The 232,345-nt window shown below is 39.5% G+C and overlaps 1 long non-coding RNA gene across 2 annotated transcripts; it reads right to left on the bottom strand.

Annotated features, from left to right (window-relative positions):
• Nucleotides 1–52,451: 52,451 nt before the first annotated feature.
• Nucleotides 52,452–205,057, bottom strand: LOC120526826. Of its 2 annotated transcripts, none has more exons than XR_005633179.1 (3): nt 204,655–205,057; nt 94,599–94,733; nt 52,452–53,610 (listed from the first exon to the last, which is right to left on the bottom strand). It is a non-coding gene; the product is annotated as an uncharacterized LOC120526826 (long non-coding RNA). The 2 variants fall into 2 exon arrangements; XR_005633178.1 differs by lacking the exon at nt 52,452–53,610 and adding an exon at nt 89,219–89,256.
• Between the last annotated feature and the right edge of the window lie 27,288 nt (nt 205,058–232,345).

Genomic DNA, 232,345 nt, shown 5'->3' with positions numbered 1-232,345 from the left:
TCCTCACTCAGACACACGAACACTGAGGATTTTCAGCCAATGAATCATTCAACAGATGTATGACAAGAAAGTCTACTGGGGCTCCTTCATACCAACAGCAATATGTCTCCAGAATTCCTCACTGTGACTGTAACAGCCAAGTCAGAAGTTTTTCTTTTTGTTCCTTTTTAGTCATTCTGCTGTGTATTCAGACCAAAGTGTAAATATATCTATCTGTTATATAGTGCCTTTTGTAATGCCTAAGGGGCATGTACAGTCCCCCCTAACTGCGACACAGACAGGCTGGACATAAGTTTGCCACAGAGCACACAGTTTATTTACATGTGGAGGTGCTTCCTTCGTTCCACACATCACAGTACCAAATGGCACACAACTGCTGAGTCCCTTCTTTCTTTCTTTCTCTTCCTGAATGTGTCTACTCCTACTGGCAAGCTTTGCCCACCTCCTCCCAATTCTGGCTTCTTGAATGGAGTGAGGTGGCTCTTTTTATTCGACTCCTGGGAATGCTCCAAATGGCTCATTAGTATTACCTGGAATCACTCCCATGTGTGGTGGAAGTCCATTATAGGGTTCTGCAGCTCCCCCTGGAAGCCCCCATGGGACCCAACAGGGCTGTACCAAACTCAAAAGTCCCAGCATGCCCTGCGGGAATCTGTGGTGCCAAGGCCACCCAAGAGGGCTGCCCTCTAGCATCCCAGGGGAGGTAGTGTCTCGGACATGGTCTCTCTCTTGGTCCTTCCATCCGCTGGTGTCCCAGCTGGGTAATGGCCGAGGGCACCCGTCACACTTTCCTATCTATCTATCTATCTATCTATCTATCTATCTATCTATCTATCTATCTATCTATCTATCTATCTATCTAATGAGCTTCTCTAAAAAGCCAAATTTCCCAATGAGGACATGTAAAGTTCTGTCTATCTGGTCATTTGTAGCTCCAGTGCTGGAAAACAACCATTTTTCTGGGCACTTTTATTTATAACCTAGTTTGGTATTTTAGGGAATGGAGAGCTATATGATGCTCAAGCTTTATAGCATTCTCTTTTGCTCTGTACACAGTGTGCAGCAGATCTTGTCTGAATTGAACGAGTGTGTGTTACAGCTTTTGAAAAGAGTCCAGTGTCTCCCGATTAAAAAATGTCTCCTCCAAAATCATCTGTTCATGCAAACCACTTGATTGCAATTCTGCACCTAATCTGGACTCCAGTATGTCTGATCATCCAGCAAAGTACTGGTATCCCAGCCGGAACTGCTAGACTCGGACTAGAAAAAACAGTTGCAAAAGGTCAATGGATGAAAAAAACATCCAAAATATATACTTTACAGTGCAATAATAAATTGCAATATTTTAACAAATAAATTACTGATGTCCATTTCCAGACATCCCAGAACACAAGAGTAAGCATGTATTTATTAATGCTGGGTATAACTTGCTCAAGCAGCACATGCAGATGTTTTCTAAAGTGTGAATATGTTTTGCACATATCAATGTGAAGTTGTAAACTTTCGTTGCTTCTGCTTGCACATTCAAGTCACATTAGTTGTCATCAGCAATTCTCATCCTCATAAATTAATTTTAGGTCAACAATATCTGCTTCAGAATGGATGGAGACAGAATAAAAGGTAACTTTTAAGCATTTATGAGCTTTTATAAACTGCTGTCTCCAGAAGCTGGTTAGAGTGAAATTACCAAACACCTTTACAGCCTATTAAGTCTGTTCTGACCCTTTGATTTTCTGAATGGAATGCTTATAAGTGTGCTTAGGGAACAAAAGTATCATATCAGAAAGGAAAAGGCGTGTATGTGAAATGAATAGAGTTGTTTTTTTAACATGAAAAATATTGCATGGAGATCAGATAGTAAGAGCGTGAACTGCTAGTTTCCACGTTCATTAAAAGCAAACTCTCAGAGAGACCACAAGAAGCAGGACTGGCAGGGGCGAAGGGAAAAGGAGGTGGTGTTTGTAGGGGTAAGTAGGCCAGCTGTCACAAGTGATATTGAAGGACTGAAAACCTGCAGTATATTAAGAATGCTTGTTAGGTGCTTCTGAACGACAAAGATGCATTTTTAGTAATTTGACTAACCGGAGTGTTTTTGGGTTTTCTTAGTATGAGGTAAACAATGTTGATGAATGATTTTATTAATTGACTTTAAGCTAGTCAAAATTTACATGCGGCATGTAAGCTGACCAAATAAATTTCTCTTTCGAGCAGGTCTTTTTCCTGACATTGGCAGTTTCTGTGCACTCCTTTACTTTTAATCATCCCAATATGCTATCTGTTAAGAATGGCCAGATGTTTGGGGGAAATTGTGTTAAAATAATGTGTCTTGTCCTTCATTGATTTAATACCTATGACATTTTCTCTTCATGTTTCCCTTAGGACATTTACAAGCATAATACTTTGAAAATTAATTTGTTTCCTGAGACCACTCTGTGTATTTATCAATAAAATAAAAAATTGGTTATAAAAATATTGGTTACATTTAAGCTGCTTTAGTGAGTTGAAAATGTTACATTTAGTAGCCCTTTAAATTCAGAGGAAATCAAAGTAATTGTGGTGTGTAAAAATTGTGAAAATAGTAGGGATATGTTGAGTATACTTAGTCTAGGTCTGGTTCTTGCTGCCTCAAGATCTGAAAGTGCTGTCTTCAGAGCCCATGGAGAAATTTCACTGGTACATGTGAAAGGAGAACATGCTTTGCATTAACAGTGTCCAGGTCTCCCACTGCTTATTTATTTGCCCTTATGTAACTTACAAGGTCTCTTAGATCTTCAAATAAACAAATCCTACATGTGCCACAGGCACATTTAAAACAAAAAGGTGACCAAGCTAAAGGCTACATGGTTGTGAAATAGTTGCCGGGTGATGTTAGGAATGCTTCCTCCATTTCTGTTTTTAAATCTACTCTTAATACTTATTTGTACACTCAATACTTTTCAGATTCCTAATAAATACTATAGATATGTTATAATTTTTTGTAATTATTCAATATGCTGTATTATTATTATTATTATTACCTGGTTCCCAGATCTTTCAGTTCACACTTTGTTTTATAGAGCCCAGGTATTTCTGTTCATTCTTTGCATTCTGGTGTCCAGATATCTAAGTTTCACTGGTTCTCACGGTAACGGTCTGTACTGCATTGGCAGTGTTTTGTGGGCTTACATGGTAATTCACCATTGCTAGCATAATAATATGTATAAGTGATCAGTTAGGCCTTTGTTGTAGGCTACACCCTAGGCAATAGAAAAAACTGCACCAGAAAAGAACTTTAACCCCAGCAAAGAATAAATAAAGACAGCCATATTTCTAGTGCCCACACTGCATTTTAATTGGAGGAGTTGACAGTTCCCATTGGGATTTTGTTGTTTATAAAGCAGAACCTTTGCCCAATAAATTGATTCATAGGTTAGTGCATCAAGGCTTCCAAAGGTTAGTTATTGTATGATTACTCTCTGTGTTGACCAGGCTGTGAACTGGTGTCTAAGAATTAAGGATGTAATATCAGGAGTGATTTTTAGTTGCGATTTTTATTTTTTTAAATCACTTGGAGATTGGCAGATGTTGGGCTGCCTTACACATCTAGTGAGGACGATTCTACCTGGTTCACAAAGTCATCTTTTTATTTACTTAAAGAATGTCCAATGAACTGAAAAAGGGTTGTCTTTGAGTGTACAGTCACATATGGCACTTGTCCTCAGCTACCCAGAGTGTGTCACAAGAAGTAAAGACAGGGATGCAGAATGGTTGCTAAGCAGTAAAGTTCAATTGATATTCAAAACAAACATCGGATCTGTGAATTTGTGCACTCATATACATAACCTGCTTATAAAATATAATTCTTAATTAATTATTAAGAATTGTTAAGAAATTAATTATTATAAATTAATAATTCTTCAATTAATATATGCATTTTATTTCTACATACAGTATTATTATTATTATATTACAGTGCTTAGTATTCTTTTTATTATATATTTGTGCTTTTTGTTTTCATTTTTATGCTGCATTAGCCTGTGAAACAATATTTCTTGGGCTCTGCTGGGAAGAATACTAAATAAGTTATTTGATTCAAGAGATTTCCAGCCAAAAAGAATGTGAAGCTCCTAGTTAAAAACTGATTGATTTATTGTATCAAAACAATATTATCTCAAAATTATGAAAAATCTTATCACACCCTGAATCTCACAGCTCCACCTTACAGCCTCTGGACCAAGGATATGCGGATGCACCAACCTTCTCAATGCTGGGATTTTTGAATAGTGGCCTACTACACTTCAATCTTGTGGATGCTTCAATAGTACATGGAGTAGATAATGGCCACAGCACCAAGATCACCACAGTTAACTGCTATGTGCATCTGTCACATTTCCAGTTGTGTTCTTTTGGCAGATCCTGGCATGGGTTGTACACTGAATGATTATTTATTAAAAATGACTGTATTTATGAAATTAATATGACTTTTTCTGCTATGATTGGGTTTTGTTTTTGTTTGACACAGTCAGATGAAGCCAATCAGGTATTGCCATCTGCAGGAAGATAAATGTGACATTTTGCTCCTAAAAAGTAGGTGCTCTCCTAGTCATGTACCTTATGATTATGTTTATGAGAACCGCAGGAAAGCAGACAAAGCAAAGAAAATTTTTAATTCAGTCATAATGACAAGTTCTTGCTTTACAAAGCATCTGGACGGTATGCAGCTGGCATGGCCCTAAAATTTCATACTGCAGTCCTACAATACCTTAAAAAAGATTCTGTGGAGCACGTGAATATAAGCTTTTTTTCAAAACCAAAATATACATGTAGAAGGCTGGGCATACTAGTGATGGATAACTCACAAACGATTAGTTCTTTTTGAACAGCTCTTTTCAGTGAATCATATGAATCGATCTGAGAACACAGACAAATCAAATTAGTGTAGCTCAACAAGAGTGACAAAGTGCATGTGCGTCTTATGTGATTTCATCAGCATCTTTCATTTTGCAAATGCTAGTAGATGTTTAAAGCAGATCTGTTAGTTTCAACTTGCTTCACTTATGATTCTTTTCAGTTCTATATAGGCAAATGAAAATGCCATCACTGATGAGTCACTTATTCATCATCTATGTATTGTGGTGAGTCACTGGGGCTACGACCCGGCCTGGACGCCTGGAGGGACCGGAAAGTGGCACATATGACCTCCGGGCCACAAGGGGGCAACCGCCCTGGAACAGAGGAGGACCACAGGAGAGGAACAAGGAGGCTTACGCCTATTTTAACCTGTGGCCACCGCCAGGGGGCGCCCTGAGTCTTAGGAGGCCCGGGATGGATTTACTTCCACCACACCCGGGAAGATGGAGGAGAATCCCTCCAGGGTCACCCGGAGTGCTTCCGAGTGCTCTTCCACCACACCAGGAAGTGATGTCAGAGGGAGCACCTGGAGCACATCCGGGTTAAGATAAAAGGGCCCGCCTTCCTACAGTCGGGGAGCAAGAGTCGGGAGTGGGAACAGGACAAGGCTCCCACGGAGAGACAGAGGGAAAATGGTCCAAGGGACAGAGTGAGAGAGGCCTGGTATCAAGGTGATTGGGGCAAGAAGGCCCAGTGGACTGTGCGGGACTGAGTTGTGTTAACAATGGAGGAAAAAATAAAAGAACTTTTTATAAAGATGCGGTGTCTGTCTGATGGTGTCCGGGCATGTCTCACAGTATATGTAAAATCCAACGTCTGTCTGTCTATCTCTCTGTCTGTCAATATGTCCATTCACTTTTCACAAGAGAACTGCTTAACGAATTTAGATCGGATATTTTTTCTATAATTTGCTTGAACATTCCAGTTGATTTTTTTTTTAAAAAAGGGGGCCAGTGACCAAAAGCAAAACAAAAAGTTTTTGTAATTTGTGTTTCAAGTTCCTGTCTGTCTGCCTGCCTTCTGTTGGGTTACATTGGTCATTTTGTCCTGGATCGCTTTGTGCGTCTGGACTGTGTGCTGTCTGCCTGTGTACATGAGAACTGTAAGTGGATTCATGGCCATCCTGCAAAGAAAGGAGCGCTTCTTAACCTGTCCACCCATCTTCACCATTTCAGAAACTGCCGGTAGGACTATCTTTACATTCCCATTCAATGTGCGGATCTCTGAACTATCATTACATTTCAACTTTTTCTTGATTTACTGTGAGTGTTGTTTGTGCTTTGTTGTATTTAATGTATAATCGTTGTAAGGGGAACAGGGGTGGTATCGTTTTCTTATTTAATTTGCTTTCATTACATTCTTTATTTGCTGTTTGATTACCGGTTTGCTTTGTTTTTGTCTCTGTTTGTGAGTGCACGTAGGTTGGGTCAAGGCTGGGTGCGTCCCTAGAATCTCCACCATAAAAATAAATAAATCACCTCACCGTCTTCTTGACGGTGTGAATCTAAGCGGCACCGGACCGCTACAGCGTTATTCATTTGTCCTTACTGCTGATTGACTGTGATATGTCTCCTGCTGAGTGTTCTTGTGTTTTCCGTTTATTTAAAAGCATGAACAGTACCTGTCCTTCTCAGCTGATTGCTTTGTTTCTCTCTCCTCCCCAAGACATTCTCGGCTCCTGTTGGGGGTTGTGCTCCCCTATGATGTTTGTTTATTCTTTAATCGATAACTAACTGCATAATGAGCTTGTTTTACTTCTGAAAGAAACAAGTTTGTTTGAAGTGTTTGAATAAAGTTCCTATCTCTACAATCTCCTGTATTTCTGTGGCCTAAGTGTGACACCCTGCAGTACTGCAGCCTCACTATTCCTAGGATTGAGCTGATGCACTAGACTAGCCTGCAAGCATCAGCGCTTACCTCTGTGTGCTTGCGTACAGCCAGTTCAAGCGCAGTTGGCTCAGTGATTTATTGTGTTTCCTCGATGGGGTGAGTTGAACTTTGTACATATGTTCTAGGAGTTTTTAATATAGTTTTTACAGTTCACTAGCAGTAGGTAAAATGATAAGTGTTGCAGTAATTGTGATGCTCTTTGCATGCAAAAAAGTGTTCCATTAAAATTTCACTTTATCTTTGTTAATTGTGACGTTTACTTAAAATGAAGCAAAAAAGTATTTGGTGTCCAGGGATGCATTAACCCCCAAATATGTGGCAGTTTAAGGGTTAAAGTCGAAAGATGCCGCTGAAACGAGCTGCACCATCTAAGGCTTCTGGCAATGAAAATGCGCTTGCATGAACTACACACAGTACATATAGCGGTAACATCGGTATTTTACATTCTAGCACTGGGGGGGACATAGCAGTACAGTATACAGTGTGAGCTTGGGTCCAAACATCATCAGACTAACACCAGCACTTTACCAAGAACACACATTTATTAGCACATTTAAGTCCCACACACCACACAGTGCCCCCACCACCAATCACACTCTTTATGGGTCTTTTTTCTAGTGTCCATGGGCTGCCTTTCCTCTCAGGACCTACCGTCCTGCTCCTGCTACCGACTCAAGCTCCCTGACTGGAGTGTGGCAGCCCCTTTTATTCCCACCCGAATGTGCTCCAGGTGCCTGATGACACACTTCCGGCAGCACTTCTTGGTGTGGTGGAAGTGCTGCCCTTGCACCCAGAAGCACTCCATGCATCCCTGGAAGGTCCTTCCTCCACCCTCCCAGGTGTGGTGGAAGTGTTGATCTCCAGGGCTCCACGACAGTCGGGGCACCCCCTGGCAGTGGCCATGGGCTTCATTAGGCTTGAGCCTCCTTTCTCCTTCCCTGTGGTTTCCTCAACATCCAGGGCGGTTGCCCCCTTGTGGCCCAGGGAACATAAGGCCACCTCCCCCAGCCTCCTGTGACAACAGGTTTACCGTTACATTCTTTATTTTTAGTAATGTATTAAGCTGAGTTTGAAATAAAATTAAAGTGTTTTCGGGGCATACTTAGGGTTTAAACTATGAAAATAGGCATTTTTTTAACCACATCCAAAATTCGCAGATGCCCTAGGAACATAAACCCCGTGAATTTTGGGGGTGCACTGTGTATATATATATATATATATAGTGGAATATGGCCGGTCAGTCATCCCGGCCAATACCCCTAGGCCACCAGGTGGAGCCCTCCCTGCAGCATGGAGGTACCCCGAATACCACAGGGAATTATGGACCATGGAGTTTTTATCCACAGCCCTGCTAGATATCATGGGGGCCGTTAGAAGGCGCTGCAGGGAGGGGCAGTGACTATTTATCCTACACCCCGGAAGTACGTCCAAGTCACATGGACAAGAGGAATGACGTGCTTCCGGGGTGAAGAAAAGGACTGAAAAGAAAAGGATGGGAAACACTTCCGGGTCAGGGAATATAAAAGGACTGTGGGAACTCCCAGATGGTGAGCTGAACTGGGTGGAAGGGTGGCAACGCGTCTGCGAGTGGTGGAGAGTTTATTATGGATTAGTATTGAGTATTTAATGAGTATTGTGGATAGGAGGGTGCTTTGTGCACTGTGCAGTAATAAAAAGTCGTATATTTGGACTTCTACCTGGTGTCTGGAGTCAAATCTGAGGGTTCAAGGGAGTGATAGCGCCCCCTATCTATCACAATATATATATATATATATATATATATATATATATATATATATATATATATATATATATATATATATATATATATATATATATATATATATATATATATATATATATATATATGCACGGTGGCGCAGTGGTAGCGCTGCTGCCTCGCAGTTAGGAGACCCGGGTTCACTTCCGGTCCTCCTGTGTGGAGCTTGCATGTTCTCCCGTGTCTGCGTGGGTTTCCTCCGGCGCCGGTTTCCTCCCACAATCCAAAGACATGCAGGTTAGGTGGATTGGAGATTCTACATTGGCCCTAGTGTGTGCTTGGTGTGTGGGTGTGTTTGTGTGTGTCCTGCGGTGGGTTGGCACCCTGCCCAGGATTGGTTCCTGCCTTGTGCCCTGTGTTGGCTGGGATTGACCCTATTCGGATTCAGCGGGTTAGAAAATGGATGGTTGGATGGATATATATATATATATATATATATATATATATATATATATATATATATATATATATACATATATATATATACTGTATATCTCAATGGTGCAGCTCAATAAATTAGAATATCATTGAAAAGTTAATTTATTTCAGTAATTACATTCAAAAATTGAAACTCATATATTGTATAGAATCAATACACACAAAGTGATATATTTCAAGCATTTATTTCTTTTCATATTGCTGATTATGGCTTATAGCTAATGAAAACCCAATATTCAGTATCTCAGAAAAATTAGAATATTGTGAAAAAGTTCAATATTGTAGACTCATGGTGTCACATTCCACTCAGCTAATTAACCTAAAACACCTGCCAAGGAGTCCTGAGCCTTTAAATGGTCTCTCAGTCTGGTTCAGTAGGCCACACAATTATGGGGAAGACTGCTGACTTGACATTTGTCCAGAAGACAGTCATTGACACCCTCCACAAGGAGGGTAAGCCACAAAAGGTCATTGCTAAAGAAGCTGGCTGTTCACAAAGTGCTGTATCGAAGCATATTGATGGAAAGTTGAATGGAAAGAAAAAATGTGGCAAGAAAAGGTGAACAAGCAACAGGATAACCACAGCCTTGAGAAGATTGTGAAGCAATGTGAAACAAAAGTATCTGGCACATGGGCTACAACTGTCACATTTCTTGTGTCAAGGTGCTCCTGAACCAGCGACAATGTCAGAGGTGTCTTACCTGGGCTAAGAAGAAACCAGACTGGACTGTTGCTCAGTGGTCCAAAGTCCTCTTTTCACATGAAAGTAAATTTTGCATTTCATTTGGAAGTCAAGATCTCAGAGTCCGGAGGAAGAGTGGAGAAGGACAGAATCCTAGTTGCTTGAGGTCCAGTGTGAAGTTTCCACAGTCAGTGATGATTTGGGGAGCCATGTCATCTGCTGGTGTTGGTCCACTGTGTTTAATCAAATCCAAAGTAAGCACAATTGTCTACCAGGAAATTTTAGTGCACTTCAAGCTTCCCTTTGGTGATAAGAGATTTCATTTTCCAGCAGGACGTGGTACCTGCGTACACTGCCAAAAGTGCCAATACCAATATCACTGTGACTGATTGGCCAGCAAATGTGCCTGACCTAAACATATTGTCAAGAGGAAACTGAGAGACACCAGAGCAAACAATGCAGATGAGCTGAAGGCCGCTATCAAAGCATCCTGTGCTTCCATAAAACCTAAGCAGTGCCACAGGCTGATTGCCTCCATGCCACTCCGCATTGATGCAGTATTTCATGCAAAAGGAGCCCCGACCAAGTATTGAGTGCATACATGGACATACTTTTCAGTAGGCCAACATTTCTGTATTAAAAATAATTTTTTTATTGGTCTTATATAATATTCTAATTTTCTGAGATACTGAATTTTGAGTTTTCGTTACCTATAGGCCATAGTCAGCAAAATGAAAAGAAATAAACACTTGAAATATATCACTCTGTGTGTAATGAATCTATGTAATATATGAGTTTCACTTTTTAAATTGAATTACTGAAATAAATTAACTTTTCAATAATATTCTAATTTATTGAGATACACCTGTATATATGTATATATATACTGTATAGTGTATATACATACACACTGTGAAGCCTTAGGGCACATACAGCCACCCTAACTCTACACTCATTTACACACAAGTATTCTGTCTTGTTCCTACTGACCTTCATTCCTCTCCTCTCTAGAGCATATCTCTACCTCTCCAGGGTCTCCTCAACCTGCTCCCTACTATCACTGCAGATCATAATGTCATCAACAAACATCATAGTCCACGGGGACTCCTGTCTAATCTCGTCTGTCAACCGATGGTCCATCACCATTGCAAATAAGAAAGGGCTCAGAGCTGATCCCTGATATAATCCCAGCTCCATGTTGAATGCATCCATCGCTCCTACCGCAGACCTCACCACAGTCACACTTCCCTCGTACATATCCTGTATAACTCTTACGTACTTCTCTGCTACTCCCGACTTTCTCATACAGTACCACACCATACAATACCAGAATATTTCTGGCCTTCTCTAAACTTCTCCATCAACATCCTCAGAGCAAACATTGCATCTGTGTTGCTCTTTCTTGGCATGAAACCATACTGCTGCTCACTAATCATCACGTCACTTCTTAACCTAGCTTCCACTACTCTTTCTCATAACTTCATGCTGTGGTTCATCAATTTTATTCCTCTGAAGTTACTGCAGTCCTACACATCCCCCTTATTCTTAAATATTGGCACCAGTACACTTCTTCTCCACTCCTCTGTCATCCTCTCACTTTCCAAGATTCTATTAAACAATCTGGTTAAAAACTCCACTGCCATCTCTCCTAAACACCTCCATGCTTTCATAGGTATGTCATCTGGACCAACGGCCTTTCCATTTTTCATCCTCGTCACAGCTGTCCTTACTTGTTCCTTGCTAATCCATTGCACTTCCTGATTAACTATCTCCACATCATCCAACCTCTTCTCTCGCTCGTTATCTTCATTCATCAGCCTCTCAATGTACTCTTTCCATCTGCTCAACACACTCTCCTTGCTTGTGAGTACGTTTCCATCTTTATCCTTTATCACCCTATCCTGCTGCACATCTTTCCCAGCTTGGTCCCTCTGTCTAGCCAATTGGTACAGGTCCTTTTCTCCCTTCTTAGTGTCCAACCTCTCATACAACTCATCATACACCTTTTCCTTAGCCTTTGCCACCTCTCTCTTCACCTTGCGCCTTATTTCCTTATACTTTTGTCTACTTTCTGCATCTCTCTGACTATCCTACTTCTTCTTTGTCATCCTCTTTCTCTGTATACTCTCCTGTATTTCCTCATTCCACCACCAGGTTTCCTTTTCCTCCTTCCTCTTTCCAGATGTCACACCAAGCACCCTTCTTGCTGTTACCCTTTCTACATCTGCTGTAGTTTCCCAGCTGTCTGTTAACTCTTCACAGCCACCCAGTGCTTGTCTCACCTCCTCCCTAAACTCAACCTTTGCCGCCTTCCTTTTTCAGCTTTCAACATTTGATCCTTGGCTCTGCCCTCACTCTCTTCCTCTTCTTGATCTCTGTCATCCTACAGACCACCATCCTATGCTGCTTAACTACACTTTCTCCTGCCACCACTTTGCAGTCTCCAATATCCTTCAGATCAACTCTTCTGCATAGGATGTAATCTACCTGTGGGCATCTTCCTCCACTCTTGTACATCACCCTTTGTTCCTACCTCTTCTTAAAATATGTATTCACCACAGCCATGTCCATCCTTTTGGCAAAATCCACTATCCTCTGACCTTCTTCATTCCTCTCCTTGACACCATACCTACCCATCATCTCCTCGTCTCCACTGTTCCCTTCACCAACATGCCCAATGAAATCTGCTCCAATCACCACTTTCTGTCCCTTGGGGACACTGTTCATCACTTTATCCAACTCACTCCAAAAATCTTCTTTCTCACCCATTGCACACCCAACTTGCGGTGCATATGCACTAACAACATTCATCATCACACCTTCAATTTCCAGCTTCATAATCATTACTCTGCCTGACACTCTTTTCCCCTCCAAAACACTCTTGACATACTGTTCCTTCAGAATAACTCATACCCCATGTCTCCTCCCATCCACACCATGATAGAAAAATCCACCTCCAATCCACCTGGCCTTACTTCCCGTTCCATTAAGTCTCTTGCATGCATAATATATCAACCTTCCTTCTCCCCATCATATCTGCTAACTCTCTCCCATTACCAGCGATTCTGCCAACATTTAAAGTTCCTACCCTCAGTTCCACTCTCTTTACTTTCCTCCTGCCTCTGGAAATGTCTGCCCCCTCTTCTTCTTCACACACAAAATAATGTATGGACTATTAAATCTTGTATTTATGATGTGATCAGAAACACTGCCACACTCCCAAAGGACTTTATCTATGAACCAACATCATCCTAAAAATAAATAAAATCCAGTTAAGTGTCCTTGCAAGGCAAAAGAGCTGGAGAACATGTTCTGTACTCAAGGCAGAATCCCCATTGTACTTTCTTAATTTGAGATTAAACTATTGGCACAGTTTCCATTTCAGTACCCCAATATACCCTTTCCTAGAGACTGTCAAGCTGTATTTCAGTAATTGAAACACATCTTCACTCTTGCCCAACTTTTTAAAAAGGCTGACCAAAACCCCTGTCTACCAGTACTGAGACACTTTTCCCATCATAGCACTTCCACAACAACCAGTGCATTTAGTTATTCAAAATTCTCCAACAGAGCAGTCTTCATTTTGTGAGTGACTCATCCTGGAATGGGTCCTGGATTTATTGTTTTGGATAAGATTTGACAGAGTTTATTGTGAACCATATTGGGAGTGTAATTTGGATTGATCTTTGTCTGTTCTATTTACTTACATCTGTTTCAATAAGGGTGCACGGTGGCAGTGGTAGCGCTGCTGCCTCGCAGTTAGGAGACCCAGGTTTGCTTCCGGTCCTCCCTGCGTGGAGTTTGCATGTTCTCCCCGTGTCTCGTGGGTTTCCTCTGGCGCTCCGGTTTCCTCCCACAATCCAAAGACATGCAGGTTAGGTGGATTGGTGATTCTAAATTGGCCCTAGTGTGTGTTTGTGTGTCCTGTGGTGGGTTGTCACCCTGCCCTGGATTGGTTCCTGCCTTGTGCCCTGTGTTGGCTGGGATTGGCTCCAGCAGACCCCCGTGACCCTGTATTCGGATTCAGCGGGTTGGAAAATGGATGGATGGATGGATGTTTCAATAAGTAACTGTATCAGTGGCACAAGGCTGCGGATAACATACTGTAGATCAGTGAGGCTCATAAGACCCTCTACCATGCTAAGATCACAGTTTCAAAATGAGTGTTTCAGATCTGCCTCCATTAATTTTTGTTGTTCACCTTAGCCTGATGTGATTTTTTGTAGCAAGCAGTGTTTTGTGAAAAATGCAAATTGCATTTTGTATATACAGTGTGGTGTATGGCCGGCCGTTCATCCCGGCCAATACCCCCAAGCCGCCTGGTGAAGCCCTCCCTGCAGTATGGAGGTGCCCCAAAGACCAGCAGGGCATCATGGACATTGGAGTCTTTATGCACAGCCCTGCTAGATACCATGGGGGCCACTAGGAGACGCTGCAGGGAGGAAGGAGGATTATTTGCCTTACACCCCGGAAGTACGTCCGAGTCACATGGAGAAGGGGAATGACGTGCTTCCGGGGTGAGGAAAAGGACTTTTGATCTGACCCGGAAGTGATAGAAGATCACATGGACTGGGGATTGGAACACTTCTGGGTCAGGGAGGATAAAAGGATTGTGGGAGCTAGGTGGAAGGGTGGCAATGCGTCTGGGAGTGTGGAGGATTGATTATTGCGATTATTGGTTTATTGTTAATGTGTATTGGGTGCTTTGTGTACTGTGCATTCTTAATAAAGTCAACATTTGGACTTTTACTTCATGTCTGACGTCTTGGACAAGGATTCAAGGGAGCGATAGCGCCCCCCAATCTGTCACAACAGTATAATCATTAGTCTGTGAAAATATACTCTAGTCAGGCTGATTAACTGTCAAAATTTCCCATAAAGTAAATTTGCGAATCTGATGGCTACTGGTGGCAAAGAGAGCCCAAATGCACATTCCTGAAATGCTGGCAGAAGTTAATGTGAAATTTAAGTTAAGTTAATGTTACTGGCTCTTTGCGCATGCGCGAGATGGCAATCCTCCATCAGCAAGTGAAGGTGGGTACACGTGGGGAAACCTCTACATCAGAAAGTTTTGTTTCAAAGGTTACACTTATGGTACTAAAATTAAGTATGCAATACTGTGCTTACCTTGGACCAGGAGGTTCTGTTTGATATTTGCTGTTAGCACAGATTTGTTGCAGAACATGACTGCTACTGTTTGAACCCTTGTGTCTGTGTCTTTTCTATACACCTACAGAAACAAGCTGCTTCTGCTTTATGAAGTCTTCTCAGCAGCTTGAATGCAAACAGAAGAGAAGTAGTGCATCAGCACCATTGGCCTCTGGATGCATTAAGTCGTAACAGGGAAGTTATCTCATTTTACTAACCGTAAAAGTATAAAATGCAAGAATGAAAAAAAGGTTATCTAGATATGAATGAAGAACACAGTGGTGTGTAAGCCATTGTGTACACAGAGCAAAGACATATTTACTTAGTATTTATCTTACACTAAACCAGCCTCACAGCTCCATTATCTGCAGTTTAAAATAATTCCCTATTTCACTGATACTGTAATTTACTAGGGTGATGGGACGTCCCATTGACAATGACACTCCCAATTTCAGGTTATGCTTCTAGATAAATAAATAAAGAATATCAACATTTCCTGGTTTTAACAGGCTTCCCAACTAATAAAATGTTACTCTGCCACACAAGCATCCTCATAATATATTTAGAACAGTGCATGCAAAACTTGAAGGGGCTCAAAATCCCATAAGCCCCAAATCTTGCCTGGTAATGTATGAAAGTGTAGAAAGCTTGTTTAAGAACATGTGTTAATTCTAGACAGCATCATGAGGTCAACAAGAAGCAGACAAAAACAGTACTGCCATTTTCTGTACGTGTTTCCATTTCAAGCGTTGGTCACTTACTATAATAAAGCTTGCCTTTCATTTCTGTTTTTCCATAACATTTGTCATAAATGAATAGCTTTGCAAGTCCCATTTCATGAAAATTAAAAAGGTCAGACATTCTCAAGCTAAGAAGGAATTAATTACATTTTTTTTTGTTGGTTATGTTAATTGCTAATTGTAAATTGTCAGTGTGTGTGAATATGGTGTGTGCGAGTGAGGGTGGTCTTTGTGATTGACTGGCAGTACATTGAGGGCTATAGTGCAGGTACAGAACCTCAAACCTGAATGTTACACCATGTATACTTTTTCTAATTTTTTTTTGCCATTACTAAATCACTTAGTTTTGCTTTAAAATGACATGTACTTACTGCCTACTACTGTTTTCCTAACAGGTAATCAATGTGAAAAATATGAAGTAAACTTTTACTGCTCCCTTACTATTCACCATATGTCTGCTAATATGGTAAAACATTTCTAAGGTTTGGGTTGTACAATATTAATAACATTATTTTCTAGTTGATATTAGTTAGTTAGTTAGGTCTTCCCACGCTCCTTGGCACATCAGGTAGGAAGTGCTTTCCAATGGACTTGATCAGCTGCAGCAACTTCAGCTTCATCTAGCGGGAGGTTGGCAGTTTTCAGGTCCCCCAAAAAAGCTGACCTCCAAGTGGTACGTGGCCTGCCTGCTTTTCGTGTCCACTTTGGTGGTATCCAGAGCAGAGAGAGTTTTGGAATCCATTGAGTGGGAAGACATAGTAAGCGTGTACTGTGATCTGTAAAAATGTAGTCCAGTGATCTCAGGCACTCCGCTTTAGCCCCTCATCATTTGTAACATTCTCTCCGCACGAGATGTTGAGCATTCATTGAAGAAACTGCTGGTGAAAGACATTGAGCTTGAGAGCAATCCACTTCACGTTCCTCAAGGTTTCACTGGCATAGATGGTATTGGGATGACAATCATGGCCAGCAGTCAAATTTTTAATGCTGTACTAACAGACAAGCATGATATTAGGATATTAGTCGATATTAGGAATTTCTAATTTAGCTTTTAACTGTTCATGCCATATATCTATAAGTACTAAGCTTTGCAGTAGTGCTGTTTGTTAGAGTTTTGCTTAATCTTTACTGATTTCTTATTGATCCCTTTATTAATGCTAGAATGATATATGTTAGACTTGGAATAGATTCTAATTTTGGTATACAATTATTCAGCATAGGATGAAGTATACTTTGAAATTCATCCATCCATTATCCTACCCGCTATATCCTACCTACAGGGTCACGTGGATCTGCTGGAGCCAATCCCAGCCAACACCAGGTGCAAGGCAGGAAACAAACCCCAGGCATGGGCGCCAACCCACCGCAGGGCACACACACACCCACACACCAAGTACACACCTGCATGTCTTTGGACTGTGGGAGGAAACTGGAGCACCCGGAGGAAACCCACGCACACACGGGGAGAACATGCAAACTCCACGCAGGGAGGACCCAGGAAGCAAACCCTGGTCTCCTAACTGCGAGGCAGCAGCACTACCCACTGCGCCACCGTGCTGCCCACTTTGAAATACAGATTTCTGATAATTCACCTTGCTTTAAGATTATGACATTTATGCCATTTATTTATTTATTATCCAAAGGTGATTTCTTTGATAAACTGACTTGAAAACCAAGAGTTAATTTCACATACAAGGACAATTTATTATGCTACACAATTTCTACTGACACATTTATGTTAGTGTAAAGTCACCAATTACTAGCACATCCTCAATAAACCAACAAAACAAGTTACTTACACTTTGTGTTGTGGTGTCATTATTATAGCGTCAGGACTCAACCCTTGCTCCTTTTTCTAATTAAAATATCTTTATTAAGATGTGATTCAGGGCGGCACGGTGGTGCAGTGCTGCTGCCTCGCAGTTAGGAGACCTGGGTTCGCTTCCTGGGTCCTCCCTGCGTGGAGTTCTCCCCGAGTCTGCGTGGGTTTCCTTCGGGCGCTCCGGTTTCCTCCCACAGTCCAAAGACATGCAGGTTAGGTGGATTGGCGATTCTAAATTGGCCCTAGTGTGTGCTTGGTGTGTTTGTGTGTGTCCTGCGGTGGGTTGGCACCCTGCCTGGGATTGGTTCCTGCCTTGTGCCCTGTGTTGGCTGAGATTGGCTCCAGCAGATCCCCGTGACCCTGTGTTCGGATTCAGCGGGTTGGAAAATGAATGGATGGAAGATGTGATTCATTTTCTGTTTAAAGCCACCTTGTATTTAAACCACATGGCCACCACTTAACTTCTTCAAGCTAGTCTCTTCTAAATAATATTTATTTATTTATATTTTAATTATCATCTCTCCAAGTTATCAGCTGGGCTGCTGCAATTGCTACAAAAAATATTCACACACAGACATATACAGCACCAAATCATTATTTGGCTAATAACTTATCAAAGGGGACTTATGACATAAGAATGTATTGCAAATGTTTACAGATTTAATTTTACAGCTGGAGCACAAACAGCTTTCTCTGAGTTATGCAATGAGACAAATGCAGGAAGTCAACCAGCAGGCTTACAGTCTGAAGTCCAGTGCTGTAGACATTACATTATATTTTATTTTTGTTTAATCTGGGGATTAAATTTCAAGAATTATGAAACATAAATCTTATTTTTTTAGGCATTTATATCTTCTGCTGGTTATTATTTTCATATTGTATACATAATGAGTGCTGATTCCACAGTCAAATTCTGCAGAGTCGTCCACTAATTCAGAAGAATTACTCAGGACTGGACCATGGACCTTAAGTAGTGGAGTTGTTCTTTTGAAAAAAAAAATGGCTTCTTCCAGAATGTATTGATTACTGCTGGCTACAAACTGAATGTTGCGAACTACGCTCATTGCTGACAGCAGCCAAATTGGCTTAATGAAAATTAATTTCTCTGTATTGACGTCCACTTCAGTCCATGTACATGTATTATATATTAATTCATAAAGAGCTCAAGCTACATGAATTCATATGTTGAGGCATGATGCAGCATACAACACTAAATAAGGTAGCAGTAAGCTAGTGCGTAGAATTATGTGATATCTGATTAATATGGAGTCACTAGACATACATACTTTTTGATTAATTGAAACTCTTGCTTAAAGGAACATAAGATTTTTATTTTACTTATTTTTGATTCACAAGCAACATTTGAGTTTGGCTCAATAGTACCCTCTAGAGACCACAACTGGCATAAATAGTTATATATAGTCTCAAACAGAACCTCCAGGTCAAAGGTGAGTACAGTGTTGCATACTTACTTTTAGTACCATAAGTGTAACCTCTGAAACACAACTTTCTGATGTAGAGGTTTCCCCACATGTACCCAACTTGGCTTGCTGATGTAGGATTGCCACCCGCACATGCACACAGAGCCTAACATACTTGAAACTTATCTACAGTGATCCCTCCTCGATCGTGGGGGTTGCGTTTCAGAATCCCCATGAAAGGTGAAAATCCGTGAAGTAAAAACCATACGTTTATATTGTTATTTTTATACTGTGTCACTCACGAGCGCATGGGGAGCAGTTTAAGGACTCGGACCACATCGCAACAACCCATGCCGAGGGACAGAGGCGGCGCACTAACCTTTCTCTTCTTATCTCATCAGCCAGAACAAGAACGCGCTCCCATAACAAAGCCCGGGGTAAACAAAAAGAAGCCATACTTCCGGGTTCCTGTCATCCCTCCAGTCCCAAGATGATGACGTTGGTATCCCAACATGCATCTGAGTTCTCCCAGCATCCCCGATTCAATTTCCTGTCCCTCTGTATAAATGTTCCCCTATTTTGCTGTAATTTGGTCCGGTGTGACCATTTACTTTGTATTGTGGAGACAGTACTCTATTTAAGTTCAAGTAAACTAGGGTGGAAACCCCAAAATTTCACAGTGTGTAACTTTATTTCTTTATAACTGTCATGCTTGGGTCACAGATTTGCACAGAAACACAGGAGGCGGTAGAGACAGGGACTTTAAAACATTGCAAACAAACATTTGTCTCTTTTTCAAAAGTTTAAACCGTGCTCCATGACAAGACAGAGATAACAGTTTCGTCTCACAATTAAAATAATGCAAACATATCTTCCTCTTCAAAGGAGTGCGCGTCAGGGGCAGAGAATGTCAGAGAGAGAGAGAGCGACAGAGAGAGAAAAGCAAACAATCAAAAATCAATAGGTGCTGCTCAGGCTTTTAAGTATGTAAAGCACCTCTCAGGAAGCATATCGTATATCATTGAGGAGTTTTATTTAATATGTAATATGTGCTCTGATTGGGTAGCTTCTCAGCCATCCGCCAATAGCTTCCCTTGTATGAAATCAACTAGGCAAACCAAATGAGGAAGCATGTACCATAAATTAAAAGACCCCCCATTGTCCGCAGAAATCCGCAAACCAGCAAAAAATCCATGATATATATTTAGATATGCTTACATATAAAATCCGCGATGGAGTGAAGTCGTGAAAGTCAAAGCGCGATATAGCGAGGGATCACTGTACCCTGTAAAATTTTCATATAAAGGAACAGATGACTGAATCATTAGATTTTTATATTTTTTAATGCATTCATGTGGTGGCTCTGAGGTTAGGGATCTGCACCAGCAATCGGAATCTCCACCTGGAATAAGGCCCTTATCCTGCAATTGCTCCATCTCGGGTATAACATTAACCTGCATGCAGCCCTGCAAGCAGGTCCTTCAACTTGCAGGGAGAACCTGGGGGTCAGTGGCAGGATTGGCACTCCAGCCACTGTAAAAAACTGACACTGAAACATTCCATTCGAACTAGTGTGGTGATGAGGTGTCACCTGGAGCATGGCTGTGCTTGGGTCCTAATTTGGGATCCTGAAATGCTTTGTCATGTGGTTGTTGTGTCAATGTGCTGTATCAGTGCATGCTCCAAACCTATGCATTCATTAATATCATTTTTAGTATACCTGGCCCTTTCTCTCACTTCCAAAGGTATGACACTCAAGATCAAGTGTTTAAATACATTGCATTTTTGTAACAGAAAGAATTTGCATTCGAACACGGGGCAATGATGCATTGGGAGAAGATAGTGCATAAGGTCTGTTTCTCTCAACCGAGCATTTCACATGCTTTTTTGTTCAGTGTGGTAGGACGGGTCCGGGGGATTTTTATTGTGTCAATTTATTTGTGGATTTAACTGATTTTTAGTGCAATCCATTACTGTAGCTTGCGCTGGTGAGGGATACACATGTGAGTGCAAATGCTAGTTCAATAGATACACTGTCTGAGAGGCTCAGAAAGCAGCAGGCCCCAACTGTGAATTGGGACAAACATGATAAAATGTGAAGCAAATTCTTGCTGAGGAAAGAGGAGTTTCTCAAGAAAGTTTAGTTGAAAATGAAATGAAAGGAGAGAGTGGTCACTGATTGGAAAGTGAGAGACAAAGAATGAGGATGGAATGGGCCAGGTTGACTATTAACAAAGGACAAGACAGGGGGCTGTGTGGCAGTTCCATTATGTAGCTGGAACCTTGTCTACTGAGCAGCGGAGCAGACAACATTGAGAGAGACACCAGAGCCTAGAGAAGATAGGAGGAACAAGGCATGGTGGCATCTGTGAAAAGGGCAAAGCACCCTGGGGAGCTGTGGAGACTGATGAAGGTGACAGTTCCAGGTAGCAGTGGGTTACCAACCCGAGGTGGCAGTTCGATGTTTGCGTGACATACCGGGATGCCATGGGTTGCATGCTTGTGAACCCAATGTCCTGATATACAGTGGTGTGAAAAACTATTTGCCCCCTTCCTGATTTCTTATTCTTTTGCATGTTTGTCACACAAAATGTTTCTGATCATCAAACACATTAACCATTAGTCAAATATAACACAAGTAAACACAAAATGCAGTTTTTAAATGATGGTTTTTATTATTTAGGGAGAAAAAAAAATCCAAACCTACATGGCCCTGTGTGAAAAAGTAATTGCCCCCTGAACCTAATAACTGGTTGGGCCACCCTTAGCTGCAATAACTGAAATCAAGCGTTTGCGATAACTTGCAACGAGTCTTTTACAGCGCTCTGGAGGAATTTTGGCCCACTCATCTTTGCAGAATTGTTGTAATTCAGCTTATTTGAGGGTTTTCTAGCATGAATCGCCTTTTTAAGGTCATGCCATAGCATCTCAATTGGATTCAGGTCAGGACTTTGACTAGGCCACTCCAAAGTCTTCATTTTGTTTTTCTTCAGCCATTCAGAGGTGGATTTGCTGGTGTGTTTTGGGTCATTGTCCTGTTGCAGCACCCAAGATCGCTTCAGCTTGAGTTGACGAACAGATGGCGGACATTCTCCTTCAGGATTTTTGGTAGACAGTAGAATTCATGGTTCCATCTATCACAGCAAGCCTTCCAGGTCCTGAAGCAGCAAAACAACCCCAGACCATCACACTACCACCACCATATTTTACTGTTGGTATGATGTTCTTTTTCTGAAATGCTGTGTTCCTTTTCGCCAGATGTAACGGGACATTTGCCTTCCAAAAGTTCAACTATTGTCTCATCAGTCCACAAGGTATTTCCCAAAAGTCTTGGCAATCATTGAGATGTTTCTTAGCAAAATTGAGACGAGCCCTAATGTTCTTTTTGCTTAACAGTGGTTTACGTCTTGGAAATCTGCCATGCAGGCCGTTTTGCCCAGTCTCTTTTTTATGGTGGAGTCGTGAACACTGACCTTGATTGAGGCAAGTGAGGCCTGCAGTTCTTTAGACGTTGTCCTGGGGTCTTTTGTGACCTCTCGGATGAGTCGTCTCTGCGCTCTTGGGGTAATTTTGGTCGGCCGGCCACTCCTGGGAAGGTTCACCACTGTTCCATGTTTTGCCATTTGTGGATAATGGCTCTCATTGTGGTTCGCTGGAGTCCCAAAGCTTTAGAAATGGCTTTATAACCTTTACCAGACTGTTAGATCTCAATTACTTCTGTTCTCATTTGTTCCTGAATTTCTTTGGATCTTGGCATGATGTCTAGCTTTTGAGGTGCTTTTGGTCTACTTCTCTGTGTCAGGCAGCTCCTATTTAAGTGATTTCGTGATTGAAACAGGTGTGGCAGTAATCAGGCCTGGGGGTGGCTACGGAAATTGAACTCAGGTGTGATACACCGCAGTTAGGTGATTTTTTAACAAGGGGCAATTACTTTTTCACACAGGGCCATGTAGGTTTGGATTTTTCTTCTCCCTAAATAATAAAAACCATCATTTAAAAACTGCATTTTGTGTTTACTTGTGTTATATTTGACTAATGGTTAAATGTGTTTGATGATCAGAAACATTTTGTGTGACAAACATGCAAAAGAATAAGAAATCAGGAAGGGGGCAAATAGTTTTTCACACCACTGTACATGCTGAAGAGAATGAAAAGCTGATCTCTTCTGATTAAAAAACTCTCACTTGTCTATTCACTCATTTTGGTCCATCTCGGCCATAACTACTGATATGCTGGAACTGAATATTGTAACCATTGGCTGCAGGTACAGGACATCACATTGCAATCCCTGTTTTATGATATCAGAGCCGAATTTTAAAGTTGGTTCATTGTCAGTAACTTAATGCATTGGAACAGCAACTTCGATAGAATTATATGAACAACGGAAACCCATTGAAATCACACTGACCTACAATATACAAAAGTTAGTTGATGACTTTTTCATTTAGATAATGTGGGAAAGAATACTTATGACAAGCCAAGTATATTATCTTAAGCAATGTGGTAGAAAGAAATATTAATGAATATACTAAAAAAAATTGGAGAAAAAGTCAAATGTAATAATAAAGACCTTTCCAAGAGCTCTACTACCCAGCAAGTGTTTCTGTCATTGGTAGGAAGTTATGCTGCTTTAAGGTTTGTATACTTTATACTGCAGTGTTATGTTTTGATTTCTTATGAATTTCTTAAGAATAAGTAAGTCTGACTTGAAACAGCTTACAGCATGTAAGTCCTCCTTAACAGTTTGATGTAAATCATGCATCTCCCAATATATACTAACCTCAGTGTCTATGGAAAGCCAGTTTATAGTTTCTTCACTTCTTCATGCTCTACTGTGTTTGCCACTGTCTAAAAACTCTCATAGCAATATTTCAGTGATTCAATATTTACTGAGAATTTGGTTCCGATTAAAACAGCATTTTGATTTGTTGTCATTGCTGTCATTTTCTCCCTCAAATATAAATTAGACACTTCCTCTCCATTATATCCAGGATTAATGTCCAGAAAGTCCTTACAGAATTATAGAAAAAAAATATATATATAAAAAATATATATATATATATATATATATATTGTCACTCAAGGGCTCAAAAAAGGATAATTCCATGCCAGATCAGGGGGTAGCAGAGTGCACTGATCCTTTCTCTTTTTCCGCTGCACAGACCGACCATGGGAAATTCTGCCTGGGCTCGATGATGTCACTTCCAGTTCCGCCCCAGATGACATCACTTCTGGTTCCTGCCCAGATGGTGTCACTTCCCCTGCCCGGCTTTAAAACTGCCATTATTTGTCTGTCTCACCCATTCTGTTTTGGACTATTGTCTCTTAAGACCATTTTAGTAAATCTTTCCTTTTCACAGCCTACGAGTGGCTGCCCCCAAACCTTTTTGCTGTGTTGGTGTGTTGTCTGAATCAATTCACAATATAATATGTATATAAAGTGAAGTATCTCAGTTATCAAAATTTCTTCTTTTACTTACAAAAGACACAAAGTCCTACAAATATAAAATGGAGGTGGCTATGCTTGCAATTACAGGCAGTAAGTGGAAAGTCAATCCTCAAAAATATACATCCCTCCTCAATTTGTGCCAGACATGAACAAATTAATACTGTAAATCATTTCAAGCTTACATTATCTAAAATCTGTGCCAAATTCCTCCCAGCGTGCTACTAGGAACTAGCCTCCTATAGCAGCATGCTATGATTTTGCTATGGATTCAGACAAGCCACTTTATTAATCTTTCAGAGAGATAAATTTCACCTGCATTTTTGCCAATTTGATCACATCTTTTATTTGGATGGTAGAAAATGTGTCAGAAGTGAAAAGTACTTCATACACTATCAAGTCAATGAAAAATCCATCTACTGTATCTTTCTATAGTATTTATCGTATGTGCTGCACAACAACAGTCTTCTTGGTAAATTCAGCTTAAATTCATTAGCATTTGAATGAAACTTAATATGTCTCCTAAAGGTAGACAGAGATGTAGACTGATTTTTCAGGTATGGAAGAAAGAAATGTCAAGGTAATGTATTTATACTCATTAAAGAAATTTAAGTCCATATTTTAAAAAATAACAAATTCACACTCTCACATCTACATAAGAATTTTGACCAATGAAAGGTGACCATTCAATCCATCAAGATCATGTGATTAGGCCATAGCTAAGCTGTCACAATATCTTATCCAGATCATTTTTGTAACATTGCTAAGGATTCCACTTCAACTATGTCACTCAGTGATTTGCGCCAAACTCCAACAAGTCTTTATGTGAGGATGCACTTTCCCTTAATTTCTTTCAAATTATCACCACACTTGTTCAGATACTTTCTGGAGAGCCTGGGGATTGAATCACATGTGCAAAGCATGGAGACAGCCACTGAGCTACTGTACATCCAGTCTGCTAGCTGCCAAGTTATGAGCTTCTGTTTTCATATTAATTTTACATTTACATGCTGAGAGAGTTAAGCTGTTCACTTACCTTGCACTTAATGAGTGTGATGAACTCCTATTGTTAACAAACTGCCAGTCATTTCAAATGCCACCAAATTACATTTAAGATGGAAAATAAAGTTGTAGTAAATACATTAAAAGAAAGTCGTAATTAAATATCACTTAGCACCCTGAGAGTATAATAAGTGACAAATATGCTACTCATCATTGTGATTTATATAGAAAAGAGGGTGGGTCCTTTACTCAAAGTTGCTTGTTTATTTATCAAGCCATTCTTGGTTAACTGCCACTACACAATTAGTTGTGCTGAATATTCCTCATGTTCATTCTAAAGAAGGACAGCTTTTAGTTACAGTGCCATATACTGCTGGAATATACTTCAGAGAACTTTGGATTTGGATACACTTAAACGCTACAGAACATTTTAAATATTCAATTATGAATTTGGGTGTATCAGAATGTCAGTGTTCTATTAAATGTTTTTTACTTTTTGTTTTATGCAGTTGATGTCATAACTTACCATTTTATGCTGTTGAGCTTTTTATTGCTTTATGTCAGCTGGCACTATTTAAAATAAGCTTCCTTCCATGTTTAGTTTCTGAGATTTATATACTGTATATTGCCACACATGTGCGCATGGGAGCCAGCCACAGGGACCAAAAGAAGGGAATTCTATGCCCGGCTGGGGGGGTGGCAGGGTGCACTCAACCCTGTTATTATGCCCCCGCAGGCCAGACACGGAAAATACTGCCTTAGTACGAAGACATCACTTCCACCCCAGCCCCAAGGACGACATCACTTCCTTAAACCGCCCTATAAAACCCCACTTCCTTCCTCTGTTGAGTTAGTTCCGTTTTGGACTCACTTCTGCACACTATTGTGCTGAAAAACTTTGCCTTTTTTGCAGTCAAGGTCAAGTACATAGGTGAATGCCCAGACCTTTGTTTTGTGACAAAGCTCATCATTTCACTATATATATATATATATATATATATATATATATATATATATATATATATATATATAGTGGAAAACGCACCCCCAAACACAGACAGACTGACACCAGGATGTCTAAAGCACACTCCTTTATTTTATTCTTTCAATGCACCACAATACCTTCTCTCACCAACTCTCTTTTCCTTTCTTCTTCTTTCTTTCTCTTCTTTCTTTTCTCTCTCAACCTCCTTCCTCCTCCTCACAAGCTTCGTCTTCTTCCTCCCAACTCTGGCTTGTCTACTGGAAGGAGGCGGCCCCTTTTATCAAGACCCGGATGACCCCCAGGTGCTCCCCTTGACGTCATTTCCTGGTGTGGTGGAAGTCTCAGGAAAGCACCTGGAAGCCCTCCGGGTGACCTTGGAATTACTTCCGACAGCACTTCCTGGTGTGGCGGAAGTGCTGTCATCCAAGCTTCTCTCACTGTCCGGGCACCCCCTGGTGGTGACCACGTCCTCTCATAAAGAGCGCCCCAGCTGTGTCCCTGTGGCCCCCAAATAGCCCCGGGCAGCTGCCCACTAGTGGCCGAGGAAACGTATTGTCCAACTCGGGGACTATCCAGGCATCATCTGTGACAATATACAGTATTATATATATATATATATAGTAATGGATGGCCGGTTTCATATTCCGGCCGTCACCCCCAGGCCGCCAGGAGGAGCTCTCCCGAGAGCATGTACGGGCCCTGAATTCCAGCAGGGCCTCATGGACTATGTAGTTTTTATGCACAGCCCTGCTGGATACCTTGGGGGCCACTGGGAGTCGCTGTCAGGAGGCCAGTGGACTCTTTTGCGCACTATGACCCGGAAGTTCATCACAGGAAGAGCGATGGGCTTCCGGGGTGAGGAAAAGCATTGTTTACTCTGACCCGGAAGGAATAAGGACTTGTGGACTGTTGGATTGGGAACACTTCCAGGTCGGGGAATATAAAAGGACTGAGGGAGCTCCCAGACAACGAGCTGAGGAGGCAACACGTCTGGGAGTGGAGGATTGTGATTTATTATTGGATTGGTTATTGTTTATTGAGAATAGTAGAGTGGTGGTGCTTTGTGCACTTAATTATTATAATAAATAATAATTATTGGACTTTTACCTGGTGTTTGGCGTGGTACCTGAGGGTTCAAGGGAGCACTAGCGCCCCCTACTTTAGTTCACCAAAGTAACCACCTCTTGCTGATATAACAGCCAAACTGTGTTAACCCCTTTGACTGCGAGTGCCAGTTGCTCTGTGCAAGTCACTAACTCTGCCTCCTGCAAAAGAACCCCAGGGTGTCACACTTCCTCCTCCATGTTTGACAGTTAGTTTCACACACTGAGGAACCATCCTTTCACCAACTCGACAGCATACCAACAATCTGCGCAATGATCCGAACAGTTCAAGTTTTGGTTCATTAGGCCATAAGACTTTCTTCCAGTCTGTAGTAGTCCTCAGCTGGTAATTCAGGGCTCCATTCTGTCCTTTAAGGATTGGATTTCTTACTTCTCACTGTCAACCCTGCAGCACAAAGTCTCCTCTTCACAGTAGAAACTGAGACTTGCTTTTTCCATCCGCTGTCCTGGAAGCTGCTGTGCTGTGAGAAGCCTATCAAGGAAACTGGTGACCCTCAGAAACTTGTCTTCTGATTGGGTTGTGACTTTAGATTTACCAGATCTCCTCCTATCAGAGTTCCTTCCAGTTTCCAATTGCCTTTGGACACCATACTCACTAACAGTTTCATTTTTCTTTACAATTTCTCTAAATAAAAGGCCTACACTTCTAAGGGTAACAATGCCGTGCCTCGTTTCATTTGTTAATTGCCATTTTCTCGCTATTATCACTGGAATTTACAACTTTCTACAGCGTAATATTGTCCAAGTAGTACCTGAGAGGGTGAAGTAATACAATCTGTTCCAACTCTGCTTTAAGACAGACAAAGGGTTTTTAAGTAATCAACAAAAGTCGGGACAAGTATGCAAATTGTTTGCTTCAACTTCCAAGGCTTAATTTACTTTAATTGCTGCAGAACATCTGTAGGTTCTAACCTATCTGTTGCTCCCTGGAGAAGGCCAATTTGTAATATTCTGAAATTTCTTTTTTTCAGTTTTTCCTAACCTAAACTTTAAATTTAAACGTCACTGATCACTGTTAATCAGTTGAAATTCTATGAATGACCTAAAATGGTGAAAAGGTTAAATTTGAAGAAAAACTGGAAAAATGGATGTGTTGCAAATCTTTTGACTGGTATATTTATATATATATATATATATATATATATATATATATATACAGTATATATACTGTAAAATAAACACAGGGACATGTCAAAGGATAGGGGAAATTCCCCATATACTGTTGCACACAGAGAAATTGAGTTCAAAAAGGAATTGTCCCAACAGAAAATGAGGGTGTTACTGTATATATAGGTGGGTCTGCAGGAAGTGACGTGTAAGAATAGGCATGATCTTGAGGGTTGTAACTGAAAGTGATGTTATTGGGTGGTTTCTTCACTTCTGCCAGGAGAAAGGAAAGAAGAGTTACAGGGCAGTGCCAACCCCCTGTTCGACGGGAAACTACATCTGTTTGAGCCCCGTAAACCATCTCCCAAGCTCACATCTGTGACAATACATACATACATATATATATATACATATATTCTGAGGGGGAGAAGACCAGGGACACCCGGAATGCTTCTGGGTGCACAGCTGGTGCTTCCCACACTTTGGAGTGCTGGCGGAAGCTAATCGGGAGGCACCTGCAGCACGTCCGGGTGTGTATAAAAGGGGCCACCTCCTTCCATTCGATGGCTGGAGTCGCGAGTACAGAGGACGAAGTCAAGGAGGGGAGGAGCGGAGGTGGCCTGAAGAAAGAGAGGCACTGTGTGGCCTGGACTTTGGGGGAGTACTGGGGTTGTGTGTGCTTGCCCAGAGGGATCTGGGCAGTCTAATGGTCTGGAATCCCTACAGATTTTATTTTTTTTTCTCCAGCCGTCTGGAGTTTTTTTGTTTTTTCTGTCCACCCTGGCCATTGGAACTTACTCTTATTCTATGTTAATTAATGTTGACTTATTTTATTTTCTTACTATGTCTTTTATTTTTCTATTCTTCATTATGTAAAGCACTTTGAGCTACTTTTTGTATGAAAATGTGCTATATAAATAAATGTTGTTGTTCACTTTATTGTATTGTACTTAGTGTAAATAAACGTGTGTGGTGATTGAAACGATGTCTGCCTGTCTGTGTCTGGGCCAGTCTCCACAATATATATATATCTCTATACTAATAAAAGGCAAAGCCCTCACTGACTCACTCACTCACTGACTCATCACTAATTCTCCAACTTCCCGTGTGGGTGGAACGCTGAAATTTGGCAGGCTCATTCCTTACAGCATCCTTACAAATGTTGGGCAGGTTTCATTTCGAAATTCTATGCGTAATGGTCATAACTGGAAGCTATTTTTCTCCATATACTGTAATGGAGTTGAGCTCGAAAGCCGTGGGGGCGGAGTTTCGTGTGACATCATCACGCCTCCCATGTAATCACGTGAACTGACTGTCAACGCAGTACGTAGAAAACAAGGAAGAGCTCCAAAAAGCGCTGAAGAAAACATGCATTATATAATTGAGCAGGCAGCGAAACAATAAGAAGCGAGCGAGTGACATATACAACCATAGTCATGAGTGCTTCTACTTCGGAAACAAAGCACGGTGTAAACCTAAAGTTTAAATTAAGTTCATAGACAGGCTGCTGCTGGCATTTGTCATGCCCATGGGTAATGCGGGATACAAGTTTAATGAGAGGACGCAGGATATAAACAAAAGTTTTGATCACTTTGAAACTAAGTTAAAATTGCAGGTGAAGGGCTGTGCTTATGCAAATTCCGAGAGACTGTGTTTGTGGGGGATTGACAGTTAAGGCGGGTGGGGGAGTCACGTCATCATCTCCCCTCCCATTCACCTCATTTCGCTCTGAGCTGAGCTCTGCAGCTAACGCAGACTTACGGAAGCGACTTTGTGACGCTGCCACCAAATACTCACAGAAAAATCCACAAGTTAATACACACGCTGTCTCTAGAGTTTCTCCTCACTGAATCCTCCAGGCACTACTTACAAAAGGTTACATTGACAATTGTGTTACGTTATTTTTAAAATGTTTCCTTTTCTTAGCACAGGCACAGCTGAGAAGCTTCGATGCATGTGCTCCATAACGTGTTAAAAAATAATGCATTTAATCACACTTTGCATTCCAAGCAAAGGGGAACTTCTGTCAATGCATGATTTCCTGGTACACCAATTACTGTACATTGATCAGCGCTTCCAGATTCATTTTACACTCGCACCCCCTTGGTTTGAGAAAAAGTATGAAAAAATATGAGGTTAACACAGAAAAACAGATCAACAATTGAAGCTTTATGAATAATCGATACTTTATTCGCCATCAATAATTGTTTTGGTAATGCCATACTCAGTGTAATCCTCCCTCCATTTTATAATTTTTCCACCACTAGCCATGATTAAATGAACGGTAAAAAAGTAAGAGCGAAGTGAGGGTGACTTATTCAGGCAGGCAGGCGACAGCTCAATAGCTCGAATTTGGATATAAGTAGGTTCTATTTAGTCACCAGAAATATCTTTGGTAGGAATGGAAGTTGAATTTAGTCTTTAAATTTCTATGGTGAAGAAAAATGTATGCAATGATGACTAAATTTAACTATATAAAGTCAAAACTTGTATATATAAAGTCATTCCCGAATATACTGTATAAAGTCAAAACTTGATTATATAAAGTCAGCGTCGGTATATATAAAGTCAAAACTTGTTTATGAATATATAAAGTCAAAACTTGAATATATAAAGTCATTCCCAAATATATACAGTCAAAACCTGAGTATATAAAGACGGCGGAATATTTAAAGTTAAAACTTGAATATATAAAGTCAGCATCAGAATATAATAATAATAATAATAATAATTAGAACAATCTAGACGAGAACAGGCCAGTCCTATCCACTTATTTCCTCCAAGAAAACATCAAGTCAAGTTTTGAAAGTCCCTAACGTCTAACTGTCTACCACACTACTTGGTAGCTTATTCCAAGTGTCTATCGTTCTTTGTGTCAAGAAAAACTTCCTAATGTTTGTACGAAATTTACCCTTAACTAGTTTCCAACTGTGTCCCCGTGTTCTTGTTGAACTCATTTTAAAATACAAGTCTTGATCCACTGTACTAATTCCCTTCATTATTTTAAACACTTCAATCATGTCACCTCTTAATCTTCTTTTGCTTAAACTGTAAAGGCTCAGCTCATTTTATCTTTCCTCATAATTCAACCCCTGTAGACCTGGAATCAGCCTAGTTGCTCTTCTCTGGACCTTTTCTAGTGCTGCTATGTCCTTTTTGTAGCCTGGAGACCAAAACTGCACACAGTACTCAAGATGAGGCCTCACCAGTGCATTATAAAGGTTGAGCATAACCTCCTTGGACTTGTACTCCACAGATCGTGCTATATAACCTAACATTCTGTTAGCCTTCTTAATGGCTTCTAAACACTGTTGGGAAGTTGACAGCTTAGAGTCCACTATGACTCCTAAATCCTTCTCATAAGGTGTACTCTCAATTTTCTGACCGCCCTTTGTGTATTCAAACCTAATATTTTTACTTCCTATGTGTAATACTTTACATTTACTGACATTAAATTTCATCAGCCACAAATCTGCCCAAGCCTGTATGCTATCCAAGTCCTTCTGTAATGATATAACTGATTCCAAATTATCTGCTAATCCACCTATCTTGGTATCATCTGCAAACTTAACCAGCTTGTTACTTATATTCCTATCTAAATCATTTATATATATTAAAAATAGCAACGGCCCTAGCACTGACCCCTGTGGAACACCACTCTTAACATCGGCCAGTTCTGATGAGGTTCCTTGCACCATCACCCTCTGCTTCCTGTGTCTGAGCCAATTCTGCACCCATCTAAAAACATCACCCTGAACTCCCACTTCTTTTAACTTGATGCCGAACCTCTCATGTGGCACCTTATTAAATGCTTTCTGAAAGTCCAGATAAATAATATCATAAGCTCCAATTTGATCGTATGCTTTTGTTGCAACCTCATAAAATTCCAACATGTTAGTAAAACACGACCTCCCTCTTCTAAACACATGCTGACTGTTCAGAATAACTCCTGACCTTGCCATGTGTTGCTCAATCTTATCCTTAATAATTCCTTCCATTAATTTTCCTGTGATTCATGTTAAGCTTACTGGCCTATAGCTGCTTGGATCTGCCCTGTCACCCTTTTTATATAATGGGATGATATTTGCCATTTTCCAGTCCTTTGGAATCTCTCAAGTGCTCAGCGACTTCCTAAAAATATGTGTCAAGGGTTTATATATGTACTCACTAGCCTCCTTAAGTACACAAGGATAAATATTATCTGGGCCTGGGGCCTCATGTATAAACGGTGCGTATGCACAGAAATGTTGCGTAAGAACTTTTCCACGTTCAAATCGCAATGTATAAAACCTACACTTGGCGTAAAGCCACGCACTTTTCCACGGTACCTCATGCCTTGTCGTACGCAAGTTCTCCGCTCGGTTTTGCAAACTGGCGCACCCAGCGCCAAAGCAATGCTACTGTTCTGTGTGATTACTCATTATTTTCATGACGCGCTTTATAAATACACAGAAACTAACCGCATATTGTTTATTAGTGTAATGCATCTGATTGTAATTAACTCGTAACAATATAATGGTCCAGGGAATAGCCATAGTATTCCAAATACCATAACTGCTTTAGCGTTGTTACTCTCACTTCTTCTTCTTCTTCTTTCAGCTCCTCCCGTTAGGAGTTGCCACAGCGGATCATCTTTTTCCATATTACTCTCACTGCACGATTCGGAGTATTTATATCACTGTATCTGAGTGTGAATCACAGCAGCAGCTGATCAGAAAGAGAATTATCGTATACAGCTTTAAGGACACGCTGTCTCAGCCACGGCAAAACGTTTTAAAGCCTTTCCTGTATGGACCTCGCGGTTCAGAAACAGTTTAATCCCAAGAACTTTAAATGCACTCAATCAATTGCTCCTTGTAGAACTGTTTGTACTTATAAGTACAATCACCCCACTGTAAACTTGCACTACAGTTATAATATCTCACAACCTGGGCCACTTTATAAAGCGCGATTTACATATGATGACGATATCATTTTTAAGGTGAAATGCAGCAAAATATGTTTGTTAAATTATACACATAAAACTTTAACTTCATTTAAATAATCTATATTCTTCACTGGGAGTGTCGTGAAGGATAGAATAATTAAACATGTACTACGAAGATATTTCAACGCTTTGAAGAATCGGCGCTAAGCTTACAGATGGCTTAACGCCTATTACAGAGCTGATTGTATGGCATCGGTTACTTGGGGAAAGAAAAGCAAGGACTCTTGGGCGCACGCCAATATATATTGAATATAAAACAGAAAGAGAAAATAACAACACAGCTAAAACGCAGCGACAAATTTCGACAAAAGATAATGCTTGTCATGAGCACGAGGCTCATGAAACACATGTTTAATAATGTGCTTTAGCTCCTATCATCATGAAAATGACATCACGTATACATCTCAGTATTTTAGTTATTCAGAGAGCTGTAATATCACAAATGTAATGGACTCTGTGTCCAGTTGGAGGAAGAGAGCCAGTTTAAGAAGCAAGTAGTGATTCACACACATAGATCACATACGAGTAGAAGATCAAATACAAAACAAAGCATTTAACGTGCTACTTTAATTACGATGTCATTTTGAGAAACTGGTTAATTAAACGATTTTAAGATGAAGTTTATAATGTTCTACTAAATGACAAAATAAACTACGTGATTAAAGTGGAAAATTCGAGATTAAAGTTGACATTTCGTGCTTTTTCCCCACCGTGTGCCTTTTTTCTCTGTACCCTAATAAGCTTTCATATGACACTCAGACAGTGGGCTTACAACTCTTCTTTTCACGGCAACTTTGATATGTGACTTCTTTTTATTTCCGGCACTGTGCGATTTTGTGAATGTGAGCTTTCAAGTTTCTCCAACACGCTATGTCACTTGATCAACTTCATTTTGTTGATTATACCACGGTTTATTTGAACAAATAGTATGTTTTTCCTTTGCCTCCACTTGGTATTCGCTGAAATTCTTATATTTTCCCCATGCTTTTCCCATTGTCTTTTCACAGAAGGCTGCGCTTAAGGGTGATTTATATTGATTTGCATATTCAAATAGGCGTAATTCTGGGAGGATTTGGGGCGTTACAAAATGCGCGTGCACGAGCGTTAGTTTTCACGCTGATCGGGATTTATGTAGCGGAAGAACGTGGAAGTTGGAGTACGCACAGATTCCTGCATCTGGATTTTTCTGTGAGTAAGCACATTTCGGCTTTTGTGCTTACGCCATGTTATAGTGCGAGTTCTACGCACGGCGTTATACATGAGGCCCCTGGTGATTTGTTTGATTTCATCTTAATTAATCTGAGCAGCACTTCTCCCTCTACAATTTCCAAATCCCTCAGTACCTCCTTAGTAGTCGCGTTTACCTCTGGGAGGTTATCCACTTGCTCACTTGTAAACACCTCAGAAAAATTTAAGTTTAGGGCATCTGCTATTTCATTGTCTGTATCTTTTAATTCCCCTTTATTATTCCTGATGAACTTGACCTCCTCCTTAACTGTTCTTTTACTACTAAAATACTGAAAGAATCTCTTAGGGTCTTCTTTCGCCTTATCTGCTATATTCCTCTCCAACTGTCTTTTAGCCTCTCTGATATTCTTCTTAATGGTTGCCCTCATGTTCTCATATGCTCTACGATTCTCTTTGCAGTCATTAGTCTTATATGCCTTATACAGCAGTTTTTTCCTTTGAAACTTCTTTTTAAATCTTTATTAATCCATCGTGGAGTTTTTTTTAGTTTTCTATTAATTCCAAATTTAGGTATGTATCTGTCCTGCATTACATGTAAAACATTTTTAAACCTGTTCCACTGCTCCTCGACTGTCTCCACATTTAAAAGCTTATCCCAGCCTATCCTACTTAGACTTTTTAGTCTTTGCATCTGTACACTTACAAAATACTGAGAATTGTATTACATTATGGTCACTTGACCCTAGTGGTTCAATCACCTCTACACCCTCAATTCTATCCAGATTATTACAGAATACTAAATCCAGACAGGCTTCACCCCGTGTTGGTGCTTTAACATGCTGTGTTAAAAAACAGTTGCTGATTACTTCTAAAACTCCTGCTCTTGTGCTCCTCCATCTGTAAGGTTATCCCAGTTAATATTTGGATAATTAAAGTCCCCATGACTATAATATCCCCTGTAAACTTGCCTTTTTGATATTACTAAAAAGATGTGTGTTGAAATTACTGTCTGAATTGGGTGGTCTATAACACACTCCTAAAATAAGACCTTTTTCCCTAATATTTTCCAGGCGAAGCCACATGTCCTCACTAAGATGGGGCTCATCATCCAACTGAAGATGACTTACATTTAATTCCTGTTTGGCATAAACAGCAACCCCACCTCCTTTTCTGTTCTGTCTATCCTTCCTAAAAATGTGTATCCCTCTATGTTACACTCATCCCCATCTTTGTTATTTAGCCAGGTTTCCGTTATTGCTATAATATCATAATTATGCTCTGCTACATACAACTCCAACTCACTTACCTTATTTTTGATACTTCTAGCATTAAGGCAAGCTATTTTTAATGTGTTAATCCTTCTACATTTACGTGTTTGCTTAAAATTTACATTACTATGCATTTTTATTTCTACACCATTGTTTGTTCTTCCATGTATAGATCTAAATCTGGCCTGTCCTAAACTCCCTGCCCCCCCATTCCCTAGTTTAAACAATCCTCGACTAGCCTACACATACGCCTCCCCAATACATTGGTGCCCCTCCGGTTCAGATGTAACCCGTCCACGGAACAGGTCCCATCTGTTCCAAAAGGAGTCCCAATGCCCCATAAACCTATACCCTTCTACCCTGCACCAAGATTTGAGCCAGCGTTAAGCCTTCTAATCTCCTCAGTCTTACCTGGACTGGCGCGTGGCACAGGCAGAACTCGGAGAAGACTACCTTGTCAGTTCTGCTCCTCAGCTTGGTACCTAACTCTTTGAATTTGGATCGCAGAACTGACAGACTACCCTTATGTATGTCATTTGTTCCAACGTGGACAATGACAACTGGATCCACCCCCGCTCTGGCCAAGAGCCTATCCACCCTTCCAGGGAGGTCTCCCACCTGTGATCCCGGAAGGCAACCCACCTGTGCTTCAATCCCCCTAATGATTGAGTCCCCAACTATCACTACCTCTCTCTTTTTGGGAACTGGTTTTGAGGTGGCCCGTTGGGGCTCCTCAACCCTTGCCTACCACCTCAGAATTATCAGAGTCACCGTCCAGCTCCGCAAGGACATGATAACAGTTAGACACTTCTAATTCTGGGGTTGATGCCCCCGGACAGTGTGCACCCTTTACCTTACGCCTTGTGACCGTGACCCACCTATTCCTACCTGTCTGGTCTGGAATCTCCTCCAGCGCCACCTTAGGGGTGCACACTACCTCTCTAAAGGACACCTGGGCCAAGTCCGCCAATTCTCTATTACAACGCAGGTCAGCCAACTCCTCCTCCAGTTCAGCGACCCTGAGCTTGAGGTGCTGGATCAGCTGGCATCTCTTGCAGATGTAGCCCTCATAGACAACTGGCTCTTCCAAACCATCATCTAAAAGTCCAACATCCAACAGGACTTGCATTGCACTGGCCTCATTATTAAAATTTGACTTGGGATTACTAAGCTGCCTTAACTTTTTTTTTTCTTAAAATTAAATTTCTTCTTCTTTCAGCTGCTCCTTAACTTAAATGGTAACACTAAGATCTGCTACAGATATTTTACACCTTTTCCCCTTAAGCTCCTGTCCTGTTCTCCCTCTCAGCTGCCTGCTATTTGCCTTTCTATGAGGTTAACTTTACTTTTCTCTCTTCTTACTTATAAGGTCTTCACTCGCACTGTTTGTATTCCCCCTTATTAATGAACCAATACACTGCCGCCCACTTGACTGTTCTACCTTTGGACCGCTAAGGACAGTTTAATCTAAAATAAACACATAAATAAAACTTTACTACCTTATTTGCTCCTTGTGCCTGATCGGCGTCTTAACGCAGGCCGCTTACCTTCGCACTACTGAGTTTCCACCTTTTACTGCTTTAAAGTCAGCCGCGGCCTTTTTTCTTTTCCTTTAAACTTAGGAATCGCTGTTACGACGACGCGGTTATTTATTTACAAATGCCGATATCAGTTACTGCTGCTTTCTACCCTGCCGCCTCGATGCTAATTCAAATACAGATAACAAGAAAAAGAACAAGTACAAATAACTTTTCCAATCGCACTTCCAAACACCCAGCTACTTTTGCCCTTGTGCGGGCCAAAAAAAAACCCTTCTAAAGGAATAAAAAGCTTTATAAATTCCCACACGGTTCCTTAGCGGCAACCAAACCCAAGTTTTTAAGAGCAAAATGGTTTTTTTTTATTTAAATCTCACACCACAGAACAAACCAACAACTCTAAACAGACTCTCGCGTTTACAAAGCACACGTGACTCTCAGCTCTGAGAATCTAAAGTAAACGCTGGAATATATAAAGTCAAAACTTAAATATATAAAGTCAGCGTCGGAATATATAAAGTAAGCGCTGGAATATATAAAGTCAAAACTTAAATATATAAAGTCAGCGTCAGAATATATAAAGTAAGCGCTGGAATATATAAAGTCAAAACTTGTTAGCATGATGGAATGTCAGCTCATATGGAGAGTGACTGGTCCCCCAGATAATGCATCTTGTCAGTGTTGTTACAATATTTTTCATTTATTTATTTACATTTGTTCTAATCAGCCATTCCTGTGGAGGTTTCACAGGGCAGTTGGAGCCTATCCATGTGGTGTTATATTTTACATAACCTGGAGGGCCCATCTTGCAACTTACATGACTTAAAGGAACTGCTGCTAACATCTTGGTGCTATACCACAGGACACCATCTGAGGTCTTTTGGAGTGCTAGAGATTTAACAATTGATCATGTTGCCCAGAACCTTGAGCAGACTGTGATTATGGCTAGATGCTTGAAGGATGCCACTAGTTTTTATTGTACGTCTTGTCACTGCATGGAGACCTTCCTTTGCCTGTGTGACAGACATGACTTTTGATGTATGCACGTAGCCTGTGCTCTCATCTACATGTTTTGAAAAGAAACCAGAAGAAGCATAACTTCTTACCTAAAATTATTCTAATATTTGCTTATTATTCAATTTATAAGTTGTAAATTTGTTGACTGTATACCTGTCTTTTCTTCTGGTGGTGGGTTAGCGAATGGATGGATGAACTGATAACATTGTGTTTCCACATCTTTATCAAAATAAAGTGAGGGTATGAATAATTTTAGTTAATTAAACATGTTTTGACAAATAAAATGTCATTCAGTGAAATAAATGTAACAAGATAAACAGAATATTTTAATGATCCCTGATTTCTGCATTTTTTTTTACTTTTCTTATTTTGTTTTATTTTCCAAAGATTAAAACATTACAACTTTCAGTGAGACCATTCCTTTGATTTTTTAGTATCCTCTGTTGCAGGTAAACAGTGAAAGCTGCATTTAGTTTATAGGATGTATGGAGTGAACTTACATACTAAGCAAATTCCTGTAAAGGAAACATATGCTCAGCACCCATCAATCCATCAGTTGGGCTACAATGAAACTACATTTCCTTTTGGAGAAAATGTGACAGTTAAAATAATTTTCTGAACACCAACTACATAGATATTGCCAATGAGCTGCTGTTATTGCTCTGTCTGGTTCTTACTCTGAAGTTTTCTCTTCAGTTTTGATGATCTGAATGCAGCCGAAAACCAAAAGTTCAGCAAGAACATTTTTATACATCACTCACCTCACTGTTGTAAGTGTTCATGGCCACTTCACACTTCTGAGGGAGAGGAGGGTTTACATGATTGTATACTAACTTTATTATTACAATGATTTACAAACTGAAAGAAGTACTGATAAAATAATTTAATGAATTATTCATGGAATGGCAGAGTGGAAATAACTACTGCTTCATAACTCTTTCAGACTGCATTTAAGGCTTGGTCCAGTCACTGCCTCTGGGTTGTCTCTTTGTGTTGAAAGAGGATTTTAGTGAACAGGTTTGATCACAACATTTCACCAGAGCAGTTAGGAGTTAAGACAAGCTTCCATCCCTCACAACAAATAAATTGAATAATTAGCTTTAAAAATAGATAAACAGATATATTAGTTAACCACTCATTTGCTGTGATTTTCACATTTAATGGTTTAGGAAAAGACAAGAAGGTAGGTCTGGATGTGATATTATTTCATCATGAGTATTCATTATTATTCAGAAACTGGTAATTATAAATAACAACAATATATCTATTATTTTACATTTTTATTGCATCCTCTTTCTCTCTCTCTCTCTCTCTCTATATATATATATATATATAGTGACAGATAGGGGGTGCTATCGCTCCCTTAAACCCTTGTCCAAGACTCCAGACACCAGATAAAAGTCCAAATGTTAACTTTATTTATTATCCACAGTGCACAAAGCACCGTTTCCACCGCTATACTCATTAAACAAACCACAATAACTACAATAATCAATCCTCCACACCCAGACGCATTGCCCTCCTACCACCCAGCTCAGCTCACTGTCTGGGAGCTCCCACAATTCTTATATAGTACCTGACCCAGAAGTGTTCCAATCCCGAGTCCATATGATCTTCTATCACTTCTGGGTCCGGTTAAAATATATTTCTTCACCCCGGAAGTATGTCACTTCTGCCGTCGGTCTGCTTATGACGCACTTCCGGGTTATAGGGCACATATGACTCTGGGCTCCTCCCTGCAGCTCCCTCTTGCGGCCCCTGTGCTATCCAGCAGGGCTGTGGATAAAAACTCCATTGTCCATGATTCCCTGCTGGTCTTTGGTGCACCTCCATACTGCAGGGAGGACTTCATCTGGCGGCCTGGGGGTATTGGCCAGGATGACAAGCCGGCCATAGACCACTATATATATATATAATGGAGAATCAGCTTCAACACCGACAGACACACACTCTTTTAATTTTCCTGCTTCTTTTACATCACACACAGTGCACAAAGCACCACAATAATGCTCACAGTCCTTTCCTTTTCTCACTCTCTTCTTTTCTCCGTTCTTCTCTGCCACCTCCACTCCTCTCCCATCCCGAATAGAGTGAGGTGGCACTTTTTATAGTTTACCCAGATGTGCTTCAGGTGCTCCCTGACAATCTTCCTGCCGCACTTCCTGATGTGAAAGAAGTGCTGCATGGACACCCTGGATTCTCTTCACCACACTCGGAAGTGCTGCCATCCAGGGCTCAGAATTTGTCCAGGCACTCCCTGGCAGTGGCCACGGGCCCCAACAGGGTTAAGCTTCCAAGCCCCGATGCAATCCAGGGGGGCTGCCACCTTGCGTCCCAAGGGAGATATTGCCCCTCTCCTGGTCCTTCTCTTCTCCAGGTGTCCCAGTGAGGAAAGGTCTCAGTTCGTCTGCCACTATATATATATACAGTATATATATATATATACAGGGTGGTCCAGATCTGATTATGCAAATCCAAATCGTCGGGATGACTTTGATTTATGCGGGGATGATTTCAGTTCAACACGAAGATGATTCTTCATGTCATCAGTTCGCACACTTCTCAATGGTCCGGGATTTTTTGGGTGATTTTCTATGTAATAAACTTCATAAGTTATAGCGTAATGAAAATTGCATAATTAGATCTGGACCACCCTATATATATACAGCAAATAGGCTACCCTGTCAAGAACACAGACCATCATGGCCTACCAGTGAAATTTCACCTTAAGAACCAAATTAGACCAAAAATGGACTGGAGAGACTCACATAATAAATGATTGAAATTGGCATTTGGCTGTTATTTTGAGAAAATTGAAAGTTAAGCAACAATATGAGCAAGAGAGATAGAATCTTCATTAAAAGCACAAAAAGTTCCTCTGTCAATGCTGCTCAGAAAATTTTACGTTTGAACTTTGGAACGAAGCCTGTTTTTGTTACTTAAATTCTCTATCAAGTGTTGTACAGAAAGTTGAACTTTTGAACTGTTATGCTTTGAAAGCAGGAAACAGAGCTGAAGGTGGCAGAGTTAAAGATGCTAAGGTTTGCACTGGGTGTGACAAGGATGGATAGGACTAGAAATGAGTACATTAGAGGGTCAGCTCAAGTTGGACGGTTGGGAGACAAAGTCAGAGAGGCGAGATTGTGCTGGCTTAGACATGTGCAGAGGAGAGATGTTGAGTATATTGGGAGAAGGATACTAAGGATAGAGCTACCAGGGAAGAGGAAAAGAGGAAGGCCTAAGAGAAGGTTTATGGATATGGTGAGAGAGGACATGCAAGTGATGGGTGTAACACAACAAGATGTACAGGACAGGAAGATATGGAAAAAGATGATCTGCTGTGGCAACCCCTAAAGGGAACAGCCGAAAGAAGAGGAATGTGTTTAAATAGTATTAATTTGCTGTGTGCAGGTCTACAATCTTGTCCCTGATGTCTTTTGACAGCTCTTTGGTATTATCCATGGTGGTGGAGAGGTTGGAATGGAAGAAATTGATTCTGTGGACAGGTGTGCTTTAAACACATATTGAGTGGAGATCAGAAGTTTCTGTATTTGATTGATTGTAATCTGTGTGCCACAAGTGCACACAGCCAATCAGTGAGAGACAGAATTCTGGCTGGGTTGTAGGGGTTCAAATACTTATTTCACTCAATGGCATGCAAATCAATTTATAACTTTTATGTAATGTGTTTTTTCTGAATTTTTTGTTGTTATTCTGTCTCTCTCCATTAAAATGAAACTACCAGAAAATTAAAGACTGTTCATTTCTTTGTGAGCAAACTTACAAATTCAGCAGGGGATCAAATACTTATTTCCCCCACTGTATAATCCTTAAGTTGCCTTTTTATCTTTGATTGTCACACGAAAATCTTCTCCTTTCTTCCTGAGGTTCCTGGCTATATAGAGTAATGTAGAATCTCTTTAGAGATACTTTGGTTCCCTCTATTCCGAGCTGGTAATAAAGATTCTTATCTGGAATTTACAGTAAGTTTGTAGGATCTCAGATCCATAGAGATGTTCGGCATTTCCAGCATTCACCTTTACCTGTTGTGACGGACAGCCGGGTCGCATGCCCGGCCGGGACACCTCTGCTGCATACGTCCAGGGGGAGCCACCATGGACAGTGCAATGCCTCCCCCGGGGCGCCGGGGGGCAGCCTCCCTGGCCGTGGGTCCTTCCTCAGTCGCCCCCGTGACTCCATGGGACATGGAGTCCACCACAGCCCGGTTGGGAGATGGGGTGGCCGCTAGGGGGTGCTGCCATTTGGGCCGGAACCTGCAATAAAATTTGTGAAAAGACCCGGCATAGCGAAGCGCAACAGCGCAAGGCACGTGCTCGACTCACCTGCGCAGAGAGCGCGCTCACACTGCAGCCGCAGGCAAGCACAGCGCACTGAAGTGTGCACACATGGCAGGAGCCGCAAGCCGGCACACGCCGCACAGCGCAAGAGAGCAACCGAGGCCGCCAAAGGAGCAAGGAGCTGCTGCAGGCACCGGGAATGGGGAAGAAAAAAGCCGGGCGGACACAGAGTCCAATTGCCGGGCGCTGCCGCGCTAGTCCGCCGCACGGGTTGCAGCCGGAGGTAGGTAATGGGCCGCGGGTATGTCTTTCCGCATGTGGGTCATCCTACCTCTTGGACGCCGAGGGGCGAAGCACCTGATGCGGGCAGGGGGACGTGTATCCTTGGCATGACGGCGGCGCCAGCTCGGGAGAGAGTGAGGCAGAACAGTGTCTCCCTTTCGGCCTGATCCAGCAGCTGGGGGAGGAGAGCCCGGACGAGCTTCCCAGCGTGGTGTCCCGGCAAGAAGAGCCGGAGCAGCTTCAAGAGACAGGTAAAGGGGGGGGAGGCGTGTGTCAATCACCCGCCGAGGAGGATTGGCAGGCGGGGATGACGGACTCCCTTCCCTCTCCTCCGGACTACCTGAAGGGGCCCATGGGGGATCCACAGGGTCTTGTTGGCACGCGGTCGGCGAGGGGCGACAAGGAGAGCCCAAATCCACCGCCGGCCGCCACTATTAACATTTCCTGGGCTGTAGGGGAGGTGAAATCCGTTGTCCTCGCCCTACAGTCCCTCTTGCAAGTGTTTCAGGTCCTGCAGGAAGCGAAGGAGGGGCTGGAGAAGAAGCTCGGCAGCCCATGCGGAGCCTTGGCCGAATGGCTTCGTAACGGCGGGTGGCCAGCCTCCCACCGGCAGGACAGAGCAGTGCAGGTAAGTGAAGCCGGTACCGCAGAGAAAAGGGGGCTGGACGCATCAGCAGCTGTGTTGATCAGTACTGCCTGTCAAGCGGACCCGCCCACCACACGGAGGCTACTGTGATGACTGAAAGCTGGGCGGATGAGCATGCGGGGAGGCAGCAGGTGGAAACCGGTTGCCAAACAACCCCGCCCTGACCACCAGCGCCAATCTTGCGGCAGTCCAGAGGGATGCAGGCGGTGCGGGGTCCCTCCTTTTCTCATAGGGGGACTCAGACCACCAGTGTGTCCCAAAGAAAAAGAAGGAACCGGAAGAGGAAACCAGAACCTACGTACAAGACGCAGTGTATGCCTGACGGCTTGGGGCCGCAGGAGGGCTGCACTGCAGAGGGGCGGAACGCCACGGGCCCTCTTCGAGGGGGAAGGGGCAGGGGTTCCCTGCTTGATTCCGCTCACACCGGGGCCGTACGGGAGGGGGTCGGCTATGTTTTAACTGTGGCCGTGGTTCCAACACCCCCAGACCTGTTCATTGTGTATTCACAGGGCGCAGCCGCGGAACCAGGGATATTGACTCCCCATCCTGGAGAAGACCGGCCCTCGCGGGGCAGGCCGATGAGCCCCACAAGCCTCATCTGAGGGAGGGGAAGTGTGACGGACAGTCGGGTCCCATGCCTGGCCGGGACGCCTCTGCTGTATACGTCCCGGGGGAGCCACCATGGACAGGGCAATGCCTCCCTGGGCCTGGGGCAGCCTCCCTGGCCGTGGGTACTTCCTCAGTCTCCCCCGTGGCTCCATGGGACATGGAGTCCACCACAGCTCGGTTGGGAGATGGGGTGGCCGCTAGGGGGTGCTGGCCACATTGGACGACTTGCCAGCCCCACCCGGAGGTGCAATTAAGACCAGCTGGTAAGGCACCTGGAGCACTTCCAGGTGGGCTATAAAGCAGGCCAACCTCCCTTCATTCTTTGGCCAGAATCGGGAGGTAGAGGACAAAGTTGCCTGGGAGGAGTGGTGGTGCCAGAAAGGGTTGATCATAGTTTGAGTGTTGTGCTTTGGGACTGTGTATTTCCTGTGGGTCACGGGGAAGACGTGCACCCACGGGTGAAGAAAAACAATAAAGCCTGTGTGTTTTGTACACGTGCCTCTGCATGGTCTATGCCGGGTCGGGTGCTATATAGTGCCTTTTACACTGTTTATTTAGTATCCAGACTATTTTATCCTAAGGCAGTTTGGTAATGGTAAACATTACCAAAATGTTACCTGAAATGCATTCAAAACCATTACTGCACATTCGAGTAAATTTGGAAGAGGAATTTGTAATCACCAAATCATAGGTTAACAAAGCCGCTTTCAAGAAAATCTATTCCAGTATACAGGTGTCCTTAAATTTTTAACAAATCAGAGGCAAATGGTTGCCAGTACTTTTATAAAACAGCTTTTGAACATTTAAATGTCAAGTATTTTATGTACTGTGTGCATAAGACTTTGTATTTAATTACGCTCCAGGTATGTAATTAAAAGGCATTCACATTTGAAATCTGGACTGATAGCTTGCAACAGCTGGCTCTCCTTGGCAACAGCCACAGAGCAATAGAAAGCCTTTTAAATAATGAAAAGTACCATTAACAGCAACAAGCACATAGTTGCTAATAGATACATATCATTGAAACCTTTACTTCAAGGGTCACTAATTACTCTTACTCCATGAACTGCATTTATGAAGAAAGGTAAACTGCTTATTAATGTGCATTTTGCCCTGTTCATACAAAGGTTTTGATGCTATCATTAGTAGCTTCATTTACTAAATGCATAAACAGAAAATATGAATTTCAGGAGTGTTTTCAATTTCATTATTTAGTCAGTCTAATAAAGAAGTTTCAGGAGTTGTCACCGGAGTGTCACCAGAGTGCTGGCTAAAGATAGAACAGGAACAAATAGAAATAAGTGCATATAAACCTGTATATGTATGTATGCACATATTCCTATTTGTTCCTGTTAAATATTTAGGTCTACTATCTCATAGATTTACCATTCTGAATTTTTTTGCCTTTTCATGGCATTTTTTATTTTTGAGAAGACCAAGAAATCACAAGGGGCTAAGTCAGGTGAACAGGGTGGTTGATCCAATATCGTAATGTATTTCTTAGACAGGATGTCATGAATATTGAGGGCATGATCCAGGCATCCCTTTTTCAGGTCATTTCCTTTAAAAGAATTCCATACGTTTTTCAGCACTAAATAATAGCATTGCTGGTTGACTGTTTGTCCCTATTCAATAAATGTTTGATGGACTAAACAAATATGTGGTTTTTTAACCACATGGGCGAAACTACATGGCTATTTCAGGAATTAAATTGTCACAATTCATAGCTTGAATGTCAACTGATGATGGAGCACACCCAAGCCTAGGATCACAATCCTGCCTTGCACTGAAAGCTGCAAGAATACACTCCGGCCCCTAATGAATCTTATTTGCTTTAAATGCCGTCACACACAGAAGTCATAGGAATGGCTACCAGGCTCTAAAATTGAAGATACAGGGAAGGAAAACACTGTTACACTGTTCTTAACTAAACACCTTTTGTTTCCATTAGACCAGACATGGATTTATGGGAGAAACAGTGAAGCTACAGCTGGTCTTCTGCTGCTGATCTGTATAAAAGGAGATGTGACCATTGGCCCATTGTCATTACCTACCACGCTCTCGACAAAGACTCTTCCTACAAGAAGCATGTGGTTCACAGCAAAAATCTGGAATGGACCTTTGGTCCCATCTTTTTATTTCCTGTAAATACTCGTGTGGGGACAAATTTTGTTGCAAAATAAATAGGCTACTAGCAAATGTCCCAAACTGATGATGTTTCATTTACCTCCACCATTGGATCTGAAGATACTGTAGTATGTGCCAATCTGTTTTTATGACGTTGAAAAAGGTAAACTATTATTCACAAGAATTATCCTTAAACAAAGATAGAAAAAGCACAACATAACATCGAAACTTTGAAGGGCAAAACTAACGTCAGTATTATTTCATAGCACAAATAACACATGTGGAGTCAAGAAAATCTTTGTGATGATGTCAGAAAAAACAGACATTTTTTGGCCTGACTGAAAGTTTAGGCAATGTTGGTGTACTTTTTACAAAATAAACACTGCACATCAGGGGTTCTCAACTCTGGTCCTGGAGGGCCCCAGTGGCTGCAAGTTTTCATTCTAACCATTGTCAAGGATGCCAGGGGCGATGACCCGGCCGGGACGCCTTGAGGGACCAGAAGTGGGCGTGCGCCCATCTGGGATCACGTGGAGGCCACCACCCTAGTTGCTTTGGGGGCCACGGGTTGGGAGCTTGGAAGCCCAACCCTGTAGGGGCCCGTGGTCACCGCCAGAGGGCGCCCCGGTGCCTTGGGAGCCCTGGACCTCAGCACTTCCGCCACACCAGGAAGTGCTGGGGGGAAGAGGACCAAGAACACCCAGAGGAGATCCGGCTACACAGTTGGTGCTTCCACCACACAGGGGTTTGTCGGCGGAAGCTCCTCAGGAAGCACCTGGAGCCCATCCGGGCGTGCATAAAAGGGGCCGCCTCCCTCCAGTGGATAGCAAGAGTCGGGTGGAAGTGACGGGAGCTCGGAGGAGAGGAGAGGAGAGGAGAGGAGGCGGTCTGAGGACTGAGCAAGGCATTGTTTGTTTCGGCCAGGACTTTAAGGGGTGATTGGTGCTGCGGCACTGGGTAGTGCACTTTACTAATATTGTAAATATTGTAAATAAACACGTGTGTGGTGAAACAACATGTCTGCCTGTCTGTGTCCGGGCTGTACCCCACACCGTTTTCTTAATTATTGCAGTGTTTGCTGCTAATTAACTTCTTTTGAATTAATTTTAATTGACTTGTTTTTAAAGATTTATTTACCTGAATTTCTTCCTCGTTCCTCTGAATTGCTTCATTTCTTTCCTTAAATGGCACCCAAACAGAAATGAAATTGTGTAGTGAGACAGAAGAGCAACTAAGTCAGGGCCTTAAACTCCAACCAATTTCACTCCAACCAGTTGTTTAATTAGGTGCCAAGTGTTGTTGTTAGTTAAACCTGTTCTTTAATTCCATGGCTTGTTGCTGCTCTCATTGTGCTTTGATTTCTGAAACTGTTGACTTTCTTTTCTAAGACCACTGTTAAAATTTTTGGGGGACCTGAGCAGATCAACATTCCCGAGACCTTCATCTTCCTTTATTTTCAGATATTGTGTGATGGACACAGTTTGCTGGTCGTGTTTTGGTTAATTTGGTATCTCATTATTGTTTGGCTGATAATTAAGGAAAAACAAACAATTAAGGGGTCTGGGTCTTCAAGAGCAAATCAATTAAAATAAATTCAAAAGCAGTTAATTAGGAGCAAAAAACAGGTCACTAATTAAGTAATGGGTTACAATGAAAACCTGCAGCCACTGGGGCACTCCGGACCCCTGCTTTAGATCAAGACAGCTGAAGAGCAGATGTTGCTCTACAATGTATGCCCTGTGCTTTTGTACCAGTGGAAGAAAGGGTTGCAATGTTACAACTTAGAACTGCAAGAAGAGAGGGAAAAAACCTTGACCTTGACTGCAACTATGAAGAGGAATGAGACTTTTTAGAGATAGGGGTTATTTGAAAGAGTAACAAGAAATAATTATGTTTACTGCTAGAAAATGTCAGTGCCAATAAAAAGAATGATCACTGGGAGAAATGCCTTACGTGATTGGTACATGAGTGGTGAATTGTTATTGGATTTTGTATTATTGTCCTTAACAAGCATGGTACGTGTAGATCAAAGGTGAAAATTTGATTTTGTAGTCATGACATTGGAACTGTCATGGTGCAACAGCTTTAAAGGAAGTTACAATGTGGTAAAATGAGGTCTTCCAGAAAATGTGTGCAATGTTGTCTGTAAGTGCAGTACCTAAAGCAGAAATATTGGTGAGACAAGAGTCTGATGAGACCATTGAGAACAACCTTTAGACATTATCAAAGATTTCTCAGGGCAAAGTGTCAGCTAGACTATTCTGGGCAAAAGTAGGCAACTACCAATTTTGATTAAGAATAGAGTGGCTGAAAATAAATGGACATTCTAAAAGACACTTAAAGCCAGTAGACCAAGAAGCATTTGTATGGCTGGATGCATTTTGGCCACTATGATCACTGTGGAGGTTATGATGCTTTACAATACCAAGAATGCAGGATGGGTTCAATCAAGTCAGAAATGGTAAATGATTTCTGGATATCTTGATTGGTGCTCATTTTAGTACTGTGCTTTGGTCTGAATTATGGATCCTGGGGAATCTATTACATTTTTTTGTATACAACTTTTTTTTTTTGACTCATTGAAAATTGTTAGCATTAAAATGGCAACGTCATTTTGTGTTATGATTTTTTTAGATGGTCGCTGCTTTGTTGTGACTGTTTCTTCACAATTATGCCCATATTGTTACTGGTCACTTAAAATGGATGCCACATGATGTACTTAGACAACACTCAGCTTCCAGTGGAGATCAACTTCTGGGTTTTGAGTATTTTAATAATAAAAAAAATCCTTCTTTTTGTAGCATTAGTTATAGGAAAAGAAATCCAAGTTAATGTTAGGATTTTATAGTTTCAGACTTCTTTTTGCTAACAATGAATTTAAATTTTGGGCTTGATGAACTTTACAGTTTTCTATGTGTGACCCATTGACCCTGGCTTGTTTTCAAACCTTGGTATTGCCTCACCTTTTTGTATTTCTTTTCCTGGTGTTATGATGCTCAAGAGTTCCCAAGCACACAAGTCACAAAAACTTTGAAAAATGCACATTATGGGGGATTTACAATTAAACTCTGGTCAGTATTAAGGTCAAATGCAGGATGTTTAATGATTACATCCATCAATCCAGGGACAAGCCCATTCCAGCTCATATTGGACGTGAGGCAGAAACGATTCCTGGACGGGGCATCAGGTCATTGCGAGGTGAATACAAGCACATGCATACACTAGTGACATTTTAGCATCACCAGATCCCCAAACCTGCAAGTCCTTGGAAGGAAACTGGAAGACACTATAGAAACCCACCAAGAAAACATGCAAACTCCAGGCAGGGAACACCACGGACGCGACTCCCTACAGCCACTGTACCACCCCCACATATGTGTAATTATTAATAGTATTAATTATTTAAATGAAGTTTACAGTTTATCTGTAAAATGTAGCATACATGCTTTATTTAACACATTTCATCATGAAAGTGATATTAAGTATAAATCTAATTATTCTAAATGTAGAGAGCTGAAATATCATAAATTTAAAGTGCTCTGTGTGGCAGTCACTGCCTGTTGCTGCCGTCAGCACAGGACAAAGCCCCAGAAGCACACAGCGATTAACAACTGAGCTGGCTTTAAAATGACATTTTACAACATTCTACTTTAATGACAAAATAAACTGCAAGATTAAAGTCGAATTTTCCAATTTAATCATGAAATAGACCCGTGTCCCTAATATGTTTTTCTCTGTGGCTCAAGTACATTCTGGTGCTGCTGCAGAGGTGCAAAAAAATAGTTTTGTTAGGTTTGACTTGATTGTATATATGTCAGCATATAAGTTTGATGATTTACTTCACCGCATCAAACCATTCATCAAACATTGAAGCACGCATCAACCTTGATCGCATTGCGCCCCCTGCAACTTGCACTCGCGTAATGTTAATCTCTGAGGACATACTCAGAGGATGCGTCAAATGAACACTGGGAATGCGTGGCAGCCATGAAGTGTATGCGTTCTTAGCATGAAGTATAAACTGGCCCTTATAAAAATCTATGAACAAAAATCAAACTCCATGGAGCACAAAAGGCAAAAATGAATTGTCTGAAAAGATAAAGGCAAGCAAGTCCAAACGACAATCAATCAATCAATCAACATTTATTTATATAGCACATATTCATACAAAAAAATGTAGCTCAAAGTGCTTTACAAAATGAATAGAAAAATAGAAGACACAATAAAATATTAAACATAAGTCAACATTAATTAACATAGAATAAGAGTAACGTCCGATGGCCAGGGTGGACAGAAAAAACAAAAAAAACTCCAAAGGCTGGAGAAAAAAATAAAATCTGTAGGGGTTCCAGGCCAAGAGACCGCCCAGTCCCCTCTGGGCAATCTACCTAACATAAGTCAAACAGTCCTCTTTGTATTTAGGGTTTTCATGGAAGGACCTGATGATGATGGTCACGTAGACTTCTGGCTTTCAGTCCATCAATGTTGGTGCATCATGATGCTTTGAGTAGGTGGTGGTGGCGCAGGCCGCCACCACAAAGAAACCAGAAAAAGAAACAGAAGAGAGAGTAGGGGTCAGTACGGATTTTGGAGCCACTGTGAATAGTTATTATGAAGAATTGAACATACAGAGTATCAGTATTAAGTTAAGGTGAAGTTATAAAAAGGCCATGTTAAAGTAATGTGTTTTCAGCAGTGTTTTAAAGTGCTCCACTGTATTTGCCTGGCGAATTCCTATTGGCAGGCTATTCCAGATTTTAGGTGCATAACAGCAGAAGGCCGCCTCACCACTTCTTTTAAGTTTAGCTTTTGGAATTATAAGGAGACACTCATTTGAAGATCTAAGGTTAAGATTTGGAATATAATGTGTCAGGCATTCCGATATATAAGATGGAGCGAGATTATTTAAGGCTTTATAAACCATAAGCAGTATTTTAAAGTCAATCCTGAATGACACAGGCAACCAGTGTAGTGACATCAAAACTGGAGAAATGTGTTCGGATTTTCATTTCCCATTTAGGATTCTAGCAGCTGCATTCTGCACTCGTTGCAAATGATTTATGTCTTTTTTGGGTAAAAAGAAAATCCAAAGAATAGTCAAAATACAGAGCACAGAGTTAAAAAAAAAAACAGTAAATACACAGAAACTCACAACTCCCAAGTGTATTCAGATAAACTGCAAATGACTGTGGGCTGACATCACCTTTACAGGGTAAAAGAGTTCCTTGTAGTGATGGACAGGTAGCCCCCTCTTGGAGAAGCACCAACAAAAAACAAGGAATATAATCGAGGCATACATACAAAGGCAAAATTAAATACCAAGAATAATACAAATAAACAAAAATAAAATGAATACAAACAAAAGAATCAAAAATGAGAAAGAGGAAAAAAAACAAGGATTTGAACCCCAGCCAGGGGAAGAACCCTGGCTGAAATATCAAACCTGCTTGCCCCATTCCATCTCTTCTTCAGGCATTCTTATCTTATTATTCTGATCTTCCAGAATTTCTCTAGATTGATAGACTTGGTTAGTGGTTTTCAATTAGAAAGACACAACATTTCAATTACGGACAGATCACATTGCCTAGCCTGACTGGGAGTTTATATGACATAGTAAAGGAAAAGAGACTCCAACCAGTCTCTGCAGTTTCGATTCAGGAGGAGTAATGCAGATTCTACTTCTGTGAAAAGAAAATGTAAATGTCTGTGGGGGTTTGCCAGTCATGTCTACGTACAGCACATTAAAGACCATGAACTCTGGCATATTTTGCAGGAGATGCTGCGCAAGCACTGGGAGATAGTTACACACCATTCAGTTGCTCTATTTTCAGCACAACAGCTGTCTTGATGTTCCCTTAATTTTTTTTTGTTCTTTATTTCACCTTATACAATTTCTCGTATTAGGAATTTGTTAGTTTTCACATACCCCTTGGGGTCTGAGCGCAGGGTCAGCCATTGTACAGTGCCACTGGAGCAATTGAAGTTTAAGAGCCTTGCTCAAGGGTCCAGCAGAGTATGATCTCTTTTGGCAATGATGGGGATTCGAACTGGCAACCTTTGGGATACCAGCACAGATCCTATTCATGATTTTTATAAACATGATATAAAAGGGTCTCAGGATGCAAGGATTATAAAACACTGGAGTGGATTCAAACCAAGAACAAAATGCTTGAAGCCTAAGGTTATAGTTATCTTTCACATAAGACTTGTTTTTTGTTGCACGTGAGAAGGAATCAGCTATTGTGAATGTTTCACCAATGGAGTAGAGGCTGAGCTCTGGGTATTGCACCAAACATTAGTAGCATAGTGGGAGCTTAGGTAAAACACTGTTTAATGTAACTCTACTTTATCATCAATGTCTACCATCAAGAACTGTGGGTATTTACTGAAACAAATGTGACAACAGATAATAACGGTCAAAATTAAGTTCATAAGACCAGCAGGATGGTGGTTTTCACTCTCCATGATGCATAGAACTGTCCAACTATCTTGAATGATCTTGGGTAGAATTTGCTGCTACTACAGGTTGTAAGGAGCTAGGTAAGGGTGTTTGGAGGTCTAATGAGGATGCTTTCTCATGGAGAAGTATTGGGCATAAGATCCAGGTGCTAGAATGTTCTTCTGTTATGAATTGGAGACAATTCCATAGAGAACAGGGTGTGAGGCCTCCAAAAGCCTTCACAAGCCAGGTCTGTCCTCCTTTGCCTGGCTGGATTAGGCCTCACCCCAATGTGCTTGACTCCTAAACTCACAAGCCTGCTTTGACCTACAGGACTAAAGGGGTTAAATCTTTAAAGTTACACTAAATTGTCCCAAAGTATTGACATGCCCTTCAAGAGAAGGTGAAACCATAAAACCTTGTCTCGGAGAGAAAGACTACAAAAAGGATCTTACTAAAAATGAAAGCAACAGAGAAAAATAACAAAACCTCAAAAAGGGAACAAAAGCACAGTTGCCTAAAAGGCAAGCATCAGATAACAAGTTTCAATACGAGATCATGAATTCATAAACTTAAAACAAAGCTGTAAAATATCAAAAAGGCAGTAAATACAATATTAAAACAATATTCATAACTCACCTAGAATTCATTGCCCCATGTCTGAGCTCTTCTTCTGTTTTGACCTAAATAGCCAGAAGATGGGCTCAGGTGTGGTGACATTAGGCTGGCTCTGCCACTTGGGGTGCCACCCACAAAATGCAAGGGAAATAAGAAAACATAGATTTACATATAGAAACTTAATAACACATGCTGTAATTGGAACATTATAAACATAAAATAAATAACTTGATAAAAATAGACAGAAGAGGGATAAAAAAGAAAGAAAAGCAGGGACCAGGGAACAGAATCTGTCAGATGCAAAACATCTTAAAGTTGTCTGAGATAAGGGAATTACTCCATTCAATAATAACCAGGACAGAAAAATAACAAGGGAGCAAGAAAGTGAAATACAGGAGGGTATCATCAATATAGCAATAGATATAGATAGGTAATATTATGATTATATTATGATTATCATTCAAAATAATATAGTCTGGTAGAATAAAAAAAGATTTAAGAACTGAACCCTGGGGGCCACCACAAGTAAATGCTGGTTAAAAGCACAGAGAATCACCATAAAACTGAGAAGGTCTTTACTCAAAGGTAATCAAAATAATTTAACTGCTGGGCCTGGGATGTCTCCCAATTTGCATGCCAGATTAAAGTTGTTACTGGTGTCAAGAGCAGCAGCAGTAATATTTAAAAGCAAAAAGAACATAGCATTTGCCAGAACATGGATTAAACACAAACGGTTTATAACCCCTAAGACATTTCTCTGCTACTATATGATAAGGTTAGAAACTGGATTGAAAAGTCTCAGACATTTTTTTACATGTCAAAGCAGACAAAACATACTTTACCATAGCTTTTTTTCTCTTTATCTTAGAAATAAAATAACAAATGTCTTAAGCTATCGAGGGTAGAAGATTTTAATCGACGTTATCAAGAAAACGGTTGTTATTGAATCGATATCTGACATTTTTCAAATTCCCATCTGTCCCATTTAACATACGTCAACTGGTAGTTAATATTAATGGAATTTCAGAGCACTGGCATGAAGTGGTTAAAAATATTGTTTAACGAATAAACACATTCAGAAATATCACATTGTAACAGAACATAGTAGATGAGCTACATAATGTATTATTTACAAAACAATTTTAGTTGAAATATGTTTACAACAACGATGATTCCAAATTGAATTAACCATGGCAAAAAAAGAGCAAAAAGATAACAAAACAACATTACCTGCAGTGCTCCAATGAATAATAATACTAAAGCGTCACTTCAGTGATAGTATTAGAATAACAATTAACTAGTAACTAAAAGTGCCTTGTTAAAAGTATAATAATTTTGAAAGTTGCTTTATATCTGAACCACAGTTTATAAACTTTGATATAATACAGTGATTCTGCATTCTCCTCCCGTAGCATAGCGCCATTTTTTCCACTTAAAAGATTGAATAAAACAAATCAGCCCAGCCTGGAGTAACTTATTCTTAAATTGTCACATTTAATGTGACTTACCTAAACCCATTTGGGTTACACTGCATTACTAAATTGCGGTTAACAGCTGAATCTCAGAATATATTATTTTACCTTAAGCATGGGAAAACATTTCTGCTATGTTCATTGTTTTTTTCTTTCTATGAGCTTTATTTTCTTAAGAGCAGAAAACCTTTTGGGATGCCTTTTGAATGCTTCAAAGCAACAAACCCAATGAAAGTGTAAGTATAAAATACAATATTCTTTACTCTTTTCTGACAAATGAGTTTTCAGCTCTAAACCTTTCAAGTTCAGTTTACAAGGTTTTCCTTTAATTTCTAATGTGATATAATTTAACAAAAGCAAATGCACCCTAAATGGAACTTCTATAATCACAATATAGCAATTTATTATTTTGTTTATCTGTTGGCTTGTTTATTTAAATCTGGAAAGAAGGAAAACCACAAACATCATTTAATATAACATACTGTACATCAAAAACTGCAGTAATACACAAACAACTCACTCAGCACACACCAGCTTTCATTTACAAAAAATGCAATCTTTCTTATATATATGATGTCTCACACTGATTTACTGTCACAGCAATGCAAGTTTTTACAAAAAACACAACAACGATCTGCCAAGTTGCTGTCCTCTTGTAAGCATCATAAGAGATAATTGCAATTATGGTCATATCATTATAGCCTTTAAATCTCTTCTTAGGTTGCTGCTTAATGTACCAATGAATTTTAATGGCCTGCTTTTAACTCTTAAAGCTGTATATCATTCATCTCCATCTTACCTTCCTTCACATATTAATTCTTAAACAGAATGTATCGCATAATTACAAGAAGAACATTTTCCTACAATTACAATGCTGTCCATGGCATTAAAGGCTTTACTTAAAGAGTCTCTAATCTTCAGAACGGCCTGTCATCCCAAGGATGGCCATAATGAGGGGAAATCACAGGCCATACTGTTGTGAATCTTCCTGTGTACAGCCCCAGATGCAGTGCATGTTTGACTGGCACATAACACTTTGGAACCTGCCTTAAGAAGTGGCATGTAATTTCAAATACTTGTGAATCACAAACCGGTCAAAACTGGTAGAGCCAGATACTTGCTTTAGATGCCCAAGACAAACAAGCTCTGAAATTTGAGGTGAAGAGTCACAGGTGAGTCTGTGCTCTCCTCTTTAGACAGTTAAGGAAGGCCTGAAAGGGACAGCAGACCATCACAGGACATTCTCACACACATATATCCACACTAGCCTTACCCATCTAACTAACGCCATTCCTTGAGACAATGAATGGTGCTCCTCTGCATAGATCGAGCACTTAAGTCAGAACTGGTACTAATACTGCTGTGACATACTCATAAGGAGCATGCGGAGGTCTCTTGCAATAACTTGGTGTACCATGAGTGGCCCAACATCCTTGCACCCCTCCGAGCTTAAGGAACATTAAATGCATATTTTGATTTGGGTAAATGACATGTGACAAATGATGACATTAAAAAATAATGGCTCACTATGACATCACACCTGCATCACTCTCCTGCAAGGAAAGTGAGGGACTGGAAATTTGACCTACGTTATTCCATTCAGTGTTGCAAAAATAGTGAAATGACTAACTCCAGTGACCATGTGGAGCAGCTGGCTACCACCAACTACCTAGTTAATGTATCCCCTGAGTCTCTCACCTGGTTATTACAATGACAGACCTGGAAAAACAAGATCATTGAGTGGCATAGTGGGACTGTGGAAACAAAAAAGACAGAAGTAAAACAAAGGACTCGCTCTCCTCATCTTCCACGCCAAGGCATGAAAAAATAAGAATCAGAGGGATTCACAGAAATGAAATGCTCCGCACTATTGGTCCTCCCCTCCTTCAAGTGTCGTTAATTAAGATACATCATACGCAATTTTCCCAGGCTGGATAAACTGATTGTGCCTGGTCAATTGGAGAACCCTACTTTTTGTTGACTGTGTCTGTAAACTGTACCCCTGTCTAACCCATTCTGTAAATCAAAGAAGGCAAATGGGCACAAGGTTCTCATTAATGAAAGTTCTTCTTGACGTAACTTTGGCAAAATCACCGACTTGTTAAGAAGATTTGCCGAAATCAGCAAAATGCATTGAAGTCAACGAGGAAGGAGGAACTAGTGCAATGGACTTTTAAGTGCCATTGAGGGCTAGAAAAGCATCCTTTAACTATACTGGATTGATTATTGTGGCAAAAAATATGACCTGAACGGTGAGGTAGCAGTACTAACCACAACACCACCCTGCCTCAAACAACAAAAGATGCAGGCGAACAATAACCACAAACAAAATGCAACAAATGACCAGAAACTATATCATTACATTTACAGAATTCAAATCTTTGGGGTGCTGATTGTTCCAGGGGAGCAGGTAACACAACTCAATCTTGGAGTCTCAGCACTAGCGCTCCAGGTCCATATAAGGAACAAAGGCACAATGAACCTTAAACTTGTGAAATTTTAATAATGAAAGATTTATTATTACTTACAATGTGTTTCTATATTTTAATGTAAGAAATAAGAGCGAAGCATCTGCACTGATAGACCAGATGCAGCTGGCATATCTTTTTTTGTTTCTGATCTATTTGTGCAGATATGTCACACTTTTGTTTTCATCAGAAACACAGTAAGTGGTAATAAGTCTTTCGTTGTTATTATTACTTCAAAGGGTTTAAAGAGTTTTTCTGACTTGGTGAAGGGCTCCTCTAAGGCTTGTTTTGACTAGGGATCACACCACATGGCTAATTGTGAATGCTTTCAGTCCACATCCCCTCCCCTTATATGGACTTGATGCATGGCCAGTGAGAGGGCAGGGCTCCAGACACCCGAAGTCAAAGATTGGTTTGCACAACTCCATGCTGGCACTTCCCTCTTTCGACTTCAGAGTACCGGCAGATAATATATGCATACCATTATTAGTATATATTTGCACATCCAACTAGTGTGATGCAAGGGATCCGTGTTATATATATATATAAGGGGTCATACCTTTCATTGGCTGGAGTAATGACATTAAGCATGTGTGAAGCAGATTGACAGAGATCTATGAAATGTGAGGTGGAGTACACATACAGTATGCATGTGTGAAAGACATAGCAGTGCAGGAAAGAGTCCACAGAAGTGCGACCAAGCTGCTTCCAGGGCTACAGGGGATGAATTAGGAGGAAAGACTAAAAGAGCTGAGCATTTTCAGTTTAAGTAAAAGATGATTAAGAGGAGACATGATTGAAGTGTTTAAAATTATGAAGGGAATTAGTACAGCGGATCAAGACTGTTATTTTAAAATGAGTTCATCAAAATCATGGGGACACTTGTTAAGGGTAAATTTGGCAAAACCTTTAGGATGTTTTTCTTTATACAGAGAACCATGGACACTTGGAATAAGCTACCAAGTAGTGTGGAAGACAGTAGGACTTTAAGGACTTTCAAAACTAGACTTGATGTTATTTTAGAAGGATTTAGTGGATAGGACTGGTGAGCTTTGTTGGGCTGAATGGCCTGTTTTTTCTCTAGAGTTTACTAATATTCTAATGTAAAATTCTGTACATGGCTGCTCTTTGATGTTACTCTGACCTTGCAAAGCATCATTGGGCTCTAGGAAAAAAATTGCTTTGCCACAGGTGAAATTTCCTGGAAATATTCAGTGAACAAGGTCACCACCACACACTGATTATTTGCTGTAAAATCCGCTTTAGAGAATTTTGCCAGTCAACACTAGTTGGCACATTAGTTGATTAGGGCAGTAATATGACCATGATTGTTAGGCAAAACATTACACCACAAATATACATAATCAAAAAGATCAGGTTTATCTATATTCACAGGGAGAGTCACTGTTATTCCATGGCCTGCTGTGTGCTTACTGAACAGAGCATTATATGGAACCTGGCAGAAATAGTCCTCTCTACACCACCCAATGGAGTAATCATTGGACTGACTTGAAAAAAATCTGTTGTGGAAAAAAAAATCAGGTTGCCCACCTCTATGAAATATGAGTCCCTGTCTTATTTATTGCAGAAGACTTGTGGAGAGGTTCAGCCAGACCCTTAAACAAATGTTTATAAAACTTGTACAAACAAACAGGAGGCATTGGGAGTAACTGTCCCTTTCACCCTATTTGTCAACCCTTTGAGTTACAGAATGGGAGACAAGCAAGGGAAACCTTTGACAAAGTCAAGGAAAGTTAGGAGGCATAGAGTTACCCCAAATGGAGGGGTTTGAATACAATGAACAATGATTCAGACTTTTTGAGAAACTGTGCCCCTGTGGTGCAAGAACACAACAAAAGACAAAATGGACTCAACTTTGACTGTATGACTGTATAGCTGCAGAACCACAGCCCTTGACCTTCAACTGTGGAAAACTCAAATACTGCTTGTTAGTACATGGATTTACCCTGATTATTTACCACGGCCCTTTAAATCCCAATGCGATGTGACAATGTGGTTTTTAGACTTACAACCACATAAAAATCAAAGTAGTACATAGAAAAGGGACTCTGCCACCTCTCAAATCCACGACTTTGTAGCCAAGTACTCTCACTATTTAGGGTTGAGCTGACAGAAGGGCATTGCCAAAAACATGGGTTAGGTGAGTGGCTTACAGGGACCAGTTTGATAGTAAACAGAAAGAAAGGGGTTATGGTACAGTCTCTAGCATGTCATCCACTTCTACCATAACGGTAATGAAGGTCCTGCCCGAGGACCAGTGACATCCCTTTTTGGTGACCATACAGTATATAAAGGGCAGTGAAACAGGAGGTGAGAGCAATTTGTGAAAGCAGCTCTCAGGTACACTGTCATTACAAAATGCTATAATCTAACTCCAGAGCAGATTTTTTATTTATTTTTTCCCTTTGCCTAAGGTAATTAAATGGAGTTTTCTCTGCTGGCTTCCCAACCCTTCTAACATGTTGTCTGTCCTTTTATTAAAATATGCAAAAGGCATAATATAGAAGAGCAAGAACAATACAAATTATCAGCATAATATGAATCAGAATCTGAAAAAATCGGCAAGAGAGAAGCCAGCACTAGAGCACTAAAATGGATTTAAAGAAAGGTGTTGCAACCAGCATCAGCTTTTAATTATAGACTCCTAGCCTAATTAAGCAAGCTACCATTATTAGGATACACTTAAGGGTGCAAATTACAGAGAAAAAGACAAATTAATAGAAAAACAATAAAAGAGGTTTAAGTATTTAAAACTGCAGAAAAATACTTCTAAATGTCTTAGAAAAGTAAAAATTACATTAAAATTACATTGCTGTTCTTTTTTGAATGCAGAATAAGAAAAGAGAGAGAAAAGGGACAAGTTAGTTAAATGAGATCAGCTAGAGGTAAAATAACCCAGTGATGGTGAAATTAGTTGGAATAGAAGCCTGCAGCCATGAAGGCCCCCAATATTAAATTTCAAAACCTTTTTGGTGGCTGAAACTCACTTCAGGTACCTAAAGAGTACAAGTTGGAAAAAAAAGCTCAGAAATATGCATGTCAGACTTTAAACTGAAAGTATACAATTGGACTTTGAAATAAAAAAAGTACAAACCTATGAGGGCTAGCAAACCGCCAATCTGTGACACCCTAAATGTAAGGCTATCCTAAAATCTTATTTTTAGGAAACATAAAGAGAGATACTACACAATGATACATATATAATTTGAAGTTTCTAGCTGTACAGCTATAGTTTCACTTGCAAAAATAAATAAAACAATAACAATGACGCAGAAAATCATTTGGTAAACTGATGGCAAGAAAAGAATTTTAAAAAAGAGAAAATCATAAACACTTAAAATGTTAAGGATGCCCATCTATACCCTGCTGTTTCAGCCTTATTCAAGTCACTAGGCGGCACTCCAGCTTCTGTTTTATAACAGTTAAGAATTTTTTGGCAAGCCACCACTTTTGTTATAGGTCCATTTTGATTAATGTCACTCGTTTGGATGCACATTTATTTTGCCACACGTCACTTTTTCACCTTGCTTAGTATGCTTAAATTACCTTCACCAATAGCAGCAGTGGGCTTATGTATGGCTGACGTTTCTTTGAAGAGCTGAGAGACAGTGAGAGCATTGCTGCAGTCCAGCATTTCAAATGCAGCAGCATATCTGAAGGCTCTGTCTGTACTGCTTTGTAAAGTGTATGCTCTAGCATTAAAGATTGGCTGTCTCTGATCGTATTCTTGCCTTCCAGCTAGCTTCTGGCTGCTATATCCACCAACTGAAAATACTGATCACATATAATGTATACCAAGAGGGTTAAGGAAGAGGTCATAAACAAAATGAAATATAAAAACTCTCAAAGCAAGAAGAGAAGAGCTAGAGCCATTTTATCACTTTGAAATGAGATCGAACACACTGTATAATATTTGCTTGGTCTGAAATGAACTGTCATTCTATATATGGCAACTTGTCCCACTTGTGCTTGTGCTAGGACAGTTTCCAGCCATTCCACAAAACCAGATTAGTCTAAAGTGATTGGAAAATTAGGGGATTAATTTAAAAATATAATCCAATAATTAAGCGGTATACACATCAATTAACTAAATAACAGAAACTGGAGAATATCATCAGTGCAGAAACTAAGATGGAATCTACAGTAAGGATTGTATGTCTGTCACTCAAAAACTCCTGGGCCTGGAACCTTGATCTTGGTCTCAATACAGAGTTTATGCCATGATACACATAACTGACAAATCAATTGGACATGTGGGCTACCTTGGCCCAAAACTGGACTTTGGGTCCTTCAGCTGACTGGAATAGCAAAGTGGCATTGCTATGTGGTAATGCTGACAGGAAAAGAACTTGCTAAATTTGAAGCAGTCATACACTCCAAGCACAATAAAAAGTCATCCACAATACACAATCAAAGAATTGAGGGTGCAGGCTTCCTCATTGCTACCACATTGTTTGCACCGAAAGCAGCGGTATGGCCAATTGACATGGATGACAAGACAGTTATGGCTGTGCAAGCACACTGTACGTCTTTCAGAAAATGAACCATGGCGACCTCAGATGGAAGTGAAGGACATTGCAGCAACCTTGGCAGTGTAACCTTGGGTCCTGTGTGTCGTGAGAGGTGCATGAAGCATGTTTTATAGTAGTCTGATAAAATAATAATTGACTTAAAAGCCATTCCATTTCTCCAGTTTTTGAAAGAAAAACATAAACCAACAAAATAAAGAGTTTTTTTTTTCAGAGCCAAAATACAGGCAGAAAATATGAAATTGTAAATGTCAAAACTATTATTCAAAAAACCATGCATTCTAACAAAATTTCTCAAAGCAGAACATTTTTATCTCTAATCAAAAAGTCTCTCAAAGAGTCAAGACCTGAGTAAAGATCTTAAGCAAAATTGAAAAAAAGAGAAATAATATGGTGCGCTTCTTGTCTATTTTGATATTTTTGATATTCATAATGGCTGTAGTGGTGGGGTGACAAGCCATGTGATTGAAGGAACAGAAGCTGGGTAGAGTCATTAGCTTTTCTCATTTATCAGGTGGCAGGAGCATATTATCATTTTTAAATTAAATAAATGCTTTACTATATGTTAATAGGTAACACTTTAGATTACGTATTGTCACGCACGCGCGCATGGGAGGCAGCTAAAGGGCTCGAGTGAAGGCAGTTCCGAGGCATGCCGGGATGTGGCAGAGTGCACTAACTCTCTTTCTCACTTCCCTGTAGACCAAACCCGGGAGGCTCCACCTGGCTCTCTTGACATCACTTCTGGGACCGAACCAATGGAAACAGACCTTACCAGCTCCGGCCCCCCTGATGTCACATCCGGGCCTGATCCAATGAATAATGAACATGTGCCCGATCCTTATGACCTCACTTCCTGTCTTCCCCTTTAAAAGCCTACCCTTTTCCCTTCTCCCGCAGTCTGGTTTTGGACTCTATTGTATGCACTTCAGTGCTAGTTGCTTGAAAACGACTTTTGCAGCCAGGATACCAAATTATATGGGTGGCTGCCCCAAACCTTTATCTGTCTTTGTCTCGTTTTGTGACAGTATCTATTACTTATTTACTGTTACGTAACAAGACCTTATCGTTCACTTCTTTGGGTCTTCATAACATTTACAAAGGTTCAGTAAAGTGTTTATTCATCACTTGCAATGGGACCTACTAACAAAACTTCACTCTGGAGTGATCAGAGGAGGCTTAACGGAGACATGTTTCTTTTGATAGTAGAAATTTAGTACAAGACCTGTGAATAACCTGTGGATGTTAACAAGCCATTTTACCATCATGTCAAAATGAAACACTGCACAGAGATGGATAGATGGAAACCTTTAACTACATCCAGTTTTTGAATGGTATGGATGTACATACTGTGACTGCTGCCACTTGGGAACACAGCCGCTCTTCAGAAATTCCCTCTTAAACAGTGTTTAATGGGAAATAAACACACTCTTGCACACTCTTCCAGCTGCAGGCTTGCAGCACAATGTGTTCCCCGTGAAGGGCTTTGAACAGTTAAAAGACTGAGCCGTGGCTGTCCTAATGTGTCACTCTCCTGTTCTCTCTCCCCCAGACTCCCTCTGCTCTACTTGCTGCTCCCAAGCCATTGTACCTGCTTCAAGAGGAAGACTTTGTGTTCTTTTGACCAGGAGTCGGGAGGCCAAGCCGTCATGCTTGACAGCTGTTTCCTGTGTGGCCAGACCGCTTCTAAAAGGAACTTGTGTTTGTAACTGCCAGTACAGCAATAAAGTTTTTACTGCTCGGAAAACCTTCTCTGCTCTCCTGTGCAACTTTGTGAACCAAGCCTGACAAGAGGTAAAACATAACATGTTTTTGCCAACATTAAAAGGTCCACCTTCTGTGAGCCTATGTTTTCTCACTACCTTTCCTAGACTTAACCTAAATAATATGCATGACAAGACATCTTCCTACTTCAATCCCATATTTACTATAAATGCTCTTTATGTTTTTCCTCACACTTCTACTTTACTTTTTGCATTTGTGAATGTCACCCTCACTAGGGACCAAATTCCTGTAGCATTTCCTGTAGCATCTTCTTAAAGTATAGTGTAGGGCATGTTATTTTAATTTTCCAACAAATAGTTTAGCTTTTCAAATTAGAACATCTTTTTTTCCAAAAAGTGTCTTAGAGTTTTTTTCATGTTCCTGTTAATAACAGCAGAAACCTATTCATACTTCTTCTATTAAAAATGGAATCCAAACAAGACGCATTCCATGTTCTTCAGCCTCTAATTTGGAGAGGCAGGGCTGAACTCTGTCAATGCTTTGTTGATGATGCAATAAAGCTTTTAATGAAGAAAACATGAGGGGTGCAGAGGTAGGTCTACTGATTCTGGAGATGGCCATAGTGAAAGATGGGTTAAATTTGCAAGAGCTGAAGTATGACAAGGATTTAACTATCTTCCCTAGTGCTACAAAGAGCTATTCATTTTTGAGTGTGTCGAGATTACAAATGTTAATTAAATAGTATTAAGGTGGAGGCTAGAGATCTGCAACCATCTGGTTTAAAATTAAATGACCCAAGTATTACACCAAAGTACCCGTAATGTTCAGTCAAACAAGAGTAAGAGCGTGACTTCAGCTTCACACAATGACCTTCCCAGTCGCCAGATCTCAGTCCAGTCTAGCATTTGTGGAATATAATAAAACCCGCTGTTCAGCATAAGTATCTACAAGCAATACATTGTAACAATGATAGGACACAATGAGTGACATGCAGAATATGTTTGGATGAATGCAGGCTGTGTTTTTGCTTTTTTTAACAAAAATAAATAAGCATATATATATCCCCATCCATCCATATCCTAACTACAGGGTCACGGGGGTCTGCTGGAGCCAATCCCAGCCAACACAGGGTGCAAGGCAGGAAACAAACCCCAGGCAGGGTGCCAGCCCACCGCAGGGCACACCCACACACCAAGCACACTCTAGGGCCAATTTAGAATCGCCAATGCACCTAACCTGCATATTTTGGACTGTCAGAGGAAACCAGAGTACCCAGAGGAAACCCACGCAAGCATGGGGTGAACAAGCAAACTCCACGCAGGAAGCGAGCCCAGGTCTCCTAACTGCGAGGCAGCAGCGCTACCCACTGCGCCACCATGCTGCCCAATGAATGAAATTTCACATCATAAATTACTTATAAAGATGTAAAAGGCTAATAACCATTACATCTGTACAATCTAATATGTGTTGACCATGGCTAAATTTGAGTTGGACAGTGTCACAAAAAGAAACAATGAAGAGGTCATATTGCACTTGGTAATGAGAGAGATACAAAATCAGTGGTCTTTGCAAACACACATTACAAGAAACACAAACAGTTACCTGTGGTACCAAGTGGAGAAAGCATAAATGTGATATCTGCCTCTGTTTCTTACAGAAACAAGAAACAAAGAATGAAATACAATGTGTGCAAAGTAGTATAGATGATGACACTTCAGGTAGGATTTGATGATCTAAGATCCAGTTCATTTATGGACATTTTTAGCCTTTTCATCAGCCAACTATACAGGTGAATACAATTTCTTTTCTCATCTCATCTCATTTTCTGCACCACTTTGTGCAAGTGAACTTCACAATGAATGGATATTTCTTAGTATAAATGTATTTTGCCTGTAGAGATTAGTGATGATGAGATTGTACTATATTGGTATAAACCTTTCGTTTCATTTCCAATTTATCGTTTTTCTCCTCAGTGTTTCATAAATATTTCAGATCAGTGGTACCATCCATCAGTGATGGGCAGAATAGATGCAGTAACACTGACTTGAGTTTTCACATTAACCCTGTGTGTTTCAGCTTTTACAGTATCATATGCAATGGTTTTTGTTTTCTGTTCAAAATGATTTTATTCTACTTTCAGTCAAAAGCAAAGTATGCTTTGAGAAAATGTAATAATAAGACGTCAGAACATATCATCTTCAAGCCTGTTCAGTCCAATTTCTGAGCTGTTGCTTACTATATCCTATCTGAGCAGCATTGGGAACCAAGCCTGGACAGGCTCCAGTGCATCACAAAGCCTCCCTCAAATGTGCATTAGCATAGGGTCAATTTAAAATTCTACTATTGTATAAGTTATTGAATAAATAAATAGTGCCTGACCACAAAACAGATTTGTCATAAACTGTATATTATATGTACCTCCATTTTAAAATACATGATTTAAAATGCCTGTGGTGGTCTGGCGCCCTGCCCCGGGTTTGTTTCCTGCTTTGTGCCCTGTGTTGGCTGGGATTGGCTCCTGCAGACCCCCGTGACCTTGTAGTTAGGATATAGCGGATTGGATAGTGGATGAATGGATGGATTTAAAATGCAAGCAAAGTCCAGCATTATTTGTTTTATGAGAGATTGTTCACAATAATTACATAAAAGAAAACTGATCTTGACTACAAGCTTTTACAATAATCAGAGTGGGTCTGTTTGATCTGTACTCACCATTCACGAGGGCCATTCTCTCTGCCTATGTTTGATTTCAAAGCAGACAGCACCAAAGTTAGCTACTTATTTGTATTGGTTCAGTTCAATTCAATTCAATTCTATGATCTGCTTCTCACAACTGAGAGGTCATTGCGGATGTCTGCCGACTGGTCAACCAACCATAAGCGTTACCTGGTATGTAATCACCCAAATATCAGATTATGTTCAGACCTATACATGTAAATACTCCGATCTACACCCTGTCAAGTAAGCAAACCAGCCACTGTAGGCACAATGTCTGAGGCGCTGACATCGATCCCCATGATATACACATGATATATAATACCTGCCAAATAATACAAAGAGTATATGACATGATTGGGGCTCATCAGGTGTATACACTTTTGTGAACTCTTTGCAACTTGACAGCAGTTATTAACATCACATACTTGTGTTTGTGTTTGCTTTAGAGTACCAAACAATGTTTGTTGTTAATGCATTGTAATACAACTTGTTGCTGTACTGTCTGGTGATTGCATCCAAAATAAAGCAAAGGTTAGATACTGCTATATAATGACCACTCTTTGAATGGTAGTTTACCCTATTCATAAATAAAACCACGGATATTTGGCCTCAACATTTGTAATATTCTGTATGGTGTCTTGTTTTATCTTAAGAATGGATAAGAGAATACATTGATTTTTGTATCTGAAATACATACTATATTCAGAAAAGCCCTCAGCCAAACAATCTACAATACAATGCATAAATCATATTGTTGCCATTTTCCATTACAAAATGCTGAATTGAAACTGCATTAATAAACATATCAGGAATAGGTACCAGCCTAACAAGGGAGGTTTAGGAGTCGTTTCTTTAAAGGATGAGATACTCCAGAGAACAGATGAAGGTGAGCAGCTTGTTCCGCCAGTGAGAGTTGTAATTGCTCAGAAATGTCACAGTTGTTTAAGTTCGATTGCCCTTCTGTAAATCAGATGAATTCCTCTTTGATGTTGGTTATTTGTTTCTGTTTTGGAGACACAGCACGTGTTTGTGTGTGTGTGTGCACATTTGTGCAGATGCCACTTCAAAGTAAGGTACACTTTTGAGATTGCTTTGCTGATAATGTCCACGAAATGTCCACAACTTACATCGATATGAGCTCAAAGCCACGATGTGTAAACTCGGAACATGTCATGTTTTAGAAGGTTGCTCAGATATACACTCCTATGGGAACGCCAGAATGTCCAATCAGTGTCTTATTATGTTTCTCTGAACAGAATTTGGCAAATGAGTCATGCTTCAATGTTGATTGCTCTTTCAACATATAGTGCAGTAAGGATTAGCATTTTTGACAGGACATTTACAAACTAGGACGGCACGGTGGCACAGTGGTAGCGCTGCTGCCTCGCACTTAGGAGACCTGGGTTTGCTTCCCGGGTCTTCCCTGTGTGGAGTTTGCATGTTCTCCCCATGTCCCACAGTCCAAAGACATGCAGATTAGGTGGATTGGCGATTCTAAATTGGCCCTAGTGTGTGCTGGGTGTGTTTGTGTGTGTCCTGCGGTGGGTTGGCACCCTGCCCAGGATTGGTTCCTGCCTTGTGCCCTGTGTTGGCTGGGATTGGCTCCAGCAGACCTCCGTGACCCTGTATTCGGATTCAGCGGGTTGGAAAATGGATGGATGGATGGCATTTACAAACTATGATTGGATGGTCTGCTGTGACCTGAAAGCATTAATCATTTTAGTTTCACAGTATTGGTTGCCCTAATAACTGAGCCAGATTTCATCAAATCTTTCTTTCTGGAACAGACAAATTCTGATCTCATTGCAAACAGCAGGAATAGTGAATTACCTGCATCTTTAGACTCATACATATCTTGCTTAATCTGTACCAAAAACATGGGTTTGGCTAAATCCTGGTTTTCCATAAAGGAATTAACCCGGTTTCTGTAAATTCCATTTTACTTTAGCTAGATTTCACACTAATCCTGCTTTCTGGAACAGACCCCAGGGAAAATAATGAACATATAAATACAGTAATCTAGCTGTATTTTCAGCCCAGGTCCATGGAGCTGTGAGGTAACTGCATTAAACACTGCATTAGTATCCCATGACAGAACAGATACTAAGATGTTCAAAATACAGGTTCCTAATATAATTTCTAGCATAACTAAAACCCCTTCCGTCCATTCATTATCCAACCCGCTACATCCTGACTACAGGGTCACGGGGTTCTGCTGGAGCCAATCCCAGCCAACACAGGGCGCAGGGCAGGAAACAAACCCCGGGCAGAGCGCCAGCCCACACAGGGCACACACACCCCCACAATTTAGAATTGTCAATGCACCTAACCTGCATGTCTTTGGACTGTGGGAAGAAACCGGAGTACCCGGAGGGAACCCACGCAGACACGGGGAGAACATGCAAACTTCATGCAGGAAGCGAACCGGGTCTCCTAACTGCAAGGCAGCAGTGCTACCCACTGTGCCACCGTGCCGCTCTTAAAACCCCTTTTTGATGAATATTTTTAATAGAACTAAACGAGTAAAAAATCTAGCAGAAACAGAAACAAAATGCATAAAAGTTTATGTAGAGGGTTAATCAGCTCTGCTGCATGGATTGGGATCTATTTTCAACACCGAGCATTGGACTAAGAAGTTTGGGGAGCTTGAAACTTGTTATAGTGTGAAAAATATATATATATTCTCATATTAATTATCATATAAAATCAATCATAGCAATGTGCTGTACACTAAACACATTTCATTTTCTATAGCCATGTTAAAATTAGCATTATAAGGAAAAATAAAAGTTCATTTGTTCTAAGTCAGAAAAACAATACTATAAAATCACCCAACACAATTCAGTTGCAGTTAAGTTGCTGAAGTAAAACTAAAATCAGAACAACTTAGCTGCTGCCTATATGTTTCATAATTTAGCACAGGGAGTTAACATAATTAGTTTTATGAGCCCAGTGCTCTGGTGCGTAAGCGACTCCAACTCCTTATGGATGTACTGTAACTTTGCTGCACACTTAAGAAGCAAAACATTCTCCCTGATTAAGTAGTCAGCTCTGTCACTTAAATCTGTTTGGTTAATCCAAAGACATATTCATTTAGACAGAACTTTCAATTTTAGATTTACCTATTAATCTTCTTAAAACAATCTACTGGTCTTCTTATTGGTTACCTGGAATCTAACAAGAAATCCTCATATTATTGTTACACAAGCTTCGCTATTTGTGTATGAATTATTCTATAAAAATAATAAGAAGAAAACAGTGAAAATGCATCCAGTGCACTGTGAAAAGAAAATCTTTCAAATCTAATGAACAGCCAAAATAAAAAGAACAAGTGGGACTTCAACAGTGCATGCATTGTCCTCCCAAGGGGAAGTATACTCTCCATGATCTGAGCTCATGAGTATTGGCTTATTAATGCACGAAGTAACAAGGGCATCTTCTTCTAGTAATCCATGGTTACAGAAGCAGCTTTAGGAGCTGTCATCCAGTACCCAAAGTGCTGAGGGAAGTTCTCCTATTTCTCTTTGCAATGTGAGGGCTTTTACGTGTAACCCAGAGGTTCCTGTTTTTCGGCTGTAAAACGGTGTTTAGATGGTGACATACAGAGTGAATTCTCAGCCTGATCACAGATGTGACACAGATGTGCCTAGTGACTCAGATTCACATAGGAGTGTGGGCTAGGAGAGAGCTCAGCCTAACGTTGTACGCTTGGAAGTCCACATGACTGTCATCATCAAGTTCTTCCATGAGAACCCTGAATACAATGAGGACTGATCATTTATGCTAGGTAGAATACCTAGACTGGGCGGTCTCGTGGCCTGGAACCCCTGCAGATTTTATTTTTTTTCTCCAGGCGTCTGGAGTTTTTTTGTTTTCTCTGTCCTCACTGACCATGTTAATTATTGTTCCCTTATTTTAATTCTTATTTATTTTGTCTTTTTTCTCTTTCTTCATCATGTAAAGCATTCTGAGTTGCATTATTTGTATGAAAATGTGCTATATAAATAAATGTTGTTGTTGTTGGAAACCGTACCACATCCAGCTTAGAAGCTGTCCTTACTGCAGAGTAGGGGGAGTACCCCTCTTAATCCAATGTACAGAAGTACAGAAATATTGCCACAGCGTAAAGGGTCTCTTTATGCTCTTCACAAATTTCATTTTACTTTATTGAAACAGCACAACCAGTTGACAGCAATTATGGCAAAAAAGCTTCCCACAAATGAATCTCTCTAAGATAAAAGGGTCTCTGAATAAGCAAAGTCAAAGTTTGGATGGCCTAGGCCAACTGGCATCTGACCCTTCCTAGACATACTACAATATGATACATGTCATTCTAACGTCCATAACTAGGGCATGATGTTCTGATGCCAGAGATTCTCAACTGCCTTGAAGTCACATTGCACAGCCAAAAGGAGCTGCTAGTTCAAGACAACAGTGGCAATTAGTTAATCAACAAGCTAACCAGAAAAACAGGAAAGAGTGAAGAAGATTCAAATACAATTTTATATTAGACAAATCTATATATATAAAAGCCAAATACCACTAACTCACTCATCACAAAATCTCCTGAGCCATGTGGACCTAGGACTTGAAATTTGGAATGTAGGTTACCCATGGCCCATAGGTGCTCACTAAGAAACGTTTTTAAAAATTTTGTGGTCCAAGCATAAAATTTCTTATAGTGTTTTTAGACCCGTTTGTATGTCTGTTCGCTTTTCACAAGAGAACTACTTAACGGATTTAGATCAGGTTTTTTTCTATAATTTGCTTGAACATTCCGTTGATTTTGTGACTTTCTCATCGTGCTAAGTATCATAGTTCGCTTGCTGTACCGATTTATTAATGCAAATCTTAGACATATTAATCGGGCTGTGGGGGGGGCGTAACCTTAACTCCACTTAGTCAGCGAACGAGAGAACTACTTAACGAATTTAGAGCTTTTTTTTCTATAATTTGCTTGAACATTCCAGTTGACTTTGCGACTTCTCTCATTGCACTAAAAATCAAAGTTCGCTTGGAGGAATGATATATTCGCGCTAATCCGAGACAGAGGCTGAGGGCCGAGGGGAGGGGGAAGACTGACGTCAGGAGTAGAGAGCTGGGCAGGGCTCTCCTCACTGTCCTGTTTCACTAATACACGGGCAAAGCTGCGGGAGATGGCTAATAACAGATATAATTTCTTTACAAGGTGCAGCTGAATCATCACAATGGTATGCTATGCTTACATAGTCAGTCTTCGTCTAACTGCTTTAAATTCTCAGACCCACTGGATGTTATTTGCAGCAGCCAGCCTATGCTCGTCTTATTCATATTTGAAGGCCAACATCTTCTGATTTAATTTGTGTTGCATAGTATATGAATCTACCACGGTAGGAAACAGTTAATGAAATTTTTAAAAAGTTTAAAGTATGGTTGAGTAAATTAGAGCAATGAAATACATTTATTTGCTTTTATTATTTTGATATACAGTCATATAAATATTTATTTTCTATATTGAATGAGTAAACTTTATGTTTGTGTCAAGTGGTAAATGTTAAGACCACAAATGAGCCAGGTTTAATGTTGGGAAGTGCACCACTTCTAGAACAGCAACAATAAAAAATCACAACACAAGCAATAATTTTATACTTAGCTAGTATTAAATAATTATTCATTGTCAAACCATATTAGGCTCTGCTGGGAAATCTGCAGTGGAATTCTGTAGAATGAGTTTGACCGTAGCAGTTAGACCGCTGTCTGTCTGACTACCTACTTTTCTGCTACTTCTCTCTTAGCTTACGTGCTCTCTATACTCCAGCTTTATCTTCTCTAGGAGTACATTGGAGTACGGAGGAAATTGTAGGATTGTGTTATGCCTGTAACAAAACGGTCAGTTAACAACTTTCTAAGCTGCAAAAGAAGGAAACAAAAATAGATATCCTAAAAAAGACAGCTGAAAAAAATGGTATAAAGCACAGAGAAGCCATGGCTTCCTTGACCCATTCACTATCTTCTTTGATATAATGGCTGTTATGAGCCATACAAAGTTCCGAAAAAAGTGCCCACTAGAGGGGAAATCATTAAAACCTGGCTAGTAACAGGAACAAAAATAAACAAAACATGATCTTTATTAAGAAAAGAAGACTTATCTTCCAAAAATACCCAGAGATACAAAAGAAGCTCCAAGGAACACAAAAGGAGTTGCCTGAAACATTTAGGCAATCCAAGACAAACAAGTCCCAATACAATAATTCAAAGATGAATTTAAAAAAATGGAACACAAAAATCAAAAATCCAGTAAACCACAAGCGCTGATAAATCACAGGTATAACTCAACAAATCCCATTGAACAGCAAGAGACTGTGAGTTGCCCCAGCCTTTAAAGAGCTGAAGGCAGTCCCTTGTGGAGATTGGCAGGTGGCCCCGCCTTCATCCACAAAACACATGGATTACATAAGACACATAAACATAAACATAAAATATTAACATACATAAGACTCAAAGGAACCTTGGTTGAAGCATATTAATGGATGTGGCTCTTTTACTTTTGTCATGATGTACAAAGGGGAAACATGTCACATGACATAAATAGTTGGCATACATAACCTAAAAGACAAAACAGCACACATTTTTAATTAATTATGTGCTGAAAATAAATTTGCTAAATTCCTGTGAGCTTACATATTTCATGTATAATAATAAATTAACATCAAATTTGCAGTTTTCAGATTCTCTTCTTCTCCATCATACACTTAGCAAATATATTTGACAATTCGATCGTGGCTTTTAATTTTACTAATTTTATAACTCATTACTTAAATCAGGGCTATTTTAATAACTTTCTTTAATTTATAATGTCTTCCTATGTAATTAGTTCTCCTCCAAGAATAATGCATTATTAGTAGGTTGTACTTTGCATATTTATTACTAATCAGGTACTAATATACTTTTAAGTTATAGCTTGACAGAAACATGGTCAGTATTCAACAGCTCAAATAAAATCACCCCTTGTATTATTTCCATACGTCTGCTGGATATTTTTTTATAAAGCAAAATTTTCTGCACCAAATTTTAATATTTTCATAAAAAGCAGATCATTCTGAGATCTGCTTATGTGTTCCAATTGACATTTTCTGTTTCTTATGATTATGATGGGTATAAATCATGTCCTGTAGGAGAGTCCAGACTTACATTTCCCCAGGAACAATTCCCTACTAGTTTTGGGGACTTACATAGTAGATGATTCTAGATTGGCCAAGCAGTCAACTTATATGGTGTGTAGGATGGCCGGCTGTTTATCCCGGCCAATACCCCCAAGCAGCCAGGTGGAGCCCTCCTTGCAGCATGGAGGTCCCCAGAAGACCAGCAGGGCATCATGGACAATGGAGTTTTTATGCACCGCCCTGCTGGATGCCATGGGGGCCACGAGAGGGAGCTGCAGGGAGGACTGAAGAGTTCTTTGTGCCCTATGACCCGGAAGTTCGTCATAGGAAGAGCGACAGGCTTCCGGGGTGAGAAAAGCATTGTTTACCCTGACCCAGAAGGAATAAGGACTTATGGACTGTTGGATTGGGAACACTTCCGGGTCGGGGAATATAAAAGGACTGTGGGAACTCCCAGGCAATGAGCTGAGTTGGGAGGCAGGGTGGCTAAGCGTCTGGGAGTGGAGGATTGTGATTTATTGGTTATTGTTTATTGAAGAATAGTGGAGTGGTGGTGCTTTGTGCACAATTATTATTATAATAAATAATTATTGGATTTTTATCTGGTGTCTGACGTGTGGTCTGAGGGTACAAGGGTGCAAGAAAACCCTAATCTGTCACAATGGGTGTGCTGGATTTTTTTCCCAGTGAGCCTTCCCTTGTGCGCCATCAGCATTTCACTGTTAAAGAAGTGTTTTTTCTCATGAAACAGAGATAAAGATAACAATCAACAACAGTATAATAATGTGATTGAGTGACCTAATGTATAATTTGTGTTTCCACACTTAAATCCAAACTTTTGTTTAAGTACAGTATATCATTTTGGAATTCCATGAGAGTCATTAATTTCCATTTACAGTAGTTGGTCCCTAATTACCTAAAATGTGTCTATGAAAAGCTCCTTAAACACAGTGAAGAAATGTAGTTCCAAATAAGACCAAAATTTGATTTTTACATTACTTAAAAATAAAACAGTGATTTTCTAAAATGTAGGTTTTGGGCTGTAGCTGCCCCAGCATCTCCTTACTCATGCTAATTGCTTCTGGTCCTGCTCATCTGATACTTGTAGGCAACCATTAGTATGTGATAATGACAAGATGAGTGGACGAGTGAATAAAAAAAACAAGCATATCTGGACATGTTTGGACGTTCTGTGATGTGTATGCTGGCTGGCCTAGCTTTATTGTGTGTCACAATGCAAATTCAGCCAGTTTACAGCCAACTTGCTGTGTGGAATTCCTGCCACAAGAACAAATAGCACAGTGGCACTTCTTAATGTATTGCTAATTACAAGAGATGTTTTGATGAGACTAATTCAGACAAACTGTTACAACAGATTCATTTACAGGAGGGAAAAGAAAAATTCCAGCTGGTGAGATGCTGCAGAACTCTAAAACTCTGAAAAAGGCAGTGTTTCAAGAATTAAATGATTTGTTGAACAAACATTCTGTCCTTGATACGTTTCAGTTAGGTTTTAGGACAAATCATAATACAAAAGATGCACTGGTTAAACTAGTAAATGACTAGAAGGTTAATGCGGACACAGACCATATACAGTATCTGTTCTTGTTCACTTAGACATGAGTGCAGCATTTCACACCAAAGAGGACAGTATTGTTATAAATTGCCTGAGACAATGGGTAGGTCTGTCTGGAAGTGTCTTAAGCTGGTTTCAGTCTAATTTAATAACATTGGGGCGGATGGCCGGGACCCATGCAAGGCCGGGACGCCCCTTTGACACTGGATCCAGGGGAGCAGCCATGGGGTGCACAGTACATCCCCCAGAACGCTTGGTGGAAGCCCCCCTGGGTTACATCCGGGCAACAATCATGGAACGCCGGAGCTCATCTCTGTTGGCCTCCGTGGCCACCACCAGGGTTGGCTGCACGGCTTAACAAACGTGTGGGCTGGAATGCAGCCTCACCCGGAAGTGCAGCCTGAATTAGGTTAATTATCACCTGAAGTACTTTTGGGTGGGCTATAAGAAGAGCCTGCAGCCCCTACTTGAGGAGCCAGAGTTGGGAGGACGAGGATGAGGACGAGGAGGATGACGAAGCTGCCTGGGAGTAGTGGAGAATATTTCTGTTGGATTTGTGTTTTGGTGTGCTTGTGGTGATGGGACTGTGTTGTGTCTGTGGGTACGAGGAAGGCGTATCCCACAGACAAAGAAAAATAAATCTTTTTCTTTTATTTTTACATCTGCCTTTGTAAGTCTGTGTTAGGTTGGTTGCCTATATAGCGCCTTTCACAACGTACAAAATTCTTTGTTAGTTGTGCTGATTGTAGTTTGGAGGTCCATTATATTTTATAAGATGTACCACAAGGATCAATGTTAGGCTGATTGCTTTTTTAAATCTACATGCTACTATTAGGCCAGACTATATCAAAAAACACAAAGTGAAGTACCACTGATATGCAGATGACACACATCTTTATTTATCTATAGCACATGATGACTCTGACTCTCTGATCCAATGTCTTACTTGTATTTCTGAATGGACGACTAGTAATCTCCCCAAGCTAAATAAGGAAAAAAATCAAAAATCCTGTGTATGTAAGTGGTTGGCAAAAATGGAAATAGCAAAGGTCTTAGAAATAAACCTGAACCCAAAAGCATTAAAAATCAAGGCAGAAGTAAAGAATTTAGGTATAATCATGGACTCTGACCTAAAGTTCAGATCACACATTATCTAGATTACTAGGACTGCACTTTTCCTTTTAAGGAACACTACAAACGTTAGACCACATTTAACACTGCAAGATGGTGAGGAATTAATTCATACTTTTGTTTTAGTTAAGAAGGTTGCAATTAGTTCAGAATGCAGCAGCAAGAATCTCAACTAGGAAAAGAAAATTTGAGCACATCGTTGCCACCTTTGCATTGTTACACTGGTTACCCGTGACCTTTAGAACTGACTTAAAATACTACTAATGGTATATAAAGCTTTAAGTTATCATGCTCCTTCCATGTTTTGTCACACCTGTCCCCCTACATTCCAAGTTGTAATCATAGACCTTCCAATAGTGTTTCGTTTATAAGAAGTGATAAGGCAGCCATTTGCTGTTATACACCAAAAATCTGAAATACTATACCAATAGAGATATGCCACGGGCACCATGAAAGCATATCATACTGGGACCTCCAAAATGACCAAACCAAGCCTGTATAATAGCTGTGTTACCAAATAAGAAGAAGGCAAAATCCAATCGAGGCTTTTAATAACTTTACCTATGCAGTCTCAGATAGATCAAGTTGAGTCCTATAATTACTAGGGCTGTCAGATTGACCAAAAAATAACCTTTGTATATTCAAATTAAAAATAAGTAAATATTTACACGTATTTGAACTTAGGTTAACAATTCTAGGTGTTACTTGTTTGTACTTTGCTTATACATTATTATTGTATTAATAGCAGCAACATCAACAACAAATGCCAGCAGAAAAAACTTAATTTTGATACTCAGACAACAATTATTTAAATAGAAAAGCTATAAAATTCTGCACTACATTAATCCTTCTGTACATTATTATTTATATTTTGATCTTTTTTAGGTGCATGAAGCCATTATGACACTGTTGCATAGATAATGTAGCCTTCAAATATAATAGATGTTTTAAAACACCTGTGTCTACTAAATGGTGTGATCAAAAAGAAATATGTTCAAAAGTCCATTAATACACAAATGAAGCCCAGACAAAATGGCTCAGGACTGTTTAAACAAACTAAATGAAGTCATTATTTTATTTTTGCTAGATAAGTAGCTTTTTGCTCCTTGAGGTCAGAAGACAACCTCTTTTATGTAAATGGAGACACTGTGACTCACTTGAATAAGATGATGGCTGTGTTCATGTCTCCCAAAATAAGCAACTGAATATGCTAAATGTTGCATTGTAATGATCTGTACATGGCATTATAATTTTGTTTAGCAGATGTTTTCAGAGCAACAAATTCTGTAAAAACAAACAGTTTATTCTTTATCCATCCATCCATCCATCCATCATCCAACCCACTATATCCTAACTACAGGGTCACAGGGGTCTGCAGGAGCCAATCCCAGCCAACACAGGGTGCAAGGCAGGAAACAAACCCCGGGCAGGGCACCAGCCCACCGCAGGACACACACACACACACCAAGCACACACTAAGGACAATTTAGGATCGCCAATGCACCTAACCTGCATGTCTTTGGACTGTGGGAGGAAATCGGAGCACCCAGAGGAAACTCATGCAGACACAGGGAGAACATGCAAACTCCATGCAGAGAGAACCCGGGAAGCGAACCCAGGTCTCCTGGTCTCACCTGGGTTCGCTTCAAGACTATCATATTTCTTAAGGATTATTCTTGAAATATGGGTCCAAATGGACTCATTATATAGCAAAATCTTTTTGATTTTAAAAGCTCTCACTAAAAGTACTAAAACTTATAGCTTACATTCTGCAAAATGAGTTTGAGTGCTTACCAGTAAGGTACCAAGTTAGTAACTGTCTTGTGTTAAAATCATTACCAACAGAAACATATTGTTTTCTGTTTACTGCGATTCAGTACTTTTTTTTGTATGACTTATTAATATGCATACTGTATGTCGGCCTGACTTATTTGAAGTGGTTTCTAATTACCCATTTTCTACTCTGAAATGGGATAAGCATACAGTTTTCTGACGGTTTTCAAATGGTTCAGAATTGTTAAGTAAATAGTAACGATTTGAGATGTAACAAGATTCAAGCTTTCAACTGAACTTTTCTTAACATTAATTTTTCTTTTTTTGCTGTTTTTAATTTTCCTTTTTTGTGTGAACTGTTTTATTTTGAAACTTAACAAAATTTTTAAAAATGAAGATATTTTGTCTGTGGAATCATTTCTGCGCATCAGGCTTTTGTTGGATCCCATTTTTTGAGTTGAAGCTGCTGAACTTTGGTGAATTTGCAAAAAGATTTTCGTCAGAAAACTAGCTATTTAAAGGCGTTGAAATTGAACGGAATCTACCATCCGAGCACGGAGGACACTTCTGCTCCAGAACTTGTCAACGAAGAAAAAGAACTGAGCTAATCTGAGGTACTGTGCTCTTATCTACTATTTCTGCATGATCGTAAATGAAAGCAAGGTCGCTGTACCTTGAGAAGATTTGAGAGACTGTGATATTATAAAAAGACATTGTGGATGTTCGGTTGTGCTTTTGCCTGAGTCATTAAATCCTTGTTGCAAGGAAGTAATCTGCGTTGTTGGAACGTCCCGATTGTGACGCAATTGCTGTCAGGAAACGTCCTTTCATTTGCTCGAACTGCTGTCATGGCAATGTCTAAGCATAACTCAAGTGAAGTCGGAAGCGATCTAAGTACAGACTCGAAGCCAGAGAATGTAATTGGAGACTTTAAAGGTCACATAAGTCAGAGGAAAGATAAGCTTTCTGTATTTATGACTGAAATCAAAAGTCTTAAAGACATCCCAGGAAATCATTTAATAGTAGCAGAAAGACTTGAAAAATTTTGTGACACGCACAGAGAGATAAAGGAGTTGCATGAAAGGCTACTATCTGCGTTAAGTAAGGAAGAAGTGATCAAGAAACAGAAAATGACATTCGCCGAAAGCTCTAAGAAATGGAATGAATTTATTGATGCTACAGCGGTATGGCTGAAAAACACAAATATCCTGTTAATACACACATCTGATGAACAGCTAGTTAATCAATTCAAAGAGATGCAATTACAAGAACGGGATTGCTCAAAGTCAAAAACACGAAAAGCGTCTCCTCAGTTAAAGCATGCCCTTGATATTAAATTTAATTCTTTAGCCCAGAAAACCACTGCCGCATCATCACCTTATTCAGCAGTTACAGTTGAACAATCAAGACTTGATAGTATCCTACAAATGCTACATGAACTTAAAGTTAAAGTAGAAAAGCAGGAACAAACCATATCTAGCACAAAAACCAACACGCAGAGCTCCAAAAATGATATAATAGACATATTAGCGCAGAATCAAGCTGAATGTCAGAAAGCAATCACTGAAATGGCTAAATTGCTAACTGATCAAAAGATAACACCTGTTCCAGCACCTCCAGCACCACGTGGTGAAGTACCTCACAGGCAGGTTCCTTTATTCTCAGGTGACCCATTGGCTTATGCAGATTTTATTAGGGCCTTTGATAATGCTGTTGGGGATGTGTTATAAAACCCTCAAGATAAATTAGATTATTTGATCCAATTCACAAGAGGTCCTGCTCAGGATTTAGTTAAAGGCTGTGTGCGACTGCCATTAAGTCGAGGTTATCAAAAGGCCAGAGACCAACTTGAAATTTACTTTGGTGATGAAATATTCATAGCTGATGCATACACAGAAAAGGCATTGAAGTGGCCTCAAATAAAACAAAATGATAGTGCAGCTCTGAAAGAATATGCATCCTTTCTTGATAGCTGTATAGACGCAATGACAAGTGCAGGAAGTCGAGATGCATTCAATAATAATCCAAATATTCGCATAATAATCTCTAAGCTCCCATATACTTTACGAGACAAGTGGCAAAGCTGGGCTTTCAAATTTAAAGAAAAGGAAGCAAGAAGGGCAGGTATTGATCAACTAATTATCTTTCTACATTGTCAGGTGAGGATGATGATGGATCCCTTTTATGGAGATGTTACACAAGGTTACACGGAGATAAAGGAAAAGACTGACAAAAGTAGGTCTCCTCAGAAGTACGGACAGAGATCGACAGGTATTTTTACCACAAGTATTTCTGATGCTGATGAAAAAGAGACTGGAGAAATCTCTGTCAAAAAGACTGATGAAGATACCTGTGCTTTTAAAAAGCCTTGTGTATTCTGCAATGGACAGCATACTCTTGCTGAATGTAATAAAATCAAAGAACTGGGTTCACCGACAAAAGCGCGATAGACATATGAGTGCCGACAAAACTGCGACAGACAAATGAGCGCCGACAAACCCACTAACTGGTTTTCGACAAATGCACGCCGACAAAATCGCGAGCGAGGCCAAGAGAGTAGGACACGTACGTGCGCATTATGTACACATTATGTGCTAGGTTATAACTGTTATAACTGCTGATGGCATGCCGCGAACAAATAACTCAATCGAGGGTTGGCATAACGCGTCGTATACAAAGTGGAATTACCAGCAGTCAGGCAGCCAGCAAGTCTAAATACGCTCAACTATCAAGACGTCTTGCTGCAATTCTTCCTACATATGCAGGGCGTGATCTTAAGGACTATCTGCGTGCCGTGTCTCATAATATTGACTTCTAAAATAAACATTATTATATATGCTTTAAACTAGTAATTCATATTTAATGAAACTTTCGCGATTTTGTCGGCGCGATTTTGACGCCACGTTTTAATGGGCGTTATTTTGTCGGCGCTCATATGTCTATCGCGCAAATGTCGGGTCACTAAGAACTGCCATATAAAGAAAGAACTGACTTTTTAAAATCTAAAGGTTTATGTTTTCGCTGTCTCAAACAGGGACACCTTGGTAAGAACTGTACAGAAAGTATGAAATGTCAGACATGTTCTTTTCAGCACCCAGACATCCTGCATATTAAAAAAGACAGTAGAGCAGCATCTAATGCTATGGCTAGTGTAGCAGCATCTACTGAAAGGGAAACGGAGACTGGAACTTGTACCTTTACTGTGGCTGGAGAAGAATGCCACTTCAAGTAGTTCCTGTTAAGGTAAAATCCAAGAAGAGCGAAAGGTATGTAGAAACATATGCCTTTATAGACCTCGGCAGTACAGTAACAATTTGCACTGAAAGGCTCCACAGACAATTAAGCCTTCAAGGGAGAAGAACACAAGTATTCATTAAAACTATGGGTAATTATGATGATTCAAAGATGCTAACCCAATGTTCTGTCTTATCAGATTGACAAGTCTGTGGTCTCAATGATGATGAATATATTGATTTGCCAAAGGTCTTCACACAGGTCTCCATTCCAGTGAACAGAGAAAGTATTCCACTACAAGAAGATATCGATAAGTGGGCATTTCTTAAAGAGGTACATCTACTGTATTTCATATTGACTCTGAAGTTGATCTTTTAATAGGAATTAACTACCCAGAAATCTTCAAGCAGTCACGAATCATACCTAGCCAAGGAGGTGGACCTCATGCCATGAAGACTGCACTTGGATGGGTAGTTGGTGGACCATACAAAGAGACAGATGACCTCACAAAACAAAGTGGTAAGATACCCAAACATTCAATTAATCGTGTGTCAATAACAGAGATTGAAGATATGTTGCTGCAACAGTATAACACAGATTTTCCAGAGCGCAGCTGTGAAGAAAAGGAGGAGATGTCACAGGAGGACATCAAGTTCATGTGCACAGTCTCAGAATCTGCAAGACTGGTAGGTGGCCGCTATTGTTTAAATTTGCCTTTGAAGGATGAAACACTTAAAATTCAGAATAAACGCTGTATTGCTGAACAGCATGCTATTAGACACAAAAGAAAATTGAATAAAAATTTGGGTTTCTACGAAGACTATAAAGCCTTCATGAAAGACATTATAGACAAGGTTACGCTGTCAAGGTACCCAAAGAAAGCCTAAATTGCAATGAAGGCAGAGTGTGGTGTATCCCACATCATGGTGTGCATCATCCAAAGGAAAATAAGATTCGAGTGGTCTTCGACTGCACTGCCACCTACCAGGGGATTTCACTTAATGAACAATTACTAAAAGGCCCCGACCTAACTAGCACACTCGTTGGCGTCCTTACAAGATTCAGAAAGGAGCCAGTAGCCTTAATAGAAGACATTAAATTAATGTTCTACCAAGTTAAGATACCCGACAAAGACACTGATCTTTTACGCTTTTTATGGTGGCCTGAAGGTAATCTAAGTAAAGACCTAGAAGAATTCAAAATGACAGTACATCTTTTTGGTGGTACTTCTTCATCCAGTTGTGCTTCTTTTGCTTTACGAGAACAGCCGAAGATGCCAGAGATACATTTCCTGAGGAAGCTGTTAACACCGTTCTCAATAACTTCTACGTGGATGATTGTCTAAGGTCAGTGATGACAGAAGAACAAGCAATAAAGCTGGCAAAGGATCTCCAAGCTCTATGCCTCAAAGGGGGATTCCATTTGACTAAGTGGGTGAGTAACAACAGAGCAGTTTTATTGTCCATACCTGAAGAAGACAGAGCTCATGAACAAAAGGACTTAGATTTGAGCCACAGTCTCCTTCCCACAGAGCGTGCCCTGGGCATCCAGTGGTGCACAGAAACGGACAGTTTCAAATTTCAGAATAAGTTACAAAACAAGTCAGCTAAAAGGCGTGGTATTCTGTCTGTTGTTAGCTCAGTTTACGACCCACTAGGTTTTTTAGCACCTGCCTTACTGCCAGCAAAGCTTATTCTAAGAGACTTATGTAAAGTGAAATTTGGGTGGGATGAGGAAGTAGAAGTCAAACACATTCAGAAATGGAAAAAATGGATGGATGATTTGAAGTTACTTACAGACTATAAAGTGAACAGATGCTTCAAACCTACCGGGTTTGGAACCATAAAGACTGCACAAATGCACCATTTTGCAGATGCTAGTGAAGATGGATATGGCATTGTCACTTACCTTGTCTTAACCAATGAAGAGGGCAAAAAGCATTGTTCATTCATGATGGACAAGTCAAGAATTGCACCATTGAAGCAGGTCATAATTCCAAGATTGGAGCTGATTCCAAGATTGTGGCAGTAAAAATGGACAAAATGCTTAAAGGTGAGCTTTAAATACCCTTACAAGAATTTACATTTTGGACGGACAGCACCACAGTGCTAAAATACATTTCAAATGAAAGCACTCGATTCAAGACCTTTGTTGCCAACAGAATCTCCGTGATCAGAGATCATTCACAACCTTCACAGTGGAGGTATGTCACATCTGCCCTTAACCCGGCTGATCAAGGATCTAGAGGGCTAAGCATAGAAAACTTTCTCAAAAGCACCACATGGTCACAAGGTCCAAGTTCCTTATTGAAGTCAGAACTTGAGTGGCCAAAAAGACCAGATCAACTGAACGATTCACTCTTTGAAGATGATCCAGAAGTTAAAACTTGTGCAGTTAACGTGACAAAAATAAAAGAGGCAACCGAGACCACTGACAAACTTATCACTTATTTTTCAGATTGGCATCGCTTGTAGAAAGCAGTGGCATGGTTCCTCAAGTTTAAAGACATACTGCTACACTTAAGAAATCAAAGAAAAACATTTCAACTAGAAGTCAGTCAGACTAAAGGTAATCCAGAAGAACAAAAATCAGTCATCACAAAGCATATGAAAAGGTACAAACAAGACTTTAAAACCAAGTCCAATTTCTCTAGATGACTTAGTTAAAGCTGAAATGGAGCTTATCCATCTAAGTCAACAGCAAGAATTTCCAGAAGAATTAAAGGCTCTAAAGAAAAAGACTTGTGTTAAAAAGAACAGTCAAATCTATAAACTTGACCCGATCATACAAGATGGAATACTGAGAGTTGGAGGAAGACTCTGCAAAGCTGCAATGCCCGAAGAAGCTAAACATCTTGCAGTTCTTCACAAGCATTCACATGTTGCTTCTCTCATATTGTAGCACATTAATAAACAAATCGGACATTGTGGCCGCAACTATGTGCTCTCATGGTTACACCAGAAATACTGGATACCTCAAGCAAACTCAGTTATCAGAAAAATAATTTCAAAGTGCACAACATGCAGAAGATGCAAAGCGAACGTAGGTGAGCAAAAAATGGCATATTTGCCAGAAGATCGCCTAGCACCAAACCAACCACCGTTCAGTAATGTTAGAGTCGATTATTTTGGCCCCTTTCTAGTCAAAGAGGAAGAAGTCTAATCAAGAGGTACGGAGTAATCTTCATATCTTTAACAACCAGAGCTGCACGCATAGAGATCGCACATAGCTTAGACACTGATTCTTGTATCCAAGCTATACTCCGATTTAGGGATAAAAGAAGACGTTAAAAATCATGCACTCGGACAATGGAACAAATTTTGTTGGAGCAGAAAGAGAGCTATGAGAAGCTATTAAAAAATTGGAACACAAAAAAATCAGAGACGCTATGATGCAAGAACAAATCAAATGGATTTTTAATCCACCATCAGCCTCTCATCAAGGTGGAGTGTGGGAAAGACAAATCAGAAGCATAAGAAAGATTTTAAATTCAACACTAAACCAACAAACACTTGATGAAAACCTTCCTACAATGATGTGTAGAGTGGAATCAATACTCAATAACAGACCCCTTACAAAGACATCAGATGGCCCAAATGATTTGGAATCACTCACACCCAATCACTCTTTTATTACTGAAGACAAAACCTGAAATACCACCTGAGCTCGTTTCAGAAAATGAACCATACCCAAGAAGACGCTGGAAACAAATTCAATACATGGCTGATTTGTTTTGGAAAAGATGGACAAAAGAATACTTGCCAATACTTCAAGAACGTCAAAAATGGCTTACACCAAGAAGAAATTTTGAACCAGGGGACATTGTTCTAATTGTAGATAAAGCTACACCTCGCAATTCCTGGGTAATGGGTTGAATCATCAAGACAATGCCAGATGCTAAAGGTGCAGTCAGAAGAGTTTGTGTGCAGAACAAAACCAGCACACTGGACAGACCCGTGAATAAACTGTGCCTGCTTCAAGAAACAACCAATGTTTGAAATATGAAATTTTTAAAATGTTTGTTTGCAGTGCTATTGCTAATGATTTGAAAAGAATAGTTAATATAAAAGTAATTGGCTCATATTGAAGTAAAGTATAGTAATTGTTTTCGCTCCTGCATAGCCAATTAGGGGCTGGAAATGTAAGACCCAGTCTTAGAAAGTTAAAGTTTTGAGTTAAACTCATATTAGTGTTTGCTTTATTTGAATGGAATATAAATTTCTTTTTTAGTCATAACTTATGGTATAGTCTTTCCCCCTATAAGTTAGCAAAAGATAGAACCTTCTTACTATAACTAAGAAACAGTGTGATAATAAGCTTAGTTGTGATAAGAACAGGTCCCAGTAAAGAGGGACTTGAAAGACTCATTTTCTACTCAGAGATGGGATAAGCATACAGTTTTTGAAATGGTTCAGAAATGTTAAGTAAATAGTAACAATCTGAGATGTAACAAGATTTAAGCTTTGAACTGAACTTTTCTTAACATTAATTTTTCATTTTTTGCTGTTTTTAATTTTCCTTTTTTGCATGAACTGTTTTATTTTGAAACTTAACTAAACCTTTAAAAACGAAGATATTTTGTCTGTGGAATCATTTCTGCGCATCAGGCTTTTGTTGGATCCCATTTTTTGAGTTGAAGCTGCTGAACTTTGGTAAATTTGGAAAAACGCAACTACAGTTAATAAACAGACCTTTCCCTGAGAAAAACATGTTGACCAACTGTCACCTCCTCTTTTCTCATTCAAACTTTCCTTGACTTTCTCTGCTGAAACCTGGCAATTGGCTTTGTCATTTCAATTGATGTGAAACAAAACACATTTAATGTTGACAAGTAGTAATCCATTATGTTATGATGCACCATTCAAGAAGATTCAATTCAGTGGTTTTTTTTCAAAAGTTGGAGTGTCCACATTACTTCCAACATCAAAGGTGGCTGCAGAGTACTTTGATTAGATGACAGAGCTGCAAGACACCACCGCAGAAAGCAATAAAAGAAAACAAAATGCAGTAGTAGTGGTTAGTAGCGAGTGCAAATCTTTTACATACTGCAGTATGTATTATAATGTATCAGAATGCCTAAAAAATGAAAAAGCCCAATTTTATGCTTTTTTATCCCACAGTAATAGCTTAGTGTATGCTTATCAATAATGCACTTCAGATTTTTGGTGCATAGAAGCAAAAGGCTGCCTTACACTTGGCTCTTGGAATAGATAATACACCAAAGTTTAAGGACTGAAGATTACAAATGGAAAGGTGAAGGTGAAAGATACTGCAAAATATAAGTGGGAGCAAGATTATTCAAGCTTTATATATTATTAAGAGTATTTTAAAATCAGTTCTGAAGGAAACAGGCAGCCAATGTATCATGAAATCTGCTTAATCAATTTTAGAGTCACAGGAAAGGTGCAGTATATCGTGGTACTACTGAATGCAGATCTAGGAACTGGCCTTGGACAGGTTGGCAGTCAAGAAAAATTGATTCTTACATTTTGAAGTTACACTAAAAGCCGCAATAACCAGACTTACACACAAAGTTCGACTAATTACATGTCCAAAGAGGAGTATAAGCACCAGTTAAGATTTGGCCATACCAAGCCATACTTACCTCACAGACATTAATCTCCCCATGCACAATTCTCCAATCAACAATAAATAAAAGAAGATAGATAAACAATGAAAGAAATAAAGAGTGGCATGGACAGCCTCCCCTGTCCTAACTATATACCATATATATGCTATTATTTACAAACTGAATAATAAACAACAAGCCACACACAGCGTGCTAGATTAAGCACATTCACTGTAAGAATGATACATGGATGAATGCCAGGAAATTCTAGAAAACAAACAACCAGTCATGCGTACCAATCTACAGTTCCAATCACATTGTCAAGTTTGCGGACGATACAATCGTGGTTGGCCTCATCACCAATAATGACGAAGCCAACTATAGAAACGAGGTGATCCAATTGGTCCAGTGGTGTAAAGACAACAATCTCTTTCTGAACGTGGGTAAGACCAAAGAGATTGTGGTCGATTTCAAGGGAGGTCATTCACAGCACCCCTCCCCACCACTGACCATCGATGGTGTAGCTGTAGAAAGGGTGAGTAGCACCAAGTTCCTGAGGATGTACATCTCCGATGACCTCTCCTGGTCAGATAACACCATATCACTGGCCAAGAAAGCTCAAACCCTGCCTCTACTTCCTAAGCAAACTGAAGAGAGCACAAATTCCACCCTCTATCATATGCTCTTTCTACCAGGGAACAATCGAGAGCATTCTCACCAGCTGCATCCCTGTGTGGTATGGAGGCTGCACTGCCTCCTGTAGGAAGTCCCTGCAACGCATAGTGGAGGCGACCAGTAAGATCATTGGTGCCCCACTACCCTCCTTCAAGGACTTTTTTCACACCTGCTTCACCCGTAGAGCCATTAGCATTGCTGGGGACTCTTCCCACCCCTTACATTCCCTCTTCAGCCTCCTCCCCTCAGGGAAGAGGTACCGGAGCCTCCGGGCCCACAACAACAAAACACTGTCAAACAGCTTCATCCACCAAGCTGTCAGGATGCTGAACTCTGTCCACTATCTTCCCCCCTTGCCCCCAGCTCCTGGACCGTAATACGAGTAATTTTTTACCAAGTACCCTGCTTCAGCTTCAGATATAAACACTCAATATTACATCTGCTGCTAACTGTCTGTTTTTCTGCACATCTCATAAGCTACTCTATAATACACCTTCTCACTTTTTACTGTAAGTGGCTTTTGCACTACTGATTATTGCACATTGTACTTAGATTTACTTTACAAGTCCTAATTTTACTTATCTTATATGTTATACTTACTGTATATACTTTTTTATACTTTATATTTTCTTGTACTACGAAGATGAGAGAGAAACAGTATTTCCATTCATCTGTATGTTCTGTACATATACTGAATTGACAATAAAAGCATATTTGATTTGATTTGACTTGAAAAGAATGCCAAAAGAATCTCACTGGTGAGTCCAAAAAATAGCAGATAGTTGTGGGAAGTGAATCAACAATGACCAAACGCCTTGCTGTTACGTACAATCTAGATGAGAAGTTTTGACTGATTTCCAATTTTTTGGCTTATGATAATGACATTTGAATATCAGGGATGAATGAAGAAGGTCAATGTGCAGAAATTATTGTTCTCTTGACTGAAATCACTGGTCATTTTTAAATTATGTATCACTGAACAAAATGGGTAGAATGACAGGAAATTTCTCCACCAAAGTGTACATTTTTCAAATATTTCATTCATGACCTTGAGGTACACTTATATGATTTTTTTTGTTCTTTTTCATACAAATAAAAGACACTTAAATAACAAACCAAACACATTTCCATGTACCTACAAATCAAATGCAGATGTTAGCGCGATAACATATGCAAGACTGGCCACAGTTTCTTTATATTCCAAGTGATTTGCTATAAAAAGGCCACATGAGGTCTAACTGCCACATAATGTTTGAAAAAACAATATTCATATCTCCGTTTGATGGCCATGGTTAGAGCAATGTTATCTACTCAGTTTTTACAATTTTTGTAAAGCTATAGGATTGTCCCATGCACTTTTTACTGTAAATCAGCTTAACAGCTATTTGAGATTTAATTCAGCAAATAAAAACAAGATCTCTTGGAGAAAAAAGACATGGTCAAAAGGTCTAGAAGGAGGTCAAAATACCAGGGGCCTCATGTATAACGCCGTGCATAGAACTCACACTATAATATGGCATAAGCACAAAAGCGGGAATGTGCGTATGCACAGAAAAATCCAGATGCATAAATCTGTATGTACACCAACTTCCACGTTCTTCCGCTACATAAATCCCAGTCAGCATGAAAAGTAAAGAACGTGCACGCACCTGCTGTCCCGCTCCAACTCGTCCCAGAATTACGCCTCTTTGAACATACAAATCAATATAAATAGCCCTTAAGCTCAGCCTTCTGTGAATAGACAATGGGAAAAGCACAGGGGAAAATATAAGAATTTCAGCAAATACCAAGTGGAGGCAAAGGAAAAACGAACTATTTGTTGGTTTAAACAATGATATAATCAACAAAAGGAAGTTGATCGAGTGACATAGCGTGTCGGAGAAACTCAAAAGCTCAAATTCACAAAGTCACACAGTGCCCGAAATAAAAAAGAAGTCACATATCAAAGTCGCCGTGAAAAGGCAAGTCGTAGCCCACTGTCTGAGTGTCATATGAAAGCTTATTAGGGTACAGACAAAAAAAAAATAGGCACATAGTGGGAAAAAAGCACGAAATGTCAACTTCAATCTTGAATCTCGATTGTTCATGTCTCACGCAAGATTCTTGCTGCGCCATGCGCGACCTTTGATGAAATACTTTATTGTAGCAGTACTGTCTCTTTTAAATGTACTAACCTCCAATTCCTGTCCTTACTTTTCTTTTTCCAAATACCCAATCGCCACATAATCAGCTCTGTAATAGAGGTTAAGCCATCTGTAAGCTTAGAACATCGATTCTTCAAAACTTTTAAGGAACATTGAAATATCTTTGTAGTACATGTTTAATCTATCCATCTATTTTTCCAGTGTTGTTTCAGCACAAGCAGGAATACAGCGCAAGGCAGGAACAATCCGTGAACAGAGCGTCAGTGGCTCACTAGCGCTGCGGCACCATGTCCTGGCATGTTTAATTATTAACAATATAGATTACTGTGGTGTGGTTTGTTTCCTGCCTTGCGCCCTGTGTTGGCTGGGATTGGCTCCAATATAGATTATTTAAATGAAGTTAAAGTTTTATCTGTATAATACAATAAACATATTTAGCTTCATTTCACCTTAAGTATGATATCGTCATCATATGTAAATATGCACTTTATAAAGTGGCTCAGGTTGTGCAATATTATAACTGTAGTGCAAGTTTACAGTGGGGTGATTGTACTTATAAGTACAAACAGTTCTACAAGGAGCAATTGATTGAGTGCGTTTATAGTTCTTGGGATGAAACTGTTTCTGAACCACGAGGTCCGTACAGGAAAGGCTTTGAAATGTTTGCCGTGTGAAAGCAGTTCAATAGACAGCATGGCTGAGGCAGTGTGTGCTTGATGCTGTATACTGATAATTCTCTTTCCAGTCAGCTGCTGTAGATCTTTGATTCCCCACTCAGACACAGTGATATAAATACTCTGAGTGATGCAGTGAAAGTAATATGGAAAAAGATGATCCACTGTGGCAACCCCTAACGGGAGCAGCTGAAAAAAGAAGAAGAAGAAGGTGCAGTGAGAGTAACAACGCTAAAGCAGCTATTGTATTTAGAATATTTTGACCATTCCGTGGACCATTATATTATTACAGGTTAATTACAATCAGATGCATTAAACTAATAAACAATATGGGGTTGATTTCAGTGTATTTATAAAGCCGCGTCAGGGATGTGGATCTGAAAAAGAAAGGATCACCACACAGGAACAGTAGCACTGCTTTGACGCTGGGTGCCTTCAGTCTGTAAAAACCAAGCAGAGAACTTGCATATGCCAGAGTATGAGGTACCGTGGAAATGTGGGTGGCTTCATGCCAAGTTTAGGTTTCATACATCGCGATTTGAATGTGTAAACGTTCTTACGCAACATTTTTGTGTGTATGCACTGTTTATACATGAGGCCCCAGAAGGCCAAACCCAAAACAATTTGTGCTGAAGTTTTCGCCAAACCAGAAATGTGAAAACTCTCACAAAAAGGTCTTTGAAGAATTCACTATGACTTTATTTTTAGAATTATGTGCTAGCAAACATGATGAAAACTAACTTTAAGGCAGCAGTTGTAGTCGCTGTTCCATTCTGCCACCACTTAAGTACAGATTAACACATTTAAAGCAGAAAAAGAAGAAAGCAAAATCTTGCAACATTTACGTGCATTGCAACACATTTATATAGTAGTAGACTAATAAAAACATCTCAATATGTTCCCTCCGCTACTTCTAAAAGTGGAATTTAGCAAATCTATATGTTCCACCTCACACAAAGGAGCAGATACCTGCTGCTGGGATGATGTCCTAATACCTCCCTGCCCCACTCTCCTCATGTAATGGCCCATCTCCTGGTATCTCCTCCAGGCTCTTAAAACTAAGACAGACTAATATACCTAAAGCTTAATTGATTTGGTGTTAGACTATGAATATTCCTTCATTTTTCATTTTTTATGCAGTGTAGTTGTAAGTGGCAGAGATGTTTCAAGATTTATCCTTCAAGAGTCAGTGGACTACACTTGGGGTAATTTTTATGATTCCTTCATCACATTTAGTTCTTCATCAAGAACTAAATGAAAAACAACACAAAAGTCCAAAACAGTAGTTACTGTTCAGAATTAATTTTCTGTTTTTTACTGCTGTTTGAGCACTAATTGTCTCATTAAGGTCTTACATTCGTTTGAATGAACATTTTTACATTTCACTGTGCATGCCACCTTCCTTGAAGGTGTAATCGTACAGATGTCACATTCCAGAGAGGTGACTGACACATTGCTTGGCAATGCAACACAATCTGGAGAATAATAAAAAAAAGAGCAAGAAATAACAATTAATGGCATTAAAACAAAATGAAGATTTTATTAATATGTCCCAGGCAATGATTTAGTCATAATAGTGATATGCAATAATCATAAATGGAAACAAAACCTTACTGGCACACTGAAGCCAAAATACACACAGTACTCTAACCAATCACTCATCCCACGCAGTCATAATAATAACAGGAAATCTGCATCATGGAGCACTTACATATACAGTAAATACAATCTTAATAATATACAGTGATCTTGTACCTGGCAGTCTTGTTTGAAGTACACTATGACTTTTGACTGAATAATTGCAGTTTCTTTAATACACTGCAGTTGCTGATAACTGACAGAAGGAGAGGGAAAGAATGAGTGACAGAAAACCACCAGAAAAATTATTTGATTTATATATATTTATATTTATTTGATTATTATTTAGTACTGCTAGACATCAGCCATACATGTAAGTGTAATGCCTGAAACAATGTGATCGTCCTTACGAGATGATACAGATGGCAGTTAAATAGCCAAATCTTATCTTTAACTGCCATGATTAAAGTAAAATGAACATTGCCACACTGATTATAGAAATGTCCAGAAAGAAAATATCCTGGGCATCAGACTTGTCAGTGTTACTCTTTCCTAATTCCAGCTAGCTGGGTTCACATCCTGTGCCCAACCTTATCAGGCTCAAATAGTGTTGATGCATAGTTTCTTTGGATTCCGATTGCACCTTTACTGATTTCATTATAGCCGGTTAAATTCAATAAAAGTCAGTGAGTCCAAATTATAAAAATGCATTGAAGAATATATTGATGTAAGTTAAATACTGGACAGATAAATATTTATTTGTATCTATCTAAATAGAAGAAAGGTAAGGAGAAAGATTAAAAAAACAATTCATTTAAGCTTTTTTTGTTTCCTATGGGAAGCTGCAATGTTCTGTTATGCTGAATTTCAATTAAATGTATTTAAAAAGACCAGAATCCATCACTGACAAAGATACACAGTCTCACTGGTTAAGTTATGTCCAAATACAGGGTGACACAGAAAAACCCAATAAAAATAGAAGAAATCTAACAAAAAAAAAACTTATTGACAGCAATTGAACCACTACAACTTGCCTTTTAAGAGACAGTAATCCAAATTATCAATGTCTGAAAATTACGTCCTGTAGATGGCGTCCTCCTGTACATATGCATTCTTCCAATCTGCTGTTGAGGTTCCCCATTGATCGCGGCAACATTGATCTCAGCTGGGATACCACGAATTTTGTCTTGAATTCTTTGTTTCAATTCATTCAGTGTCCTTGTCTGAGTTGTGTAGACCCGACTCTTAAGGTAGCCCCACAAGAAAAAATCACAAACAGACAAATCCGGTGATCTTGAGGGCCAAGGAATGTCACCGAATCTTGAGATGACACGGTTACCAAACAATTCTCGCACTGCTGCCATTGATTGCCTTGCAATTGATTACTAAATTACTAAATGGCTTGATTACTAAATTACTAAATGGCGAGATTGTTTACAGCTCAAGGTCCCTGTTCCACAGTGCTGCCAACTGTACATGGCTGCCACTACGCATTTCAAAAGTTCCCATTTTTCTGTGTCACCCTGTACATCTAAATATGTCTAAATTCTAAGTTGTGATATGATACCAATCCATCTGTACATTGTGATCTGTAGCCAGAATAGGGAGCATGTTGCGGAGACCCTGGAGAGGTGGAGATATGCTCTAGAGAGGAGAGGAATGAAGGTCAGTAGGAACAAGACAGAATACATGTGTGTCAATGAGAGGGATGTCAGTGGAATGGTGAGGATGCAGGGAGTACACTTGGCAAAGGTGGATGAGTTTAAATACTTGGGATCAACAGTACAGAGTAATGGGGATTGTGGAAGAAAGGTGAAGAAGACAGTGCTGGCAGAGTGGAATGGGTGGAGAAGAGAGTCAGGAGTAATTTGTGACAAACGGGTATCAGCAAAGAGTGAATGGGAAGGTCTACAGGACGGTAGTGAGACCAGCTATGTTATATGGGTTGGAGATGGTGGCACTGAACAGAAAGCAGGAGACAGAGCTGGAGGTGGTAGAGTTAAAGATACTAAGATTTGCACTGTGTGTGATGAGGATGGATAGGATTAGAAATGAGTACATTAGAGGGTCAGCTCAAGTTGGATGGTTGGGAGACAAAGTCAGAAAGGCGAGATTGCGTTGGTTTGGACATGTGCAGAGGAGAGATGCTGAGTATATTGGGAGAAGGATGCTAAGGATAGAGCTGCCAGGGAAAATGAAAAGAGGAAGGCCTAAGAGAAGGTTTATGGATGTGGTGAGAGACGACATGCAGGTGATGGGTGTGACAGAGCAAGAGGACAGAAAGATATGGAAGAAGATGATCCGCTGTGGCAACCACTAATGGGAGCAACCGAAAGCAGAAGAAGAAGACACCTTAATCTATGTCTGAATACTTAAAGTTACATCTAAAAAGAATTATTCCTTTCAAAATCCATCCCTTACAGAGATTTTTAGTCACAAACTGAAGCAGAAAAACTAAATATGGACTTTTTAAGATACAAATTTTTCATGCCATACTGTATTTAAAAACCTGACTTTTTTTCTAAAAACAATCACGCTTAGTATACTGAACATACAAAATAACTGTTGTGATATGTGCTCAGCTGTGGTAAGTCGATGGTGTTTGCATGAGTGTGTGTGTGTGTGTAACTATTTACAGAGTTAGTGTAGTTTAAACATTAATACAGATGGTGCTTACCTTGAGCATTGTAAAGTGGTATCAGCTGTGAAAGGGCACAGGTCATTGGCAGTGCACCAGGGTGTTTATTTGTGGGGTGCAACACGAGTCAGCTCAGTCGGGACATGAGGAAGAATTCAGATGCGAGGTACCAAGCTGTGAGTGTAAAAGGGAAACATTACTGAAGCTTTTCAGTATGAGAAAAGGGACCTGAGAGAGAAAAAGAGAGACAAGTAAATGGCACATTACCGGAGGGTAATCAGAGGCTGGAGTGTCTGTGGTTTTGCACACATTTGGATCACAGATTTTGAAGGCTTCCATCCAAGTTGGTTACAGTACATAAAGCAGTATGCATAAGGCACACTTAGTAGTTAGAAGGAGCAGAGTGTGGCATCCATTGTGACTGGTGGAAGGGATCCCAAGGGCATATAGGTAGGGGAAGAGGGATGTTAGAGAGTGTCTTCATTTGAGAAAAGGTCTGTATCTAGTGGTTAATGCACTGTGGCATTCATGCACAGCTTGAAGTAAGAACAGGAGGGGGTCCATGCATTTTTAATAATCCCTTAGAGCAGGGCTATTCAAATACAATTTCAGTTGGGACAGATTTTCAAACCAAGAAATTTAGCCGTGCCAGACATTTTCACCAGCCGGTAAACAGCAGGTAATGACAAATTTTAAATCAATACAAATGAATGCAATTAAAAACAAAGAATGTTTATTCATTGTTTCCCTTTTACATTTGGTCACATCTGACACAGTCACATCAAAAATGTATAAAAAACAAAAAAGCTATAACCAAACAGAATCTGAGGTAGTAGCAATACTTTTTTTCTACGTTTGAAATAAAAAAATAAACATTTTGTTCAGATCTGACCCAGGCACATCTTAAAGGGTATAAAATCCAAAAAGTGCACAGTATTAGCAATAACATGGTTTTCTATTTTGAAATATGAGATCCTCCCCCAATATAAATGGGTAATCATGACAGGCAAGGGATTATTTTTTCTTGCATAGAACTTAAACTATTTCATTCACACAATATTAATTACTCAAATGACAAAGGGTAACAACAAAGCCTTTCTTGTTGAAATTGTTTCCCTGCCCCTCCAGACACGAACTACCAATGTTTAAGAGCAAGGCACCACATATGGCATAAAACTGGATTGGCACATGTATTTTAATGATTTGTCTTTGTACAGAGTTCTTAGGTGTCAAGTGATGAATTATAAATTATAATTATTACTAGTATTATTTTTTACTAAATCGTACTTTCCATGTTTCTTTGTTGATGAGCTCCAGTTGAAGACTTTATTGGTAACCAAACATATAAGGCGCACATCAAAACGACTGAAATAACAGCTATCGATACCATTTTAAGAAAGTTTACTGTCTGCCGTCAATCACAGAGCACTCCGGTAAAACGACTGTAATACACCTTCAACCTTAAAACACAGACTTCATCACATCGCTGTGCGTGACAAAACAGTGGGCAGGCGACTGCTATACATATTTACTGACGGACAAGCCAGCATTTTGCATGGAGTATGCGTTAAATCGAAAGAGAAACGGTATGCAATGATGTGTGAACACAAGGAGATTGGTGACAATCACACTTTAGTGTGCTGTCCCAAATCAGAAGGGACAACTGAATTCAACAAGGCACAGATATATTCATAACAGGGGGCCTATATGATGGGCAGATGAATTTCAAATGTTTTGCATGCCCACCTTTTGTTGTGATGACCGGTTGCGTCATATTCAGCCCTTAATTATTCTGGTACAAGCGTAACCAGCCTCTTGCTGAAATTCATGGCTGTCTCTTTAGTAGTGCAGTGTATTTTCCCACATGCATCTCCAAGTTTGACATCATTTTGCCATAACTCCCTCACAACCAGTGTGGGATATAAATTAGCCTTTATACTATACAACAGTGTTTTATACGATATGAAGTGGATGTGCCAGTACGTCACATATGTTAAAAGCACATCTGCTTAACAATAAAAAAGTGGCCTTTTGCATCTGTTACAATATAATAAGCATAAAGTTTCAAAGATTTTATTCACAATGGGCAAACTATGTAGAAATGATAATCACCAAAGCCTATTTTTGATTGCATTTGACACTGTTTTCATTGCAGTCTGGAGCTCTGGTGGGACCACAGGCTGGGAAAGTCGGAGGTTGCTTCATGTGGCCCACAGGCTGCCATTTGAATAGTCCTGCCCCAGAGTTATCTGAAGTGGGGATAATATGGTGAGCTACCACGCTGGCATGATTTGAGGGTTTTTTTTTTCTCCTCATTAAAGTCCTCGGGTGCTTTGCATTACTTGAAAGAGGAAAAGGGGACTCCAAAAGTCCTTTGTGGTTACTTAATGTAGCATGAACAAGGAAGAAGGCAATGGGGGCTTGGATCATTATGTGCCACAACAGAGAAAAGAAGACTAAAACCTGTGGCTTGTAGACAAATGCAATACAAAATCCTTATAAATGAATGGCTGCTAAAAAAAGCCACTGCCATCAGGAAATATTGTTACCATGAAAGGGAGCTTGTGATCTGCAACAATCTTTAGGTAGGTACTACATGTGAAAGTAATATCCACATGAACGCCAGGACTCAAGATTTCCTAGAGGAACATTGCCCAGAGCACCACAATGCCTCTGTCAACTAGCCTTTTTTCTATAGTAAATCCTGCTGTCATCTCTTACCCAGCTAAAAGTGATCCACATGATCTAAAAGAAAACAAGATTCATCACACAAGGCCACGTTCTTCCATTGAACCAAGCTCCACTTGTGACACTTACTTGTCCATTATAGGTGCTTTCAGCAGTGGACAGGGGTCAGCATGGGCAGTCTGACTGGTCTGTGGATATGAAGCACCATACACATGAAGCTGTGGTGGACTGTGTGTTCTGACATCTTTGTGTCATGGCCAACATTCAATTTTTCAACAATCTGTAATAAAATAGTTCTTCTGTGGTGTTCTGTGTTAGGGATACCTTTGCTCGCCAAGCACATCAATGAGCCTGGGCATCCATAACCCTGTCACTGGTTTACTAGTTGTCCGTCCTTGGACCACTTTTGGTAGATATTAAGTACTCCATAACAAGAACACCCAACAAAACCTTCTGTTTTGGGGATGCTGTGACCCAGTTGTTCAGCCATCACATTTTGGATCTTGTCACTTAGATCCTTTACGCTTGCTTGTTTTTTTCTGCTTCATACATATCATCTTCAAGAACTGAGTGTTCGATTGCTGTCTAATACAGTATATTCCACCCTTTGACAGGTGCCATTGTAATGATATAATAATCTATGTTATTCACTTCAACTCTAAGTGATTTTAATGTTGTTGCTGATTGGTGTATAATCTGTAACTAAGGAACTGGAAAAGTACTGAATGAAGTCAGCATGAACCCCCCGGGTTGTATAATTCTTTGTATTGCTTATGTTTGCTGCTATCAATTATAACGCAAACAAGTATGATTTTTAATTAAAAGCTTTAAGTCAGTATGCTTGATTGATTACTAGGGCTGCCTGGTGCTATGATTGATCATTCCTTATCTAGCTACGGCCCTTTAAGGGTACAAAGGATGCTCTTGTGAAGCCCTCTATTTGTAGTAAACTGGGTTGAGGTAGATGAGTAAAAAAAAAAGATTGTCCCAGTCAACAAACTGATAGAATACAGTAGAGTAGAATATGTGGGGTACAAACCAGACAGTGAGACACGTAAGAGGTACAGTAAGAGCTACCAGCAATATAGCTGGTTTTGACAGTTCCTCCTAATGGGCAAGAAAAAAACTTAAGAGGTTAGTGAACATCTTTTGTGTTTGGTGATCTAATAACATGATAAACAAGCTAAAAGCTGCAATAATTTATGCAAGACTATTTTATTTTACCAGAATGCTTTCCAAATGAGAGCTGGCTAAACCTTTTTACAAGTAAAACAATAAGCAGCATGTAAAATTGAAGAAGTGCACTATGGTTTAAATAATACTATGTCTGATTCAGAAGTTTATTAATGTTCAAACATGAAACCATTCAAAATGGTTAACTCTTACCAGGTTTCACTCCTTCCACCCACCTGTTGCTGATGTTCTATGAGTATGGAAAAGGCACTATATAAATAAAATGTATTATTATTATTATTATTATTATTATTATTATTATTATTATTATGTGCTTTCAAGTATGACCATAATTGTATTATTTCAACCTGCTGATTTCAAAAGCTCTGAATTACCTATCATGATTAACCTGCAATTGCTGAGCGCTTTGAGTAGTGAGAAGAGCACTATATAAATGCAAAGAATTATTATTGTTATTATTATATTATAATTTTATTTGAACAAAATGTAACTTTTTTCATACCATTTAACAAAGTGTTCTTACCATATCATGTGTTACTTATTTAAGCAAATAATTCAGGGAGTGTCCTTTACACTGCATCTCTGGACAGCTATTTCCTAATATTAATATTAATCATATTAGTGTTCAGAAATTATAAAAATGATCTACAGGTAAATGAATCTGACTGCAATCTGCCAATGCCTTTTCCTTTTATAATTTTTTTTTTCTTCAAGACTTTGTAGAAGTTAGTCTTTTTAGCGTATAGGCTGCATTATACAAGGTGACAATACTGTAGCACTGCTCGACAGGTAAATTAATTAAGCAGTAAGATTCTTAGTGAGGCAACCAACAGAATAATAGTGTAAATTGCTGTTAATTGTTTTTATGTAATATATTCCATTTGTTAAGTGCATTAGTGGGGATAAGGAGTGTAGGTGGTTCTTTGTCTTTTCTGCATCTTTTGTCTGTGGCCCAGCAAAGTCGAACTGCTTCCATTAAAAGAAAAAGGATTGTAAAGCTACATTTTTATGTGAATTTTTACAAAGTAAGCAAATAAACAAACAAAATGAATTCCATATTTGTATTATGGGCTCACTTTTACACAGTGCGTCCAATTTACGATACAATTTTACACTAGAAAAATGACATTTTATCTCATTATAATATTGTCATATTTTTTAATTTTAACTTAAAGTCACTTCACAGCTTACCGTATGACATTCAACCCTTCAGAAAGGAAACAGAAATGTTATTAACCCAAAGTAGTCAGTTGTGGACGGATTGTCAGATCATTTAAATTGTGACCTTTGTAATAACAATAGCATGATCTCATTAACATTCTCCAGCCATAATATTGGAAACCTAATACTGAGAAACGTTAATGACGTGTGGCACTAATACAATAATATTTCTTCCTCTCTAATGAAGGCTACATTGATTATAGAGAATTAAAATAAAAATGCTTGCAGGGCATTGACAGTCAACAGGTAATAAAACACACAGGAAGACATCCTGCACTGCAGCTCCTGCTGTCTTGGCCCTGAAAAGGATGACTGATTTAGGATAATGATAATTAGATAAACATTGTAGACCATGCCAAGTCTTAAATTTAGATGAATAAATTAGATAAACTGTCATTATATTGATAATGTAAATGAATCAACCTTTGTTATATTTATAGTGCGTATAAAAACACTATTTAGATAACTTAAAAGAGCTAAAAAGAAATACAAAATATTTGATACACATTAAATATAATTAATATGCTAACATTTGGCAAAGCAATCATTCGCAAATTTGGCAAAAGATGCACACTATTTCCGAAAGTACCAGTAGGAATCTAAATATAAGTGAGACCGTCCATCCATTGATTCATTTGCTACCTTCTGTATCCAGTTGAGATCCACCCAGCGGGAATCCCTGTTCTAGCAGCATTGAGTGCAGGGCAGGAGCCAAACCTTGATATGGTGCTTGACGAATTAATGGGTTTGCTTTTTAATCATATTCATGACTTTGCATGAATGAGAATGTTCTGAAAAATGAAACTGTATGACAGGAATAGGGAGTGAATATTTCAGAGCTGAAGCAAAGTTTCCGTCAGATCACGGGGTATAGAATGGATACTGTACTCAGCAACAAACCAAGGCTTTAAACAGTGTAGATAAGACGTTGAATTTTCAGCAAGGTTAGAAGTTTGCTTCATAAAAGAACGTGTGAAACTATTGTCATTTATGAGATTCACGCCTTTTTTACACCCTAAAATTTTATCTCATCTACAACCCTTTTTCTATATGCAAAAGCAATGGAAAATGTTTACTGGTGTGTGCATGATCGGAATAGCAAGACTACACTCAATTTTGCCCTTTGTCTTATCCATAATCATAATTGTGCTGGCGTAGGACCACCATATACTTGTTTTTTTCTAATTCACCCCATTTCCCTTATTAACACTCCCTAAAAGTAGAATTTGTCCAACATTCAGAGATGTTGCTGTTGCGGTGGTTGACTATAATACTATATACAACTATAATAGAAGTAGTCAGTGGCTTTGGTTTGGGTGGCTTTGAATGATCTTGGTTACCCAGGACCTAATTTTCCCAACCACACATCCCTCTCCAAAAATGCACTGTTTGATTTTTAGATCCATGTGTGACTTGTGTGAAATTCCACACCTTCAATACCCCCCAAGCGTTTTGATCTGATATCCATGTACAACTCATGTGAAACTCAAAGAGGCTTTTCAATCTGACAACCATGTGCAACGCCAAAGCCTCTCTTCAATCTAACATCTGTGGACTCCTCACATGAGCTTTGTAGACTCCATGGTTTGGCTATCACTTTTCAACTTTTGCCTAGGACAGCAAAAACACCACAGTCAGCATTGCTATGATTGAACACAGGACTTTGTATTGTCCGTATTGCATTTCCAAAAGACACTGCTCTCCAACCTTTACTTTCATCTGAACACATTTTTGGATAAATTTACAAGACAAAAAGGACTGTACCATGTTACCAAACACACAGGGTACACTATTCCTTGCTTTCCACACTAAGAAATTTTGAAAACGCCCAAAAAAGTATTTTTGGTGATTTTAATGTTTTCATGATTACAGAATCACATGCAAAACTAAATTTGTAATGAATTTCACAGAAACGAAACCCGGCTGTTTCATTAGCTGAATGTCTGCATTAGGCGGACTTGCAGTGCAAGGCACTGTCTGTGTTCTGTAAGGGTTTTCTATTTTTTTTCCTCAAATTTAAGCTCTTATACCAGGAGGACATTTTTCAGCAATTTCCGCCTGAGGAGGGCACCCCAAAAGTGTTTGGACTCGTTTTGCTCAGAACAGTCTACTGTAAGTACTCAAATGCCATTTTTGGGTCTTTGCTGGTATTTTGCTAACTAAAATGCAAGAATGCACAGAAAAATTAACAGTGTTTACGTTTTTCATGCTATAGTTCGTATATGATAGCTCAGCTAGTTCATCATATTGTTTGCATTCTACTGGTTGAGACCATTAATTGACTAACAGAATAGTTATTACAATTTTTTTTTTAATTTTGTGATAATTTATGAAATGTGACACTTAGATTTCATATCAAAATAAAATTAAACCGTAAAAATTTTAGCAAGTTGATAACTAGGATTGAGAATTCGACATCTGCAGTTTTTAAATGACGTATTGTTGGTGATGGTGTGTGACACAGTTCATGTGTAGAACGTAATGCAGGCCTGGTAGTAAGCTAAGCTGAGTGTAAAAAATGTAACTTCAATTTCTCAGTTCATTCTTGTATAGTGCTTTTTATTGAATACAAGCAGGGAGTGCTAATGCAAATGTACAGCTATCATAGCAAAAAGATCTCAAACCTTACAAAATTAAGCTACTGTGGTGAGTGGCTGGGGGTGGTACCCAGTTGGGATGCCCAGAAGGACCGGAGGAGGGCTTACGCCTCCTCCAGACCATGAGGGGGTGACCGCCCTGGTGGCTTTTGGGGATCACGGGAATGGAGTTTGGAAGCTCAACCCTATAGAGGCCCATGGTCACCGCCGGGGGCGCCCTAATGCCTGAATACCCAGAAGTGCTGGAGGGGAAAGAAGACCAGGGACACTCGGAGTGCTTCCGGGTGCACAGCCGGTTCTTCTGCCATACTGGGGAGTGCTGGTGGAAGCTAATTGGGAGGCACCTGGAGCACATCCGGGTGTGTATAAAAGAGGCCGCCTCCCTCCATTCGTTGGCTTGAGTCGGGAGTGGAGAAGGACGGAGCTTGGGAGGAGAGGAAAGGAGGCGGCCTGAAGAGAGAGGCATCATTGTGTATAGAAGCCTGGAGAAGTTTTGGGGTTGTGAGTGCACCTTGTAAATATTAATAATTGTAAATAAACGTGTGTGGGTTTGAACCAACAATGTCTGCCTGTCTGTGTCTGGGCTGAGCTCCACACTACATAAACAACAGAACAGAAATGACTCTCAATGGTGAAATACGTACAAAGTTTTACTAACACAAAATCCTCTTAACAAACTGTCATGTGAGACAAAGTTGCTTGACAATCCAAGAGCTGAAAACAAAACTCCAGGCAACAACAATCCTGAGGAAGAAAGTTAAACGTTTTACTGACCTAAACTAACAGGGCCTTGTACCTTTTCTTTAATTTCAGAAGTAAATGCTTAAGTCTACAACTGTATAAAGTGATTTAAAATAAGAGGATTTGGTGTTGTGTAGGTAATTGTTGCATCTAGGATTTCACATACGTTGATGGCTTACAGGAGGTGCATGATGATTATTTTGCAATTAGACTTCAAGATTTTGCTGTTTCTTGGGTTGGAGTTAGAATACTGCCACAAGTTTTTAAGCACAAGGTAAGTTTTGAACACATTTTGTAATTGGCACTTTCATTTTGAATGTGAATAATGCACTTGACAAGTGTTTTGTGGTCACTTGATTTTTGACATTGTCCATGCGTGGCTTTACTGCCCAATTTGTAAGAGTGATTTACATTGTAAGTGTATTTTGACAGTGCAGATTACATTTTGATCACACTTCATGTTATGAGTTACATTTTGAATGTATTTTTTAAGTGGAACTTACATTTTGAGAAAGCATGATCTGTTTGACAAAGCTGTGCACTCCACCCATGGTTGCTTCTTTGCTTGCTACAGAGACAGGCACCAGCTATACACCTTTAAAAACGTGTTACGAATCTTCCTTAGTCTTGCTTGACCATTGCAACTTGGTGAGGTGACAGAACAGAATCAGCGCAGAATCAATCATTGGATGCAACACTGGCAGCAAACTGGCAAAAAAGCCAAACTTTTACAAAGTTTTGAGTCTTGAACTGTGGAGTTGCTGGAGTAAATGACTTGTGTTTCCGTTTGCAGGTGGGAAAGGAGGTGTGTCACAATATTGGCTGTTAGTAATGACACCTACCATTGGCTCTAAGCGTAAAGTCCTGCTCTTGCTTCTCTCCATCTGTGCACAGATCATTTGCCCAGTAACGCTATGCAAAAACACTGCTAAAAATCATGTGACCTTAAAACTTTACAAAGCAAAAACAAATTCAAAGCATTAAATAAAAAATACAAAAAAGACTAATTTCAAAAATAGAATGTAAAGAATACAAAATTCAAAAACAAAGACCAAACTTTAAAAATATAAAGAAGAAAAAGAAATACATAAAAACACAAAGAGTCAAGAGTCATGAATCCCTGGAAAGGTACAAGTGTACAGTTGTTTAGAGATATTTGCTGAGAGAAAAGAAAGCCGAAGATGGAAGGCATGGTTAGGGATTAGGAAAAAATCACAGTCAGGGAAAGATAATAAGTTTAGAAATAAAAAATAAAAAAAAAACTAAATTGATACTCAAAACCAGTGCAAACATGAGAATAATGTCAAAAAACAAAATAGGTTTATATGCAGAAGTCCTTGCGCTGTCTTGGGTTTCTTTACTGTGACAATTTGTTTTATAGTGAAAGTGTTAATGAAACACACTTTACCTCCTGCGATTCTTTTCTTATTGGTGGACAAGTTAATCATAGAAATACCTACAAATTGTTCCTGAACTTATTCACTTAGTTTTAGATGCATACCCCTGACCCCATAATACTTACTTCTGGAATCCTTAACAAGGGTAGGCTGCCAGCTACTGAGATTGATTTTGCCTCTCAGTTTTTCACTTCTGAAAGAATTCTCCACTGACCCTCTGAGCACCTTAACGATGGCTGAGACCAATCTCGCTCTCAATTTACCCCCCATTGCAAGGGCTGAACCTCTAAATAACTTAATAAAGGCACACTGCAGGTTGCTGGGAGCAGCACAGTCCACTACCTCTGAAATGATTTAACTAGAACGAGCAGAGCTTGTTATATTACTGAATCTCTTAACACTTATGACCTCAGTTAGGATCCTACAGAACTGGATAAGTATCTCCATGTTACATACCATAGAACCTCAGACCTTTCGGTGATTGCTAGTATCGCAGTAAATTACAAGATAGTTTCAGATGGTTAATAAAAAATATATACAGTGTATATATATAATTCTAAAATTACGTTTATTTGTTATTTGGTGAAATAAGCTCACTTAGAAGCAGGGAAACGTTTCTATGACCCATTTGCGAACCAATGATGGCAACCCCTGACCCACCAATGGTGTGGTCTTACATGAACCTGGTGTTAAGAGAGAGAGACTTGAAGATAGGTTTGTGCTACACCATGCCGACAGTTACAGTATGCCTTCTAGTGACCCACACCAGACCCAAAGAGCCCCAATTACAATGACCTATACACTTTGTAACCAACATACTGCCAATCTGACATACGGTCAAATGTCCCATCCCAAATGGAGTCGTAAGTAGGTGCATGCCTGTAAAATCCGTAAACAATTAAAAGAAGCATTGTTTTGATTTTGTGGGCCAGGGGTTTTCCAATTCTTCTCTTTCTTTCAAAACCTTTTGTATATTAAATCCTTGACCCCTGTTTCCTAGGCCTGCTTTTCCAGTTTGGGGTTAGGTTCATGCTGCAGCCTGGGTCACATAGGAGTGTTAAGGCCTACTTTTAGAGGCAAACCTTATTTTGAGTTTAGAGAGCTAGGCAGATCTTAACACATGGGACACAGCTGAAGAGTGCTTTTAAATATGCTAATTTAATGAGTACAGGAAAAGGCTATTCAACTGTGCAGAATGCTTTAAAACACTCAACTACACTAATGTTAGCCTGAAAAGGCCTGCTCACAAAAAGGTAGGGCAGTGTGCTGCTTTGTTTCCTAATCCAGTTTAAGTTTAGAAAAATACTGAAAAATGTAATTTAACTGCAAAGATGTTTTGCTTATTAGAATATGCCAAGTTCAGTTAATTTTTAATTGAGCTTCTTTTGATTTTTTTTTAAATGCCATTCCATTTGAACAGTTTCTAGTTTTGTTATTGTGCCAGGTCTTCTTCTTATAAACATGCTGTCATGTTATTGCATTCCACTGCTTAAATGGGTTCAGTTTAGCAAATAAATTATTCTTGCTATCTTTCTTAGCAGAACTCTAATGAAATACTGTAAATCCATCTTATAATGGATGGCAGTGTAAATGGTACAAATATGATATATTTTTACATGTTAACAAAAGTTAATGCCATGAATGGTGTTTTGCAGATAACAAATTGATTGTATAAATCAAAATGTTTTTCGGTTTGGTGTAGCTATCCAACTTCATAAAGTTTTTTTTTCAAAGATATTAACTTTTCCAAGTGGAACGTGTGTTAATATTAATGTTATTTTTTTCTCACAGACTTTTCAGAGGACAGTTCTGATTAAATTTGACAGCATTATTGAAAACGAACGAGAAGGGCTGCAATTACATGGGAAAGTGTTTTTTTCTTGTCAGTAACACGAAAGAAAGACTGAAGAAAGACATTCACTAGGCTTGCAGAATCTTTACATGATATGGCAAGATTTTTTCCTTTAAATTATAAAGAAAGTGTTAAATTCTGACAGAAAATTCTAAAGGTTCACCTCCAGGACTACTGCTTATAATGTTTCCTTGCATCTCTTGAATTTTAAATTTGAATTAATGAATGACTCAAGTTTGTGCATGCAATTTTGAGAAAATACACTTTTTATCATTATGTATGTGCAGAGTTATTTTAATGCTGTTTTTATTAATAATTAGCCCAGTGAGTGGTGTGCCTGCAGTTAGTTAGCTCACATGAGTTTTAATGTAACTAGAAGATGTTGCCGGGGACAGGCTCCAACCCCATGCAACCTTATATTGGATGAAGCAGATATGAGAATATTATATTAACATATATAATTGTTCATAATAATTAGTGATCCATATGGCATGGTATGGTGTTTTCCTTAGGATTATGCACATTGGCTTAAATTGTGAAGACAAAAGAAACAAAAATGCAAATAATTTTTATAAACAAGCTTATGTCATGCCACATAATGAGGCAGACTAGAAAAAATATGTTGAGCGCTTACCATTATAAAAATAAGAGGTAATCAGTTCTCTCTCTCTTTTTCTATATACAGTACCTGTATATACACTCACCAGCCACTTTATTAGGTACACATGTTCAACTGCTTGTTAACATAAATATCCAATCAGCCAATCACATGACAGCAACTAAATGCGTTTAGGCATTAAGACATTGTCAAGACGACCTGCTGAAGTTCAAACTGAGCATCAGAATGGAGAAGAAATGTGATTTAAGTGACTTTGAATGTGGTGTGGTTGTTGGCTTGTCAGAGGTTTTCAGAAACTGTAGATCTTTCAGGATTTCCACCCACTCTAGGGTTTATAGAGAATGGTCAGAAAAGGGAAAATATCCAGTGTGCAGCAGTTGTCTGGGCAAAAATGTCTTGTTGATGCCAGAGGTCAGAGGAGAATGGCCAGACTGGTTCAAGATGACAAAAAGGCAAAAGTAACTCAAATAACCACCCATTACAACCGAGGTATGCAGAAGAGTATCTCTGAATGTACAATGCGTCGAACCTTGAAGCAGATGGGCTACAGCAACAGGAGAACACATTGGGTGCCTCACCTGTCAGCTAAGAACAGGCAATTGAGGCTACAATTCACACAGGCTCACCAAAATTGGACAATAGAAATTGGAAAAACATTGCCTGGTCTGATGAGTCTCAATTTCTGGAGCAACATTCTCAATATAAGGGCAAAAGTTGGCACCAATAACATGAAAGCATGGATCAACCCAGCCTTGTATCAATGGTTTTTCTTGGCACACTTTGGGTCCCTAGTACCAAATGAGCATCATTTAAATGCCACAACCTACCTGAGTATTGTTGCTGACCATGCCCGTCCCTTTATAATCACGCTTTCTACCTATCTTCTGATGGCTTCTTCCAGCAGGATAATGCGCCATGACACAAAGGTCAAATCACCTCAAACTGGTTTCTTGAACATGACAATGAGTTCACTGTACTCAAATGGCCTCCACAGTCACCAGATCTCATTCCATTAGAGCACCTTTGGGATGTGGTGGAAGAGGAGATTCACTTCATGGATGTGCAGCTGAGAAATCTGCAGCAACTGCATGATGCTATCATGTCAATATGGACCAAAATCCCTAAGGAGTGTTTCCAGCACCTTGTTAAATCTATGCCCACAAAAATTGGCCCAACCCTGTACAGGCAAGGTGTGCCTAATAATGTGGCCAGGGAGTGTATATACTGTATATATCTGACTCCATTAGGGGAAGCCCCAATTAGAGTGAAACACATGTTGTGTGGTCATTGTATTGTTTGACAGGTACTGTATCACATATTTATAATCTGCTTCTTACAATTGAGAGGACGTGACAGATGTTTGCCAACTGGCCAACCAACCACAAGCATTACGTTAGGTAACAGTCCAAATAATAAGATTGTAATTCAGACCTATATATATATATTTATAAACTGCCCAAAAACATTTAACAAAAAGGATCACTTTGAAAACAAATCAGATCTCCTAATGGGAAAGAAAATCCTGCTGGATATCTATACTAATATGGACTGGGTAATATGTTAGGAAAGAAAGAATACCACATCGTTTGATGGAAACAAAAATTATCAACCAACAGAGAGCTGAATTCAAAGACACCCCGAAAATCAACCTGAAAAAATTATGCGGCAGGCTAGTCCATTGTGCCGAAATTTCATTGCAGCAACTTCAAATCATACTCACTAGTTTGTATGGCCCCAACGAGGCAAAGCATTGTTGTGCACCCGGAGGAACCCAGGGCCTGACAATGGGTCCAAGGATTTCATCCTGATACTTAATGGCAGTCAAGATGCCGTTGTCTAGCCTGTAGAGGTCTGTGCGTCCCTCCATGGATACGCCTCCCTAGACCATTACTGACCCACTACCAAAAGAGTCATGCTGAATGATGTTACAGGCAGCATATTGTTCTCCATGGCTTCTCCAGACCCTTTCACGTCTGTCACATGTGCTCAGGGTGAACCTGCTCTCATCTGTGAAAAGCACAGGGCGCCAGTGGTGGACCTGTCAATTCTGGTATTCTATGGCAAATGCCAATCAAGCTCCAAGGTGCCGGGCAGTGAGCACAGAGGACATCGGGCTCTTAGGCCACCCTCATGAAGTCTCTTTCTGATATTTTGAACAGAGACATTCACACCAGTGGCCTGCTGGAGGTCATTCTGTAGGACTCTGGCAGTGCTCATCCTGTTCCTCTTTGCCCAAATGTTGACATTCTGGACAACAGCAAACAATATTAAAAAACTATGAAAAAAGTTTCACATTAACAGATGTTGCTAGATCCACATGTCAAGTCATCCAATTATATACTCACAACTTTTCAAACACGTGTTTTTTTACTAAAATATAATTATAAAAACTACTCCGGGAAAATGTTCTCATTAATGAAAAGGGTACTCTAGAGCATTTGAACAGAAGACTCGCACCTCCCCACCTCATTCACTAGTCAGGAGTCCAGCCTAGTAGCACCTTTTTAAAGAAAGTAAATAAAAATGTATTTATAACGTGTGTTTGACAGGCAAAGGCCTCAAAGCACTGTACAGTTATATATACAATTAGAAACATCCATCAACAATCAAATATAATGCAGACATTAGAGATACAGAGAATATACAAAAAGAACAATATGTCTCACAGAAATGCTATCCAAATGCTACGTTTCAATATAACCTTTGAACTCCTCAGTGGGATGAGCCTGCCACAGGACCAGTCGGGGATAATCCCATAACCTCGATGCAACAGCATGAAAAGCATGATCACCACACAGCTTCAGTTTGGTGTGAGAGGTACAGGGAGGAGACCCTGTTTCCTAAAACTAAGAGCTCAACCATAAGTGTAATGATTCACAAGGTCACTAATGTAATGTGGGGCTGGACCATGAAGGGCTCTGTAAGTTAAGAACAAGGATCTTAAATTGAATGCGAAATTCTACTGGCAGTCAATGGAAGAATAATAAAATCAGTGTAATATTAAGACCTGTGGTTGGATTTCATTAAAAGCCTGGCAGCTGCAGTTCATGGCAGATTTACTCTAACATGTAAACATAGAATTAAAACAGTCTAGGCGAGACCAGATAAAAGCATGGACAAGTATTTCCATTTCCGTCTTTATAATCATAGTTCTAAGCTTAGAAAAGTTTCTCAGATGGAAGAAACAACAAAAAAGGAGAGATCTGACATAGGTTTCGAAGATGAGAGACTTGTTAAATACCCAGGTTACGAAGACATGTTTGAGAGGAAGTAAATATCTACACAATCCTTTGACTAATGACAGGACACAATTCAAAGATCAAGACTTCATTCTTCATTGGACTTAACTGTAAATTATTAACTTCAAGGAGACAATCAGCCAAGTTTCCAAGCTTGTTTAATTACTGACGGCTTGAAAGCGCAGTGCAGCTGAGTATCAGCAAGTGATGGGAGACTCCATTAAATGACCTAATATTAGAAATAGTATCAATCAAAACTTTAGAGCTATGCTTGTTATTTAAAATAAGATTAATGAAAATATGAGGTCCTAGTATCCCAAACCATGTTGTTAAGAGGTGGAAAGCATGTCTTTAAGATAAAGGTGGTGCACCCTCAAGCCCATTTCCCTCCATGGGAAGTCTGACTTCCGACAAGAATGCCTGAAAACTTGCATATCCTCATTAAGCCAAGATGATGAATTTAAAACAGCCCTATGAGTCATTCTGAATGGAGCAATTATATTCAGTATGCTACTGTATTGGTTATTAAAAGTGGAACACCGCTTCTACATTACAATCATTAAAATAATCAAAACTGACAAACCTCTTTGAGAACTGTGTGACGACAGACTTGTTAATGATACAAAAATGGCTTGTATGCTTAAAGAAAACAGGACCTGGGTTAAAAGACACCTCAGACAAAATACATTTGTGATGAATAAAAATAAAATCTATAGAGGCATGATGACATAACAATACAATACAATACAATTTATTTTTGTATAGCCCAAAATCACACACGAAGTGCTGCAATGGGCTTTAACAGGCCCTGCCTCTTGACAGCCCCCCAGCCTTGACTCTCTAAGAAGATAAGGAAAAAAAACAAAAAAACCCTTGTAGGGAAAAGAATGGAAGAAACCTTGGGAAAGACGGTTCAAAGAGAGACCCCTTTCCACATAGGTTGGGCGTGCAGTGGGTGTCAAAAAGAAGAGGGTCAATACAATACAATACAATACACAGAACAAAACACAAGTAATCCTCAATACAATATAATAGTGCAATAGAAATATTACAAGTACAGAGTAGATGATATCATATAATAGGATGTGAATTTGTTTAGAGTCCTGGAGACCTCAGCCATCAAGTTGCCTCCCCCTATTGGCCATTCCACAGCTGAGACAGCGCTGGGCCAGCCAATCCAATGAAAGGACCCTTCTACCCGATGATTCCTGTGATCCTTCATCAGAGATGACCTTTTCTGAGGTAGGCAAAACAACTTGGCAGGTGGGCAGTGGCACCAAGTACCACATTTGAGTACCAAGAGGAGAAACAGAATAGGTGAGGGTTAGTATTCAATTCTAACTATCATGTTACTTATGTTTTAGTGCTAATGACTAACAACAGAGATGCAGTCTGTACAGTTAATCAGCAGCTCTAGTCAGGATATGCTAAACTGAAGTAGTGGGTCTTCAGTTGGGATTTAAAAGCTGAGACCGAAGGGGCATCTCTTATAGTAGCAGGCAGACCATTCCACTGTTTAGAGGCCCTGTAACTAAAAGCTTGACCTCCCACTTTTATTTTATTAATCCTTGGAATCATAAGCAGACCGACATCTTGAGATCTTAATGTGCGCTCTGGTTTGTAAGTCATGATAAGCCCAGATAAGTAAGCGGAACCTTGGCCATTTAAGGCTTTATATGTTAAAAGGAGGATTTTAAAATCTGCCCTAAACTTAACCGGGATCTAGTGTAAGGATTTTGGAACTGGAGTTATGTGTTTGTTTTTTTGTATCTTGTTCTTGTAATAATTCTTTCAGCAGCATTTTGGATTAACTGTAGGCTGTATAAAAAACAGTTTGAGCCTCCAGTGAACACCACATTGCAATAGTCAATCCTACTAGAACTAAGTGCATGAATTAATCTCTCTGAATCCTGCTTATTTAGAAAGCACCTTAATTACCCACAATTTTTAAGATGGAAGAAACATGATTTGGACAACTTTGTAATGTGTGCTTTAAATGACATGCTAGAGTCAAAGATAACCCCTAGATTGTGGGCTGATTCAGTAAAATTAATGGTGATTCTAACCGAGTTAAATGATGACAAAATATTGTTGCAAGTGTCATCATTCCCTCCAATGATTCACATCTCAGTTTTTCCTGTGTATAAAGACAAGTAGTTCTCATCAATCCACTCCTTCAATTCAGTAACACAACTAAGTAAAGACAACATTGGAGAAATTACATGTTATCTAAAAGAAAGGTATAACTGGGTGTCATCTGCATACGAGTAAAAATTAACATTATGTTTCCTAATGATAGATCCCAGTGGAAGCAGGTAAAGTGAAAACAATAACGGTCCCAGTACTGAGCCCTGCAGGACACCATATCTCACTTCTGTGTATAATGATGGACAATTGTCAGCACATTTCTGTACGTATTGGAATTGATTTGATAAATAAGAACTAAACCAAGCGAGCACAGTGCATGTGAGCCCAACATCATTTTCTAGCCTGTGCAGTAAAATAGAATGGTCAACGGTGTCAAGCAATGCACTTAATTAATTAAACTAATTAATTAATTAATAATTAATGTAATTAAACATAATTGCAGTGGATTTTCCTTCAACAGAGGATATTCGAATGTCATTTACAATCAGTATTAGTGCCATTTCTGTACTATGACCAGTGTGGAAACCAGACTGGAATTTTTCAAATAAATTGTGATGCATAAGGTGTGACTGAAACTGATTGCCAACTACTTTTTCAAGTATTTTAGAGAGAAAGGGTAAATTTGAAATAGGCCTATAATTATTTAGTATGTATGGGTCTAGGTCTGACTTTTTAAGTAATGGTTTAATGACTGACATTTTTAGTGCATCAGGTATTGTGCCATGCAATAATGAACTGTTAATAATGTTAAGAATTGGTACTGCAAGAACATCCATTGCGCTTTTAACTAATTTTGTTGGCACCAGAACTAGGGAACAAGTAGTAGGTTTCATTTTAGAAATGAAAGTCAAGACTTCCTGCTCAGTTACAGGATTAAAATTTCTAAAGTGTTGAATGCAATGTGAGGCAGGGTCTGCTAAGCTGGTTTGTACTGTGATGCTGAATTCTGGGATCTTATATTTTTAATTTTCTCATTAAAGAAAGTTCATAAAGTCTGTACTGCTAATATCTGTTGGCATTTTGCACTGGATCTGAATTCCCATTTGTTAATTTAGCCACTGTTCTAAACAGTACCCAAGAATTTTTATTATTGCTATTATTGTAGAATAGTAGTCTGAGCGAGCTTTAAAGAGAGCTTTTTTATATTTTTTAACACTCTTTGTCCATGCAATTTGAAAGACATGCAGATTTGTTGTTCTCCATCTGCTCTACAGTTTTTCACACTCTAAGTGTTCAAGTGTTTTCATTAAATCAGGGTTTCTATGTGCTTTGATCACTTTTGTTTTAAGGGGAGCTGCTCCGTCCAGAGCATCTCTCAAGGTCACATTATAATGTGCTGTTAGCTGATCTAAATTGTTTTCCACATTTACATTTGATGTTAACTGATCTAAATGGTTTTCCACAATTACACTCAACTTACTCAAAGTATCTATACATTTTGAAGCAGAATTACAATCTACACGTTGCAACGTCTTTGTTTTAATCTGTGAGTGTATTGGTAAAGGCACAAACCAAATCAAATGTAATTAAGTAGTGATCGGAAATAACTTCATTTAATGGAGTAATATTTAAATTTTGAATTTCAACTTTGTAGGTTATAATTAAATCTAATGTGTAGTTATGATTATGAGTTGGACCTCTGACAATCTGACAAAATCCTACTTAATTTAACAAATAAGTAAAACATTTTCTAAAAGTGTCAGTTTCCTCATCAATGTGTACATTAAAATCTCCCATCAATACTACGTAATCATAATTTATAGCCAAATCAGATAAAAGGTTGCCAAATTCAGTCATGAACAATTAATATGGCCCTGGAAGTGTGTAGACTAGCACTATAATTGTGTTGTAATCCGTTTGAATATTTAAAATCAATGCCTCAAAGCATGTGAAGTTTCCTAAATTTTAGAAGTGATTTGCATTTTGTTACATTGAATTATTCCAAGGCTACCACCTTGACTAGAATCTCTAGACACCATAGGAAAAAACAAGGTCAAGTGTTTGCCTGTGACGATGCGGGTTCAGCTCCATGCTCTCCTCTTGCCTCTGGGAGCACTTGAACCCGACACCATCTGTAATGTTACTGATGAGCTAGACAGTGAAGCAATAACAATGGAGCAAGGGGATGATGAAAAAGTGCAAAGTGCTTTTATTTATAACAATAACAAAACAACAAAAACAAAGTGTTCAATTAAAGTGCAGTGCTTCAATGTCTTCATTAAATAAATAATCCATAAAACAGAAGTGAAAAACGTGGAGGTTAAAATTCATTAGAAAAAACAACCTTTAAAACAACGAGGTTAAAACGTTGCTGGAAGCAGTCCTTAAATTCAGTAAGCCCAGTGCTTCTTTTATACTAGCGTCTCACCTGCTTCACCCGTTTGGGCCCTGCAGCAGGTGAGATGCTCTCTCTGCAGCTGTCCTTCATACACTCCCATAGGTCTGGCGGCCGTCCGATCCTAACTTCATTCGTGCTCTCATCCCAGACCATGACTTAGCTTCTCTCCAAATGGCCAGGACTCCCACGCTGGAGATTACACGCCTAAGCCTCCCGACTCCCGCTGTCTTCCACGGTGAGCCACCATCCTCCCTAGTCACTCCCGCTCTTCTCCAAATGCTCAGTGGGAACGACTACATTCAGCTGCCCTCGGTGTTAACTACGCAGCTTGCTAGGGCCCACAGTCCAGCTGCACTCGAGCATTCTCTCGCTCACTCATTCGCCTTCGAACTCTCTCTCTCACGGGCTTCCTCCTCACTTCCTTCCAGCAACCTCCGTCTCTCTCTTTCCGTTCATTTTTCTTCCTTTTCCTTGTTCTTCCCCTCCTGGCCGACTTGCGCTTCTATACATTGAGGGGCCGTATCAGCTGCAGCAAATTAGCAGCCCCAGGAACAATCACCGAGGTGGGCAGTTCCTCACCTGTGCACTTGGGCAAGAAACGCCCACACCGCAGACTGCCCTGAGATCCACTACAGCCACCACGCCTCCTCATTAAGCCGCGACGTGGTGATTATTTATTTTAAAAAACTGGCCTCTGCTGAGAGAGCTGTGGACCCATAACACCACATTGCCCTCCTTTATGCTATGTGTTGTACAAAATGAAATACTTTAGTATTCATTCATTTTTCCACCACTTATTCGAAGCCGGGTTATGGGGGCAACAGACTTAGCAGTGAGGCACATAGGTCCCTTTCCCCAGCCACGCTTGCCAACTCATACTGTGGGATGCAAAGGTGTTTCCAGGCCATCTGCAAAAAATAATCCTCCCCAGGGAGCCTTGTACCTTCCCTGGGGTCTCCCCATGACGTGCCTGTAAAACCTCCACAGGGAGGCATTCATATCTGATAACTGAACTACCTCAATTGGCTCCTCCTGATACAGACGGTCAGTGGCTCTTCTCTGAGCCTCTACCAGATGTCTGCACTTCTCAAAGTTTCTCTAAGGGAGAGCCCAGCCACCCTGCAGAGAAAGCTCATTTCCCAGTTCATTTATCCAAAGCCATGACCATAGGTGAGGCTAGGGATGTAGATCAACTGGTAAACCGAGAGTGTCATCTTCTGACTTAGCTCTGCCTTTACCACCATATATTGGTATAGCGACTGCAATGTGTCTGTTAATTTCGCCATCCTGTTTCTCCTCACTTGTGAACAAGACCCCAAAGTGCTTTAACTCCCCCACTTGAGGGGACTTACCTCCCACTCAAATGTGACAGTCCACCTTTTTCCTACTAAGGACTGTGGCCTCAGAATTGCCTCAGTAATTTATAATTCAGAAACATGACAGATGTGCTACATGAGATTAAACATGATTAAAATCACCAACCAATATCATTAGCATTAAAAAAGATCCAGGTGGACGATACATTATAACACAGTATAAAGTATTAATCCCGCCAGTTTTGACCATTTACAGTTCAAAAGAGCCATGAGTAAAGGTATTCCCCCACTGACAGTTAATATTCTTCATATGGACAGTTGCAAGTCCACCACCACAGCTGGATAGCCATGGTGTGCTAACAAATGTACAGTCCAGTGAACAAAGTTTGTTGAAATGTATCCATTCTATGTCATACTGCCAAGTTTCAGTCACAGACATAAAATCCAGTTTCTTACTGCAGAACAAATGTGTTGACCAAGGTCTCCTTATGTAAATATGATGATGTATCATCAGCAGGCAGCTTTGGAGACCAAGGTAGAGTAAGAGTAGCCCAGGGTTGTGCCCACAATGGGTTGTGCCTCTTTTTACCTTAGACCATAGGCAATTCACCAGCCCATAAAAATTCCTTGACTAAACGCTTCATATGATATCAACAAAAAGTGTGCATTGACGGACATGTAAAACTCAAGATTAAAAGCTAAAGAAAAGCAAGTGAAAACACTCTCCAGAAGAGCACATGGCTTGTACTTGTGCAAATCTGAGAAGCTTTAACAAGCAATTCACCCATGAAGTTTTACAGACGCTAAATATACCTAAGATACTCCGGGTGTGCCTCTTCACTATGAAATTAAATATAATGATAGGAGGTGCAAATGCTTGTTCATGTCTGAGTGCATTTAATTTTCAAAGGTAGTTTATTTAACAACTATTTAGTAACATTACATACGTTTGTGAAGTTGTAAGCATACAACAGCTCTTTAGAGCATTCAAGACATCCAGACATGTGGATTATATGATACAATAATGAATTAATGAAAATTTTTTTCATTAACATTTTCCAGCATGACCACCCTTATTAATGTTAGAAACTTTGTTACCTCAATTCTGCATTAAACATGAAATTACATTTTTTTTTCTTGTTCATTACTACAAAATACATGAGGTAAGTAACCAATAAAAAATACCATTATTACTTTAAATAATTGTAACAGACATTATAGCTGTAGTGAAACTGTGTACTTTCAGAACCTTTTATTATCACTCAACACATTGATTTAATTTAGCTTTATGATATTGATAAATCAAAAAAAAACACTCATGTCAAAGTGAAAACAGTTCTCTGAAAAGTGATTTTAAAATTAAATTAATAAAAACAAATGAATTACAAACTTAAAACATAATTAAGTTGTGGTGTGGTGATGGCATATTTTTCTGTTATTATTTTGTTATTATCGCCATGTGTTGTGGTGAACGACCGGCATTTCAGTTCGGTCGGGATGTCCCTCCATTGAAGAAAACAGCCTTTTCAGGACACTACATTCCCCAGAACACTAGATGGCCGCTCCCCTGGATAGAAATGGCTTCTCGGATTCCCGCAAGGCAGCATGGGACATGGAGTCCGTATCCTCAGCCCTGGGGTGCCATGGGTGCCGCCAGGGGGAGCTCACCAAGAACCAGATGGATATTATGAGGACCTCAACCTGGAAGTGCTTCGGGGTCACGAGAATGGAAGCCCACAGTACTTCCGGGACGCTTGATAAAGGAAGATGTGATGGTGACCTGGAGAAGAAATACTTCCGGGTCACAAAGTATCAAAGGATTAATGGGAAACTCCAGCAGAACGAGCCGGAGTTGGGTGGTAGAGGACGGAGCTGCTGGGAGTGGAGGATTGTGTATTGATTATTAGTATTATTGTGATTATTGTATTTATTGAGAATTGTGGAAGTGCAGTGCTTTGGACACTTTATTTAAGAATTATTAAAAATTATTCTACTATGCTTTTACATGTGTGTCTAGGACGTCTGTCTAATGGGTTCAATGGGGCAATAGCGACCCCTAGCATCCACAGTGTGTAGTATACTTAATTATACTGAACATTGAAATGTAAGACATTTTAGGTCAGGTTAAACAAAGGATATGCATAAGCCGCACACTGATCTCAAGAGCAATTGTCTTGACTCTTAGCCACAAGCTCATCTCCAAAAGGTCACAAGCTTGGGCCTCGCATTGCAAGGAAGTTAAAGCACTTATGGAGACTGCTTCTAATTAGCTGCTAAAGGAGTAGTCTTTCAAAAAGCACAAGCAAGCTGAAGCTGGGAGGTGACAGACACAGGCCCAGAGATGAAGAGAGGGCTGCAGAGGGTATGACACAGACCCCTAGGAGAGGGGGGACGGGGGCAGTCAGGTGCAAGTAGTATGTAACTGGTTTGCTGCAAGGCTGGCCACCTGAAAGAGAGAAGAGAGACTGATATCACCTAATATGGTGGACTGATACTGCTAACATTTAAATACTGCTGGAATTTGTATGTAATGTAATTTGTCACACTTATTTCCTTCTACTTTTTGCATGATATATGATATGTTAATGGATAAATAAATTGCTTGCTTACTGCACCAGTCATAGCAGGGTTGGTGAAGAGAGGCATCCCCCTACTTGGTCGCAGTTGACTGGGTGCAAACTCAACAGTCCCAGAAATAAAGTGTACTAGTGCAATGAGGACATGTAATACCCTGACACAGAAAGAGAATCAAATAGCAGGAAGAAGTGGATCCAGATTTAGGACTGGATGATACTGAGCCATCAGGCCCAAAAGGCAGGCTGACAGGTGTGAGTTGTGGGCTGTGACACTCCAGGCTGAGGGAGTTCCAGAGGGATTAGGGCAGGGCAACAGTCATGTGCAGTAGCCAGAAAGTGCCATAGCGCTGGGGCATCCATAAAAATAACCTTATTGCACAGAAAGGGGATTAGGTTTTAGGTGGAAGGGTACCTCACAGCAAAAAAACACTTTACACTCAAGTCAGTATTTTTAGTAGATGCACCTTTGGCAGCCATGGTAGCCTTGAGTCTGTATGCTCTGGTTTCTATTGGCTTTGCACATCTGGACACTGCTGTTTTTCCCCATTCTTCTTTGCAAAACTATTCAAGCTCTGTCAGGTTGCACAGGGATCATGAGTGAAGAGTTTTTTTCAAGTCCAGCCACAAATTCTCAATTAGATTGAGATCTGGACTCTGATATGGACACTCCAGGGTATGAACATTGTTGTATGTAAGCCATTCCTGTGTAGCTTTAGCTTTAGACGGAGCTTTGGCACAGGTACAGCATACTGCCACCCAGTGTACTGGAGGAACACATTGCCCAGGAGGTCATTTCTACTGCCTCTCCATTGCTCACTTCTGTCATTATGTTGAGACAGGTGGCAACTACAGTGATAAAATCAGCTTTTCAGTGAAAGCAGTCAGAAAGAAAACTTAGTCACAATATTATTATTATTATTACGTTGCTTCTATTCCATAACAGTACGTTCTGCAGTATAATAACTTTTGACCCTACTGGATTTCTTTATACATAAAAACTTGTGACTAAATTGGCTTGTTGTAAATGAGTGTGTGTGAGCCTAAGAATGTACAAGTGCCCCATCTAAGGTGAGCCCATGGCTCATATGCGACTTGAGGAACACTTTTAAACTTTACTTCAAGCAAAATAAGCTGTGTGGTCAATTAGAATTGTGGTTCTAAGGAACTACAGTACATTGAAATCAAGGGACAGGACAAAGGATTTTAATCATTTTAAAATTTTAACAGGCTACTGCTGGAAATAATTAACTAATTTGACAGCTTTAGTTCCAACTACCCTGAGGGAGATAACTTTTAAAGACGGCTAAAGAAAAGAAAAAACATCACACAGTAGTCTACCTATATTGACCCCTAATCGAATTTAAGAAATTCTACAAGTCTAGCAAATCTCAGTCTACTATGCTGGATTTGCAAAAATTTACATATATGAGTGGATTAAGTAAAGTAGTTTTTTTTTTTCTTTTAGGCTGCCCAAAAGTTTCAAAACTGTGAGCGGTTTTATTGCTGTATTCTTATTTATAAAAATCAATGCAAGGCCAACTTTTAACAAGCTTTGAGAATAGTGGTTATAAAAAGGGAATGTTTAGATTTATCCTTAAAGGACAGAATTTGATCTATATAATTTGAATGTGGTGTGTAGCAAACAATTGACCACACAATTCTTTCAGAAAATCATTTAAAGAAGCACAAAAAAACAGTAGCATAGAACTTAATGTGAAAACATAATTCTTAAAAAAATAACAGGGAAGGTATCATTCAGCTATAATAAAATATAAGTAAAACTGGCTTTCGATGTCCAGTATACAGTACATATGAAATACAGAAAATGTATAAATCTTTACTTTTCATTCTTAAGATATAAACTGCATTTTTTAACTCCTATATGTGCCTTCCTGACCTTTTTTTTTAATAAAAAAGACTGGTCTGTGTTTTTGATTTTCACATGTTTCATAAAAATTAACTGGTGAAGCAGCAGAAGCTGAGCAAGCCTGCTGTATTTTGTAATAGGAGCGTGCACTCTGAGTAAGCGACAAAGAACAATTTAAACTATGTTGTTAGATGCAGACAGTATGGGCTACATTATTTTTCTTGTTGTTTGTTATGAGTGTAGATAAGGTTAATGCGTACGTCTGTAAAGCTTGCAGTATTTCCAGCGTCCTAAAATAAAGGTCATACTTGAGGTGAAGTCAATTCACAGCAATTTGAGCTGCAACGCTCTGAACTTTCTTTTGACCTAAAAGTCATTGACTGACATTTCTGCCTGCATCTCTAAAAGAAGACTTCTATTTGTCAGCATATACAGTAATGTACAGCTTGTCTTTTAGCTCATAAAGCTTTTTAAAAGACTGATTAACTCACTTGATAAATGTGAGCACTCCTCCAGAGGAGGGTGGTCAACTGTGTAAAGTGAACAGAAAATCATCATCAGTTACTGAAATAAAAACACATTGGGTCATCAATCTACTTCATACCTCTACTAGAAGTTATTAAATCAGGAGCTCGTCTATTCCATCCACAGATTAATGGACAAACTTGTCTGGCGAGTGCTCATTCAGCTAGGTTGTGCCCACTCTCCGGAACTCTCTACTGCCTACTGCAAGTCTGTCCATGAAGCTCCTTCTACATGAATATTCACACCCATGATTGTTGCATTTGAAGACTCTTACTTCAGTTCTTCTTATGTGAGACTTTTTCCTCCAGATTTCATCTTAAACCTTGATATATATCTTATTATTTTTTTTAATTTTGTGATGTGGCCTGTTAGAATAAGTCACTGCAGTAAATTAAGAATGTTAAAGTGATAATTGTGTGCAATTTCATGCTCTACCTGGTTGCTCTCTGACATCAAGCACTGTCTAACCTAATACAGAGCTTTTGTAAGCAAGGTTTGGTGTTCCCTGTACGATCACTGCACTTTTAATAGTCTTACCAAAGACCACACAATTTGCTTTCCTATCTTATAAAAGAATATGATGTTTTCTTTGGAAAGCAAAACCTTCAACTACACCGCATATCTACAATTTATTATATTTTATACTGCCGTTTAAGTTTTCCCGCAGATAAGTTGTAGTTTGATTTTATAGTATAATTTCTGGTATTTTATTAGGTCAGTTGTGTAAGTCAAATATGGAAAACTCACGCTATTGGTCCAAGAGGTTATGATTTGCTAACGCCCACCTGAGAGAGTAACCACAGGGCACACTGCCTTTTTTCTTGTGCCTACGTGACCACACGGTAATACCCAAACTTTTCTGAAGCAATGTTTGCACTGTTTTGTGTTTTTTGTATCTCACACCCTCATACACCTTTATCGTAAGAGCATCCCTTAACTACAATGGAGCGTTCGATCAGAAGAAAATATTAAGCTGGACCAATAGGGTGAGTTTTCCGCATTCAACTTATATGACCTACATTATAAACTACTAGAATTTATACAGTTAAATCAAGTCCCGACTTATACGCGGGAGAACTTAGCCATGAGTATACACAGTATGTACAAGATACATGTGATGCAAGGCATGTCTTTTCAAGTCTAGGAGCAGAAATGCTTCAGATTTTTGTTCAGTCTACAGACGTCCTTTCAACTTTTTGGGGTTCATCTTTCTTTTGTTGTTCCCTTCTCTGCTCGTCCTTTTTTTGTGCTCAGCAGGCATCCCAAACTTGAAGGCCTCACGTCATGTTGAATTCACAGTGATTGTAATATTTCTCAGTCTACTTGTCCAATTTGATCTTAATTACACCAGCTATTAATTAACGTCAGTTTTGCTCACTCCAAAGAAATTAAGCAAAAGATAAAGATTCAGATTAATGAAAGATTCAAACTTTAGGTCAATATCTATCAGTCTATGCTAAAATTAGTTAAAAGACACAAAATATCAAGATTTCAACAGGTAGAATTATCCTTTTATCAATTTAGATATGTTTTGAGATTTGAGTAATAAATGCCTCGCAGTCTTGAGTTTTATCATTTGTTTAAGAAGGTTTGAGTTCCAAAAGGGTAAAGTTCAGGTGACCCTTAGGGCAGGATTGTTTAATTAATATCAGCTCACACTGTTAATTTCTGGCTTTTTTGCAGCCCGAGTTCCTATTTTATAAATTGTTTAATTTATTGTTCAGTATTGTGAGTTTTGAGCATTTATTCCTCATATGGTACATTTCTATTGCCATACAGATCCACACATGGAGCACATCCCAACCAATGGCAGTTCAGTTACACAGATAAGTCGACAAAATATTTTGATAGACACTATTGAAGATTCACACAACAGATCCCTTGTTCTGGTCTGTAATCTTTTCCACTTAGAGTTGCCATCAAATTGTATTACATAATTTGTGAAAGGCCTTCTGAAGTCTACACAACAATCCCACTATATCAGCTCACACAGAATGTACTGGGGGCATTGTCTCACTCTGCTACAGCCAGAATCCCAAACTTCTAGGTTTTACCAAACCCATCCGCATAAGGAAGGCAGAGAGACACTTCGCTCAAAGTGTGCATCTCCAGTAAGGCTAAATGATATCATCAACATCAGCATCTTTTTTAACAGACAGTTTGAGGGAGCTTCCAGACTTACATTAAGGGTCCACAGTCCTACTGCTGATGTTACTGTAGAGATGAAGTGATACTGCATCAAATGACAATGATGAGTCAGCCTATGGTGATGGGGTTCAGCACCTGGCAAAATAGTGTGCTGTCAATAACCTTGCCCTCAACACCAATAAAACTAAAGAGCTCATTGTGAATTACCAGAAAACTAAAGGCAGCAGACACACTCCCATCCATATAAATGATGATGAGGTGGAGTGTGTTTGCAGCTTCAAATTATTGGGCGTCCACATCTACAAGGACATTTATTGGACAATAAACAATTCCAGTCTGGTTAAAGAAGTGCAACAATGACTTTATTTTCTGAGGAGGCTAAAGAAAGCCTACCTATCTCTTTAGAACTTTTACCTCAGTTCTGTTGAAAACACATTGACAAATTGCATTATGGTATGGTATGGGAACTGCTCTGTAGCTGACAGAAAGATGAAAACTGTCCAGCACTTCCCGCTGCCCGCGACTACTGACCTGCAGCATGTCCAGTGTCTGTGACGGACTCTCAGCATCATCAAGGATGCCTCATATCCCAGCCACGGACTGTTTACCCTCTTCTCATCAGGGAAGCGTTACAGGAGTTTTCGGTCCCACACTAGCAGGTTCAGGAACAGTTTCTTGCATAACACCATCACGATTCTATAGCCGACCATTATAAATATCAATGACTTCTGACTCTAAGTATATTTTCTCTTGTTTACATATATCTATTCTGTATGTAAAAATATTTCATATCTATATTTATTCATACCATGTATCTGTACTACCGACCAGTGTTCACATCTATATATATATATTTATATATTCTCATTTGTATACTGCCTTATTGCACCTTACTACAGTATTTATTGCACTTTAATGTACTATTTGCTTCCACTGTCTATTTCACCTTAGTCTACTATTTGCACATTCTGGTTAGTTGCTAAACTGCATTTCGGTGTACCCGTACAATGACAAAAAAAAGCAACTAAGAGATCACCATGAAGATCCACTTGAGTGCCTGCAACAAAGTGCAGCCGGCTAACCGCATCTGAGACAATCTTCAAAAAAGTATCTACCTTTGCCGGGGACATTCATTCATTTTGAGCACATCTTGTCAAACGCTAGTGAGGGAATCATCAAAAAACAATTCGCCTTAACTGCAACACAGCAGAATAAATATTATTGTTACATAGAAATACGGAAAAATAAAGGAGTGGCATTTCTTTCTGTATTCCTACGTGATATTCTGTTTCTCTTCTTGGTACTCAAATGTGGCACTTGGTGCCACGGCCCACCTGCCAAGTTGTTTTGCCTGCCTAGGGTAAAGTCATCCCTGATGGAGGATCACAGGAATCGTGGGAAAGATGGGTCCCTTCATCGGATTGGCTGGCTCAGCGCTGTTTCAACTGTGGATTGGCCAAATTGGGGAGGCAGCTTGATGGATGAGGTCTCCAGGACTCTAAACAAATCCAAATCATATTATGTGATATCATCTACTGTTAAATTCTGCTCTGTACTTGTAAAATTTTTATTTTTATACTGTATTGAAGATTTGTTCTGTTCTGTGTATTGTATTGTATTGACCCCCTTCTTTTTGACACCCACTGCACACCCAACCTACCTGGAAAGGGGTCACTTTTTGAACTGCCTTTCCTGAGGTTTCTTCCATTTTTTCCCTACAAGGGTTTTTTTGGGAGTTTTTTCTTGTCTTTTTAGAGTCAATGCTGGGGGCTGTCAAGAGGCAGGGCCTGTTAAAGCCCATTGTTACACTTCTCGTGTGATTTTGGGCTAGACATAAATTGTATTGTATTGTATCTTCCAGGGAAAGTACATAAAAACAATCCCTCTCACTAACACAATTAGAATTCCCCTTCACCATACCAATCATATTGCCCAAAGCAAGCACAAATACAGTATAATGTTTTATACTTAAAATAAAACCTACAACATCCCCTAATGTTACTTGGTGTTAAAAATAACCATTGCAACCTTCATTCAAAACATTATCCTTTGTGATGTCATACACATAATACAAGGCACACATTTTCCTTACAGTACATACATATTAATGCATAATAATAATAGCAGAGACAATAATGATAAAAAGCAAAAGGAGAATTTTCTGAGAAGATACCTGGGTGAAGGAGGTGTATTGTCTCGCTTTACTTGAGCTCTTGTAGGCTGCATGATGCATTCCCCCATTGGCATTAATAATATATCAAGAGTTCTGTTCCAAAACGTTCTAACACTGTAGCCAAATTGAGAAAAAATGACACTTTATTATTGTGACCAAATACAATAGAGAATACGACCCTGTGTTTGGATTCAGTGGGTTGGAAAATGGATGGATGAATACCGACAATGTGATATCTTATAAGTTAATTAAAATATATAGTATATTGAAATACTCTACAAATCATTTGTTTTTGAAATTTTTTGCCACAATATCTAACAGCACACTTTTTTTTCCAAAAAAAGCTATATATTTGTATGAGTTATGAACACAAGTGATACATTAAAAATAAAATAAAATATGATCAAATACATCAAAATAAAATTGATGTAAAATTAAGAGAACGAGTGCCTTTACCTTTATAAAAATAGAAAAAAAGCTCAAGAGGTGCCATGCACAGTAGGATTAAAGGAAATCCCAACCGTACATACACTCTACACTTAAACACTGTTTTAAAAAAGCTTACAGCACAGAAAACAGAAATTCACAATCTCTTTGATTTTATTCACATCTTTTTAAATAAAGATACCTGTAATGAAAATTAAATCACTTTAAGAAAATCACAAGTCTGTTTTGGTCAATTCAATAAACATTTCCTATTAAATGTCTGTGTACAAAGCAAACAAATCACAATCTCAAAGTGATGAGGCACACGTGCGTACTGTTGAAGGACTAATGACAATGGAGCAAATCTGATGTTTGGTGAGAAAAGAAAAATAACTATGTTCTAAAATAGACACTGTATGTATAATCAAGTCGATTTTACTTATAGAGCATATTTAAAAACAACAGAAGTCGATTAAAGTGCTGTATAACTCCCATCAATACAACACATACTTACAGTATATACAGTATATATATATACATACAGTAAATACACCAAAAGTAAATCCTCAGATACAAGTTTAAAAAGCTAAATCAAAAAGACAGGCTTTCAGGTGGGACAATTCCGAGCCTAAGGGGCAGCTAATGCAAAACACACAGTCAAAGTCATACTGTGACTCCCTGAAAATATTTATAACATTCTGTTCCTAAAAGGGAATATGGGGTTTCTGGTATTCTGAATCAAAAACACAAATTTCAACATGCTGCACTTGCTTAACTTTTTATTGGCTGATGATGATTTTATTGGCTTTAACCAAGGTGACTTTAGAACATTTGAACATTATAAGAATCTACATGTGAACAAGTCATTCAGCCTAACAAAGTTCGTCAGTCCTATCCACTTAATTCTTCTAAAATAGCAACAAGTCGAGTTTTGAAAGTTTCTAAAGTCCTGCTGCCTACCGCACTACTTGGTAGCTTATTCCAAGCATCTACAGTCCTCTGTGTAAAGAAAAACTTCTAATGTTTGTGAGAAATTTACCCTTAACAAGTCTCCAACTGTGTCCCCGTGTTCTTGATGAACTCATTTTAAAATAACAGTCTCGATCCACTGTACTAATTCCCTTCATAATTTTAAACACTTCAATCATGTCACCTCTTAATCTTCTTTTGGTTAAACTGTAAAGGCTCAGCTCTTTTAGTCTTTCCTCATAATTCAACCCCTGTAGACCTGGAATCAGCCTAGTCGCTGTTCTCTGGACCTTTTCTAGTGCTGCTATGTCCTTTTTGTAGCCTGGAGACCAAAACTGCACACAGTACTCAAGATGAGGCCTCACCAGTGCATTATAAAGGTTGAGCAGAACCTCCTTGGACTTGTACTCCACACATCGTGCTATATAACCTTTCTTAATTGCTTCTGAACTCTGGCTGGAAGTCGATAGCTTAGCGTCCACTATGACTCCTAAATCCTTCTCATAAGGCGTACTCTCGATTTTCAGACTTCACATTTCGTATTCAAACCTAACATTTTTACTTCCTATGTGTAATACTTTACATTTACTTACATTAAATTTCAAACCTGTATGCTGCCCAAGTCCTTCTGTAATGATATAATGGATTCCAAATTATCTGCCAATCTACTATTCTAAGTAGCACTGACCCCTGACTCTTAACGTCAGCCAGTTCTGATGAGGTTCCTCACACCATAACCCTCTGCTTCCTGTGTCTGAGCCAATTTTGCATCTGTCTACAAAGAACACCCTCAGCTCCCACTTCTTTTAGCTTGATGCCCAACTTCTCATTTGGCACCTTATCAAATTCTTTCTAAAAGTTGAGATAAATAATATTATGTGCTCCACTTTGATCACATACTTTTGATGTTTCCTCATAGAATTCCAGCATGTTGGTAAAACATGAATTCTCATGTCTGAACCATGCTGACTTACAACACTTGAGATACAATTGGTCAGATTTGTTTTATTTTATCAATTAGAACACAGTTTATGTCATGTTTTGCTATGATATAAATTAAATATAGTGTGGGATTCTTGATTTGCAATCATTTTACACCAGTGGCTCCATATTTTTGAATGTGAAGTTTCATACATTTTGCAGTTAACAAAACTGGCACCTGTAATTTCTCTAGTTTGAATATAAGTGTATGCATGGATTTGTGTGTACCTTGAAATAACTGGACATTTCCCCTCATTCTGTTGTTCAAGATGATCTGCAACCCCAAATGTAATAATGCTACAAAGGAAAAAGAGCAAATGAAGAAATGACAGAACAGATGACTGAATGAAAATGAAAGATCAGCAGCAGTAGTAGCAGATACCACATCTCCACTCCCCTGAATTATAATACAAAGTGTGAGCAATCTTAAAAAACTGAGAAGCGCAAACCAGAAAAAAGGTTCCATTCTGCTTCTGCTACACAATGCACGCCATTTGTCTTTTTCTATTATCTGTTGACAGAAGCAATGATTCAAACAGTAGCGTGCATTTCTACTTATGCTCTCTTTTGTGTTTCATTCTCTTTTTATACTCACTCTTATGTTTACTAACACAGCAGGTAATCAATCTCCCATATTAAATCTTTGAAGTCTGCTAAACAGTGAAGAGCCACACTTAAAATAACTGAATAGAAAAAGAACAGACTCTTCTTTACAATAGAGTTCTAAATAAAATTTGTTTTTGAATGAACACATAGTCCTCAAGTACAAAGGGTTCAGGCATCAACAATGTGTGCCAACCACAGCCAATGCTGGGCACTCACGCTGCATGAATCAACTGTCAAACTCTGTATGCCCTGTGTTTCTGCACGATAGATGCTGACAGTTTTCTGAATGTTACCTGGGCATCAGGCAGTAACCTTCCATATCCTCTAAACCTCCAAACAGTCATGACCATCTTATTTGAATATTAGTTTTTCAATGTAACAATCAACCTAAAATAAATGGTGCACAAAACAGAAATCACCTTAGCTATTTCTCCTGTGTGGTGGGATGGGTAAAGTTCTGCACATGGTCACTGAGTTCAATTCCCACATTTTCCATATTTCAACTCACTTAACCTGCCTCCCCTCCAACTAAGAAAAACATTTTTAAAAAACTGTAACTGTAACCATATCATGATGCTGTAAGTTGCCTAGGATAATGGCATCTGACAAATATTAGCCCGTGATGCTCAAAGCCCTTAGGCCTGAACAGGGTCGCCTAGGTCTGCCAGAGTCAATCCCAGCATAGAACATAAGGTAGCAACAAACCCTGAACAGGGCACCAGTCCTTCACAGGGCAAACATACACACACCCCAATCACACACTAGAACCAATTTAGGATTGCCCAGTCCAGTAGCAGAACAGATAATGGAGCTTCTGTTAACACAGCCCTGCAGTTGCTTCTGATTCTCAGAAATGATGAAAAATTGAAAAATTCACTGAAACTGCCAGTTGCTGATGTCCAGTTTCTCACTATTAATAAAGCCCTTAAGAGATGAACCCATGACATTGCTCCATTACTGAGCTCAAGACGAGGAATTACAGTATCTTTGTAGTCTTTTCTTCTTCTGTAGCTCATCAATGTAGTCCTTTCCTCTTGTGTTGCTCATGTTTGTAGTCTTTACTTCTTCTCTCACTCTCACTTGTTGGACTAGGCAGATTGTGTAGGATGCCAGGTGCAGAATAACTTGAATTCTGAAGTGGATTAGGTGCATTGGCGATTCTAAATTGTCCCTAGTGTGTGCTTGGTGTGTGTGCCCTGCCCGGGGTTTGTTTCCTGCCTTGCGCCCTGTGTTGGCTGGGATTGGCTCCAGCAGACTCCTGTGACCCTGTAGTTAGGATATATGGATGGATGGATGTTAATGAAATATACAGTGCCTTTCTGGGGTAGCTTGTGTTTTTCTGCTTTCCTGAGTCAAGATATTTCCCTCTTTTCCCAATCCTCTCTTAAGTCTGAAATACATTGTGTGAGTGCAAGTATTTAAAAGAAGCTCAGTGTGAATTATTTTAAGAAACACAGAACACTCAAGAATCATCCCTGCCTCCTTGAAGAAGAATATTAGTGTGTGGTCTGGGCAGCAAGCTCTCTGACATTTTCTTACAGTCTTTCTATTCTTTTAAAGTACAAACCAAGTGTCCTCTGGGAAACTGGTGTTGTTCTCCACGACAATGGCAGCATGCATCTTCGCTATAATAAACAGTAAAAAAGCCAAACTGTAGGTTCAACTGTCTCATCCTCAATAGTCAGGCAGTGTTGTGGTTGTGGTCACCCCAACATGCCCACGTGAGCAGCCTTGAGTGAAGCTGGTCCTGTAAATTCTACACACATCAGAGCATCGGGAGTAAATGCCATCATAAATGTCTGGAGTGCTAAGAGTTTCAGATAATCTGGAAAGCCATGACATAAACCCTACACTGTGCACTGCCTTTGGTTTTATGCTGATTATGCATAACAGACTCCATATAGCCAGGGGTCAATCCTATCCAGGGAGGCTAACTGGGACAACTGGTTTCTTGCTTGGCATTACCGTTCCTCTTTTGACTTCTCCTTTCCTTAGTATCTTTCCTACATTTTGAGTATTATGCATAGTTTATCGTTCTCAGTAACACACCACCAGTCTCTAACTATTAAATTGCGTCTTAGTTCTAACAGACATTTTGAGGACAGCACCGTAGTTATGACTGTTACAGATCCTGCATCCTGGGTTCAAATCCAAAACCTGAGCACTTCCTTCATGAAGTTCTCACTTTTTCTCCATATTTGAATTGGTTTTTCTCCCAGTACTCCATGTAACCTCCCACTTACCAAAAATGTGTGTAATTAGATTAACTGGTGACTTTAAAACTGCCCTGTCTGAGTGTGAGTGTGAGTGTGTGTGCTGGTTGGATCCTACAATGGACTGGCTTACCGTCCAGGGTCAGACCCTGTTTTGCACTCAATGCTGTTGAGACAGGGCCCTCATAAAACTGATGTGTGCTATACTAGTATTATATTATTCTACAGAAATCTTAAAAAGATGATTTCTGTCTATGTTATTTGGATTTCCTAAACTGGTGAGACTGCTGACTCATAAGCGTTAGCTGCAACGTATCCATTGGATTCAGTTTAATGTTTGCCACTGGTCATAATAAAGAAATAAACATAAAATGTTCAGTATGTAAATAGCATAGGATTAGCGACGCTGGGTCCTGTTGACTGAACACTACAGTTTATGTAATTTTCATGTACAAATTCTTTAAATGGCTACCATTCATTCTTCAGGTGTGAAATGCCTCATCTGCATGCCGCTGGCGGTTTTGTTAATAACGTCAGCGAGATACTGCTAAGCTGATCCTTGATGTAAGGAATGATTTGACATTTGTTGGGTGCTTTTCTCTTATTTTCCTTTCATGGCTCATCAGTCTGACTGCCTGTACACAGTGAGATTTTTTTGTTGTTTCTTTTGTTTACTAAGCCTTTCTTTCAAATTGTATTGTGCTCATACGCTTTGATGAATGTACACTCTAATAATCGCGGCAGGAAACAGAAAAAAGATGCCACTGAATGATGGTTTACATTACGAAAACAGCCATTATTTTAAAAAGATGGCATATTATGATAAATTTCACTGAATTAAGTAAAAAAAAATAATAAAATCCTGATATTTTCATGACAGGTGAAGAGAACAGATGTAATTCAAGAATACAACCTGGCCCACATATTGCAGGGCACGACCAAAGTGATTCAGGCGTGCTTTGTCCTGTGTAAAATGTTTAATTTCCTTTACAATTTCCACTTTTCAAATGCATAATAAATTGAAAGACATGAGTAGCAGTTTGTCTGGTGTCTGTTAAAGGAAAGCATTAATGCCTAAAGATAGTGAGAAGGCCAGCAGTGTGACAGAAGACTGAGGACCACTGCCTGGCGGGAACATAAAGGAGAGATCCAGGGATTGGACAGTCAGTGCCAGATGGAGAAGTGGAGGTGGTTGAAGGAGAACTAGAGACCACCTAAGTCCTCCCTGACACAAGGGAGCAGCAGGAAGCTAATCCCTGGTTGCAGCCAAATGTAGGTGTCCCTGACCCTTTAAGCAGACTTTAAGTATGACCCAAAATTGTTGGTCTGCCATTTGGCCGTGACCCCAGGAAGCAATCGAGGGCCACATGTTAAAGAAGCATCCTTCCCTCAGCCAGGGCAGCTTGGAGTTGGAAGTGAAGTGGAGGCAACAGCTCACCTGCCATGGAAGTGGAGAAAGAGGAGAAAAAAGACACCAGTGTCTGCCAGGGGTGGATGGCAACACAGCGATGGAGAAGGAAGGCGAGAGACAGAATACTGTGTATTGTAGAGTTTGGCTCTGAAGTGGCAAGTGTTTATTATTCTAGCTTTATATAACCTGTAACCTGGACCTCCTGGGAAACTTTCTTTCTACAAAAAAAACCCTTAAGACTAGACTGTATGGTGGCTGTGGGTCCTCAACTCAAGAAACCTCCCCAGTGGTCACAATAGTTACAAACTTAAATTTCCTAATGGTTGATGGGATCAAGTGCATATAAGTGCATATATTCAAGCCATAAGCAACCCTAAAGTACTTTGTACAGGGGTATTTCTTCAAGGATGCTTGAACAGCAGTATAAGGGACTCTGTGATCTGCAAGCAGTGCACACAAGTTAAACCATGGATGTGTGCTATGGACAATAAGGTGCCAAAGTGAGTAAAACTGCTCTTCACAGCTCCAGGTCTGATAAAGAAGAGGTAAGATAGTAATACTGACTGATCACGGTGCCAGGCAGTGATGATGTGCTGCATGTTGATTAGCACAGGCAAGTAAGAATTTCTTACTAAGTTAGCACCACCAATCAAATATATAAGGCATTTGTGGAACAACCAAACGACACTCATGGGGTGAATGTGAACATCTACACAAAAGCTAATAGTACCGATTAATTGTCATTTTTATTAATGAAGTATTTTAGTAATATTCTGATGATCATTTTGTACTGTACTACTTTACATGGTTGGATTTACATAATTGTTTATAGTACTAGGGTGTTGTACCGTGTAGCTATTATGAATGTAGAGAAAAGCCAAGCAAAATGACACCTTTTATTAACTAACTAAAAAGATTACAATATGCAAGCTTTCGAGGCAACTCAGGCCCCTTCTTCAGGCAAGATGTAATACAGAAACTGGAGTTCCCTGTGTTTATACACACACTAGGACAAGAAACAACAATGGTAAATCTTTAAATGTGAAATCTTAAATGTAAAAAATTAACAGATTCATTCAGGCTAGGGTTAATTTAACAAGAGAGAGAAGAACAATGTATGGTCAAGATCTTTGGATAAGATAACTGTCCAACAAAGTATTTTGAAGTTTCTAATGAGTTTTTACATACAATGCGGATCTGTAGTCAGGTTGTCTGTGTCAGTCTGAGAGATGCAAAGAATCCTAATACCTAGCCATAAAACTCTTGTCTCTGTTCAAACTATGTTGTAATGTATTAAATTTTAGCATGAGTTTGACTTCCCATTCTTTTCTCTCTTGCTGTGCTCTGACGTTGCCCATAAGTACTGTGACTTTAAAGTCTCTCTCACAGTGTCCACGGCTGTGTTGCCATGTTTAATGTGGAGCCTGTGTAAATTCATTTTCCGGCGGACTGTTTGTCCAGTTTCTCCCACATAGAGTGCAGTGTCAGTACATTTCATGGAGAGAATTAGGTAGACCATACTAGATGATTTGCAGGAAAATGAACCCTTTATGTCACAGGTTGTCGAACTCCAGGCCTGGAGGGCAGCAGTGGCTGCAGGTTTTCATTCTAACCATCTTCTTCATCAGTGACCAGTTTTTGCTGCTAATTAACTTCTTTTACTTTAGTTTTAATTAACTTGACTCAGGCCCCTTAGTTGTCTCTTTTTTAAATTAGTAGCCAAACAATAATGCGACACAAAACAAGCTGTCACATCACCAGCTCACCTGTGCCTGTCACACAATATCTGAAAACAAAGAAAAGTGAAGGTCTCAGTGAGGTTCATCTTTCAGGTCACCAAAACATTTTGACAAACAGAAAATCAACAGCTGTGGAAGAATGAGAGCAGCAACAGACCACAAAATTAATTAATTAACAGCAAGAATCAACTTCTCATTAATAGATTGGTTGGAGTGAAATTGGTTGGAGTTTGAAATCCCAGTTTAGCTGCTCATCTGTTGGCTCGTTTCATGTCTCATTTCTGTTTGGCTGCCATTTCATGAAGAAATGAATCAATTCAGAGGACTGAATCCTTAAAAACAGGGCTATTAAAATGAAGGGAAAAGAAGTTAATTAGCATTGAAAACTGGTCAGTGATTAGGGAAAGGGTCGGAACGAAAACCTGCAGCCACTGCATCCCTCCAGGCCTGGAGTTTGACACCCCGGCTTTATGTGATGTTCAAGTTGGCATTGTGGTATAACTATATGGTCTGTATTATAAATGTAGGCACACATTTTACATATTTTCTGTAGGCAGGGAGATGTGCCATTTTCTGTTGGTTCACTTAGGGAGCTTTGGACAATTAGTTGCTGAATTGTTTACAAACACAACATATTTAACATGTGCTGCTCGTATGGCGAGTGAGGTAAGCAACGTGTGTAAGGATATCCATTTCTTTGGCTCTGACAAGCTTGCACAATCAACAAGAAATTTTGGCAACAATTCCATTCTAATCTTTCCCACTAGCGTAGTGTTTGGTTCTCAGCAAGTCACTTGAGCTGCCAGTGCTTAGAGTGAACTCCAACAATAATAATAATACTTTTTTGCTTGTAGATCAGGCCTCTGTATTTTCCCAAACCTCAAGTTTCTTTGATTAATTGGTTCCCCATGAGTGTGAGGTGTGTACTTGAGTGGGCCTTGTGCCCTTTGCCAGGTAGATTCCTACTTTGCAGCTCCCGGTAATCTCTCCAGCCCCACCACAATCCTAAACTGGATTAAGCAGAATGTTATCTCATAGAGTGTCTTTCATTAGCTCAAAGCATTTCACAAATGTCTAAAATGGACAAATAGGAATAGGAAATGGAAGCTTGGAAGCTGATTGGCCCGCAGCTTATATCAAACAACTGTACTATAATTTGTAAGCCACTTAGGAGATGACTGGGAAGGGAATTGGAAAAAGTTAAGGTCTTCCTGCAAGTGGCTGTTTTAATTTTTCAGCATACAGTAATTCCTGTTACACTCATTCTTTAAATTCGTATTAAGCCACATCAGAATTGAACAAAATATTTTTTAACACATCAGCGTCTTGTAAAAATCTCTTTTAAATGGAATTGAATTCTATGCGTCTCAAAGATAGAAAATTGTCACGGCAAGCACATGAGGACATCATTCAATTTATCTTTAAATGTTCCCCCATGGGCCATAATCTTCTGGTGTTTTTGGTAATAGCAGTCTGTAAAACTCATTAAATGAAATGTGCCATTGTAAAACTTAATGCAAAGACACCATTTAAAGAAGGACAGCTAATTGATCATTGAGGAGATATCCTGACCTCAATCTACATGATTATATATTATATATTTTCCATAGGTAAAATAAAATGTAAAGTTAGGTAGATTGATTTTGTTTTCATTAAAACCAAAAACCTACAGTGTACTCATGAATTATAAGATGTAAAAAATAATGAAAAAATACCATAGCACAGGGGTGGGCAGATTCAGTCCTGGAGGGCCGCAGTGGCTGCAGGTTTTTGCTCCAATCCAATTGCTTAATAAGAAGCACTTATTGCTCAAGTAACACTCCTGCTTCACTTTAGGTGTCTCGCTCGTTAAGATTTTGAACGCTTATTGCACATTTTAGTCTTAAACAGCTGCAGTCCTGGTTTTTAATTGCTCCTTATTAGCAATAAAATGCAAACGACAAAAGAAACCAGCATTTCTCCATTTATCTTGTTTCCATTTACACCTGTGTGTATTTATTATGCACTATTGGGTTTAATTAAATACTTGGAAGGAAAGTGAAGCACTGAGAATAACTCGTCTGTTTTAGACTTCAAATCATTTGGATGTTATCCTTAGAAAAGAAAAAAAAATCTAGGATATGAGAATGACTTGACATGGCAGAGTTAAAGCACTAACAAGCCATGAAGTTAAATAATCGACAAGGATTGGTTTTTATTTAAGCAACTGGGTTGGAACAAAAACCTGCAACCACTGCGGCCCTCCAGGACTGAATCTGCCCACCCATGCTAGCAGAATAGAATTTCAGTTTTATACTATTACACTTGCAGTTTTACCTGTATTCTGTATTTCCAATGTAAGTTGTCAGCTAGCCATTAATGTAATGAGTTAATGAAAACTCCATACACAGCGCTGGCACCTGCCTTGGGTCCAATAGACCCCTGACCCCCACAAAAAAATGAAGTGGGTTTGATACTGAATGCTTTTTTTGTTTTTTATCATACTCATGGTTGTTCCTTAATTAAAAAAATGTATGATGACAAAGATTGGAGTCTTCTATAATTCATTCAAAACTATCAGAACACTGTAAAAGTGAAAAGAACGTAAATATTAAAGAAGAATTTAAGGCAAGGCAGTTGACCTCTGCATTTATAAAATTTAGATTGTCAAAAAGTGACCATTTGTGCTCATATTAGAAGAGGCACAAGGGCATTTATTTTGTGGTGGCCAGGAATAACAAGTCTATCTGTTCTCTTCAAAGTTGATGACCTGGACAAAAGTCAGTGAGACCAACCTAACTCTACCTGCACTATTCATTTGAACAGTGCATGTCCCCTAACCAGAAAACATCCACTATTCATCTCACTACTGTGTGCAACAGGCATCACCAGCAGTGTTCTGGCACAACCACAAACCAAAGATGACATTAAAAATATCTTTAAATGTGTCTGCTGGTGACATTCTCAGTCCTAAGCAATCTTTAAAGATTTTGTTTTCAGCCAGCTATCTATTAATTGCGTTACCATCCCTGTTACATTATGTCCTTAAGTCACAATTAAGTAAATAAAGTAAAGATATTGTAATGGTGCTGACAATCGTGACAGCCTGCGGATTAGTTCCTAACAGGATGGGCTGGCAGTATACCATACAACTGGGCAGCTTCAGATCCAGCTGCAGGGGATCCAAGAAAACAGTCAAAAGAAAACTATCAAAGTCGCAAATGAATTCCAGTTAGTGCGGCAACAGCAAACTGGACTTTTAAGGATAGAAAGCTATCTAAAAAAGTGAAATAAAGAGCACAAATCCACTGGCACTTGCCGCAATGGTGCAGTGCTGCAATATTACTAATTGTTTAAACAGGCAGCCTGTAATTAATTAAAAAGCTAATGGCCCCCTAGAATCCTAGCAAGTCTGCCAATTGTTCCTCTGACTTGACCTGCTTTGCAAAAACAAAAGACTATGAGAATAATCCATATGCCATCCACATGAGATGAGATGTAATAACTAATTTGTCTTTTCTTCATAATAATTTAAGGCAGTCCTGCATTGTTTACACAGTCCACAAAAGTTCAGGTCAGCTCATTCACTCAAGAGAGGTTGTCAGTTGGATCGGCTGGCACATCTGAAAGGGTGGTGATGTACCACATGTACATTAGATGTTTAATGTACTCTGCACATGTGATAATACTCCAAACTAATACTGAGACTGCGGAAATTGAAATTCAGTCTCATTCATACTACCTTCCCTTTCCTAATTCAGATTTTGATGAATAAATGTGAAAAGGAATGTTTAGATACTCTAGAGCAGGGGTCCTGGGGGCCCACTGTGGCTTCAGGTTTTTGCTTCAACCAGATTCATAATAAGTGACAACTGATGACACTGATCTCAATTAATTAGCTGGTATTTTTTTCTCTTCTCTTATTCTACGTACATTAAGAAAGCACAGAGGCATGATTTTTACATTTATAAGACATTTCTGCTTTTGCTATAGATTTAAATGCTGAACTCTCTTTTGTTGATTTCATTATATTTTACCCTTTCTCTGTGCAGTTTGCTCCCTTCATTGTATCTTAATAGTGACAACGAGCAGAGCAGACACTCAGACAAACAACACTGAATCATGAAAGACTGCAACTACTTTAACGTTAGCCCCACTAATTAGAAAATAATGGATTAATTAAACAATTAGAACGCCGGGAAAGGCAGAATGAAAATCCAGATAAAAACATTGTTAAAAAGAAAACAAATACATGATTCCATTATAACTGATTAGTATATTTGAATATACATAGATTTTTTTTTTTTACTAAACCTAGTTTTCTAATTTCTATATTGTTCCTAAAACATAGAATCTGCGAAAAAATAACAGGTCACTGTATTAGCCCAGGATTACAATTAAAAACAGAAGCTGGTTGGAACCCCCAGGACCGATATTGAGAACCCCTGCCTAGAGCAACCATTCATTTGGTCAGGTGGGACTACAAGGAGCCAGAAACTGGGAAAATGACAATAAATAATAATCACTTAAGTTGTCCAAGCATTAATAGGAACATGAAGTGATGACATGGAAGTATTAGTTCTCATTATGCTAGAGTATGATAGCGTCCTTATAGAGCTTTTAGGGTCTTTATCATCATATGCGCAGTACAATGAAATTCTTTTCAAGCAACATGCAACACATCTCCAGCTCCATGATTAGTGAGTATAACAATTTTATAAGTCGGATCTTCTGTCTTTGTTATCTTAAAAATCTCATTTGTCTTAACCTAGCAACACAACAAAAAGCATACAAATATCTCAAACACCGAAAAGATGTCTTGCTGTGTTCATTTTTGCATTAAGAGAAATTAGTGTTGATGTAAATGGCTACTATTTGTCTTTTCTTAGTACATTACAACCACAACGTAACAAATATTAGCACTGTTTTCTTGTATGAATATCTTAGGAATGTTATATGAGCCAACATTGGGGAAAAAATACTTAGCTCATTCTTTACATTTTCAGACTTCCTTATTCCATTATGTCACTGGAAACCAGAGCGTATCCTAAGAGCAGCGAAGGCAAAGTCGAAGCGCTGGTCCTTTTCAAGACATAGTGCACAGTAAGTGATTTGATCCAAGGGTTACCAAACATGTGAACAGATTCACAAAGTCCTTGACACTACTTAGACTCTTAGGTATGTGAGAGAAAAACAGAATGCACATTACATTTTATATGACATACCATTCACCTGTAAACTTTAAATTTCCTGTATTTTTAGAGTATTACCTTTATAAATTGTGTAAGTGAAAGTGTAATCATTTTAATATACACAAGCGTCACTGCTTAAAAGACAGCTGTCAAGCCAGGCAAGCATCTGACATAATCTACTCTCACAAAATGGTTTGCAGTATCGAGGGGACAATCCAGCAGGCAAATTGCCCCATACCCATTGTAAAAAGGAAATTATGTTGGCATCCCACTGGATACACAAAGGCAGCAGGGGTGTCCTGTGAGTAAGTGCGGGGGGCTCGGCTTTATGTGTAAAGACACCATCACAGATGCCCAATGTCAGAGAACTGGGTTGCAGGGACACCAAGTTCTAAAGTAAGGGAGAAGTTTCCTGGTGGTACACAGGTGACCTATCAGGAAAGGGAGTAACGTCAGGGAGACAGGGGGCTCCTGGAGAAAACAGCACCTGGTAACACAAGCTCTGGAGGGGTTCTCATATTCAATTCAGTTTAGCTCTAGATAGCGTTCCTCACTGAGTGTAGGTACAGAGTGCTATCTCAAGTTCTCAGGTAAATTGCAAGTATAAAATACAATAATCAAATATTCAAAATTACTAAATACAGTACTGGTACATGTGAAGACACACAGATTTGTTAAGTGGCACAGAAAATAAAGTAGAACTGATTTACACTCACAGAAACCAACAATATGTGTCCATTAAATGATATGGTCACAGTTTATTTGTGTTTGTTGTTGGTCTCGGCCCTCATTTTGTTGGCACCACCACCCTTTTTAATTTCAATGTAATTTTCTGTTTTTGGGAATCTGCCATTATTGTATTCCTGGGGAGGCTAACACGCAGAGGTGCCACTCTTACACAGGAAGTTAATATAGCAGTTGATCAACATATAGAATTTTATTATAAAACAGCACATTAAAATAATATTCTCTACAATTTAAACTTAGCCTTTTTTTATTCTGCATCACTAAAATTTAAACTTAGCAGAAGAGTGATTACACAGAGAAATAACCTGCCTCATTATTAAAGGAAAATGTAATTTCACAAATGTACTCAATTACTGCGGAAGATATTATAACTATTGTCACAAAAAAAATTACACATTCATAATTAGCCATTATCAAAAGTTTTACATTTTTAGCATACTTATGAATCTGAATTGGAATTTCTTAACAAGGAGTCTAAGTGTTTCTTGTATGCATAAAATGCAACCCTGCCTCCACTCAGTCATCCATTTTCTTATCCTACGTAGTGCAAATTTTAGGTCTTGGTAAGTCAGAACCTATTGGGGCAGCACGTGCCTTGAACCAAGCATGGAAGGTAAGCCAGTCCATTGGGCCAGCTAAAGTCAACGTAAAGCCAACAATGCACATTTTAAGTATCAGTGTTGTACAGTAATTGAGAATTTTGGTGTGAGACATCAGCACAATCATTGTTCTACAGTGCCATATTCAAAATTCTGAAACGATTATTCAACTCATGATTAGACACAAAAAAAGACATGTTATTTAAGGTAATGTGGTTATTGCTGCTGGTTCATGGATCCAGTGTTCTAGGTTCGCATTTTATTCTTGTTCAGTCTGTACATTCTCTTGCTTGTGTGGATTTTCCTTTCACAAACTTCAGATTCCTTCCCAAACTGCCACAGATATGCAAGTCTGGCTACCTGATGAGTATAAATGGCCCCCCATGTAAGTAAGAACAGACCCTGCAATGCAATGGGGTGCTTGTTCAGGCCATTTTTTCAGCCTTGGACCCATTGCTGCCAGGACAGGCCTCAGTCCCGTATTACCCAGAATCGGATTAAGTGGGTTTTGATTTTATTTAAAAAAGGCCAGTGCTGGAATTAAAATTGGTAAGTACTGGAATAATAAAACTTGGGAACAACATTGGCAGAATGCAGGCTGAAAACCTTAGGCCCTTATGAAAACATAAAACCTTAAAGTTGCAGAACAGGAAACAACAATGCCTGAAGAAACAGAATGATAATCCATCTTTTTACAGAAAACTGTTTAGAGAGCAGCAAAATAACACATTTATTTAATGGTGCAGAAAATACATTTTGCAGAACAGCTCCAGCAGGGAGTACAGCTGGAAGACCGAGTGCTGGCCTTATACAGCACTCTGAAATTAAGGCTCCGATGTAACAGAAAACACAATTAAAAAATGGCCAATATATTTAAATGAACAAATTACACTTCTGTTTTAGAAAGAAAACTGAATTTAATTTTGCTTTTCAGTACATATATGGTTACTGTTCCTAATGCTGAGGAAGGAGACTTAAAAATAACTAATGTAAAGCCATTTATTTGCATATATAAAGTTGGGAATGGGAATAGTTCTTGATTAAAGTATAAATATTCAATTTTGTGCATTTTATGAATGTCAGCGAATTTAAAAATTACCAAAAAGAATACATTTATTTTTAATTTATATAAAATGCAAATGCTAATTTTAGACTTAAGCACTTTTAACACTCAAAATGACATTGGGGGCAGTGATACATTTTTCATCTTAATTTTAACTCATTAGAATGCCAAGGATTACAAGAAAATGAACAGCTGTGTTTTTTTTTCCATCCATTATCCAACGCACTATATCCTAACTACAGGGTTACGGAGATCTGCTGGAGCCAATCCCAGCCAACACAGGGCGCAAGGCAGGAAACAAACCCCAGGCAGGGCGCACACACACACACTACGGACAATTTAGAATTGCCAATGCACCTAACCTGCATGTCTTTGAACTGTGGGAGAAAATCGGAGTACCCCCACACAGACATAGGGAAAATATGCAAACTCCACGCAGAGAGGACCCGGGAAGCGAACCCGGGTCTCCGAACTGCGAGGGAGCAGCGCTACCACTGCGCCACCCTACTTTTTTTTAACAGATAATGTAGCTCAGGGGTCTCAGCAAAGAATTTTAAACTGAAAGGCTATCAGCGTTATTCCTCCTTCTGACTCTCTGTATGAACCGAAGAACACCACTTGCCCTCTGCCATCTTGAAAAAAGTGACATAAATAAATGCATTTTAGCCATTGGTTGCCCACAGATGACCTAACTACATGTCCAGAACATCAGCTCCAATTTAGGTATCCCATCTTATTCTTGAATAATCTTTGTCACAAATTTGAAATGTGACTAATTTCTCAATTAAGTTATTTACACACAATGCTTGTTTTTAGGTACAGTACATTGCTACAGAAGGTGCACAGACACCCCCTTTTTAGATAACGAGCACTCGTGTCCCATACACCGCACGACTCCGAGTGTCTCGGCAATAAGTGCTTAGATAGAATCTTAGCAATGATACAGCTCTGTCCTGTTGTATCTTTTTATTAACAGATAGCCAGTAAAACAAAGCTTGAAACTCATTGTATAGCCATGGTCAAGGTCATTTACAGAGCCATCTTTCTCATTGATGGTGACTATTTACAATAACAACAACCCCGGACGGCGATAACCCAACCCACCCCACTGATTGAGCACAAACACATACAACACTTACACCAAGAAAGACAATTAGGTTACTAAGTTAATTTCGACACAACAATAAGCTTTACATAAATTACCCATAAATTCCCCACAAACTATTTACATAAATTACCCATACGGCGTCACTCTGCCAGCGCTTGCTGCCGGGTCGTTACACAGCCCCCTCCCAAGAGGGTTAGTGTCCCCACAACCCTACTCATCACAAACAAAATCGAGCAAGTGTCCTGGCCGGCGACGGACACGCTTCGGCCTGCCGGAGGTGCCATTATTCGGGTCAGGCTCAGTCCTGAGACTGTCAATGTCCGTCTCTGCGCCGGGGGTGGAGGTTGGAGAGCCGCTTGTATCCTCGAGTCGTTCTTTCTCCGGGGCCAGTGGGTGGTATGGTGCCCACCGGTCCTTGTGCAGCACCACCCGTCTGCCCCGTCCAGGCATTGGACTCGGAAAACTACCTCCGAAATTTTGTCCAAAATTTCTCCAGGTCCCTGCCAATGATGAGTTAATTTTGGAGACAGTCCCCGTTTCCGTTGCGGGCAAAATACCCACACTTTGTCCCCTGGTTTCAGTGTCGGGCCATGAGCCCGTGTGTAAATAAGCCCGTTTCTGGCGAGCTCCAGCTCCTCCAAGGCCTCCCTGGCCAGTCGATGAACGGTGTCCAGCCGCTCTTTCAACCGTCTAAAATAATCCATTTCGGGCCCACCAACAATCTCAGGCTCAGGGGGCGAGCCAAACACCAAATCCACTGGCGTGCGAAGTTCCCTCCCAAACATCAGCCCCGCTGGTGTGCATTGGCTCGATTCTTGCACTGCTGTCCGATATGCCCACAGGACCAGAGGCAAATGTTGGTCCCAGTCTCGCTGGTGTTGACTGGTCAGGATTGCCAGTTGAGTGGCCAGGGTGCATTAAATCGCTCGACTAATCCATCACTTTGCGGGTGAAGGGGTGGTTCTGGTCTTTTCACCCCAGTCGCTGACACACCTCCCTGAACAAGCGGCTCGAAGTTCCCCCCTGATCGCTGTGGAGCTCGTCCGGAACTCCAAATCGAGTGAACATTTCATCCACTAGTTTTTGAGCCGCTGTGGAGGCACTCTGATCCGGAACTGCATACGCCTCTGGCCATTTGGTGAAGTAATCAATTGCTACCAAAGCGAAGCGATTTCCGGCTTCCGTTACAGGAAAAGGACCCAGTACGTCCACTCCAATTCTTCCATGGGTGCCCCGACAAGGTATTGCTGCAATGGCGCGTGAGAGCGTTGACCAGGTCCTTTTGCGCAGTGCAGATGTCACAGCAGTGGGCGTGCAGCTCGCATCTTGCCGACACCGGGCCAATAAAACCGCTGCCGTAGTCGACGCACTGTCTTAGCGTTTCCGTAGTGCCGGATCCAGCTGCTCCGTGGACCCATCGGAAGACCTCGGCGCAAAGCCTGGGGAACCAGCAGTTGTAGTCGGTCAATTCCCCCCCCGGGTGCTTGCCACCGTCTGTAGATTACGCCATCGTGCAACTCCAAGTTGCCCCACTGGGAGTGTAGTAGTTTGAGTTCAGGCCCCTGTGAGACACGGTTTGCCAGTCGGGACGTTCTTGTGTCTCCAACCAGCCCTTTACCTTTTCTAGCGCTTGGTCGTTGCCTGTAATTGCCTCAATTGGTCAATAGTGAACGGCTCCCCTACTCCAACAGTGTCATCTATCCTTGCGGATGCCGGACGATGGCCCCAGCCCCCTTTCTTCCTGTCGGCGGCAATATCGACATTCATTGCTGAGGCATGGACGCCTGGAGAGGGCATCAGCGTTGGCATGCTGCCGCCCCGGTCGGTGCTGTATCTCGAAATCATATTCCTGTAGAATCTCCATCCACCTTGCCACCTGGCCCTCTGGTTGCCGGAAATTCAACATCCAGGTGAGGCTAGCATGGTCAGTCCAGCGTGAACCTAGTGCCCAATAGGTAGGGCCGAAAGTGCCGTGCCGCTAGGATCACTGCCAACAGTTCCCGCCGAGTGACACAGTAATTTCTCTCCGTCGACTGAGGCTGCAGCTGTAATAAGCTACCACTCTCTCCAGCCTCCCCTTCTGTGAGAGTACGGCCCCAATCCCACATTGCTAGCATCACTGTCCACCACAAAAGGTTGGTTGGAGTCAGGGTGCCAGGACAGGCGCTGACGAGGGCAGCCTTTAATTGTTGGAAAGCGGCTGTGCAGTCCTCCGTCCACCCAAACTGTTGGCCCTTACTCGTCAGTCGGTGCAAGGGGCTGGCAATGGTTGCAAAGTTTTTTACAAACCTCCTGTAATATGAGGCTAAACCCAGGAAGCTCCGCAGTTCGGTGATGTTGGCTGGTGGGGCCAGTTGCTCACGGCAGCCACCTTTGCTGGGTCTGTAGCCACCCCACTCTCGCTGATTACGTGCCCTAGAAACTGGGTCTGTCGGGAGAAGATTGCATTTTCAGGGTTCAACCGCAACCCAGCGCTACTGAATGGCGGTCAGGACCTCCCTTAAATTGTGCACAGCCTGGTCAAAGTCTCTGGCATGAATCAACAGATCACCTAAATAGACCACACAGCGGGTTCGGGAATGTCTTTTAGGACCCGCTCCATTAGTCTTTCAAAGTGGCGGTGCATTACAAAGTCCAAACGGCATTACCTTAAACTGCCACAGCCCTTGTCCGATGGTGAATGCAGTTTTGGGTCGGTCCTCTGCTGCCAGTTCTACCTGCCAATATCCACTGCGCAAGTCCAAGGTGCTGAACCAACGGGATCCAGCCACATAGTCCAATGCATCATCGATGCGGGGCAGTGGGTAAGAGTCTTTTCGAGTGACTGCATTTAATTTACGAAAGTCCACACAAGGGCGCCAACCCCGTTTTCTTCCGCACCATGACCATGGGTGTGGCCCAGGGACTGTCCGAAGGCTCAATAATGTCGTTGGTTACCATCTCGCGAATCAATTCTTTGGCAGCTTGGCGGTTTGCAAGGGGCAATCGGTGGGGGCAAACGAATGGGGCGGCGTGGCCAGTGTCAATGTGGTGTTTTACTAACGAGGTTCTGGTGCAGTCCTCCTCTCGAGCCGCAAAATGTCCACAAAGTCGTTCAGTAATTTCTGGAGTTGCTCCTGCTGTGGCGTGCTCAGATGTTCACCACTTCGATGGCCCAATTCCTCCACAGCGGCAACCGTCTCAGCTGATGGGGGGTCGTGCGATGAATTTGACTGTCCAGCAATACTCTCCTGGGGTTCTCTTGAACCCTTGCCACTTCAAACAATGGTTGGGAGCGGTGAGCAGTGGTGTCCAGGTGAATCCACTCTGGCAGTCCTTCCAGGACGGTTCCAGCCCGACCGGAGCGGCACAGTCTCATTACCCAAACAAAGGACGGCCCTTGACACATCAACACGTGCTCCCCAGTGGGCCAACAAGTCCAACCCAATAATGCACTGGTCTTTAATGTCCAAGCCAGAATTCGTGGTTGGTCTGGCTCGTCCCTACCAACACAGATAACAGTTTCTTTCCGGGCATTACTGTCCGTTCACCCGTAACAGTGCGTAGTTCGCTATTTGTGGGGGTCCAGCCCTCTGGAAGAAGACCAGCGGTTTCGGGCAACACTCCTTTTTGTAGCAAACAAATAGTGGACCCTGTGTCCACTAAAGCACTGCATGGCTGTCCGTCAATAGTGCAGTCTAGGTATAGTCCAGTGGAAAATCCACAGCGCCCAACTTTAAAGCAGTCATTGTGGAGGGGTGCTGAAAAACGGAGCGAGGGTCCCCTCACGGCCTCACCCCGATGTCATTTCCCTGCGGTGATGCTGTACGAGGCAAAGGACTTGGGGCAGGGCAATCCCTGGCAAAGTGCCCTGGTTCTCCGCGATCGGAAACAGCAGTCTACTCGTTGTCTCTGTCGGGGGGTTGATGTTGGTTGGGCGCGACTGACCTCCACTACCTCAGACGGGTCCCCTTCCACCCTTCGTTCAACTGTTCTTGTTAGTCGACTCGGGCGTGGCGTTCGTCTTGTCGGTGACTCAGCCTGTAGTACTTCTTCAGCCCGCTCAGCCTCTCGTAGTGCCTCGCTCAAATCTCGGGGTGACGATAGATAGACATACTGGCGAAGACGTTCTGGTGTGAGGCCCCGCAGGAAAGCATGAAGACTGAGTTCCTCCCTCGCTGCTGTCGAGAAAGTAGGGTAACCTTTTCGTGTATATACCCTGATGTCAGCGGCAAAGGCTCCTACACTCTCACCTTCACGCCGACGTCGGCTAGTCAGCTTTTCTCTGCTGCATTCTGCTGAAGTTCTTTGTCCAAAGCGACGGGTGAGAGCAGCGGTGAGAGCCTGAAGATCACGACACTCTTCCGATGGCAGATCAATGAGTACCTGAAGTGCGGGACCCTCCAAGGCAAGGGCCAAGTGTGTCGCAGCTTCCTGCGGTTCCACTCATTGTGTATCGCGCCAGATCCACTTGTGCAAGGTATGGCTCTAAGGGCGTCAATCCGCTGTATCGCGGCAGCTTAGCAGGTGACCGTGAGAAGAGGACCGGCCGACTGGTAACCTGGGGTATCTGCGGCAGCCGACGGCCCATTCTGGCGTGCTTAGAAGATCGCAACACTGTCCGGGGAACACTGGCACCATCAGGCGGTCTGCCTCTTTTCTCCGCACAGCTCCGCTGATCAGGCGCTCTAACGTAACGCTGTTCTCTAAGATGGCACGCTCTAATTCTTCAAGACTCCATAACGGCATCTTCTAAACAGCCTGGTATCCCACTTCTGACACCAATGTAGCGACCCATGGTGGAGTCTTTAAAGATTTTAGAGCCGAACTCTGCCGTGCACCTCTCCCAAGCTGTCGGCTAGCGGATTGCCAGCGTTATGCACGCAGCTGCACCCAGCTCTTTAGATAACGAGCACTCGTGTCCCATACACCGCACGACTCCGAGTGTCTCGGCAATAAGTGCTTAGATAGAATCTTAGCAATGATACAGCTCTGTCCTGTTGTATCTTTTTATTAACAGATAGCCAGTAAAACAAAGCTTAAAACTCATTGTATAGCCATGGTCAAGGTCATTTACAGAGCCATCTTTCTCATTGATGGTGACTATTTACAATAACAACAACCCCGGACGGCGATAACCCAACCCACCCCACTGATTGAGCACAAACACATACAACACTTACAACAAGAAAGACAATTAGGTTACTAAGTTAATTTCGACACAACAATAAGCTTTACATAAATTACCCATAAATTCCCCACAAACTATTTACATAAATTACCCATATGGCGTCACTCCGCCAGCGCTTGCTGCCGGGTCATTACAATACTAATAAAAGGCAAAGCCCTCACTCACTCACTCACTCACTGACTCATCACTAATTCTCCAACTTCCCGTGTAAGTAGAAGGCTGAAATTTGGCAGGCTTATTCCTTACAGCTTACTTACAAAAGTTAAGCAGGTTTCATTTCGAAATTCTACACGTAACGGTCATAACGGTCGATAATGGTCGACAACGTCCGCCACGTTGAACTTTCTTATTTATGGCCCCATCTTCACGAAATTTGGTAGGTGGCTTCCCTGCGCTAACCGAAACCGATGTACTTATTTCTATGGCATGACGCCACTGTCGGCTGCCATATTGAACTTTCCAGCGTTACTAATTCTCCAACTTCCTGTGTAGGTAGAAGGCTGACCCCATCTTCACGAAATTTGGTAGGTGGTTTCCCTGCGCTTACCAAAACCTTTAATGACCTCTTGGGCACAACCATTAGCAGTGTGTCTGTCTGCGGAGGGAGTGTCGACCTTGTCGAGAGGTTTACTTACCTTGGCAGTGACATTCATGTCTCTGGTGACTCTTCCTATGAAGTCAGTAGATGGATTTGGAGAGCATGGGGGGTCATGAGGTCCCTGGAAAGGGGGTGTGGCACTCCCGATATCTATGCAAAAGGGCGAAGGTCCAAGTCTTTAGAGTCCTGGTTCTTCCTGTCTTGTTATATGGTTGTGAGAAATGGATGCTATCCAGTGACCTGAGATGAAGACTGGACTCCTTTGATACTGTGTCTCTCTGTAAAATCCCTGGGTACTCTTGGTTTAACTTTGTGTCGAATGAGCGATTGCTCATGGAGTCCCAAATGAGGCACATTACCTGCATTGTGAGGGAGCGTCAGTTACGGCACTATGGCCATGTGGCGCATTTCCCTGAGGGTGATCTGGCTCATAAAATCCTCATTGTTGGGGACCCAAGTGGCTGGACCAGGCCAAGGGGCCGCCCATGTAACACCTGGCTGCGGCAGATAGAGGGTAATTTCTGAAGGGTGGGACTGGACCACGTGTTTGCCAGGGGAGTTGCAAACCAGGATCCCAAGTTGTCGTGTAGTGGGTGTGGCAACGCACTGTACCAGTGCATGCTCCCCAACTTGTAAATTAGAACAGCACTTAGAGTTGGTATGCAATGGACATCTAACATAGTGCCTATATTTCCTTTTGTTTTATATATTTTAAATATCCTGTATTTTAATAGTAAAGAATGCTAAAAACATCAAAAAGCGAACACAGTGAGAGTAAGACGTTAATGAAAGAGAAAAAATACTTAAAGAGCCACCAAAGTCTAAGCCAGCGTCAATGTCACAATATGACCTGCTGCAAATTGAGGATGAGGGGACAGTCCAAGGCCACAATGAGCTGGTCGCCTCTGGCACAGCATCCTAGCCTGGCCCTCAGTGAGTACAGGAGTGAGGTGAGGAGTTAAAACTTACTGCTTACAATCAGTAAATCTGAACCAAGGTGGACACCATTATCTCCATTATTAAAATACCCCATGTGTTTCAACAGTACTGATACCAATGTCAATGTCAAATTTATTTATATAGCACATTTAAAACAGCATAGGAATGCTGTGGCCAAAGTGCTTTACAATAATAGAATAAAAGAAAAAACATACAATTAACATGAATAACTTAAATAAAAATAAAATAAATGAACATAAATAAAATAAATAATAAATAGAAGTAGTGTTACATAATCACAATGAGGAAACCATCAATATTACTGAAGGTCACAGAATGCAAGTGAATAGAAATGAGTCTTTAATCTCGTTTTGAATAGTTCAATTGTAGACGACTCTTTATGTAATGAGGTAAAGAGTTCCACAGGTGAGGCGCAGCAGCTGCAAGAGCCCTGTCCCCCTTGGTTTTACACTTGGAATGAGGGACAACAAGAGACAACTGACCAGAAGATCTAAGCACTCTGGATGGCTGGTGTAAAACACACAATTCAGATAAATAGGCAGGAGCAAGCCCATGTAAAGATTTAAAAACTAGCAACAAGATTTTAAAATCAATTCGAAAACTGACAGGCAGCCAGTGTAAAGAAGCTAAAATTGGAGAAACAGAATCAATCAGACTTTCTTGCCCCAACCAGAAAGCGAGTGGCAGCATTCTGGACCAACTGTAACCTGTGTATCAGAGATTTGCTAATCCCAGAATACAGCAAGTTGCAGTAATCAAGGCGCGAAAAGATAAAAGCATGAGTAGCTTTCTCAAGATCCCTAGAAGATAAAAAAAAGGCTTGATCTTACCTAAAAGACGAAGCTGGAAAAAGCAACACTTGACCACAGAATTAACTTGTTTCTCAAAAGAGAGGTTACTGTCAAAGATATCACCAGGATTGCGGACTTGAGGTTTGCAAACGACAGAGAACGAGCCGAGAAGTCCAAGACCAATTTGGGCTTTAGCTGATGGACCCACTATAAGCACCTCCATTTTATTTTGATTCAGATTAAGAAAATGATTAGCCATCTAGGATCTTAGTTCAGAAAGACAGTTGTGCAGTTGATTCATTGCAGAGTTGCAGACGGGAATATAAACCTGTGCATCATCAGCAAAGTAGTGAAAAGAAACGTTAAATTTCCTAAAATTAGCTCCAATAGGATGAAAGTATATAGAGAATAAAATAGGGCCCAAAAAAAGCCCTTAGGAACACCACATTTAAGAGGAGCAGTAGACGAAAAAGGGGAATTTAAAGTCACTGAAAAGTGTCTACCAGTTAGATATGACCTAAACCAGTTAAGAGCAGCCCCTTTAAGCCCAACAAGATGTTCAAGCCGCAATATCTCATGGTCAATAGTGTCAAAGGCAATGGACAGGTCAAGGAGGACAAGTACTGCAGTGCCACCTGAGTCAGTAATAATATAGATGTCATTGAATACTTTAACACCATGATATCACCTAAAGCCAGATTGGTAGATCTCAAATAAATTATAGGAGTTAAGGTTACCAACTAATTGATTATAAATAATTCTTTCTAATATTTTAGCCAGAAATGGCAATTGGGAAATCGGGCCAAAATTGGCTAAAACTCCAGGATCTAATTCTTCCTTTTTTAGACTGGGGGCATACCGCAGCATGTTTAAAAAATGAGGGCACAACTCTCTCACTAATAGAGCAATTAATAATGGCTAGTAAAGATAGACCCAAAACATCAAAGGCTTCCACTACGAGGTGTGGTGGTACAATATCAAGAGGACTGAGAGCTGGTTTAAGGGTGTCAATAGTTCTTTTTAAATGTTAAAGTGAGACAAGATCAAAAGATTCCAAGACAATACAATGTTTAACAGTAGGAAGTTCATAGCCAGTTGGAACAATACCACAGCGAATTGTATCAATTTTACTGGCAAAGAATGAAAGAAACTGTTCACATGAAAGAACAGTGCTATTTAATCCCATCACAGAATGAGGGTGAATGGCCACATTAATTTAATTAAATAAGACCGTAGGATTCTTATAATGTTTAGCTTTCTTAACTGTAACCTGGAAGTTGAACAGAGAAGTTCTAAAAATCTGTTTAGAAACAATCAGTCTATCTTTTTTCCAATGCCGTTCTGCAGTTCGACAGGCGCGGCGCAGCGATCACGTAGTTTCATTTAGCCAGGGAACGGGTCTTCCCTTATTACGGCATATCTTGAGCAGAGCAATTGAGTCTAAAACCGTTTTACAAGAAGAATTAAATTCTAAGACAGAATCATTGATACCATCATATTGGACATGCACATCAAGACTAGAGAATATGGTTTTAAAATCGGATACAATAGAAGAATTTAAAAAGAGAGACCAGCGTGAAGCACAATTAGTAGTAGGGACATCTACAGTAATATTCAACTCTGTCATTATACAGTAGAAAAGTGATCAGTAAAAGAAACATCACATAAATCAATATTATTAACTGAAATATCACGTGTAAGAATGAGATCAAGGGTGTGAACGAGAGAGTGAGTTGGAGTATTAATATGCTGGGTAAAATCAAATGAGTCCAATAGTGATAAAAAGTCATTAACCAAATTTTTTGATTGACAACAAATGTTAATGTTAAAATCACTAACAATAAATGCTTTGTCATGGGAGAGGGTGATATCAGCCAAGAGATCAGAGAATTCAGAAATGAAGATATCATTAATTACAGGAGGTCTATAAACCACAGCAAACAGCAAAGAAGGGGAGCTGCACACTTTGAAAAGTTGTAGTTCGAAGCTACTAAACATACCCCTTGTAAGGCTCAGACACAAGAACATACTTTTAAAAACAGTGGCAATGACCCCACCACGACGAGTCTGCAGAGGAGAGTTTAAAAATGAATAACCTTAAGGTACCAAGTCAGTAAAACATGAAGAGTCACCATTTACAACCTAGGTTTCAGTGATGAAAAAGAAATTCAGATAATTTGAGATAATAAAGTCTTTCAGAATAAAAGTTTTATTAGACACTGATCTCACATTCAAGAGAGCAGCCTTTATAGAAGTAGAAGAGCTCACCACGGGATGAGCATGCGAAGATTAGTAGCGTTTACTCCCCGAAAGCATACCAAGAGTGGTGCCAACAGGAAATGGAGAAATTAAATCTGGTGTCCAGCGCCCATGAACCAGGGATGGAGTCCTGTGCAGGAAAAGATGGGTCATAGACGACTTGCAGGCATAGGGAATCCAAGCTCTGGGACTTGAGTCTGCATTGTTTAACAGCAATACCTGCTCTTTTTCCACAGCAGCGGTGGGTGTGTTTGCATCTCCGAGAGCCATTCAGCTCACTGATACAGGTGAACACTGGCGTCCAGGTGAAGAATTCAGCAGATGAATAAAACAAAGGTGGAGGTTTACATAATATCCCATCATGAGATGAAAATTGAGAGGAAAGCAAGCAAGAAAATATGTTAAATAAAGAATCACGCTCATAGGACAGTGACCGTTAAGATAAACTAATACATAAAAACATAGATTAATGAGACGAACAGATGGCCAGCCACACCAGTCAGCACCATCTTCCAACTGGTTATGCTATGCCATCAGACCAAAGTACAGAAGACTGCATAAATCAGGTTTCTGAGATGAAAATACTGATTATTAAACTCTGCATGGAAGTAAAAGAAACGCACAGTAGAATACATTAACTGAGCCATGACAAACTGGAGACACTGAGCCAAGTAATGAAGGATATCAGCCAGGATATAAAGGATCAGGGGGTCCTGGACGTTTAAGTAATAATATTGATGAAAAGCTATCAAAAATAGCCATATGTATAGAAAGAAAAGCAAATTTGAGAATAAAACCAAAGTATTTATGGCTGACCAAGAAGAAGTAAAGCGCATGCAGACATCTGTTACTGTGATAGACAAAATAACTGCCATAGAATCCAAATGCAATGTACTTTGCAATAAACTTTTGAATGTCTGAAAACAGAAATAGAAGGAAAAACATTGGAACTGAAGGGCAACCCAAAAATCTAGAAAGTCCAAAACCAATGAAATTTGAAACAGAATTTTTTCTAAAATATTGGGAGAGGCATTAACAAATGACACCAAGATTTTAACAGTTTATTAAGTGCGTAGATCAAATACTTCAATGCCTAGAAGCCTCAAAGACGAATGTGATAAAGAATAGGATGAAGAAAACTTCACTTTAGACAGAACAAGCAGATCATTATAATGTAGAAAACAATGGAATCCTTATATTCCCATATTTCTCTGCTACATCCACTACAGAATGATCTCATTTTACAGTGGTAAATAGCACCTACATAGAGCTGAAATCAAATTCAGTCTTCTGTTTCCAGCTAGATTCAAAGTAATGGTTGAACATCAACCTTTTATTTTTCACTTCTCTGGAAGAAGCTAAACAAGAGCTATAAAGAATGATACTGACAATCTTTAAAACAAGAAAAGATTGTTCTAAAGGCAGGAGCAGATTCGGTCTGTGGAATGACAAGAGGAATGCCAGTAATGTAAGAGGACTTAATCCAGTGTTTGTGTTTGCAGCTTATTCCAGTTTTAATAAAAATCATGCTTACTACTATTCTATGCCTTTTTATTTATTTAAAATTACTATTTTCCTTTTTTATTCAAATACCTTAGTAATATGTTTTCCTTTTACAGGGCTTTGATATAATAATAGCATACATACTGTATTATAAAGTATAATATAGAATAAAGAGAATACATTTAGTGTGTATTGTTCATCTATACTAATAAAAGGCAAAGCCCTCACTCACTCACTCACTCACTCACTGACTGACTGACTCATCACTAATTCTCCAACTTCCCGTGTAGGTAGAAGGCTGAAATTTGGCAGGCTTATTCCTTACAGCTTACTTACAAAAGTTGGGCAGGTTTCATTTCGAAATTCTACGCATAAGGGCCATAACTGGAAGCTATTTTTCCCCATATAATGTAATGGAGTCTTGAGTTGGAGATGGCCGTGGGGGGCGGAGTTTCGTGTGACATCATCACGCCTCCTACGTAAGTACGTAGAGAACAAGGAAGAACTCCAAACAGCGATGAGCACAAAACGCCATTTCACAATTGAGAAGGCAGAAAAACATTATGAAGCAAATGATGCATACAAGCATATTCATAAGTACAGCTACTGCGGAAACAAAGCACGGCGTGAACCGTAAGTTTATATTAAATTAAGTTCATAGACAGGCTGCCACTAGCGTTTGTAATTTAGTGCCTGCCCATATAAGGCCGTCCATCAGCGGCAATCCAATACAAACACTGCCGGTAAATGTTCACGGGTGAAGGACTGTGCTTATGCAGAGGAAGATGAGATGGTCAGGGTGGTGTTTGGCACAAACTCATTGAAACTGCGAGAGAAACTTTTAAGTGCCGGGTCTTAGCTGACATTACACGAGATGGCACCAGCACAGCTGGGAACCTTCGATGCAAGAACACCAAGCGGCTCACGTGAACTGACGCAGTGCACAGACAAAAGCAACAGTTCCAAAGAGTGCTGAACAAAACCGAATTACACAATTGAGAAGGCAGCAAAAAATATGAAGCGTCTTATACATACAATCATATTCATAAGTGCAGCTACTGCGAAACAAAGCACACGGTGGAAAAAGTGAATGTCCTGCTAAAGGAAGACAGTGTAAAAAAACCCGTGCATGCAGTTTGTCACATCTCAGATAAAAGGAAGACGAGCTGTTTATTGATGCAGTAAGGAACTAATCGATGAATGAAACCTCTTATCTTTACAACGATTGACAAACACGGAATGTAACTTGAACACATCCTACAAATACGAGCCTGATTGAAAGAAATAATGATAATCAAATCCTTGATGACAGCAACATTCAATAACACTCACAAAACAATTACTGTATATTGACAATCATGTTACGTTATTTTTAAAATGTTCCCTTTTCTTTTCATAACTTCTACTTCTCCACTCGTACACGGGTATATATATATAAATGTATATATATACCCGATCTACAATACATACTTTAGCATAGACAAGCCACATGCTGTGGCAATTGTAGAGTCTTGCCTCTAACGCCGACATTCGAGGTTCGATTCCCGAGAGGGGATGTACTGACTATGTACGCGCGCTACCCGATTCATTTTACCTTCACATCTCCTTGGTTTGGGACGTATGAAAAAATATTAGGTTAACGCAGAATCATGTTACGTTATTTTTAAAATTTTCCCTTTCTTAGCACAAGCACAGCTGAGAAGCTTCGATGCATGTACTCCATAAACGTTAAAAATAACGCATTTAATCACACTTTCAATTCCAAGCAAACGGAACTTTTGTCAATGCATGATTTCCTGGTACATCCATTACACTGATGCACACATCACAGCTACAAAAATGTTAGAGTCGGAATAAAGCGTTCCTACGACTGATCATTTCGACTACCCGAGTAAGCCTTGATAAAAGCATGGTTTTGTGCACACTGAAAAGCAAGCAAAATTAGATGCATTACAGAAAGCGGACTTTGTGGCTCTTACTGGGGATCATTGGACTTCCGTGACCGTTAGTAATTCTAAATACATCTAATTACAAAATGTTCAATGATCACACTGTTTTAGCCTAATGTACAAAATAATTTTGGCTAATGTTACTCAGAGTTTAAAGAGTAAGCTGGTCAAATTACCTTTTATGTTTCTGACTTATTTTTTAAGAAGAAAACTGCACTTTATGTTGAAATTTTGGTTATTATTATTTAAAGACAATACTATTCTGAAAATGTACTTAAAGTACTTAAACTACCACTTTATTTTTAAGTCTGCCCAATTTTAACCAGGGATGATATTTTTGTTTCTGTTTTGAATTCAAATGCAGTTTAAAAGCTTTTTTTCAGAAATTAAAACAGCTTCAGTTTACAATATTCATGTCCATGTCTATTATTTGATTCTGTCGCCCACTAAAACCGTTTTAAATTAAAAAAAAAACATTTGCGATTTGGGGCAAATTTACGTGTGCGATTACATACGATTAATCAAGATTAATTCTTACACAGCCTCTAATTAATTGGATTAATTTTTTTAATCGAGTCCCACCCCTAATATATATATATATGTAGATTTGTATATGTTGTATATACAGTATGTATATATGTGTGTGTGTGTATATATACAGTATGTGTATATATGTATATGTATATATGTATGTGTGTATATGTATATATATATATATATATATATATATATATATATATATATATATGCCAGCAACACTCAGATCAATGACAAAACAATTACATTGTCAATCATGTTACGTTATTATTAAAATGTTTCCTTTTCTTTTTACTTCTCCGCTGCCAATCGCAGGTATTTTGCTATATATATATATATAATATAAATAGATAGATATGACAACAACACTCAGATCAATGACAAAACAATTACATTAACAATCATCTTACGTTATTTTTAAAATGTTTGCTTTTCTTTTTCATAACTTCTTTAACACACTACTTCTCCGCTGCGAAGCGCAGGTATTCTGCTAGTATATTATATAGTACATTTTACTAAGTAATCATGTAGGCATTAATTAATATAAAAAAGGATAACAATTATTAATAATACTGTCAAGTTAGGGTTGCAGAGTTGCACAGGACATAGGAAGAATGGATTGGGTTTGTAAAGAACAATGATCTTGTCTCTATTATCTTCAGCACAAAGCACACAGATTGCAACTGGCAAACGACCCTCTCTAGCTCCCCTCTTCAGATTAAAACAACGCAAAGTCTTCTTCAACAAACAGGTTCAGCGACTTGGAAGCAGAGGCTGGGGCAGAGGAAAGAGGACAGAAAAGTGAGCAATTAAGCTGGTTGGGGCTCAGTCTTTTAAATATTCTAAACATCATGCAAGAAGCATGTTAGATGGTAATCCTGCAAACCTGAAGCTGATCCTGCATGCAAGTGGACAATAGTGTGTTTTGTTCCCATTGAAATACTGTTTAAGATGGGTTTTTGAAGAGCAAGCTGTGTTTCTTAGCCATAGGTTTATTGTCTAACAGAGTTAGCTCGCAGATAAGAGAGAGTAGCAGTTGGCATTATGCGATAGGAAAAAGGAGAAGAGGAGCTGCTGAGTTGCCTTAGGGCGGTCACCACTGCCATCAAGGGTGGCAAATCAGTGGTGACACTGGTCACAATCCACATAAGAGTATACACTGCATGTGTTTGTATGTTTATATGTATATGCATTCATATATAGTACATGTGCATGCATACAGTGCATCCAGAAAGTATTCACAGCGAGTCATTTTTTCCACATTTTGCTATGTTACAGCCTTATTCCAAAATGGATTAAATTAATTTTTTCCTTAGAATTCTACATACAACACCCCATAATGACAACATGAAAAAAGTTTACTTGAGGTTTTTGCAAATTTATTAAAAATAAAAAAACTGAGAAATCACATGTACATAAGTATTCACAGCCCTTGCTCAATACTTTGTCGATGCACCTTTGGCAGCAATTACAGCCTCAAGTCTTTTTGAATATGATGCCACAAGCTTGGAACACCTATTCTTGGCCAGTTTCGCCCATTCCTCTTTGCAGCACCTCTCAAGCTCCATCAGGTTAGATGAGAAGCGTCAGTGCACAGATATTTTAAGATCTCTCCAGAGATGTTCAATCAGATTCAAGTCTGGGCTCTGGCTGGGCCACTCAAGGACATTCACAGAGTTGTCCTGAAACCACTCCTTTGATATCTTGGCTTTGTGCTTAGGGTCGTTGTCCTGCTGAAAGGTGAACTGTCGCCCCAGTCTGAGGTCAAGAGCGCTCTGGAGCAAGTTTTCATCCAGGATGTCTCTGTACATTGCTGCAGTCATCTTTCCCTTTATCCTGACTAGTCTCCCAGTTCCTGCCGCTGAAAAACATCCCCAGAGCATGATGCTGCCACCACCATGCTTCACTGTAGGGATGGTAATGGCCTGGTGATGAGCGGTGCCTTGTTTCCTCGAAACGTGACGCCTGGCATTCACACCAAAGAGTTCAATCTTTGTCTCATCAGACCAGAGAATTTTGTTTCTCATGGTCTGAGAGTCCATCAGGTGCCTTTTGGCAAACTCCAGGCGGGCTGCCATGTGCCTTTTACTAAGGAGTAGCTTCCGTCTGGCCACTCTACCATACAGGCCTGATTGGTGGATTGCTGCAGAGATGGTTGTCCTTCTGGAAAGTTCTCCAATCTCCACAGAGGACCTCTGGAGCTCTGACAGTGTGACCATCGGGTTCTTGGTCACCTCCCTGACTAAGGCCCTCCTCCCCTGATCGCTCAGTTTAGATGGCCGGCCAGCTGTAGGAAAAGTCCTGGTTGTTTTGAACTTCTTCCACTTATGGATGATGGAGGCCACTGTGCTCATTAGGACCTTCAAAATAGCAGAAATTTTTCTGTAACCTTCCACAGATTTGTGCCTCGAGACAATCCTGTCTCAGAGGTCTACAGACAATTCCTTTGACTTCATGCTTGGTTTGTGCACTGACATGAAGTGTCAAATCATGTCCAACCAACTGAATTTACCACAGTAGGACTCCAATTAAGCTGCAGAAACATCTCAAGGATGATCAGGGGAAACAGGATACACCTGAGCTCAATTTTGAGCTTCATGGCAAAGGCTGTGAATACTTATGTACATGTGCTTTCTCAATTTTTTTATTTTTAATAAATTTGCAAAATCTCAAGTAAACTTTTTTCATGTTGTCATTATGGGGTGTTGTGTGTAGAATTCTGAGGAAAAAAATGAATTTAATCCATTTTGGAATAAGGCTGTAACATAACAAAATGTGGAAAAAGTGATGTGCTGTGAATACTTTCTGGATGCACTGTAGATACAACTATATATTAGTTATTTTCATCTCAGATGTTTTTGATGACACTACAAAAAGAGTATAATTAGAACATATAATAATGGGGTTTATGTGATCCTTCCTTATTTGTCTTTTGGCATGAACGAGTTTTGGGACTCTGTGATGTTTGGTTTTATCCTCATTTGGGGAGGCAAGATGGGTGAGGAAGGGAACAAGAGCATTTCTCAAATTTTTTACAGCTACAGCTTTAAGTGTAAATTTATTGGCTAGCTTACTGACTAAAAAGATCCACCAATAAAGATATGAAATAAGTGTTAAAGATGACATTTGAAACAACTCCCTGTCTTTATTTAACACCAAAAATGTCTCCTTACATTCAGAAACAGCATATTTTAGATGAGTCAATAAATTTAGTTATCTGGAATGTCAAAGACCTTAATCATGGCCTAAACAGAAAAAAATGTATTCTCCTATCTTACAAGCTTAAAGGCCAAGATAGAATTTCCACAGTAAACTCACCTAACAAGCACAGATCAGTTTTGATTGAAATGAGACAGGATTGGCCAAAATCTTTCATCTAGTTATAGTAGGAAAAGGAGAGGTGTAAGAATTCTAATCCATAAAACCATCCCACTTGTAGCAACAGATGTAATATCTGGTCCTAAAATGTGCTATGTCAGTACAGTAGGGAACTTAGTCAAATCATAAAGTAGTTCTGGTTAACATGAATGCACCTAATAAGGACAACAGAGAATTTATACAGAATGTGTTTGCATTGTCTACTAACTTAAAACACTCAAGACATTATAATGGGTGGAGATCTTAACTGTGTTTTAAATACAGACTTGGGTATGTCCTGAACTATAGCAATTATAACAACTAAAACTACAAAGTTACTTTGCACTGTTTGTTACGAATTAACAGTCATTCAAATCCACTCCCTTATAGGTACTCAAGAACTGGTAATTTCTTCATTGATAATAATTTCCTTCCCACTCACAAATCTTGTAAGTACAGTGGTATTGTTTTCCCTGACCATACTCCTCTTATTCTATGGGTTAATATCACAGTGCCCTGTATACTTGGGTGTCTTAACCCTCTGTCATTAATGAATGAAGACTTTATAGAATTCATCACCAAACAAATGAATAATCTTCTTGAGAACATTGCATCCTCTGAGGTTTTTACAGGAATAATCTGGGAAACATCAAAGGTATTTTGAAGAGGACAGATTATTTATCTCCTATATGTAACTGGAGACTATAAAGGCATAGGACTACATTTCCAGAACAGATCACGAATATGCCAGATCTCCAAATGAGATACTCTATAGGGAAAACTTGGCTCTACAATCAGAATTTAGCCTCTTGACAACAAGTGAAACAGAGCTACTTACTTTTCAATTATGGCATCATTATTATGAGCACAGAGAGAAGGCTAATAAAATTTTGTCTGTATAAATGCATAAGCAAGAAATTTACAACACAGTACGAATTACCAAAGCAACTGGAAATAAAATCAGGGCTCATAAAGAAATAACTTACAAATTTAAGGAGAATTATAAAAACTTGTATTAATTTCTTTGTAAGAAACACGAGACATAATCTAAGGTGTTTTTCCAATACAATAAGAAAATCACAGCTCAAAATCCTTAGTGCAAAAGAACTTGTCAAACTGCTGACACTTTCAAAAAAACAGGGTGCCATAAACTCATTCCAGTGTGGGAAGGCTGCAGGTCCAGATGGCTTCCCAATAGAATTTTATATTATGACCAAAGAATAAGGTGGAAACTGTGATTTTTTTTAATCACCCTGTAACAGACTGGCATTCTATCAAGGGTTACCGAGTGCTTTGACTTCAGTGCTCTTAGAACAGAATCCCTTCCTAACAACCCTAGATTAGATATTACAAGTACAAAATGGATGGATGAATGGATGGTCACCATGCAATGGAATGTTATTTTGTTCAGAGTTGAATCCCATGTTCTGCTGAATCTGTCAGAATAAGCTTTAGCTTTCTTCAATCATATAATGCAATAAGCAGGGGAAACTGTAATTCCTGCTCAAAAATGGCAAGAATAACTGGGGGGTCTTTTATGTCTCATTGATAGTTTTTTGTAGTCTGAACCATTGGAATCAGGATCTGTAACACAAAATTGAGAATATCTCATTTCCAGAAAACAGTGCTCTGCATTTAATTCTGAAGAAACAATCCCTCCTTTGTAAGCTGGAAAATATTATAATAATACCATTAAAATGCAAAGCTCTTTGCCTGATTAAGCAAAACAGTGAGCATAAGATTCATAATTCTAGGCATGAATAAAAGGCATTTAACTCATATTGTCAATCAGAAAGTGAATGTCAAAAAAATTACAGTTTTTGATTTGAATTTAAGCTTTTTTATATAATTGTAAACACTGAATAAGTGAAGAAATCAGTTGAATTGTTTTTATTCTAAACACTAGGTTCTTATCATGAAGGGGCCATTTAATCTACATGAAGTGCTTAAAAATTCATTTCATAGAGGTGAATATTACATGAACTTTAGAGCAAAAGCTGCTGTAATCTCTTAGACTAGCTTTAAATCAATTACATAATACAACAGTATCAGTGCTGCTCTTGTACTGCATAAAATAAGCAAACTATTCCCAAGGAAAACCCAGAAAGAGTATCAACATCTCTGACTTTATAAGCTTCCTGTGCTACGACCTGATTCAAAATATTGTTGGAAAACTGATATAGTCTAAGAAACATCGTTTGAATGATTGAAGCATGACCAGTAAAGTTGTTTAATAAAACCTTTAGATAGATAGATAGATAGATAGATAGATAGATAGATAGATAGATATGTCTGATTAGTGTCAAACCATGGCAAGAAAGTGTCGGTCATTCTGCATGAAGGAGGACAGCAGGATAGTTTTGAGCGAAGACTCTAAATGAAGAGGTACAGATGGTGGTTTTACACCCTTGCAAACTGCTGTTCACTCCCACCAAGCACATGAAACTAGCTTTTAGCCTATTGTTGAGATTGCAAGAGCTTGCATCATCTAACCAGGCTTGCAAAAGCTGGAAATATACGAATATTAAAATATAACATCACTATGAACATAATAAATAACTACAAATTAGAATTAAGGCAGGGGCGACACGGCGCAGTGGTAGCGCTGCTGCCTCGAGTTAGGAGACCCGGTTCGCTTCCGGGTCCTCCTGCGTGGAGTTTGCATGTTCTCCCGTGTCTGCGGGTTTTCCTCCGGCACTCCGGTTTCCTCCCACAATCCAAAGACATGCAGGTTAGGTGGATTGGCGATTCTAAATTGGCCCTAGTGTGTGCTTGGTGTGTGGGTGTGTTTGTGTGTGTCCTGCAGTGGGTTGGCACCCTGCCGGGATTGGTTCCTGCCTTGTGCCCTGTGTTGGCTGGGATTGGCTCCGCAGACCCCGTGACCCTGTATTCGGATTCAGCGGGTTAGAAAATGGATGGATGGATAGAATTAAGGCACGAGCAGAAGCCCAACGCTATAAGAGCACATTGAAGAACAGATCCATTAGAGAGGTGTTAAGTACGTGCGCTGTGACGTTTTATTCCGTGGGGAAGGGCAATGGAACTTGGCCTTGAAGAAATTCCAATCTTTGGCCACTGGATTTTTTACATGCCTTGTGAAAAGGATTATTTATATCAGATTAATTTATGACTTGAGCTCTCTTTGAGAGTGAGAATTTCAGCAGCTATACCGCTCCAACACTTCCACCTGTATCTTAGGGCACATTAATTATTGTTATACATTTTTACCCAAATGAACTGTACATTTTTAATTATTTTTTATTTGTTCACATTTACAGAGAAGTTTCTGTGGAATCATGCCAATCTTCCATTGCTGTGCTGTGTTCACAATAACACATTTTCTTTTTGAGATATTTGTTTACAAAGGAAAGACTAATGCCCAGTTTTAGTTGTTTAGAAATCTAGTAAAATAGTTTAAGACATCAAACATTTCTAAAGGGTTAAATTTTGTTTTGCTCCTTGGCATTCAGTTTGTATAACTGATTTATTAGGAAGAAGATGTCTGACTCTTATAATCAACTCCAATCACACTTAGTAGTTTCATCGTCTTGTCTCTGACACTCTAGAAAATATTTTTGTTGGCTAATGATTATCTCTCATATATTGATCAGTTAAACTAAGACAACACCATCCACTCTGGACATTTCTTAGAATATGAGCTTTCAGTAACAACAGAGAAACAATATCACAGCATGTGCTATGGTGTTAAATTTATGATGAAGATTCACACGAGACTAAAAAAATGGGTTCATATTTTTAAATACTGATGAGACCTGTGAGGAAACATGCAGGTAAGAATTAGGAATCAGGTGTCTTGGAGTGACATAAAAGGAGCAGCGTTTAACAGTCCATTAGGCTGGCTTAAAACGAATGAGATGCATGGTGAATAGGGCTCATGAAGACAGCTATCCCCCCAGAGGAGTTTAAGTACTTCACCCGATGTCTTCGGAGGGTGACAGCGGGAATTTGTTTTAGTTCCTATCAGAAAAGAGCCAAAAAACATCCTTCCAAGGGCCAAAAAACATTGCTTAATCTATGTATCAGGCTTTCTTCTACCACACTTTAGGTTTTTTTAGTATACTGAATCTGTTAAGGAAGGTGGATATTGGAAGAAGCCAAATATATCCATTATCCAATCCTAATTACAAGGTCACTGGGGTCTGCTGAAGCCAATCCCAGCCAACACAGGGCGCAAGGCAGGAACAAACCCCAGGCAGGGCGCCAGCCCACCACAGGGCACACCCACACACCAAGCACACACTAGGGACAATTTAGAATTACCAATCCACCTAACCTGCATGTCTTTGGATTGTGGGAGGAAACCGGAGTACCCGGAGGAAACCCATGCAGACACGGGGAGAACATGCAAACTCCACGCAGGGCGGACCCAGGAAGCGAACCCGGGTCTCCTTACTGCGAGGCAGCTGCGCTACCACTATGCCACCCAAGCCAAATATATGACCATGTTAAATTATGAAATATCAATTAAGTAAACAAATAAGGAGTTTGATTTCATAATGTACAATTTTAGATTAGTATTGGATATTACTGCAGTTTCATTAGGGCTGAAAATAAAAGTAAAGTTTGTCATGGGTAGTTAAGATGGCTTAATTTTCACTGAAATATCACCTTCCTTCTTTAGAAGTTCAGACAGCCCCACTACATAGTGTTCCCTTGCACTGTCCCTGCTTCAAGCTCATCCCTCCCCACTTCAGCCTCAGCTGCTTTTTCTTCCTCAGTATTTCTATCAGTTATCTTTAAATTGTGTGGAATTTATAAACATCAGGCATTTATGAAGTCAGGTACATGCACAGAATTTGAAAGGAACAGGTGCTGAATTCATGTTAATAAGGCACATAGGCATGACAGACAATTCAGAATGGAATTAAATAATTCATGTCACTTTTGATGTCTGGTGGTGACATCACTAGCAAACATTCCACTTACAGTCTGTCTCTGCACCTGGCATTGCTCCTTTAGTCCATGCTAACAAGACGACTGATTCTGAAGACTGTTAGAATTCAGAGGTTGAGGGTTCATGGCTGGCAGTTTACTACAATGCAAATCTGCAAACTGAGAAGGTTAGTGGTGTGTGTATAAGTCATTCGAGGGGGTCTGAGTGGGAGGAAACCACTTCAAAAGCACATGCCTGCTGTTCTTCTCTGAATTCTGCTCCATCAAAATACTGAACATAAATACACAGCTGCCCCACATCTGTGTTGTCTGTTGATTCATCAATGGGTAGGGATATATATGATCATCCTGACCGCCACAATTTATTACATGATTTTGGATATTCTCTGCCAAACCTAGCACAGCATAGAGAGGTTTCAGCTGACACTGGTGCCTGTTTCACACATGCGATAACTTTATCCATCAATCTTTAATTATCAGGCACAGATAAAATGCCTGTAACACACTCTTAGCACCTCTGCATCTGTGAGGGCTTATCATGAGTCATCAGCATCCATGTAGCTAGGCAGGAAGCACTTCTTGTTCATTCTTGTTGAGTTAGTGAATAGGTATGTTGCTACTGTGATCTTCTACTGCCTTCAAGGCCCTGATTTTCCTACACTTATTCTCAGGCACTGGGAGGTAAGACTGGAGTTGCTGGAGTCTCACATTTACTATTTTAGAAGAGCGACTTGCAGGTCAGACAGGATGTCCAAGCGTTTCAGAATATTGTCATTTTAAAACCATACCTTTTGGTCAGTTCATCATTTCAGAATCAATTTACCTCTTAAGGAATTCTGACTGAGACATTCTTGTCAGCTAGCTCAATTTGATAGGCAACTTGCGACATGAATTTTAAATGCTACCCTCCAGATTAACAAGTAAAAGTTACATGACTGGATACAAAAAAGTCAAATAATGAAGCTTAATTGCTTGGAATAAGAAAACACCAGAATGAATTCAGTGTAACATACTGTATGCTTGATTATTCTTTATCTTGCATAGACATAAATGTGACAGGTTTGAACAGACTTAACATATGTGATGTTATTGTGTGGGTGATTGGAAGTGTTTAGGTGTGAATGAAGGAGTCTGTTAGTGGTATGAGGGGTGGCAGTTTACTGTACATGCCTGTCGTGGCCTGGATCAAACTATTTATTTTTGAGAATTTGGTCCCAGGTGAAATCTATTTCATGACTCCTTTTGTGGAACATTAACAGCCTTGACGCCTGTTTGACCTTCAGAATTACCATATTTTAGTAAGAGCATAAGCAAACACCAGCTAACTTCATCAATATTATGTCCTCCCTATAACTGATTTTCTTCTTCTATTTCATTTTTTTCTTACTTCTATGTAGGGCTGATGTGGCTGATATACCTTCTCCATACAGCTCAGCCCTACACTTTCTCCCCAGTCAGACCTTTTTCCTTCAAGCTGTGAAGGACAGCCGGGTCCCATGCCAGGCAGGGATGCCCCTGCTGCTTACAGTGGGATGCAAAAATTTGGGCAACCTTGTTAATAGTCATTATTTTCCTGTATAAATCGTTGGTTGTTATGATAAAAAATGTCAGTTAAATATAACATATAGGAGACACACACAGTGATATTTGAGAAGTGAAATAAAGTTTATTGGATTTACAGAAAGTGTGTAATAATTGTTCAAACAAAATCAGGCAGGTGCATAAATTTGGGCACCACAAAAAAGAAATGAAATCAATATTTAGTAGATCCGCCTTTTGCAGAAATCACAGCCTCTAAATGCTTCCTGTAGGTTCCAATGAGAGTCTGGATTGTGGTTGAATGTATTTTGGACCATTCCTCTTTACAAAACATCTCTAGTTCATTCAGGTTTGATGGCTTCCGAGCATGGACAGCTCTCTTTAACTCACACCACAGATTTTCAATTATATTCAGATCTGGGGACTGAGATGGCCATTCCAGAACGTTGTACTTGTTCCTCTGCATGAATGCCTTAGTGGATTTTGAGCAGTGTTTCGGGTCGTTGTCTTGTTGAAAGATCCAGCCCCGGCGCAGCTTCAGCTTTGTCACTGATTCCTGGACATTGGTCTCCAGAATCTGCTGATACTGAGTGGAATCCATGCGTCCCTCAACTTTGACAAGATTCCCAGTCCCTGCACTGGCCACACAGCCCCACAGCATGATGGAACCACCACCATATTTTACTGTAGGTAGCAGGTGTTTTTCTTGGAATGCTGTGTTCTTTTTCCTCCATGCATAACGCCCCTTGTTATGCCCAAAGAACTCAATTTTAGTTTCATCAGTCCACAGCACCTTATTCCAAAATGAAGCTGGCTTGTCCAAATGTGCTTGAGCATACCTCAAGCGGCTCTGTTTGTGCTGTGGGTGGAGAAAGGGCTTCCTCTGCGTCACTCTCGCATACAGCATCTCCTTGTGTAAAGTGCGCCGAATGGTTAACGATGCACAGTGACTCCATCTGCTGCAAGATGATGTTGTAGGTCTTTGGTGCTGGTCTGTGGGTTGACTCTGACTGTTCTCACCATTCGCGCTTCTGTCTATCCGAAATCTTTCTTGGTCTGCCACTTCGAGCCTTAACTTGAACTGAGCCTGTGGTCTTCCATTTCCTCAATATGTTCCTAACTGTGGAAACAGACAGCTTAAATCTCTGGGACAGCTTTCTGTATCCTTCCCCTAAACCATGATGGTGAACAATCTTTGTCTTCAGGTCATTTGAGAGTTGTTTTGTGACCCCATGTTGCTACTCTTCAGAGAAAATGAAAGGAGGAAGGAAACTTACAATTGACCCCCTTAAATACTCTTTCTCATTATAGGATTCACCTGTGTATGTAGGTCAGGGGTCACTGAGCTTACCAAGCCAATTTGAGTTCCAATAATTAGTTCTAAAAGTTTTGGAATCAATAAAATGACAACGGTGCCCAAATTTATGCACCTGCCTGATTCTGTTTGAACAATTATTGCACACTTTCTGTAAATCCAATAAACTTCATTTCACTTCTCAAATATCACTGTGTGTGTCTCCTATATGATATACTGTATTTAACTGACATTTTTTACCGTAACAACCAACGATTTATACAGGAAAATAATGACTATTAACAAGGTTGCCCAAACTTTTGCATCCCACTGTATGTTCCGGGGGAGCCACCATGGGCAGTCCAGTACCTCCCCCGGGACGCTTGGTGGTAGCCTTCCTGGCTGACGGTGATTCCCCAACCACCCACAGGGCTCCATGGGAGATGGAATCCTCCACAGCCTGGTTGGGGTTTCGGATGGCTGCTAGGGGGAGCTGCATGGACTCAGCAGTCTGGCTGGATGAATCTTTAGCCCCACCTGGAGGTGCAATTAGGACCAGGTGGTCAAGCACCTAGAACACTTCCGGGTGGGTTATAAAAAGGGCCAGCCACCACCACTCAGGGAGCCAGAGTTGGGAGGAAGGAGACGAAGCTTGAGGAGGAGTGGTGGTAGAGGAAGAAGAGTGTGTTGTGGTTCAGTGTGTAATATTTGGGACTGTGTATTGCCTGTGGGTCACGGGGAAGATGTGCGCCAACAGGTGAATAAAAATAAAAGTTTGTTTATTTTTATACGTGCCTCCGTGTCCATCTGTGTCAGGTCAGGCTCCTAAATAGCGCCTTTGTTACAAAGTCTTTTTTTTACTTTACTCATCCCTCCCCACTTCAGCCACAGCTGCTTTTTCTTCCTCTGTATTTCTATCCCTATCACTCATTCCTATCGCTCATTGTCTCTTACATGTCCATTCCTCTTCAACCTACTTTCCTGTACTTTCTTAGAAATCTCCCCCACTATTGGTATATCTCTGATTGTCTCATTTCTAATCCTGTCCTTTGTATCTCCACACATCCATCTCAACATTCTCATTTCTGCCTCAGTCATCTTCTCCTATGCTCCCTTTACTGGCCATGTATCAGCTCTATACATCAGTGCTGATCTTGCCCCTGTCTTAAATACTGTACCTTTAGCCTTCACCTGAATTCTTCATTTGTGCAATATCCTAATACTTTCTTCCAGTTGTTAGTTCTACACTCTGTAGTTATCTCTGCATCTAACTCTCCATCTTGGACTACCAGTACTCATAGGTATTTAAACTCATCCACTCTTCTTAACAATTCTTCCTGTAGGCTGAATTATGAATACTTACTATAATTAACCATAATATATTCTGTCTTCTTCAGACCTCTATCTTTGAAAGCCTTTCTCTACTCTTTCATAGTTCCTCTCCACTGCCTACTTTCTGGTGCTACACAACACAATGTTATCAGCATAAAGTATGCACCAGCAGGATTGATCTTTAATCCCATGACTCAACACATCAATAACCAGATCAAAGAGGTGAGGATTAAAGAAGTCCTACCCTAACTGGGATCTTGCTTGTTACCCCAACATTGCTTATACCTCCTACATATCCTAGATAATCCTTACATACTTCTCTGATACTCCTTTCTCCCGCATGCACTTCCAGGCCTCTTGATATGGCAAAACACCATCATCATACGAAGAAGAAGACATTGGATTTATATAGCGCCTTTCAAGACACTCAAAGAGCTTTGCAAAGAGAGAGGAGGAGCCACTTAACCACCATGGGCAGCGTCCACCTTGATGACAAGCCTAATTAATGAATAAACAACTTATGCAAGCCATTCTGTTTTTATTAGTGCTACTGTGTCTGTACAAAAAAAATACTTCAGTTGTTCATCTCCCTGGGATAAGACTAAACTGCTCCTCTATGATGGTTTTCTCTCTGAGTTTCTTCCAGATTTTAATTGGACTTCAACCCTAAGGTTTTGGGGTGAAATCCTTGCACTGACACTGTGTGAGTATGAGCTAGTCACTACACCTGCCTTTGCTGTAATTGGAAAAAACAAATGAAATGTAACCAATTATATTTCAAATGTTGTCAACTTGGACAAAGGCGTCCGGCAAAGTGACCCGACATTTGCGAGATAGACATATGAGCGCCGACAAAATAGCACCCATTAAAACGCGGCGTCAAAATCGCGCCGACAAAATCGCGCCAACAAAATCAAGAAAGTATCATTAAATATGAATTACTAGTTTAAAGCATATATAATAATACAGTGATCCCTCGCTATATCACGCTTCGACTTTCCGGCTTCACTCTATCGTGATTTTTTCTCATACACGCTTACGTAACTACGCATGCGCTTTCTGAGAACTTTTATCTAAGCCCCACGATGGCTCCTAAACGTGCTGCTTTTTCTAAGCCTTCTGACAATAAAACTAAGCGCCGGAGGAAGATGCTTACTATCCAGGAGAAGGTGAAACTCTTGGATATGATCAAAGATGGCAATACCCTACAAAAGCCTCCTCACGCATATGAAAAGACAGCGCCAGCAACTGCCTATCAAGATGTTCTTCAGCCGCACACCCAGACACCCACTGCTTACTCCTAGTACTCCTTCAGCAGAAAAAGATAACAACGCACCTGCTGAAGATACTGCACCACCTCTGAAGACTCTCCTACTAAGGTCGTGCCTTCATAGGTTAGTGGTTGTGTGTAAGAACTGTGTGTGTGTAATTAAATGTACAGTACATATATAAAAGCGGTTGGGATTGTCCTTCCGTCCCGTGAGTGCAAAGTGTAGCGGTATTCTGCTTATTAGAGACTTACTACTTGCGTCTTGCGGTACGAAGTGACGCGATGTGAGCAGAGTTCTGGTGCTCTCATCATTCCCTTGCTTTTGTGCACGATGCGCTGGAAAAATAGACAAAATTATGTCTCTGGAAATAATTAATGCTGATGGAGTACAAATGCCTCACCGCGTAGTAAATATCAGGGGAGATGGTGCTTGCTTATTCTCATCTATTGCTTATTTAGTGCATGAAACTCCGTCTTTAGCAGTACAGATTCGGGCTGACATTGTACGACTTTGGACAGGCACTCGAGGGGATAAAAAAACTTAGGTTTTTGGGAGATGTTATGAATGGGCACTTTGATGTTCTCATTCCCTACACTTACATGCCTGATGTACGCATGGAGCGCGCACAAATTGAGGATAAAAGTCGGTCGCCTTAAAAGGCGGGTGAGCCTAGTAATAATATGATATTTGTAATGTCTAATATGTCTTATGTTCTCTTATTTTGTCTAATATATTGGTTAATACGAGTGTAATGGTGACTAAAGGGTGTTATTTCATGTCTAGAGGGCTCTAATAATGTTAAAAAACATATTTAGAAGGTCGTGAACAGGTTTTCTATAATCTAACTGCGAAAATATTTGATTTATAAATAAAGAATCCTACTTCGCGAAAATTCATTTATCACGGTAGAGTCTGGAACCGATTAACCGTGATAAACGAGGGTTCACTGTATTTATTTTAGAAGTCAATATTATGAGACACGGCACGCAGATGGTCCTTAAGATCACGCCCTGCATATGTAGGAAGAATTGCAGCAAGACGTCTTGATAGTTGAACGTATTTACACTTGCTGGCTGCCTGACTGCTGGTAATTCCGCTTTGTATACGAAGCGTTATGCCAACCCTCAACTGAGTTATTTGTTCGCGGCATACCATCAGCAACACATTCTCGCATGTTCCACATGGTGATAGGAAACAACGGGTTGGATCGTTGATTACGTCTCAATCGACCAACGTAATTGTGCTCCCAGTAATCATAAACATTCTGGAGATTGTCGGGTCTACTCTCGCTCAGTTCATCGACCCAACATCTTCCGGAGGAATGAAACTCAGTGCAATTAGAATCTTTGAATACAGTTATAACCTAGTACATAATGTGTACATAATGCACATGTACGAGTCCCACTCTCTTGGCCTCTCTCGCAATTTTGTCGTGGCAATTTTGTCGTGCGCATTTGTCGAAAACCAGTTAGCGAGTTTCTCTGCGCTCATTTGTCCGTCGCGGTTTTGTCAGCGCTCATATGTCTATAGCACTTTTGTCGGTGAACCGTCAGCCAAACAAGCTAATAATAATTTAAAAATATAAATCATCTTTCATCTACTTTATCTGACTAAAATCCTTCCAGACTTGTTCCTAGCCTTCGTGATTGTAAAAATCCTTCTCTCTCCCTCTTTTGACTCCAGTTTTTCATATACCTCCTTCAAAGCTTGTGCCTTGACTCTTCTGACTGCCCTCTTGCCTCCTTGTTTGTTTGTCTGATCCATGAGGCAACAGCATTAACCACTTTACAAAGGTGTTTACATAGATTTTGAAAAATCATCAATAAGATATGCAGGTAACATTGTAATTTTCCTTTCAAATTGCCCTGACTATTGAACATTTGTTACATTGTTGTAATTACATACCCTGATATTTTATTACATTTTTGAAGCACAGATACAATGTAACTATGTAAGTAAACGTGTTTTTGGATTGGTGATATATTGATACATTGTAATTATATAAGTTGCAGAATAACAATTTACAACTGAGTACTTAACTCTTGTGTTACATTGTATTACACAGTAAGTATGGGGGTAATAAAACATAGTTACACTGAAATTATACAGGTAATTCCACAGTAATTATGGTGTAATTATGGACACAATGTAAAGTGTTACCCATTTTTCTCTATCTTCCATTTTCCTTGATTTATACCATTTCTTCTTTGCCTCTTTATTAGCCTTCTTCACATCCTGCAGTTCTCTGTTCCACCACCTCTCTCTTTATTACTAGGTGGTCTTCTTTCTGTCATCCTACCTAATAACTCTTCACTTACTCTCAATTAAAGTTTGCTATTCTCCGACCATTCCTTCATACCCTCAAATGACTGCACTTCATTAAAACTTTCTCCTTAATCTTCCTAAGCCCTTCTTCTTTTAATCTCCAACAATATTTCCTTGCTGTTGCTTGTGCTGGTTTTATTCTCCTGCTGATTGTGATATCCCAGTCCATCACCATAACTTTATACTGCTCTGTCACACTTTCCCCACTTATGTACTTACAATCCTTTCTCTGTTTCAAATGGAGATCTTCTGAACATTAGAAAGTCTGTTTGGCTTTCCCTTCCTCCATCACTGTAAGTCACAAGCTGATTTACTTTTTAAAAAAATGTGTTAACTATTTCCAAATTGGATGTCATTTCAAAATCTGCTATCCTCTCCCTTTCCCCATTTTCTCTCCCCTCTTTCCCCCTCCATGTACCCTGTATATCATCTTTGTAGTCTTTTCCACATTCCTATTTAATGGAGTCTCTCTGTTTCTCTAACAGCAGAAGGAGGGTTTGAGGCCATCTGAGAAGTAATTAAAGCACCTTTTCAGTGCTAAATTGCCTTTCATGACATTTTTAAACTTAATATATGTAATTTGTTGAGATTCCATAACAGGAAAAGAGAAGTGTGAGAAACTGCATTTCAAGAGTAGTTTTACAAAAATGTAACTACAGTGGTGCTTGAAAGTTTGTGAACCCTTTAGAATTTTCTGCATTTCTGCATAAATATGACCTAAAATATCATCAGATTTTCACTCAAGTCCTAAAAGTAGATAAAGAAAAACCAGTTAAACAAATTAGATTATACTTGGTCATTTATTTATTGAGGAAAATGATCGAATATTACATATTTGTGAATGGCAAAAGTATGTGAACCTCTAGGATTAGCAGTTAGTTTGAAGGCAAAATTAGAGTCAGGTGTTTTCAATCAATGGGATGTCAATCAGGTGTGAGTGGGCACCCTGTGTTATTTAAAGAACAGGGATTTATCAAAGTCTGCTCTCCACAACACGTTTGTGGAAGTGTATCATGGCACGAACAAAGGAGATTTCTGAGGACCTCAGAAAGAGTTGTTGATGCTCATCAGGCTGGAAAAGTTTACAAAGCCATCTCTAAAGAGTTTGGACTCCACCAATCCACAGTCAGCCAGATTGTGTACAAATGGAGGAAATTCAAGACCACTGTTACCCTCCCCAGGAGTGGTCGACCAACAAAGATCACTCCAAGAGCAAGGCGTGTAATAGTCGGCGAGGTCACAAAGGACCCCAGGGTAACTTCTAAGCAACTGAAGGCCTCTCTCACATTGGCTAATGTTCATGTTCATGAGTCCACCATCAGGAGAACACTGAACAACAATGGTGTGCATGGCAGGGTTGCAAGGAGAAAACTACTGCCCTCCAAAAAACACTGCTGCTCGTCCGGAGTTTGCTAAAGATCACGTGAACAAACCAGAAGGCTATTGGAAGAATGTTTTGTGGATGGATGAGACCAAAATAGAACTTTTTGGTTTAAATGAAAAGTGTTGTGTTTGGAGAAAGGAAAACACTGCATTCCAGCATAAGAAGCTTATCCCACCTGTGAAACATGGTGGTGGTAGTATCACGGTTTGGGCCTGTTTTGCTGCATCTGGGCCAGGACGGCTTGCCTTCATTGATGGAACAATATTGAGTTCTGAATTATATCAGAGAATTCTAAAGGAAAATGTCAGGACATCTATCCATGAACTGAATCTCAAGAAAAATTGGGTCATGCAGCAAGACAATGACCCTAAACACACAAGTTGTTCTACCAAAGAATGGTTAAAGAAGAATAAAGTTAATGTTTTGGAATGGCCAAGTCAAAGTCCTGACCTTAATCCAATTTAAATGTTGTGGAAGGACCTGAAGTGAGCAGTTAATGTGAGGAAACCCACCAACATCCCAGAGTTGAAGCTGTTCTGTACGGAGGAATGGGCTAAAATTCCTCCAAGCCTGTGTGCAGTAATGATCAAAAGTTACCAGAAGCGTTTAGTTGCAGTTATTGCTGCAAAGGGGGGGTCACACCAGATACTGAAAGCAAAGGTTCACATACTTTTGCCACTCACAAATATGTAATATTCGATCATTTTCCTTAATAAATAAATGACCAAGTATAATATTTTTGTCTCATTTGTTTAACTGGTTTCTCTTTATCTACTTTTAGGACTTCAGTGAAAATCTGATGATGTTTTAGGTCATATCTATGCAGAAATATAGAAAATTCTAAAGGGTTCACAAACTTTCAAGCACCACTGTATAGGCTAAAAGGAATACCTTAATAAATGGACAAATGTCTGGGTATATATGTGTCCATCCAGTTGCTGTCTCTGTCATTCTAACATACGGCACAACATTCATTACTACAAATGTTTTTGATGCACCATCTGTTGGAATGACAAATGCAATGCATTTTATTACTACAAGTGTTTTAAAATAAATTTTAAATAGATTTGCACTGCAAATGTTAACACTGAGGTATATGTTAATTAATTAGACTTAGTCTTACAGCTAGTCTATATAATAAAATGCTAATATTGGCGTGTGTCCAGTCCCCCTGAACGATCTTATTGGTGTCACACATGTGCGCATGGGAGGCAGTTAAAGGACCTGAATGAGGGTAATTCCACGGCAGACCAGGGGGTGGCAGAGTGCACTGACTCTTTCTCTCTTTCCACTGCAGACCGATTATGGGAAATTCCGTTTGGTTCTGAGGATGACACTTTTGGCTCCGGCCCTGATGTCGTCACTTCTGGTTTCTAGTCCTGATTATGTCACTTCCTGTTTCTGACCCTGATGATGCCACTTCCTGTACTCTCCTTTAAAACCACCACCTTTGCATCATCAAGACAGTTCTGTACTCAATTGTACACATCACTTAACTCTTTTGCAGCCACGAAACAATAGATAGATGGCTAACTCAACTCTTTTTGTGGCTCACTTGTCTCTTCTTTGACATTGGTCAGCTTTGTTTTGGTCATTTTCACTGTAGTTGCTCAGTCAAATGTAATTGTGACAGGATATGCAAGACAAGAGTGGTTGGCACACACAATGAGTCCCAGGAAAGGCATAGGAGGAAAACTGGCAGTTGTCTTCAAATACAGGAAGTATTCTCAAGAATACAAATAATGTTATCAATGGATATGGGGGCCCGTCTACCATTGTTGGTAGTCAGACAGTGGACAGGAGGCAAGCAATGCATCTCAAAATGACAGAGTCTGAGAAGCAGGTTTTACATGAACACAATCGAGAGAGGAGGCTCTGGCCGAGACAGGTTGAGACAGAAAACAATACCCAAGAAAGGCGTAAGCCGAACTCCGAGGTACATATAAGGCAAGAGATATCAAATACATTGAAGTGCATTCTACTACCTATCTTTGAAAGTGAATGCAGCTAGCGGATACACTAAATCTTTAATGTGTATTCACTGGCTGACTTTATAAGACAGGATAGTGAATAACGATGTTCTCTAGAAGCTGTGTCTACCTTTTGTCTCACCCAGTCACAAATATACGCAGCTCCAAAGTGTAGGGTTTGATCACCATTTGGGAAGCCTGGCTTCATTCATGTTGTTATAGGTGGTGACTTTAATATGACTGAACATGAGAATGCTCTCGATGGATTGCCATCCTGTTTAGTGCTGGCTCTCATGTTGTGCCTGATGCGTTGGTGATGAGCTTCACGTCTCTGTGACCCCTGTATTTTACTAAACGGGTTTAGAATATGAATACATCTCGGCTAGCATGAATTGTCAATAAATAAATTAACAATTATTTGAAAATCTAGAAAAATGTCAGATTTTGAAATATTTAAGTATGAATGGGAATAAAATACTTGTGTAGTGCAGAAAAAGACTTCATATTTGTTCTTCATTATTTATTTATTCACCAATATGTCATGCTCTTCTTGTTATTTTATTATAATTATATTAATTGAGTCATAAGAAAAGTAACCTGAATAACTTTCTTAAAATATAACAAGATCAAAGGAACTGTCACCTTTAAAAATATAGAGTATCACAAGAGCATACAGTGCATAACTTTTTAATGTACATTAATAGTGAATGCCTAAATTCAAGCGCAGCTTGTTGCTAGAAGTAGTGGAAAGCAAGCTCTCTAAGTCTCTGCACTTTGTACATGTTAAATTCAAGCTTGCTTTGTCAATAAATCTGACCCATCTGTTCTGCGAATCCCACATTTTCCTAAGAGGTTGGCAGTGAGCTGGCACTTAGCCTGGGAAACAGTAGGAGGAAGACAAAACTACACCCTGAACAGGAAGCCATTCATGAATACTTTATCTGTATGCAAATGTATGTAGTTGTAAAGAAAAAGAAAGAAAATGTTCAGATGGAAATAAAAGGCAGGATCAGACTTGCAGTGTATAACAAGTACGTCTCTGAAACACTCAATGGTTTACACTGCAGGTGCTACTATTTAACTATATGTAACAATTTGTCAGTCATGGCATTTATTTCTTTTCACATTTTAGCACTCTCAAGCTGCTCAGTCGTCAACAATTTGGAAAGAAGCATTGCAGAAGGAGATCTTTTATTTTTCACATATGTCTATTAACTGGCAAACACAAAAATCTTTGATGCCTATTTGATGAATTATGGAGGCTGCATTCATCTCTTAAAAGCTCTGTTTTTTTGTATAAAATTGGACACTTAAGTTATTTTTAAGCCCCTAGTATGGGACTGACTGATGAGACTTCCCTTAATTTCAGACACACTGCACTTGTTATAAAACTTTATTGCTTATATCTCTTCGTTAGCTGGAAATGACCTTTAAAAACAACTAGTGGTTTAGTGAATTAATATTCCCATAAATTGCAGTAAACGAGCATAATAAAAATACAAATGACAGTGTGATGATCTAGCTGGATACAACTATAAGCACGTGGGTGAGAGTCAGTTGGTTGCTCGGTTTCTGTATGACGTGGGCTACATGAATTTCTAACTGTAGCTATGGGAATGGGGCAGAAGATTGGTACAAGATGTCTGCATAAAACATTCTCATTCTCAGAAATAATATTTCAGGGAGGAATTTGCATTCAGCCTCACCTTCATTCTTTAGAAGTTTTGTTTACGAACAAGGCAATGCTTTCTGCACTGAACTGTACAAAGGGAGAGGCCACACATTTTGCATATTCAGTGAGCTTTTTATGAAGCTTCCCAGGTATGAGTAACTACCAAAGGAGCTATGTTATATATGGACTGTGCTCTTCTAAGACCCAAAGGGTGTTTTTTTCCCTATCTCTGCACAGTGCACCTGCTTCAGTCACTCATAGCTTCCGCCTGAAAGTGAAGGGTCTGGCTTGCATTAATCAACCAAAAACTGTGTCTGAAAGAACTGTCCCCATATCAGCTGTATTAGGCTCACAAATCACAATTATCATATAGCTAGCTGTGTAATCCCATGCTGCAAAAAGCCTGGAGTCCTAGAAACTATTGAAATCGTCAGAAACAAATTGAAATGTAGAGATTTCAGGTAATTGAAAGGAACTACTCTGGGCATCTCTCTCCTAGGAGGTTTCATTTTGCCAACGTGCTTGCATCGCTTGTGCATTAGCGGCGGGAAGAAAAGTAAAAGGGATACCGTTTTGCCGATGTTAGTGGCTAATCGACTTTGTCTTTCTTCTGAGGATTCATTTTGCTGATGTGTTGGGCTCGCTTGTGGTATTAGCGGCTAAGCAAGTTTTCTGTTTCCTCAGAGATGGAGCCCTTAACTCAACTACGCCTCTTACTTCCGGGCCAGACAGACACACACTTCCATGTGTTGACATCTATACTAATAAAAGGCAAAGCCCTCACTCACTCACTCACTCACTGACTCATCACTAATTCTCCAACTTCCCGTGTGGGTGGAAGGCTGAAATTTGGCAGGTTCATTCCTTACAGCTTCCTTACAAAAGTTGGGCAGGTTTTATATCGAAATTCTACGCGTAATGGTCATAACTGGAAGCTGTTTTTCTCCATTTACTGTAATGGAGATGAGCTTGAACGCCGTGGGGGCGGAGTTTCGTGTGACATCATCACGCCTCCCACGTAATCACGCAGTACATAGAAACCAGGAAGACCTCAAAAAGCGCTGAAGAAAACATGCATTATATAATTGAGAAGGCAGCGAAACAATAAGAAGCGAGTGAGTGACATATACAACCATATTGATGAGTTCTGCTACTTCGGAAACAAAGCACGATGTAAACCTACACTTTAAATTAAGTTCATAGACAGGCTGCCGCTGGCGTTTGTAATTTAGTGCCTGCCCATATAAGGCCGTCCGTCAGCGGCAATCCAATAGCAAACTCCCACTAATATTCACGGGTGAAGGACTGTGTTTATGGAGAGGAAGATGAGATGGTCAGGGTGGTGTTTGACACAAACTCAGCGAAACTGCGAGAGAAAGTTTTAAGTGCCAGGACTAAGGTAACATTAAATACAGCCACGGACATAGCACCAGATTGCACAAGCACAGCTGGGAACCTTCGATGCATGTACACCGAGTGGCTCACGTGAACGGACGCAGTGCACAGATAAAAGGCAACAGTTCCAAAGAGCGCTGAACAAAAACCGAATTACACAATTGAAAAGGCAGCAAAAATATGAAGCGCCTGATAAGCATATTCATAAATCCAGCTACTGCGGAAACAAAGCACACGGTGGAAAAAGTCAATGTCCCGATAAAGGAAGACAGTGTAAAAAAAACCAAAGTCAATGTCCCGATAAAGGAAGACAGTGTAAAAAAAACCCGTGCATGCAGTGTGTCAGGTCTCAGATAAAGAAGAAGACGAACTGTTTATTGATGCAGTAAGAAACGAATCGATGAATGAAACCTGTCATCTTTACAACGATTGACAAACACGGAATGTAACTTGAACACAACACATCCTACAAATACGAACCTGATTGAAAGAAATAATGATAATCAAATCCTTGATGACAGCAACACTCAGTAACACTCACAAAACAAATACTGTATATTGACAGTCATGTTACGCTATTTTTAAAATGTTCCCTTTTCTTTTCTAGCTTTTTAACACACTACTTCTCCTGCGATACGCGGGTATATATATATATATATATATATATATATATATATATATATATATATATATATATATATATGTATATATATATATATATATATATATATATATATATATATATATATATATATGCCGATCTACATACTCGAATAATGGATACTTTATTCACCATCAATGATTGTTTTGGTAAAGCCATACTCAGTGTATTCATTAGATGAACGGTAAAAAGTAACAGCGAGGGAGGATGCAGGCTGTAGTGCGCGCGTCAACTCTATCTGAATTGCGCGATCACATTTGAAAAATATATCTTTTCAAGTTCTATTTAGTCCATATGTGTCAAACTCAAGGGCGCGGGCCACATCCGCCCGGCGTAATTATATCCGCCCGAGATCATTTTATATACTGTATTATTGTTATTAAAGCCCGGTATATGAAGCGCTGGTAACACAATAAACTACAGATCCCATAATGCAGCGCTTCAGCCGCCTTGCCGAACAAGTTATTGCGAAGCTAGCTCACACGATGCTGAAGAGAAAAGTTGATTCTGAAAATAGAGCCTTTAAAAACCGATGGGAGGCTGAGTATATGTTTACTGAACCCGTGTGTCTCATTTGTGGAGCTAATGTGGCTGTAATTACAGAATTTAATCTAAGACGGCACTATGAGACAAAACATCAGGGTAACCTGAATGCAATGCAGAAGATACAGAAAGCAGCATAATTAAATAAGAATCTGACACTTCAGCGGACGTTTTAACCCGTGCACAATCACAAAGTGATTTCAAGTGAAGCTGCTTTTATGGGAGACACAACTACCTGCCCCACTTTCCCTGTTACCAAGTAATGTTAAACCAAGTCGTCACTACGGTGTTCCCAAATACGCACTTTGCTGATAAACTGAGCGCACTGCGCACTGAGTTTGCACGGCGCTTTGGTGACTTTGAAGAACAAAAAAAGTCCGTCTACATGCGGCTCGAACCTTGTGCATGTTTGGTAGCACATATCTGTGTGAGAAGCTCTTCTCAGTGATAAAGACTAACAAAACAGCACACAGGAGTCGCCTCACTGATGAGCACCTGCAATCCATCCTGAGAATCTCCAGAACACAGAACCTCACAGCAAACAGAAACGAACCTGTGGCCAAAAAAAGATGCCAGGCGTCCAGCTCTAAAATGACATATGAGCAAAGACAACTGAATGATTTGATTTGTTATTGCTGAAAGGAACACATTTTATTTATATTTCCAGGTTTTGTTATGCAGCATGTTCATATTTGAATTTGTATAATTTTGACAGGATATATTTTTATGGAGAGCAAATTCTTTTGGGATATTTAAAATCTAAGTTTATTTTTTATATAAAATTACATAAGAGTAAAGAAATTTGAATGTTTGTTCTTTTAACGTTTACTTTATTTCTAACTTGTATAATTTAGACAGGATATATTTTTATGGAGAGCAAAATATTATAAGTTGTTTAAGGTTTGAGTTGATTTATTCACGAATAATATTCCTGTCTGTTTTTACCATTCCTACCAAAGATATTTCTGTCGACTAAATAAAAATTCCTTCTATTTAAAATTTAAATAGAACTTGAACAAATACGATACTTCATAATATCCACGCAGACTTGCACGTAAGAGCGGGAGTCATCCGTTTTAACAAATGCAGCGTATTGCACTGATACGAAATAGCTGTGTGTGTATATATGTAGATATGTATGTATATGTATATATATGTTTATATATGTGTGTGTGTGTATGTATATATATATATATGTATTTGTGTGTATATATGTGTATGTATGTATGTATATATATATGTATTTGTGTGTATGTATGTATGTGTGTATGGATTTATGTGTGTGTGTATATGTATGTGTATATATGTAGATATATATGTATGTATATATATATGACAACAACACTCATCACTCACAACAGTGACAAAACAATTACATTGACAATCATGTTACGTTATTTTCAAAATGTTTCCTTTTCTTTTTCATAACTTCTTTAACACACTACTTCTCCGCTGCGAAGCGCGGGTATTTTGCTAGTTTATATATAAGATTATGTTTCAGTTCTAGTTACAACATCACTGCTGGTGCTGGTTGAAGCCCATTGGAGCTCTAGGAGGGGTTGACAGACATCCCCACTATGTCCATAGCAGGTAGTCGGTATTATTAGAGTTTAACCTGTTCCTCCTCTGTGTCCAGAGTACATGCCCTTTCAATAAGACAAATGGAACCCCTTATGTGCATATACCACAGGCTTCAAGGAGTGTATGCCCCTTGGTGTATGGAGCATGCGCACTTTTACTGATATTAATGGCACCCAGTGAGTAATGGTGCCCCCCTCATTATCATCAGAGCTCAATGACTTTGTTAGGGATGGGGTGTCAATTGTGAGTAACCATATTGAATTGCAGTTTCTCAGTATGGAGAAAGGACACACTCCAGAGTGGAGAGGAAAAGACACCCAGAAAACCAGGTCACAAATGAAGAAGAGGGACATTAATTTTAAGCAGCTCTTTGTAAGTTTACAGTGTCAATAGTAACACATGAGCACAATACAGAGAATTTCTTTCTTACAATCAAAATGTAACACATTACTACCCTCTGGCAACTTCTGTCTTCCTTACCTGAAGAAAAATCAGAACAAAATTTACAACACTACCTTAAGGAGACATTTTAGATTTTTGATGATAGATGACATTTAACATTATGAAAGTACAGAAAATGACAGGATCAGCTGTGCAAAGTACAACTGAAAAGCTTGCCCTGGTATGGTGTGGCAGTTTCTTGGTATATCCTAACCCTAAGCCTAACCTTAATTTCTGCTGTGGTTTCCTTTGACAGGTTGAGCATTAATAATTCTCTCTCACTCTACCTGTAATGCCTTTTTATGAGGTCAGTAATCATTCTTTCTGATTTTTCTTATTGGACAAGTGAAATCTGAGGTGATTGATTCCTGCACTGAGACTAAAGTCACAAAACAAACTTACCAGCTACTGTTAAAAATTTACAGTGTCCCTCATTTCTGTAACAGTCACAGCTGAAGCTGTAAAAACTCTGCAAAGTTGTAAAACCTTTTTGTATCCTAATGTATAATCTATTTCACAAATTGGAGAAAGGATGTGAAATCAGTAAATTTTAAAACTTCTTTTCTCTAGCAATCCTATGTTGGGAATGGATTAGCCACTCATTTTGTTTTCAGCATTTAAGGATTGAGTGGCCATAAAGCCAAAATCTAATCTAAAGTGTGTCTTCCATTGATTGTTCCGTTTTGCAAAACCCTTATCCTGTCCATCTGGTGTGTAATCTCTGTTTATGATAAAGATGAGTTACAAAAGGAATACATGTCTAGTAGATGCTCAGTGTTGATTTTGTCATCTTAATATTAACTGGTGTAACTAGTTTAATTTTGATTATGATATTCATGATGGATCAAATTCCCAGAGGTCTGCCCATTTAATAAAAGGCCTACAGATTCTAAAATAACCATACATCCTCCACAGTGATAACTCATGCAACTTAAATGAGTTTAAATTCAAGAATCAAGAAATCTCATTTTAAATACTACACTATGTAAAGAATAATGTGCATTCAAGAGTCAAGAAATGGCTTTTGGTGAAAAGGTAACCATCTTTTTCTTTAATTTAAGGCTGAGCAATAATATTTTTTACTAATAAAATATTTCAGAGGTTCATTGCATGTTGTTACCGCGGCACATTATGTAGGCAATAAATTTCACTGTTTCCTGGTTGTAAGACATTATATCATGATGTTCTTAGATTAAACAAGAATGAACTTTGCAACTGCAAATAGAAACCAAAATTCTAATAAAGCAAAAAGTAATTTCTCTGTACTGTGCATTTTCTATTGATTTAGTAAAATGACAAGCAGAATCAATTTGTGGAAACTGGGTAGCTAAATAAAATGTGCTTTATTGCTTCTATTAGCCACAGTTGTTCAATAATGAACCCATTATGCAATCGCAGGTTTAAAGATTCACATTGAGTAGTTCATATAAGATAAATTACAAAGGCTGCATAACTTTGTGACAACTTACAGAGAGCAAACCATATCATGATATCTAACTCAACTAAGAGATTTTTCTTACAAAATGTACAATTTTTAATATTTTGAATGATAGAAATTCTTACAAAAGTGTTTTGGGGACACAGCCAAAGCATATTTTTTGCAGCTTTATTTTCTGCAAACTAACCACTGATGTTGTCAATGGCTGAAATGAAGCAAACAAAAGCCCTGCCATAGGCCATTGTCCCACAAGCACAAAAGAATGGATGGCCTTTTGAGATCTAATGTTTAATGACATTTGGTGTGTTAAATGTTCTTAAATAATTTCACTTGAAAATAACACTTGCAATTAAAAACAGGCAAAACAGCATTTCAGAAAGTATTCATACCCCTTAATTTTTTTTTTTTTGTTGTATACTTGTGATAAAATCATTTAAGTTCATTTTTTTCTCATCAAGTAGCAATCAATACTCCACAATGACAAAACAAGCACAGAATTTTAGACATTTTTGCAAATTTAATAAAAATAAGCTGAAATATCACATTTACACAAGTTTTCAGATCCTTTGGTATGGCTTTTGGAATCGGGCTCTGGTGAACCCCATTCTATTGATCACCACTGAGAATTTTTACACCTTGTTTGTAGTCTCTCTTGAACTGATCAGTGATTAATTCAATTGATTAGACATGATTTGGAAAGGTATACAGCTGTCTATTGAAGGTCCCACAGCTGTCAATGTGCTTAAGACCAAAGACCAATCTGTGAGGTCGAAGGAACTGCCTGTAGAGCTTAGAGACAGGATTATGTTGTGGCACAGATCTGGAGAAGTCTACGTAAAAGTCATAAAGTACTGAAGATTCCAAAAAGCACAGTTACTGTCATAATTCGTAATTGGAAGAAGTTTGGAACAAACACGACTCGCCCTAGAGCTGGGCACCTGGCTAAACGGAGTAATTGTGGACGAAAGAAAATGGCAATTAACAAGTTAAATGAGACAGAGCATACGCAAGCGAGGCCAGAACGTCGGCAAAATGAAACCTCCAAAGAAAGACAAAGTCGCTTAGCGACTAATACAGACGTGAGGCCAGCACATCGGCAAAATGGTATCTCTTTTACTTTTCCTCCCACTGCTAATTCACAAGTGAGGCGAGTATGTCAGCAAAATGAAACCTCTGAAGAAAGACAAAGTCGCTTAGCCGCTAACATTGGCAAAACGGTATCCCTTTTACTTTTTCTCCCGCCGCTAATACACAAGTGAGGCGAGCACGTTGGCAAAATGAAACCTCCTAGGAGAGAGATGTCCAGAGTAGTTCCTTTCAATTACCTGACATCTCTACATTTTGATTTTTTCTCTGATGATTTCAATACTTTTAGGACCCCGGGCTTTTTGCAGCACAGGCTTACATAAAAAGCACAAAACAAACGGCAGGTTCAATTGTTGGATGCATCAAAATTACGAATGGTTAAAAAAAAAATAAGACACGTGTATTTGCATATATATTGTAGTTTGGTACTGAGGTGTGCCTTTGGAGTAAAACAGAATGAAAAGGAAACACCTAAGAGTCCCTCTTGATAATCAGAATGTAAGCTGTTATGGTTCACAAACACCGAGGGTGTTACACGTTCATAAATGTGGTTAGAGCACCAGATAACTGATCACAATGGCAGCTGAGAGCTCACAATGCCTCAGGCCACTCTGCTGTGCTGTCTTTGATGGTGGATGTCTGGCCATTTCCCAGCAGAGAGAAGGATTACGCCAAACCGAAGAAGGTCACGATGTAGACGAGAGAACTTCCCATTATGTTCATATGGCTATAAAAGCAGTGTAAGACAAGCTAATAAATACTCAAACTGAATTTGTTTTTTGTGAAAATGAAAGGAACTGAAATGCCTGGCTCTTTACAATATATGCATTTAAATTATACTATTTATTTAGGAGACTACCTTTCAAAAAACGTTCAAAAACAGCCTAGTGAATCAGAGCATTCCAGTGAAGTGCCATATCTCCGCTGCCAGTTATTAAAGGAGATAATTGTCTAGCTGTTTTCTACTTTTTACATGAGCGACTGACTGAAAGTTGAAGAGGAGCCTGATTTGTTTGTATGAACAAGCAGTTAAATCCTGAAACACTAATTTAGCAATGATGTTTAAACTTAATAATAAACACTTCCATGGACTCTCACTATAATAGGCCATCTGTCCGATTAAGGCAAACAGGGATTTGGAATACCTTATAGATAAGCTTGCCAGAAAATATTAATTGATCTCATATTTTCTAAACAATGCTGCTGGCAAAGCTTTGGCTTATAGCTCAAATCTAAGTAATCAACAGAGCTTTTAATTTGTTTGCTAGCTGTTCTAAATACAAACAGAGAACTTTCATTTCTCCAATGAATTACAGCAGTTATTTTCATGTAATTATTTTGCCATGCGAGTTTATAAAAGTACTTTCTAAAATAATACAGCGTATTTATCATATGCCACACACATAACAGTTTGCCGTTTTCTTATTGATTCATTATTCCGTGTACTCTACACAAGCTTCTCCCTGAACTATTCACTATTTCTCAGATCATACTAGATGACACTTTTCAAATTCACCTTGGGCCATTTGTTTCAGAAATATTCATGTAGTGTTGAGTAAAGATTTGCTAGTTCTTATCAACGTCAAGAGAGAGCCTGATCATATTGACTACTGTGACTAATGAAATTAGTCCTGCAAAACATGGAAGATTGGAAAGTTGTCTTACAACTTTGCCAGGGGCTAAAAACCCATGTAAGCTTGATTCTTTTTCATCGGAAATTTATAACTGTGCCTGCCATCAATGCACCAACAGCCTTAGCCAGCAGGGAGTCAAAACATCAAAACAACATACAAGATGCGCTAAACTGAAATGTCAGTATTGTCCTTGTGATTTAAATGCCTATTTAATGTCTAATGAGCACCACCATTTAAAGCATAATCTGAAACATTTAAATAAGATCCTCACCTTTTTTACAATTATGAAATTGCTACATATTGAAATTTGTATAAAACCATTTCCATCCGCTGTTTACATTAGATTATTACAGGAAAGGGTATCACTGGTTTGATATTTATAAGTGTTGTTAAATTTGATTTTAAAAAAAGGCAAAAAACAGCATTGCTTTCATATTCTTGAACATAAATGGTTCAGTGAACTAATTTACTTATGTGTTAGAACATGAGAAATCATTAGAGAACATCACCTCATTCTGAAAAAGTTTCTCTTACCATTAGATTAGATAAACTTGATTAATCCCAAAGGGAAATTTAAATGCATACATCAGCAGAAGTATAAAAAGCAAAGATACAGACTCACAGGAAAGATAAAATGATCAATGAATCATTAAATAAATAAATAAATAAATACATGCATATGGTGCAAAAACTGCAAAATGATCTTAAATAGTATGTGTATTTAATCTGGGGTCAGGAGAAAGCCCTCAATTGCCTGACAGAAGCAAGAAGAAAAGACCTCCAGAGGGGCTTCTTAGCACACCATGGTGGAATGAGTCTATAGCTAAAAGTGCTCTAAGAGTGCAGCTCCTGGAGGGGAAGGAGATGACTTTTCATGATGGTATCCAATTTTGCCACCATTCTCTTGTCCACAGCACCATCCAGTGTGACCAAAGCATAGAATAATACACAGACTAGTGTGGCGGGCGGCTGGGGGTGGTACCTAGCTGGGACGCCCAGGAGGACTGGAGGAGTGCTTGTGCCTCCTCCAGATCACGAGGGGGCGACCACCATGGTTGTGTTGGGGGCCACCGCCAGGGGGCGCCCCGGTGCCTGAAGAACCCTGGACCTCAGCACTTCCGCTACACCAGGAAGTGCTGGGGGGAAGAAGACTGGGGACACCTGGAGGGCTTCAGGGTGCGCAGCCGGCACTTCCGCCACAAGGGGGTATGTCCACGGAGGATTGCCGGGAAGCAGCTGGAGCCCATCCGGGCTCGTATATAAGGGGCTGCCTCCCTGCATTTGAGAGCAAGAGTCGGGTGGAAGAGGATGGAGCTCAGAGAGAGAGGAGTGGAGGCGGCCAGACGGAAGGCACTGGAGACTGTGAGGCCTGGACTTTGGGGGATCGGTGCTGGAGGCGCTGGTTTGTGCACTTAATTTTATTGTAAATACTGTAAATAAATGAGTGTAGTGGGTGCTAAAATGATGTCCGTCTGTCTGTGTCCAGGTCCCGTTCCACACTAGTACAGACTGGTAGGACACGTTCAGTAGCTTGCTGCACACATCAAAAGACCCGAGTCTCCTTAGGAAGTACAGTCTGCTCTGGCTCTTCTGTTACAATGCCACTGTGTTTGAGGAGTTTGTTGTTTATGTGAACCCCCAGGTTCTTGTAGCTCTACATCACAACCACATTTTCCACCTGAATGGAGACTCGTCTCCGAGGCTCTTTGGCACAACATAAATCCACCACCAGATCTTTTGTCTTGCTGATGTTAAGCTGCAAGTGGTTCTTTCCGTGCCACATGATGAAGTCCTCCACAAGCTTCCTGTACCCTGACTCATGTCCATTAACTCTTTGAGTACTGAATGTTTTTGAGGCAGCCAGCAGAAATGCGCAGCAAAGCAGCTTCCTGCCACCGGACCTAAAGGCAGATCTGGAGAGAGAGCGAAGCAAATGTGTAAAGCAAAATAATGTGTAGACAATGTTTTGCATATTATTGCTGACTTATCACACTCTGGTATTGATGCAAGTGATCTAGAGATCGAAAACAAAAGTGATGTACCAGTACCAGCTGAACATAATGCTGAACACGTTTGTGTTGTGGCCTGCAGCTGCATGAAGACATTACTATATGTTGTTATAGGTCAACACCCACCTCAAAAGAGTTAATAATGCAGCTTATGATGGCAGAGCCGTCTGAAAATGTCATGTCTGTAGGTAGCAAATGCTGGTCTGGTACTGGATCTCTGTTGTGTAGATGATAAAGAGGAAGGGAGATAGAACAGTTCCCTGTGGTGCTCTAGCATTATACACCACTATTCCTCCTCAAAACCCACCTACTGAAGACATCACTTCCTCTTCTAAAAACCTCTGCATCACCCGCTGTATTCAGTACCTGCCTTGAACTCCGTTTGTATTTTTTTGCTGCTTATCAGTATACAGAGTGGCCATCTCCACACTTTTTTTATGTCTCCTACTTTCCTTATTGCAATATATATATATATATATATATATGAAATTCTTTTCGCATTTGAAACGGAAATTATGTATGACCACACGATATGGAAATTATGTATTACGTAGTGCGCCCTGCGTTGCCCTCTCCCAGCCCTCTGCTCTGGACTCCAGCGCTGAGAAACAGACAAAACTGCCACATTGTAACTTTTTTTGATTCCCGAGCTGTACGCCTTCAGCGGCGATGGGTCATAACAACAAAGTGGACACTGGGAGGTGTGGTTTACTAATCACTTAGTGAAAAGAAGTACACAGAAACACACCGATCTATCCCATAGAAGTGCTCCCCGACTTACTGATATTGGAAAAAACGTAAACAGAAACATGCCGATCTATCCCATAGAAGTGCGCCCTGCGTCGTCCTCTCCCAGCCATCTTCTCTGGACTCTAGCACTGTCCAGAGACAGACAAAACTGCCACATTGTAACTTTTTTTTTAATTCCCAGTACTTGATAGTAGAAGACATGAAGAAAACAGCTTTGCTTCTTTCCACTTTTTAACTGCGCCAAGCTGTAAACCGCCTTCAGCGGCAATGGGTCATAAGAACAAAGTGGACGCTGGGAGGTGCGGTTTAAATTTGAATCACGTGGGATGTGTTGTTGAGACGGCAATGTGAAATTAACACCTTTAAGCCATCCACCTGTACCGTTGTTGTCTCTTATTTCTGGCGCAAATCTACATTCAACTAATTTTCTACAGAACATTACGAAATACAATTCGTGTTTTCAGATGACATCATTTGGCAGCACGACTCCTGCCAAACAGTCTAGGTTTATGCCAACATTTAAAATAGCAAATCCCAAAAAATAAATGTATTGGGGAACTTAAGGAACCGTCAACATCAACAAAAAGAGTCAGGTTACACAGTGAAAGAGAGACAGAAGCAGATCGAGAGAGAAGGCTCGCTGATCAGCGCATATGACAATCATAATTGAGGGCCTCACAAACACCCGAACAACGTGCTGAACAGAATCGGATTCGAAGGATGTAGTCTTCACAGGCTACCACGTCACACAGGCATCAGTTGCCTGATGCAAGCCACAAATTCCTCCAGATTCTGCATTTTATTTTTTTCTCTTCTGCTCATTGAGCGAAGCCACTGGGTAATCTGCTAGTATATATATATATATATATATATTGTCACGCTTGGGTCACAGATTTGCACAGAGACACAGAAGGTCGTAGAAAAAAAGAAGGATTTTTATTCAGACACCGCAAACACATGAGCTTAAACGTGCTCCATGACAAGTCAGATATAACAGTTCCGCTAGGAGCAGAGAGAGATAAAAGCAAACAATCAATTCCCAAACTGACAGGCGCTGCGCAAGGCTTATAAGTCGGAGTACCGCGCAAGGCTTGTATTACGCGTTATAGTGCAAGGATAAGGAGCAAAGTGAGGGTAGTCAGTGTTTCAGGGTTTGTGGTTTTCCCAGGGGCGTCTGTCTCTATTTGGGGTGCGATCAGCCCTCCAGCTCACAATATATATATATAGCCACATCACAGTCCCAAAAGCACTCACAGTAACAAAACACAACCCTTCTTCTGGCACCACCACTCCTCCCTGGCAACCTCATCCCCTTTCTCCTGAATTTGGCCACTGAGTGGTGGTCACTGGTTCCCTTTTATCAGTCACCTAAAAGGGGCCAGTCGCACCTGTTGCAGCACCCCATCCGGACAGTAGGTCCCTGAAAGATGTGACACTCTTTGGACCAGTGGGGAACTCCCCAAAGCCTTACCCTACCATTAGAGAAGCCCCTTCAAAGCAAATTTACTAGGAAATTGCATTTATTTCAGTTGATGCACCCGCAAAACCTATTTCTTTTGCCTTTATTGAACAGGTTTGTTTTCTACATTAAATGGGGCTCTCCAACTTTTCTTCAGGACTTATATCTGTCACATAGATCACAACATACACAGAGAAAGACACAGGAGGAAGCGGAGCGGCAGTTAATCCAGCTGGTAAGGGTATATCATGAATTAGATTAGTAAAGAATGGCTAATGGACATACTGCTTTGAAACAATAACAACACTTTGACACAGTATTGAGAGAGGTGCTGTGGCTCAGCAGAATGACCACAGCAGACAGGTGGCATAAAGGTGGCCCACATGGAGAAAGTGTATCTTGCTACATATTAAGAAGGGCAGGCATGCTGGGTGGGTCTTTCACAGGGATTTTAAGGAGTGCTCCTTATTCTAGAAGCAATTCTAAGGATTGCCCTTGAAGTAAAGTGAACCCTGCATGAGGTTTAAAAACTGTTGTGTAGCGAGAGTATGAGAGGGCAAACCAGAAGTGACAGGAGAATGGATTATGATTGTGAGGCTTTTGTTGTGGTTGAGGCCCAGTAGCAGTATTAAGGTTTTACTTTGTGTCTTAGTTCTTTATGTGTGTTATTCCTAAACAACTGTTTAGATTTTTTTCCCCCTTTGTCATATTTTACCCTGGTATGCAGAGATGCCCCAGTCACAATATTTATATACTGTATATTTTTTAAAGCATAGACAATACATAAAACTACCATGCAAGTTTTTTTTTCTTTACAGTGCCTGTAAGTTTAATTCAGCTAGTCCATACAAAGTTTCAATGTTAATAAAAAAAATAGCTGCCTGGGTTTGCCCACCAATCTTATTTCTGCAGAATCTGTAATCAGGAGTCTTTTAATCTTGTATTCCTTTTACTTTTGGACTAGAAAATATGAATCCATAATCCTGTAATCCTATCTTTTCCATCTTTAATTTTAAACTTTGCTTTATCACTGAGGTAACTTATACAGAGAGTATGGTATGGTGGCACAGTGGTAGCATTGCTGCCTCACAGTAATGAGGCCATGGTTGGTACCCTGGATCCTCCCTGCATGGAGTTTACATGTTTTCCTCATGTCTGTGTGTGTTTCCTCCAGGTGCTCTGGTTTCCTCCCACAGTTCATAGACATACAGGTTATGTGCACTGGTGACCCTAAATTGGCCTATGTGTGTGTGGTGTGTAAGTGTGTTCCCCTGCAATGGGCTGGCACCTTGTCCTGGAGATTGGTCCTGGCTTGTGCCCTCTGCTAGCTGGGATAGGCTCCAGCCCCACCATGACCTTGCGCAGGATTAAGCTGGTAATAACATGACATGACTTAGACAGAGTCACTGAACTTAATGAAGATTCGTATTATAGTGGAACTATGGCAGCAATTGGCATTTTATGAGCTGGTGAAGACCAAGTGGTTCCTGGAGAGCTGGTGCAGGGTGTCTGCAGTGTGTTCCTATTGTGACAGCATGACATTAGCTCAGATAAAGTTGTGTGTTTCATTGTGCATACTGAAGAATACTGAACACTACTAAGGTCATTCGCCTCTGTTATAAATGCTGATAGCACACTGTAAATGTTTTGCTTCTTAAAGCATATTGTTTTCTAAAAGTGCTATTAAAATGTCAGAGGAGAACAAAGTGACACTGTGGTCAGTTTTGCTGCCTTAACAGCTTCAGAAGACCAGCTTTTAATTAAATCAAGTCAATTTATTTTTTTTATAGTGCTATTTGCTGGGTGCAGGCTAGGAGTGCTGTAACAGGTTTACAACAAGAATAAAAATGATTTTATTTTAAATTACATGTTGTATACAAACAACAATACAAAGCAGGATAAGAAAACTGTGAAACAAAACAATGTCACATTTCAGTCTATGCAAGAATGCCAGCCTATCAGAATTTTCTCACATTCTTCCCATAACTCCGAGGGCTTTCATTGTGTCCACTGCTTTCCTTTCCTCTAACATCCTAAACAAGTTACAGATTATTAAATATCAGTTAGACTGATACGGGGCTCTCAATTAGTGTTTGTCTGAGGGTGCCTTGTGATGGGACTTTTACCCTGTCCAGACTTATACCCTATGCCAAGGCAGCTTGAATAAACGCCAGTTACCCACAAACCTGTGCCGGAATATGTGGGTATGGAAAATGGACACATGAACCAAATCCTAATACTTAAACCAGCCAAGTCTATATATACTTGGAGCTATTTCAGTTACATATTTTCCTTGTCTGCTTTTCCTTCTTGAAGCAAAAGAAGAAGAACAGGAATTACATCTCAGTCTGCCAGTAAAAAGAGTCTCAATGTCCAGTATGGGAGTCAGGGTCCTCACCTGTCATCATGAAAAGTAGAAAAACTAATAGTGATAAAATAAATGTGTCCACTGGTCTTTGCTATAAATTTGTTTTCTGTATGATTCCAATAACTTTGATAATTTTTATAGTCAAAATCACTGAATTGGTGCATTTCCTGTTCAAATACATAGGGGAAACATGAGGTGCGGCAGCGATGAGACAAGCCTCACCTCACCTCAGACTGTGCTGTCCCTCACACACTGGGCTGATGCAGGTAATTGGCGTGTGCCTGTTGCTGTCTCTCTGTATGTCACCAATACTGTATAAGGTTTGCAGACATATTTATTATACATCCTGACTTTCCACAATCTGGCTAATCTCTTTAATGAATGTGTGTGACTTATTTACTCTTGCTAATCGGACAGAAAACCGCAGTGAAAATGCACAAGTACCATGGAACACTGAAGGGGGAGCATGTGAGTCAAACAGGTGCTTGTTGTTGTTCTTTTACGCAGAGGCTCTTGGTACCAATGAGTTAGCGATATCAGAAAGTCAAGTGCACTGCAGTGGTCCATTTATTTTTATTTTTTGGTCTGACTGACTGTAAAAATGGAACATTAAGACTTTTAAAACTAAAGAAAAATAAGGAGGACTTTGACAAGAAAGTGACAGAGATTTTCGTGGAGAATGATAGGCACATGGACTTCATTTAAAAATAAAGATAAGACCATAAACGGTTTTCAATTTGAATAAAAGTGGGATCAGACTATGAAACAAAAATCCAATATTTAAAAACTAAATTTTGACCTTATGTAAAATATTTCTTTGCTTTTCTTGTTATCCTTTTGTTGAACAGTCTGTATTAAAATTGATTAAGGAATCAGAATTAAAAGTTTTTAAAAACAACTAAATATTTCAATTAAGGTCAAAACTGAAATCCATTTTTTTTTGTACACCACTCAATACTTTCATTTGAATTGAATGACTATGAATTGTGGAATCACAATGGCAAATTTAGAACACATGGAGGGTGCATAGCAAATGCGCTCTCTCTTGCTGCTACAAATGTAATGTTCTTTCTTAGCCAAATATGTACCTGACCTTTAGTATGTGTGTGTAAAGAATGCTGATGAGATATGAGACATAACCAGTAGCCAATGTGCAAGCTCCCAATTGAATAGTGAATAAGCTACTTTTTTGGGTTCATATATTTGTAACTCTGATTCGGAAAGAGTCAGAGCCTCACCAGTCCTGAACTTCACCGCACATCACTAAAGGTACTAAAGTGATTTTTCAGAGCAATGCTACATTTTTGGTTCCCAAAACAGCCATCCATATGAAAGTTCCAGAAAGAACTTTTATTTGCTTAGATTTGTATGAGGCCCCACAAATAACTATGAATAGATGGTACTAGATTGGTGAAATGCAAATGGATTCCTGATTTTAAATGGACTCTCCCTGAATACAATAATGCAGGATAAGTTTGAGTTATCCTTTTAGGCAGCCTACCGTATTTTGAAAATTTCTGTTTTGTCTATATATTGGGAAACCAATGCAAAGAAACAGTTTCATACTCAAAGAACCCTTTGCAGAATTAAATTGTATTTGGTTAAACAAAGGAACCACACAACCCAATAAAGTGCCATAACAGAACAAACATTTTTAAGAGTGTGCATTGTGTCCTGGTGGGTTCTGGCAGTGTATTCTGCAACTTTAGATAAGATATGCAATACGTTGTATTTATTTTCTACAGTGCTATAAAGTAAACAATGTGTTTATTTTCTAATAACCTGAAATCATTTTCTTTTCAAAACGATTGTCATATGTGGTACAACAATTGTCTTTTATTTCTTAAACTGAAAACTTACATAAAATGGAAAATATATTGTTCTCAACAAGCTTTTATACTATCTGACAGTTGCTATGGGTAAATAATTAAACAAAAAGTTAGCAAAACAAGCTGCTTTCCATTGTTCACAAACCCAGAAATGTATAAAGCTTCCATTGTGCAAAGAATAAAAGCAATTGCTCAAGATATTAAGAAAACATTCAGGATTTTTCACAAAGCATTCTTTTTACACAAAATAAAAAAATGTGTAGGCAGTGTTAAAGTTAGTAACGGACATCTTGCAAAGTAAGTCATTCTGAAGAACAGTTGGCTAGCTGTTGAGAGATCCAGCCGTCCGCATAATGAGAGAAAAACCTGAACATGATGAAAAATGAGAAACCTGCACGCAATCAGCAAATCAGCCGGGAGGTGCGAGTCCACCAAGGGTGTTTCAAGCCAGCATTATTGTGCAATGTGTGCCATTGACGGAGTGCCATTTGGCATCAGGGGCTGCAATTACCAAGTGTGGAAATTAGATGGATGAGTGGTTGATGATTTACGGCATAAAATATTTGTTAATATTTTCTCTTGACTCATTTCGTTGTCTGGGAAATGATGTCAGAAAACATTTTTTGAAGATTTTATTGTTGTCTTTCTATAGATGATCTGGGCTTCTGATGTCATTATGGACTGACGGATTTATTACCAGTTAGGCTACGTCTGACACCATCCATTCATCCAACCTGTTAATCAACCTCAGGGTTACAGGGAGCAGGAGCCTGGATGCTAGACAGGAACCCATCCTGCTAGAGATGGTAGTCAATAAGAATTTAGAGTATCTAATCAACCTAATCTGTGTGGAAACTGTAAATGGGTAGACTGAATCTGCAAGGCAGTAGACATAACAACCTGCTGACCTTTGAAGCTTCTCCATTATAAAGTGGGCTTAGTTGAATCACTGTTCCTTAGATAGTTTTTTAAACTTGTTTCCATATCTCATGGGCTATGTTCAAGATGTAAAATGAAAAATTATTATATTTATTCAGTCAAATTATTGCCAATCACTTCCAATAGGGTTGTTACAAAAGACTAAAACGTGCAGAATTTCACTGTCAGAAATAAGACAATCACAGTATTTATTTTTGGGTGTATTCACGTGTGATGTGCAAAGCACCTACTGCGATAGCCACGTCTGTCTTTCTATCCATGTCTGTTCGCATGTAACAACTCTGCCCCCTCATGGACCATTTTTTTTTTTTTTAAAACGTGCCATACTTATTCTTGAGACAATTCAATTTTCATTGAGATATCTTGAACAGAGCATGCTGTACACAGTTTTAAAATTCCAAAATCTCCCATTGAAAAGCATTTTAAACAGACACAAGTCAGTGAAAAACCAGCAGACGGCGTGAACAGGGTAGGAAGTTGCTTTCCCTGCCAGCTGCATGTATGTGCACAAGACATCAATTCTGTTATCAGCAGGTCCAGTGAGGCATGCACAGAAACTGCTGCATGCATCTTGCTCTTTCTAATGCTTTAATGAGTAACAGGTAAGTTATACGACATTCCTTACTGTAAAAATAAAAAATGCAAGCAAGGAAAACAAAGGGTTATCTACATATGAATGAAATACCCTGTGGTGTGTAAACTATTGTGCACAAAGCAAATAAACATTTAGTCAGTACTATTTAATTTACACTAAACTAACCTCACAGTTCCATTATCTGCACATTATAATGATGCAGTATTTCACTGTCACTATAATTTACTAGGGTGGCCAGATTCTTAACAGGCTGCCCTTCTAATATAACATGGTTCCACCAAAACAAACATCCTCACTATGTATTTAAAACAGCAAGCATGGGCTCTCATACACCATTCATATAATAGCGTGTGTTAAATGTTAGTGTTAAATTTGAGCAGCATTTGTGTGGGTGACAAGAAGCAGACAAAAACATACATCACTGCCATTAATTTGTTTCCGTTTCAACTACTGTGTAGAGTCATATACTGTATGTTCATTTGTGAAAGTGTTTTTTTTTTCTTGTCCTGAACCCTAGGCGCTGATGATGAGATAAAGCAGCCATTAAACAAATAAGAATGTGCTTTATACATGGGCATAATCGATACACAAGTGTCCAGGTTTGGGACTTTGAAAATCTGGTCACCCTATAATTTTCCATCAGAGTACCACATTCACCTGATGTCCATAATGATCAGCCACTGTAATAAAGTTTGCCTTTCATTTCTATTATTCCACAACATTTGTCATAACTGAATAGCTCTGCAACTCCCATTTCATGAAAATTACTACAGCCAGACACGCTCATGCAAATAAGGAATTCATTACAAAGGCTTTCTATTTTTTTTTTTTTATTAAAGTTATGTTAATTGCTAAATGCAAAATGTCACTGTGTGTGAATACTGTATGTGGTGTGTTTGAGTGAGAGTAGTCATGATTAACTAGAGTCCTGTCCATGCCTATTTTCAGCCTTTTGCTCATTCGTGGGGACATGGCCTTTGGCCTCCGCAACCCTAAAATACCCTGAGAAGGTTGCAGAACTTACCTACTGAAATCAGCCCATTGAAGGCTACAGTGTCTGCACTCCTCTCAAATCGACCAGAATGTTACACCATTAATACATTTACTTACTTGTTTATATTTGCTCCCTAGATCTTACAGGCTGGACCTCGAGAAAGCATATGAGAGGGTGCATAGACAGGAGCTGTAGTATTGTATGAAGAAGTTGGGAGTGGCAGAAAAGTACATAAGAGGATATGTACGGGGGAAGTGAGACAATGGTGACGTTCACAAAGGAGATTAGAAAGGAGTCTCCGTGAACTATGGTGTTTACAGATGACATTGTCATCTGTAATTAGTGTGGAGAGCAGGTTTAGGAGACCCTGGAGAGGTGGTGATATGCTCTATAGAGCAGAGGAATGAAGGTCAGTAAGATCAAGACAGAATACATACAGTATGTGTGAATGAGAGGGAGTTGGTGAGGATGCAGGGAGTAGACTTGGTGAAGGTGGATGAGTTTAAATACTTGGGATCAGCAGTACAGAGTAATGGGGATTGTGGAAGAGAGGTGATGAAGAGAGTGCAGGCAGGGTGGAATGGGTGGAGAAGAGTGTCAGGAGTAATTTGTGACAGACATTTATTAGCAAGAGTGAAAGGGAAGATCTACAATATGGTAGAGGGGTCAGCTATGTTATTTGGGTCGGAGACAGTGGCATTGGCAAAAAGACAGGAAACAGAGCTGGAGGTTGCAAAGTTAAAGATGTTAAGATTTGCATTGGGTGTGACGAGGATGGATAAGATTAGAAATGAGTACATTAGAGAGGTCAACTCAGGTTGGACGGTTTAGAAACAAAGCCAGAGAGATGAGATTACATTGCTTTGGACATGTTGAGAGGAGAGATGCTTGGTATGTTGGGAGAAGGATGTTAAGGCTAGAGGTGCCAGGAAGTCCTAAGAGGAGGTTTATGGATGTGGTGAGAGAAGACATGCAGGTGGTGGGTGTAAGAAAGATATGAAAAAAGATGATCCGCTGTGGCGACTCCTAATGGGAGTAGCCAAAAGAAGAAGAAGAAGAAGAAGAAGAAGAAAAACTGATCTGTACAGGTCTTAATGATTCAGCCCTGTTTTATCTTTCTAATGGTTTGTCATTCAATTATCCAAACACTTGAAATGCTCCAATCCAAATGCTGAGACTTTACAAATATGATAAGCTAGTGCTCTTTTTTATGCTCCTAACACGGGAATTGTTCTACTGTGTCACAGTCGCTAGTCAGTTTGCGTCATCATTTTAAAAGTAAGCTAAAATTGTTTTCTTTTTTATCTTGTATTACATTATCTTACCTTACATTAATTTTCTGTTAATGGTTTGATCTGGTTTATATTCCGTATCAATGTTTACATTTAAATTGTATTATATTTTTAATTCTCAAACTAAATTATAATTGTGTAATTTTAATATTGGTGTTATTCAGGCATATAAATAACTGCTAATGTGCATAACATTAACTGGAAGGCACTTGATTTACTTGTTGCACATTTTCCATTTTGTTTCTTCATTCAATAAGTAGATATTTCTTTTATTTTCGTTTTGTTTTAACCACTGGGACTAAACAAAAGATTTTTCTTTCATATTGTTGGCACAGGGTCCATACTAGAGTGTAGTATTTTAGCCTTGCAGAGTATTTTGTTGAGTCATCTGTATTTTTTTTTTAATGAGACACTTTGTTAAGCAGAGAAATGTAATGCATATAAGGTTGTAATTAAAAAATCTAATTAGAGGCCAAAACATATGGTAAAGTACTTTAAATGCTGTAATCATTTTTTTTTCCTTTTCAGCGAGCATGTTCTTCTCATATAATTGGCTTATTCTGCTATTTTTTATTACACTTCAGTAGACTAGAGTGATGTGCCAAAGGTTTGGGGATGTCCAGTGAAGTCAACACTGGCACTTAATACTCCTTCAACTTCCTCCTCCTCAATTTTAAAAACTTCTGGCAAGCAAGCAAGCCAATTTTCAGATTCTTTCACAAATATTGTAAGACTAACAGAAGGCATCTATCGTGGTACTTACAACACTGTGGTGGTGATAACTGTGTTATAAGAATCAACTGTAGCATTTACGTTTTCCAAAAAGCTGCTTCCATGCACAACCAAGCTCTAACATTTATTTAAAATATGTATGCCTATAGTAACTATACATAGCCATAAAGGGGAGATACTCTTGTCATGAGCCTTCTATCCAGAATGATAACAAAGCAGCCAAAATATACAAAAGTATTTTAATATTGAAAAAAAAGTATTAACTCAACAAATGACAAAATAACAAATTTGCACTTTTACAGAGCTAGCATCTTCAATTGTCAGTCCCTGCATATCTGGTACAGCGGCTCAATCATTCTGTTTATCAAGTAGGGTAGATCACATCCTTTATACCTCAAAGTACCACTTGGCACTCGCTTCTGTGGAAGACGAATGTTCTCTTCGTTCCCTTGTACTAATTCTTGTCTGAGAAGTAAGCTTTACAAAACCATGTAAAAGCATGCTTTGTTTTATCAAACAGAAAAATATTTGTGCAAAGGACTCAAGGTCTAAGCATTCCATACATGAGTCTGCCTTATCACGTTTTCCCTTAGCGTACATCTGAACGCCATAACAAAAGGGGCCAAGAAATCAAGTTGCACAAGGGGCGTTGAAGGGGCTCAAGGATTGTGTATAAGAAAGTGTTGACTGTTACATTTCATAATGATATTAAATCATGCATTCTAGGGGTATAAAAACAGACAGGGTTCAGAAGAGCCCTGACGCTGTCATGTATATTTGATTGTCTGCTTTTCTGAAACTCTTCTCACCGTGACTCTGAAAAATAAAGCTGCTTTATAACCACACCTGCTGTCTAGTCTGAAGTCTGCGTCCACACTTCTTCCAACTGTCTTCATTCTGGTCAAACTTTATTTCACCAGTTGATTCCTTTCACCTGATACCCCTTGACTTAAGATAACCTACCGCCATGAAGCACCCTTTAATAGTTTCTATGGGTCACTTGTAGCCAAGTACCACAATTCCTTCCAAGGTTAAGAGATGCCATTTTTTTCCTACAGCAACACTGGGCTCCCACTAATGGTCTTTGGTACTCCTACACACCTGAACTTTCCTTTGCAGTGCCCATGGATGGGAATAAGGTCAGGCCAGATAAGCTAAGGAAAGGACCTGGGGCCTCATGTATAAACAGTGCGTACGCACAGAAATGTTGCGTAAGAACTTTTCCACATTCAAATCGCGATGTATAAAACCTACACTTGGCGTAAAGCCACACACTTTTCCACGGTACCTCATGCCTTGTCGTACGCAAGTTCTCCGCTCGGTTTTGCAGACTGGCGGCACCCAGCGTCAAAGCAATGCTACTGTTCCTGTGTGGTTACTCATTATTTTCCTGACGCGGCTTTATAAATACACCGAAACTAACCGCATATTGTTTGTTAGCGTAACAAACTGATTGTAATTAACTCGTAACAATATAATGGTCCAGGGAACAGCCATAGTATTCCAAATACCATAACTGCTTTAGCGTTGTTACTCTCACTTCTTCTTCTTCTTCTTCTTTCAGCTCCTCCCGTTAGGAGTTGCCACAGCGGATCATCTTTTTCCATATTACTCTCACTGCACCACTCGGAGTATTTATATCACTGTATCTGAGTGTGAATCACAGCAGCAGCTGATCGGAAAGAGAATTATCGGTATACAGCTTCAAGGACACGCTGTCTCAGCCACTGCAAAACGTTTTAAAGCCTTTCCTGTACAGACCTCGCGGTTCAGAAACAGTCTCATCCCAAGAACTTTAAATGCACTCAATCAGTTGCACCTTGTAGAACTGTTTGTACTTATAAGTATAATCACCCCACTGTTAACTTGCACTAATTATAATATCGCACAACCTGAGCCACTTTATAAAGCGCGTATTTACATATGATGACGATATCATTTTTAAGATGAAATGCAGCAAAATATGTTTATTAAATTATACAGATAAAAAATTTAACTTCATTTAAATAATCTATATTCTTCACTGGGAGTGTCGTTAAGGATAGAATAATTAAACATGTACTATGAAGATATTTCAATGTTCTTAAGCGTTTTAAAGAATCGCGCTAAGCTTACAGATGGCTTAACGTCTATTACAGAGCTGATTGTGTGGCGATCGGTTACTTGGGGAAAGAAAAGCACTGACTGCAGTGACGGCTACGCCAATATATATTGAATATAACACAGAAAGAGAAAATAACACAGCTAGAGCCGCCCCTGAGTACTGCTGCAATAAATTATTTCATCGAAGTGAAAAACATGTTTAATAACGTGCTTTAACCCCTATCATCATGAAAATGATATCACGTATACATCTCAGTATTTTAGTTATTCAGAGAACTGTAATATCACGAATGTAATGGATTCTGTGTCCAGTTGGAGGAAGAGAGCCGGTTTAAGAAGCAAGTAGTGATTCACACACATAGATCACAGTAGAAGATCAAATACAAAACAAAGCATTTAATGTGCTACTTTAATTACGATGTGATTTGAGAAACTGGTTAATTAAACGATTTTAAGATGAAGTTTATGATGTTCTACTTTAATGACAAAATAAACTACGTGATTAAAGTGGAAATGTCGAGATTGAAGTTGACATTTCGTGCTTTTTCCCCACTGTGTGCCTTTTTTCTCTGTACCCTAATAAGCTTTCATATGACACTCAGACAGTGGGCTACACGGCTTTTCACAGCGACTTTGATATGTGACTTCTTTTTTATTTCCGGCACTGTGCGATTTTGTGAACGTGAGCTTTCAAGTTTCTCCAACACGCTATGTCACTCGATCAACTTCATTTTGTTGATTATACCACGGTTTATTTGTACAAATAGTATGTTTTTCCATTGCCTCCACTTGGTATTCGCTGAAATTCTTATATTTCCCCCGTGCTTTCCACATTGTCTTTTCACAGAAGGCTGAGCTTAAGGGCGATTTATATTGATTTGCATATTCAAAGAGGCGTAATTCTGGGAGGAGTTGGGGCGTTACATAAAGCGCGTGCACGAGCGTTAGTTTTCACGCTGATCGGGATTTATGTAGCGGAAGAACGTGGAAGTTGGAGTACGCACAGATTCCTGCATCTGGATTTTTCTGTGCGTAAGCACATTTCGGCTTTTGTGCTTACGCTATGTTATAGTGTGAGTTCTACGCACGACGTTATACATGAGGCCCCAGGAGATGAGTGTGAGTTTCTTACCACATTAAAGGAGAAAGCTAGAAAGTCAATAATTCAATTGTCAGAACTAAAAATGCTAACCAAAACACCCAGCCAAAAAGAGTATACCAGAAGTCAAGAAACCAAAGTAATCTGTCAGTAAGCATGCACAAAATCCTTTTAGAACTTATCCAGAATTTGTAGACGTCACCTAACTTAAAGCGTTCCGTAAGTGATGTCACATGGTGCTTAAAGTGGAACCAAGTTACTACTGGTACTCTGTTCATGACGGTACCCTAGTATTCAATCAAAAACATTGGGATTGACATTCCCCATGAAAATTCAAGCACCTTGAAAGGAAAGGAACCAATTTCCTTTCTCAGCTAGTCAGTCGGGATGAGGGAGAGAGTGCACTCCTGATATGAAGGCTACAGTGACAGCCATACCTTGATGATGTCTGAAAGAACTACAGACAGAAGGTAGTGGACAACAGTCCTGGTGCAAGTGCACTGCAGCTGTGAAATGTACACCCCACCAGATTGGTAAGCATTACAAATAGACAATTAATTTAATAACAGAGAATTAAACATGATACAGTGAGTCCACAGCATTTGATAAAGGTTATGTACATATAAAGGAGAGGTATCACCAAAACCTCTCACAAATATTGTAGTAGTTAAATATTGTTGAATCTAATGTAACTGGAATGTTACAGAAAAAATAGCAATGAAATTTGTAGTTCATTAGAAAATATCAAGAAAATGCTGTGGAACAGAAATTTCAAATAGAATTAGGTCTGCTGGAGCCAATCCCAGCCAACACAGGACGTAAGGCAGGAAACAAACCCCGGGCAGGGCGCCAGCCCAATGCAGGGCAGGGAACACATAAATCATCTTTAATCTTGAGCATGTGCTGAGACATTAGCATGGCAGCTAGTGCTGCTGTCTCACAGCTTCAGAAACCGGAGTTCAAACCCTGGCTAGTTGAAGTCTGCACATTAAATGAACAAAGTAATGATCAAGCAGGAAAAAGTGTATTGGGTGGGAGGAAGCGCTTTTCAACGATGTATCCTCAAAGGTCAGTAAATGTATGTAGAATAGGCAAACATGAGAAGCAACAGAAAATTGCATATTGCTGTGGTCTTCAAGAATCTATGAATTTGAAAAGGGGTAAACATTTTAAGAAGGTGAGGCGCCAATGACCATGTCCCTACCATTGCAGATTTGTCTGCTTAGGTGTTGACTTGTGAAATATTGCTGTGTGTAAGAACAATAATGCCCACATTCCAAGCAATTTAGAAAAAAAATAACAATAACAATAATTAGATCTTAATCCAAAATATTACATAATACTGGATTGCCAAGAGAAGAATTTTTAATAGTATTTGAATTTTCTTGATCAAATCTATATTAATATGAAATGCAATGCATGTATTAATTTAGGAAGCATAATCCTGAAACAGAAAAGTGGCATCATAATTGCATTTTATACGTAACACAATATTTTTTTTAATTTATTTTTACTTTTCAGATACAAATATTGGAAAATGTATTTATGTAAAAATAAAAACAACACATAACCACAATCCGAAATGTGTCTAACTGTATATATTTTTTCTTTCTTTTGATAAATGCAACACACGTGGCAAAGTCATTTCCCATGAATGCATAAAGCTTTCTGGAGCATTTGATTATTCTCCAAAGTGTTTTTGACTAAATAAATTTATTACCATGAATAATGAGCATCCCACAATTAACAGAACAGTCTGAGGTGTTTGGGAGCAATAATTAAAACTGGGATATTAAAGCTTTCACACAGCATGAAAAGATTCGCTTGGACAGTATGATTTGCATATCATGAACAAGTATTTAATCAAGCAGCAAAGCAATTATTGCACTTTAATTTAGAACTGTATGATATTTATCCATATATATAAATTAATATCTAATTCTGAATGAATAATATCATTACTCTATTACTGATATGTACTCCCTGTTTAAGAAACAAGTTTATTTATTTACATTCTTATTAGAGCTTAAACCACTTTCTGGAAAGCAGAAGACAGTACAAGTACAAGTATGTTCATTTTTCCATATAAAAATGTTATTTAGCAAACCACATAAATCTAAAATAAGATATAGTAATGGAAGGAAAGCAAAGAGAGAATACATTAAAAATGAGTTTTTCAGTAATAACAAAAATGTTTTACATTCAAATTATGTATTGCATGTATTAATAGTTTTGAGGCATATAATGGAGCAACTTAGACATTCACATTCCTAGAATTGCTTGGCTTGAACATTCTGAAATTAGAACAACCTCTCTATGCATGCTCTGTTACTTACATCAATTTATATACAGTATACGTATACTCCTTAAGAATATACTTTGAAATTTGTTTAATTTTTTTTTAAAATGTTTAAAAAAATGAAATTGATCACTTTCAAGGAATTACATCTGATCTCCCCCAACCCAACAAACATTTGCCCCAACCTTACCTTTGGACAGCGTTTTAGGGCCATCATGTTTCCCTTTTATCATGATGTGTATACCAATGAAAACTAGAATAAAATCATACCTTCTTAAACTTTTGACCATATTTATTAAAAGACATCTTCTCACTACTCCCTTATAACTCAGTATTTTAAACATATTGTACCTTGGTTAGTTTTGAAGGTGTCTTTTTTTCTCTCCTTCAGAAGTCATCCTTTGAACCAGTTGCTTGGTTTTGCATATGTTCTCTTTTTGGATTCGATGACCAAAGCTGTGCATATTCATTATGCCTGATTTTATAAGTTGCTTGAATCTGCTTATACTGTATATCACATTTATGGAACACTTGGTATTTGTAACATTATTCCAGGTAATATCTGGCTAAATAAAGTACACTTGCTTTCTTAATATTATAAAAACATGCACATTAAAACAATTATCTGTATTGGGCTCTACAGCACCCTTGCAATAATGCCTCTCCATCCCTAGTTACGAAAGACACCGAGTGGAATTAATCAATGTTACTTTATAAAAAAAATAATAAACAGTCTGAGTAGCAAGTATGGAGCTTTCTGCTTGCAAGTCAGAAAAACTCTCACTTCCCCATCTTCAAGCTGCTTATATAGTTTTTTACCACTGTGTGCCCTTTTCCACAATATTTTTACACTTGCTTCAGTGTTTTTCCTCTTTTTACAAGCTTTTTTCTATGTCATCACATTTTTATTTTTATTCATAGACATAAAACAGTCCTTTGATAATGGTTGCTTTTAGGAAAGTACAAAACATTCGATTGTTAACAGTTGTTGTCACCCTGCTTTAAATATCCTTGCTTATACACACACTTATATTAGTCAATTGCTTACAGTATATCAGTATATCAAAATCAGTACATTAGTAATACATATATTGTAGCATTGTATTGTATATTTTAGTGCCCACATGGTTTCGAACTGATTCCAGATATACTCACTTTAGATGTGGCTCATCATCCATTTGAAGTCGACACACAGGGGATTTAGAAACTATTCAGACCCCTTCACTTGCTCATATTTCGTTATGCTATAGCCTTGTGTTAAATCATTTTAATTCACTTTTCCTCAAATCAAACAACACTCAACAGATAGATAGATAGTCTACCTGTGAAAAATTCAGTTGATTGGATATGACTAGACACATCATCCTCTTTAATAAAACCCCTGTGTGCGTCCAGGTGTCCGTGTGTGTGTGTGTCTTCTGGTGAAGTGCGCATACGCGGGCCACATGGCACGTGTTCAGTCTCTTCCTGTGGATTCCCTGTGTGTGCAGAGAGAGAGAGAGAGAGAGACACACACACACAGGCACGCACGCACACACACACACACACACGCACGCAGCCCGCGCAAGAGACACACTCACATACACACACCGGTACGCAGGCAGGCCCGCGCGAGAGACACACTCACATACACACACAGGCAGGCCTGCATGGGGGACAGACATGCACGCACACACACGCACACAGGCCCCGTGACAGAGACAGACACACACGCACGCAGGCCCGGGACAGAGTCAGACACACACACACACACACAGGTGCACACGTGCATTGTTGCAATGTTACTTTTCTTGGTTGTTTATTAGATTACGGATTTTTCAAATCTTCATTTTTTTTCCCTGTGCTTAAAACTCATTAAAAAAGGTGTTTTTAGCGAGCGGGTCGTAAGGCTATAGCGCGACCTCTTGCAGTGTTAATTTTATCTGTTGTTCAAGGTTTACTTAGTGTTATTCAATGTTCTTACATTTAGTTTACTATTACACTGTGCATTCAATGGTATAATTAACTATATTTGTGCTTAAAATCTTAAAATATATATATATTTACATACAGTTCATACGGTCTGGAACGGATTAATTGTATTTACATACAATCCTATGGGGGAAATTACTTCAGTTCCACCGAGGTTCCACTGTATTACTGTCAGACAAAATTACAAGCATTTTACGGAAATACAAACCAGTATTACTGAGAGTGAAAATTAAAGGCACACAATACAGTGACGCATATTACAGCCACATACAAGGTCCCTTGCCATTTAATATAGACTGTTCCTACTAATGTTTATGCACTACTGTTCTAGCGCCCGTTATTGTAATGGGCTTAATGTCTAGTAACTCTATATAAGGCCTAAGTGCTGACAATGCCTATGAGAGAAAAAAAAACTAGGACATAAAATTGAAAAAATTGCCTGCAGAGCTTAGAGACAGGATGGTGTCAAGGCTCAGATCTGTGGAAGGCTACAACCATCACTGCAACACTCTACCAATTCAGGCTTTATGACAGAGCGGCCAAGCAGAAGCTTCTCCTCAGTAAATGACACATGGCAGAAATCCAATTCAAACCAGTCAAAATCCACAATGCAATACTCAGAATTCAAAGTCAAAAGCAAAATGTTGTAAGCCAGAAAAATCAATACAATAAATTACAAAAGAACTTTTCTCCACCAAGCTCAATGAACCTCTTAGGAATTCTTAGGAACTCATTCTCCAGCCAGAAATCTAAAGTCTGAGGAGGGTCCCCATGCATGTGCAATGACGTAAAGTTAGCCCCACTTCTTAGGGTTAATATAGTGTAATATTTTGGGTTATTATATATATATATATATATATATATATATATATATATATATAAACTGCTCAAAAAAATTAAAGGAACACTTTGAAAACACATCAGGTCTCAATGGGATAAAGAAATCCTCCTAGATATCTACACTGATATAGACTGGGTAATGTGTTAGGAACGAAAGGATGCCACATCGTTTGATGGAAATGAAAATGATCAACCTACAGAGCCCTGAATTCAAAGGCGCCCCAAAAATCAGAGTGAAGAAATTATGTGGCAGGCCAGTCCATTTTGCCAAAATTTAATTGCAGCAACTCAAAATTGTATGCAGCACTTTGTATGGCCCCTGTGTTCTTGTATACATACCTGACAACATCGGTGCATGCTTCTAATAAGATGACAGATGGTGTTGTGGGGGATCTCCTCCCAGATCTGGACCAGGGCATCACTGAGCTCCTGGACAGTCTGAGGTGCAACCTGGTGGCATTGGATGGACCAAAACATAATGTCCCTAAGGTGTTCTATTGGATTTAGGTCAGGAAAGTGTGGTGGCCAGTGAATGGTATCAATTCCTTCATCCTCCAGGAACTGCCTGCATACTCTCACCACATGAGGCCAGGAATTGTCGTGCACCAGGAGCCACTGTACCAGCATAGGGTCTGACAATGGGTCCAAGGATTTCATCCTGATACCTAATGGCAGCCAAGGTGCCTTTGTCAAGCCTGTAGCGGGCTGTGTGACCCTCCATGGATATGCCTCCCCAGACAATCATTAACCCACCACCAAACTGCTCATGCTGAATGATGTTACAGGCAGCATAATGTTCTCCATGGCTTCTCCAGACCCTTTCACTTCTGTCACGTGCTCAGGGTGAACCTGCTCTCATCTGTAAAAAGCACAGGGCACCAGTGGTGCATCTGCCAATTCTGGTATTCTATGGCGAATGCCAATCGAGCTGCATGCTGCTGGGCAGTGAGCTCAGGGCCCATTAGAGGACATGGGGCCCTTGGGTCACCCTCATGAAGTCTTTCTGGTTGTTTGGTCAGAGACATTCACACCAGTGGCCTGCTGGAGGTCATTTTGTAGGGCTCTGGCAGTGCTCATCCTGTTCCTCCTTGCCCAAAGGAGCAGATACTGGTCCTGCTGATGGGTTATGGACCTTCTATGGCTCTCTCCAGCTCTCCTAGAGTAACTGCTTGTCTCCTAGAATCTCCTCCATGCCCTTGAGACTGTGCAGGGAGACACAGTAAACCTTCTGGCAATGACACGTATTGATGTGCCATCCTGGAGAAGTTGGACTACCTGTGCAACCTCTGTAGGGTCCAGGTATCGCCTCATGCTACCAGTAGTGACACTGACTGTAGCCAAATGCAAAACTAGTGAAGAAACAGTCAGAAAAGATGAGGAGGGAAAAATGTCAGTGGCCTCCACCTGTTAAACCATTCCTGTTTTGGGGATCATCTCATTGTTGCCCCTCTAGTGCATCTGTTGTTAATTTCATTAACACCACAGCAGCTGAAACTGATTAACAACCCCCTCTGCTACTTAACTGACCAGATTAATATCCCATAAGTTTCATTGACTTTATGCTATACTCTGATTAAAAAGTGTTCCTTTAATTCTTTTGAGCAGTGTATATATATATATATATTCTTTTTTAAATCCAACATGACACAGGAGTTGCCTTATTATTAGAGACTCTAAACCCCCTTCAAAATGAAAAGTTAAACATAAATGAAATGTAAGTTTAATAGAAGTATTATACTGTACAATAATAATTTATTACTTACTGGACTTCGGTAAGTTCTTAATAATCTCACATGCCTTCAATCCCTTTGCTGTCAAACATTTTCAGTTGCCTACTGAATGTGTCCACCCCTGTTTTGAACCCCCTCTCACTCCTGTCTGTTTCTTTGGGTGACTGTCCCTTTGCATTTTCCCTTTTTGTTTTTTTCTTCTTTCTAGTTCAGTGCAATGATCCATATAATGCCTGTTTAAATGAATGTGCTCTTTACTCTTACTTTCATTTGAACTTAATTTTTTTTTATATAAGCATACTTCTCATGGCTTCTTTGTAGAAACCGAAAACAAACCCTGAATATTAAAATAATTTTCACACAGTAGTAACATACAACACGCAGCACTCAGTCCAATTTACCAACAAAGGATGATGGCAGCATGCAGAAAACACTCTGTACTCAAGCACCGGTCCCGTATTTTACGTTTGGACCTGTTTTAGCTCACTAGCAACATAACCTTGGGGAAACTCAATAAAGTTAGAGAATACTATAGTGCCTACAGATTGGTGACTGTGGCATCAGCAGCTCTCTCTACCACCACTAAACCCATTATTAATCACTGATCACATTTTGTTCTTATTTCATGATGATGGTCAAAGAAAGGAACCATTTAGACCAGGGATCTCAAACTCCAGTCCTGGAGGGCCACAGGGACTGCAGGTTTTCATTCTAACCCTTTTCTTAATTAGTGATCTGTTTTTGCTGCTAATTAAATTCTTTTGAATTAGTTGTGATTGACTTGCTCTTGAAGACTAAGACCTATTAATTGTTTCTTTTTCCTTAATTAGCAGCCAAATAATGAGATACAAAATGAGCCAAAACATGACCAGCAAACTGTGACTATCATATAATATCTGAAAATAAAGAAAGGTGAAGGTCTTGGGAATGTTGATTTGTTTAGGTCCCCAAAACATTTTAATAGTGCTCTTAGAAGAATAAAGAAAAAATCATCATTTTTTAAATGTATGCTATTGTACAATGAGAGCAGCAATAAGCCATGGAATTAAAGAATGAGTTTAATTAACAAGACTCAGCCCCTAATTAAGCAACTGGTTTGAGTGATATTGTTTGGAGTTTGAGGCCATGACTTAGTTGGTCTTCAGCTGGCTCACTCACTTCACATTTCATTTCTATTTAAGGAAAGAAATGTAGAAATTCAGAGGAACGATGAAGAAATTCTGGGGAACAAATAACTAAATAAGTTAATTAAAATTAATTCAAAAGATGTTAATTAGCAGCAAAAACAGGTCAGTAATTATGAAAAGGGTTAGAATGTAAACCTACAGCTACTGTGGCCCTCCAGGACTGGAGTTTGAGATCCCTGATTTAGACTTAATGAACAGATGCCTGCTTGGCCTGTTTTTATCATGGGGAGCCTTCATTTTTCTTCTCAGCCGCACCTTATTATTAGCCTGTTTTATTACTTCATTGCCTATGCTATGCTGAATCATCTGCTGATGCCTGCACATTCCAAACTTTCATTATTTCATATACATTGTAACTCTCATCCAACTTTATTATCCTTTTGAACTAACATATTTTTCTTCAACTATTTTCTAACCAGTATTTTCAGACCATGCAACATTTCGATTTGTCTTATTATATTTGCTTTGCTGAAAGGATTAGAATATTATGATACATTAATATCAAAAGCAACTTATAAAAATGTCATTTTAGAAACTAAAGCTTAGCGTTTTGAAAAGCTGTTCTATTAGTCTAAATAGATTAAATGACACTAGATCAAATGGCATTGATGTTCAGAAAATCTCAGGATAATCATAGGATAAAACATTTCATTCTGGAAGGCCTTTACTTCACACGTTCAATTAAACTTACCGTTATGCATCACACTGAAGGGATGAACAATCCCAGAGCACTTAGCATGAACTGAGATAAATACTGTATGGCATGTGTACTGTGCGTCACAGTTAACAATGACTGGAGTGCTGACATTGTTGTATACTGGCAATAATGCTGTAATTCGGATTCAGAAAAGGGCAGTTGTCTTCCAAACCTGCAATTGCTGCCATTTATACTGCTTGAAATATGACAGTGACATTGTAGACCGTTGATTTTTAACACAACAGATGACTAAGGGAGTGTTTTTGGAAGACATTTTAATCAAAATCATCTACTCTGTTGCTCTGGAAAACAGCCATTCTTGTCCTGAATCCTTGTGTTAAATGGTTCTTGCTAGCATCTCCTTGTATACATTAAAATTCATCCACTGTAATTCATTAATTTTCAAAGAAGAAATTGTTTTTTGAATAATTAGCACTGCACATTCCTGCACTTTCTTTCTCCTCGTAACCTGGTTTTCCTCTGTCATCCCAAAGACATATGCAGGGCCAGAACATGGGGTGACAAAGTGATTGCCGCCAGTGGCATTTTGATCAGTGTGCCATTTTTCATACAAATGCATTTTTTTTAACATTATGGAATAATAACAAAAAATGAGAGTTAAGCATTAACTGTAAGAGATTTATACATATCAAGTGCTTAATTTACAGTGCCTATGAAAAGTATTCACCCCCGGGAGGTTTTCACATCTTACTGATATACAACTTTACATCACAATGGATTTAATTGAGCTTTTTTTGACACCAATCAACAGAAAAAGACTCTCTTATGTCAAAATGAAAAGAGATCTGTGAAAAGTGCTCTAAATTAATTCCAAATGCATAACACAAAATAGCTGAAGGCTTAAGTACACACCCCCCACCCCCGCCTACAAGTCAGTATTTAGTAGATGCACCTTTGTTAGCCATGGCAGTCTTGAGTCTGAGTGCTCAGGTCTCTGTCAGCTTTGCACATCTGGACACAGCAGTTTTTTCCTAGTCTTGTTTGTAAAACTGTTAAGAGTTTGTTAGGCTACATGGAGATCACTGGGACCATCATTGGGCCTGTTCATGCACAGTTCACCATGGGGCCAATTAACCTGACACGTACAATGTAGAGATGTAAGAGGAGTGCTGGGGTACCTGAGAGGATTCCACAAAGAACCCAGGATGCAAGGTCTGTTAGGCAGTACCACCAACCACTATTCTCAGTTATTAAAATCATCGGACATAACTTTTTCAATTTGTTAACTATAATGATAAAGGTGTCTACAAATAGGCATACATGCCATTTCTATGCTGGAATTTGTGAAATGTCAACCTTTGCATTCTGCAGCTTAATATGTAAACCTTAATAGCTAAAAAAAACCCTTCCAATATAATAAATCAGGATGAAGATTCACTTGGACAGCACATATCATTCTAATAGGAAACTTTCATTAGAAACAATTTTCTATAGTACCATTTTTTGTGTATGTTTTTTTATCTTGATATATAAAATCCCAAGGCAATATCCTAAAACAAAAGACTGCTTCTCTTGCAACAAAATATTGGATGAACTAGGTATAATACTGCAGTCTTCATTATATTCACACTAGCTGATATACTCCCCTGTGACCCCTACTTCTCTTCTACATGAGGAATCAAAACAAGTGCTGCACTATTCTCAGTACCAACAGCAAATGGTAATTTATTAGTACAAAACAATGCAAATAAAGTATATTCTATGTGGAAACATGCACATTTTGTTATAGTCTTCAATACAATACTTTCTTAAAGCCTCCAGTTAATGCTGTCATACATTTATACATTCATTCGGTAACTGAAACTCCTTATACAAATCAGGGTCAAAGTCTATCCAGGTATCATCAGGCAAAAGCAGGAGCCAGCCCTAGATGGGTCAACAGTCGAGTTAAAGTGGCCATGTCAGATCTGTGATCATCAGAACAACCTTGACAGCAGTATCAAATCTTTCAAAAAATTCACTGTGCATACAGTATATATGCCCTGCACACCTATTATTATCTTATATATATTGTAGGTGTGGGAAGGAAGTACAGGGAAGAGGAAGCCAGAAGCAGTTCCTGGGTTGACTGTAATGGAGAGCCCACTGCCTCACTTAGATTGAGTCAGAGTCAGAAGGCAGCGGGTAGCACTCTTGGAGGACAGACGGAGGAAGAAACAACAGTATTTTGTACTTTGATTACTGTTCTTTTTCATGGGTGATTGTTAAAAGGTCTCTTGGATAAATAAATATCTTTTACTTAAATTCAAAATCATGTTGAACATTACTGTTTCTAAGGTTTGGGGCTTTAGGTAGGTGGTGTGTGTCAAAGTAACATCCACACGAAGGCCAGGACCTAAGGTTTCCTAGCAGAATACTGATAGAAAATCACACTGCCTTCATTGGCATGCCTTCCCATAGTGCATCCTGCTATCATTTCTTCCCCAGGTAAATGATGCACATACACCCAGCTATCCACATGATCTCAAAGAAAATGTAATACGTCAGACCAGGCCTTCTTCTGTTACTCCAAGGTCCAGTTCTGACACTCACATGCCCATTGTAGGTTCTTTCAAAGGGGGACAGGGTTAGCAAGGGCACTCTGCCAGTGTGTTCTAACTCTTTTCTCTCATGGCCAGCATTAAGTTTTTATGTAATTCGTACTACAATAACTCTTTTGTGGGATCAGATAAGGCGTGCTCCACAAACATTCCCCACAAGGTCTTCCGTTTTTGAGATGCTAAGGTCCAGTTGTCTAGCCATCAAAATCTGGCCCTTGTCAAAATCACTCAGATCCTTATGCTTCCTTATTATTACTTCTTTCAACACATTACCTTCAAGAACTGACTTTTGACTTGCTGCCCAATATATCCTATAATGTTGTGGCTCACTGGTGTGTATGTATATGTATACAGTATATATATACATACATACAGTGCATCCGGAAAGTATTCACAGTGCATCACTTTTTCCACATTTTGTTATGTTACATCCTTATTCCAAAATGGATTCAATTCATTTTTTTCCTCATAATTCTACACACAACACCCCATAATGACAACGTGAAAAAAGTTTACTTGAGATTTTTGCAAATTTATTAAAAAAAAAAAAAAAAGCACATGTACATAAGTATTCACAGCCTTTGCCATGAAGCTCAAAATTGAGCTCAGGTGCATCCTTGAGATGTTTCTGAAGCTTAATTGGAGTCCACCTGTGGTAAATTCAGTTGATTGGACATGATTTGGAAAGGCACACACCTGTCTATATAAGGTCCCACAGTTGACAGTTCATGTCAGAGCACAAACCAAGCATGAAGTCAAAGGAATTGTCTGTAGACCTCTGAGACAGGATTGTCTTGAGGCACAAATCTGTGGAAGGTTACAGAAAAATTTCTGCTGCTTTGAAGGTCCCAATGAGCACAGTGGCCTCCATCATCTGTAAGTGGAAGAAGTTCGAAACCACCAGGACTCTTCCAAGAGCTGGCCGGCCATCTAAACCTAGCAATCGGGGTAGAATGGCCTTAGTCAGGGAGGTGACCAAGAACCCAATGGTCACTCTGTCAGAGCTCCAGAGGTCCTCTGGGGAGAGAGAAGAACCTTCCAGAAGGACAACCATCTCTGCAGCAATCCACCAATCAGGCCTGTATGGTAGAGTGGCCAGACGGAAGCCACTCCTTAGTAAAAGGCACATGGCAGCCCGCCTGGAGTTTGCCAAAAGGCACCTGAAGGACTCTCAGACCATGAGAAACAAAATTCTCTGGTCTGATGAGACAAAGATTGAACTCTGGTGTGAACGGCAGGCGTCATGCTTGGAAGAAACCAGGCACCGCTCATCACCAGGCCAATACCATCCCTACAGTGAAGCATGGTGGTGGCAGCATCATGCTGTGGGGATGTTTTTCAGTGGCAGGAACTTGGAGACTAGTCAGGATAAAGGAAAAGATGACTGCAGCAATGTACAGAGGCATCCTGGATGAAAACCTGCTCCAGAGCGCTCTTGACCTCAGACTGGGGCGACAGTTCATCTTTCAGCAGGACAACGACCCTAAGCACACAGCCAAGATATCAAAGGAGTGGCTTCAGGACAACTCTGTGAATGTCCTTGAGTGGCCCAGCCAGAGCCCAGACTTGAATACGATTGAACATCTCTGGAGAGATCTTAAAATGGCTCTGCACCGACACTTCCCATCCAACCTGATGGAGCTTGAGAGGTGCTACAAAGAGGAATGGGCAAAACTGGCCAAGGATAGGTGTGCCAAGCTTGTGGCATCATATTCAAAAAGACTTGAGGCAGTAATTGCTGCCAAAGGTGCATCGACAAAGTATTGAGCAAAGGCTGTGAATACTTATGTACATGGGATTTCTCAGTTTTTTTATTTTTAATAAATTTGCAAAAACCTCAAGTAAACTTTTTTCATGTTGTCATTATGGGGTGTTGTGTGTAGAATTCTGAGGAAAAAAATGAATATAATCCATTTTGGAATAAGGCTGTAACATAACAAAATGTGGAAAAAGTGATGTGCTGTGAATACTTTCCAGATGCACTGTAACTGGCCGAAGAAAGAAACACAGGGAGTGTATGGGAAGGGCAAACAGGATTGGGCTGGTCCCTATAGGGGAAGCGAAAGGGGCTTATTATGCTCTCTCAAAGGAGAGAACTGTTCCCCCCACTAAGACCAAGGTCTCAGTTAATGTTGGGGCATCCCCACACCAGCAGGTGATGAAGGTGAAAAACTGGCTTTTCAACCCAGAGAGGTCAACCCAGCAGAAAGCTTTTGCTCTGTGGATAAAAGTAACACAATGGCTAAGGCCATTTCAGAACAGTACACGACAAATTGTGAAACAGGTGGCCTGCTTCCTATTATTATCTAGCCTTCCACAAAATTTCACCAAGCTGGTCTGGGGAACATTTAAAAATATGCATGAGCTAATAGAGCTCATTGAAACATCTAGGACGGCCTCACAATCTAAGAGGACTGAACATCTCTTTAGCAGACGCAAGAAGGATTACGTCCCAACGTCTCTGCCCTTCCCTTACAAGCCGGAGTCTGTTCAGAAGTCCCCGGATCTGCGGACGCAGTGCCTACTCGGGAATGAAGAGGAATGCAGGTGGAAAGAGAGAGGAGGATTATGTGCACTTACAAATCCCCTAACGATTTCTCATACGGGAGTGGTAGTTGTAAATGGAATTAAAACCAAGGCTCTCTTTGATTCTGGCAGCAACATTTCCATTGTTGATCGCCTATATGTACTACCACGTCAATGGGCAAAGGTTAAGACCAGTATAACCTGTATCCACGGAGAAACCCGTTGGCATAGGTCCACCGCCTGTTTCATCAGTCATGGAGGAACGCTAAAAAAATTAATTGTAGCAGGTCCTTCCAAATCCACCTTTTCCAGTGATTTACATTTAATTGTGGTTTAGTACTATCCACTCCTAAGAATAATTTGGGCCTAATTATAGACGGGGATAATACATCTCAGGCTACCTCCACACCATGTAATCAGCTGGCGGAGAAAGATACTGAAGGCCACGAGAGGGATGGGGCAGCTCTTGGTCCATCGCAGGCAGAAACATCATGAACTAGTGCCTCAGCGGAGCAAGATGAAACCCGCCCCTTGAGGTCAAACCAGACCATTTCTCCGAGTTACAATATCAATTTACAGAAACACTGGCTTCTTTTAAAAAGGAGCAATGGAATGATGACTCCCTAAAATTTGCAAAAAATGCAGTAGTACTTGCCAATGACCAACACACTCATCAGCCCATGCCACAGGGTCCTCACTTTGTGTTATAAAATGACATATGGTATCGGATAGTGGAGCATGAGGGGGAGGTGCAGAAGATGTTGTTAATACCATGAACCTACTGGCGGCAGGTCTGTGAGTTAGCACATGCTCATCTCCAAGGAGGACATTAACACCAGCAAGACCAAGGAGCTGGTGGTGGATTTTAGGAGGCCTAGGCCCCTCATGGACCCTGTGATCATCAGAGGTGACTGTGTGCAGAGGGTGCAGACCTTTAAATATCTGGGAGTGCAGCTGGATGACAAATTGGACTGGACTGCCAATACTGATGCTCTATGTAAGAAAGGTTAGAGCAGACTATACTTTCTCAGAAGGTTGGCATCCTTCAACATCTGCAGTAAGATGCTGCAGATGTTCTACCAGATGGTTGTGGCGAGTGCCCTCTTCTACGCGGTGGTGTGCTGGAGTGGCAGCATAAAGATGAAAGATGCCTCACGCCTGGACAAACTTGTAAGAAGGCAGGCTCTATTGTAGGAGTAAAGTTGGACAGTTTAACAGCTGTGGCAGAGTGACGGGCATTAAGCAAACTCCTGTCAATCATGAAGAATCCACTGCATCCACTGAACAGTGTCATCTCCAGGCAGAGGAATAGCTTCAGTGACAGACTTTTGTCACTGTCCTGCTCCACTGACAGACTGAGGAGATCGTTCCTCCCCCACACTATGCGACTCTTCAATTCCACCCGGGGGAGTAAATGCTAACATTAATTTTATTTTAATTTTTTTTATTTTTATTACTATTTAATTTAATATTGTTTCTTTGTATCAGTATACTGCTGCTGGATTATGTGAATTTCCCCTTGGGATTAATAAAGTATCTATCTATCTATCTATCTAAGCTCCGATTTTATTGGCCGGGAATTAATGAGGAGGTTTACCGTTTTTGCACGTCATGCCCAGAGTGTCAATTGCGGCCAATTCCTAGGAAGGACTGAGCTCCTCTCATTCCCCTTCCCCTGATTGATGTTCCCTTTGAAAGAATTGAGGTCGATACAGTATGACCCCTAGAGCCCTCAGCCCGAGAACATAAATATATACTAGTTCTCATGGATTATGCTACCCAATATCCCCGAAGCTGTTCCATTGCGCTCAGCCATGTCTAAAGCTATCGCACGGGAATTGGTAGGGGCTTTGCGCAAGTCGGCATCCCTAAAGAAGTCCTTACAGACCAGGGGATGCCTTTTACCTCAGAGATGTTCAGGGAAATGGCCTAGTTACTTAAAGTAAAACACTTAACACTAGAATTACCAGAGCCTACGAAAAAACTCGTAAATCCGTCCCACCTTAAATCACTTCTTAAAACCGTTCTCACCTCTCCGCCAGCGTCTTTTGTTAATCTAAATGTGCTGATAAAAGAAAAGCTGCAAGTAGCCGGCTATTCCATCCCCCCACCGACTTAGAACGTGCACAAACTTCTCCCAGCTCATGCCTTGATTGATTTTCTGGGAGTGGAGTGGAGTTTTAGAGTAGAAATAATAGATTGTTGTTTAGAACACACGCATTTCATGTCTGTTCCGTTTCTACAGTAATCTGTGTAAACACATTGTTAAAACAGAAACGTTTTTTATATTCTAGTAGTAGATGACAAAATGTATGCATAAACTATATAATGTATGAAGCCTGAAGTCCAAATATCAAAAGAAATATTTTCACAGAAGGTACAAATCTAACACAACTTTCTCCGTGGCGCAATTGACTCAGCTGCTGACTGGGAATCAAAAGGTTGTGAGTTTGATCCTGCACCACTCCATTTTGAGAAGTAAACTGCTTTTAGTCTTACTATTTTAAAATAAAAAAATACATTTGATTTCAGTCTGTAACAGCCAGTGTAATTTATGATACTTGTAAAGGTTAGCTTTGTTTTTTGTTGTTTTTTTTTAGTTTTATTATCTCAGCCGTGTTCACGAGCCCAAACACACCCCACCCCTGCATCTGACACTGATGTTTTCACATAGACGCGCTGTAACAGAGGTAAACTCAGCTCCCTTCTACATCGGAGCAAGAATGCACATACCATTGCTTGCATACTAAAGTTTTAGCAGGCACTTTTCGTGGCATTACACACTGTTTTGAGCATGCCCTCTGCACACTACTTGTGACTTTAGGCTTTAGGAAGTAAGTAAATAAGTAAAGGTACATCGTCTCATAAAATGATTTCTTCAAAATGTCGAATGTTATTTATTTGGCAAGGACATGTCTGCATGCACTTTTTTTGGCATTACACGTGTATTTTTTGAGCATGTCCGTGCCTAATAATTAACGCTGTTCGTTTTCAAATAATATTGCATTTCTCTCTATGCTGTGGTTTCTATTACACACCTGAAAGAGACAATATATGTGAAAACATCATCGCACAAATGCAATATTATTTGAAAACAAACAGCGTCCGATCAGCTGTAAAAGTATGGCATTTCTAAATGTTTGCTTTTTTTCAGTCTGATTCTCTCAGTCAGACTGTATATTTGTCTCTTATTCAGTGCACACAAGAACATGCAGGTAGCCAGATGGTGTATGCTACAACATGCTGGTGGCGATCAACGCACATTTTAAAAAAAGAAAGAGACAAATATATGTGACGTTTTGAAGAATTCATTTTATGACACGATTTTTATGGTATTTTTGGACTCTGGGAGGTCTATAACGTCAAGATTCATCAAAATATTGAGGTCGAACGTTTTCATGATTGCTATACTTTCTCTATACTTCGTATATAAGAAAGTAAAAACGATTTCTCCTGTGTGAAGTGGCAGGTGAATTGCTGTCAATAAAAAGCAGTCACCTGAGAAATAAACTGAAACGTTACTCACTTGTGATTTTTCTGTCTACATGGTGAACATTTTGTTGACCAGCACATTCTGATTTCAGCTGTTTGAATTACATCTTGATATACAACAAGCACAAAGAAAGACGGCATACGAATTGTTTTCTATTTCTCACACTTTACGCACCCGCACTCAGTATGCTCCATCACTGCAAATGCTCCGTCACCAGTCGCCGTTCACTGGATGAATATGTGCGGGCAGCTCGTGGTGGATGGCTTTCAGTTTTAGTTAAAACTTACAAGGGTTAAAGGCAGGAATATTCATTCAAAAACAAAAACTAAAAATATTTTAGTAAACTATTTTATTTCAGTTAGTCTTTCCAGCTACTTTAATAGTTTCTTTTAGTTTTAGTTTTTCATTTAGTATTTTATTTCAGTTTACAAAAAATGTTTTTTTTAATAATAGTTTCAGTTTTGATTTTAGTTTTCGTTAACTATAATAACCTTGGTCTGTTAATGGAGTTTTCATGCTTCAGCCACCTCTCTGGTACTCTTGGTATTTGCCCTGAGTCTTACTTGCACCTTGTCCCAGTTAAACACGTGCCCGGTTGAACTGGTATGTACATATGTCAGAGACTGTGGGTCCTTCCTCCTGACAGCAATGTGACGTTCTTGTATATGAGTTACAAGTGTTTCAGATGTTTGTCCCACATCTACAGCTGGACATGCACTGCATGGTATACTGCATACTGCATTTCATGTCTCAACTGCATCTGAAAACATCTGTCTTGGTTTTGGCATTAAAAAGAACTGTTCATAGAGTATCTCCCAGTTTGTGCGCTAATTTAATGCCTGATCTGGAGGTGTAATTGGCACCAACCCAATCTCCCATTCTACCTGGCACAGTCTTCCTTATCACTTTGTATCAGAAACCACAGTGTGCATCCTGTCCAGATCAGGCATTAAAGTAGCACATAAATGATTCAGTCTTTATTTATTTTGAATACACACCACACTTACTGCTAAATATAATGTAAGCAATGGGTATTTATTCATCATTTTTATTCTCTGATTTGTTCCGCCTCACTAAAATGGCCTTGGAAATTTCAAGGAGATGTATCTCTTAATCCATGAAAATTTGAACTACGGGAAGTCAATCAGTAAATTGAAAAAGGCAATCCTATTCCTTTACTATTTTATAACATTTTCAAGCCTACACAAAAATAACAATATCAGACTCAATATGCCTATGTCAAAAGACAGTATTTGGGTAAGGCATATTTTGAACACATGCTGTTCCTAATTTCTGAACTCCCTGATGATATGCTGGTATTGGTCCCACTTATCTTTGATTTGCAGTTGAGTTTATCTTTTAATACAATTGGATGAAGCTGGTAATATATCAAACTACCCTTGTTAAATTGTGTACATTAACCACTGTCAGGGAATAGCCAGGCCTGGGTACATCTCATTTCAAACGCAAAGATTCGTATTGAGTCGCAAATGTGAAATGCTTTCTCCTATCTTATCACAATAATGGGCCATGCACAACAATGTTAAAAAAAAAAATTGAGTATTTATTGCTTCTTCACTTTATACTTTATAACAAAATGAATCTCTTTAATAAGTGATTTACTATTAAACCTCATGATTGTGTGTTGAGATGTTGACAGGCATTTTTGACATTTTGGATTAGTGAAGCAAATATTTGAAATAATACTTCACAGTTAGCCTTCTATAAGTGAATTTGACTTTCAGTGTTTCTTTATGTTTGTTATACAAGAATATCTCTTTCTATGCAAAAGTAAGCATTCATGATTTAATGTTTCTTTCTTCCAAATATATCCGTGTTGTGATCACTCAAGAAAATACTCCGAGCCTTCAGTTTGCAAAAAAAAGTTAAATGCCATCTTAAATATCAACATTCTACGTGATTTTCTTGAAGAACAGCTCAGTTCAAAGACATAAACGCCATTGAGTATCATACAGGATGCCTAGCCCTTCCTTGTTTCTACCAGTAACTAATTTATTTATTTTCACTTTCTATCCTGAAGAAATCAGCTACTTATTGCTTCTGTTTTATTTGCATTTGCTGTAGTGTTTCATTTAAATTAAACTCAAATAATGAATTTTTGTTGTTAGTTTTTTGTTAGAGAGCTTCCTTCAGAAGTTATTAATTGTTTTTGCGTTATTTTTAACGCTAATTTGTTTGGCCTGGGATATCACCATTTTGTGCTGTTTTCGTGAAGTGGTTGCTGTGGTGTTGCAATGATAAGCTCCATAAATTTCATGGTATCCAAGAATGAATAATTTTACTTTACACAGGTTGTTATTTACCTTTGATTTTTTGAACCAGTTTTCAGATTTTTGGCTTTTCTTTTGTGACTTCACTATTTGTCTTCTTCAGAAAAGACAGGACTGACTTTTTGGTTATGAACTTAGCTCAGTTCCTGACTAACATTTCATCTCCGGACCCTTAATTAAAATTAAATATCTCTGCCCGTCTCTTAAGGCAGATACAACAATTCTGAACTGTAAGTGTTACATTATTATCTTCTTTATACATTCAAATAAATTTCTGTTGGAGGGTATGCCCTTTATGATAAAAATGAACATGGACAATTTTACTTTGTATATTTTGTTTAAACGTGAACTTACAAATTAAGTACTGTTTTTTGAATAATATTTCTTAAAAATGTTACTTATATTTCTTCTCATGTACTGCTGGACAATGCTTAATTTCAACATGGCTTTTAGCTTTAGATTGATGGCAGTATGAAAGGAAAGGAAATATGCTGTTAGAGCTCTGTATTCTCACACCTCATTTTCAGCCATTCTTGTTGATTTTGAGATAGCACTAATAAAGTTTGTCATATTTCATCTTTGCTTTATGAAGATGACTCCTTAATAATAAAAATATCAAGATGGCACTCTAAGAGAATGCCAAAAATTACTAGCATAAATAAAAATGTATTAAAAGTTAAAAATAAATATGACCATTGGATTACTGATTCTCAAAAAGCAACCAAAACAATATGTAAATTATTTTTACAGCCTCAGAAACTGTTAAAAAACAGCAGTCAAATCATGGCAGAAATCTCCTTCATTATCACAACAAGAACACAAAGGAGTCACAAAAAGGTTTGGGGTAGTCGTCCCGTAAATTGTAAGTATTTGCAAACACTGTAAAGCATCTGGTTTCATGGAGTTCAAAGCAGAACTGATGCATAGGTAGAAAATGGCGGTATTTAAGGAGAAGCAGAGGAAGTGACGTCATTGGGGTCGGAAGTGGAAATGACGTCTTCTGGGCTGGAACCGGAAATGACATCTTTGGGGCCAGATGGAATTTTACGAAAATGGTCTGCGTGCAAAAGAAGAGAAACAGTTAATGCACTCCTCCCCACCCTCTGGTCCGGCATGGAATTACCCTCATTTGAGCCCTTTAGCTGCCTCTCATGTACACGTGTGTGACATCATGTGTTCATTTTTGTTACCAAATTGTTGTTTACTATAGTTTACTATAGTGGCACAGTGGTTAAGGCTTTGGCCTTCAAACCCTAAGGTTGTGGTGTCAAATCTGCTACTGGCACTGTGTGACCCTGAGCAAGTCATTTCGCCGGCCTGCGCTCCAAATGGAAAAACTAAAGAAATGGAACCCTTTGCACAGTATCTGAAGTGTCGTAAGTTACCATGGATAAAGGCATTAACCAATTAATAACTAATAAAATCATAAGTAATCATTCACTATAAACTGTAGAGATAATGGAATTTTAATAGGGTAAGAATGCAGCTATTGTGCCTTGAAATTAGAAAATGGCTTATCTTGAAAAAAGACAAATTAAAAAACAACCAGGGGATAAACAAGGCAGAGAAAAGAGCAGCATAGGCCAGACAGGCACTTTATCAAAAAAGGCCAAAAAAGTAAATGTATACCAGAACAAATATCCAGAAATTAATGTCGGAAGCAATTTAAAAAACAATATTTATTTCTATAGCACAATCTCTTACATAGGACAGATATATAGGGTAATAGAGAAGTACAGCCCTTATACTGTATATAGTCTTGGTTTTTGAGTCTTTCAAGATGAGTCCGATGATGAGGTTAGATGACCAATGAGGAAAGAAAAAATTAATATAAAAAATACACAATTTCCATGGTCAAAACACCACCCAGCCTCCCACTAGGCATTCTATTTAAAATAAATGTTCTTAAGTATTGTAGGTATCTTATTTATCCTATCTAAAAAGTCAAAGGTACAAAGTACACACGAGTAAGGCGTCAACTGTAAATTATTCCAAAACTAGGATGCAATCTGCAACTTGCTGTCATCTTTTCTAGGAGGAAGGTGATAATACCATATGAAATGAGCCCCGGGTCTTCTGTGCTATGAATTCTGCCTCAAATAGGTACAAAATGGAGAAGACCTTACCATAAACCCCACACAAAAGTATAGACCAACCGTGATACTTGGATGGGTCCCAGGAATAGAATTCACCCCAGGTAGCCTCACTGCTACTCAATAAAATCCAGAGAATAAACAGAAGCAAAAATAGGTTTCCCTAAAAATATAAATCTAAATGTAACTAAATTCCAAAAACACAATTCAGAAACAGTACCTTTAGTGAAAACAGTGGTCATAATTCAGAAGATCCGAACAACAAAATCATTAATCAATCCACCAGAATCCAAACAGAGTAGTGCCAAAGCTGTTTAGCAATCATTAGCTTTGGCTTAAATGCCACTCAGGTTGCCTAATTAGGGGGTCCTGACTCTCTAGGTTCCACATACTAGAGGCAGGGCACATAGCAGAAAAATAATAAATATAAACAAACCATATCCATGGCAATAAAAATCACAATATTACATACATGAAAGGAAAAAAAAAACAGAAATAATAACAAGAGATGAAAACTTACAAAGCAACAAAAACTTAAAGTAAATTGGCTGAACTACAATATTGTGACTAGCAATGGCCATGGCAAGCAAATACAATATGGCATTGCCCATTACCAAATACACAAAATTTTGTTGCTTGCCTTAAATACATAAATAAATATAGTTATGAGATAAAAAAATGACAGTAAAATACTGCACAAAAATGGCAGCCTTACAAAAAGCTCTAAACAGATAGCTAGTGTTATCATAGCAAATGTCATTTGTTGTGTACCAATTTATTTTTTGTAATTTTTTTCCTTTAAAATGATAATATTCAGTTATGGAAAGCCTCATCACTTGCTTCACAGATGATTCATGTAGTTGGTTATATAAAGTGATAATAAGGGTTTTGTGAAAAGGTGGATGCAGAATAGAAAAAACAGTTAAAACATATTATGTTGAATTTATTGAAAGAGCAGTACTATACAGATTGGTCAAATTACACTTTAAGATGGCAAAGACAAGAATTCTTTGAACTTGCTGTTTAGGTTGTGTGTGTGCTACTCTTTTTTGAGTTTTCTTTTAGTTTTTACAAAAGAACAAAGAGCACAGAATGGCACCATAAAAGTGGTTAAATTGAAGGTGTAATTTCCGCATATCTGAAGTTTCATGTAAGAACAGACAGTTTTACAAGACAATTTATAATGAATATACTTTTACACAAAATGAATAAAGAGATGAATGGGGATTTAAAATAAGAAAAGTAACCTAAAAAGTCTTTAATAGCCACAACCAAACTTTGTAAGTGATTCTATTGTAAAATAATGCAGTATGCATTGTTGCCTGTCACTGTGCTCATGAGACATACCCAAACCCAAAAAGAGGAAATCAAAAATGTACAAAAAGGGAATGATGGGGGGGTAGGGGGTAGGTTAATGCACAAAATAAATAGAGAATAAGCAATAAAGGAAGGAAGACAACCTGCATATGTACAATTATCCCACTGAAAACAGATTATTTCCAATAACAATGACTGCTAGCCTGAAGTCCAATTGCTTTTTGAGGTAAGAAAGATAGAAGTAAGGCAGTCATACTCACTGAACTTTGTGTCAGAGAGTTTGTGTGTTGTATGTTGATTAGTAAGACTTTACAGCACTCTGTACATGAAACAATATTAACGCTGTGACCTACGAGTAGCTTGTGAAATGCCTAATGCACTAACCATGTATCCAAGTACAAAATGCTCCTTTTAATACTTTCTAACCTTTGGCCTTTCTTCTTCTTGCCATTTGACCTTTTACCAGCACCTGCTCCCATAACTCCAAAGTCAACTGCACATAGCCATAAAGGAGCATTGAAGTGACCTGAACTCTGCTTTATCCTAATGGGCCAAGCAACCCTACAGAGAATTGTTCAATATAACAGGTTGAAAATAGGTTTTCCATGCTCTGCTGTGCCTCGGTGCTGCCATCTAGTGGGCTGGCAGACTATTCTATTTTATTCTGTTCCTCAATGGCCCCCTCCTCTCCTTTGATATCCCCTGATTATCTATTTCTCAAAGCTATTTCCATTATTAAGAGAAGTAACATCCCTACACAACTGTGCTCCAGTTACATTGGCATTAGTTTTCAGTGCCAGTGCGGCTTATTTCTTGCCCTTAAATCTACTTCTATAACCCATTCAAATTAAAATACTGTGATGCTTCTTTCAATTGATGCTTTTGTGCAGCCAGTGTATTATGACCTATTGAGAATTCAGTAAATGGCCTTTTTCCAATCCCACTCAGAAGCAGCGGTTTCAGCTGGTTAACCTAAACTATCAGTGATATCTTGTAGTTGACAAATTATGGCATTTCGCTTAATCCATAAACTCTGTGATCCACCTCTGAACAAGAACAAGTTGCTTGCTATATTGATTAAGTGATGATTGTGTTACCATAAGAGCATAAGAAATTTGACAAAAGAGAGGAAACCACTCAGATTATCAAGCTTATTTGTTTTACTAATAGCTAAGTTGTCCCAATATCTCATCCCAATACTACTTAAACACTGCTAAGGTTTCTGTGCCAGCTACTACATGTCTCGGGAGTGTGTTCAGAATTCCCACAACTCTTCGTGTAAAGAAGTATTTCCTGGCTTCAGTCCTAAATGCACTTCTTTTTAATTTCCAAACACACATACAGTGCAGACCCTGACATCTGCTCCTACAGCAAATACAAACCATAGCATCTCATTGATGTTTCTTTTTCAACCTCATCAGTGTATGCTGTCCTTCTATGTACTGTATATGACTATAGCAGTTATGATTGTTTTAATGCACATTACTAGTGATATTGATGAGCAGACAATCTGTGATGTTGTCAAGCGCAGTTTAATGATGGCTCCATGATCACACCAGCTCAGTTTACAGATGAAATGGCCAAGACATCATAAGGGCAACAGAACACAATTATGCAGCCACCCAATTAATTTCAAAAACACTTCTTCTTATAAGCCACACTTGATATAAGCGCAACACAATGTTTGGACATAAATGAAGAAAGATTATGTAATATACACATAAACATAAATACATAACATAGTTTTCAGTCCAAGTTCCAACTGTGCTAATTCAAATACATCTGGTAGGCAAATGACAACAATTACAATGATGACAGATGATATCTGAAAATCAATAAACTACATGTAATGGCAGATGAAGTGCTACCACAGACACTGAGAGAAAAAAAAATGGAAAAGACTTAGTAATAGCCACTCAAAAAACATTATTATAATTCATAAATAGAAGGAAAAGTGAACAATATGAAAGAGCAGCAATTCTAACAAGAGTATGCTGTGCAAAGATAGAGTTTTCAGTCCTAATTTAAATGCTGAATCACAGGGGACTTCTTTAATATTGGCAGATCATTTCAGAGTTTTGGTGCTCCATAGCTACAGGCTCTGCTTCCTACACTTGTGTTATTTATCCTCAGAATACTAACGAGGCCTGCATGTATGCATGTATGCCCTCAGGAATACACACTAATATGTTCTGAAAGGTAAGGGGAATCTAAACATTTACAAATTCATATGTTAAGATGGAGGATTTAAAAATCAGCTGTAGACTTAGTTGGAATTCAGCGAAGTGATTAAAGACCTGGAATTACACGCTAGTTACTGTATAGTTATGATCCTTGCTGCCTTGCTTGAATTAAAGATCAGTAAATGAAGGATTTCACCAGCCTGGCTGTAAAGCAACACAGCAGTATAATCAGCTTGAGGCAAAAGAATGAATTAACTTTCAAAGTCTTGTAGCTTAAGAAAGTGTCTTTGCTAAATTTATAAGTGACATGGAAAATGAGACACTGTAAGTGAAGGCAGTATTAGTGTTTTATCATGATAAAGTGTTCATGATATGTTTTATGGCCCATTATTCTCATAGAGATGTTTGACACACATTAGCAATGTGTGGGGCTGGTTAGTTTAGTTTCAGTACCTTAGCAGGGACCACATGTCAATCTGCTCATGAACCACACTCCTGCCAGGATGGCTATATCCTTCAGCTCCTGATTCATTCATATCTTCTTACAAGCATATACACCCTGGTTAGTTTATCTGAGCTTAAACATACATATTATAATAACACCTTTAAAATATTTGCATATCTTTCCCAGAATTCTTATCTATTTGCATAAATGTGTCCCAGAATTAAACACTCTGTTAAACGCACTATTATTCCTGTCAAATTGTATAGCTGCTTGGGCAAAAGAAGTAAAATCATATATCCTTCTTTTGTCCTCTACTAAAGTGACCTCAACTTTAGCCCACAATCTCCTCAAAAACTTCTCTCACTGTTCCTTGCACCTTGTCTTCTGCGGTTTCTCCCCTATCCCCCCCAACCAAACACCCATCTACTGACAGCATGATGTCATTAGTCTGTGTGTTGTGTTAACTAATTGCATGTTTGTCAGGACTATCTGTCATTTATCTGCACTGGCTTTTCACCGAACCTGTTTGCTAAACTCCTGTTTAAATGCGCACAGATTATTCACTTAAGCTACCTCTTATTTAAATTATTTTAAAAAAGTGCACAAATTAAATATTTTGAGTCTTATTTAACAAACTAAAAAAAATCAATGTATATCCTCAATACAATTAATTGTCAAGAAATGTTTATCCTAATTACAATTAGTTATGAAAGGGTGTGGTAGATACTAATATGGTGAGGACCTTAAAAACTTAAAATTCACTTAAAATTAAGCGAATAGGGTTGTCATGAGTTTGTTGGGCTGAATGGCCTGTTCAAGTCAAAAGTGTTTTAACATTCTAGCATGCCCTAGTAAGCCTATGCTGTAACTTTGTATAATCTATCCAACATACCTACATGTTCTTAACCATGACACAAATACCTTCTGTGTTAAGCAGACCATCTACACTAGACCTGTGGGAAACTCTTTCCTGAATCATTTCAGGTTATAATGTTGCGCTTTCCAAGTTTTTTATTTTGTCCTCACTGATTTTATAACCTTCCCATTTCAGAAATTTCACCATTACATTAGCTGCAGTATAATGCTCTACATGTGATACCAGAGTTGTGTGTGGTAATACGCAGATACCACATGTAAATATTATTAAAATGAAGAAATGGGCTCTGTATGCCAAAATAACCAATAAAATGGATGCAAAAAGCTCTCTGTGCTCTGTTCTGGCGAATACAGTACCTGCCCCAGAGGCCTATCAAATCAGCATCCCAGAGGCCCCACCTCTAATACTTAACCTGTAGCTTGTGTTCAAAAGAGTATGAAAATGAAGAAAAGATAACAACAGGCAACAAGCAAGATGAAGAAGGAGCAAATATGGCAGTACTAGCCAGAGGATATTTCATCAATCCACCTGTAACTATTCCAGTTCATTTGTGTTGGATTGCAGTTTTCCAGCTTTCCCCAAAAATACAAGTCCCTTATAATAGTAAGCATATGTTATACTGGAAATTGCAGACTTTCCACTAAACAAGTTCCATCAAGGCGAGACAGATGGATTAACCTGAAATCTTTAGTGTTTAGACACAAACACTCCCTTGAGCGGGGGTTTGATTTTAGGTTTACATTTGATTCAATTATATGTTATGTTACTTTCTTTGTTGTTAAAAATGTTTTGATTGTGTGAAATGTTAACTTCTTTAAATAAAATCTACAAAAATAAAAAAAGAAAGGAAAAAAGAAACCTACACTCTCGGTCTGCTTTTCTGTTAGGGAAATGAGCAAAATACTTATAGAAATAAAAAGACTTTTCTTGTAATGTTTAATGAGTGGGCCTTTACAAAGATACTTTATTTTATTTCTATACAGAAATACCCTGTTATGTTAAATGCAGCTTGTCATATGTACTTTGTCCTCTAATGGTTTGGTATGTGTTAAAGAATTACCTGTTAAGTAGGAAGTGTAACTGGTATCTGCTACAAAAATGCACATATGATTTCAAAAGCCGTTATTCAAACATGCTGTGTTGTGGGCTCAAATATATGATGCCAGAAGTCAGAGCTAAAGCAGGTGATTTTAGAAGCATTTTAATTTTAAGAACCTTGGATGATGGCACAAGAGCGCTTCTTACAAGCTCTGTTTAAAGCCACACAAGCATGCCCCAGTATAGCCTCCAGAATCTAATGAGCTCTGGGTGCGCTCTTCGGAGACAAGAAATTTACTTATAAAAAAGGCAAACTTTTCTTAGAGATGGAGTATGATCACCTCATACCTAGATTAGCTTTATATGATCAGGAAAAAAGCTGATCAAATAAGGAATAAGCGAAGAGGGCAAAATCATGCCAAGTATGCTTCAAGTTACTGCGGACAATTCAAGCAGTGCAAGAAATGGGCCGCATGGAAAATTAAACATCTAGCTGTATGGTGTTTATCATTATTTTGCTTTTCTTTTTCTAACCTGTTATGGTGCTCTTATGGTGATCCTATTGCCTGGAGTAACAGTAAAGGGGAAGTGCTACAGTAAAAGTAAAGTACTAGAGTATGATAAGAGTATGGGATTTGGGCATTTTGTTCAGGTGTATAAAATAAAGAGTATAAAGGGAAATATGGTCTCCCTGTGACCATCCAATGATAAAGCACTTTTCTAAGGCAAATTTGTTCTGAAACGTTTCATGCAAGGAAGAGGGAGGTTTCAAGGTAAATTTGTTATACTCACTAATCATGGTGCTGGAGAGTGACGACACGTTGTGATCACCACATGTAACTAAGGATTTCACTGTACTCTGGACGTGTGATAATAAAGATCCCATAAACAATGAAGGAGGATAGCAAGTTTGTGGAAAATAAAAAGGCTGGAGGAAATACAGACAATGTTATCTCTGTATTTTTTTGTGTTTATGCTTCTCCATCTCATGGTCTTCTTCTTGTTGCCATCTGTGAAATGTGATAGGCAGGTTTCTAATATCTCAAACCCCTCTCCAACCTCTCTTGAAAGGGAAACTTTTAAATATGTTTAGGGTCAAGTGTGGGTATAGAATTTAATAGATAAATTTAGTTTTTCAGTGTAAATGTTTGCTTAGAAACTCTCTCTGATAGTTTATACTCTCCATTAGCTGCCTGTGGCATGTTATTTAAGACTTTCAGTCAAAGGATTTGCCAATTTAATGCTGACCCCTGGCTCATACAACCTGCTAATATTAAAAATCTAAGAAATAAATGGAAACAATATACCCAACAAAGCACCTCAGGATGGTGTTTACTAAGGAAAAGTGCTATATAACCTGGTCTTTTTTCAAATCTGGCATGTTCACTGTTTGTGCCCTCTGATAGACTGGCATCATGCCTTTCATCAGATGCTCTCGGATTATGTATTAGCTCTATGTAAGCAGGTTCAGAGAAAAGATGAACTTTTAAGGACATAAATATTTATGAAATGACCAGACATAAATACTTTTATTAAAAAGTAAAATCATGCAGGAGGTTGAAAGACAGAAGCTCAAACACTCCCAGCTCTGAATTCTTATATCTCCCAAAGGAGCCATATTGTCGCAGTTCTGTGAATGTACTGTACAGATAGTGTACACCTACTGAGCGGCTGTATCCAGATTCTGCCGGAGGAAAGAAGATGCATTTACTCCACTGGTGACCTAGAATAGCAAATCACAGAAGTACCGGAAACTTCCCTGACCTTCATGGCACAAAGGAAGTGGACAAATATTCTTTTTGTTTGTAGACTCTGATTGGGGGCCTAATTTTAGTCTCCTCTACAGTTTACATTCCTTACTTAATTTGTAATTAAAAAATGGTTACCAGAGATTTATTTATTCCTGTTATATTTTCTCACTTGATAAGATTTACATTCTTAAATAATTTACGATCAAATCATTTTAAACTACAATTGCACATTCATCTCTGACGCCTTAAAAAAGACTTTTTATCTGAGAAATTAGACTACAAAACATCAAAGGTTCTAAAAAATTATCAGCAATGGGTTTAACTGAGTACAATGTGAGGTTAACAGCATCATAATTTGCCTATTATTTAAAACTTCTACTGTATATGAAAAATTATATGAAATGTGACAACCATGGCAAGAAAATAAAGGGAGGTTTGTGGGAGACATGGAGACTGCATCTTTTCTTTTTAAAATTTGAAACAGATACTCATTCCCAGCCGGGGTTTGCACACATGCAGGTGGCCTGCCTTAGTGGTTGTAAACGTAAGAAAAATCAATACCATAAATAACACTAAATGTCAAAATACCACAATATATTGTAGCATTCATGGTTTTAAATTTGGACATGCTGTGTATTGAGTCAAGAGGGAGAGAGCAGAAAGAAAAAGGCTAAACTTTAAAGAGAAAGTATCATTTAAAGAGACAAAGATTGTAAACACTGGTGGGGCAGGATAAACAGGAAAGGTTAAACATGGACCTAAAATAGGAATGCTCAGACCTGAAAATAGTCAAGAATTGCAAAGAATGAATAGTGGTGACAGAGTGATGGGTGAGTATTGCAGGAGAGACACAAAACAATTATGCAAACAAAGTGACAAGCGTGCACACACAAGGATGAAAGTTTGTCTAGGACTCAAAAGGCTGTCCTGCATGACACCCCCATAGTTGTAGCAAACCGATTCTGTTTTAAAGCAGTCACAAGTGCATCTGGGTCATCAGGATGACGCAATGGTGACCACTGCTTCCACATGGACCCAGTGT

The sequence above is a fragment of the Polypterus senegalus genome, chromosome 3 (genome assembly GCF_016835505.1).
Source record: "Polypterus senegalus isolate Bchr_013 chromosome 3, ASM1683550v1, whole genome shotgun sequence".
In the NCBI taxonomy this organism is placed as follows: domain Eukaryota; kingdom Metazoa; phylum Chordata; class Cladistia; order Polypteriformes; family Polypteridae; genus Polypterus; species Polypterus senegalus.
This window is presented reverse-complemented; position numbering and strand designations above follow the sequence as displayed.